At 42.3% G+C, this 248,054-nt stretch overlaps 1 protein-coding gene and 1 long non-coding RNA gene across 4 annotated transcripts; one reads left to right on the top strand and one right to left on the bottom strand.

The window, feature by feature from the left end:
• The first annotated feature begins 24,270 nt into the window (after positions 1-24,270).
• Positions 24,271-72,415, top strand: LOC117354112. 3 transcript variants are annotated; one of them, XR_004538118.1, is made up of 5 exons: positions 24,306-24,345; positions 31,378-31,635; positions 41,833-41,997; positions 56,666-56,911; positions 71,998-72,415. It is a non-coding gene; the product is annotated as an uncharacterized LOC117354112 (long non-coding RNA). The 3 variants fall into 3 exon arrangements; XR_004538119.1 differs by lacking the exon at positions 31,378-31,635 and having other exon boundaries at positions 24,331-24,345; XR_004538117.1 differs by lacking the exons at positions 31,378-31,635; positions 41,833-41,997 and having other exon boundaries at positions 24,271-24,345.
• SCIN (scinderin) lies at positions 39,253-221,254 on the bottom strand. The gene is made up of 16 exons (XM_033931002.1): positions 220,943-221,254; positions 197,764-197,918; positions 194,013-194,174; positions 171,944-172,093; positions 96,655-96,747; positions 94,864-94,996; positions 94,094-94,182; positions 88,638-88,853; positions 83,718-83,839; positions 81,081-81,171; positions 73,760-73,930; positions 65,156-65,333; positions 59,657-59,778; positions 55,178-55,255; positions 47,879-47,939; positions 39,253-40,383 (listed from the first exon to the last, which is right to left on the bottom strand). Exons 1-16 carry the CDS (start codon positions 221,133-221,135, stop codon positions 40,250-40,252), a joined length of 2,148 nt encoding a protein of 715 aa, XP_033786893.1. The 5' UTR covers positions 221,136-221,254; the 3' UTR covers positions 39,253-40,249.
• Between the last annotated feature and the right edge of the window lie 26,800 nt (positions 221,255-248,054).

The following is a 248,054-nucleotide window of genomic DNA, read 5'->3' on the forward strand; positions in this document are numbered from 1 at the left end:
AATAGCCCATATGAAATATTGAAAGTCATACCCTTAAATTCCATCCTCGCTGCTGCTGATAACCAATGCAACTCACATAAAAATGGTGTAGCATGGTCAAATTTACCTCCCCCCCTCTCCCAAATCAATTTTGCAGCAATATTTTGTAAAGTCTGCAATCGTTTCATTTGTGTAACTGGGAGTCCCAACAAACTAATATTACAGTAGTTCAATGATGTAAGTATAAATGTCTGATTAATAGATTGTAAATAACATCTATCAAGAAAATATTTTAGTCTATATAATAAATTCAGTTTAAACCATACTTGTTTAATCAGGTTATTAAAAATGCTGATGGTACGTTAAGTCTTAGCCCAACCAACTTGTAACGCACCCATACCTGTTTGCCATTCCCTCTATAGTCCTGAGCAGTGTATATAGATTCACCCTTCTTGTCCTGTGTGTCTGTCATAATTAGATTGTAAGCATCTTTGAGCAGGAGCTTGTGTGTTTAAAGTACAGCACTGTGGCCCCGATTCTGCAAACTGCGCCTAACTTTAGGCGTGCTTTGGACGTCTCCGCTAGATGCGCTTTATAGAATCACGCTTAAGCAAGCTCAGCGTTACATAGGTGTCACATACATCCCTAACAACACCCAGGTTACACCCACGTCTATATACTTAAGCGCAACATTTTGCTGAGGATGCCTACAAAGATTGAGATGCGTCTGAAAACTCACGTCTACATTCTTCAGATGCCTATCTTTCAATTAATACTTGTTAAGACCCTTAAATAACTCATTAACCACTTAATTCAGATGCCTAAACTGCAGACGCCACTTAGGCGCCCTTAGGTGCACTTTATAGAATCAGGGCCTGTGTGTGTCTAGTCGCGCCATAGAAATATTAAATAGTAGTAGTAGTAAATGAAGCAAATTGGAGGCAAGATTTCCCATGGCTGAATCTGTGTTGACTCTGTCCCATTTTCCACTATTTTGGCCAGCACTGACGTCAGGCTTACCGCTCTGTAATTTCCATATTACTCTTGGAACCCTTTTTAAATATTGTTGTTGCATTGCAAACTGTGTACCTGCGTAGTTCGTAAGTACTGTTCAAAATACTGCAGTTAGAGTTATATTCTCGATTCCCAAATATTAAAGGATTACGCCTTACTTTTTTCAATTGCATTGGTTACCAATTTCTGCTAGGATAAATTATAAGCTCTGTGTATTGGCTTTCAATATTTTACATGGCTTAGCTCCTTCTTATTTGCTGGATATAGTTTCCTTAATTACTGGTAGACAGGGTCATATACAAAGAAATCAATTCTGTTTACAATTTCCATCGCCTAAATCAATTAAGCTATTCCGTCAACTTGGTGCTTCTTTTAGTTTCCAAGCTCCGACTATTTGCAATAAACTTCCCCTCACTGTTAGGTCAGAAACTAATTTTAGTTTTTATAAAGCTTTTAAAAAACAATTTTATTCAAGACATTTTTGAACTGATTGTTATGATTTTTTTTTCAATATTGCCTGTTTAACCGGGTTTGTTTCTGGTCATCTGCTTTATTGTAATCTGCCTGGATCCCATAAGAGCTATGGCGGAATATAAAAAACTTGTAATGTAAAGTGTGTACTAAGAGGAAGAAAAGATAGTTGAAACTAGAAAACTGAAGATACACAAGTCATGGATTAAGAAAAGACTTGGAAGGTCTATTTCATAGTGACTTATAGGAATGAAAAGACGATGATCAAAGAAAAAATGTGCCAATGTATAATTTTATGGGAGCCTTGTGAATTGTGTTAATTAATGGAGACGGTTTAATTTGAAGTAATGTTCTCATGAATATTATCTTGTTATGCTTAGTAGTAACTCACTAATATAGGTTTGTTTTCCATAAATACAAGAGGAGAAAAGCTAAGTACAATATTCCTCTTATCTGAAATGTTTATATAGCTCTTAAAGCAACAGATTACATTATTTGAAAGCTTTTTTTGTTGTTGTTTTCTCAATGGCACAATACCATGAATTCAGTTCCAAACCTTGAGGCTGTCTTTTCCTGTGCACTATGACTGATGGTATGCATTGTTCTTAGTATTGCAAGTGGAGAAACAGAGAGAAAAGCCAACTCTAAAAGTGGTAAGTCAAAGGTGCTTAGTTGGTGGCAAGAAGAGAGTGAAGATCTGACTGTTTATTGAGGTCTTGACATATTGCCTGCAACAGGGATCTATAAAATTCAAATATATTACAGACATTGCAAACAATAAATAAAGCACTTATAAACAAAAGTATAATATAAACTTAAAACAAATATAAGAAATGTATGAAAAATGCACAAGCAGCACTTAACCACATAAGTTAACCACATAAATTGGGCTGCATAAAAAGCTTTGCAATTTTTATGCAGTTCAACTTATGCGATTAAGTGCTGAATATCGCATTTAACCTTATAAGTGTTATAAAAAAAACTTGAAGTGGTCCAGAAGAAGGCAACAAAAATGGTAAGGGGTTTGAACTAAAAGAAGTACGAGAAGAGACTGGAAGACCTAAACATGTATACTCTAGAGGAGAGGAGGGACAGGGGAGATATGATACAGGCGTTTAAATTCTTGAAAGGTATTAATATAAAAGGCATAACTTGAGGTTGTCACTAGGTACAGCTGTCCAGCAGTCTCTTGTTTTCAAGCAAGTCCCAAGTGGGGAAAATCTTTTTCCAACACCACAGGATAGGGTATCCATGGCAGGACGATGGTTTTTAATTGGGCCGGCCCTATGTGGGTCAGGAGGCTGATGAGTGCCATGGGGTATTGTCAGACCTCTACATGCACACAAGTTAGTCCTACTGGTTTGGTATAGTTTATCTGGAACCAGTCCAGTAGGTCTCTTATGATTAGGGTCTTCATGCTCCCCAAGTCGATGAGAGCCAAGTAGGCCTTCCTCCTCAGGTGGACCTCAATTATTCCAGTGGAACTTGGGAGCGGGGCCTTTTCCACTAAAAGAGGAAGGATTTATCTTCATCGTCATTGACATAAAAGGCTTGTAATACCAATCACTAAGTAAAGGGTGGGGCGCACTCACATCACTCCTCATTAGAGCATAATGTTGAGAGCACGATGCACTGAGGTTGACAGTGTACTTAAAATGTTCCCAAGGTAAGAATGGTTCACCCTCCATTGTGCCAGAGAGGATGCCATAGCTTTCTAAGTCCCAAAACCAGGCCTATGAAACCCCCAAGTGACTCAGGAAGATGTGGTCACAATTGCTATGTCCCTCACACTTTTGTCAATGGCAGCCTTTGAGGAGCAGCTGATGAAGAAGTTTGAAGAGCTGATGGAAGGATTCTTTGCCTGATGCCATGTTGCATCTTCAATACAATCGATGTCTAGCCAGCCCTAAAGACCTGTGCACTGCCTGAGGAGAGAGAGACCTCACAGGGCTTCAGGGTTGGTGTCTGCCACATTCCAGTGCATTAGGGGAGGAAGATTCACAAAGATGTTGGAGATTATTGGTAATTCATTGCTCTCACTCAAGACTCATTCACACTGACGAACAGAAATTGAGACAGGCAGAGACCCAGATTTCTGGTTAGGAGTCTATGGCTTGCCATCACATCCATCTCCACCCATTAAAGAAGAATGTTCCCACTTAAGCTACTATTCTTCTTGCATTTACAACATAAAAATAGCCATACTGAGTCAGACTAGCAATCCATCTAGCCCAGTATCCCACTTCCAATAATGGCCAATCCAGGTCTCAAGTATCTGGCAGAAACCCAAGGAGATTCGTTATATTCTCTAGACCGAAAGGACAATTATATCCACATAGAATATATATCCCACTCACAGGAAATATCTCAGATTCATAACCGATGTAAACCACATTCTGCCATTTGGCCTTGCATCAGATTCTTGGGTATTCAAAAGTACCTTGCTGTAATAGCAGCACATATTTACACAGACTGTGAGTATATGTGTTTATTAAGATGACTGGCTAGTCAAGAGCACATATCAAGGATCTGTGTGTACATCATTCAGGTGCTGGAATTACAGTAGCATTCGTCATAAATTATCCTGAGTCTCTACTAAACCAGTCAAATCAATTTTTCCAGGAGCTCTGCTAGACATAACTCGGGCAAAATCCTATCTTCCTCAACAAAGGGTCACCACTTTCATATCTGTAGTGGAGGAAACTCAGAGATAGTAGGCGTCAACATGGAACATATAGTAAATGTTGGTTTACTTCGTATGTCTCAAGTTAGCTAAACTCAATAGACTTTGAGCATGCAGTGTACTTAGGATACTCACAAGCTTCAAGATGCCATCTCTGTCTAGAGCCCAACTGAACCCAGAGCCTTTTGGTTTCTTCTAAAATTGAATCTGTCACTGAAATTGGCCACTTGGTTTTGATAAAAACTGAAACCATAAATGAAATTTCTCCTCCCCTCCATTCTGGCCCCACACCCAAGCAAAAATGTTTCCCTCCCTTAGTGGTGCCCCCCTTCTCTTTCTATGCCTCACTCCCCATGATCACTTCCCCTCCCCCCATCCTACCCATAGGCCCTCCCTGATGCTACATAGCAATGAGTGCCAAGACTTCCCGCAGCAGCCTTGCAAAATTGGGACCCTGAAGTTTTAACCCAGCTGATGAAATCTTGTTTTAATCCACAGGATTCATGCAAACTGAAATAGTTTATCTGAAGATCCTGTTTTGGCTGACAGTAATTTCATTGAACAGAGTAGAGTAATTGAGTTATAGCCTCTAATACTAATACATAATTCTTATATATTGTCATTATCAAAAAATTGAAGATGGTTCACAATCCAATAGTCTATAAAATAATGAAAGAGAAGAATATTTTTTAAAAAATCAATAGTACATTAAAAAAGATAATACACATTTTTAAATTACCAGGATTTCAATTACTTACAAAAACAAAAATAATGAAATTCTAATCTATTTCTAATGGAAGAGAGTTTCATAATTGTGCAGCAGCCATGAAAAAAATCAGATTGATGATAAACAAATTATAGAACAAAAAGATAAATCAGATTTATTTATATGAAGAAATCTGCCTGGTCTAAAAAAGAATGCAAACCTATATGTTTGATCAAATAAATTGGGCTCAAACCACAAAGAATTTTAGAAAGAAAACATAAAACCTTAAATTCTATGGGGATTATAATCAAAAGAAAGATACATCTAAAAACCGGCACTTGAATGACCTAAAAGATGGGTGATCCAAGTGCTGTTAATCAAAATGAGTTTTAAGACGTATCCAGAGACTTTTTAGGATTCTGAAACCCGCTGTGCACCCAAAGCTGAAAAGGACATTTTTGAAGGAGTAGTTAGGGCGGGATGTGGGCCAACCTAGACTTAACCCTCTTTTACTAAGGTGTGCCAACCAATTAGTGCTCGCTAATTGAATTAGCACACGCTAAACGCTAATGCATCCATAGACTAACATGCACACGTAAGCGTTTAGCGTATGCTAATCGGTTAGTGCACCTTAGTGAAAGAGGGCCTTAGTCGTACTGCAGGGATAATCGAAAATTTGACGAGACTGCCTAGACGGAACTTATACATTGTGACTTAGGCAATGTAAAAACAGGTATAAGTGCCCAAAAAGGTATCCAAAGTGACCAGATAAGCACTGCAAAGACAAAGTAAAGAACCTCACACACACTCCCCCCATGTTCACTGACCCCGTTGCACCCCTAAAAGTTCAGAATAAAAACGTACATACCTGCTTCTAGAACATCAGTACCTGGCATAGGAAAGCCTAGTAGAACTGCACAGAGGTGGCTTTAGTCTGGGGGGTGGGCTAGTGAACCATAGAGAGGAAGACCCGGGCCCATAAGCCACTCTAACTACTGCATTCATGATGAAACATGTGAGCCCATCAAAACCCCCCAAACCCTACTGTACTACCATATAGGTGCCACCTGCAGCCATAAGGGCTATTGGGGTTGTAGACAGGTGGGTATAGTATGTTGTGGGGGGCTTAACATGACCTATAAGGGTGTTCTGGTGAGATGTTTATGTGGCACCCTTTTTGTGAAGTTCACACCAGTGCCCTTTAAAGTGCCCCACTGCTCTCTTGCTATGTCTGGGTGGCCAGTATATCACATTGCTGGCCCTTCTGGGCTTTTGGGACTTGGATGAATATTTGGATGAGAATATGGTACAAATATAGATGTACTGGCGATCTGGCCAAAGCTCCCAGGATCTCTCAGGTTGCTTCCTGGGAAGACTTTGAACAGCTCTCAGTATCATCACCAGTCTCTCTGTCAATCACTGGTCCTACTGCTGATCAGCTGTCTGGCTCCCTCAGCCTTGGACTTTGCCAACTCATCCAGCTGCCCCTTGTAGAGCCACTGCCAGTCCTTCACTCCCTGGCCTCGGGTCCAAACCACCTTAATCCTTCGTTACCAGTCCCATCACCACTTATCAAACCTGAGCCACTTCTTTGACTCCAGGTTCTACCAGGCCCTCCAGCTACTTTTAGCTTTTTTCTGCTGGTGTATAGGTCCCTGTAGACACTCTGACCACTGGGCCAGATCTCTGTCAGTGCATAGATCCCTATGGACCCGCCTAACACCAGGCTATCTACAGCTACACCAGTCCACCCTATCAGGACTGATCAGCCTAGTCACTCTACTCTGCTGGATTAGATCTCCTGTCAGTAGTGGCCTTCCAGGCTTATTGGGAGTTAGACCAAGTGCCAGTATTCCTTCTCCTAAGGGTCACCTAGCTCCCAAAGGAGCTCCTTGCCTTCTAACCGCTCTGTGTTAGGAGCTGTTCTTTTCAGCACTACAATCTACTCAGGGTGAGTGGACAGCTCCCAGCAGCACTTGCAGCTCTATGTAGATTAGCTTTCCTCTCAGGCTCAATGAGCTCCACTGCTCGGGTTCCCTCCACTGGTCAGTGACATGTACTCCACCCTGTCACACATACAATAACTGGTGGTTTGAACAGAGTGATATGCAATATTCCATTGTTTGGGAAAAATAATGAAACCGAATGTGAAAATAAATCAGATCATGACAACAGATTTCGAAGATGGATTTTACAGTTTAATGTTATTCACTCCCAATACTCAAACAAGTTAGGCTTTTGGGCTATCCCAAATGAAAATTCATGAGATGGTGGTGGTAGTATGCATGCAATCTATTTCATGTATATTCATTAGGGAAAATCTGAAAGTAGTTTCAAGTTTCAAGTTTTATTAGGATTTTATATACCGCCTATCAAGGTTATCTAAGTGGTTTTTGCAATCAGGTACTCAAGCATTTTCCCTCTCTGTCCCGGTGGGCTCACAATCTATCTAACGTACCTAGGGCTATGGAGGATTAAGTGACTTCCCCAGGGTCACAAGTATAAGTGATCTGTAACCTAGTCCTTGAGAGTGACTCCAGTTGATTTAAGATAGGCTGCCACTGTCCCATAACCACAAGTACTGATTTACTTCTCCACCACCAGTTGGCAAAATACTTAGGAACAATTACATAGTGCATGGTTCAGTCACTAGCAACCTTTAAGAAAGGTATATAGTTCAGTTACTTGGTTTCTTAGCTGAATTTACAACAAGAAAATGAAACACATATTTGAATCACTAAAAGCCAGTCCAGCAGAGACAGGAATGTGCTGGCAGCAGTGGGAGAGAGAGAGATGTGTGAGAGGGAAAACATGGAGAGCATGCCTCATGAATTTATTTCCAATCCGTGTATGTGTGTATGCCAGTGTTTGTGTATATGTTCATGTGTATGTCCATCTTTCTGTCTCTCTTTGGTTGCATGTATTTGTATATATATGTATGCATGTGTTCTGCCTTGCTGTGCCATATGCTTGGAACAAGCTGCCCGAATCCCTACGGCGGACTCCATCTCTGGCAGTGTTCAAGGCCCAGTTAAAAGCCCATCTCTTTGAGAGTGCTTTCAAGTCCTAACTCCTTTCACCTTGGGTTCTGTATCCCCAACCCTATATGTCGTGTCTGTCTGTCCAAGTTAAATTGTAAGCTCTTCCGAGCAGGGACTGTCTATAAATGTCAAATTGTACAGCGCTGCGTACGCCTTTCAGCGTAGTAAGAACATAAGAACATAAGAAATGCCTCTGCTGGGTCAGACCCGAAGTCCATCGTGCCCAGCAGTCCGCTCACGCGGTGGCCCAACAGGTCCAGGACCTGTGCAGTAATCTTCTATCTAAACCCCTCTATCCCCATTTCCAGTAGTAGTAGTTTGTATATGGATTTTCTTTGTCGATATTGGTGTGCATACCTGTATGTTTGTGTATGTGTGTAAGTGTGCTTGTGTTGATTGTGTGTGTATCTATGACCAGAAAAGCAGAGAAAAGGGGTGAGAGAAATTCCCTAAATGGTATGCTTCATTTTACCAAAATGTATGAAGTGGAGGCTGAAATACTTCTCTCATAGTAATGTGCTGGGTCATTTTTTTTCATAGACTGTTTTTTCTTTGGAAACCCCTGTCTGATCTGTCACATTTTCAAATTCAATGTTTTTTCATCCACATTAAATTTAGTCCTATTCTATTTAATTTCCAGAGAATTATATTGTTCCCAGACAGGTAAATGAACATTCTTTACATCTGTTGAGTAGGAAAGAATAAAAATGCATAGAACTTATTAAGTTACATATCTGGCAAATGGATTGGTTTATTCTAGAGGGTTCTAGCAAAGGAAAACAAAAAAACTCTTCAACCTGCAGAACTGATGTTTGGGATTAAGCAAAAGTGGTAGGGCGTGGGCAGCATACACTGTAACAGCTAGAAAGTGAGAATATTCATTGCCTTAAGAGCCAGTAATTAAGTGCTAATGTCTTGCAGTCTGAGGTGTGGAATAAAGCTTGTGTTCTGGAAGAGGAAAAGGAGCATAGGATTTTCCTAACGTGAGGTAAAAAAACGTGATTACATCCTTTGTCATCTGAGAAATCCACCTGCCTGGCAAGCCATCACACAAAAAGGCCACTCCTTTGGGAAGGATGGGGTGGGGAAAAGAAGAGGTGAAATTACTACAGCAGGCAAAGATACATGTGTATACTTGTGTAAGTGCACAGCGTTCATCAAGCTAGTCCTTAAACTTGTCAGCAGCTCCTAATTCATGCAACTAGAATTACCAGCTAATTGCAAGCATTAAGACAGACTCGCCTGCAGTTTTAAAATAATTCAACCTGCAGTGAGAACTGAAAAATCATTAGTTTTTTTCTCTGGTTTTTCTTTTGATGTAATTTTCATGTCTGAGGTAAATATTTTAAGTTATGTGGAAGAATTGAACAGTATGGTCCAAGCACTACTCAGGAGATCTGCAGCATTTGTGTGTACTTGAATCTCTGATGTACTGCTTTCAGTAAATGAGAATATATCAACCATGTTTAGTGATCAGTCAGATGGATATAGAAGGAAGGCTCTTCACATAAGGAATCACAAATGACCAGCAGCTGAGCTGTGGCACAGTGATTCCCAATTTCCTTGAACTCTCTTGAGGGATTCCTCAAGATGTTAGATTATACAGTTGCATCTGTTTGTATGAATATAAATTGAGGGTTCTTCATGTATGAAAAAAATATTTTGGAGGTTCCACCATAATAAAAATATTGTGATTCACTGCTGGCCATAGGCAGCATGTGTCTATCACTGCTGCTGCCGGGGGCTTCTAGAAAATCAGATTAAAATTGGCTGGGCAGGAAGGGTATTGAAAGTGGGGGAGATGCCAAACCCTGCCTGAGGGGAGGAAGTGAAGGAAGAGATGGCAGGTTGTGTACAGGGCAGGGATAAAGAAATGGTGGGCAATGGGAAGGAGGGAATGATGGAGGAGGAGTGATGTAGGACTTGATGGTGGAGTGGTGGACAAGACAGTAAAGCATATCTTGCAGCTGGACTGGTTTATCCACTCCTACCCTAGATGAGATCCATTTTCATACACCTTTCAGGCTTCACCTGCTATTTTAAGTTATTCCTCTTGTTTTCTGTTTAACTACTGTTAACTCTGTCTATATCAGTGTATTGCAAAGTGTGTGCGGCAGCAAGATTCCAGGTGTGCCACGAGATGCATGTCGTGCAGGTGAGTCAGCCGGCGCCTCTCCTCCTCATCGACACCTCTCTTCCTCGCAGGTGCCTCTCCTGCTCTCCACACCTCTCCAACGTCATAGTAATTTCAGAGTTGACAGGCTCAGGGCCTTGTCTGGAGGGCCTCCGCGCATTCCCGGACATCGACATGATGACATCACATGTGTGCGTGTCGTAATAGCATCGATGTCTGCGCATGGGCTGAGACCCTCCAGCTGCGGCCCTGAGTTTAGTGTGCCGCAGCTTGGAAAAAGTTGCAAGACACTGGTCTACATGTTCTACCTATAGTTTTGCCAGTGGGTGGTGCTGTTTCACTATTACATTTTCAATAGTAAGAGACAAGCAAGCTCTGCAGGTCTCCAGGGAACCTGCCTATCTGCAGCCCTTGAAAACATAATATTGAAACACCACCCCACTGGCAGCAATGCAATTGGAGGACTTCTGCTCAGCTTATATATTTATTCAATTTTCTATACCGTTCTCCCAAGGGAGCTCAGAAAAGTTTACATGAATTTATTCAGGTACTCAAGCATTTTATCTGCCTGTCCCGGTGGGCTTACAATTTATCTAATGTACCTGGGGCAATGGGGGCATTAAGTGACTTGCCCAGGGTCACAAGGAGCAGTGTGGGTTTGAACCCACTAGAGGCAACAGTGTGACTATAACTCGGTACAATTTACAATGATTACAATTTGATATATCGCTAAGCCTAGGTCCCCACAATGTTAAGTGCATGTGCCTAATGATGACAAAGAACCACATAATTTACAACAGGGCTACTCAGCTACAATCCTTGAGGTCCACAGGCTGGCCATGCTTTCAGGATATCCATAATGAATATGCATGAGAGAGATTTGTATGCACTGCCTCCTTGGTATGCAAATCTCTCTCATGCATATTCATTGTGGATATCATGAAAACCTGGCTGGCCTGTGGACCTCAAGGACCGGAATGGAGTAACCCTGACTTACAGCATTCTATAAGTTACACATGTAAATGGGAGCCCTTCTCGCCCATGTCTTGCCTGTGCTCTACACATGTAGACACCTTCTTATAGTTACATGCTATGAGCACTAGCATAGTGAGGGTGGGAGGTGCCCAGGGTGGTGGCACCCCTCCTCACCCTCTACTCCGACCTCCAGCTCCTTCCTTGCCCCCCCCCCACCACCATGCATGCCTAAGGTGACATTTTCTCTGCTTTGTGGGGTTTTTTTTTAATTTTATGGTTACCATTATGAATTACATTACATTACATCACATTACATTAGTGATTTCTATTCCACTGTTACCTTGCGGTTCAAGGCAGATTACATAAAGGATCTATTTGGCCATTTCCAGAGGAATTATAGAATAGTTAGATTGGTTCATAGAGATGAGGTGGTTCTTGTGGCGTTAGGTTGGTTTCGATTGTTGGGTATCAGGGTTTTTTTTTTTTAAATAGTATGGTTTTTATTTATTTTCTAAATGTTCTGTAGTCAGGGGTCGCTATCAGCAAAGTAGAGAGTTGGTGACTTCTCTGATTGGGGAGTATGTGAATGGAGCATGGGTTCTCCTTTGTCTGGTGAGGTAGTTCGGATTAGATGGTTGTTTAGGTATATTGGGCTGTTGCCGTTCATGGTTTTAAATAGAAGACAGTAGAACCTGAATTGTATTCTTGCTTGAATTGGTAGCCAGTGTGAGTGGACGAATGCCTCGGTGATGTGGTCATGTTTCCTCAGTGAGTAGATGAGTCTCAGGGCTGTGTTCTGGACTGTTTGTCACGGGGCAGGTGAGATAGAGAATGTTGCAATAGTCTAGTAGACCCAGCATTAGGGCCTGGACAAGGATCCGGAATTGTGTTTTGTCGAAGAATTTTCGCATTTGTCTTAAGTTTCTCATTATTGCGAAGGATTTCTGTATTATTTTATTGATTTGTGATTGCATGGTACAGCACCTGTCAATCGTCATTCCCAGTAGTTTTAGAGTGGTTTGCATGGGGAATGTGGTTGAGTTGATTACTAGGTTTGTTATGGATGGTGTCATCATTTTCTAGGAGAATGAATTTTGTTTTGTCTGAGTTTAGTTTCAGTTTGTGGTCTTTCATCCAAGTTGTTATTGTTTCTAATGTTTTATGTATAGTGTCTGTCATGGAGGGTTTTGGTTGATCAAAAGGGAGAAGAATGGTGATGTTGTCTGCATTGCTGTAGGAGATTATGTTTGATTTATCTAGATAGGTGCCGAGGGACGCGATGTAGAGTTTGAAGAGTGTAGGGAATAAAGGTGATATTTGAGGTACGCCACAGGGGTTGGACCAGGGTTTTGACTTTTCGTTGCTTGATTTTACTCTATAGGATCTGGTCTTTAAGAATCCTTGGAACCATGTGTGCACTTTGTCTGTGATACCAATTGTATCCAGAATTTGTAGAAGAATGTTATGGTCTACCAGGTCAAATGCTGCGGTTAGATCTAGTTGTATGAGGAATATTTTTTTTTCCTGTACTGAGGTGTTGTCTAACTGTGTCCAGGAAGGATCTTAGTAGTGTTTCAGTGCTATAATTGGTTCTGAAGCCAGATTGTGTATGGTTGAGTATGTTGTGGTCTTCTAGATAGTCAGTGAGGAATTTGGCTACTAGACCTTCGATTATTTTGACATAAAGTGGTATTGATGCTATGGGTCTGTAGTTGGAAGGTTAATCTGTTGCTCTTTTAGGGTCTTTTAGGATAGGGGTGACGATGATTTCACTGAGGTCTTGTGGAAAAAGGCCGTCTGTGAGCATTGTTTGCATCCATTGTAGGAGGAGAGAACGGAATTTGATACTGGCGTTTTTTAGTAGATATGGAGGACAGTGGTTTAGGTCACAGGCTGTGTGACTGTAGTTTTTGTAGAATTTGTAGAATTTGTTGAAGTCTGACCATTGTATAGTGGGGAAGAGGGACCAGGTTCTATCTGCTGCTATTGATTCTTTGTCTGAGGGGATTATAGTGATCTCATCTAGGAGAGTTGGGTTTCCAGCGAGATTGGTGCTGGCATTTGTGATTTTATTTTTGAAGTGTTCTGCTAGCATGGTGGCTGAGGGGGGAGGGGTGCTATCATTGGCCAGGTAAGGTTTGGTGTCTGTGAGTTCTTTCAGTATTTGGAATAGTTTTTTAGTGTCTTGGGTTTCTCTGCCTATTAGGTTGGTGTAGTATGTTTTTGTTTTTTCTTTTAGTTGTAGCTTGTATTGTAGGATGAGTATTTTCCATGCAATTTTCGTGGGTTCTTGGTTGGTTTTCCTCCATTTTCTTTCGAGTCATCTGCATTGTCTTTTGAGTAGGAGTAGTTCGTTGTCAAACCATTTGTCAGATCGTCTGTTGATTCTGGTTTTTGTTTGTATTGGGGCTAGCTCATTTAAGGTGGCTTTACTTAAGCTGCTCTATTGTGAAATGAAGTCTTTGTGGTTAGATTCTTGGATTAATTTGTCTGATTTTGACCAGAATTTTTTTTGGGGGGGGTTTGGATTTGCTTTTGACCCAATTGATATTGGAGTATGTGTAGTGGTCTGACCATAGTGATCGAGATCACTTTCCATTTGATATCTGAATATTTGGAAGAAAGGGCTGTTGCATCATGAAGGCTGTGATGTCAATTTGGTGACCTTTTTCATGGGTGGTTTGTGGGTCTATGAAGTGGGTCACGTGTACATGAAAAATGAATGGAAGAAATTAGGGGTGGGATTGGGGGTGGGGCTAGGGCAGGATTGGGGCAGGGGGTGGGACTAACAATTAATAGATGTCCCGTTTTGATGAAAAAATAAATGGTCATGTTATGCATGCCCCTTCACTTCCCCTTCCGCGTTTAGCTTTACCGGCGTGAGCAGCATTGATAACTTGCTGCCACTGCCGGCATCGGCTCTCCCTCTGACATCACTTCCTAGGCGTGGGACCCAAATATAATGACAGAGGGGAGCACCGACGTGGACATGAACAACAGTTTGGAGCTACTGCTTGCTCCGGCGAAGAGCTAGAGTTACGATGTGTATGTGTGTGTTTGGGGGGGAAATGAAGATGCACATGGCTGGGTAGGAAAGGAGGAGAGGTGCCGGTGCCCCCACCAAGAAGGTGCTCAGGGCGGTCCGCCCTCTCACACCCCCCTTACGACGCCACTGCTTATGAGGGTAAGTGCACACATACTGTACATGTGTAAGTGCTAGTATTCTAGAGATTTATGTAAGCAGTATGAACAAAATGTGGAGATCTAGATCAGTGGTTCCCAAATCTGTCCTGGAGGACAACCAGGCCAGTCGGGTTTTCAGGATAGCCCTAATGAATATGCATGGAGCAGATTTGCATGCCTGGCACCTCCATTATATGAAGATCTCTCTCATGCATATTCATTAGGGCTATCCTGAAAACCTGACTGGCCTGGTGGCCCCCCAGGACAGGGTTGGGAACCACTGATCTAGATTACAGAATGATCCTTTAAATATATTATCCTACATTTATTTTAATGACCCTTTAAATATATTATCCTACATTCATTCATATGCATGTTATTCCTCAGATATCACTGGTTACCCATTTCCTTCCACACACGTTTTAAAGTATTACGCTTCACTCATAAGGCTCATCATCAAGGCATTTCTTCATACCTCTCTTCATTAACCAGCCCCCCTATATTACATCCGTTACCTCAATTTGCTGGATTCCCACTGTCTGGTACTTGCCAGACTTTAGCAGGCACGATTTGAGCCTGCTTGAAATTCAGCACTCTTTTTTTCTATGGCTACGAAACTCTAGAATAATTTTCTATCTCTGTGAAGGTGACATTTATTAAATTTAAGATCTGTCAGAAAATTCAAATTTTAAGCTGGCTTTCAGTGGCTGAGTCCTGAGGGCAGCGGTCTAGTTGTGCCTGTCTGTTTGGTTTCTAATCCTGTCTCCGAGAATAAATGCTTGTAAACTCTCCTGTTATTGATGTTCTTTTATTTTAGAATGTACACTACGTAGACATTTGCCAGATAAGGTGGTATAGTAAACGGATTGGTGCTTTGTTTTCTAAACTGTGAAATTAACTGAAAAAAGTCATAACAGGAATCTATCAATAACAAAATAAGTTGATGTTTTAGTTCAAAAATGTTTTTTCACACTCTAGAAGCTTCGGGTAATAAGACCATATTTTAATGATAATTCTTTTACATTATTAGTTCAATCACTGTATTTTAGATTACTGTAATATTATTAATTTGGGTGGTTATCACAAGAATCTTGATCGCCTTCGTCTGATTCAAAATGCTGCGGTTCGTTTGATTTTTAAACTGAAAAAAATCAGATCATATAACGCCTTATTATAGAAAGTGAACTGGCTCCCTGTTGAGGCTAGAGTGTTCTTTAAGCTAGGATGTCTGTGTTATACAGTTTTATATGGTTTGGCTCCTGGTTATTTGATAAAACACTTTAAATTTCCAAATTTTAGACATCCCTTACTTATTTCAACATTATTTGAATTCCCTTTGGTCAGGGGTTGCCGACATAAAAGATATTACAATCGATTGCTAACATATCAAGCAGCTGTTTGGGATTCTGATCTCGCCAGTTGTTTTCCACTTCCACATCTTATATGAATTTTAGGACATTGTTTAAAACTTATCTATATAAAAAGTTTTTGTAACATTATTTATATGTGAAGTTATGTGAAGATTAACATGTAGCTCGCTGTTGATGTTCAGCTCTTCTTATTTTGTTAACCACATAGATCTACAAGGTATTGCAGTATACAAATGTTATGTTATGATGTAACTTCTTACTTTGGCAAGAGCAGGACACAACATAGAACAGGCTGCAAGTTCAGTGACAGATGGCCGAAGTGAACCGCTTCCTCTGCCTTCTGCTAGGGCAGAAGAACAGGTATGGGTGTGCCCAGGAGCCTTATTACCCTCAGAGGGACCCCAGAAGACTTATTGCCAAGGGTCCCAGATGCCCATCAGTCTGCCTCTGCTTCAAGGCCCTTATCCTTCAATTACACAGGTCTCCAACTGTTGCTTAGATTAGACAGCTCTTAATCTCAATTTAATGGTGACACAACAGGATGATAATATTAATACATCATCAGGCTTGGTATTTGAACTAGTCACAAGGGAAGTTGATGTAATTCTTAAAAGGTTACAATTGCACAATACAGTTCCTTTTATTCCTCTTTTCTAGTTGACATTTTTGATCCTTTCATTTCATTGATTCACGCTCCTTCCTGGACAAAACCAAACAGGTTCCATGATTTTTTTCTCTGGTAAAACAAGGAAATGTTCCTGGGGACAATCCCTCCAATTTTATTCTTGCCCCTGTACTTAACAATCCAGGACTCTCCTTCACAAGACTCTCTTTGCCTTTTATGTTTGTCTCCCAATCCTACCCACTAGCTGAAAAAGACCATATGGCCTATCCAGCCTGTCCACCTATGCCAACTTGGAACATGAGGATGTTACTGACCAGACTTTACGGTAGATGTCCTGCAAACAACGAGATGGTTGGATAGGCTGGAGTGAGCTTGGACGGCAACTTCAGCAGTTGAAACCTAGGACAGTACTAGGTAGCATGTACAGTCTATGGCCCAGAAATATCATATTAAAGAGACAAGTTAATGCAATCATGTATTTTTAATGAGTATAACTAATGAGCAGATTAGATGGACCATTCAGGTCTTTATCTTCCGTCATTTACTATATTAGCATGTTATTTCTACTCTCCCCTTCACTTCCTTAGAGATCCTATGTACATATTCCAAGCTTTCTTGAATTCAGATTCTATTTTTCTCTCTATTACTTCTACTGGGAGGCCGTTCCATGAATTAATCCTTTAACCCGTACCATTCCCTCAGGTTTTTGCATCCTAAATGCATAACCCTGAATATTTAGCATTTTTGCCAACTTTCAGACCATTCTTCAAGCTTCACAAGGTTCTTCTTCATGTTATCTACACCATCAAGGATGTTTACTCTGTTGCAGATTTTGGTATCATCCACAAAGAGGCAAACCTTCAGCAATATTGCTTACAAAAATATTTTTTTAAAAACAGCCAAACTGGTAACATGCTTTTCCTCAAAATGAGCTCTATTTACCATTACCCTCTGTCCCCTGTACTCAGCCAGTTCCTAACCGAGTGTCAGTTTAGGATCCATACCTAGGACACTCAGTTTATTAATTAGTTGTCTTTGCAGAACTGTGTCAAAGACTTTACTAAAATTAAAATACACCACATCTAGTGTACTCCATCAATCCAACTCTGGTCACCTAGTCAAAGGAACCAATTAGATTTGTCTGACAAGAGCCATCTCTAGCGAAACCATGTTGCCTCGTATTCTGCACAACTCATATTCTGTGAGAGCCGCTATGCCCCATCCGTTTCTGAATGCAGTTCAAACTCCTCTTACTGACTTACAAGTGCATTCACTCTGTAGCCCTTCAATATCTCTGCTCCCTTATCTCCCCCTATACTCCCCCCCCCCTCCGTGAACTCTGTTTGTCAGGTAAGTCCCTCTTATCTGTACCCTTCTCCTCTACTACAAACTCCAGACTCCATCCCTTCTTTCTTGCCACACCGTATGCCTGGAACAGGCTGCCTGAATCAATACGTCGTGCACCATCTTTAGCGGTATTCAAATCCAAGCTAAAAGCCCCACTTTTTTGAAACTGCTTTCAACTCTTAACTCCCACTCACTTGTCAGATACCTATACCCATTATATCTTTCCTTCTACCAGAATCTTCCAAACCCTCATATGGAAACCGCTTAGAGTATAGGCAGTATATAAATTTTTAAATAAATGGCCTGTCTGTCCAAATTAGATTGTAAGCTCTTTTAAGCAGGTACCGTCTATTGAATGTTAAATGTACAGCCTTTGAGCACTATAGAAATTATAAATAGTAGTAGTAGATTCCGGAAATTTCAATATTCTCTATTTTAAAAGTGTTTCTATTAATTTGCTTACTACAGAAATTAGATTTACTGGCCTGTAGTTTCTAAACACTTCCTTCCATTTTTGTGGAGAAAGACCACGTACACCCTTTTGGCTTTAAAGAAGCATTGAAAAGGTCAGCCAGTGGAGCCACTAGAACGTCCCTAAGTTCCTTCAGTACCCTTGGATGTATGACTTCTGGTTCCTTCACTTTATCCATCTTTAGTTTAGCTAGCTCCTCACAAATACAGGCCTCTGAAAATCATTCAGGGTCTACCACACCTCCATTCCTATTTGTATTTGTTTTCTGTAGTCCTGTTCCCAGCTCTTGTGACTGTGAACATAAATATTTGTTAAGCAATTCTGCTTTATCAGCTTCTATATATTTCTCTCCTTCACCTTTGATTCTCACAATGCTACTTTTGCACTTCCTCCTAGTAGTTAGAGCAGCTGCCTCAGCACCCTGAGGTTGTGAGTTCAATTCCCAGTGCAGCTCCTTGTGATGCTGGGCAAGTCACTTAACATTTCATTGTTCTAAGTACAAAATAATTACCTGTGTAAAATAAGTAATCCACTTTGATAATGTAGACTGCACAGAAAAAGCGGTATATCAAGTCCCATCACCTAAAAAAAAAAAAAAAAAAAGGTTTTGTCCACCCATTTTTGTATTGGCTATTTTTCCTTCCATTTGCATCTTTGCTTTTCTGACTAGCTTACCAACTTCTCTTAGCTTTTCCAGATATTGTCATCTGCCACCTTCTTTTTGTGAGCTCTTGTAGTTTATAATGGCTAACCTCTTTCTCCTCACATTTTCAGCTACTACATTTGAGAACCAAAGGGGTCCTTTTATCAAGGCGCAGTAGGGGTTTAACGCGCGGAATGCCGCCTGCCGCGCTAGTCGCTAACGCCTCCATTGATGAGGCGTTAGTTTTTTGGCTTGCCGCAGGAGTTAATGCGTGATGAAATGTCCGACGCGCTAACCCCCTTAGCGCGCCTTGATAAAAGGAGCCCAAAGTGACTTTTTTTCCTCCAGCATACATGCTAATTTGCAAATTGTATTTAAATGTACTGAAATGAATTAAAATAAAGATGATTATGTATTCACTCCAATGCTCAGAAGACAATGCAGAAACTAAGGGCTCCTTTTACTAAGGTGCGCTAATGTTTTTAGCGCACGCACAAAATTACCGTGAGCTATACCACACGGGTATGCTTCTAGAATAATGCCAGCTCAATGCTGGCGTTAAGGTCTAGTGCACGCGGCAATTTAGCGCACGCTATTCCACGTTTTAAGGCCCTAACGCACCTTAGTAAAAGGAGCCGTAAGACTTGCCTTAATGCCAAAAATATACGACTAGGTTGTGAATGGCATTAGGTTTTTGAGGAGAGGATTTCTTTTGCATTTTTCACATTAAATTGCTGGGTTTTGGCTTCTTTTGAAAGGAGAAAAAAGTCATGGCAGTGAGAAAAAAACAAAGAAACAAATATGTCTGTGAATCTGAGCAAAACCGGGGTGAGGGCAGGCATTGGTCCCTGTTTTCCGGCTCTTTGGTGTGAGCCTCTAGTGGGATTTAAACTGCAAATATTTTTTTTTGGGGGGGGGGGCTTATATTTCATGGGGAAGGGTGCTGATGTCCTCTTACATTTCCTGTTTTGCCTGGCTCATGGGCACAGGAGATTCACAGTGAACACAGCTATTGTGTACATGAATCAGTCTTGTTCCTCCCCTTGCCTTCACTTTACTAGTTCACATAAAATTTGGATCCTATTTTCTTTAGGCATTGGCAGGCTAGTTTTCATCACTGTTTTTACCTCTAGCACTGGAGTTTTACATATCAGGCCCTTAGATTACTCCATTTCATGCAGATAGGAATGTCCCCAGACATAACTCAGTCTACCACTGTTGTTCTTTTCCAGGGAGAAGAATAGTAACAATTTCCAGGGGACAAATTTTTCCCTGTCCCCGCAAGAACTCAATTTCCCCGTCCCCGCAAATTTTGTTGCTGCCCCTGCTCCATTCCTGTAAGCCAGGGGTGTCAAAGTCCCTCCTCGAGGGCCGCAATCCAGTCGGGTTTTCAGGATTTCCCCAATGAATATGCATGAGATCTATTAGCATACAATGAAAGCAGTGCATGCAAATAGATCTCATGCATATTCATTGGGGAAATCCTGAGAACCCAACTGGATTGTGGCCTTCGATGAGGGACTTTGACACCCCTGCTGTAAGCTCTGCCTTAATCACACAAGCCTCGAACACTTATGATTTTAAAGCAGGGGTAGGGAACTCCGGTCCTCGAGAGCCGTATTCCAATCGGGTTTTCAGGATTTCCCCAATGAATATGCATTGAAAGCAGTGCATGCACATAGATCTCATGCATATTCATTGGGGAAATCCTGAAAACCCGGCTGGAATACGGCTCTCGAGGACCAGAGTTCCCTACCCCTGTTTTAAAGTGTTTGAGGCTTGTGCAGATGAGGACCGAGCTTGCAGGAATGGGGCAGGGCCAGGAAAAGAACTCTCTGGGACGGGACGGGAAAATGAGTTCCCACAGGTTGGGGAAAAATGGGTCCCCGTGCCATTCCCTAATCCCCACGTTGACAGGCATGTCAATAGCTAATCCCCCTGTGTTTGGTTTGAGTAGATTATTATACCACTGTGATGATTTCATGTATACATTAGCCACAGCAAAACTTATTTTGCTGATACCTAAGTTACAATGCTTCAGATTTAGATCTTACATATTTTCAAACATTACATTTTATTTCTTAAAGTTTTGAAACAAGTTTTTTTTTAACCTTACTTTATGACTTCCCTTACTGTTAAATATCCCCTTCCCTGAGCTCGCTCTTCAGCCTTTTGCATTCATGCTTCATATGCACCAGAGTGATGCCTTGCTGGGATTCTGATCAACATTAGCACAGCACCATCACTTTTTAATTTATTTGCCCTGCACTGAGGTCATACTTGTTAAAAGCACCCGCAGCTTGAGACGCTGCTGATCGCTGCAGTAATCACTCTAATCGGGAGAGAACTCTAGCTCACAACAGCTGCTGCCAGTTGGAACTGTGGGTTCAATTTAAATTAGGATGGCAGTTTGCCATTTCTTTGCTCCTTTTTTTTCATAAATGTTAGAGCATCATGTGAATGCAGCTTTCCATTTAATCTACTATAATCCTTTTTTCTTCTGCAGCAGAGGGTTAAGGACTTGACTGAATTTTTATTAAAGGTTTTGCATCCCTTTGGAAACAAACAAAATTCAAGAAAGGCCCAAGTGTCTTGGTGAAAAAAGTGTCTCATTTCATTCCCAGCGGAGGCTAGGGACCTTGCTGGGAGAACAAATAGCTTATGTGGTGTGTGTATTTCTATTTTATTTCCCTAACCTCTCACTGAACAATTAAAAGGCTATATTTAAGAAAGGAGAATAGAATATAACTATGGGCTATGGAGTCTCAGTTGCATCCCCTGCTATTAACAGAAAACAATTGAATTGAGCCCAGGAAATCACATGACTGGGCCGCTTCTGCTTCACCTTGCTCTATGACAATGAGAACTCAGGGGCTGATATAGAAAGTTACCATGGGCTACACCACATCCTTAACAAGCAGCTTACCTGCCCATTAATGGTTGCTGCAGTTAAAAGGGTTTCTGTACTGATAGACTTCAGCGCACAGCATATTAAAATACATGCTTAAGAGCCTATCAGGTACCCCATAGCATGAGGGACTGTGTGCTGTTGTCTATTGCAGGAGCTCAATGCCAGAAAACTATCTTTAAATCTAAGGCTGGCATAGAGACTCCACGGTCAACATTAACTCTATTTCTTTCCTTTCTACCCAACTTTGGCACCGTCCCACCCTCAAAATGACTTAACCTGGTTCCCTCCTATCCACCCCTATGACATGAAAAAAGGTTTTCTGACATGTTGGTTCATCCCTACCCATAAAACTATTGCCCTGGTGTCTAGTGACACCTCTTTCTCGACACAGTCCAAGAAATAGAGCAGAGAGAGGCCTGGTCTTCAAACCACTTTAATAACAACTGTTTCATGTATGATTCTGATTGGTTGCTATTAATGTGGTTTGAAGACCAGACCTCTCTCTGCTCGTAAGGAGTGATTGTTGATTTTGCCCTTTGATCATATAAGTCCAGGGTGGGTGGGTGGGGAGATATTTTTAATTAGAGTACAATTGTTGGATATGTATAAAGGGGGTGGATGATATATGTATTTGACATAAATATAATTTAATAGAAGTTAAGTGTTGCTAAAGTGTAAAATGTCTGTAAAATATGTTGCACTTATTTTTGGTTTTAAAATGAATAAAGATATTTAAAAAAAGAAAAAGAAAACCTTTTTTATGTCATAGGGGTGGATAGAAGAGAACCAGGTTAAGTTATTAAAATGGTTTGAAGACAAGCCCTCTGCTCTTTTTTTTGGACTGTGCTGTGATTTATGCAGAGATAACTGTCTCTTTTGTGGTTACCCCTTTCGCTACACCCTACCCCGTACAACCAGCTCAACAGCAAACGTCTCCTCACTTGCCGATTTGTTTTGCCTGCCAGCCTTTCGATTGCCACCGCAACTATAGCAGCTGACACCATTGTAGCTCCACCCACTCCCGGATACAAACGTTTAGTTAGAGTACATTTATTCTCACTACCTGAGTGGCACCCGCCATGTGCGCATACCGTGCCATACGACTTCTTTTGAAAATATGCTCCTTACTTTTCCATTGCTTTTTCCTCTTCTATTTTCTCTCTTCATCAGCTCTCCTGATATGAACTCCACTATCCCAGGCATCTGGGATCACCATCCCCACACACACACTTCCACAGCCATTTCCTAACATAAACTTTCCTCCCCCTTTCACAAGTTCCACTTTTTGTTCAACCCTTACGATCAAACACATTAAATATCGGACTCTAAAACTGTTGCACAGTTAAAACTAAATTCCACCTCATATCAGACCTTATCACATATCACCAACTAGACATTCTTCTTCTTACATAAACATAGTTAACTTCAACAGATTCAGCCAGGTCATATCCCCCTTCTTACTCAAACTACTGTCACAATAGACCGTCTCGTCATGGTGGCGGCCTTACTATTATCTATTCTTCCTGTCTCACCTTTACAAACCTCCACCTTACTCCAACTCCCTACTAGAATCGCTTCAGTTTAGACTTCTTTCCTCTCCATCTACTGACTTACATAAGAACATAAGAATAGCCCTACTGGGTCAGACCAATGGGGTCTTCACAGTGGCCAATCCAGGTCACCATTACCTAGCAAAAACCCAAATAGCAGCAACATTCCATGCTACTGATCCGCGTTCATGATTTATAAATCTAAAAAGTACTAAATAATATTATATTTACAAGATGTTTACAGTATACCTGTTAAGAGTTTCTATTGATCAATGGAGGTTTTTATGCCTATGAAGTTATTTGCCATTTCCAGTTGGATGAGGGTTTCCTCCCAAATGGGGCTCTGAGGCTTTTCCTCCGGCATACTAATCATAGAAACCATACACTTGCAGTGTCTGCTTTCATTGATATATTTTCACAGCTCTTTTGGATGGATGTATAATTGAATTTAGCTATGTGGGTAATTTTTGTGCAAGCAGTGGCTTCCCCCAATAATAGAGTATGGACTTTTCCTCCAGGAAATTATCCAACCCTTTGTTAAATCTAGCTATGTTAAGCGCTGTAACCACAACTTCTGGCAATGCGTTCCAGAGCTTAACTAGTCTCTCAATGAAATAAAATATTTTCTCCTATTGGTTTTAAATGTATTTTCCTGTAACTTCATTGAGTGTCCCTAGTCTTTGTAATTTTTGACAGAGTAAAAAATCGATCCACTTGTACACGTTCTACACCACTCAGAATTTTGCAGACTTCAATTATATCTCTTCTCAGCCATCTTTTTTCCAAACCAAAGAGCTCTAACATCTTTACTCTTTCATGTTACAGCCCCGATAGTTGAGCACTGTCAACCAAATAACCACCAATTCAGTCAACTTAAATGTTGGTGTATAGACAAAGAACCCAGAAACATTAGAGGAGGCGACCGCCAAAAGAACTTGCTACAGCGTGAGGCAAGATGGATTTACAAACTACAAGCATTGACACCGAATTGACTAAATATGAACATTTTTTAAAAACATCAAATTTTTCAGTAGTTCCACCAATTATATGAGTTTAGAGGTGCTTTTGTTGATTCAAGTACGAGAATACAATTCATTCATTTTTTTCCTCCAATCAGATTTTGAGATTTCAATCCAATAAAATCACTTGGATATACACGTTGCAGGATATTTAATGCGCATGCGTGGCGTCTTGAATCCACCGGCGCCATTTTGTGGAAATCGATGTTATAGCTGCAAACAGTGAGTACTACATTTTTAATGTTTTCACAATTTAATAGCTGTTTAAATTATATGGGAGATTTTGTTTTTATGTTGCTGTCTCCATAAAAGACCCCCGAGGAAGCCATTAGCGATTGGCGAAACGGGCCCCGTCGGGTGAACACTTGACTGCACAAGGCACTTTATACTAAGGCACTTTTTGAAGAAGCCTGCTCACAAGACTGGCAAAACGATGGATGTTTTGATGCTGTTGGGGTTTCAGTGAATAGACCATCTACCCTACTCACCAGATCTTGCTCCATCTGACTATTAAAAAGAGTTTGAAAGGGCAACAATTTTCGAGTGATTCAGAGGCTTTTGGTACTTTTACTTTCCTGTGCTGGTCTCTAAATGATAGCATAGGTTCAACTCCCACTTCTGACATAGCTCTTTTGAGGTTTGATATAAGAGCTAAATCAGAGTGCAGACACCCCAAAATAACCTTAAAATGTCTGACTTCAAACATGCTCACTTGAATAAAATGAGAACTGCTGTGTGGAAAGTGATAAGGAACAATCAGACATGAAAACAAATACCTTTGTGCTATGGTTTTAGAAGAAAAACTTGATAGGTCCTCTTAAGGATGTATTTAATAAAGATTAAAATAAATAAATAAATATTTGGAAATGAGAGAGGTTCCTCGGGATGGGGGAAAGAGCTGATGTGGTCCCTTTTCATACAAAAGTGGTAATAGAGAAGAGGTGGAAAGAAACTACAGCCTGCTAGGTCTTACCCCAGTGGTGGGAAAAGTAATGGATATACTATAGATGGAAAGGATAGTGAGATTTCGACATGTTGAATCCAATAGGTGCAAGATCTGAGGCAACATGATTTTACAGACAGATTTTGACAAGTGAATTTGATTTTTTTTTTTTAAATTTATTGGGTGATTAGAGAACTAGCTTGTGAGTGTATGCTGGGTGCGGTCTATTTGGATTTCAGTAAAGCTTCTAATTTGCTCCTCATAAAAGGCTCATGAATACACTGAGCAGCCTGCAGTTAGGACTCAAGTTGGTGAAATGGATTAGAAACTAATTGACAGGAAAAAAAACAAAACAAAACCTGAGTGTAGTGGCAAATGGAATTTACTTAGAAGAAAGAAAGGTGAGCAGTAGAATACATGAAGGATCAATCCTAAGGCTGATATTTTGTTAGAGATATTGCTGAAGGATTAGAAGGAAGGTATAAAATAAGTACCTGCACATATTATGTAAATTTGATTACTATTTTACACCCATGAGGCAGCCCTTAGAAGGCAAAATACGTCAGGTGTTTGCTTTTAATAAAGAATTATTTTTGGAATTTCTCATCTGGGATCTGCTCTCTTTTGCACATGATATATAAACCTCAGAAAGTCAATATATTAAATTCTATTCCCCTTGCCTTTTGTAAATGAAAAAAAAAATTGCAACAGAGTGGGAACTCTTAAGGGCAAGTGTTTCCTATCCCTACCCTTCTCCTCCACTGCAGCTGCAGACTCCATCCCTTCTATCTTGCTGCACTGTGTGCTTGGAACAGACTGCCCGAGTATTCAAATCCAAGCTAAAGGCCCACTTTTTCGAGGCAGCTTTCAACTCCTAACTCCCACTCACCGTAAAACTACCTAAGTCCACCCTATCATTCTCTCTGCAAGAAACTCCCCAACACCTATATGTGCTGCCTATCTGTCCAAATTAGATTGTAAGCTCTTCTAAACAGGGACCGTCTATTGCATGTTAAATATATAGTGCTGCACATGCCTTTTAGTACTATAGAAATGATAAATAGTAGTAGTAGTAAGGGAGTAGACAAAATGAGAAGTGATCTATAAAAATTAGAAAAGATCTAATTTTTGGCAGTTAAGGATTAATGTGAAGAAGTGAAGAGTGATGTACCCGGGGTATAGAAATTCTAATGTCTATATGTGATAATGGATGAGAGGCAGATATGTACAGACCAGAGACAGACCTTGGGGTGTTAATATCCGAGGATCTGAAGATGGTGAAACAATATAATAAGGCATTGACCAAAAACAAGGATTCTAGACTGTATAGAGAGAGGCATAAGCAGCAGACAAAAGGAGGTGATAATGCCTCTGTACAGTTCATTAGTAAGGCCTTACTTGGAGTACTGCAGTCAGTTTTAGAGGCTGAATCTTGACAGTTTAATGGAAAAAGACCAAAATGGTATGGGGCCTGCGTCAGAAGATGTACAAGAGACTTGAAGACCTAAATATGTACAGTATATAGGGCCAACATTAGGAAAATACAAACAGGGCACCTGCTCTGGGCCCCTATTCCAGAAGGGACCCAAAGGCTGTTCAAAAATAAAGTCAGCAAAGTCTGCTGGCAACTTTGGGTTCCTTGCAAATTTTTGCCTTGAACCCGACATGTCGAACAGCAGCCCTGTATTCCTCAAAGGAAATGATGTACAGGGGAACAGCAAAGAGAGGAAAGTTATAGAACCAGAAGACATGAAATGAGGCCGAAGGACAGTCTAAAAGCTATATCAGGAAATATTTCTTCAAGGAAAGAGCAGTAGTAGATTTCTTAAAGATAAAAGCAGTGACAGAATTCTAAAACACAGAGAATCTTTAAATAGCTAGAGATGGAATCAAAATATAGAGCATTTGTGCTCAAGGCAAACTTGAATGTTATATAATCTAGGATTTGTTGATCGTTCTATGCCTATAACGATTTACAATTTCAAGAACCTAAAATGACCTCCACACCTCAAAAATGCAAAAAGGGAGGTAACTTGCACACAGTAGCAGATAAAACCCTAAATAAAAGAGCCAGTAATATGCATGAAGTGGCAGGTATGACCTTAACCACCTTACCAAGCAGACTAGATGGGCCATGTTTGTCTCTCGTATCTGCTGTCATTCAATATGTTGCTATATTACTATGGTCCTGGAGGATGTAGTCAAAGCTAATAGCATAACCAAATTTTAAAAAGATTTGGTCAAGTTTCTGAAATGTGGGCCCACTTATTAACTAGGCAGGCATCATCAACTCCTATGTTTGAGAATGAGAAACAGGGGAAGGATCTTCCAGGTATTTCCAATTCACCCCGATACTATCAGAGACAGAATGCTGAACTTGATGGCACATCTTATGCTCTTACCTTGAGATCATCAGATATGATTTTTTGGTAACCTTTTCACTGATTAGTGCCATCAGTAGTTTATACCCATCCACCCATCCTTCCCCCATAACCACCATCAGGTACTGCTCCCTTGGATTTCTGATCCCCAAATGCATGATTAATCTTAGATGACATTGAATGTAACCACCACCTAATTATTATAAACATTTTGGGTTGGTACATAATGCTGGTGCCCAGATTCCTTAAAAATCCCAAATTGTTTTGAAGTTATTACATCTGTTATAGAAAAAGTTTTTAATTTATAGAACAAATAAATATGTCAATTAAAAAAACATGAACTCATTCTTAATAAAGATCTTAAAGCTGCAGTTAATAACCATTGATTATCTTTGACATCAGCATTAGAAAGAATAGAGCACAATGCAAACTGCGTATGGAAAGAGTGATCCTTGATTTGTCTTTTACTGATTGCATTATACAAGGGAAATTGCTAATCAGCCCCTTCATTTCTGTCTCATTGGAAAACAAATAAATCAGTTTTTATAGAGGTGACCTTTATAACATTTAAACATCTGCAAATAATTTAGCCTTCACTTGAGTGATAATTTTACTGCAATTAAAAAAAAATATTCACTAGACTTTAGAGGCAAAACTTTGAAAATCAGTAGCTGGAAAGCTTCTTATGATTTAAGATGTGGGAGTTACCCATATCTCTTCTTAAACCAAATGTAATCAAATGTAGAACATGGTCTTTTAAAAGGGGTGGACTAATTGTATACAGGGCAATTGTATAACCTGGTAGTGTAACAGAGTAGACTGGCATTTAAAGAAGTATATTGTATACAAGGGGTGCTGAAAAGTTCTCAGCCCAACCAAGATGAGAATGATGTGGATATGGTTCAATTAATGATCTGAAACAATGTCAAAATGTAGAATTTTGTTTCTGCAAATTGGCACTTAATGGGATAATATAATACTTTTTTCAGCTACAATGGCAAAATAACTCTCATAATATAGGAAGTTGGTTGGTTGGGCAGCACCCCTTTATACATCCTAAATGACAATTTTACAAGGCAGGGATATACACATTTGAAAGTCATAAATGTGCAGAAGCAATGGGACATGGGGCTAGATTCACTAAGCAAACCGATCGTGTACTGATCGGTTTGCGACCCCTTTGCGACCCAATTCACTAACCTCTGTCCCGATCATCCTCTGATCCGCACATGCAAATGAGGGGGAACGGCATTGAAATGTAGGCAGGCAGTGATTCACTAACAAAAACCCTGCAACACCGACTGGGCTGGCTGATCACAAACAAGCAACTGCTGGGAACCAATTGTTCACTGCTTTCTGACTGCCATCTCCTGCTGTCTACCCCAACTTTCCAGCTCTCTGCCCCTGACTCTCCTGCTCTCTGCTGCAATTTTCTTCTGCCGGCCTGCTTTGTCCCGAATCTCCTCTCTTGCTCCCTGCCCCGACTCTCTGCCAATTTGCTCCTGCTGGCCTGCTCTGCCTTCGACCCTCCTGCTCTCTGCTCCAAGTGCTGTCTTGGCCTTCCCCCACAGTACGAGCCCATGGTTTTAACCCGTGGGTTTAAAGAGGGTTAAAACCACGCGCTTGTTGGACATAAAGTTAAAAAAAGGTCATTGCTCTTCGTCACATGCGCAGACCATCTACATCAATTCTGACGTCGGAGAGGAAGTTCTGGGCCTGAAACTTCCTCTCCGACATCAGAATTGACATCGGGGGGAGTGAGGGAGGCTTGTGGGTCCGGCGCTTGTGCAGTGCAATCACTGCATGTGGCTTGGGGGTAGTGAGAGAGAAATAAAGACTGAAAGAAAGAAAGGGGGCCGGGAGAGAGAAAGAAAGACAGAAGGAAAGAAAGGGGGGCAGGGGAAATAGGCTGTGTTAGAGAAGCAGGGTATCATGGGGGGGAAAGGAGAGAGAGAGAGAAAGAAAGAAAGAAAGAAAGGAAGGGAGCAGGGAGAGAGAAAGAAAAACAGAAAGAAAGAAAGGGGCAGAGGAAGCAGGCTGCGTTTCAAAAGCAGGGTGGCTTGGGGGACAGGGAGAGAGAAAGAAAGAAAGGGGGCAGGGAGAGAGGAAGAAAAAGTTGGACTCATGGAGGGACAAAGAGAGATGTTGGTTGGGAAAGGAAATGAGGTCTGGAGGAGAGGAAACTTACAGGAAGCAGAAAGAAGGGAAGAATTATTGGATGCACAGTCAGAAGGAAGTGCAACCAGAGACTCATGAAATCACCAGACAACAAAGGTAGGAAAAATGATTTTATTTTCAATTTAGTGATCAAAATGTGAGAATTTATATCTGCTGTCTATATTTTGCACTATGGAGCAACCCGAAAAGAATCCCTCAAAATCACCTTCGGGCAGGAGGGCATCTGCACATGCACAGATGCCATGTGAAGACGTCACATGTGATGTCATCGCACCACATGCACGCATGCCCTCCTGCCCAACCAGAGCAGCAGCAGGGGGGCAGGGATGGAATGGAGCTCGGGTGGGATTGGGGACGGGACTGAAAATTAGTAGATGTCCGTTTTGAGAAAAAAAAATTGTCACGTTATTACTTATACAGATGAGTCCTGACCACAGGCATTCCACTGAAACAAGGCCCGTGTCAGGTTCTTCAATAAAGCTTGGCTGTCATCCCACTCTTGGAGGCCCATTGTGCTCTTTTTGCTCAGCTAAAATTCATCATCATCTGTAGTAGTAGTAGTATAAGTTCAGTTTCGAGAACAGCATAGAATTAGTTTTCATATTTTAGAGGGCTGGTGTTATGTCGCCATCTAGTGGTTTCTAAGGAGCTGGATCTCAGCAAGAAATGAATGATCTAACAATGATGAGGTATCATTATTAGCAAAGCTGAGATAAAAATCTCTTTCAAACAAGCTCCAAAAAAGCATACATAATTTTCACTGGCCTTTTGGAACACATGTGGTATGTATGTGTGTGCGTTGGGGGGTGGGGGGGAGAGTTATCAATAAAGGGTAAAGGATCATGGATTAATTTTACTAAAAAATGGTTTGTATATATTATATACTGGTTCTTTCTCTGTCCATAATGGGATCATACTCTAAGTTTGTACTGAGAAATGGCATTTTCTTGTTAACTCTAGTTATTAGTAACTAGATCTCTGCATAAAATGGAGTTGCACTAAAATAGCACAAATTAATGGCAAAATTGTCATCTTAACTGTAACCCACATTGATATATACTAGGGTTGTATCAAATAGTGGTATTCAACTTGATTTGTCCCCAAATAGTGCCCTGAATACATTGCTTATATTCAGCCAAATAGTGATTTTAATTCATATATGAATAATTTGGGCTCCACCAGTGACGTAACGAGGGTAGGAGATGCCCAGGGCAGTGGTGCCCCCTCTTGCCCTCTTTTCCGCTCTCCACCTACTCATTCTGTCCCCCCTCCTTGCTCACCTCCACGCCACACATAAAAGTATGTGTGTGGAGAAAAAAATAATTATGTATATAGAAAAAAAGTTTTCATTTTGTTTCATGTATCATTTTCTGCCATTTAAGAGCATAAGAACATAAGAATTGCCATACTGAGATAGACCGAAGATCCATCAAGCCCAATATCCTGTTTCCAACAGTGACCAACCCAGGTCCCAAGTACCTAGCAAGATTCCAAGTAGAAAACAGATTTTATGCTACTTATCCTAGGAATAAGCAGTGTGATCACTTGTGGGCATGTGGCCGATCAGATCATTTGCATGGGGACTCTTTAGTGAATTAGTGGCCTGGCAAGACTTGAACACGGATAAGATCGGAAAGGTGAGTTTAGTGAATCTAGGCCCATATGTAGGTAGTTAACGTGTAACTACTAATATTCTATAAGCTGGTCACACAAGTGCTGGAGATGGCCCTGACACACCCATGTCCTTCCCAGGTTCACACCCCCTTGCAGTTGTGTGCTTTGGACTTTGGGCCCGATTCACTAACCTGCCCGAGCATGACCGATCCGTGTCTGACCCGTGGCAGACCGACCAATTCACAACGGAACAATATTTAAATGGGGGCGATCAGAGGAATGCCCCCCGCCGACTGCACAGATCGCTACTGAGCGATCCTGACGCATCTGCAGACCATCTTGTTTGCCTGTAGATGGTCTCCTCATGCTCTCTGCTGGAACAAGAAAAAAGTAAAGGTAAGTCCCGGCACACTGCTTAGCTTCAGGGGCTCAAACAATCGGGGCACATTTAAGTGGTGAAATTGCAATCCCTGTGGTCTCTGTAATATTTTCAAGGCAGAAATAGCCTCTTTTTCACCGAGGAGAGCTGCGGAGAAGTTTGTGGCTTGTGCCCAGCATGATGTCAGGCTAAAAGACCGAAATGGAAGTCTGTGCTGCCCTGACTCTCCTGCTTTCTGCCGCCCTTCCCCGCAGTGCAGCCCCGCTGTAAACCCGCGGGTTAAAAGCACGGGCTCGCACTGCGGGAAAGGGTGGCAGAGAGCAGGAGAGCTGGGGCGGCAAAAGCAGGGCTCTTGAAGGGAAGTGCGGCGATGTATCCCTGTTCGAGCAGAGTGGCAGAGAGCTGGGGACTTTTTTTGATGGTTTTATGGGCTGCAGGGCTGGGATTTCAGGACAAGGAAAGTCGGAAAGGACGTGAGCGACTGGTCCCCAGCAGTCGCTTCTTTTGTTGATTTGCCAGCCCAGTCGGCATCCCAGATTTGTTTAGTGAATCGCTGCCTGCCTACTTTGCATGCCATTTCCCCTCATTTGCATGCGCAGGTCGGGATCGGAGGATGATCAGAACAGAGGTTACTGAATCGGTTCAGAGGAAAATCGGGTCGGTACACGATCACAAACACAATTCACGCTTTGTGAATCTAGCCCTTTGTGCGTACACAATTTATAGAAAACCAATTTAGGGCAATTATGTGCGTAACTATTAATTGATACCAGTTAGTACCAATTATAGCCAATAATTGGTCATTACTGCCAATTAGCAGCTAGTTAAGCTTTTAAGTTACATAACAACTGCCATTATGTTATAACTTAAAACATAAGAATAGCCATACGGGGTCAGACCAATGGCCCATCTGGGAAATGTGTGGCGCAATGGTTAGAGCTACAGCCTTGGCACTCTGAGGTTGTTGGCTTGAATCCCGCACTGCTCCTTGTGACCCTGGCAAGTCACTTAATCCTCATTGCCCCAGGTACATTAGATAGAGTGGGAGTCCACTGGGGCAGTTAGGGAAAATGCTTGAGTAGCTGAATAATTTGTAATCCGCATAGACTTGTATGATATGCGGAATATAAATTATTAAAAAAAAAGAAAGCACTTCCAAACACTTTTCACATTTATTTAGACAAGAAAATAGATTTTCATATCAAAGGTTCAAGGAGAGCAATTGCATTTTAAACATTGCTCCCCCACTTTTGTATCTATTCAATTTTCTATATCGTTCTCCCAAGGGAGGTCAGAACGGTTTACATTAATTTATTCAGGTACTCAAGCATTTTTCCCTGTCTGTCAAGTTTCATTAATTTTTAATATACCGACCATCAACTGGTATCTAGTCGGTTTACAATAAAATGATAAAATAAGAATAGGAGAAATGCTTATAAATAGTAATACTTATAAGAAAGAGGGGATGTGTACATAGAGGACATTTAACAGTGACAAACATGATGGTGAGGTTAGAAAAGAGGGGAGGGGAGTAAGAGTACATTATTAGTGGTGAAAAAAAAAAAAAAAAAAAGAGCAGCGTGGGTTTGAACCCACAACTCCAGGGTGCTGAGGCTGTAGCTTTAACCACTACACCACCACACACTCTCATATAATGTGCATAAGCACAAGATTGTAACTATTAAAATAATTGTCCATCCCAGAATTTCAGACTGAATGCCATAATTGTACTAGATGTTGCAATACATGAGTTTTATGTCCTGTATGATTTCAGATGGCATAAGTACTTTGCTATATGGTTAAGTCCTTCACAGAATATACAAAATGAAGCTTTCAAGGGACAGCCAATTCCCATCCCAAGTTTGAACGTCCTCTCCAGTGATTCCCAGTCCTGGTCCATGTCCTTCAGAGATGGCACTCTTATGTGTAATGGATGATGTCCCTGCCACAAAGTAGGACATTGGTGTGGCAGTTGCCTGAACTTGCATTGCTTCCATTTATCAATTATCATTACTGTTGTTGATGTACAGTGTTCCCCCGCTAATTCGCAGTTCGCGGTTTCACTCATTCGCGGTATTCTCTGACCGCCTCTTCCTGTCCTAAAGTTGGGCTACACCAATCAGGAGCTGCGTGTCAAAGCAGCTTCTTATTGGTGTAGCTCGACTTTAGTACAGGAAGAGGCGGTCGGAGCATACAGCGAATGATTTCCTTCACTTGCCAGTGCTCCAGCTGCTCTCTCCTGCCTCCCCAGATGAAAAACCGTATTCGCGATTTTTTTATATTCATGGGGATTCCTGGAACGGAACCCCCACGAATACTGGAGTAGTACTGTACATGTTTACACCTAAATATTATAGATACACATGTCGTCTCCACGGTGTTCATGTCTTGATACACATGTAATCACAATAAACTAAGCTGTAGTAAAAATAATAATAATAGAAAGAGGTACTAAAAGAGGACAGTGAGAGATTGGTATCTTTCTGACTTTGGATTGGCAAATTACACTCTCTGGAATAGAAAGAATGGATGTGACACAAATGCTGTTAACACAAATGCTACAGTTTTAAGGACTGTCAAGAAATCACAGTACTTGAACATCACTTTTAATTCTGCAAAGCAAGATCTTCAGAAGTGCCTCTCATGGGCTTTTATTCATGCAGCATAAGATAATGTGCACTCAAATCGTCATTTGATCTACTAACTTTGACATTTTTTTAAATATACTGTATATTCATATTTTTTTTGTTATTTGATTTCACTTGAAAAACCCTATGAAAAATTCATAAACAACTTAGCTTATGTGGGAGGAGATTGAAGTTGGGATGACACGTTGTGATGAAAAGGGAGGGGGGACTTCCTTGAGAAAGCTGTGTGTGACAATTAGAATAACATTGCTTATTTTTGGTATCTAAGGAAAAGAAAATAAGTATCAAACACTGTTTCCTCTAAACTGACTGAGCAGGAGTCCTCCACCTTCAGTTCTGCCAGTGGGGAGGTTACACTACCATATTTTCAATAGTGAGGGACAGACAATCTCTGAAGGACTCCAAGGAACCTGTCTGTCATTGGCCACTGTAAACATAACATTGCAACACCCCCCCCCCCTACTGATAGCAATGCAGTTGGAGGACTTCCACTCAGAGGGAAAACTACTTCCATAGAGGGCAATTTTATAACGGGTTACATAGGTTCGGAGGTCAAGAGAGTGCTTACTTTAGCTTAGTTTAAAAATAATGATTATTTTTGAAGCCCTATTTACAATTTGGATGTGCATAAGCTGACATTTACAGTAGTCGTGTGTGTACCTATCTACATAAGTACATAAGCATAAGTTTAAATCTTGATTTTAGAAAGCTAGGATATACACATTAAAATTGCAAACACAAATATATGGTAAAGGGGCATGGTTTGAGCAGGCACAAGAAATGTTTCACAATGATTGGGGGGTGCTAAACCCAAAGGAATTTGCCTTGCCCTGGACCTAGTCAAAGAGTTTGCTCACTATTGGTGGTGTTCAAGCGCCCACAGACCTGGCTCCTATGTGGGCAGGACTAGGGTACAACCAAAAATTACATGTACATTCCCCATTTCAGAAGTGGAATGCATATCTATGTCTAAAGCAATGGCTCTCAACCCTGTCCTCGATACATACCCGGTCATTCAGGTTTTCAGGATAGCCGCAATGAATATGCATGAAATAGACTTGCATATAATGGAGGTAGTGCATGCAAATTGATCCCATGCACTATCTCCATTATATACAAGTCCATTATTTGCAAACCGTTCCTGGCTGGGTGTGTTCCGAGCACAGAATGACATGGGGACAGATTTTTCCCCATCCCGTTCCGTCCCCATGAGTTTTGTCGCTGTCCCTGTCCCATTCCTGTAAGCCAGGGCTGCCCAAGTCCGGTCCTCGAGATCTACTGGCAGGCCAGGTTTTCAGAATATCCACAATGAACATGCATGAGATAGATTTGTATACCAAGAAGGCAGTGCAGGCAAACCTCTCTTATGCATATTCATTGTGGATATCCTGAAAACCTGGCCTGCCAGGAGATCTTGAGGACTGGATTTGGGCAGCCCTGCTGTAAGCTCTGCCTTAACTGCCCAAACCTTGAACACATGATTTTAAAGTGTTTGACTCTTATGTAGATGAGGTCAGAGCTTGCAGGAATGGTGCAGGTACAGGAAAAGAACTCACCAAGACAGGAAAATGAGTTCCTGCGGGGACAGGGAAAAATTTGTCCCCATGTCATTCTCTAGTTCCGAGTGCTGGATTGAGAATCCCTGGTCTAAAGAGATCAGCATCAGAATTTATATCTGCTCCCTGGAAATTAAAGTTTCAGAAAATGCTGGTTTCTGGCTGTGCTCAATAGGAGTGATTAAGGGAGGTCACCCTCTTGGTCCACAGAGGGTTTGTTTGGTTTTTTTTGTCCCCTGAAATCACTTGTGTTGAACAATTGAAGGTTCTTTGGCAGCACATGGATGGGTATGTTTCATGACAGCACACATGGATGTCTATGTATTGGCACATGTATGTCTTGATACAATGATATATAAGGGGGGTGCTGAAACGTTCTGAGTCCAACCAAGAAGCGAATGAAGTGGATATGATTCTGCAGATTGGCACTTAACAAAATAAGATAACATTCCTTCCTGCTACAATAGCAAAATAACGCTCAGAATTTAGGAAGTTGGTTGGTTGTGCTGCAAGCTTTTCAGCACCCCCTTATATATGCGTGATATGGGCATTTATGTAGCTGTGTTTCCTCAGCTGATGTTATCCATGGTTTATTTTATTTGATATGCATTTTATTTAAAAAAAAATAAAATAAAATAACAAGGTGGTATACATTAAAAAACAACAATCTTCCAATGTAAGAAAAGAACGCTAATTGTTGATAGGAAAGATGGAAAAAGACATTCAAACAGTTGGAAGAGATGTAAGAGAGCTGTGAGCAATGAATCTGGGAAGAGAAGGGAACTTTCAGAAACAGCATTTGGGCCATGTTTATCTTTGAAAAATGAATGCTTCTGTCACACATAAGTGGTGCATACAAATGTGTTCTTACATATAATTCAGAACAGGATCTATGTCTGCAGATCCTGTTCTCAAATACTAGAAGAACCGTAAACTATCTTCCCGACTTGGATGTTTCAATTCTGATTTCTACACTCTGTCTTTATAAAAGTGCTCCAGAAAAGCGGTAGACATTTTCACCTGCTCACAGATGGGCACATTTTATAAAGTAGATGCATACATCATGAGTCCTGAACATGCCTGTATTGGATTAGATTGAATTGTATTGATGGTTCACAATTAAATTTAAAAAGAAAAAAGCATTTAAACAATCATACTGCAAACAAATACAACTCATTTAATTTACAAGCAGGAATTAAGCAAAGAACTCCCTGATAAACATTCTGAAAATCCAGGTTTTCAAAATCTTACGTGAAAAGGTGTGGTAGCCATGTTAGTCCAATTTTTAAGGTAATATACAGAAATAAAAGAAAAGGTATAAAGGTGATACCTTTTATATTGGACTAACAGTGCATTGTTTGAATAGCATCCAAAGACAGCCTTTCTTCAGATCAGAATCAGGTTCTGATCTACAAAGGGCTACCTTTGAAAGCTAATTAAACAATGCATTAACCCCCCCCCCCCTTTATATGAAGCCACATTAGCATTTTTTATTGATGGCCGCGGCAGTAAAAGTTCCGACTCTCATAATAATTCTATGAGCGTCAGAGCTTTTACCACCGTGGCCGACAATAAAAAACCCTAAGGTGGGTTCATACAGGAGGGGGGGGGGGAGGTAAGTTTGTCCAAAATTTTATGAAAATCAAGAGAACTGGTTAAACTACTAATTTCACAGGGCAATGAATTCCACAAGGATGGTCCCATGTAATTACATGCTCTTTTTCTTGTGGAAGTTAACGTGGGAGCGAGTGCTGTTCATCAAATGCTCCAATACCCATTTAATCCCTATGGGTGTCAGAGCATTTAATGTGGCAGCCCGCGCTATCGGGCTTAGTAAAAGACGGGGTTAATCATCTGGAGTGAGAGAAGCTGTAGTAAACAGCGTTCTGAAGACATAAAGTATGTTGATGATTCTGTCTAAAATGTCTGAAAGATACTTAGGTGTGTCTAAACCAGTGGTTCCCAACCCTATCCTGGAGGACCACCAGGCCAATCGGGTTTTCAGGCTAGCCCTAATGAATATGCATGAGAGAGATTTGCATATAATGGAAGTGGCAGGCATGCAAATCTGGTCTAAACGGAATGCCTTTTTTATTGGACTAACTTACCCTCTCTTTTACGAACGCATAGCGCAGGTTTTAGCACCAGCAGCGGTGGTAAGCACAGGATTTTGAAAATAATTCTGACTGTTATTGGCAGCCACTGCAAGTCATTCAGAATGGGTGTCACATGGTCTGTTCTTTTGCCGCCAACTATTAAACGAGTTACAGTCATGTAAAAGTATGTGGGTGCTATAGCTTACAGTATGATGGGAGCAACAACTGTAGCATGAATTTTTGCAGAGATATTGCAGTCCTAAAGGTCAGTGAATCTATCTAGCTAGCTATTTTAAAAGGGCTCTACGATTAAAATTCTGCAAACATGTGGCCTAATACACGAGTGGCTTGCGGAGATTAATGTAGCATCACTGGTGAGTCCTCTTGTGCCACAAATATTATATTTTCTGCCATACTAAAGAGCTTTTCACTACCCCTGTATGTTTGCCAAACACCTTTCAAGGACAATGCCTTTCAACCCAACCAAAATGTCAAGATATATTCACCCTCTGGAGTTCAGAATCAGTGGCACTGAAATGATCTTAATGAATCTGAATGTACAATGGCAGAAATGAAGAACTTGGTAGAACTTTTAACAAGTTCCAATGTTATTATCATTTTGGCATGTAAAGTACAATCAGAAAAAGGGATGTCAACAATAGCATTAAAGCAATATTAATGCACAAAAAGTATGGGCTTGATATTCAAAGCAGGAAGCAAAAATGCAGGGCTATTTTATTTATTTATTATAAAATCTTAGATCCTGCCTATCTATAAATCTATGCTTTGAAGGAGTGTTGCAGTTGCTGATTGCACATATATTCAGCACTGCTACTTAAACATACAATATAGCACCATTGAATATACAGTATGAATAAAATACTATGGGTGCTTTATCTTGTGGCTGTGGTCATTGAAAATTATGGCCTTATATTCCTATGTAATTATACCTTATATTCAATATATAATTATGAAGGGCTGCTGAAAAGTTCTTAGCCCTTCCAACAAAGTCAGAGCAATCTCCATCAAGGACTACACACTTAGGCCCTCTTTTACTAAGGTGCGCTAACCGATTATCATGCGCTAATTTGATTAGCGCACCTTAGTAAAAGAGGGGGTTAGTTTAGTGCTTTTCCAATGTTTTCGTTCTGTCTGAAAAATACAGAACGAAAAAAAAGCGGAAAATTGCTGGACTAAGGACTCCTTTATCAAGGTGTGGTAAGGGGTTTAATGCGCGGAATACCGCGCATTAAACCGCCTGCCACGCTAGCTGCTAATGCCTCCATTGACAAGGCATTCGTTTTTTAGCTTGCCGCGGGGGTTAGCACGTGATGAAATATCCGACGCGCTAATCCCCGTAGCGCGCCTTGATAAAAGGAGCCCTAAATGTTTAGCCTTCGACGGAGACTGCCCCAATTTTGTTGGCTGGGCTTGAGAACTTTTCAACGGCCCCTCCTAAACTTTAATATGCTAAATACTTGTGCTTGACCCTGTTAAGCTAATTGCTGGCAATTATATGACTTGGAACTCAAAGGCACAGTTTTAAAAACCCATAGAGTTAGGTTGAAAGTGCAATTGTCAATTATTTCACTTTTCCCAGATTATCTAATTTATGGGAAATTCAGACAGGGAGAATGTTCAAGCAGTCTCATGATGAATAAATGTACTTTTACAGAAAAAAATGTAATGTGGCAAGCACGATTCTCTACACAAGTAGTTAACATATTCAAATTTAATTACATATTGAGAGAAGAAATATTTTATCCAATTTATCTAAATTTAATATTTAGAAACTTCATTGGTTGCCTCCTAGTCCCTTGTATTTTTAGAAAGCAGTGCACAAAGAATTTAGATCTTATTGAACAGAGGCAGATTACAATTTAATCTCCTGGATTAAGACCTTCTTCTTAGCACAGGGCAACTGCAAGTCAGAAATCAGGTTCACTTCACCATCTGCATGAGATAGGCACATAGGATCTCTCAGAGAGAGAAAGAGATAATGAACTAGATGGGCCATTTGGCCGTTATCTGCCATCATGTTTCTATGTCGCATCAAGGAATGCAAGTGGACAGCAGAAATATAAGACATAAAGAAAAACAACAAGTGCCTTCCTTCCATCCGGGAGCAAGATGTGTACTGCAAAGCTGTCCGCCATTGTGATCGCTGCATGCATGCATCTGAACTACTAAATGCTTTGGCTCCTGTTTGTATGAAATGTACAATTGCTGCCTTTTAAAGATCTCATGGCTGCTGCAAGATCATGCTTGGGAACTGCTACAGAACAGCTGCTTTGAAGTTCTGCTGCTTTTAGTGAGGTTTCCTGTGAAGACTCAGTTTTGCCATTTTTTGGAGTTCCAGCCCAGAAACCATCCTGTAAATGTAGGGGGCTCATTGCCTTGTTTTACAATGACGATAGGTGTGCCCTTATCTCTTCCAAAAGGATCCGTTTCGATGTACTGCTTAGCTGCAAATATATTTTAAAAAATGAATAAATTTACCTGTAGATCAGGTGGGGATTTTAAAAATTATTTTACCTATAGAAATACTTTTAAAAATTACCCTCCCTAGTCCATGAGGTAAATAAATATATGCAGCTGATCAAATTTTATGCAGGTCTGCAACCTGGATTAGGTCAGGGTGGGAAAGTGAAGCTGATAATGATAAATTTGTCTGGTCATAACTGAGCAACTTAAATGGAACCAGTCAGAAGATAACAGAATGCCCAGGCTAAGAAGCCATATGCAAATAAAGGCAACATATGAACCTATGTGCCATGTTTAAAAAACACCCTAAAGAAATTAGCTGTAGACATTTGCACCTATTACAAGACAGAAGTAATTGTATTACCCCCTCCTTTACTAACGCGTAGCATGAGTTTTAGCGCAAGCAGCAGTGGTAACTGCTCCAACTCTCATAGAATTCCTGCCGGCGCTAAAACCCACACTACCCATTAGTGTTTGCCCCAGAAAGAACAGATGCATATGAACATATTTTAGAAAATGTGTATGCAAGTGCATATAGGACAGAATTTCATTTTCAAATAATTTTTGAGCTGTGCAAAATTTATATGCATAATAATAGAACATACATTATAAACACATAAAATCCTCTTAATGACAAGATAACCAAGATTCATCTTGTAATTTACATCACTTTATATGCCATGAGTAGAGCACATCAATATACAGAACATACAATCAAAAGCTGGAATTTCAATATAGTAGTTAACAAAAATGTACCTATATATGTAACTTCATAACATTTGTGTAACCAAAATCAGAACATGTATGTTTTTAATGCCTTCTGGAACAGCAATAACAGATCTAATGCTCTAATAAAAGAGGGAATCTAGTTCCATAATTTTGGAGCAAAATGAGAATATGCCAACTTACGAGCAGATTCCAAATGTAATGATCTTCCAGAGGGCATACATAAGCACATCTCATTTTGTGGTCACAATGAGCAACTCGGGACATAAATTGAAAGTTTCTCCAGTATATACTCTGGAGCCATTGCTTTTAAAGCTTTGAAAGCTAAAACTGGTACTTTAAAAATATAACGTAACACCCCTGGGAGTCAACTAACTGAAGTCAAAGATGATGGATGTATTAACTGTCGTGGGGGTGGCCTATGCACAGTTGTCAACTGACTGAGAACAAACTTATCATAAGGCAGTTGATTAATAAGGACTCATACATGTCAAATTCAGTATGTACATCAATTGAAGTATATCAATTAATGGTAGTCTAATTATTTATGTGCCATGATGAGTAGAGGTTTTTTCAAAAACATAATGGGAATAGATGCATGTTGGTTAAGTATTAATAATAATGAATTAATAATTTTTGGTAATTGGGTTTGTGTGGATTCTCACTCTTTATAAATTATTAAAGCAGTTAATTTTTTTATACAGGACAAAAGCGTGTTGGAGCAGAGCAATAGCCCTTGAAGAAACTTACCAGTGAAACGGCTGGGTAGCCGTCGGCCTTTAAGTTAAGTGCTCTTCACATCACAGTTAAAGTTATATAAAAATATAAATAAAACCCTGCACAAGACTGATGATGAACACTTCACCCCAGTAAGGGCACAAAAAAAAAATCAAAAGTAGTGTCTTGGGTGTTTGAGGACTTGAACGCAACAAGAACTCTGTTGAGTTTGTTCTCAGTCAGTTGATGATTAATCGATTGAACAAACAGTTTTTCCATAGACAGTGTGAATTATCCTATTATTCTGCACAGTTGTGCCACATGTAGTAGATCACAGAACACTAACCCCCTCTTGCCATAACTTTAGCACCTAAATGTAAGCACCATTTGAGCCCATATAATGTAACTGAATACTAATACTTTCACATGTGTTAGTTGGGTACAATGCGCTGTTATAACTGACATGCCTTTCTGCTAAGTTATGGCAAAAAGTGGCCTTAATGCATCCTTGAATGGGTATCTCCTGTGCATTAATGTCATTTTTGCCACAGTCAAAACATGACTGATTCGCTGGTATCATATTAATGGCCATGTGCTAATGTTGCTATTAATATATGTTTCTCAAATCAAATGTCTTTCCTTAGTGTCATGTTATCACCAAAAAAGGAGTTAACCTGATTTTATCATTAGTCCACTCCGAATAAACCGGGACAGAGAGAAGAAGCTCCCTTTAAGAGGGAGAAAAGGTCTTTGGCTCAGAACCCGGGCTCAATTTGGTGCTTAATAACTACAAAGGGGGGGGGTCACCTGGCACTAAGGGCTCCTTTTACTAAGGTGCGCTAGCGTTTTTAATGTGCACGCTAAACGCTAACGCCTCCATAGAGCATGCGTTAGGATTTTTCATTTAGCATGTGGTTTGCATGCGCTAATCTTTAGCGCACGCTAAAAACGCTAGTGCACCTTAGTAAAAGGAGCCCTAAGGGAATTTCAAATATACAGTATATATAAAGAGGCAACACAAATATCCAACATTAAATAAGGAAAGGAAAGGAAGTTCAAACTTAGCTTCACTTTGCCATTGTTCCGTAGCGCAGTCCTTTCCAAATAAACGGTTCAACCGCTGATTGTAATCCAAACTTAGGCAAAGACTTCCTGTCAACACCCAGGAACAGGAGCAAATATTTCTCAACAAGAAAATCCTTGTTCCGCTCAAACTGCTGCATCAGGAGAAGCACACCTCTTCACGAAAACCACTGCACCTCTTAAAGGGAGGATTTTTTCTATCTCTGTCTCTCTGTCCCGGTTTACCCGGAGTGGACCAATGATAAAATCAGGTTAACCCCTTCTGTAGCCTTTTGGCTCTGTGAGTGATATCCTTTGGATGCTGAGGTCTGTTTGATAAGTATAGTGCGTTTTTTGGGGTGATCACTTGACACTGAGGTAAGACATCTGATTTGAGAAGTGTGTTACTGACAGTATAGGTGTCTTGGCTCTATCAATTTTGTTTATAATACACTGTCAATAGCGGGCCATTAAATTGCCATGTGAGCACTTAGGCCCAAATTCTGTAAACAGCGCCAAAAGTTAGGCACCTATTTCAGAGGTGCCCAACTAGAAAGGCGCCTATCTAAACTGAAGAACAAGCTCAATTAAGCTTTTTAATCAGCACTGATTGAAACCTAGGCGCCTATCAAGCAAACGCGATTCTGTAACAAGGAGCCTCTAAAAATTTAGGCGCTATGTACGTTAGGTGTGGGCGTGGCTACATGTTAGTCGCCTTATTGCAGAATCGCTGCTCTTAAGCGTGCTTAAGCGCTCAGCTAGGTGCCTAATTTTTAGTTGTGCCTAGAGCAGGCCTATTTTTTAGGGGCCTCCAAAATAGGTGCCCAAATAGGTGCCACTCAGCGCAATTCACTAAACAGTACCCAATTTTACTTGAATCGGGCTGAACAGTGTCTAATTAGGCGCCTAAGTTTTGGGTGTTTCATACAGAATTTGCCCTTTACTGACAACCATTTTTGTAGGTGCTAAGAGTTTATGCAATAATTCTGAGCTAACCAGTTAGTGTGTAGTAATGTATCTGCGCTAGCTTTATTGGCATCCGTTCCCTGTTCCTTGACATGCCCCCTCCAAATATAATAGAAAAAAATTTAGTGCATGGATTACATCACACTCAAATGGCACTTCCTATAGAATATCTGAGTCTATTGCCATATAAGATAAGTCTTGCTGATTTGAGCAAACAAGCACATAAACTAAGAGTAAAAGTGATAGTTTTAACATGATTTGTTGGACAGCTTGATTGACGTAAATGAGCATAAATAGATATAAAACACAGACACCTATTGGTATTTAAAAACTGCCACGATATAAGGGAAGGGATGGTATAATGATTATTTCTCATGAACTGGACTTGAGGTAACGTATGTTATGGGAGGTCCTATGCACTGAAATCTGTTCATATTTTATGATATACCATCCTCCTAGTTTAGTTCTTGAGGGTTTATTAATGAGTGTTTTTGATAAAAAGTAAAAAAAGATAAAATATATGATCAATTAAAGAAGGTAAAGAAAATAGTTTGATGGCATATTTATGACACAGAGTGGTTGTTAGATATCCTTTAACCCAGTTTGCTATAACCTTTAATCTGTGGGTTGGATTTTGAACTAAAAAGATCCGCTCTCTCTACCATTGTCTGTCCTGAGTTATGCCATTTTAAGCTGTATTAGGTGCATGTTAGTGCCTAACACAGCTTAGTAAAAAGGGCTGCTTCGTGCATAAATGCAAGGGCATGAGCAAGGTATAAGCAGGATTTTTTTTAGGGGGGAGCTCCCAATTATGTTTGTAATTGACAGAATACTGTACATTGCATGCTAAAGTGCTCTATTTAGGCTTGCTATTGATATAGAGTAAATGGGTATGCATAATATAGACATATAGACGTTGGCTTATGGTATAATGAAATATGGGCAATTAAATGCCATTATTGATGTGGTTCTCAACACACTGCTTCTAGGTGCTTCACTTGTGATGCCCAGTTATAGAATTACCCACTAGGTTTTGTAGGTGCAAACAAACACGTTTACAATACTAGCATATAATAATAATAATAACAACAGTTTATATACCGCAATACCGTTAAGTTCTATGCGGTTTACAGAAGATTAGTGGGGTACAAGTTGAGTTGACGTGCAAGTTGAGTTAACTTAAGGGATGTGGGAACAATGGGGAGAAAGGGCAAGAGAGGGGAAGGAGGGAAGTGGGTCAGCTGTCTAGGTATTTCAGGAATAGGTGAGTTTTGAGGCGTTTCCTGAATACCTCATAAGTGGTGGGCAATAGGAGTTGCTCTAGGTCTTTACCCCATAGAGCAGCCTGATGTGAGAGAAGATGCTCATGGTGTTTTTTTTAGTTTGCATCCTCTAACCAGGGGAGAAACGAAGTGCGAGTGGGAGCTTCTCTTGTGTTTGTTGGCTGAGAAGGAGAATAGGTCAGTGATGTATTTAGGGGTTAGACCGTAGAAAACTTTAAAACAGAGGCAGGCGAACTTAAACTTTGCACGAGCTTCCATCGGCAGCCAGTGTAGCTGTTTGAAGTATGGCGTCACGTGATCGAACTTCTTTAGACCGAAGATTAGTCTGACCACAGTGTTTTGCATTAGTTGTAATCGTCGCATATTCTTTTGGGGGATTGCTAAGTAGGCGATGTTACAGTAGTCGAGTTGACTTAATACGAGGGATTGTACCAAGATTCTGAAGGCAGAGTTATCAAAGTATGCTTTAATGGATTTAAGTTTCCAGAGGGTGAAAAAACTCTTTTTGATTAGGGAGTCCACCTGATCTTTCATGGTGAGGCATTGGTCCAGAGTTACACCCAGTATTTTAATGGTGGGCTGTATGGGGTAGTTATGTTTGTTGATGTCTAGTGGGGTTTTGGTGTCAAGAGGGCGCGGTGAAGCAACAAAGAATTTTGTCTTCTCAGTATTGAGCTTGAGTTTGAAGTCTGTCATCCAATGTTCCATCAAGTTTATGGCTTCTGATGCTTTTGGAATTGTTTCCGAGATGGAGTTGGCAAATGGGATAATAATTGTGAAGTCATCAGTGTAACTGAATAATTTTATCCCCAGCTGGGTTAATTGAACGCTCAGTGAGGTCATGTAAATATTGAAAAGCAGAGGGGATAGTGGGGACCCTTGCGGAACGCCGGATGGGTTGCTCCAGGTGTTGGAGAGATCATTGTTGAAGCGAACCTGATAGGTTCGGGATGAAAGGAAACCATGAAACCAGTTTAGCACTTCGCTTCTGATGCCAATAGCGTCTAGACACTGTAGCAAATTTGCATGGTCTACAAGGTCAAAGGCAGAGCTCATGTCGAATTGCATGATCAGGGCACTGAGGCCTTTGCTTAAAAATAGGTGCAAGTAATCTAAGATGGCCACAATTACCGTTTCTGTGCTGAAAAGCGGTCTAAAGCCGGATTGAGTCTCATGAAGAAGTGAGAACTGGTCTAGATATTCCATTAATTGGGAGTGTACCAGCCCCTCCATGATCTTTACAAAGAGTGGTATGGAAGCAATTGGTCTGTAGTTGGAAACTAGGGCTGACGATTCTTTGCTATTTTTTAGGATAGGGGTTATTATTATGTGGCCTTTGTTGGTGAGGAATTTTCCATTTTTCAGGTTATGGGCTAAGTAGTGCAGTAGAGATAGTTTAAATTCAAGTGGTGCCGCTTTCATGATTTATGGGGGACATGAGTCCAGGAAGCAGTATGATTTGGAGTATTTGTTGTATAATTTGGTATAGTTATTCCAATCTATGTCTTGAAATGAATCCCAGAACATGTCTGCAGGGGTTTCATTTCCTTGTGTATTAGCTATATGGTGTTCATTAGGTTCTTCTGTTGGGCAATTGTTTCTTAGTTTTTAATTTTTGAGTCAAAGTGCAGGGCTAGGTCGTTTGCCGAGGGTAATTTAAAGTTGTGTGTGGGTAGAGTGTAGCAGGTGGTGTCAAATAGGTTAGTAACCAGATTGAACAGCTCTTTTGTATTAACTCCTCGTGAGCTGTTGCAGGATGAATTGATTTTGTTTGAGTAAAATGCTTTGCGTTTATCTTTTATTAGTTGTTTGTAGGTTTTTATATTGGCTCTCCAATTGTTACGGTCTAATAATTCTCCTGTTTTTTTCCATTTTCTTTCTAGACGTCTGGCTAACTGTTTCATTTTTAGGAGATCGATTTCGAACCATTTGTTATATTTATTTGCATTACTTTTACTGGTATGTTTAGGTGCAATGTTGTCTAAAATACAGGTGCTGGTAGTGGTCCAGTGATCCCAAAAATCAGCTACTTCCTTTACCTCTGCTTGTAGTTTATATTGCGCCCAGTAGTTATCTGGGTTGATGTGGCCTCTCGTGAGATGTTCTTTTTTTATTTTTGGTTGGGTAATTTGTTTTCATTGGAACCAGATTAGCTTGAAGTAGAAAGTGAAGTGATCGGACCAGATGTCGTGGCACCAGGTGCCTCCTGGTAATGAGATGGTGGGGTCTGGGAGTTCCTTTGTGGACATGGCTACTACGTCTAGATGGTGGCCTTTTTTGTGAGTTTGTGCGGAGGGAGGGAGGTTGTAGTTAAGTAGGGATAGGAAGTTTTTGAATTCTTTTGTGTCTGTGTTGTCCTCTTCATCGAGATGTATGTGCCATACTTACCTTGTATGGCATGCATTTGCTAAAGGACATACCGAGGAGCAGATTATGGATGGGGAGTGATGGGGTGCACATTTACACATACTATAAACCAGAGACATATGTTCAGTATTTAGATCTATGGCTGGTGTAAATGTCCATGCCTAAATTGTATTGTATTATATAAAGGAAAGTAGGAGCCTACATTCCTTTACAGACTAGGATCCTACCAGATGTTCTCCAGGAGTCTAATTGTAGGTGGTCTTTAATAGAACTGCCCTTCACACTTCGGTTTATGGAATCTTCCCATGTTGTTATGTCTTTATTCTTGTCCGGCAAGCAAAATATATTTTCTTACCTGATCTCAAAGATTCAGTTCGTTCAACTTCGTTAGCATCTTTACCAATCCAAATAAATATCTGTACCAGAAAAAAAAAAAAAAATAAAATAACAACAACACAGTCTGATGCCTTTATTAATTCTATTTTCAAGGGATCTTCTACTAAATTATTTTTTTTATTTTTTGCTAAGCTCGAAATATACAGTATTACTTAAATATAATGGCCCAGTGAATGAATGTGTCCAAGCTTTTTTTTTTTTTAAGCTGAGGTACAAGTTATTTGTTTGTTTTTTTAATTATAAACTATTAAATCTGTTTAGAGCATGGAAATTTATTGATAGCTCCTAAGTTTCAGAAATCTTCTGTATTCTTTGATATGTTTTGAAACCCCCTCCCCCCCAAAAAAAAACAAACCTATTAATCTTTCCATGTAATGAAAGGTGTCAATAGGCAAAGCAATCTGACCAGACAGGAGAGGCTTCTGCTAGGTTATGTACCAACTGGCTGACTCTGGATTTCACATTCAGTGACATGTAACTGGATAGTTGCACTCAGTATCTACTTTGATCACAGTAGCACTATCCGTTTACTGCAGGGACAGTCTAGGGTTGGCGTCTGGGCAGTCCCGGAAGTTATCTGGGAACCATCAATATTACTATGTAACACATTTTTTGTTCCTAAGCATTAAGTGTAAATTTCCTAATTGTTCATGCCTAAAGAGTATAGAAAAATGTCTGCTATTTCCCCCCAAAATTTTGCTATTCATCGCTTCATTCTTATAAAGGCATAAAAATCAACATATGAATCACAATTGATATGTATTTATATTGAAGTTATACAAAGACTAGTCTTTAAACCCGTTACATTAATGGGTGCTAGAATAGATGTGTCTGTCTGACTTTCTTTCTGTCTCTCTGTCTCCTTAACTGCTGTCTATCTGTTTTTCTTTCTTTCTCGCTCCTTGGCCGCTGTCTGTCTGTGTCTCTCCCTGGCCCCTTGTCTGTCTGTCTTTCTTTCTGTCTCTCTCTCCCTGGCCCCCTGACTATCTCTCTCTGCCCCCCCCCCAAGCAAACCAAGATTGCTGCCTGCCCCCAAGCACACCCCTCCCCCCAAAGCAGCCCCTTTTCCCTCTCACCCTCCACTTCTTTCTGTCTGTCTCTCTCCCTGGTCCCCTGCCTGCCTGTATTTCTCTGTCTCTTCCTGGCCCCCTTCTGTCTCCCCCCCCAGAGCAAAGCATGATTGCTGTCTGCCTCCTAGCACACCCCTTCCCCCCAAAGCAGTCCCCTTTCCCTCTCCCCCTCCACTTCCCTGAGCAGTAGCAGAATTTTTACCAACATGGTAATTTTTACCTTGTAGCACCCGCACAACACCCTCCTGCTGTTCCTCTAGGCACCAGCTAACAGGAGACAAACTGCCACTGCTGTTGAAATTGCTGCATGTGCCGCAAGCTGGCGCACATGCCTCAAGCCGCCGCACGTGCCACAAATAGAATACAGCCACGGAGGCACACATCACGGTGGCAGGGATCACGCCATTTCAACAGCGCATGAGTGGGTAAGGGTTTTATTAGATTAGATGACCACAGAAGATTTAGAAGTGAGTTGTTTTTTTGAAATTTACAATTATATTGTAAATCACTTTCATGAACCAGCCCCCAGATATAGTCTTCCCTCATGATCTCATTATATTATCCTTGGTAGTGGTGTTCAAAGTTCAGTATATCCCGGTTGAAACGCTCACCTTGCTCCTCTGAGTATGCTCCCATATTCTCCTTGAATGTCTCAAGATGAGCATCAAGGACATGGACTTTGAGAGACATCCTACAGGCCATTTTACTGTCATTCTTCACCAGATTCTCAACCAAGTTCACATAGTTTTCTGCCTTGTGCTTGCACAGGAAGTCCCGAATCACTGCAACAGAGCTATTCCAAGCCTCTTGCTCCTTCCTAGTTAGCTTCTTGGGAAATTCCTTGCACTCTAGGATCTTCTTTATCTGTGATCTGACGAAGACACCAGCTTTGACCTTTGCCTCAGGCAGAATAGGGAAGATAACTTGAAGGTACTTGAAGGCTGCTGACTCCTTATCTAGCAGAAGTCAAAAAAATCACTCAATAGGTGTACTAGTGCAATTAATACTTCAAGAACACACACTTAGAATTCAAAAATATGCTCAGAGACACGAAGGCAACAACATGGAGCCGCAGCCCCAAGAGAAAATTGCCTCACCACCCAATCATTGCATATCATAAATTCCAGTGGAAAACAAAATTCATTGCTACAAACTAGCATAGAAAAAGTTCTTATACTTTGAACAGTCACAAGCAATCACTTAGCTTGATCAAAGGTTCTGACGGGGCCCGTTTTGATCCTGCATCAGGGAACCAAATGGAGTACTCAACAAAGCTCTCAAAAAGTGGTGGTGTCTCAAAAATTCAAGTTTCATTCATATATAGGAGCCTCCTCCACTGATTTCTCCAATTTTGTTTTCCACTGGAATTTGCAATATGCAATGAGGCAATTTTCTCTTGGGGTTGCAGCTCCATGTTGTTGCCTTCATGTCTCTGAGCATATTTTTGAATTATAAGTGTGTGTTCTAGAAGTATTAATTTCACTATTATATCTATTGAGTGATTTTTTGACTTCTGTATGTTTCCCTTTAATCATATATATTTGGACTCCTTATCTAGAGCTCTGACAAATAGTTTTATTAGGCCCAATTTGATGTACAGTGGTGGCATTAGCACCTTCCAGGGGTCCAACGGTGGTTCCCATTTGACATTGTTTCTCCCCACAGAGAACTCAGTCCACTGTGGCCAGTTCTACCTTTGGTACTGCACCTTTGTGTCTCAGCTGTCCCAATGGCAGAGATAGTAGGGAAAGTTGGTAAATCTGCCTTGAAGAACCATTAGGAATGTAAAAGAGGTGCATTTCAAAATATATATATGTCCTAGTCATCAAAGCAAAGTTTGAGGGGAATGGTAGCCATTTTCTATACTTTTGTGGCATAGGCAATTGTTAAAGAATACTTACTACCCAGGAAAAAAATAAAATTCTGTTACATAGTATATTCAGTGTGAGTACTAGGATATCTATCTGGGCAAGTAGGACCACATACAGTAGACAACAGTTCTAATTTGCCCAAATATTCAGGTACTATCACAAATACCCGGATAATTTCCAGGATTCATGAATAAGAACCAGCACAGAATATCCGGACACAAATCAGCCCACAGCAGGGTCTCAAAGCCCCTCCTTGAAGGCCACAAAACCAGTTGGGTTTTCAGGATTTCCCCAATGAATATGCATGAGATCTATGTGCATGCACTGCTTTCAATGCATATTCATTGGGGGAATCCCGAAAACCCGACTGGATTGCGGCCCTCAACGAGGGACTTTGAGATCCCTGGCCCACAGCAATCAATATTTATAGTAACATTGATGAGCCAAATATGGCCCATAAAGAATTTATAATATTATGAATTACAGCTTCAGTGTTTTGTAATGCTAAATGCAGATTTGCTATCAGTGTGGATCAGTATCTGGGAGTAAAAACCTGGAATGACCTCCCAAAATAATCAGGAAGGAGACAAACTACACCTCATTCAGGAAAAACCTGAAGACTCACCTTTTTGACAACCAACTGTTTCAGCTTCTTTCATTTCTCCCTCCACCTAGGCCCCTCCCCTTGCATCTCCTCGCCCCCTCCTTCCTCTTCCTTTCCCTCTTATTCCTCTACTTCCTCTGATCTGATGCCTTGAGCTTGTATAGAGGTATGTGACTCACAGACAGAAGATTAGATTAGATTAGATAAAATGGATCAAGTACAGAGCAGACATTATTGATTGTCCCTTCCTTATACCAAAACCAACACCCCCCCCCCCCCCTGCAATCTAACCAGTCTGCAGTGAACAGTCAAGCGAGGAATGACAAAAGGAAAAAAAAAAACTGCAGAGATGATGCACAAAGCATCAGGCTACTTTATTAAAAATTTTAAAAAATAGTAATTTCAATAATGGTTCTTATATGTGAAGTACAGGATCTGACACGGGCTGTGTTTCAGAGAAACACTCCTTCCTCAGGGGTCCAGATGAAATAGAACTAAATTATGGAGAACCGTGGGTATTGAGAAGTCACTACAAGTTGGTGGACAGTGAATACTGCCGGATTATGTCCTGCTATGGCTGTACAGTGTGAAGCTTGTAGCATGGCCTAGGCCAAATATTGGAAAATGCCCACTTTAATTCCTTCCCATCTCCAGTATGGTGATCCCCTGGCTTTTGCCATAATGCGCTCGTTGATTCCATAATCCCCAAAACAGGCAATGATATCCCTCACATTCCCTCCTCTAGGAGATCCCAGACTATGATGCACTTTCTGTATATGCAGCTGTCCTCGCTCCACTGCATCTTCCATCCCCATTAGAGATCCACAGATTTCTCTCACCACCTCTGCACAATCTTGGAAGTTCTCCGTCTCCGGGATACTCTTGAACCGGATATTGCAACACCAAGATCTATTCTCAGGATCCTCCACTTGTGCTTGCAGTTCCTTTAGGAGGGAGTCATGAGAACTTACTGAAAATTTTTGCTTGGCTACTTCCACCACCATTTTAGCCACATGGTCATCTGAGGCCTCCACTTGGGTGCCCAACTCCCTCAACTCCGCCTTAATCTCCACCAAGCCAGTTTAACATCCTGGCACACCCCCACCATCTCCTTCTTTAGATCCTGAAATGAGGGGGAGCCACTGATATGGAGTTAAGAGCATCTTCCAACGCAGAGGAGTTGTTTGCCATCTGTTTTCCCCAATCAGCTATAGTAGGCACAGTCACCAGTTTCGTTTTCTTCCCAGTCTCCAATGTGAAGTGAAATTTCTCCAACTATTTTCGCGTGGTCATCATCTAGCATTGACCAGAAAATGAGTTTAATACTTTATTTAGCAGCCTTGGTGGAGCTCCCGAGTTATGTCGCCATCTCGGGCTGTGATGTCACTTCCTCATTTTTTTTTTTTTTTTTATTATTGCTGGGTTTAGCATGTGGAAAATTCTTCTTCTGGAACTAAGACAAATTACTTTACTTTTAGAAAGCAATTAAAATATTTTATTTATTTTGTCAAGCCTAGATGGACTAGATAGACCATTGGTCTGACCCAGTAAGGCTATTCACATGTTCTTACATTCTTATGTCAGCTGCTGACAAACACAGAATACAACTGAATCAGACCAAGGTTCATTATGTTCAGCATCCTATCTCCAACAATGGCAGAGCAGGTCACAAGCGCTCAATAGATCCATAAAAAAGTAGATCTATTTTCCACAGCTCTCCCAGATCTACCTAACTAACCATTTATTATGGACTTGTTCTCCAGGAAATTGTCCAAACTTCTTTTGACTTCTGCTCTGTTCATCTTGACCATGTCTTCTGTAGAGGCCAACTGAATTTTGTTTTGGCCTTGGTGCAAAAATTGGCACATAATTCGTGTTCTCCCTTGTATGGGTTTTGGCCAAAATTACCATTGCATTTTCAGTTGAAACTGAAACTTAATGCTAGCTCTCCTTGCTCTCCCTCCACCTCACCAATGACAATCCCTTTCCCTCCCTCCCCACATACAGAACAAGCCCCATTCCCTCACTCCTCCTGTTGCTCCTCCCTCTTAGGCCTACCATCCATACCTGGTGGTCTAATGGCTAGGTGATGCAGAAGTGAGGCTCTGTCACTCCCCACTGCCAAAATGGCTGCTGTGATCTCTAGTGGTAGTCTTGTGAGACTGCTGCAAGAGGTTGTGACAGCCATTTTGAGATTGGAGCCCTGGTGAAAGAGTGTGGCACAGTGGTTAAAGCTTCAGCTACTGTTTTTGCTAAAATAAATAAAACTTTTTGAACTTAAAAAAAACAACGCTACAGCTTCAGCACTCTGAGGTTGTTGGTTTAAATCACGCTGCTCCTTGTGACCATGGGCAAGTCACTTAATCCTCCCAATGCCCCAGGTACATTAGCTAGATTGTGAGCCCACCAGGATAGACAGGGAAAAATGTGTACCTGAATAAATTCATGTAAACCGTTCTGAGCTCCACTGGCAGAATTGTGTAGAAAACTGATAAATAAAATGGCTGTGGAAAGGGGATCACTCCTGCTCTGACTACCAACCACCAGGATTGGGGGAGGGAAGGGAGGATGGAGTGGCAGCTTGTTCTCTGCAGGGGCAAGTGGGCTGACCCCTAACTGCCATTTTCTGTTTTGGCTTTGACTGCAGTTTTGGTCCCCTCTATTTTTCTGGCACTAGATTCAAGAGATTAATTATGTCCTGCATGAAAATATAATAATATTGATAATTATAAAAACTTTCTATGATTTGCTTTCAGTCTGATGATCATTAGTTTTTGCTTGAAAGGTTGAACCATCATTCCCTTGTGTCCCATTAAAGATTCTGTAAACTTATCATATTTCATCTCATTTGCCTTTTCTCCAAGCTGAAGAACCCTAATCTGTTTCTGTGAATTCTTTTGAATATTGATTCAGTTTTATCCTTCATATTCCAGAGCTATGATTTAAAGGTTAGCCCAAAGTAAAAAAAGAAACATTAAAGCACGTCTCAAGGTTAGAAAGATGAAAATGCTCCAAGGAACAGAACATACAAAATTCCTAGTTGATTGTCTCAAATTTTTAGAAGAGTTGAAATTCAAGACCTCTAGCACATCTAATTCCATGACAGCAAAATAAATAAAATAGTCATAACAGGTCCAATAAGATAGAGGATTAATTAGCAGTAACTTTGAAAGGCTTGGGAGTGACATTTATTACTGTAATGGTAACACAAAACTAACATTCAATATCAGCAACACAGTCAATTTGTCATACGGAAGGTCTGTGAGCAAGTGCTTATGAAGAAACTTACAATCATAAGTGGAGAAAAAAGCCTCAAGTGTACTTACAGCAGCAATTTACATAAAGCAAACCATAGCTGCTCTCTTCTTATCATAGGCAACACAACTCCACTAGGTTGCTTCTTCAAAATATCACTATGCAAAGCAGCACCCCTCCATGCGTGCATGCCAGTCACTTATCTGTATTTTGTTGAAAACACTGCGGAGAGATTACTCATGATTAAATGGGCCCGCCTTCCTTGGAATGGCTCTCAAACAACTTTCATCACGCTCACAAAATCTCAGAATTCTCCAATGTGCCAATCTTTCTTCATAAGCACTTGCTCACAGACCTTCCCTGTGACAAATTGACTGTGTTATTGATACTTAATATTTGTGAGAACTTTTGTTTTTGTTAAACACAAAACTAACCCATTTGGAGATGACAATTCTTACCTGGTCCCAAGCATCTAACAACATGACATCATCTTCTGCTAAGTCATCCTGAGTAAATTCTCCTGGCACCTCTTCAATCTAATATGGCGTGAAAGAAAACTTATTGTGACAACTAGTTTGGCATCCTCATCCTAACAACACTAAGGGCCTCTTCTATCAAACTCCGCTAGCAGTTTTTAGCACAGAGAGCTTCGCTGAATGGCCCGCGCTGCTTCCGATGCTCATAGGAACTCTATGAGCGTCGGGAGCAGCACAGGCCATGCAGCATGGCTCTCTGCGCTAAAAACTGCTAGTGCAATTTGTTAGAAGAGGCCCTAAGTGGAGAAAAAGCAATTAGATACCCAAAAATGAATGGGAGCAGCCAAATGATTCAAGGGATCATGCAGCTCTTCATCTGCAGCCCATTGCTTCAAAACAGGCTCAAATTCCTTGGCACTTAAAAGCTGGCTTTTGTAAATGAAGTTGCTGCTTTCAATTCAGTTCTGGTGGACTATTTTCTATGTTACTAAAGACACCAACATTATTTTTTACTATGCAGCAGCATTGCTGATAGCCGTAGCCCAGAGATCAGACATTGTACAGGCCTAAAGGCAGAATTACCCTGTCTCCACTAGAGATGGTTACTCCAGAGCAGTGACAGTAGCTCATTAGCAGGGCAGTGTAGGAAAATCTTGCACTCTTTCAATTTAGCTCACACCTTTCAGTAGTATCAGGGTAAGTTATATTCAGGTTACACTAAGCATTTTCATTGCCCCGGAGGGCTTATAATCTGTATCAGGGGTCTCCAAAGTACAGCCCGTGGGCCACATCTAGCCTGCGGAAGAATTGTGCGGAAATGCGCCAATTGGACTAATTTTCCAATGAGAATCCGCAAAAAAAAATTATTGAACTTCAGGCAAATGAACATATTAAAGGTAAATACAAAGAAGGAAACTTGATGATTTTATCAATTTTTGAATTCTGAGCAGTTTCCAAATTTGAAGAAATTTGCTTGTAAATTTATTTCCATTTTTGGGACGTTTCTTTGCAAACAAACTTTTTCCCGAATGAATTTTATCAAGTCAAAATACAGGGCAAATTTATCTGATGAATATTTGAAGACGCTACTTGTAATTAGCGTTTCAAAATTTGAATCTCAGGGCTCCTTTTACTAAGGTGCTCTAGGGATTTAACACGTGGAATAGTGCGCGCTACATTGCCGTGCGTACTAGACCTTAATGCCAGCATTGAGCTGGCGTTAGTTCTAGAAGCGTAAAAGGAGCCCTCAGTTTAATAAGATTTTAAAAACACAAAAACAGTTCCATCATTCACATTAATGGTTTTAATATAATTTGTGATTAAAATATGGGAATTTGCTGTTAGTGTTCATCATCATTAATATACGATAATTTAATCTCACATACTCTGTAATCAGTTTATAAAATTTTCTGCTTTCAATAAAACTCATATATCTAGAGTTACCGTATCTTTTTTTTTTTTTTTCTACAGCCCGCTGAAGTAACCAATGTGACCATCGTGGCGAAATGTTTGGAGCCCCCTGATCTAAGTATACAGCTGAAGCAATAGAGGGTTAAGTGACTTTGTAAAATCATGAAGAGTGACAGTGGGATTTGAAACTGGTTTCTCCTGAGGGTAAGAGCCAGAAGGCCTTGAGCATACAGAGATGCTGAAGGCCCCGCAGCAACCCAGCATGGAACATCAGCGGCAGGCACTTTCAGCACCGGTGCACGGATGGTAAGCATAGTGCCGGTCAGTGGGGGAGGAGATGGACAGCAGCACTGATCTCGGTCATGAAGGGAGGGAGCAGCGCCGGTGGCCTCGGAGAAGAGCAGATTTGCAGTGGAAGCGAGCAGTGCCTGTGGCCTTGGGGGGAGGTGGGGGGGGGTCAAAGTGGAGGACAGCAGTGGGAGTTGGACCACAGGAAGATAGAAGAAGGGATATGGGTTGGGTCGGGGTGGGGGTGGGGGAGGAGAGAAGTATTAAGTCAGTGAAACGAATCATCCGAGTTTCCATTACTTCCTATGGGGAAACTTGCTTTGATATACGAGCGCTTTGGATTATGAGCCTGCTTCTAGAATGAATTATGCTCACAAACCAAGGTACCACTGTAGTGCTTAGCAAGATGTGCACATAAATCCAAATTGTTGTCAATTAAAAACCAATAATTGGTTGTTGGCACAAAATTATTGGCACTAATTTGTTCATTGCTCAATTAAATTGCACATGCAAATTGAGCCCACGCCTAAATTTACACACACAGTTTTGAGTACAATTTATAGAATTTAATTTGGACAGACATACAGGACATATAGGGGTTGGAGTTTCTTTCAGAGAGAATGATGGTTTAGACATTGGTAATTTTACATAAGTGGGAGCAAGAAGTTGAAAGCAACCTCAAAAAAGGGCTTTTAGCTTGGATTTGAATATCACTAGAAATGGTGCCTGACGTAATGACAGTCTGTTCCATGCCTTTGGTGCAGAAAGCCATGAAACATAACATAACATAAAGCTCACTTTTATACCACAGTACCGTTAAGGATCTAGTAAACAAATATGTTTTTAAATGTCATCTGAACTGATGGTGTTAGAGGACATAATTAAATTATTCAAATCCTTGTTCCAAGACAGAAAGGACAGAGTTGGCAGTGGAGGAGAAGAGTACGAATAGGAGAGACTTGCCCGATGAATGGAGTTAATAGGGTCGGGGGGCAGGGGGGGAGGAGCATAGGAAGAGATAAATGTGGAGATATTAAGGGGCTGCAGAGCGAGTGCACTTCTAGATCAATAAGAGTTGGTTGAACTGTATTCAAACCCCAATGGATGGGGAGTCAATGAAGTGACTTGAGGAGAAGTGTGCAGTTTCCTCTTCAGTGATTTTAGGAAAGAAGAAAAGGTAGCAGGGGTTGAAGGGAGATTGGCAGAATGGACAGCTGGAAGGGGGGAGGGAAGGTTACTTGGTTGAGAACTTAAGGTGAATCTTGTGTACCTTGTCGTAGAATAACTATGTCATCGCCTGGAGGGGGTGGGGGAACTGAAGGAGAGCGTGGAGGTGAGGGCACTATCAGTAGACAGTTGAGTGTGGGAAAGAGACGACGAGGGTTAGAGATAAGAGAGTTAATTGAGTGTAGTATTCTTTTTACCAAGTGAGAGGGCAGACAGGTAGGATGTCAGCAGGAATTTGAAGTGTAAGAAGTCAATATGTGTGCAGGATTTAAGTCAAAGAAGTTCAGCAGATCGGGCACAGGAACGCAGGTAGCAGATGTTAGAAGTCAGCCAGGGCATGAAATGGGAGAAGCCAGGATATCTAGACCAGAGGAGATAACGGTACTATAGAAGACATCTTCATTGACAGACTTGTATGACATAATAGTTGAAGGGAGGGGTGAGACAGTGGTGGAGAGGGTGTCAGGATCAATAGCCTGAAGGTTCTTAAAAGAATAGTTAGTGATTGGCCGGGTCAGGGGGTGGGGGTTGTGATGTTAACAGATGATAGGTCAGAGAGGGGAAAAGTTGAGGGACAGTATTTTGTGGTAGAGCAGTGGAGGAAAATACAAGGTCAAGGCAGTGCCATTCTAATGCATAAGGATGGTGGAGCACATGTGGAGATTGCATGAGGTTGTTAGAGTGAGAAACCTGGAAGTGTAGGAGTCAAGAGGGGTCATCAGCATGGATGTTGAAACAACCAAGAATGAGGGAAGGAGATGAGGGTTTGAGAAAGAAAAGCCAGGAGTCAAAGTCAGAGAGGAAGGAAGGAAGGCTATCTATGCAGATCACCAGGTGGATGGTGTTATAAGATAAAAAAAACAAAAAAGGGGATCTAAAAAAGATCTGCAGAAAAAATCAGCCAGGAGCAAACAAAACAAAACTGCAGACTTTGTACAAGATACTGACAATTTTTAATATGACAAGAACACAATATATAAAACCCTTTTACCATTAAAGGGACCCGACCACAGTCCGTGTTTCGGACAAACCTTCGTCAGGGGTCCTAATAAATACAGATACAATATAAAAGTTATTGAAAATACTATGAGGATGTGTATATGTGACAAAACAGGTGTTCTTGTCATATTAAAATTTGCCTGCATCTTGTACACAGTTTTGTTATAAGATAAAAGCCAAGTGCACAACTAAAAGAGTGCCTGCCATTTCCTGTATTAGAGTGTAAGTTAAACACAGTCATAATATTTTAATACCATAAATTGAAAAAATAAAAAAGCATTTTGCTCTTGACACTTTAGCTAAACAAGGTTTAAATATTTTTTTTATTCTGTGAGACTAGGGCATTACTTTGCATGCTGCCTGTGACCCTGAGCAATTCATTTAATCCTCCATAGCCCCAGGTATGAGTATGTTAGATAGACTATGAGCATGCCAGGACAGACAGGGAAAAATGCTCAAGTATCTGAATGTATACTTCTTAGATAACTTCAATTGATAGGTGATATATAAATAATAATAATAATGCTGCATACTTACAATAAATCTGCCAGTCTTATTGGAACAGCCATATAGACGAGGTGGATGGTCTTCTGTCTGGGTTTCTAGCAGGGCTGAGGTCTGGTACTCTTTTTTACCACCAAGAGGCTTCCAGAATTCCTCTGTAAAATATAAGAAAGCTTGTTTGGTACATTTCATTCTGAGCTCTATGCAATTTATCTACATGACTGGTTTATCTATTTCTCCAATGTTTTGCTCTGTTCATGTCTGTTATACTTATACTCCCTTAGTCATATTGGATTGGATTTACTACTCCAGAATTTTTCTGTTTGTCATTTTGTATGTATATCAAAACACACATTTCAGATTTTGGTGGAACCCTGATGCAGGCAGACATACCAAAACATGGTCCGTGTCGTGCCCTTTTGAGTACAATGTATGTGTCGGTGTTCCCCATCCTCCAGTGAGTCTGGTTGTATGTTCATGTGGTTTGATTGGTTCTTCCTTTCCTACCTTTTGATTTTAGCCTGTGAACTGCTCAGTTCTGTCAGTTAGTTGTAGCGGTATAGCAAATTGTAAATGAATAATACTGGGTTTTACTAAAGAGCGGTAGAGGTTTCTGCAATAGGCCAGTGAGATAAATACTCCGATGCTCATAGAATTCCTATGAACATCTGAGCATTTACCTCACCAACCTGCGGTAAAACCTGTACTGCTATTTAGTAAAAGGAGCCCCAAATAAATAAATGTTTCACTTCTAATAAATATGGTCCCCTTTTATCAAGCCAAATTAGGGATTTTTATTGTCGGCTGCTGCGGTTCACCACTGGACCACCAGGGATTCGAAAGGTATGCGGGGGATGGGGGAAGGAGGTAAAACTTCTTAGTGTCAGCCAGGACAGGAGACAGGAGGGATCCCTTCTGTTCTGGCCCACTGCTGGCACACCAGGACTTATAGCAGGCCTGGTGGAGGCCTGTAAAGCATTGGGAGGGAGTGGGGGGACAGGATACAGAACCTAGCAGGGCAGGGAAGGAGAGGGGGCTGGGTATAGAGAAAGGAAAGGAGTGATTTAGGGTGATGGATGCAGAGCTTAGTAGGGCAGGGAAGGAGGGGGAACAGGATGCAGAGCCTGGCAGGGCAGGGAGAGAGGGTGCAGAGCCTGGCAGGGGAGGGGAGGGATGGGGGGCTGGATGCAGAGCCTGGCAGGGTTTATATTCAACCTTCTTTTCCTCCTTTTTTGGAGGGGAAAAGGTTACCTTGGTTTATATTTGGATCGGTTTATATTTGAGTACTGTATATACGGTAAGTTATCTTCTTTTCCATGTCTCTTTCCTGCTCATTCCCTCCTTCCTCCTTGCCTTCCTATGATTATCTTATCTGGCTTGTGTTTTACTCTGTCATCATAACCATGTTTATCTCCTTCCTTTACGTTCCATATTTCACTATCTACCATCTATCCCCCTCATCTTTTCCTGGATTTAACTTCCCTTCATCATCTTCTCTGCTATTCTCATCTTGCATTCTTCTCTTCATGTTCCTTATTTTCCTCACAAACTGCTGTCAGATCTTGTTCAGTTACTTCTCTCATAGATGATGTGTATTTAATGGCAGCCAAGTAGAGCTTTCCAGGGTGAATACCAAATAAAGTGCCTAAGGGCACTCATTTATATGCTGATAATTTCCCACATATACAATATAATAAAAATTAATAACTAAACAATTTTATTTTGGTACCACTTACTTTGGTACATTTTTGCAGAGAAGTTTTATATATACCGTATTTGCCGGCGTATAAGACGACTGGGCGTATAAGACGACCCCCCAACTTTTAGTTAAAATATAGAGTTTTGTTATATACTCGCCGTATAAGACTACCCCTTCTTCCGCACACCTTCTCTACCACCCCGGGTGCAGCACAGCCGGCCAGGTCCCCTTACTTTTGTGGCACTTCCCCGACCGACCGACAACAGCCCCGGTCCGACAAACCTCCCTGCCCTTAACCGCGAATCTAAATTACCTTCTTACAGCTGCTGTAAGAAGGTAATTTAGATTCGCGGCTACAGGGCAGGGAGGATTGTCGGACCCGGGCTGTTATCGGTCGGTCGGGGAAGTGCCACAAAAGTAAGGGAACCTGGCCGGCTGTGCTGCAACCGGGGCGGGGCGGCCGCCCCTCTCTCTTGGTAGCCACTCGAACCGCGAGGCTACTCTCCTTCTCCTTATCTGCCCTGCCTGCAGCACAGAGCCGAACGGAAGTCTTCCCGACGTCAGCGCTGACGTCGGAGGGAGGGCTTTGTTTAAGCTTTGTTTAAGCCCTCCCTCCCCTCCGACGTCAGCGCTGACGTCGGGAAGACTTCCGTTCGGATCTGTGCTGCAAGCAGAGAAGGTAGGGAGAAGAAGAGCCGCGTACATCCAGAAGACTGAGCATCCAGCCCCGCAGGAGCCCCGCGACCCTCGGAGGCGTCCCCATGGGATCCCCGCGACCCTAGGGGGCGTCCCCACGGGATCCCCGCGACCCTAGGGGCGTCCCCGTGCAGCTCTCTAATGCAAAGTAAGGGCATGTAAACAGTACCCGGCGTATAAGACGACCCCCGACTTTGGGGAGGATTTTAAGGTACTGAAAAGTCGTCTTATACGCCGGCAAATACGGTATATATATGAGCATATGGGAACAGGATTGGAAAGCTCTATGTTAGTACATCTGGTTTCAATACCTTGATAATATCTTTTCTAGTAGATAGGGATCCTATACCAAATAATAGGGCTTTGTCCTCCCACCCCCCATTTTTTTAAATCCTATTTTTGGTTGTTTTTGGTCAGCCCTGAAGTGTTTTAAAGCCATTTTTAGCACCAAAATGCTACTGCAGCGGTCATCTTAAGGCATGATATAGGGGTATTAGGATCTGAGAACCATCTCTACCAATTTTGAGGCAAAATCAGGTGTTTTAATGAAAGATTAGGTTCTTACCTGGATAATCTTCTTTCTCTTAATCTACTACAGATTCCGTACATGTGGTGACCAATCCATTCCTGCGAATCGAACTTGCAGAAATAAGAACACTTACAGCTTTGAGTACTTCCCATATGAAGACAGAGCCCAGTGTACCCTCTATTTAAGTCCCAAAGCAATCAGTCTCTACTGGAACAGAAGACAAATAAACAATTCTGTTCTACTCTATAACTCAGAAAACAAGAATTAGGGCAATTCAATATAACAATCAGAAAAGAACCATAAAGAAACAACCTGCTGTGTGCAACGGACTAGAACGTTAAGGGAGCCAGAGGTTGAGGAAAACATTCATACCAGATTTCTTGGCATTTAGACATTTGGCTGACAGGAGATTAACTACAGGCCTGGAATATTGAAATATCCGAGGCAGAAAGGCAGGCGATATAGGATAGACAAAGAGTGGGCTGTACAGAATCCATAGTAGATTAACAGAAAGAAGATTATCCAGGTAAGAACCCTTTCATTCTGTTACATCTACTCTGATTTCCGTACCTGTGGTGACATACCAAAGAAGTGGCTGACAGCTAGGGTGGGACAGAAGAGACTGCCTGCAAGACTGAGGACCCAAAAGCGATGTCCTCCCGAGCCGCCACACCCACTCTGTAAAATTTGGAGAGAGGAATTTGGAGGAACTGTCCAAGATTCCACCCAGGAAGAAGCAACATGCCTTGTTGAGTGTGTCTTGTCAGAGACTGGTGGCTGCTTCCCCCAGGCAATGTACGCTGAAGAGATGGCCTTGCAAATCCATCTAGTAGTAGAGGCCTTAGACACTGGCTTGCCAAGCCAGGAGTGGCTGATAAGCATGAAAAGATGGTCAGAAAGACGCAAATCATTTGTCCTTTCCAAGTACTGGAGCAAAACCCTATGGATGTCCAGTTTCTTAAAATTTCTATCCTATTTGGCAGACCCTGTGGATTGAAAAGTAGGCAGATGAACCTCCTGGTTTACGTGTAAATACAACACCACTCTTGGAAGAAAGGAGGGCACAGCACGCCTTCATCAGTGATTCCTAGAAAAGGCTCCCTGCAGGAAATAGCCTGTAGCTCTAAGATTTGCTGTGCCAAAACCAGAACCAGTTTTAACTGTGAGGTTCAAAAGGGAGGCATCCTTGAATGGCTTATACAGAGCTTTAGTGAGGCCCTTCAGAACAACATTAGGGTTCCAGGTCAGAAAGGGATACCACTGAAAGGGATACCAGAAAGGGAAGCTTCCTCTGAAGAATCTGGTCACATCAGGATGAGCCGTCAGCGAAGACTTGCATTTTTCTGGCAGGAAGCAAGAAAGATCGGTCACCTGCACCTTAAGGGAAGCCATAGCCAGGCGTTTTAACATGTTTGCCTGAAGGAAAACCAGGATGACTGGAATGGGAGCCTGAAGAAGCTCCATCCAGTCCTTAACATACCATAGCTGAAAAGCCCACAAGGCCTTTGCATAGGTCACCAGAGCAGAGGACTTCTTGGCCCAAAGCAGCATGGCAATAACCACTTCAGAATAGCCCTTGCGAACTAGTGCTGAGCATTCAAGAGCCATGCCATAAGACCAAAACGCTGTGGATTCTCCATGGGGACTGGCCCCAAACTGAGAAGACCATAGTGAAGAGGCAGTCTGACCTTTATCCGGCTGAATATGTACTAGGTCCACATACCAAGGCTGGCGAGGCCAATCTGGAGCCACCAGGATCAAAAGGCCTGGTTGATTTGCAATCCAGCAGATGACCCAGCCCACCATAGGCCAAGAAGGGAAGACATATACAAGGCTGACACATGGCCAGGGCTGGACCAACACATCCAACCCTGAGCTTGCTGGTTCTGCTCTTCGACTGAAGTAGTATTTGGCCTTCATGTTTTTGGCTGAAGCCATCAAATCCATCACTGGTCTGCCCCAGCACTGCACAATAAGATCAAAGCCCTGTATGAAAGCAACCATTCCCTCAGGTCCAGGAACTGTTGACTGAGAAAGTCGGTCTGAACATATTCCACTCCGGCCATGTGGGCAGCGGAAAGAGCCTGAAGATGTACTTTCACCAACCAGAAGAGCATCTGAGCTTCCAGACATAAGGGGGTGCTCCTTGTGCCCCTCTGCCTATACACATACGACAGTGCTGTGGTAAGAAAAAGAAAAAACTAAGCAGAGCAGATCAGAGACACCTCTGTACAGTTCGCTTGCAGAAGAAAAACTGAAGGGTGCACCAGGCTCTGCCTCAATATGGGAGGTGATCAAAGCTATAAGTATTCTCACTTCTGCAAGCCAAGTTTATGGGAAGGAATTGATCACCACACATACAGAATCTAGAGTAGATGTAATAGAAAGATGTTTTAGAAAAAAAAAAATCAGGAAAACCAAGATGGCTGCCATGGCAGTGTTTTGGCGCCCAAAAAAAGCTTTAAAATTCTTCAAGACTGACCAAAAACAACCAAAAATAGGATAGTTCAGCATACCATGCTTATTGCATTGGAAATTGTTTTATGTAAGTTCTCTGTGTGCCTTATAAAATAATACAATTAATTGAAATACGGAATTCAGAACAAACCTGGTTCCTGACCTTCTGCGATGGTGGTAGTTTTACATCTCAGAACATGTGCCAGATACTGAGCTCCTTTTACCTCCTCATGACTTGCTCCTCTCCCTACCCAGGTAAAGCCGGAGTTATTTTTCAATTTAAGAAGAAAGACATCATTGGAATTTAATGACCCGGCATCTACATCAACCTAAAAGCCAACCAAGAGTGCATTAGAATGATGAGTGTAAATTTAGAGAAATGTTTCTGGAAATATCTGACAAACATACACATACATTATTTTGTAATTTGTTCATGGATACAATAAAGAGAACATATTAGCGCATGTTATCTACCATGGAGCTCACAGGAATAAAAAGGCCCCCATGGTGGAGAACATGAGCTAATTGTTGGTAAAAGACCTTCCTTCTCCCAGACCCCGTTACTAATAACATAGTAAGGACAGTCATCCGATTAACTCATGATTAAATTGCTGATGTTTGGCATTTCTGGGGCATAGACCATTGAAAGTCTCCTGGCACTGTCCTTAGGTTCCAGCTACTGGAGTGCTGTCAAAGCCCACTCTAGCCTATCCAAACTATCTTATCATTTGTGAGACGGCACTGTCCTCGTGTTCCAAATGACTGGAATTTCTATTGAAGCTTTCTCTAGCCCATCCTAAACCAAATTTCCATATACATGACACAAACCATGCAAGTCTGCCCTGTACCAGCCTTAGTTCTTCACAGCAGGAGTCACCATCTAAGCTCTATATAACACATAGCAAATACACATGCAACCATAAAAGTTAATAAAATAACATAACTTAACAGTAGCCCACATTGATAACTTCTCCTTTTATGTGGGTTTAATTGTCTATTTTGTTAAGAGTGAAAATAAGAACATAAGATTTGCCGCTGCTGGATCAGACCAGTGGTCCATCGTGCCCAGCAGTCCGCTCACGTGGCAGCTCCTAGGTCAAAGACCAGTGCCCTATTTGAGTGTAGCCTTACCTGCGTATGTTCTGTTCCAGCAGGAACTTTTATTCAACCATTTCTTGAATCCCTGAAGGGTGCTTTCCTCTATAACAGCCACTAGAAGAGCATTCCAGATTTCTACCACTCTCTGGGTGAAGAAGAACTTCCTTACGTTTGTACAGAATCTATTCCCTTTTAACTTTAGCGAATACTCTCTGGTTCTCTTCACCTCGGAGAGGGTAAACAAACTCTCTTTCTTTACTAAGTCTATTCCCTTCAATATCTTGAATGTTTCGATCATGTCCCCTCTGTCTCATCTTTTCAAGGGAGAAGAGGCCCAGTTTTTCTAATCTCTCACTGTACGGCAACTCTTCCAGCCCCATAACCATTTTAGTCGCTCTTCTCTGGACCCTTTCAAGTAGTACTATGTCCTTCTTCATGTACGGCGACCAGTGTTGGAAGCAGTATTCCAGATGAGGGCGTACCATGACCCGGTACAACGGAATGATAACCTTTTCAGATCTGTTTGTGATCCCCTTCGTAATCATTCCTAGCATTCTGTTTGCCCTTTTCGCCGCCGCTGCACATTGCACGAACGGTTTTATTGACTTGTCTACAAGTACTCCTAAGTCTCTTTCCTGGGGGCTTTCTCCGAGTACAGCACCGAACGTCCTGTATTCGTGCATATGATTTTTCTTACCGACATGCATTACCTTGCACTTATCCATGTTGAACTTCATTTGCCATTTTGCAGCCCATTCCTCAAATGTGTTTATGTCTCATTGTAGGTCTTCGCAATCCTTCTGTGTCCTCACTAAACTGAATAACTTTGTATCGTCCACAAATTTAATCACCTCACTCGTCGTGCTAATTTCTAGGTCATGCTACCAGTCAGTGTACCTGCTGGTTGGCTCTCTCTGCCATGTCTCTTCCCTATTTACTGCTTCTCCCCACCTCACCCCCAGCCACCGCCATTGCGTGTCTACTTCAATGTCCCTTCCCTATCTACTCCTTCCCCCCCCAGCCACCGCTGTCTCATGTCTACCTAAAATTTCATGTAAAAACATAGTGCCACTGTCAGCCCTGGCATCTTCTCTCCACTGCAGCCCGCCCCAGCGCAAACAGGAAGTTGTCAGACAGGGCAGGCCACAGTGGAGAGAATACACCGGGGCCGACGTCAGGATGGTGCTATGATTTTAGATGAAATTTGAGGTAGACAGGACATGGCAGAGAGAGACGATCAGCTGGTACGCTGGCCGGCAGCAAGATGCTGGTCCCATGCCTGTCTAAGTATATCACTGCAGCCTCAGAAGAGGTATCTCCAGCTAGCAATTTTGGGGGAGGCCACAGCCTCTATGGCCTCTTCCATTCCAACGCCTATGTTTAAAGGTGTAGAAAAACGGTGATGATATGCACTTCACCTCGGCATGTGCACAAGAGCTGTGCTTACCACAAAACTCTTCTTCATGTGAGCCAGAACATTCTTCCCCCTTAACTTTCCAATCCTAATACTGTGCATATAATTTGGATGCTATTAGTTTTGAGCACTGGGAAATTTTTTTTTTCTCCACTTCTCCTGTGGTATTTTTCAGCACTGTTCCCTACAGTTCTTAGCAAGTTCCTGTCAGAATCAATGACATCTGTAGAAGGCAGGATAGTAAAGAAGGAGTGGCCTAGTGGTTAGAGCTACAGCCTCAGCACCCTGAGGTTGTGGGTTCAAACCCTACATTGTTCCTTGTGACCCTGGGTAAGTCACTCAGTCCTCCAATACCCCAAGTATGTTAGGCAGATTATGAGCCCACCAGGACAGATAGAGAAAATGTTTGAGTTCCTGATTGTAAACTGCTTAGATAACCTTGATAGGTAGCATATATCTATCTAATTAAATAAATACCCACTTAGGGATGCGTGAAGGGCTTCCTGGCATCCATTCAAAGAAACTTAGCATTGCATCTGAATCTTACCAAATTCCTTGTAATGCCATTTCATGTCTTTACATTGTGTGTTCAGTGACCTGTATTAGAAGTAATAACCACAGTGTTTACCCAGAAGGAGTTCCTGATAAACCTGCTAAGAAAATTAGGGATTCTTTCATGGTATCTGTTTGTATAACCATACACAATACAAAACCACAAAGTGACGAGCAATCTGTGCAGCTGACAGAGGAGAAGGAGTACCCTGGCTCTTTTTATTTGGGCGAGGGAAGTTGGCGCCTGGCATCACCGCACAGCGCATCTCCCTACTCTTCCACACTGCGCCGTGCTTCGTCCCCCCCCCCCCACTCTTCCCCACCACTTGAGTGCCTCCCGCACTCCATGTACCTCTAGAAATGTTCACCGGCACGAGTCTTGGCGCCCTTATGACATCACGCCCTAGTTCCACGACCAGGGAGCGACGTCAGAATGGAGCTGAGGTCAGTGCAAGCAGCAAGTGGAAGATGCTGCTCATGCCAGCAATATTTTAAAGAGGTAAGCAGTGGGTAGAGAGGAGGAGAGTCCCCGGTGCCAGTGCCCGTGCCCCCATGAGGCTGACGCCTACCAGTGCCAGCCCCCCAACCCCCTTACCATGCCATTGTTTGGGCCTATCGTAAATACTTTTATTTTCTTTCCTACTTACTTCATTGTTGTGGTGCTGTTTGTAATAGATTTGCTGCATGTGTTCACTAAGCAATCTACTTATTAAAATGTACTAATATGCTATCAAGCATTATCACATAGTTAGTAAATAGGTGCCAGTGAAATTAATAGAACTATTAACCTGCAACCTGTGCTAATGCATAACTTTGCTAAGGCAAACAACATTATTTGGGAGTTAGACCCTGCCCAGTGCATCCCAGAATGCACTGAGCAGGGTAGGGCTGGGTGACGCCATTTTGATGATGCCACCCAGGAGGGAGGAGGAAAGGATGTCTATTCCCTCCTCCCTACTAGCAAAGGTACTTTGGGCTGTAGGGGTGTGGGGTGGGCCAGGGCTACTCTAGGCCACCAGGAAAGACTCCAGTGGTAGTGGTGGTGGTGGATATCTGGCTGGCCACTGGGACCACCAGGCTTTGACTAGGTGTTTTGTTTTGGGGGGGGGGTTGGGGGGGGGGGAGACAGGGTCCATTGGATCTCCAGAGCCAATTGTAAGTGGAGTTGGGTGGGGATCCACCGGGCCACCAGGGAATTTATTTTAAGAGCAGGCCAGCAAAGGAAGCCTCTTTAGGGCCTGTTCGGAGCAGGGTGTTCAGGATGGTGGGAGAGAAGGGGTTAGACTCTCCTTTTCTCAATCAACCATTCTAATTCTGCCCTGCACCTAATGTAATTTTTGCTGGCACTAAACACACATAACAGTGTTTTATTTTGGTTTTGGGGTTTTGTTTTGTTTTTTTAGCATGCTGTGTGCATGCCACAGGATACTTAGAACTTGATGCACTAAATATGGTCGCTAAGACCTTGTGAGTTGCTGTTGGTCAATTTTTTGACCGATTGTAGAAAAGCAATCGATGTTTCAACAAGTTTCCATGATTTGCACGGAGGTTCATTGTAATCCCAACCGACCAGTCGCTCTGAGAGCGACTTTGACACATGCGCAGAGCTGGTTTGGGGAAGCCTGAACAGCTAAGTGGCACAGATATTGTGTGTATAATGATGGTCTCCTCCACCCCCACCGACACCCCAATACCACCGATACCGCAATTGGCAGGAGAGATGCCCAATCACTCCTGATGCCAGCCCCCAGCACTCCTAAACCCCTGATACCCCCCGAACCAATCCCCCAATTGAAGATTGGCAGGAAGAATGCCCACTCCCTCCTGATATGATGATCCCTCAGCTGAACTTAACTCCCCCCACCAAACCCCCCCACACACGACCCTTCCCTCCTCTTGCTCGCTCCCCTTTGTTAAAAAATAATAGCCAGAAGGGATGCCCACTCCATCCTGCCACCAGATGATCCCCGGCCCCCCTGAACCTCCCCCATACCTTGAAATTAGTTGACAGCAGGAGGGATGCACACTCTGTACTGCTTCTCAGGCCCATCACTGCAAAATGTCAGGCCTTCTCCTTCCTGGTGCCAGGGGGAAGGGCCTAAGAACCTGATGTGCTTAGATGCTTAAGGCCCCTCCCTAACTGCTTAATCTCCTGAGCCAATCAGGGCCTTATGCACCTCCCCATGGCACTGAGAAGGGGAAGGCCCACCATTTTGCTGTGGTGGGCCTGAGGAGCAGGAGGGACTGGGCATCCCTCCTGCTGTCAATTAATTTCAAGGTACGGGGGAGGTTAGGGGAGTGTGGAGGGTGCATCCGGTAGGCATCCCTCCTGCTGATTTTTTTTAAAATAAAGAGCGAGGAAGGGAAGGGGAGGGGTTGGTTGGGGGGTACGTGGTGCGGGGGAATATTTGCCATAGCAGGAGTGAGTGAACATCCCTCCTGCCTCTTTTAGTACTGGGGTCGTCGTGGGGTGGGGGCTGGCATGGTGGGCCAGGTCTTTTTTTTTTTTGATGGGTACTGTATCCATAGAAAAAAAATAAAATTTAAAAACAGGCAGACCTGTCGGCTTTTCCTATCCGATTCTGGATGGCTGGTTTTAATATTAATGCCCTCATTTGCATACCAGAATCTGAGACTGAGCAATCATACGGAAAACCAGTGAACTGATTTGTGCATCAGGTTGGCCAATATGATCAATTGGTAAATCAGTCAAACCGGTTTAGTGACAATCGGAGACTTTAGTGCAGACAAGGGCAACTCCATTCCTCGAAGGCCGAAATCCAATCGGTTTTTCAGAATTTCCTCAATGAATATGCATTGAAAGCAGTGCATGCAAATAGATCTCATGCATATTCATTGGGGAAATCCTGAAAACCCAACTGGAATATGGCTCTCGAGGACCGGAGTTCCCTACCCCTGCATTTAAAAGCATTTACATGTGGTCTGCACTAATGGTTTCAGCACACACGTTGAAACCACTACAGCAATGGGCTGTAGTAGTTTCAACTATTGCTGGTGCTAATCTCCTTTTGCATCAGTATTGGGTTTTGAGCATGGGCCCACTGGTCACAATCCTTTACGTACCAGAAACATCTCAAGGCTGAAGGGTTAAAAGTATTTATCAACTCTGTAGGACAATTGTGTGATGTTACAGCACAGCTAAAATGACCCTAATCGGAGAATCATCATTTGAAGCTCAGTATCCCTAGGTTTCCATCACATGAGCCAGCTAATTGTAAGTGATAACAAACTGAAAAGAGCACTGCCATTCTTGATAAAGGGAACTGTTAATCCTATCAGCCCCCAGCTATAAGAACTGTGATAAAGAACTGTATTTGACCTCTGCCACCCCCAATGATAGAACATAGGAGTTTACTGGAGTAAAGCACTGTGAAATACAGAAATGAAGTAGTGGATAAACTTTGTATATACTTTTGCCACAGAAATTGTTCTATTTGCCATGTTCTTATCTTGCCACTGTTCTAATTATAATTGACTCTAAAGATATTAGCAAGATTCTGGTTCAGAAGAAGCTTGCTGAATCGACCAAGTTTTTTGGGAGAATTACAAAAGTCTGAGCTTATACTTGGCCTCCTGAATATTTACGCAGTCCTGGCCTTGGTCCCATAAATCAATAAATTTAGTTGTGTACCTGGTTCCCACTCCATGAGCATTAGGCAGCTGCCTACGTAGGATGCTTGACACCAGAGGTTACACTTTATTCAAAGCTTTCATTGCATGATGTTCACAGAATGAGCGCCAGGGCTTAATTTGTAGACAAAAGGAAATAGGACTGTAGTGTAGAGCAGCAAGAGAGGGGGAGTGGGCTTGGGACAGGAGCACCAAGAGAAGATGGACTGAATTAGGAAGTATAGTGACTGTTCAGTGCTCTGATTCAGATTTAACCCCTCTCCTTCTCTTCCCTTCAGGCTTCCTGGAAGGAAGGGGCTGTGCAGACCACCACCTATTGCTCTGGAGGCTGAAAATAGAAGTGGTAGAACTGCATTCCAGGTTGATCCCCTGAAAATTAAGCCTGCTGAGCACTGGTGTATTGAAAACTTCCAGAGCTTCTTCCACTGGGGATTTTTTACACTACACTTCTACCTCCGTATTCGCGGTTTCAGCAATGGGGCACCTCAGTCAATCAGGGACTTCCTTAGGGAGGAGTCTAGGGAAGTCCATGATTAGCCATTGTTTCCTTTTGTATCTGTACTGAATTTTGTATGTACATATTATTTGGTAATAAATTGTTGCAAAGTCTTTCCCCTATTTTAATCTGTAATATGCTTTGAAATATTTGTCATTGCGTACATATCAAATTTTAATAAAACTTGAAGCTTCTACTGCCATGTTTGACATGGAGTTTACCTGGGCATTTTATATTATTTCACTGAACTTCTTGGACTAGAGAATGACACGGGGACAAATTTTTCCCTGTCCCCGCAGGAAGTTTTGCGCTGTTCCTGTTTCTGCCCCATTCCTGTAAGCTTTGCCTTAACTGCACAAGCCTCGAACACTTATGATTTTAAGGTGCTTGAGGCTTGTGCAGATGAGGATGGAGCTTGCAGGAATGGGACAGGGACAGGGACAGGAAAAGAACTCTCTGAGATGGTACGGGAAAATAAGTTCCTGTAGGGTCAGGGAAAAATATATTCCCATGTCATTCTTTATCTTGGATGGGCCTAAAAGCAAGGATCATCATGTCCATTGAACTGCTAAATGAAACTCATTGGATCTGTAACCTAAACTTCAATATAACTATGATCGGATTTTCTGGGTCAACAAATAGATTCTTTTAAAACCCTTTTCCTGGAAAGCTGCTGAGAATATTCTTCCCCTTTTCCCTCTCCTAGGCTAGGTTTATCAGATGTCTGGGAAAACCCAAACATGTCTTCTTTTTAGAGAACTGTCCGGGCTCCTGGACGGACTTTCCAAAACCTGGCATTTGTCCGAGTTTTGGAAAGCCCCAGTGAGCTCTGGCCACATCTGGAGGGCCTCTGAGCATGTGCAGATGACATCACACACATCCGCGCATGCTCCTGGCCCTTCAGACGTGGCTGGAGCTCGTCTGGAAGAAGTGAGGAGGCTTTGTGGGGGGTGGGGCTTGGGGCAGAATGGGGTGGGGCTGGAGGAGGAAAAGGGTGGGGTCATGTGTCCAGGGTTTCCCAGAGAAAATATGGTAACCCTATCCTAGGCACATGCACCAAGGAGTGAATGGCTTATGGGTGCTGCCACAACCATGACCGTTTCTATGGTAGGTCCTAAGTGGGGTGAGGTTGCCAGTGCCACACCTAGTCAACCTGAGGCAATGGAGAATTAAATGACATGCATAAGGCCTCAAGGATCTGCCATGGAATTTGAGTATAGGCCTTCTGATTCCTTGCCCACTGCTCCAATCATTAGGGTACTCATCTGTCTTTCTTTAAGCGTGGAAACCAACTCCAACCCCCCTCCCTCCCCCACCTTTTACAAAACCACGATAGTGGTTTTTAGCACAGGCCGGCGCGCTGAATGCTCTGCACTGCTCCCGATGCTCATAGGAACTCTGAGTGTTGGGAGCAGCGCACAGCATTCAGCACGCCGGTCTGCGCTATTGCAGTTTTGTAAAAGGGGGGTGGTGTAAATTTGCAATCCAAACTGGGTAGCTTCTCTCTTTATAGCTTGTGCAATGTGTAAAGCATGTGATGTTACCTCCACAATTCTGGTGATGAATGCTAAGTTCCTACGGATCTGAAAGAGGCGGATAGGAGAAGCAATTGCTTGCCCTCCTTTCCTCGATGTCCCCTCCTTGTAAACAATGAGTGGTTTGTCTTTAAACAAACTCAGAAGGTGAGCTGGTTCTTTGCCTTGAGATACTCGGACCTGTGAAACAAGTTACATAACAGAAAGACTCAATTTATATCTTTTAGCATCATTGTTAATTTTGGTCTGTTTGGGCTAAATTTATTAAAGGTCATTACCATGTGTACGGTTAATATTCTTACTGTGTATTATTAGCAAATGGAATAAAATGAGACTTGCAGTAAATGTTTGTAATGTAATGAGGTAGTACTTTTGTAAACATGGAGGGGCATTTTCAACATGACGTCCAAATCCAAGACTGGGTGTTTTGAGAAATACTCACAAATATTTAGCAGCAAACATGACCATTTTCGAAACAGAAAAATGTCAAATCTTTTTGTTTTGAAAATGGCTGTTTCTTAGATGTGCTTGTCAGTGTGTCTGTCTTTTTGAACCATTAAAATAAAACCATGGCCAAAAGAAAAATGCACAAACGAGCCATATGGATGTAGGAAGGGCCAGCTTTTTTAGTAGACTGGCTACATAGACATCACAGCAGAGCAGTGGGGCACCGTAGGGGGGCACTGCAGTGAACTTCATATAAAGAGGCCCAGGTACACACATCTCACCATAACCCCCGATAGTGTATGGAGAGCGCTCCAAAACCCACTCATAACCCAGTCATAACTGGACCCAACTGTATACCATACCAATAGTCCTTATGCCTTCAAGTGTCACCTTTACAGTGGAACTTTGGTTTACGAGCATAATTCGTTCCAGAAGCATGCTCGTAAACCAAATTACTCGTATATCAAAGCGAGTTTCCCAATAGGAAGTAAGGGAAACTTGCTTGATTTGTTCCCCCCCACCCCCCTACCCCCGAGGCCAACGGCGCTGCTCCATCCCCCCTCCCCCCGAGAATCGGCATCGCTCCCCCCTGCTTGTGAACGCCTCTCCCCTCCCCCCCTGCATGAACCGGCATCCCCCGCCAGCCCGAACAGAAGTCTTACCCCATCTGGCAAAGGCACACAGCCCACAGGACATGCCGGTGCCGGTAAATGAAGGCTTCTCCAGGAACCTGTTTGCTGTTCTACTAGGAACTGGCCACAGCATCTGAAGCTATCATACAGGCAGGTATGTACTGTTTCATTCACATTTGGGGAGTGTGTGTGTGGGAGTTCATGCCTTCATCCCTCCAGTGATCATCTGGTCAGTTTTGGGAACATTTTTGGCACTTATTCTTTGTTAAAACAGGTCTAGCCCCAAATATCACAATTGTATTCTAGACATTTTCTAAAATATTCAGTTCTTGAAGAAAAACATCCAAATAATAAGGTTGCCCTAGTTCCGCCAAAACCATGCCTCCAATATGACCCCTCTAGATTTAGAGCCACTGCAGATATCCACCATAGAAATCTTTCTACAAAATGGATTTTGAAAATAGTAAATTTGAAGGGTTTGGCAAGAAAAATGTCCATCTGCCCCATTACACCTCTTTTTGGACATTTTTCATTTTTGAAAGTGAGCCCTAGAGCCAGTTAAAAGAGGACTCTTATTTAAACTTGAATATCTCTATTGTAATATAAAACATTTTTACATTTTTATATTTTGTTAGTCTTTTCAGTTAATTTACATTTCCTACAGAAGTACTTTTTTATATCAATAATTAAATACATCCAGTAGGACACTGCATTCATTTCCTGAACACCCTCGCCCGCTCCCAAATAATACATTTGCAACCCTCAGCTTCCCTACCCCATAGCTTGCTTCCCTTGTTACAACCCTCAACAAACTCCTTTCCGAAACTCTCTCCCTGATCAAAATTAAACAGTTCAATTAAACAGTTCCTACCAACCTGCAGGTTTTCCATATGCATTAGATTAGGGAAGGAGTTCTACCACTGCCAGCACACTTGGGTGGTATGCCCCTTCCAAACCAAGAGAATATGTTTTCTCCCCATTAACCGAGACTTCCTTACCCACAAATGTAAGCCTGTGGCTTTGCACTAGTATTGTAGGAGATTAGGCATGCCCTGAAGCCATTATGCAATTGGCATTAATAGTACCATTGTGGTACTTACTCGGTCTCATACCCCATTCAACCCACGCTAATACTCCTTGGAATACTGATTGACAGAGGCTGTACCATGCAACCACAAATCAACAAAATAATAAAAACATCATTCACAACTATGAGAAACTAAGGCAAGTTTGAAAATTCTTCGACAGAAAACAATTCAAACTTTTGGTACAATCTCTCATCCTAGGCATAATAGACTATTGCAACATACTATATCTCCCCTGCCCAGCAACCATGATAAAACAACTACAAACAGTACAAAACACAGCCTTAAGACTCATCTACTTGCTGAAAAAATACAACCACATCACTGAGGCATACTACGACTCTCACTGGCTTCCTATACAAGCAAGAGTACACTTCAAATTCCACTGACTACTATTTAAAGCCATAAACGGAGACAGCCCAACCTAATGGAACAACCGACTAACTCAATCCACCTCAACCAGACACAGGAGAACCCACACACCATTCATACACCTGCCAACCAAAAATGTCAAACGAAGAAAAATGTATGACAACCTTCTGGCCACCAGAGCAGCAAAACTGGACAGGCAGTTCACCGATTTTGCTATTTTCAAACACAGACTACAAAACCTTTAAAAAAAGAAACAAAAACCCTACTCTTCAAAAAACACAAAAAACTTATATAACAAAAACAGATCCTCCCAAGCATCACCTGCGTTACTATTTACTTACTAGTAAATCAAAAATGTTCAAACCACTCCTTATGTATCTTCTAATATCTTGACAAGTCTCATGGAATCCACTTTATGTATTTTGTAATATCATGACAATTGTATGTAATCCGCCTTGAACCGCAAGGTAATGGCGGAATAGAAATCACTAATGTAATATACTTATATCTTGGCACCAAGTTATAGAATGGCCCCCTTAGTGTACAAAGGGCCTGATCATATAAATCGTACCTTAACCATGCCTACTTTTCAGTTAGGCATCACTAGGCGCATTGACAGGTGTCGTTAGGTGCCTCATGTATTCCTCGCAGAATTTAAAAAAAAAATTGTTTTTTAATGGCATGCTTGATTACCATGTCAATTAAACCAATTAAAAACATCTGTGTGCCTTGCAGATGGCACAGAATGCCACTGCTCACCTTATTGCACATGTGTCCAAATTTGATCATATCACCCCGATATTACACGCACTTCATTGGCTGCCTATTGAAATGCGGGTAGAATTTAAGATCTCGTGTTTGATATTCAAGGTGCTTCAATGCAATTGTTCTACAGTTGTTCACTCACTTTTTCGGTGGTACTCCCCTACTCGTGAGTTGCGGTCTGCTGACAGTTTGATATTGGAAATTCCATCCTTAGTAACCGTTAAACTTGCTGGTAATAGGAATTCCATGTTGTCAGTTCGGGACCCAGTTCTATGGAATACCTTGTCAGTTTGTATGCGTCAATTGACTGTGCTTTGTCAATTTAGAAAAAAAGGTAAAAACTGTATTATTTGCACGTGCTTTTGGCACAAGCAGTGGAGGTGTTAGGCTGTGGTTGGCACCAGCTTTGAACCGTCTTTTTGAAGATGTAATTTTAAGATTATGTAAAGATGTTCAGATGTTTTATGATTTTTATGTGTATTGCCATTGTACTTTGTTGTATGTTAATTGCCTAGACTTGTAAATAGGCTGCAAATAATTTTAAATAAATAAATAAATTTTGTGTGTGGAATTCAATTAGGCGTTGCTAGGCGTCTTCGATTACCAGCTTCTAGTGGTGCCTAATCTAGACACCATTTATAGAATTTTCCCCAAAGTGCACATACTCCCAATAGTGCGCTCATTGCGAGAATCATCATGCATGCAGAAAAGAGTACGCACGTCCCTAGATTCTATCAGGACTGTCGAGAGACAAAGCCAGGCCCGGGGCAAACAATCTTAAGGTGCCTGCGGCCCAGGTTATTCCATACATTTGCCACACAGAAAAGATCTTTAACGTGTGTTAAGTTCTTTCGTATTTGCACTTATATGCCTGCTCTTCAAGAGGAGGTTAAGGGCACCCACACTAACTGCAGTGACAGTGCACACTAAATACTGTGCACTAACTGCAATGTGCAGTCCATGCCTCTTCTCTTTCCGCAACTTGCTCCGTTCCTGTCCCTAGCACATCATGCAATAAATGTGGGAATTAGCGCACGAAGGGGGGAAATTCATCAACAGGCGCTAAGCATGCACTAAAGAATAAAGCACGCTAAGGGCTCCTTTTACTAAGCTGTGATAGCGTTTTTAGCGCGGGCAGAATTGCCATACGCGCTAAACCTGCGCTACGCGGCTAGAACTAACTCCAGCTCAATGCTGGCATCAGCATCTAGCGCGCGCTAAAACCGCTATCGCAGCTTAGTAAAAGGAGCCCTAAATGTTAAGACACCCATGATATTCCTATGGGTATCTAAGCACCCATTGATGAATTCCCCCCTAAATATCATGCCAGTGTGGTAAATTAGCAAGCTTGTGCACTCACCATTTTTGCAATGCTGTTACATTTTTCCAGTAGATAATGCATAGATTGTAAACCAGCTATTTATGCACAAGCTGCTGTGTTACACTATGGAGCTTTTTTTTCTCAGTGGATGCTAGAAAAAATTTCCTTAAATATCAGCACAGGCAGCATAATAGGATGGACCATAGGGGCCACCCACTAAAAAAGGCATCAGTAACTAGAGAGCTTTGGGACTAGAGAGCAATGTTCTGCTGCCCCAGAATACCACAGAACATAGGGTTAGATTCACGAACCTGCCCGATCGGGCCTGATGCGTACCCGATTCAGGCAGGTCCAATTAATTCACAAAGCCCCAATATGCAGATGAGGGCAATCGGAGGAACGCCCTCATCTGCCTTCCCGGATCACTCGATAGCGATCCCCGCGCATGCGCAGACCATCAGGGCCGGCATAGATTTTTTTTTTTTTTTTTTAAAGCAATCGTTTTAATGGAGCCCATGGATTTAACCCGCTTAAGCCCGCAGGTTAAAACCACGGGCTTGCAGTGTGGGGAAGGGAGGCAGGCAGCATATTTAGGGCAGGCAGGCAGCGCATTCAGGGCAGGCAGGCAGGCAGCGTGTTCGGGGCAGGAAGGCAGGCGCATTCGGGGCAGGCAGGCAGGCAGCATGTTCGGGGCTGCAGGATACGGGCTGACATGGCAGAAAACAGGGCGGCAGAAGGCAGGGCAGCCAGAAAGGGTCTTCAGCAGTCGCTTTTTTTTGATCGGCCAGCCCAGTCAGTGTTGCAGGGTTTTCTTTAGTGAATCGCATCCCTGCCTACTTTGCGTGCCGTTGCCCTCATTTGCATGTGCAGATCAGACGATGGTTGGAAGAGAGGTAAGTGAATCGGGCCGGGGTCGCTAAGGGGTCTCAAACTGATCGGTATACGATCGGTTTGCTTTATAAATCTAGGCTATATTTTGCTTTCACACCTATTTTCCTGCTAGCAGTTTGAAGGCAAACAACTGGATCCGGTTCCTTTTCCTGCAGAAACACTGATACATGCCGAAAAAGATTGTGTTTTGGTTTTCATAAGCATGGCTTTGGGCCTCTTTTGCTTGACTTCGCTTCAGGCAAATCCTTATAGCTTCTCACATCCTCTAGTAAAAAGGAACATTGTAAATTGACTGCATCATAAATGACATCAAAAGCACGCAATGTGGGGGTTATAATTACTCAAGAATATCATACTTCATATCCCTATATTGTTCAAACCATCCAAATGGATCATGTAACACTCTTGTGATATTGTTGTTGAATCATCAGATACCACAGTGTTACATAGCTTCGCATACAATTCAAACTCCTATTACTAACCTACAAATGTGCTCGTTCTGCAGCTCCTCAGTATCTCTCTTATCTCTTTATACACCTCCCCGAGAACTTCTTTCCTCAGACAAATTGCTTTTGTCTGTACCCTTCACCTTCACTTCCAGATTTTGTTACTTTCAGCTCGCTGCCCCATATGCCTGAAATAACGTATTTACTTGAATATAAGCCGACCAGAATATAAACCAAGGTTTGACTCAAATATAAACTGGAGGAGTGAGGGGGGAGGGGGTTAATATTTAAGTAACCTGCCCTGTCCGGCTCTGCACCCAGCCCCACTCCCTTAATCCCTCCCCTGCCCTTCCAGGCTCTGCATCAAGCCCCCCTCCCTTCCTGCCCTGCCAGGCTCTGTACCCAGTTCCCTACCTCCCTGGCTCTGCACCAGTCCCCCTCCCTTCCAGCCCTGCCAGTCTCTCCACCCTGTCCCTTCTACCTCCCTGCCTTGTGCCCTGTACCCTCTCCTTCTCTCCCTCCCTCCCAATGCCTTGCAGGCCTCTGACAGGTCTACCTAAGACCTGGTGGGCTGGGACAGAAGGGATCCCTCCCGCCTCCTATCCCGGCAAACTCGAAAAACCTTTACCCAGCCTCCCACCTCCCCACCTACCTTTAAAATCCCCGATGGTCCAGTGGTGGGCTGGGACAGGAGGGATCCCTCCCACCCTAGTTGACTGTGCCTTTCTTTACCTCCCTCCCACCTCTTCAGTGTGCCTCTTACAATCCCCGGTGATCCAGAGGCCAGTTTAAAAATGAGTGAAGACCACTGGTATAAAAGGTAAAAGAATAAAGGGTCATGGATTGATATACTGCCTTTCTGTGGTACAACCAAAGTGATTTACATATATTGTGCTTTTACAAAGCTGTGCTACTGATTAGTAGTGCACTGACTGCAAAGAAGTCCATTCTATTTCCATGGCTTTTTCGCATTTAGTCCGCCACTAACCAGTAGCGCAACTTTGTAAAAGATGCCCATCATATGCCAGTACTTCAAAGGCAAGAAACTAACACTCCAAACGAAGATCACACTTGTTTACACACTCATTTTCTCAGTGGTCAATTATGGATGCAAAAGCTGGATACTACGGAAACAAGACAGAAAGAAGATTGACTTATTTGAGCTTTGGTGCTGGAGAATTTAAATACATAGAAATAAAATATGGCTAGATTTACCAACATGTTTTACGATATTGGCATGTGCTAATGCCAATAATGTATGCTGAGCTAGATTTACTGAAAGCTCTGTCACATCACTGTGTACTATCACAACTGAATGCACATTTTTTACTGCAGGTTGTCCCTTAATGGAATAAGATGTAGTGTGCCCACCTGCACAGGCCGTCCTCCTAAAGACCGATCCAGCTGCACAGTCAGGAAGGCAGATGTTGTCAGTTCGTCTTTTGTTGCACTTGTTCCTTGCCTGTGTAGGAAAAACAGGTCTAATTAGTAGAAGAGTCGCCACAATATGTAAAAGAAACAATGTTCTCAAGTCATATGGATGAAGAACACAAGATATTTATTTATAGTATTTATTCACTGCTTATAGCCTAAGGGGCTCATAATCAAAACGGAATTACATCTAAAAACCAGCCTAAATCTGCACTTGGATGATCAGTAAGACAAGTCATCCAAGTGCGATAATCGAACCGGATTTTAGACGTATCTCAAAACGACTTAGGCCATTTCAGTGCTGCTGTACGCCCAGAGCTAAAAGGGGCATTTTAGGAGGAGTAGGAGGGTGGGATTTGGGCAGGATGTGGCCTGACCTAGACTTAGTCATATTGCAAGTATAATCGGAACTTGGACGTTGTGACATAGGCGATCGAAAACCAGGTCTAAGGGCCCAGAAGGTATCCAAAGTGACCAGATAACCACTGCAATCACAAAGTACAAATACTCACACACTCCCCCAGTGATCAATGACCCCCCCCTTAAAAATCATAATAAACACTTTACATATCTGCCTCCAGAACATCAGCACCTGGCATAGGAAAGCCTAGTAGAGCTGCACAGAGGTGGCTTAAGTAGTCTGGGGCAATTGGGGTTGTAGATAGGTGGGTCTAGTAGATTTGGGAGGATGTTTTGGGGGGCACACCATGACCTATAAGGGAGTTGTGGTGAGATCTGTATATGGCACCCTTTTTGTGAAGTTCGCAGCAGTGTCCTGTAAGGTACCCCACTACTATGTTGCCATGTCTGGGTGTCCAGTCCATCACTTTGCTGGCCCCTCCCATGTCCAAAAGGTCTTGTTCTAGGCGTTTCTGACATGGATGAATTTTTGGACGAGAATGGGGTATAAAGATAGACGACTTAGTGGTCTGGCCGACCAAACAGCTGGACGTATACTTAGACGATTTTCAAAAAAGAAAAAATATTTTGGATGTAGTTTTTGGGAATGGACTTTTGACACTGCCAACTTTTGGCGACTAATGACTTAGGCCCAAAACGGATTTAGACGTTTCTTTTGAATATGCTTCTCCACGTGATTTGCATTCAGGTATTTCTCCCTATCTATCCCGGTGGGCTCACAATCTGTACCTGGGGCAATGGAGAGTTACATGACTTGCCCAGGGTCACAAAGAGCAGTGCTAGGCTTGAACCTACAGCCTCCATATACTGTATACTGTGGCCTGGATATTCATACTGTGGAAAAAACAAAAGGGAAAATCTAACACAGTCTGCAATGAAAACAAAACAGCACAGGGAAAACAAAGAAACGACTACAGATCATACAAAACACATCCATTAGGCTTATTTCAAAAGCTAAAAAATTTGACCATAGAACACCTCTTCTTAAGGAAGCCCATTGGCTTCCAGCGGCCCACAGAATATTATACAAACTTAGCTTGCTCACTTTTAAATCTCTTCTTTTTAAAACTCCTGCTTTTATTCATAAATTATTAATCCCTTACTCTTCTAACAGAACTCTAAGATCAGATGAACAGCATTTATTAACGATCCCTTCGTTAAAAATAATAAATACGCGCCGGCAGTATATTTTTTCAGTCACAGCTCCTCAAACCTGGAATTCTCTCCCTAGTTATTTACGAGAAGAAATCACATTAGAAAAATTCAAAATTAAACTGAAAACTTTCCTTTTTAACGACGCCTTCACAATTTAACCCCAACGGAAAGTTTTTCTTTTCAAGAATTTTAATAAGTCTTAAAATCAACCTTTTCTTCTTTCCACAATCTCATATCAAATCATCTTCATTTTTTACCCCTTCCTTATGTGTTTTCCATTTTTGTATCCCACTCTTTAATTATATATTGTAATTTCTTCCCCGACCTATCCTTTTGTTTCCAGTTCTTGTCAAATTGTCTGTGTCCCGTCAGTCTTTATTTATTTTATATATCTTTTTTACTGTAATTTTAATTACTTGTAAATCGCTTTGAAGAATGACAAAGCGATTAATCAAATACATATTAAACTTGGAAACTTGGAAAGAAAGACTGCAGACAAGCGTACAAGATGCAGGCTATGTTTATTATATCTCAAAAGCTTCTTAGGTGGGTTCTGAGATCAGGCGTCCTATACAGAATCTAGCCCAGACTCTTTATCTGAGAATGAATAAGTCTGCCTAGAGGAAACCTTGTGTTTTCTATCCCCTTGCTGGCTATCTTGGTGTTTGTTAACTGAGTACAAGCTTATTTCCCCTCTGGTGACAGGGGAAGTTTCCTTCTGCTAAATCCTGAATTCAGGATTTTTACTGTGCTGCACACCTTCCCTGCCCCAGTGGGCATAATATGATAAAAATGAAGGCATAGTTTTGCAGTGTTATATCACGAGGCCTAATAATTTGGATTCATGCAATATTTTTCATCAAATGGGTTCCTATAATAGTATTTTTGGAATGCATCAAATGCAGACAGCAAAAAAAGAATTAATAGTATAGTTGGGCAATCTGAAGTACAAGTGATAAGTATGAATTTCTGTCAAAAACTAGTAAAGAGATAATAACTTACCAAGTATAGATTATCTGTCCTTTTGGATATGTGTACAAAATAATGTAACAGTCACCACCATAGAACTGCCCATAAGTCTCAGGGTCTACTGGAATCCTGCCATTGCTTTCAACACGCCATATCTAAAGAATACATACAGCCTAGATGAGTTCCCAATAAGAAAATAACCCCTCTTTAAGTTGTTTTTTGTTTTTCCTGCAAACATAAATTATTCTGTGGAAATTGGTAGCTGAAACTTTATAAATATATAAAGCCCTTCCAGCTTGCTTCCTGTTCTGTGATGGTTGATCCTGGATTAAGGAAAGAACTGAAGGCATGGAAACAGGCTGAGAGCCAGGAAATCCAATGTCAATTCTCCCACTGATGCGCTTTGTGTCCTGGGTAAGTTGCTTCACCCTCTGCAGGAGATTCTACTGTATCTCTGTTTGATCTTGCCTTGATTAAGGGTTTGAAAGCAAGAGTAATTTAATCAAAAATCCATGTTTCCTCAGCTGTCTGTCTTAAAAAAGAGAAATTAGGCAAAGAATAATAGTTTCTTCTTTCTTTCTTTCTAACCCACCTATTATCTATGAGGGTAACAATAAAACATACATAATTAAAAACAACACATAACTTCACAAACAACACATTCTCATGTCTGCCTCTAGGGGGAAAATACCTGAGGGAAAAATATGTTTTCATTTGTTTCTCTGGTCATTTTTTCCATAAAAGAAGACCTGTGCTGGAAAGCCCTGCTTTTCATTTGACCACATAATGTACAGAACTAGATAAACAAACCAACAAAAGCAGTTTTATCGAATCAGATCGCGGAGCCAGAGGCAGGTGGTAAATTTCTAGGGCCTCTCTCATATATGACAATCAAGGATTTAAAGTAGAAACCAACAATCTAAATTAAATTCTATAATATACTGTACAGGAAGCCAATGATGTGATTTCAACACTGGAATAATATGATCAAATCTACCTATCCCAATAACCAACCTTGGTACTGCTTTCTATTTTAGCTGCAGCATTTCACACCTTTCTTGTGACAAATCAACATACAAAGCATTGCAATAGTTCAATTTTGACAATACTAATCTCTGTACCACAGTTTGAAAATCAATCATGGGTTGCATAGGTTTCAATATATTTAGCACCTAAAGCTGATAAAATACAAGTAAGCCTGCCTGAATCACTCTGGATGCTTGTGTTTGCATAGTTAATTGTGAATCTGATACAACCCTCAGAATGTACTATTTGTCTTTGACAGGGAAGGATACTCCTTGAGATTCTATTAGCTCATAATGAATACTGGGAGCATATCTATTAATAATCATTAGCTCTGTTTTTATAATATTCAAAGCAAGTTTATTCACAGTCATCCAATCCTGTATCACCACTTCTCTAATCCTATGCAAATCAGGAATGGGTTTATCCTCTATCACTGATACAGAAGTTTCTAGCAAAGGAAAGTCCATCTTACAGTTGGCTCAAGAGAAACTCTGAATGTGGATCACAGAGCATGTCCTGTTCTCCTTCAAATGTGCTACAATAAGTTCTAGTGCACCCAGAACATTGATTAAGATCGGCGAGGGAGCTCGTTGTTATAAAGAAGAGAATGCAAAGGTATCAAAAGAAGTGTAAGCAAGAGATGTAGAGTTAGGGGAACCTATAAGGAGAGAGGATCTTTATGTTTTCATGTGCCTCATTTTACAAGGATGGCTAGAAAGTACAGATTAAAGCTGGAAAAAAATAAAAAAGAGAAGGAAACTGATATAATTATGGACTGAGGTACAAATAAATGTGGGGCTAGTAAAGATTAATTAAAGGAGATGGGGAGAAGTGATGGACAGGTAGCTGAACCAGTGACCTTATCAGAAGTGCTTCCTGCCTACAGTACAACAGAGTAGAAATTCCTTCTTAAAGATCTTTAATTCATGTTTGAGGGAAGAAGGCCTAGGGTACATTATGGCCTGCAATATAAGTAAAGGTTAAAATTTTTCAACAAAGAGATGGCTTCCAGTCATCCAAGAAGGGTATTATGGTCAATAGCTAAAACCTCACATCTTATTTAGACAAGCATTTAAACTAAACTTAGGAAAGACAAACCAGTCTTTCCCACAAGCACAAAAAAAAGTTAAGCTAATCAAAGTAAGCCTTGATAGATTAAAATCCTAAATTACCGGTACTTCAGGTAATAAAATACCAGAGAAAACAAGATGAAGCAGAGGTGAGGTAACTGTCAAAGTTATACATGGAAATAAAATGAAAAGAAAGCAAAGACAATAAAGAGGGAAGGAGGGAGGGAGGTGGAACATCAACTTGGGGTTATGTGTTCAAATGCAAGAAATCACAACTCTAATCTAATCTAATCTTCTATTTCTGCGTCACACATGCCTAAGCAGGCTCAAGGCGACTTACAAAGAGAAGTGAGAGGAGTGGAGAGAGAAGGGGAGGAGAAAAGGGGGAGGTAGAGGCATAATGTGGATGTACCTGTATATGTAATAACTGAACCTTGGTATACTGGAAACCCAGGACTGAGACATCTCTTTAGAAGAGAGAAAACAGCAGAGTAGCAAAAGAAAGGGAGAAATAGCTGTGTATATTAGGAACAGAATAATAGTCACTTAAATAAGGAGAAAACAAACGGAAACTAATCCCCTCTTTCACTAAGGTGCGCTAACAGATTTAGCGCGCGCTAACGCATCCATAGACTAACATGCACGCATTAGCATTTAGTGCAAGCTACTTCGATTAGCGCACATTAAATGAGTTTGCGCGTGCTAATTTGGTTAGCACTCTTTAGTAAAAGAACCTATAAATTACTGTCGGCTTCTCTGGAAAGCCCTTAAAGAATTTCTACTGTATGTGTCTGTGAGTCCTACAAACTCCAGGTTCTCAACCAGACACTTTGACATTTACAGCACACTAAAAAATGCAACTTCACCCTGTATACAACACATAGCAACATAAGTGGAGAGATTAAGTATTTCTCATAACATTTACAGTAGAGAATGACACGGTGACAAAATTCATCACCGCTCCCGTCCCCACAGATAACCGCGGGAAATAATCCCATGTCATTTTCTAGTGTCTATTTCAACCTCAGTCCTTCTACACCAGCATTCTTCAAAGCAAAGCTTGAGGGTCAGTGGTTGTGCCCAATTATACTCTGATTCTTCCCTCTCTCCTTAAAGAATGACATGACGATGGTTTCCCACGGTTATCCGCGGGGACGGGGACGGGGAATTTTGTCACCATGTCATTCTCTAATTTACAGTAAAACGTAACACCTATTATTTGAAGTCTAGATGTAGGCACATCCTTAGATCTGTATGATTATGATCCTTAATGTGTATTCGAACTGACAAGTACCAGCAAGCTCTGCCAAAGACACATTCAGAGCCTTTTTAGCAAACCCACCGTACTATAACAGTAGTAAAATCCAGCACTCACACAGCAACAAACCCCCAATGAAAGGGAAGCACTGCAAATATTACTGCAGGCTTTAGAACATGAATGTGTCCATTCTGGATAGTGACGTAGCAGCCATGCCTAAACTAAACTAAACTAAACTAAACCTTAGGTTTGTATACCACATCATCTCCACATTCGTAGAGCTCGGCACGGTTTACAGGAGATGGGATAGAAAGGAACTACAATAAAGGGTCCAATAGAGGTCCAAGTATGAAGAGTTTTTAGAGGGCTTAGAATGCCAGAGATGGAGTAAGTATCACATTTTAGAGAATAGCCAGGTCTTCAGATGTTTGCGGAAAAGTTGGAGAGAGCTCAGGTTCCGAAGAGGGGAAGAAAGGTTGTTCCAGAGCTCGGTGATTCTGAAGGGGAGGGAGGTCCTTAGTTTTCCTGTATGGAAAATGCCTCTTAATGAGGGGAAGGATAGTTTTAATTTGTGGGTGGATCTGGTGGTATTAGGGTTTGAGGAGTTCCAAGAAAGAGGGATACAGGGAGGGAGGATACCGTGTAGGATTTTGAAAGCTAGACAGGCGCATTTAAAGTGGACCCTGGCGATTATCAGAAGCCAGTGAAGCTTGGACAGAGGCGGAGAGACATGGTCAAATTTACTTTTTGCGAAGATAAGCTTAGCCGCGGCATTGACGTTAGAAGTGTTGGGCCACAAGAGAGAAGCAGTGGACCGGGAAGATATCACTGAATAAACTACAGAACAGCAATACCATAGAAGCCTTCAAATAGTGATACTTATGACCCAGTTCTACTGGACATAGATTCAGCACAAGGAAAGGAGTTTAGGGGAGTGCAAGCCAAAAATGTTCATTTTGTTTAGTTCTTTGTATTATTTACTGGAATATTTAGGGTTTTATACAAATTGTTTTCATTTCAGAGCAATGTTGTATATACAAGAATTGTATGGAATATGGACTTGTAATTCCCTGTATTTATATAGGTCACCCAATTTTTGAGGGCAACAGATTTCCTACTTCTGAAACCTTTTTAAATTATTCAAACTTGGGAGTAAGATATTGTGTGTGTGTGTGGGGGGGGGGGGGAGTTGTACTGTCATAATTATGGATTTAATGTGGCAATTGCATGTTTATCTATCAAGGATTGTAGACAACCAAATATGAAGACAATGAAAATGGACTTGGATTAGAAACAATACCCTAGAAGCTGCCAACATCAGAATAAGAGCAATAAGCTGGTGGTAAGGTCCACTTAAGTAGACTATCACCAAAAGGAATGGAAAATGTCAAGATTCAGAAAAACCTTGTCCAACCTTTTTTCCATTCATGCTATAAGGTTGGCAGATACATCTGAGGAATTAGGATCATGTCACAGGAGAGATCTCATGAATCTAATGTGGGACCTGGAGACTAGATTTTGAATCAGGAAATGAACTCGGTGTTTTATTTAGAGGTAAGATTCTTTTATTTTTTTTATATATATTTCTATAGTCATTACCTGAACTTCACCTGAGCCATCATCCACCATTTTGTGTTGGGCAGCCATTTGTGGAGACTCGTGTAATTTTGAGGCATCAAATTGGATATGCTGAATTTTAGCTATACTTGATATGGCATACACCTTCCCAAAACCGTCACTTTCGTATTTATCTTTCCAGTTGTTGAAGAACTGTTTGAAGATTGGAGGTTCACCGCCTTCTGGAAGAACTTGAATCTGTGGGACATAATTATTTATTATTTTTAATTATTTTTTACAAATGTATTAAATAATGGTGGATGGAATTTTTTTCTAACCATTATAGTTATTCAAGCAGATTTAAATCTATTGGGATCACTATTCATTTAAGTACAGTGGTGCCTCGCATAACGGACGCCTCGCACAGCGAACGCTGCGCACAACGAACTTTATGTCTTGATCCGTACAACGAACTTCGTTTCACACAACGAAGTCGCCCGAGCTGCATCCTTCCGCGCAGGCACTGCGCTTAACTGCCCTCTCTCCGCCTGGTTCCCTCTTGCCCCCCCGACTCCCCGACACGATCGGGGCAAGAGGGAGCTCAAGCCCTCTTGCCCCCCCCGACTCCCCGACACGATCGGGGCAAGAGGGAGCTCAAGCCCTCTTGCCCCCCCCGACTCCCCGACACGATCGGGGCAAGAGGGAGCTCAAGCCCTCTTGCCCCCCCCGACTCCCCCACACGATCGGGGCAAAAGGGAGCTCAAGCCCTCTTGCCCCCCCGACTCCCCGACACGATCGGGGCAAAAGGGAGCCCAAGCCCTCTTGCCCCGCCGATTCCCCAACTCCCCGACAATATCGGGCCAGGAGGGAGCCCAAGTCCTCCTGGCCACGGCGACCCCCTAACCCCACCCTGCACTACATTACGGGCAGGAGGGATCCCAGGCCCTCCTGCCCTCGACGCAAACCCCCCCTCCCCCCAACGACCGCCCCCCCCAAGAACCTCCGACCGCCCCCCCAGCCGACCCGCGACCCCCCTGGCCGACCCCCACGACACCCCCAACCCCCTTCCCCGTACCTTTCTGTAGTTGGCCGGACAGACGGGAGCCAAACCCGCCTGTCCGGCAGGCAGCCATCGACGGAATGAGGCCGGATTGGCCCATCCGTCCCAAAGCTCCGCCTACTGGTGGGGCCTAAGGCGCCTGGGCCAATCAGAATAGGCCCGGGAGCCTTAGGTCCCTCCTGGGGGCGGGGCCTGAGGCACATGGGCCCAACCCGACCATGTGCCTCAGGCCCTGCCCCCAGGAGGGACCTAAGGCTCCCGGGCCTATTCTGATTGGCCCAGGCGCCTTAGGACCCACCAGTAGGCGGAGCTTTGGGACGGATGGGCCAATCCGGCCTCATTCCGTCGATGGCTGCCTGCCGGACAGGCGGGTTTGGCTCCCGTCTGTCCGGCCAACTACAGAAAGGTACGGGGAAGGGGGTTGGGGGTGTCGTGGGGGTCGGCCAGGGGGGTCGCGGGTCGGCTGGGGGGGCGGTCGGAGGTTCTTGGGGGGGGCGGTCGTTGGGGGGAGGGGGGTTTGCGTCGAGGGCAGGAGGGCCTGGGATCCCTCCTGCCCGTAATGTAGTGCAGGGTGGGGTTAGGGGGTCGCCGTGGCCAGGAGGACTTGGGCTCCCTCCTGGCCCGATATTGTCGGGGAGTTGGGGAATCGGCGGGGCAAGAGGGCTTGGGCTCCCTTTTGCCCCGATCGTGTCGGGGAGTCGGGGGGGCAAGAGGGCTTGAGCTCCCTCTTGCCCCGATCGTGTCGGGGAGTCGGGGGGGGCAAGAGGGCTTGAGCTCCCTCTTGCCCCGATCGTGTCGGGGAGTCGGGGGGGGCAAGAGGGCTTGAGCTCCCTCTTGCCCCGATCGTGTCGGGGGTGCCAGGGACTACACGGAGTCACCCACCGTACCACCCGATTCGGGTAAGCGCAGGTATCGGTGGGTGGCTTATTTGCGGGGGGGTGCCTTATTTTACATTTTTTTCTAAAAAGGGGGGGCTGTCTTATTTGATGGCCCTGCCTTATCATCGGGGAAACACGGTAGAAAAAAAAAAAAAAATGAACAGTTAAGTCCCAGTTTTTGCCGCTGAGACTCTGCCCTCTCACTGTAAAATTAGACTCTACTTAGTCTGTCTTTAAATTTAAAAAATGTGTGTTGTTTTAAAAAACAATTATGTTTTTAGATGTATCTAAATAAAAATAATAACCAAAAATTTATCTTTTTTTATGTCATCTTAGCATATTTTATGCTACAGAACGAATTATTTTTTTTAACATGTATTGTTATGGGAAAACGCGTTTCACACAAAGAACGTTTCACATAACAAACTTGCTCCTGGAACGGATTAAGTTCGTTGTGTGAGGCACCACTGTATTTATTTAATCCGTCCCCCTCCCCTTTTTACAAAACTGTGGCACAGGGCTCCTTTTACTAAGGTGCGCTAGCGTTTTTAGCGCACGCAGGAAATTACCGCATACTACACCGCGTGCTACGCTTCTAGAACTAATGCCAGCTCAATGCTGGCGTTAAGGTCTAGCGCGAGCGGCAATGTAGCACGCGCTATTCCACGCATTAAAGCCCTAATGCGGCTTAGTAAAAGGAGCCCACAGTTTTTAGTGCTGGCCGTGGCAGTAACAGCTCCAACACTCAAAGGAATTCTATGAGCATCGGAGCTGTTATCACCACGGCCGGCACTAAAAACTGTGCTACAGTTTTGTAAAAGGGGGAATTATTTAACAAGCTTATATCCTGCTTAAAACCTAAGCAGGTTGCAAGAATACATACATAACATACGCTCAAAATCAATAACAAAAATAGCAAACAATGATATAATATAAAATTACTCATCCTGCATCTACTGCTCCCTATTAAATAGTATCTCTCATCTATTTAAAAAAAAAAAAAGCTTCCACAAATAGGGATTTTTTAAAAGCTTTTAAAAATACTGAATATTATTCATCATCCTCAACTGTCCAACCAGGTTATCTAGTAATATCTCACTTTTTGACACAATGTTATTTTTATAGCATGAGCAGCTCCAGGGCAGTAGGTCTAAAAGTGAAATTGGAGGGAAGGAAAAGGGGATATCTGAAACAGATTCCTGGCAGAGGTAGTGAGAGTAAAAAAATCAATGGCAAAATTCAAGTATGCTGACAATAGTGGCAAAATAAATGACAGCAGATAAAGACTGGTATGATCCATCTAGCCTGCCCAGCAAGATGGACACTCAATTGAAGTTATACTCCTCTATGACCTGTCTACAGTATGACGGTCATTTGAGTTTTGGGTTGATCACATTCTCTTTCTGACTCCCCTTTCATGAAGCTGCGTTAGCATTTTTTCCGCCAGCCGTGGCAGTAAACTTCCGATGCTCATTGGAATTACCGGTATATGAGCGTCGGAGCTTTTACCACTGTGGCCGATGATAAAAAATGCTAATGCGACTTTATAAAAGGGGGGTATATTTGGATCATGTTTGCTTATTCCACACATTTTTAAAATTCTGCCTGCGTTTTTGTCTCCACCATCTCCACTTTTTTTTTTTGCGAAGCATATAATTAACATAGGTCTGCATCATTGTCTCTTTGCAGTATGCTTCCTTTCTCTCTCCTATGTAGCCTCCTTATTTTTCCCTGGGGCCTACCCCCTTGGTCTCTATTTAGGTTTTGAAAGAGGCTGAATGAGTGGTTATCCTCTTCTGTTCATATTGTAGTTCTCTTCTTCCTCCTAATTATTATGATTTTGGGTTGTAAAGTATCTGGATTTGCTAGTTGGTTAAGGTATATAGCAAATTTTTAAATAAACATAAACACTGGAAGGATATTATAGGCATCCCTATAAAAAAAGTATTTCCTGATGTTACTCCTAAGTAGGTGTAAGACCAGGGATCTCAAAGTCCCTCCTTGAGGGCCACAATCCAGTCGGCTTTTCAGGATTTCCCCAATGAATATGCATGAGATCTATGCGCATGCACTGCTTTTAATGCATATTCATTGGGGAAATCCTGATAACGCAACTGGATTGCGGTCCTCAAGGAGGGACTTTGAGATCCCTGGTGTAGACTGACCTCTGGGGACAGTATGGAGTCTATTTGCCCCTAGCCTCCATCTAGGTTAATCACTTTTGATAGGTGGCTAGGAACCCATGATCCTTATTGCCCAGGGACCCAAATCACTGTCAGTCCACCCCTGACTCCAACTCTTATCTACTTTGTCCTTTTCTACCAACCCTCTAAACACCTGTCCCCCTCCCCTTACTCAGGCCCCTCTTAGCTCCTCCACTCCATCTCTCAGTGGAGCAACAAAGAAGGAGGATCTTGTATAGAGGGAATAAGGTCCAGAATACAATATGGCTTTTTGTATTAAGGGGTATGTCATGGGCAGAGAATGGGTGTGGAAGTTAGTATGCTACAAATACCACATTTTTCTAGTTAGCATAGGACCCCTTCCTGCCTCCTAAATAGGAGATACTGTTTGATAGCTCCAAATTTAACATGGCACCTGTAACAACAAATGCTCTGAATGTCCCCAAGTTGTGTTAAGTTTGCAGCTATCACACAAAGTCCCATGTTAAGCCATGGTAACAGCAAGTTTTTTCATAGGTTAATAGGTTAGTAAAAGAGCCCTTTGGTCTTCTACTTTGTTACTAAGTTGCCTCTATTGCCCCTTTTACTCTTCTCTTCAAAGACAGCTCCGTTCTCCTCCTCCAAACAGCCTGTATCCCTTTTCCCAACTCAGGACCCTTCACAAACTATATTATTTCCTTCTATAACAAAACATAAATCTTTATTTATATACCATGAAAGCCTTTTGGTTCAAGGTGGTATAGAGGAAAAATGGCTGAGGGGAATCAGCGAAAATTGTATACATTGCATAGAGGGAGGTTAAGCAGGGTTTTATAAGGAGGGAAATAAATAAATAGGTAGGAATGTTCATAGTCTTAGAAACAATACCCTACAAGCTGCTGACATCAGAATAAGAGCAATAAGTTGGTGGTAAGGCCCACTTAAGTAGACTATCACAAAAAGAAACGGAACATGTCAAGATTCAGAAAAACCTCTTCCAATCTATGTTACTGCCAGTCTACCTCTTAAGAATTTCATCACTATATCCAACCTGGCTTTTCTCTTCCTCAATATAGCACTAACAACTGTCAAAGTTTTAACTTTCTACACTGCTTGCACCCTTCAGCCAGCACCAGCCAGTAAAACCATAGGTTTTTCCAATAGAGTACAAGTCTGAGTTCTAGAGCAGAGCTGTGGTTTATCTGTTATGGGAAACTGCAGGATATTTGGAGGAATTCAACAAACTCTGGCTGTCTCTTGGCTGCATATCTGGCCTAATTTGCCTGAAAAAGCAGATGTGAGGAATCTGACTGCTTAGATCTTCTTGCTAAGTTAACTCCCAATTTTCAGCTGCATAACTTCGGAATAAATCTCCTGTATGTTTAGTTTTATAGCTACCTGGGTATTGGCAGGATAATTCATTTGCTGTATGAATTCTTCAGCTGTTTTCATGGCAGCCTTCCTCTCATTTGGATTAGCATTCTTACCTACAAACAAATAATAGTGAATATAATGCAACTCAATAGGGAAATGGATTCATTAGGGCACATTTATTTCATTAGCATCTATAAAAAAAAAATTAAGAAGGCAATTCTATAAAGAGAATTCCTAGATTTAGGAGTTTAAAAGTAAGTGCCTGCAGCACCCCCCCCCCCCCCCCCAGCATACTTCCTCAAATGTTCACCAGCAGCGAGCAGCATCTCCTACCTGCTTCTTGCGCCGGCCTCGGCTCTCCCTCTGATGTCACTTTCTGGTCCTGTGACATGGATGTTACATCAAGGGGAGGGGGGACTCAGGCAGCTGTGAGCAACAGGCAGGTGATACTGTTCGCTGCCGGATTCTAGCATTCTTGCTGCTCACAGTGTTTGTGTTCAGAAAACTCTTCAAACTGGCCCCAAAGCGTAAGAGTACAGATACTGGAAGTGATGATGGAAGTGCTTCTAAGCCTAAGAGAAGCCGTGATGTCCTTTCCCATTAGTGCATAATCTAAACTTTACTGTACCAGTATTTATGTATGTCAGGGGTGATATAATAGCTTTCACTGTTATCTACATAACCATGGTGGGGCTCGGAACATATTACTCACGGATATAGGGGCTCTGCTGCTTATGCAAAACCCCTACATAAATCTATAATTTTTGCACAATAGAGTTTAGTCTGGCTCTTACCTTTCCACACAAAGATCTTTCTGTCAGTGCCATAGTCCAAAATGAAACACTCCTCTGAAAGAAGCATATCCATAGAGAAAGGATTCTCCTCTGCAATCACTGAAACCTTCATCGATCCACTGGCATCTGATACCTGGCACACAACCAAGTTGATTAATGGATTAATCCACCTGTATTGATAGCTACATACTGTATGCTGAATACTCTAAGGAGGAAATTCTATTAACTGCACCTGTCCCAGTCAAACTTTCTTATGCTGTTAGAGTATTTCAAGCAAAGAACTTATCTTAATCAAGGGTTCCGACGTGGCCCGTTTCGATCCTGCATCAGGGAACCAAATAAAGCATGGATCCTGAGGAAAGACCCATGTGGGACCCTCCATCTTTACAGAAGAAGAACAGGTCAAGCACCATAATGGACACTATATCATGGCTTTTTGTGTGCCTTCTGTTTTAACAGACTTTCTTTTAAGCCTTGCAAACTTGCTGCTTCTCTGGATTATGTAGCAACTCTGGAGCAAGACTCATCAAGATAGAGGAGCTCAGCACACAGAAAAGCAGACGTGTGCACAAGTTGTTGCTATGCTGAAAAGGGAAGTTATAAAGTTATAATACCAGAATGGCCTGGTTTAACAGATGGACCCTGAGCACGTATGCCATGACCACAGCACCGATAGCAGTAATGGAAAGAGGAAGAAAAGAAAGGACAGGCCAGTGGGAAAAAAGACAGAGGTCATGCTCAGATAACAGGATCAAAGTCAGGGTGTTGGGAAAAAGTAAGGCAGGTGGTTTTCGGCCACCACCCAAGTTTGGATATGGCATGCGTAAATGCTAATGATATACGTCGGCAAAGGGCAATAACCAATTAAGAGAGTAAAAATATATCTATAATTAATTAATATATCAATTAATTAATATATCAATTAAGATACCAGGATAAACTGCCAATCATATTAGCTTAGCAACACTGTGATGTCTTTGTAAAAGGATAAAAGTAGTTGTAAAAGGGGAACTTAGAGCAGACAGGAACATTTCCACAGACTGCAGCTGTGGTCAGTTATCTATCTCTGCTTGACACAGAAGGCTGTACTTTGACTTTGATTAAGCTGTCATTTGCTTTATAATAAATCTGCCTATTTTAGAAACAGATTCTGTGTGAGGTCTGTCTTCTTATAATAGGGGTTCCGCAGCGCCCTTATTAATCCCCAAAATTCTATAACACTCTGTGCATCTTGGGAGAATGATCTTGACCCTCCCATGCTCCTCCATAGCCATGTCCCCTTTTGGATTGAATGCCATAAGTTTTTGGTATGCAGTGTTATAGAATATGGTGCAGCAAGATGTGTGTCCAACTCCCAATTGATGCCAAGTAATGCTTACTGATTGTTAGCATTCAATCATTGACAGTAATTGGCTCACTAATCAATTAAGAGACACAAATATCTCAGGACTGTACCCAAATTTGGTATTTGTGAACAATGTACACTATAACGGCACAAGAAAAAAACACCACACACACACACAAAATTTATTTTTTTTTCTGCTCATTTCAGTTTGCCAAGATGTGAAATGGCATGGGATATGCTTTTCTCATTTCAAACAAATATTTATCCCTACAAAATGTATACATGTATATTCAGTAGTGTTATATAAAACATAAACACTAATGAACATAGGAATAATTTGTTAACATTTAAATTAGATGTTTAGAGTTATTCCTCAGCCTTTTTACTGAATATTGACCTGATATATACAGTGTGGAGAGAGAAGAAGAAGAAGACATATTTTTTACCATGTATAATTTGGCCATTTTTCTATTTGAAACATCTGCAACTTCATCGTCATTGTCATCTCCTGGTGGAAGTTCTGGCTTTCTCCCTAAAACCTTTGAAAGAGAAGTTAAAGGAAAAGAGTCTTTTAAAATGGAATGTCAACTTGTCCAGTATTACCTTCTGGAAGCTGTTCCTAAACTTCAATATATCACTCCATAATATAGCAAAGTAATGCGAGGACACTGAAATGACATAACTCTTGGGCACTCAACAAACACAGTTCTCAGCTGCAACCTGCTTTTCTACAAATTCAGCACTTTATGGTACATTGTCTCATTAATGTGATAATATATGTAACTCTTTATCAGTACTACTGTGTGACATTGATAGCAACCTAATAGGTACAAATACAACAGCATATTTTTTGTTCCCTCTTCAAACCCTCAGTTTCTGAAAGTTCATCACATTCTGTAGACCCAATTTAGTAAGTGTTTTTCTCATGTACCCAAATAAGAAAAAAAACTTTTATTAAGGGATACTTTTATAAAGCTGCAGTAATAATTTGGTTCACTATTTATCATTTCTATAGCACTGCTAGATGTATGCAGGTCTTTCTTGTGCTAAGGCCATTTTTACCAAGGCATAAACCCCCCAAATTTCTATTTTTTTCAGTAATAGCTGTACATTAATGTCTATCACAATATCTAATCTAGTCTGAACCTTCAATGCATGCAGTGAGATATATAATTCATTTAACAAATTAGCCCTCAAAGCTCCAAGACTGATTAAACATAAAGAGGGGCATTTTCAATATGGCATCTATTGTAAATCCAATTTTGGATGCTTTAGGAAAAACATCCAAAAATCCAGTATAAAAAATGACCATTTTCAAAACAGAAAAAATGTCTATCCTTTTTTTTTTTTTCTTCAAAAATGACCATTTCCTAGACATGCTTGATCTCAGTGCATCTATCTTTCTGAAACATTTTTGGGAAAAACAAGTCCAAATGAAAAATGCACAAAAAAACCCCCACAACACATTGGGCTGAAGAAGGGGCCAGCATTCTTAGCACACTGGCCACACAGACATCCCAGCAGAGAGGTGGGGCACCCTAGGAGGCACTGCAGTGAATGTTACATAAAAGGTCCCAGGTACACATCTTACCCCAAAAAACGTACATTGTACGGGAGCCCTCCAAAACGTACCCATAACCTACTGTATCCAACTGGGAAAATGCTTGAGTACCTGATTGTAAAAACCACTTAGATAACCTTGATAGGCGGTATATAAAATCCTAATAAACTTGAAACTTGAAACTTGTATACTTTTCCAATAGCTCTTATGCCTACAGATGTCACCTATATGTCAGTACAATAGGTTTTTGGTAGGTTTTCATGGGCTCACACTTTCCACCCCAACTGTATTAGTTAAAATGGGATATGGACCCGAGTCCCCTTCTCTGCAGTCCATTGCACCAACCACCAGACTACTCCAGACACCTGCTTGAATAGGACTGGCCAGAATATCTGAAGCTGTCATATAGGCTGGTATGTACTGTTTCATTCACATCTTTGGGGGTGGGAGGGAGTCAGCAACCACTAGGGGTGTAAGGGGGGGCCTTCATGTCTCTGGTGGTCATCTAGTCAGTTTGGCCACCTTTTTGTCACTTATTCATTACTGTAACAGGTCTAGCCTCACATGTACAAGTTTTGCCCTGGACGTTCCATTATTGCATAAAAATGTCAAAATCATAAGTCCATCATAATCCCACTCAAAAACATGCCCCAATATGCCCCCTTAAGATATAGATGCACTTCAAGCAACATAGAAAAGCATCGAAAAATGTGTTTTGAAAATGGAAATTGGATGTTTTAGAAAATAAAACATCCAAATGCCACTTTATTCTATTTTACGGACGTTTTTCTCTTGAAAATGAGCCCCAGTCCTCCCCCCAGAAAAAGTAATTTATATAACACCACTAGGTACAAAGAATAGGTAAGAGTCCAGTATACATTAATAAAAAAATGAGAGAACATTTAAGTCCTGCAAGTATATTCAAACACCCTATGTTTAGATTCCAGTCTCCATATGTTTTGATTCCAGTCTCCAAATATTCAAAAATCAGGGTCATGTCACAATTGTTCAGTATACCATCTTCTAAACAATAATATCCAAACTATAAATCACATAGCCCTCAACATGGTTGCTTGTTTTGCTTGCTGCTGTATTAGGAGGGGAAAAATCTCTGCTACTCTTATTTTTCCAAAATGGCAACTACTACTAAAAGATATCAAATACAAACACTCCTAGTCCTTAAAGGGATACAACAGCAAACCTTTGTTAGGCCCTAGGAGGTAGACAAATACACTGGCCTTCTCATACTACAGATATTCCTCAAAATATGGCTTCACAAGGATCTGAGGGCTGGATTCTCAAAACTCACCATGACTTTAACGATGGTCACAAAACCAGTTCTAGCCAGTTTAGCATGCCAGTATTTTACCTCCTGATTCTCAGAACGGCTCACTATAGTCTTTTCCGATCTTCCTAGCAGCCTCTAACTCTGCCATGCAAATGTAGTACAATGAGGTTATTATTATTAAAACAGTATTATAATGAGGTCTTTAATATCAACGCTGGGTGATTCTCCAAACTAAGTGCCGGGTTTTAATAACTCATAATTACCGACTGGTCCTGGGGTGCCAGTACCATGAAAATTGCATCTCGGCTTATGATAAAATTAAAAGAAAACACACTAATATAAATTATAGTAATGGACAAAATATTTCAAAAGCATGCATCTCTACTGTGTGAGTTAGAGGCACGTCTTCAGTGTATATATTAAAAGTACATCTTATGCATCCGCTCGTTAAAAGCTGATGATCGACCCTCCCCCTCTCTTCCCCTCCATCCAACAGCACTGACACAATGACGTAGCATTTGCTGGTAGTTCTCTGCCTCTCTTAGCCACTCATGCCTATGACGTGTGCTCACTATTATCTCTTTCTGTATCGTCTATGCATTTTAGGAAATTGTTAAAATCTAGTTCATTTGTAAAATTCCTGGAGAATTGACTTGTTAATTGCTGAGATTGTTCAGTCTCCTTAGTTTATTAAACCACATAGAACTGCAAGGTTTTGTGGTATACAAATGCGATTTTATGTTATGTTAGATTGCGCTACAATAAGGCACATGCGTACATTTAAGCCTCTTTCCTTGGACTATTCTTTGCATGTACCAATCGCTTTCACTGACTGCTCTCATGGAAATTAGGCGCCCCTCCGTAAACCTCATTTGCATGCGTGGTTCTTTGAGAATCACTTGTCTTTTTTGAATCGTTAGATTTACAGCCACTACAGTGACCTGTTGGACTTTACCGGTGAGTTTTGAGAAACTGGCCCCGAGTGCAATGAAAAAACAGGAGAAGACAGGAGAGGTTGAAAAACTTGAAGAGGTATGAAGAAGGTTCCAGAACCAGATATCAATTATCTCCCATTCTGCACAGTTCTCAAGTAAGCAGACAAGAACTGCAATGCCTTAGTGACACCATGCAAAAGCTGAAAAATTGGAACACATAGAGGTAAGTAAGGAGGATGTCCTCAAACAGATAGACAGGTTAAAATGCGGCAAATCGCCGGGCCCAGACGGGATCCACCCAAGGGTTCTAAAGGAACTAAGACAAGAAATAGCGGGCACAATCCAGCATGTTTGCAACCTATCCTTGAAAACTGGAGAGGTACCAGAGGACTGGAAATTGGCGAATGTCACACCTATCTTCAAGAAGGGATCGAGGGGTGACCCCGGGAACTACAGGCCGGTGAGCCTGACTTCAATTATAGGGAAGATGGTGGAAGCTATGATCAAGGACAGTATTTGCGAGCACATCGAGGGAAATGGCCTACTGAGAACAAGCCAGCATGGATTCTGTAAGGGAAGGTCATGCTTAACGAACCTTCTGTACTTCTTTGAGGAAATAAGCAGTCGGGTGGACAATGGGGAACCTATAGACATCATTTACCTCGATTTTCAAAAGGCTTTCGACAAGGTGCCACATGAAAGGCTGCTTAGGAAGCTGTGGAACCACGGGGTGGGAGGGGATGTGCACAGATGGATCGAGCACTGGTTGTCGGGTAGACTGCAGAGGGTCAGAGTAAAGGGACAATATTCTGACTGGCGGGGAGTCACGAGCGGTGTGCCAAGGGATCGGTGCTGGGGCCGTTACTCTTCAACATATTTATCAATGACCTGGAAAAGGAGGCAAAGTGTGAGGTTATAAAATTTGCAGACGATACCAAACTGTGCGGCAGAGTTAGGTCCAGGGAGGAGTGTGAGGACCTACAAAGGGACCTGGACAACCTGGAAGACTGGGCAAACAAATGGCAAATGCGCTTTAACGTGGAAAAATGCAAGGTCATGCATATAGGGAAAAAGAACCCGTTGTTCAACTACAAATTGGGGGGGGCATTGTTGGGAGACAGCAGTCTTGAGAGAGACTTGGGTGTGCTGGTGGATGCATCACTGAAGCCATCTGCACAGTACGCAGCAGCCTCGAGAAAAGCCAACAGGATGCTGGGCATCATAAAGAGGGGCATAACAACCAGGACGCGGGAAGTCATCATGCCATTGTATCGAGCGATGGTGCGTCCACATCTGGAATACTGCGTTCAATATTGGTCGCCGTACCTCAAGAAGGACATGGCAGTACTTGAGAGAGTCCAAAGGAGAGCAACGAAACTGGTAAGAGGGCTGGAACACTGCCCATATGCTGAGAGGTTGGAAAGGCTGGGGCTCTTCTCTCTGGAAAAAAGGAGGCTCAGGGGAGATATGATAGAGACCTTCAAGATCATGAGGGGCATAGAGAGGGTGGATAGGGACAGATTCTTCAGGCTGAAGGGGACAACAGGTACGAGGGGGTACTCGGAGAAACTGAAGGGAGATAGGTTCAAAACAAATGCAAGGAAGTTTTTTTTCTCACAAAGGGTCGTGGACACTTAGAATGCGCTACCGGAGGAAGTGATCAGGCAGAGTACGGTACAGGGATTCAAACAGGGGTTGGACGAATTTCTGAGGGATAAAGGGATCGTGGGATACTGAGAGAGGTGCTGGGATGTAACACAAGTATAGAAAGCTAATCAGGCAATAAGTATAGAAACCCAATCAGGTCGTGCATGTGCAAGACCGGAGGGTTAGGACTTCGATGGGAAGATAGGACTTCAATGAGAAACCAAGGTGGCAAGGGAGCCCCTTCTGGTGATTCAGACAGGTCGTGACCTGTTTGGGCCGCCGCGGGAGCGGACTGCTGGGCAGGATGGACCTATGGTCTGACCCGGCGGAGGCACTGCTTATGTTCTTATGTTCTTATGTTCTTCCAGCCACAGAGATGTCCATGGCCATCACACTTCCAAGACTTATGCAACATCTACAGCAGTGTGTCACAAGCTGTGTGCCACGGAAGATTCCAGGTGTGCCCCGAGATGGTGGCGAGGAGGAAAGGTGTCAGCAAAATCACCATTCTAACATTTAGGCATCCTCAATTTATGCCAGGGCTTTCTTTGTCTAAAGTTAAGTTCTAATATCGTCATCTAATGGCATCTAATTCACATAAAGCACCTAACTTGAAAACATGCCCCTGATCCCCCCTAACTAAGCCCAGTTTTAGTGTAGGCACTTTGGGGTAGGTGCCTACTTTTTATAGAATTGAGTTTTTCAAGTTAGGCGCCTAACTTTTAATTAAGTCCAATTAAAGTTGATCGTGAAGTGTTCAGTGCCAGTATCAATACCAATTAAGCCTATTGATTAATTACAATAAGTTACACACCGATATCAGCGCCTAAATGTAGGCAGACTTTATCGAATCGGGGCCTAAGTGCTCATGCGTTGTCTGTGTGCTAACCGGTTAGTCCATGGTAATATAGATGCACTAACTGGTTAGCGCAGGAATTCCTGCCATCTGCCTGCCCCCTAAAAATATCCTAAATATTTATTGTGCAGTTACCCTGTGGGCATTCCAAAACCTATGTGGTTGCACTACACTCGTTGCCAGCCATTACCTTGGTGTTTTTAAAGAGAATTTATTGAAATACTTGGACATATGGATTAATACATCTAGGGTTTTATCATTTAATTCATCTAGGCCTTCGTGGGCTGAAACACGATCATGTTGAGTCTATTTTAAAATAAAAGGATTGAGCACCATCTGGTCTCCTTCGTTGTTGTTTTTATGCTCTAGTACAATGTTCTTCAACCTTTTTACACCCGTGGACCGGCAGAAATAAAATAATTATTTTGTGGACCGGCAAACTACTAAGACCGAAATAAAAAAATACATTTTCGCCCCGTCTCCGCAAGCTCGGTCCCCACAAACCATCTGATCCCATGTGCACAAGCCTCAGTTATGATTTTATATTGAACGTATTTTATTAAAGTATAAAAAGAAACAATATTCTGTACAATTGTCATTTTATAAATATAAATATTCAGAGCAAGGACCAACAAAACCCCTGTCTCCCCTCCCCTTCACATATATACCCTCTACTATCAAGAAAACTGAACAAGCCAAATTATTACAGAATGCTACACAGAAATATCATGCTAACAGAATACTGCAGTCACACATGATAGGAATAGTGTTAGGCTTTGCAGTCCTCAGTCTCTAGCAGGATATATATTTCAAATCTGATATATTGTAATGACAAAATAGAAATAAAATGATTTTTTTCTACCTTTTGTAGTCTCTGCTTTCATCTTCTTTCCACTCTTCCTTCCAGCGTCTGCCCGTTCCATCCACTGGCCTCTCCCCCTTCCATATGTATCTGACTTCTTTCTATGTCCCTCTCCCCTTTCCATCCAGCCTGTGCCTCCTCTCTCCTTTTTACATCATTCATTCCAGCTTCACTGCTTTCTTTATTTTTATCTCTCCTACACCAGATCTAGCATCTTTATCCCTCTCTCATTTCTCTGCTAACCCCCTTTCCAGCATCAATCTCTCTCTACTTTCTCATTCCTGTCTCTCCCCTTTCCCTCCTCTAATCTCCCTGCCAGCTGTTTCCTTCCTTTTTTTCCTTCTCCTTCCCTCCTCCCCCCTATCTAACAGTAGCTCTCTTCCCATCCATTTCCCTCTTCCCCTCCCAGCCGCATCTCTCTTTCTACCTCCCTCCAGGTGCAGTAGCAGCTCTCCCTTTATCCAGCAGCTTCCCAGCCTCCAACAGTGGCTTCCTCTCCTTCTAGCAGCTCTCAGTACTTGCCTGCAGCAGTGATTTCCTTAGGCAGCCTTGGGTCCGTTGCCGCCTCTGAGGAAAGGGGAAGTTGCCAAAGTGAATCACTGCCCTGGTAAGTACAGAGCTGCTAGGAGAGGAGACAGCCACTGTTGAAGACTCCCCATGATCTTACTTCTGCTATGCCCTGCACATTCGTGACCCCCCCCCAAGCTGGCAAAAACTGCTTTGCACCGCAGGCCCTGCCGCCCAAGATGAGCCAGAGGCCCCTATCCGCCGCATCCTGCATGTGGGCAGACTCTCAGCACAGACGCTGCTGATGGCCCCAATCCACACGCTGCCCCCCATCGCGCACGCTGACCATCTCCCTTCTACTTTCAGCTTCCCCGCGGCCCTCTTCGGCGACTCGGCAGGAGCAGTGATCAAGACAGGCTGCCGACGTCAGGACCTTCCCTCTCTGAGTCCCGCCTATTTGTTTCAACTTCCTGTTTCCGCATAAGCGAGACTCACAGAGGGAATGCCCGATGTCGGCAGCCTGTCTTGATCGCCCGAGGCTGGGAGGAACAGAAGATTTCCGCGAACACCACCAGGGTAGGAAATTTAATGGTGTTCATCTCGCCGGCCCTGCGCGGACCAGCAGGAATTTTCTGCGGACCGTCACCGGTCCGCGGACCGGCGGTTATAAAACTGTGCTCTAGTACATCCCAAATAAGGCCATATTTTGCTGCATTCCACTTGTGTTAGCACCTAACGCAGCTTAGTAAAAGGACTCCTAAATTAGCTCATTTGTCTAGCAGGAAAATACAGTATTAAGTGAACCTATTAATTTTCTGCTACCCTGAGACTAGTGTCTGTAAAATAATGCTAACATTCCGACCAATGACAGATTCCTGTGTGAGAGTAGGCATCGAGACAAGAAGGAGGAGTACGCTTTAAGAGATGAGAGAGGAAGAGGTGCCTGATGCAGTGGGCCTTGGATATAAGAATAATACATACGAAAGTGAGACCTGGAATAGTACTGTGAAAAGTTCAGAGACAGGAAAATAAAATAAAGATAACAACTGCATATTTCCCCAGACTGACAGAAAAAAAAAAAATGTAAGTACTTCCCTCCCAGATAATGAGCAGGTAAACCTCTGCATAATCTTTGTGCAAACATGAGAAATAATAGCTATTGCATAAAAAAATATATGTTGCATCTTGTTAACAGATCAGAAATGTAGCAGCTGCAAACCATCTGCAAAAATATTATCTTCACAAACTTAAGGAAAAAAAATGTGTTCATACAATTAATGAAAATTGATGGGGTTAACAAAATCTTTCCTCTGAGACCATCATCTCTAGTGTATATAATATCCCCCTAAAAGGCTGCAGATCTATTATGGTCCACTTACCCAGAGCCTGGGTCCACCAAAATATGAGCCAAATTGTATCGTTACCTTGTGCCCCTTGCTATCTGATAGAATCAAGCAGAATCATGGATCCCCCAAAAGATGTGGATTTATTGAATGCCCCCTAGACCCTCTGGCACTCGCTCTTCCCAGAAAGATGATGCACTATATTCCTCTAGATCTGTGGTTCTGACCCTTCAAAAGATACAATCCTAGTGGCAACCCCTATTTCCCATAATAGACATGAGCACCATTACGAGTGATCTCCCCCTGCAAAAATATGCGGGCTCATGGTGGCGTCTTCAAAGATTTTCCAACACACATAGATCCAATCATATCATCCTCTACTACCGTATTTTCGCGGATATAACGCGCGCGTTATACGCGTTTTTACGTACCGCGCATACTCTTCGCGCGTTATATGCCTGAGCGCGGTATACAAAATTTTTTTTACATATTTCACACCCCGCCCGACGCCCGATTCATCATCCGGAAGGACGCTCGCACCCCCACCGCTCGCACCCCCACCCCGAAGGACCGCCGACTCCCCGACAATATCGGGCCAGGAGGGAGCCCAAACCCTCCTGGCCACGGCGACCCCCTACCCCCACCTCGCACTACATTACGGGCAGGAGGGATCCTAGGCCCTCCTGCCCTCGACGCAAACCCCCCTCCCCCCAACGACCGCCCCCCCCAAGAACCTCCGACCGCCCCCCCAGCCGACCTGCGATCCCCCTAGCGACCCCCACGACCCCCCACCCCCCTTCCCCGTACCTTTGGTAGTTGGCCGGACAGACGGGAGCCAAACCCACCTGTCCGGCAGGCAGCCAACGAAGGAATGAGGCCGGATTGGCCCATCCATCCTAAAGCTCCGCCTACTGGTGGGGCCTAAGGCACGTGGGCCAATCAGAATAGGCCCTGGAGCCTTAGGTCCCACCTGGGGGCGTGGCCTGAGGCAGTGCACGGAAAGTCAGGGCAGGTGAACGGAGAGTCGGGACAGCGCACGGAGAGGCGGGGCAGTGCACGGAAAGTCAGGGCAGGTGAACGGAGAGTCGGGACAGCGCACGGAGAGGCGGGGCAGTGCACCGAAAGTCAGGGCGGGTGAACGGTGAGTCGGGGCAACCAGAGGAGAGTCGGGGAGGGCGAAAGGAGAGTCGGGGTGGCCAGAGGAGAGTCGGGCAGCATGCGCAGTATACCCATGAGCGCTGTATACAAAAGTTTCCGTACATACAAGTGTGGTTTCTGCGCGCTATATCCGTGTGCGCGTTTTACAAGGGTGCGCGTTATATCCGCGAAAATACGGTACTACTTATCATCTCTTTAAAGAATAGCAAATATGCAGTTTCTCTCCTCAAATTCTAAACTAAAATTAAAACTTAATTTTATGGATCGGGTCTTCAACCAAAAGGTGCGCGACTCGGTTTACAATAATGTAAGTATAGTAAATATCTATAAAACAAGAATGAAATCTAGAATGGCTTAGATTCCAAAGTGTTTAGTAAACAAGAAAGTTTTCAGAGCTCTCCGAAATAAAACAAAGGGACCTAGACTTCTAAGGGCTCCTTTTACTAAGCTGCGATAGTGGTTTTTAGTGCGCGGAGAATTGCCATGCACGCTAGACGCTAACACCAGCATTGAGCTGGCGTTAGTTCTAGCCGCGTTGTGTGGGTTTAGCATGCGCTAAAATTTTGTGCATGCTAAAAACGCTATTGCAGCTTAGGGCTCCTTTTACAAAGGTGCTTTAGGGCCTTAACACGTGGAATAGCGCGCTCTAAATTGCCACGTGTGCTAGCCGCTACCGCCTCCTTTTAAACAGGCGGTAATCCGGTGCGTGCGCTAAAAACACTAGCGCACCTTTGTAAAAGGCTTAGTAAAAGGAGCCCTAAGTGAAAGCAATAACTTATTCCAGAGCTCTTTTAGTTCTCCCTACTGCTTTATGAACAAGTCTGTCTCAGATTCCTTACCAGATGATAATAATAATAAAACCACCAAATAAAATGTAGATATTTATGTATAAATCATTCTGTCCGTTAGGATGGTTATCAGAAAATATAATGGACTGGTTATGACAGTTATTCATAAATCTTCAATACACAAATAAATAAATATATTTATATTATTTTCTTTATTTTTAATTTTTTTTATTGCATTTCAAATTTAAAACATCATCAAATCCATAGAGATATACAGAAATGTAAAAATAGTAACAATTCAAAAAAAAAAAAAAAAACCCAAAAAAAAAACAACCCAGGAAAAAGATATTATTAAATTGTCCACAATATATTTATCTTCTAACCAAAACTTAAATGTGGTAAAGTAGTTTTGCAGTTACCACAAGGTAAGTTTCCAAATTATAGCACAAAAGTTTTGTTTAATTTTGTAACACTTTTATAGGGGCCCAAATTCTGTAACTGGCGCCGTTGTTGGTGGCCACCTTAAAAACAGCCACCGATTGTGTATCTATCATTTGATAACATAGTAACATAGTAGATGACGGCAGATAAAGACCCAAATGGTCCATCCAGTCTGCCCAATCTGATTCAATTTTAATTTTTTTTCTTCTTAGCTATTTCTGGGCAAGAATCCAAAGTTCTACCCGGTACTGTGCTTGGGCTCCAACTGCTGATGTCTCCGTCAAAGCTCACTCTAGCCAATCCACACCCTCCCAGCTATTGAAGTTCTCCCCGGCCCATCCTCAACCAAAAGGCCATATACAGATACATACCATGCAAGTCTGTCCAGTACTGCCCTTAGTTCTTAAATATTTACTATTATTTTCAGATTCTAGATCTTCTGTGTTCATCCCACTCTTCTTTGAACTCTTTCACCGTTTTCCTCTCCACCACCTCTCTCGGGAGCACATTCCAGGCATCCACCACCCTCTCCGTAAAGTAGAATTTCCTAACATTGCCCCTGAATCTACCACCCCTCAACCTCAAATTATGTCCTCTAGTTTTACCATTTTCCTTTCACTGGAAAAGATTCTGTTCTATGTTAATACCTTTCAAGTATCTGAACGTCTGAATCATATCTCCCCTGTCCCTCCTTTCCTCTAAGGCAGGGGTGCCAAACTCTATCACATTAAGGGGCCAAAATCCAAAACACGGCTAAGTCACAGGCCAAACACCTCCCAATCTCCACCCCAGACCCCGCCCCCATAATAATACTAATTATAACACCATTTTTTCCATTCATTTTTCATATATTCATGCACAATATAATCTTATTAACACATAATGGTAACGGTTAACCACATTAAACTACACAAAACACACTGTATGCTTCTCAACATTCATTCCTACCAGAACACAGATAACCCCTATGCAAATACGGAACCAAAAATTAAAAGTACTAATATATTTTTTAAAACATCCAAATATTCAAGATTCTGCATGCGGTACAACCCCCAGAGAAAAAGAAACAAATGTATTTCTTCCTGAGCAGTGCAAAAGATAAGACAACAGATTAAAATGCTCAAAACTCAATTCAAACACTAACTTGAAAATAAAGCCATTCCCCCTACCTTTGTTGTCTCCCTCCCTCCATGCTGTGCCTCCCTCCGGCGGGTGTCTAACCTTCTGGCCGGCTCCAACCTGGCTGTTTTATGCGGCTCGTGGTCCAATGCACCCTAGTGCCATTTTGTGGCCAGCTCCATCCTCCTCACAGCTGTAGTGTGCATGGAGCCACGTGCAGCGGCTCCTCGTCGCAACGTCAGAGGGAATGCTTCTGGATGAGATGTGGGACACATGAGGAGCCGCTGCACGTGGCTCCGTGCACACTACAGCTGTGAGGAGGAGGGAGCCGGCCATAAAGTAAAACTGGGGGCATCGGACCGTGGACCGCATAAAATGACCAGGCAAGTCGGATTTGGCCTGCGGGCCTTGAGTTTGACACCTGTGTTCTAAGGTATACATATTCAGGGCTTCCAGTCTCTCCTCATACATCTTCATGGTGCTGGGTACAGAATCACTCCTCTGCAAAAAGTAGGTGCTGGATATGTAGGCCAGGGTTTTATAGGCCTACATTTCCGGTGCCTACCTTTGATGTGAATTGCACCTCCACAGGCGCTTTCGGCTACCTAACACCACTTCCAACATTAGCCACACCCACAGTGGCATTAAGCGGCCTAAAGCACCTATGGAGGATTCTGTTGCCAATTTTTTTAGACACTGGTAAATGCCTTGAAATTTAGTTAAAAACATTGTGTAAATGGTGGTTTTTTTTTTTTTTTTTCTTTTTTACTGAGTTTGGGCACCTACTGGTGCCTAAAAATCAGCGCTCATTATAGAATCAGGGCCAAAGTGTCCTTCATATGATTACAGCAAAAAGGTTCATAAACGTCATCAAAAAGTGAATCTCCTCCCCCAAAAAACCAAAAAACAAAATAACCACCTAACACAGAGACACATAGTAATATAGTAGATGACGGCAGATAAAGACCTGAATGGTCCATCCAGTCTGCCCAATCTGATTCAATTTAAATTTTTTAAGTTTTTCTTCTTAGCTATTTCTGGGCAAGAATCCAAAGCTCTACCCGGTACTGTGCTTGGGTTCCTACTGCCGAAATCTCCCTTAAAACCCACCCAGCTCATCTACACCCTCCCGGCCATTGAAGCCCTCCCCAGCCCATCCTCCACCAAATGGCCATATACAGACAGACCGTGCAAGTCTGGCCTTAGTTCAATATTTAATATTATTTTCTGATTTTAAATCCTCTGTGTTCATCCCACGCCTCTTTGAACTCAGTCACAGTTTTACTCTCCACCACCTCTCTCGGGAGCGCATTCCACAGGGCGATAAGGGAATAATTGGTGAACTAGGTACATTGTTAGCAGATCCTATCATAGCAAATCAAAGAAAAGGAAGAAGCATGTAGCATACAACCATACTGGGGCAAGTCCTAGCCCATCTGGCACAAACGGACCCGTACCTAGGAAGTGACATGAAAGGAAGAGCCAACGCTAAAGAGGGAGAGTCACACGCGCGTCTGGCAGGAGGGGGGTGCCACTGCCCCGGTTGCCTCTTACCTTCTCTACACCACTGCTTAACACCAATTACAGTGGTACCTCGGTTAACGAGTGCACCGGTTTGCGAGTGTTTTGCAAGACGAGCAAAACATTTGCAAAATCGGTGCCTCGGAAACCGAGCATGGCTCGATTTACGAGCACCCCCCCCCCCGCAATCCGGCACCCCCCCCTGCGATCCGGCACCCCCCCCCCCGGCACGATCCGACCCCCCGCCACGATTGGGCACCCCCCCGCCACGATCCGACCCCCCCGCCACGATTGGGCACCCCCCACCACGATCCGACCTCCCCCCGACACAATTGGGCACCCCCCCTCCCCCCGCTTCTTACACTCATCTGGGCACTCTTGAAAATCGGCCTTCTCTGCTGGGCCTTGAGTATCTGAGCATGCTCAAGGCCTGCGAGTTCACATTCTGAATGTGAACTCGCAGGCCTTGAGGCCCAGCAGAGGAGGAAGCCGATTTTCAAGAGTGCCCAGATGAGGGTAAGAAGCGGCGGGGGGGTGCCCAATTGTGTCGGGGGGGATGTCGGATCGTGTCGGGGGGTGCCCAATCGTGTCGGGGGGGGTCGGAGCGCAGGGGGGGGTGCCTGATCGCAGGGGGGAGGGGCTTCAAGGGGAGCAATGCCAGTTCTCGTGGGGGGGAACGCATCAAAGCGAGTTTCCATTATTTCCTATGGGGAAACTCACTTTGATAAACGAGCATTTTGGATTACGAGCATGCTCCTGGAACGGATTATGCTCGTAATCCAAGGCACCACTTTTGCCAAGTTTGTGCCCATTAGCTAGTTATGTTACTATCATACAGTAACTCGTCCTATTCTATAAATGTGCACCAATAGAATTAGGAAGGAAGTGTGCTACACCACCTGCAGCATTGACAATACGCAATAAATTACCCTATGCAAACTGCAAGGCATAGTCTACCTCCTCTGCTCTTAACCTTCCCATTTCCTGTCTCATTTCAAGTTATACTGTCTGTTCTCTTTAATCGTGGTTGTATGGCTTGCAAAAATGTTCACAAACCCCCAAATCGCAAATAACAAAACATGGATTCTATGGGAAAACAGGATGCTGGGAATTATTAAAAAAGGGATGGTTAACAAGACTAAGAATGTCATAATGCCCCTGTATCACTCCATGGTGCAACCTCATTTGGAGTATTGCGTTCAATTCTGGTCTACTTATCGCAATAAAGATATAGAGGCGCTAGAAAAGACTAAAACGGTTAGGGCTCTTCAGTTTGGAAAAGAGACGGCTGAGGGGAGATATGATTGAAGTCTACAAAAACTTGAGTGGAGTAGAACGGGTACAAGTGGATTGATTTTTCACTCCATCAAAAATTACAAAGATTAGGGGACACTCGATGAAGTTACAGGGAAATACTTTTAAAACCAATAGGAGGAAATTTGTTTTCACTCAGAGAATAGTTAAGCTCTGGAACGCATTGCCAGAAGATGTGGTAGAAGGGAATACCATAGCTGGTTCCTGGAAGAAAAGTTCATAGTCTGTTATTGAGAAAGACATGGGGGAAGCCACTGCTTGCCCTGTATTGGTAGCATGGAATATTGCTACACCTTGGGTTTTGACAGGTACTAGTGACCTGGATTGGCCACCTTGAGAACGGGCTACTGGGCTTGATGGGCCATTGATCTGACCCAGTAAGGCTTTTCTTATGTTCTTAGGTTCCAGCAGTTCACACTGCACCTCAAAACCGCAGAACATGAACAGTGGATCCTATAGAGAAAGTAGGGTTAGGCTCCTGCATGAATTACGTGTAATTCACTCTCTGGATGCTTGGGGGCCATATCTGGAAGCAAAACCTTTTTTTTTTTTTTTTCTCTTAACTGTTTAACTTACTATTTTAAAGTCCTATCCCCCCTTATGTTATTTTCCCTTTTATGTTTTTCAACTCCTTAAAAGAAATTGTAACTTTTTCCTTCTTCCCTTCCCTGGCTTATGTATAGTCTTATTTAGTTTGTCCTTTATTTGTTATTTTATTAGTTGTTATATTTTTTTTTTTTGAAATACTGTTTATTAACAGATGCAACACAGAAAGTACAGAAATCCAACAGTACTATGACACACAGTCCAAATAGAGAAAATACAACTCAAACTGTAAACCGAGACTGCAAGCACAGAAAAGAAAGTCGAGCCGGACAAGCTCTGCACCCTCCAGTCGCCATCTGCGAAAATTTTTTATGAAAAGAGAAAACAAACTCAACCCCCCCAATCATACCACATATGCACTAACACCATACGTACCATACTATCCACAACAACCACACCACATACACCCCTCCCATTCACACCAGCCCACACCTTTCAAGGCGGTCTACACCAAAGCCCCATACAAGAAGGAAGAGAGAAAATAGAACAGAACGAGGAGAGAAAGAGAAAAAGAAAAGAAAAGAAAAGAAGACAGAAGGAGTAGTGGCCCTAGGACTGGGTAACCAGCTGCGCCACCGATTCTCCAGGACAGAGCATCAAGGCCGCCTTCCAGAACCCCACATAGCATCGAAGCTCGATCCCCCCCCCCTTGGAAGAACGATGAATTTCAAAGTGGGCCACCAGAGCAAGCCGATGTAGCCAATGAGTAAAGGAAGCCACCTGCTCAGACACCCAATACTGCAAAAGGAGTTTTTTCACCAAGAGGATGGCTATATAAAGGAATTTCCGCTGAGGAAACGAGAAACCAGCCTCCTCCAACACTCTCTGATCTCCCAATAAGAGCATGCCATAGTCACGTGGAATGGGACGGTGCACAATCTGCTCCAAAAAAGGGAGTACCCTCGACCACAAATCAGTGGATGGGCATTCTAAAAAATGATGAACCAAGGTTCCAGCCGAGCGGTTGCACCTGATACATACAGCCCCCTCCCAGAGGCCCATAAGAGCCCCGCGGTGCCTAGAAATATATGCCCTGTGCATTATCTTAAACTGCATTTCCTGGAGATCGGATGAGCCCCCCAACAGTCTGAGATGGCCAAACAGAGCAAGAAACTCGCTCCGATCTCCCAGAAACCCCAGCTCCCTCCTCCACACAGAGGCCACACCATCAAGGGCCTCCTCAGACAGATTCGCCCGTAGCAGACGTCCCCAAGTAGAGAGTTTATTCTGGGCTGCAGGAAGCAAGAAGAAGAATGCATCCAGAGGACCACAGAGCCAAGCATCCCCCCATTTCCGAGCCAGCGTAGTATAGTAGTGGCGGATCTGAAGATACGCCCAGAAATGATTCCCGGGCACATCCCATCGCCGCTGAATCTGGGCAAAGGAAGGGAATGCATCCCCACTACCCCCATCCCACACATCCCTCAAGGTCCTACACCCCCGCTGCTCCCACACCCTAAGTCGAGAAGGTCCCATCCCCGGAACAAAAGCAAGGTTACCACACAGAGGCAGGAGTGCCGAAGCAGCAGGCGTTTTCTGTTGATGGCGCCTCCACCACCGCCACGCCATCCTAAGTGGCTGAAGAAAATTCATGGTCGAGGAACCCCCGGGAACCGCGGAAGGCGCCACATGGAGAAGGGCCAGGAAAGAATGCGGCGCGCACCAGGAGGATAGCCATTCCCCAGAAGCGTATTTGTACTGTCCAGTCCATCCCTCATGAATGAAGCGAAGCAACGCTGCTACGTTATAATGTCTTACGTCCGGAAGATTCAAGCCCCCCTGAGATCGGTCCAGCATCAATTTAGCATAGCTAATGCGTGCCCTTTTGCGTCTCCAAATAAAAGAAGAAATGGTAGACCGAAAAGCCCGTACATCCCGGGCGGCGAGCCACACAGGGATAGTCTGAATAGGATACAAGATCTTTGGCAGGAGAACCATTTTTGTGAGAGCCACTCTCCCCCACAATCCCAACGGCAACTCCCTCCAGCGATCACACTGGGCCGCGATTTGCTCGAGGGGGCGGCGAATGTTATGCTGGTACAAGAGAGATAAATCGGGTGTCAGATACACACCTAGGTAACGCAACGGCCCATCTACTGGCGGTATAGAAAGAGCGGAGTGCCAGGGCTCCTTGTGAGTAGAATCCAGAGGCAACAGCTCAGACTTGGCACAATTAACCCTCAGCCCAGAAAAATTTCCATAAGTGCGAACCACCCCAAGTGCTTTCTCCAGATCTTCTGTGGGATTATCGAGATAGAGGAGGATGTCATCCGCGAAAAGGTTAATCCTACTCTCCCTATCTCCTATCCGAATTCCCCGAATGGAAGGATCTGTACGCAGCTTTACCGCCAAGGGTTCTAGGGCTAACACGAAGAGAAGGGGGGAAAGAGGACATCCCTGCCGGGTACCCCTGCCCAAAAAAAAAGGAGCAGTAAGACCCCCGTTCACCATCAAGCGCGCCTGCGGACGAAGGTACAAACTACGAATCCATTCGGGAAAACGGCCAACCAGGCCGTATTGCTGCAGAACCCAGAATAAAAAATGCCATGAAATGCTGTCAAAGGCCTTTTCCATGTCTAGCCCCACGATAGCCGATTTACTCCCCGTCCCTCTTCTCGAATGCAAGGCCATTAACGCCCGAAACAGATTCATGGAGGCGTACCGGCCCGGAACGAAGCCCACCTGGTCTTCATGAATCAACAAAGGGAGAACAGCATTCAGGCGTCGGGCCAATATCGCCGCCAACAACTTTACGTCTTGATTAAGCAGCGAGATCGGGCGGTATGACCCCACTTGGGCAAGATCCTTCCCTGGTTTGGGTAACAAGACCACATGGGCCATATTGCGCGGTCCTAGACCCTTTCCTGCATGCAACTCATTAAACGCATCCCCCAAAGCTGAAGGAATCAAATCAGCCATGATCTTATAATATTCGGGCCCAAACCCATCTGGGCCAGGCGCTTTCGTGAGTTTCAATGCTTTGATACCCAGCTGGATCTCCGCCGCCGTGACCGGAGCATTCAGAAGGTCAAGCTGGGCAGCAGTCACCTGAGGCAAAACCAAACCCCGGAAAAATTCCGTGCGGTCAGGTTCGGAAGAGTCGCGGTGGGAGTATAGATTCTCATAGAATTGCACAAACTGAGACTGAATGTCATCCGCCCCGGTATAAAGGCGACCCGCACCATCTTTAATAGACAGGATAACCTGTTGTTTGCGAGGTGGGCGCACCAAATTGGCCAGAAGCCGTCCGGCCTTCCCCCCCCATCTATGCAAGCGATAACGTTGGAAATAGATATCCCTATTGGCCCGCTGCGTCAGAAGGACCTCTAGCTGTGATCGGACCTCCCCCAGCCGGCCTTTGTCCTCCACGGAAAGCGAAGCGACATGGCGCCGTCTCAAAGCCTGCATTTCTCCAGATAGCCGCAAAAGATCAGCCTCCTGGCGCCGCCGTGCCCTAGATACATAAGCAATAATATATCCCCGGAGGACAACCTTAGATGCCTCCCAAAATGTCACCGGATCAACATCCGGGGAAGCGTTATGGTGACAATACTCCTGCCATTGTTCCCGGAGATATCTATGAAACTCCAGATCTTTATACAGATAGCTTGGAAACCGCCACCCCCTGCGCGGAGTATCATTCGTAAGCCTGACCGACAATATTAGCGGGGAATGGTCCGATAAGGGAACCTCCTCAATAGAGACATGGTCTACCTGCGGGAGCAGCGAGGGCGACGCCAGAAAGTAGTCCAGACGAGCATAAACATCATGAGGGTGCGAATAAAAAGTATATGTAAGCTCAGTAGGATGCAAAGTCCGCCACAGATCCATTAAATGCAACTGGTCCATCAAAAAATTTACCCCCTTGGCTCCATGGTCCCCCGAACACACCCTTGCCGGCCTACAGTCCATGGAGGGATCAGCCGTGATATTAAAGTCCCCTCCCACCAGAAGTTGATAATCGGAGTACTGAGCTATCTGGGCCAAAAGCCCAGAAAAAAATCGGTGACTATACACATTAGGGGCATAGAGATTACAAAACATCCATTTCTGGCCCCACAATTCCCCCAAAACTATTACATATCGCCCCTCCTTATCCTGCAGAGTTTTATGGATATGTATAGGTAATTGTTTGTGAAACAAAATCGCAACCCCCCGCTGTCTGGAATTAAAAGAAGAGGAGCATACCTCCCCCACCCACTCCCGACGCAACTTGGCATGCTCAGCCCCCGATAGGTGGGTCTCCTGCAGGTAAGCAATATCTATGTGATTTTTCTTGAACCAGTTCAGCAGCTTTTTTCTCTTTACAGGAGAATGGATACCATCTACATTATATGTGGAAATGCGAAGGTTAACCATTATCAAATAGAAACCTAAAGAACAAGACAGGAAATACTAATAGTAGTGTCAAGAGGAGAGGGCCCTCCCAGCTAAGACCCTCCCCTCGCTGCCGGCAGGGCATGAAAACAACCGCCCCCACGTGCTTCCGGCCCCGTCCGGAAGCCGCGGGCCCCAAGATAGTATAGAAAGGTGTCAGTCCCACACACACACCCCTAACCCGCCCCGAACCACACTGCCATTCAGCCGTCCAAACATCCCACAAACCACTACCAAACATCCCAACAAGCACACACCCCCACCCCCCTCCCCAATCCCAAAGAACTTGCCCCCAGGACTCTCCCCAAATCCCCCACAGACCCAACAAAACCAGTACAGGAAAACAAAATCCCATAAGGGAAATCTAAGAATAGGGGTTAGTGAGCTGGGCAACCCACGAACCAGTGCTAGCTAGAAGTGACAGCTTCTAGAGCAGTATACCCTGTTAACAGAAAACAAGAACATAATCACCAGCTCCGGACAGAAACAGTCTCCGGACGGAGACAAGGCATCCAATTCCCCAACAGGGTGGCCCTGCACACCAGCCGCACCTGCCACGGTAAAGGCAGGGGCCAGCCGCGTCCTCCCCTGCGGAGCCACCACAAGTCCCCTCGCAATCTCCAGGAAGGTCCAGGTCAAAGATACACAGGACAGAACAGAACCAAACGGCATCAAATCAGAAGATCATGCAGTCCCAGAAGAGGACCACCGGGACCAACAGGGGATTCTCGTCTACGCCGAACAGGCCACCCCGACAGATCTTCAGCTGCCCGGGACTCCTCCGCCCTCTCCAGAAGGATCAGCGGCGTTGATGGTATCCAAGAAGCGCTGCGCCTCCCCCTTGGTCAGCAGAGTATGCACCTTGCCTTCTCTCCAGATCCGCAAGCTTGCAGGGTATACCAGAGCAAAGCGTACCCCCTTGCGATGCAGGGTGGTACAGATGGGCGCCATTTCCCTCCGCCGAGAGGACACACCCGCAGAATAGTCATTAAAGAGGAGCAACCGCTGTCCCTCATACTGCAGACCACCAGCCAGACGATACGCCTTCAAGATTTGTTCCTTCTCCTTCCAGTTCACATACCGGGCAATAGCCGCTCTGGGCTTCGAGTTAGCTCCTGAAGTGGTTCCCAGCCTGTGTGCTCTTTCACACACAAAAGACATGGCCGAGGTCTCCAAGCCAAGATGTTCTGGCAGCCAGGAATGGAAAAACTGGTACAGTGCATCCGCGCCCTGCAGCTCCGGAAGCCCCACAACCCTCAGGTTATTTCTTCTCTGGCGGTTCTCCGTGTCTTCGAGTTTTTCCGTGAGGGCAGCCACCTGTGATTGCAGGCTATCCACCCGCCGCTGTGTCTGAAGGGCCTCATCCTCCCCAGCTGAAACACGGTTCTCCACCTCTGTGAGCCGTTGAGCCTGGGTCTCAAATTTTTCATTGATCCCATCCACCGCCGATTGCAATTTATTTAGGCGGTCCTCCAGGGCAGTGGTCACCAGGCGAGAGATCTCGAGAGCCCAGTCGCCCAGCTCCAGCGGCGGCGAGGCGGGAGCCGACGCCATTTTTGGCTCCAGCGTGCTGTTTTTACTCTTCGGGGTTTTTGCTGTTTTTATGGGCATACCGGGGCTTCTTCCGCACGGAAAACACACCGCCGAACCTCCCGGTCCCGACGCTCCGTGCCTGCCGGTCCAGCGCACCCCCCGCAGCTGCCAAGTAGGATATTTATCAGGGTTTTTGGTGATCGGTTCGCGGAGCCCAGCAACGCATGTCCGTTTACTTCGTGCGCATCACGTGACCCCCTTCTAGTTGTTATATTTTAATTTGTACTGTACATCGCTTAGGAAATTAAATAAGCGATTTATCAAGCATTAATAAAACTTGAAACTTGAAACTGCGAGGTGAAAGTGAAAACAAAAAAAAGCTTTTTCTTTTTAAGCGCCGGTTCATGAAAACGCAAACACAGTGGTACGAATGGGGAATTTGGTTGCAATTGATACAACCGTGGCTAAGTGACTTTGCCCATCGTGAATGCACGAATAACGAGAACAGACTGTATATGGGAATGCAAGGTATCTCATTCCAAGTTATATATGTGAATAGTAGGTGTATAGTGTATGCTAGGTGTCAATTCAGCACAGTCACTGTTACCACAGCCATGCCCTAAAGATTCACAATTCACATACTAACTGCTACTTCGATTAAAGGTTTCCTCCCACTATTTCAAAGTGTAGCTCATAGAGAAAAGGAAAACAATAATTTTCAACAGTATTGCCTATATTGTTTGTCTTGTCTGTTTAGATTGTAAACTCCTTCGAGCAGGGACTGTCTTCTTCATGGCTCCGTACAGCGCTGTGTATGTCTGATAGTGCTATAGAGATAATTAGTAGTAGTAAAAACCGACATAATTTCTAGGCTGTAAGGCAGGGTTGTTAGAAAACACTGCTGAAATTCTGTAAGGTATCTTTCATAATATGAATGAGTCCATGATTAAAACCATTGCTGATGTAAAAATGTACCTCTCGCTCTAATATCAGTAAACAAACATTCCAGCAGTTACTGTTGTGTTTTTTCCTTAGAAGAGCCCTGAGGCTATCTCCGGCTTGGCTAACTTCCATGAAGTCACGAGTTTAATAACCTCAGTGGATTTCTGTTTGCGAGGATGCCGCTCCTGTTCTCGTAAAACAGCATGTTGGCTGTTAGAATGAAAAATTGCCAAGGCCGCTCCAGAAGGAGAACAGGGCTGACTTATTACAAAGATTACACACGATGACGCGATATTTCCATGCATAATATAAAAATGTCTTTTCATCTGACAATACAGCAACCTCAGGAAAATGCTTTTGTAACACTGTGGCTCAGGCTTTCCAGTTCTACGCTGAGGACATCATAGCCAGTCAGGTTTTTAGGAGAACCACAACAAATATGCATGAAATAAATTATCACACTGGATACCCAATAACAATCATTTGTGTCATGCATACAGTATTCATTATAGGTATCCTGAACACACGACTGGCTGTGATGTCTTCAGAACATGTTTAAGAAGCTCTTCTCTGGTCTTTTATTTATACTGTATAGCTGTATTGATTTTCTGATTCTACACTCTTAAGGACTGATATTCAAATCCAGTTAACCAGGTAAGAGAGCGCCCTATCAACTGGTGTTGAATGGACCTTGAGGGAATATTTGGTGGCATTCAATGGTTAGTACTGTTGAATATCTCCTCTGACCACTTGTGTGGGCAGTATAGAGGGGTGTCAGGTCAAAAGCGCGCCGGGACAAAGGCGCGTGCAGACAATTGAGCGCAGTGCGGAGGTGCGCGCCGCAGAAAATTACAGTTTTTACAGCTACGACGGGGGAGGGCGTGTGGGGGGGAACCCCCACTTTACTTAATAGAGATCGCGCCGCGTTGTGGGGGTGTTGTGTGGGGTGTGGGGGGTTGTAACCCCCCACATTTTACTGAAAACTTCACGTTTTCCCTGTTTTTAGGGAAAAAGTTAAGTTTACAGTAAAATGTGGAGGGTTACAACCCCCCAAACCCCCCACAACGCCGGCGCGATCTCTATTAAGTAAACTAGGGGGGCTCCCCAACAAAACCCCCCGTCGGAGCCCCTAAAAACTGTAATTTTCTTCGGCGCGCGCCTCCGTCTTGCACTCAGTTGTCGGCGCGCGCCTTTGTCTTTCGCGGGGTTGTCTATGAACCGTATAGAGGCAGAGTCGGAGTAGAGTCAGGGTAAGTGTCAGATATTCAGCCCTTAACTGATCAAGTTAAACAGCCAAATAGGGGAGGGGTGGCCAAGTGGCCAGGACTGCTGCTTCAGCTTCCTGAGGCTGTGAGCTCAATCCCAGCCTGCTCCCCATGACTCTGGGCAAGCCACCCAACCCCCTATCACTCTAGGCACCACAGCCAGATTGAGAGCCCACTGGGACAGGTAGGGGAAATACTTAAGAGTAACTGATTACTATTCACTGTATTATAAACCAGTTTGGGTGAATCTCTTCATGAAAAGGACAGTAAATAAATTCCAATAAATAAAAAAGATCACATAAATAGCAGTGCTATCTTTGCTTGGGTTAACTTATCCAGTTAAATGCTGACCATTTGCACATACCTAAATATTTAATGCCAGTACTCAGATATGACCTGGCATTGAACATTGAGGCATAATTTTGGTGGCAGCATTCAGCATTTAAAAAAGAAACACTCGCTTCCACTATTACTCCCATAGTGGACAGGAGCAGTAGCATAGCCAGGCAGTATATTTTGAGTAGACCTGAGCCCAAAATGTATGGGAACACAATTCCATCTCCCATAATCTCTATCCCCCCTCCCACCCCAATACCAGTGACCCCCATCAAATAATAAATACCTCAGCTAGCAGGAATCCCAAAGCCCTACCAACTGAAGAAATCCTCCGGTGACCACAACATATAGCTCCCCTAAATTGCTGCAGTCAGTGGTACTGTCCAGCCTTACCCCTCCCGCACATGCTCATTTTTTGAGCATGTTGGGGGTGGGTATAGGTACAACGGTGACACATAGACAGTGCTGCTGGCTGTAGAAATTTAGGGGAGTTATCTATTCTGGCCACCAGAGGACTTCTTTAGCTAGCAGGGCTTGGGGATCCCTGCCAGCCATAACAAGGGTGCCAGAATTTTGGGTGGGCCTGAGCCCAAAGTGGAAGGGCCCAGGCTCATCCGGGCCTACCTGTGGCTATGCCACTGGACAGGAGAAAATCTAGAAAATACCAGCAACTGAATACTTTATTTATGAGGTTGTTTGCAGAGGCAAACAGGAGAGAAACAATGTCTGGGATTTTTAACAACTTACGATCAGCTAGATCTTCCACATTCATAGATTTGGGTGGGGAAAGGGAAATAAACAGAGTTTGTAATTTAAAAGATTTTGTGAAGAGCTCTGTTTAACTAGAAGAAGGCCTGAGACTGGTCAAGGATCAAACGAACCGAGTGTGATTTTGATTACCCACCAAAATAAATCATATTGTTAGATGAAAAGGAGTGGGTGGTGTAACAATGTATAAATGTGCCCAGGAGTGGGATTGATTTTGCTTTTAAGTCCTTGCTGTGCCGTAACTGATAATCTCCAGAGTAAACATAGCAAATGAGGTCAGACAAAGACCCGTGTGTTTCACTTATCTCTCTCTCTCTTTTATATATTACTTTTTCTTCCCACTTTCATCTGTTTTTAAATCAACACTAATATCTCACACCATTTGTAGGGCCACTTTAACCTAAACTACTACTTCTAATCATTTCCATGGCGCTATTAGATGTATATTGCACTGTAGGCAAATGAGTCTCAGACCCCTACATATCGGATGCCCCTAGGTAAGTTCAACTCTGAGCATAGGCTGCTGAAATGACCAGTCTTCTGAGTCTTCCTTTGCACAATATACTGTAGCTGTTGTCTTCAGTGCCATAAGCCAGGCTTAGCTTTCACCTCCAATAAAAAGGGCACGCAGCGAGTGCCTGACTGAGTTCCAGAAACGCTGTGTGCAAGAGAAATGTTCAGTGGTTCCGCGGGGATACGGTGTCTTATATTTTGCTTCTTTGCTTGTTGTAGATGCATGTGCTGAAAAATCCCCCAGTGAAGGTTTAATGACCGAAACGCCAAAGGGGACAGCTGTGCCCAGGCGTTGGGAGTGCAAACAGACAGCGCTGGCATCCCAAGGGGATAGATAAATGCAGTTTCACACGCTATTAATGCGATTTGCATTTTGGATGGAATGTTTTACATGTAATTAATTTAAAAGAAAATGTGCAGTAGATAAAAACGTAGCAATAGGGAGGTTGGAGGAGGAGGAACAAATGATTAAAGTACTGGGATTTGCGAAGTGGGTTCTGAAATAGCTGTGCGCTATAAAAGGCCCCATGATCCCCTTCCCATGTAAGGTTTCTGATGTTCCTCTCCTTGGTTAGTTTTAGGTTTTGTGAGTGATTTCAGTAAATAAGTACAAGAGGCCCTCTCAGCCTTTGGGATGTTGAGAAGAAGTTGTGAATACTGAATTCCTGCAACTGTTTTGGTATAGAAACTAGAAGACTAAAGGCCTCTTTTACAAAGCCGCGCTAGCGACTGAGCTGTGCTAACGGCCCCGAAGCCCATAGAGATTTAAAGGGCTTCGGGGCTGTTGCCACGCGGCTTTGTAAAAGAGGCCGTAAGAGGTTCATGAAAGAACAATTGGAGTGCTTTCACTCATTTTGAAGAAGAGAAGTGCATAACCACTACCCTGGCGTTCTTTTTCGATGATGTGCAAGAGAAATGAGGCAGGTCAGACAGTAAGACAGAGCAGCCACTGCACAAGTCCACCCAGTTTAGCCTCAGGTCCACCCAATAGCAACACATCTACATAAGAACAAAAGAATAGCCTTACTGGGTAAGACCAATGGTCCATCAAGCACAGTAGCCCATTCTCACGGTGGCCAATCCAGGTCATTAGTACCTGGCCAACACCCAAGGTGTAGCAATATTCCATGATACCAATACAGGGCAAGCAGTGGCCTCCCCCATGTCTTTCTCAATAACAGACTATGGACTTTTCCTCCAGGAACTTGTCCAAACCTTTCTTAAAACCAGCTACACTATCCGCTCTTACCACAACCTCTGGCAATGCATCCCAGTGCTTAACTATTCTCTGAGTGAAAAAATAATGTCCTCCTATTGGTTTTAAAAATATTTCCCTGTAACTTCATCGAGTGTCCCCTAGTCTTTGTAATTTTTGACCGAGTGAAAAATCAATCCACTTGTACCCATTCTACTCCACTCAGGATTTTGTAGACTTCAATCATATCTCCCCTCAAGCCATCTCTTTTCCAAGCTGAAGAGCCCTAATCGTTTCCTCATATGAACAGTTGGAGATCTTCAAGCTCCACCAGCGAAAAACTCCCCATATCTCTCCTGCCACCAGTGGTGTAGCGAGAGTGAGACGCATCTGGGCTGGTGGCGCCCCTCCCCTGCCCTCATCTCTGACCCCCACTCTCCTGCCTGCTGCCCCCCCCCACTCCTGTGCGCACCCCCTTTACCTTCCCTTCCCCTTCCCCTCCCTGTACCTCTAGCTGAATTTGTTGGTCATGGCAGTCCTCAATGTGCTCCTTGTGACCCCGTCGGCTCTCCCTCTGATGTCACTTCCTGTGCACGAAACTTGGAAGTGACGTCAGTGGGAGAGCTGACGGGGTCACGGAGAACACATTGTTGACTGCCGTAAACAACAATTTAAACTAGAGGTATGGGGGAAGGGAAGGGGGCGTGTGTGGAGGGGAGAAATGGGTAGAGGTGGGGCGTGGAGAGGAGGAGGGGTGCCTGTGGCTGGGGTGGACCACCCCCTCGCCTTCCCCCTTACTATGCCACTGCCTGCCACATTCTTTTTAGAAAGCCAATCTATGCCGGCAGCGAGCAGTGTGACCAATACATGTGTGCACAGTGGTTGGTTGGAGCTACAGTCTCAGTGTACTAGGGTTGTGGGTTCTAACCCTGCACTGTTCCTTGTGACCCTGGGCAAGTCACTCAGTCCTCCATAGCCTCAGGTACGTTAGATAGATTGCGAGCCCACCAGGACAGATAGAGAAAATGTGTGAGTACCTGACTGTAAAACCACTTAGATAATCTTGATAGGCAGTATATAAAAATCTAATAAATTTGAAATCCCCACAGCCAAAAAATGAAGTTGTGTCAGAAATAAGGCTATGGGGTCAGCGTGAGCAGCGTGTATTAGTCACGCTGGTCGCTGCCAGTGAAGATAGGCTCTTTAAAATGTATGCAATGCCACCCCTCCCCCCCCTCCCGAAGCACAGGAGTTGGAGAGGGAGGCTCGCCCAGGTGCGATAGGTTTGGCCTGAGATACCAGAGTAGTGGGGGCCTACATTGATCTGTCCGCCCGACTTGGGTCCAGGCCCCATCCAAAATTGGTTGTCTAGCTATGCCCCTGAGTCTAGTCACATGACCTGATGTGAATCTCACTAGGGTCTGGTCTCATGGATGGCAATTCTAATACAATATGCCTATATTTGGGTGCCTATTTTATAAAGAAAAGTAGGTGCCTACTTTCTTGTATACAAACTAGAATAACAGGTTAAGTATGACCATACAATTGAGCTACACGCACTTATGGCAGCTATAGACCTCATACCTAAATGCTAGAGATATATGCTGGTACCTTCGAAACGGACTTCCATGGAGCTATTGATTTTCCAGGATGAATGATGGATGATTACAGCCACCTATTTTGTGCATTTATAGATAAGTAGCCTTATTTTTTGCATTTATTGCTGGGTGTGTTTTCACTCTAAATGAATTATGATCAAGGGGAGAAAATTGGTTGGACAGTAGAAACTCCAATTTGATTGTGAATATTAGCGTACTCATTGCAGTCAGAGCACACTGGGAAGTACTTTATTATATACACGATTGGTTTCAGAGTGCGGTCTTCACTATTTTATAATTTATTACACTAAGCACACCGGGTCCAGGGATGTTACATGCTTATTAACCCCTTTGGGTTAACACCAGCTAACAAGTTTTGAGAGCAGGCTTGTCCTGTCGGGTAAGTTGTGTAAACTGAGGACCTGGTTCACACATTATTTAAAAATTTAGAAATTCAAATATATATGTTGTTGAAGTGTGGTAACTCCCAGTGTACTCTTTAATACAAGAAAGAATTTTTGTTCAAACTATCTTTTGATTTTTCTTTCCTAATACGGGTCTCTTTATTTTGAGAGATATATGCGTAACATATAGCAGTGTTCTTCAACCACCGGTCCGCAGAAATTTCCTGCCGGTCCACAGGGCCAACATGTGCATCAGGCCCGAAACAGTGTTCTTCAACCGCCAGTTCACGTTGCAATCGATGCGGCGTTATCTTTGGGCAGGCCCCCTCTTCCTCACTGCTGCAGTGCACAAAGCCGCAGGCAGTGACTCCTATGTGCGTCCTGCGCCTTAACCGGAAGCCTTCTCTATGACATCGCAATGTCAGAGGGAAGGCTTCCAGATGAGGCGCGGGACACACGAGGAGCTGTTGCCAGCGGCTTTGTGCACTGTGTCCATAGGCATAGAAAGGTTGAAGAACACTGACATATAGCATTCTATATGCTATTCTTCAGATTCTGTATATGGTGACTAAGGCTGCATGTGCAAATCTGTGTGCATTGCCAATTTGTGTGTGCAACTATATTGATTAACAATCTAATCTAATCAATTGTCTTCTATTCTGCTATTTTCCAATAAGATTCAATGCAACCTTAAGGGGAATTATATCAATTAAAATGGAAATACATAAAAATTAATACAATACTATCAAGAGTGAGGTTGAAGCGCCTACCGGTGTGTAAATAAAAGGTGTTGGAATCATGCCTATGTAGGTGCTTTGGGCCGCCGAACACCAAAGTAGGCTTGGCCAATGCCAGAAGTGATTTTAGGTGGCCTAAATTGCCTACTTAGGTGTGATAGGTGCCAGAAATATAGGCCTGGAAAACTCTGGCTACATTTCCGGTGCCTATCTTTCCTGTAGGCAGGTTTCTGAAACCGGTGTCAATACATGATTGACTCGTGATCTGCAACTGCATTTAAGATAGCCATCGATATCACCACTGGTTAAAGAATCCGACCCTAAGTGCCTTTCAAAAGCGTCTTATATAAATATAAAGCATCTCCAACATGTACAGAATGTGGCAATCAGACTACTGAAGAACCTTCACACCTGCAATTCAGTATCCCAAGTGCTAGTGTCAGCCCACTGCCTACCTATAGCAAAACACTGCATCTTCAAAGGCTTAATACACGCATTCAAGTCCATACACAACATGGTGCCCAGCTACATATGAGCCAAACTCCCACCTTATGACCCATGGAGGAAACACGTCTACAAATAGCCCCTGATCAGAGCCTCCAACTACAAAGTGCCAGACAAAAGTCATACTCTCACTTCTTACGAAAGTACTGGAATCAGCTGCCTCCTAGCATCTGATCCCTTGATGACTTTTGAGCTTTAGAAAAGCAATAAAACTTACCTCTTCACCTGACTCCTCAGGACAAGCTAGCATTCAGACTGTTACTCCCAAACCACTGTATTCTTAATAGATGTTCAACTGACTCTCTCCCTTTGCACACACTGATTCTCTCCCTGTGCATGTTTCAGGTTCCAGGGCCTGGATTCTATAAATGGTCAATTGTAGGCGGCCAACTGCTGCCTAACCAGCCAATCAAGACACACGTTTTCTAAAAAAAACTTCCCAAGGCAGGCTGCCTACATTGGAGGCACCTCCGGGAGCCTAGGGAGGCACGCAAGCCTGCCTAAGCTCACCTAAGGCTAGGTGTGGGTGTGGCTTGACCCAGAATTAGTCTTAGGCAGACCTAGGTTGCCGTATGCATCTCCCTAGGCCAGCAGGAGACACGTACAATGTAGGCCAGCAAAATGCTGGTCTATATTGTAAGCAGATGTGGACGCTGAGCATATTGCGGCAAGGGATCTCCCTGCTGTGATAAGTTTAACAGCCGCAGCGCAAGGGATGCCCAGTCCCTCCTGCCGACAGCTGCTGCAAACCCCCCAAACGATCATGGTAAGAGGGATGTCCAGTCCCTCCTGACCAGCACCCCCACACCAACCCCAATGTTCCCTGGCAGGAGAAATGCCCAAACTCTCCTGTCGGACCTCCCCCCCCCCCCGAAAGTTCACCTCCCACCTGGACCCCGCAAATCCCCCTAACCTGTAATCAATGGCCGAAGATGAATTGGGAGGGGCCGAAGCCTCTGATTGGCTCAAAATTGCAATTTTGAGCCAATCAGGGCCTTTGGCCCTCCCACTGCATCTGAAGATGCATTGGGAGGGAGAAGCCCCATCATTGCAGCATGTGGCCCTGTATGCAGGAGAACGTGAGCTTCCCTCCTGCCATTTGCTCTTCCAAAGGTACGAGGGGTTCTGGGTATGTGGGAGGGGGGCCCAGGAATGTTTGGAGGATGGGGGGTGGGGATGTTGGGGGAGGTACAAGATATCAGGGGGATGTCCGGATGTGAGGAGGATGTGGGGAATGTCAGGGGGAGGGATGTAGGGCTTCGTGGCTCAGTTGATCCTGGCAGGGGGCATCCCTATCAGCTGAGCAGCCAGGAATCCCCCGAAACTGGCTCAGCTGATGGGGATTCCTTCTGCCGCGATCAGACAAGGTAGTTGGTAGGTACGTCTACAAAACTTGCTTTTGTACGTTTTTTGAGTTGACATTTTTATTTTTGAAAATGGCCAAAAAAGGTAGACGTCCTAAGGACCAAAACTTATATCTTGCTCATTTTCAAAAATAAAAGGTTGACGTTTGGCAGCTTTAAAAATAGACATTTATCCTGCTGGGTTTGTGGACATTTTGCACAAAACATCCAACCTCAGACTTAGGCACATTTTTGATTATGCCCCTCTATGGGTACATATTTTTGAGTGGTTCATATAGTAGGAAGATAGAGGCAAACCTGGTAACCAGCAAAATGTATTAAGAAAGTGAGGGAAAAGCATTAACATTACTGGATTCTCTGATTTGGGATTTGTTGACATGTAAATCCTCAGTGTGACGGTGACAGTGTCTATTTTTATGGTGTTCTGATTGAGCTTTCCTGAACATTGTTTATTTCAATTACACATTTCTTCTTCACTCAGCACCTCTTGAGTAATCAAAATGGTAATTGTGACGGTAATGAAATATGTTTATCCTAGCCATAATATGTATATATTTTTAAATTAAAAATAAATTTACCAGCAGGAAGTTTAGAAGCACAGAAATGTTGTTGAGGCTCAGACTTTTCCTGTTTATTAATCTGACCTATTGTGGAAGCATTCACTTCCTCCCATCAGAACATCATCTGCCAATCTTATCCTTACCCAAAGACCATCATTACTACTTAAAGGCTTGCTTACAGCCACATAAGTAAACCAAACTCCAGGGCTGACTAGGAGATCAAAGGATCATTACACTATGGGATCCTTTTACTAAGGTGCGCTAGCGTTTTTAGCACACGCACAAGATTAGCGCGTGCTATAGCGCACGCTAGCCAAAAAAACTACTGCCTGCTTAAAAGGAGGTGGTAGTGGCTAGCGCACGTGGCATTTTAGCGCGCGCTACACGTGTGCTAAAACTGCCAGCGTGCCTTTGTAAAAGAAGCCCTGTGTAACACAATTTTTGTTCCTGGGCAGTAAGTGTAATTTCCTAATTGCTCATGCTAAAAAGTATAGAAAATATCTGTTATTTCCATAAAACTTTGCTTTTGTGATCAGGATAGTCAAATTTTGCAATCTGCCTATTAAAACATGAAAATGCCCAATTTTTCATTCTTATAAAGTCATAAAAAGCAACATATGAATCACATAAGAACATAAGACTTGCCTCTGTCGGGTCAGACCGGAGGTCCATCGTGCCCGGCAGTCCGCTCACGCGGCGGCCCCTCAGGTCCAGGACCTGATAGTGCTCCTACCCTAAAACTCACATATGCTTTTCGCTTTTGTCCTGTAGTGTAACCTTCTATCTATACCCTGTAATCCCCTTCTCTTTCAGGAAGTCATCCAGTCCCTTTTTGAAACCCAGTATTGTACTCTGTCCTATTACCTCCTTTGGAAGCGTGTTCCAGGTGTCCACCACCCTCTGAGTGAAGAAAAACTTCCTTGCATTCGTTTTGAATCTGTCCCCTCTCAGTTTTTCTGAGTGACCTCTTGTTTTTGTTGTCCCCGCTAGTCTGAAGAATCTGTCCCTATCCACCCTCTCTATGCCTTTCATGATTTTATATGTCTGTATCATGTCTCCTCTCAGTCTCCGCTTTTCCAGGGTAAAGAGCCCCAGTTTGTCCAACCTTTCGGCATATGAAAGGTTCTCCATTCCCTTTATCATCCTAGTTGCTCTCCTCTGGACCCTCTCAAGTATCGCCATGTCTTTCCTAAGGTACGGCGACCAGTATTGGACACAGTATTCCAGATGTGGTCGCACCATTGCTCGATACAATGGCATGATGACCTCCTTCGTTCTGGTAGTGATACCTTTTTTGATAATGCCCAGCATTCTGTTCGCTTTCTTTGAGGCCGCTGCACATTGCGCCGCTGGCTTCATTGTTGTATCCACCAATACCCCCAGGTCTTTTTCTAGGGTGCCTTTCCCCATCTCCCTTCCTCCCATCGTATAGCTGTACATGGGGTTCCCTTTCCCGATGTGCAAGACCTTACATTTCTCCACATTGAAGCTCATCTGCCATCTTTTTGCCCACTCGCACAGTTTGTTCAGGTCGCTCTGTAGTTCTTTGCATTCCTCAACAGTTTTGACCCTGTTGGAGAGTTTTGTATCGTCCGCGAACTTGATAACTTCACATTTCGTGCCCGTTTCCAGATCGTTAATGAATATATTGAACAGCAGCGGTCCCAACACTGACCCCTGGGGGACACCACTCGTGACCTCTTTCCAGTCAGAGTAGTGTCCTTTTACTACTACCCTCTGCTTCCCATCCATCAGCCAATTTTGGATCCATCTGTGGACGTCCCCTTCCACCCCGTGGTTCCACAGTTTCTTCAGCAGGCGCTCGTGGGGTACCTTGTCAAAGGCTTTTTGGAAATCCAGATAAACTATGTCAATGGGGCTACCTTGGTCCAAATGTTTGCTTATCCCCTCAAAGAAATGTAGTAGATTCGTTTGGCACGATCGTCCTTTATAGAAACCGTGCTGGCTTGATCTCATCAGTTTATTTTTTTCTATATGCTCATTGATACCTTCCCTGATCAGTGATTCGACCATCTTCCCCGGAACTGAGGTCAAGCTCACCGGTCTATAGTTCCCCGGGTCGCCTCTCGATCCTTTTTTGAAGATTGGTGTAACATTTGCTATCCTCCAATCTTCCGGGATTATCCCTGATCTTAAGGATAGGTTGCAAATATGCCTGAGTAACTCCGCTATTTCGTCTCTGAGCTCTTTCAATATCCTCGGGTGGATCCCATCTGGGCCAGGAGATTTGTCGATTTTTAATCTATTTATCTGCCTTAGAACGGCTTCGAGGCTTACCTCCATGCATGATAATATACCCTCCTGATCCTCCTTGAAGATTTTTTCTGGTTCCGGCACGCTGGATGTGTCTTCTTTTGTAAAGACCGACGCGAAGAACTTGTTTAGTCTATCAGCCACCTCTTTTTCCTCCTTCACCACTCCTTTCTTGTCTCCCTCATCCAGGGGTCCCACCTCCTCCCTTGCTGGCTGTTTCCCTTTTACATATCTGAAAAATGGTTTAAAGTTTCTTGCTTCCTTGGCTAGTCTCTCCTCGTATTCTTTCTTGGCTTTTCTGACCACTTGGTGACATTCTTTCTGATGCTCCCTGTGCTCTTTCCAGTTTTCTTCCGTTTTGTCCTTCTTCCACTTCCGAAATTATATTTTCTTGTCTCCTATCACTGTCTTTACTTCATTGTTTATCCATGCTGGGTCTTTAGTCTGATTCTTTTTGCCTCCTTTCCTAAATCTGGGTACATATAGGTGTTGTGCCTCGCTTACCGTGTCCTTGAGTAGGGACCAGGCTTGCTCCACAGACAGAGCTTTCTTGTAGCTGTTTCTGAGTTTCTTCTTCACCATTTGTCTCATGTATTTATATTGAAGTTATAAAAAGATTACCACAGAAGATTTAGAAGTGAATAGTTTTTCATGATTTGTGATTATATTGTATGTCACGTTCACGTATCAATCCCCAGATGTAGTCTCCCATCATGTATTGTCCTTGATAGCGGCACTTGAAGTCCAATATATCCTGGTGGAAGCGCTTACCTTGCTCCTTTGAGTAAGCTCCCATGTTCTTCTTGAATGTCTCAAGATGAGCATCAAGGACATGGACTTTTAGAGATATCCTACAGCCCATTTTACTGTAATTCTTCACTAGATTAGCAACCAACTTCACATAGTTTTCGGCCTTGTGATTGCCCAGGAAGCGCTGAACCACTGCAACAAAGCTGTTCCAAGCTGCTTTCTTTTTCCTAGTTAGCTTCTTGGGAAATTCCTTGCACTCCAGGATCTTCTTTATCTGAGGTCCGACAAAGACACTTGCTTTGACCTGTGCCTCAGACAGATTGGGGAAGATATCTTGAAGGTATTTGAAGGCTGCTGACTCCTTATCTAGAGCTCTGACAAATTGTTTCATGAGGCCCAATTTGATGTGCAGTGGTGGTATCAGCATCTTCTGGGGGGTCTACCAGTGGTTCCCATTTGACATTGTTTCTCCCCACAGAGAACTCAGTCTACTGTGGCCTGTCCTACTTTGAGCTTAGGTGTCGTTAGGTACCTGTGTAGATGCAATTACAGCGTCCTTTTTTGTTTTAAATGATGCGGTCAATTACTGTGCTGATTGACATCAATTAAAATGATTAAGTTAGGCAGCAGTGGTAGGGTGCCTGCTGCTGCTGCCTAATTGATGGCGCTGTTTAGAGAATTTGGGCCTAAAGGCTCATGTGCTAACCACCCACTAATTGGTTAGTGTACTGCAATGTAGCTGTACTGATTAGTACAGAGCATGCCTAATCTCTGACCCCAGACCTACAGCCCAGCACTAAAAAATAGAATCTTCTTTGTTTTGTTACATGTGGGAAGCATGTGCAAATCTGAAACCACAAAAAGTGGAACCCTAGTTTCTGGAGATGCATGCACGTAGCTTCTAATTAAGCATGTATTGTATACAAAATTCCATATACAGTAAAACCTTGGATTGCAAGTAACTTGGTTTGCAAGTGTTTTGCAAGACAAGCAAAACATGTTATTAAATTTTAACTTGATATACAAGATATATAAGAACTTTTCAGCACTCCCTCGTATGTATATTTAAGTTTCAAGTTTCAAGTTTATTAACTTTTAATATACCGACCATCAACTAGTATCTAGCCGGTTTACAACAAAATGTTAAAAATAGGGATAAAATATTATATTTATAAAAGGAGTTAAAGAAAGTGTACATTAAGGACATGAACTGGACGAACTTGAAAGTGATGGTAAAAAGGGAAGGGAGGGGTAAAGTTACATAATTAGGAGAAGAAGAGAAAAAGAAGAGGGGGAAAAAAAAAAAAAAGAAAGAAATGAAGATTGAAAGAAAGATGGAGGGAAAGGATAAAACATTTAGGGTGGGATCGCTGTGTATAAGAAGCAGCACTGAAAATGTGTACAATGCTGTCACCTAAACTACATGTATAATTTGTCCAGAGAGAGGCTGTATATTGCCACCATCTGAATAATTATTCGGCCTACCTTTGCTTTGTGTGTCCTTTGCCTCTTTCTTATAGTATTTGGCCAGTCATACAGATGTTTAGACCAATGGTACAGATGTAAGGGTTGAAAATCCAGAGATAATGAATTATAGGTTCACTAGCTGGTGGTGAATGTATACATTTTTAAAAAAATAATGGCCCAAATATAACTAATAGGAATATATGAGCAACAGAAAAAGGCCTATATTCTATAAACCAGTGCCTAAGTTAAGTCCAAAACGCCATTTCATAGTGCTTTTAAGACAAATTTCAAGGCACCTACCAATGCCTAAAAAGACAGCATTAGATTTGCGTCTATGGAGGTGCTTTACAACACCTAAAACCACTGCAGGCATGGCTAACACCGGAAGTGGCTTTAGGTACCGTAAAGTGCCTCTGTAGGCAACGATTTGCGTCAAAGGTAGGCAGCAGAAATGTAGGCCTTGAAAATCCTGGCCTACATTTCTGGTGCCTACTTTTCCCCAAAGGCGTGATTCGCTAAACAGCGTCTAGGTGTGATTGACATGCAGCCAGCACCATTTTTCTAGGTGCTGGCTGTTTGGGTGCCATTTATAGAATCAGCCCTAAAATGTGTTAAAGACCTAGGAATAAAACTCAAAAAGAAAAAGAAAAAAGCAGGAGAGAAGGAAGAAAAACAGCTGGCATTCTTGTGAAAGTTGGCTGCTATTACTTTTTTTTTATACCTACAAGCAACTCTCCCTTTTGGTGTGCACTGTTTCTCAGATCTAACTCACCACATGTAGCGTAATGAAAATGTACTGGTTTATAAAAGGACTCGATATCGTTTAACATGAAACAAATACTTTACCACATCAAATCTAAAAAGACTTTGAGCAAGAATTCCCCCACGCCCATCATTTCAAACAGCTATCCAAATGAAGACAACACACATATACAAAACCAGCTTTCAGAAGGCCATGTGTGGGTTCCATGCTAAAATTAGGACTTCTGGTTAAAATTAAGTAAGACCATCCAAAAACCTGCTCTATGATTTTCTCCTCTGAAACAGTTATTTTATTTATTTAGTTAAAGCAAATGGAGGCTGTAACTAGTTTTAAGCATTTTTATATATATGTGCACTGGTAAAATTGCCATAATAAAGTATTGTCTGGGCCTATTTACTTTTACCTTCTATTCAGCTGTGAAAATACTTGCATGTTATACCAGTTCATTTAATCCTAAATATACCTTAGGCCCAGATTTAGGGCTCCTTTTACTAAGGTGTGCTAGCGTTTTAAGCGCACGCTAAACAAAAAATACTAATGCAAGCTCTATGGAGACATTAGCGTTTAGTGTGTGCGGCATTGTAGCTTGCGCTAAGCGAATGCACTTTAGTAAAAGGAGCCCTTAGTATTTCTGCTCCCCCTAGATTGTAGACATGATATAAGACCCCTCTCATCTCCAAACCCAAAGGCTCTAAAGGAGACACAGACATACATAGAGTTTGACCTGCTTCATGGGGAAGGTAAAGCAGCAAACTTAGCCTATCCTGATGAGCATGGTGGCCAAAGACCTTCTAAGCCTGCCAACACCATACTAGCATTCTCTAACAAGTGGGTCAGTTGTGATAATCTGATGATGCACAATATTATTACAGTTGGCCCATGAGTTTAAAGGCATAGACAATCTTCCACCTTGCTGCCTGGTGAGATGAGCATTACCTCAATTTCTCCTGTAGTGGCCATGTCTTCTTCAACATCTAGGGCAGGGGTCGTCAACCTGATGCTCACAAGCCTCATGCTCTTCTTACATGTGACTGAGGGTCTTCAGGCCCTGACTCCTTCCCAGCCTCGTGATCACCCCCCCCCCCCCAGGCCTACCAAGGTAACTGGTGGTCTTTGTGGGAGAAGTGCAGCCCTCTTGCTCCTGCCTCTTCATGGCTGCCTTCTAAAATAGCTGCTGTGACCTCTCACAGCTGCTCACAGCATTTCCTCTATTACTGTGAGCTGCTAGGAGAGGTCAAGGCAGCCATTTTAGTAGGCAGCCGCAAGGAGGCAGGAGCAAGAGGGCCGTGCTCCTGCCACATAGACTTCCACTGGACCATCCGGGGAGGGTGGGGGGAAATCATGGAGTTGGGAGGGAGATTAAAGGGTCAGGGCCTAAAGAGAGGGGAGAACCTTGGCGATGAGTTAGGATGGGAGGAAAGGTGTAAAGACCTGCGAAGGGTTGGAGGGGAGAGAAGTTATACCTTCGGCTCTTTGTAAATCCTGGGTCAAACATTTTGGATAAATTGTCTCTTTGCTGTAAAAAGGTTGCTGATCCCTGATCTAGGGGATGAGATCTGCTGGCTAACCCTTTGTTATTATTATTGTAAACTGCTAGATGGATTATCAGTTTGACCTAATATCACTATTCTTATGTTCTTGAAACGAATACTGATTGCATATGAACATCAGAGTTGCCATACTGGGACAGACTGAAGGTCTATCAAGCCCAGAATCCTGTTTCCAACAGTAGCTAATTCAGGTCACATGTACCTGGCAAGATCCCAATGAATAAAACAGATTTTATGCTGTTTATCCTAGGAATAAGCAGTGGATTTCCCCATATTCATTTTAACAATAGCTTATGGACTTTTGTTTTAGGAAATTATCCAAACCCTTTTTAAACCCTGCTAAGCTAACCTCTTTCATAACATTCTCCGGCAATGAATTCCAGAGTTTAATTACAATAGAGTACAATACAGTGTCTTATACCACAATTTTCTCCAAGGAATTATGCAATTTACAATAAGATTTAGATCAAATTCTTGAGTTAGAAGGAGCGCTGGTTTAGAAGGAAGGGGTGAGGGTAGGAAAGTGACTATAGCGAGAAGAGGTATGTCTTTAGTTTCTTCCAGAATTCAAGGTAGTTGATGGGTTATCTTAAGTGCATTGGCAGTTTGTTTCAAATGAGAGGTTCCTGGTATTCAAAGGTAGTTTTGAACATCTTCTTTACTTGTTGAGGAGATGGGAAGGATAGTTTGTAATATTGCGTAGTTTATGAATTGAAGAATGAATGTGGGACTTTAATATCAGAAGTTACACATCGAGTGAAGAAATATTTTTTCTGGTTTGTTTTAAATCTACTACTTAGTAGCTTCCTCACATGCTTCCTAGTCCTAGTATTTTTGGGAAAAAGTAAACAAGTGATTTATATCTACCCATTCCACTCCACTCAATATTTTATAGACTTTTATCATTTCTCCCCTGAGCTATCTCTTCTCCAAGCTAAGGAGCCCTAGCCACTTTAGCCTTTCATAATAGGGAAGTCATCCCATCCATCATTTTTGTCACCCTTCTCTGTACCTTTTCTAATTCTACTATATCTTTCAGATGCGGCAACCAGAATTGCGGCAGCATCATGGAATGAAACAAGGGCATTATGACATTCTTATCTTTGTTTCCCATTCTTTTCCTGATAATTCCGAACGTTCTGTTAGCTTTCTTAGCTGCCACCACACACTGAGCTGAGGGTTTCAATGTATCAATGATGACACCTAGATCTTTTTCCTTGGTGGTGACTCCTAATGTGGAACCCTGCATTATGCAGTTATAGAACTTTACGGTCCTGAGGTATATAAACTGTTATTATTATTATTATTATAGTCCTGGTTCCTCTTTCCCATATGTATCACTTTGCATTTATTCACATTAAACATCATCTGCCAGTTTAATACCCAGTCTCGCAGTCTCGCAAGGTTCTCTTGCAATGTTTTACAATCCTATTGTGATTTAATAACTTTGAACAACTTTGTATCATCAGCAAAAAAGAAGCAGTCCCAGCATAGACCCCCGCGGAACCTCACTATTTACCCTTCTCTATTGAGAATATTGATCACTTAACCCTACTCTCTGTTTTCTGTCTTTTAACCAGTTCTTAATCTATAATAGGACATTACCTCCTATTCCATGTGTAGCCTACCTGCATATTTTAAAGCTTAAACCACTATTTATAATTCAATAATTCAGGGCAAATATTTGACCGTCCTTGGTGTGTCTTTAATGTAAATAAGCCTCCAGTTTTCATACAGAGCATTCAAAAGTCATCTTCAGTAATCAAATAAACACCAAATGTGATAAAACAAAATTCAGTACTTTGTCATGTTGAAATAGCCATGCATTAGTAGTTATGTTTGCATAGCTTTGATCATAGCACGGCCTGAACTTTCAAAGCAGGATCTTCAAGATACGCTGCTGACAGATGAATATTTATTATGACTACTTTCCTGATCTTCAGATCTGATTCTGGTATTACTTCTGAGTTACTGACTTAGGAGGCAATTTTATAAGCTGGTGCCTCCTTTTAGACCAGCAGTCTCAAATCCAGTCCTTGAAGTCCACAACCCAGGGTGGTTTTCAGTATTTCCACAATCTAATCTAATCTAAAACTTAGGGCTCCTTTTACTAAGGTGCGTTAGGGCCTTAATGCGCGGAATAGCGCACGCTAAATTGCTGCACCTGCTAGCATTGAGCTGGCGTTATTCTAGAAACGTACTGCGCGGTGTAGTGTGCGGTAATTTTATGCATGCGCTAATTTCTTTAGCGCATCTTAGTAAAAGGAGCCCTCAGATTTGTATACTGGGTCATCATCTGAAAGGAGCTCGACTCGGTTAACAAAGTAGCTAACATAACATAAAGGAATCGTGAAAAGTGAAAAGAAAAATAAAAACTCAGATTAAAAATATAACCAACTTAGATGAGGTCCAAACATTGTTGGAATAATAATGTTTTCATAGATTTGCAAAATAGTTGAAAAGAGAATGTTGTTCTAATAGAGAAAGGAAAATTATTCCAAATTTCAGTTATTTTGAATGAATGAATATGTATGTGAGTTTACATGAATATGTATGCGAGAATGCAAATGCTGTAGATATCATTCATATTCATTGTGGAAAACCTGGAAACCAGGCTGGATTTTGGCTCTCACGGACTAGATTTGAGGGACCCTATTTTAGACACTGCAATGCCATGTAGTGACAAACTATTCTATAATGATATCTGTGCACTTAGATTGCATTATAGAATTTTAGTTGAATTCAGTATGAAGCACACTTTATTTTTAGGTATCTGCAGTTACACAAGCCTTAGACCTGTAATAACAGTGGGTGCCTGACTGAGGTAAAGCTGCACATACCATATTTTTCACTCCATAAAACATACTCCCCCCCAAAAAAAAAAAGTGGGTGGAAATGTCTGTGTGTCTTATGGAGCAACTATTACCCTTTTAAATCCTGGTGGTCCAGTGGTGGATCAGCAGGAGCATGCTTTCTATATTACTGCCTGGCCCTGCACCACTTCCTTAATGGCTGCAGGGACGCACGAGAACTGACGACAGCCATTCAGAGAGCAGCACAGGGCCAGACAGGAGCGCAGAAAGTTCGCTCCTGCCGATACACCACTGGACCACAGGATTTAAAAAGGTACCGGGAGGGGGGTTTAAAAACATGGAAATACCACAATGAGGATTGTTTTTTTCTTCCTCTACACCTAGGTGCGTCTTATGGTCAGGTACATCTTATAGCGCGAAAAATATGGTAACTTAGGTATTCTGTAAATAATAAGGATAACTAGGAGCCCTGACCATGTCCTGCCTGAGTCCCACTCACATGCACGCCCTTATTTCAGTAGTATAAACAAGAAACAGACTACACACTGAAAACAATGTGGATAGCAAACAATTTATTGAAGAATAGATCAGTTAAACCTATGCCTGAGATGGCCATATTTCACCTAAAAATAGGTTGTGTCAGGGGTGGCGGGCGGGGTTTATAACTGTCAAATGAACATAAATTCATTAAAAAGAACCACAGAAAAGAACAAATCATGCATAATTTATTCAATAAATAAATTAAAAATAATCAAGCAAACCTCTAAATCAGGGGTGTCAAACTCAAATCACATAAGGTGCCGAAATCTAAAATGCAGGCTAAGTCGTGGGCTGGATTTTTAATCCCTCCTTTGCTGACGCACAGTGTGGGCCCCAGCGTCGATGGCAGCTCCGATGCTCACAGGACTTCTGTGAGCGTCGGATCAATCACCGGTGCCAGCGCCAAAATCCACGCTGTGCGCCAACAAAGGAGGGGGTTAGTCTTAGTAGAAGTATAGGGATGCAACCTCTCCAACCCCACGCCGGCTACAAAATAAATAAAAAAGACTTTTCCTCTCTTTTAGGTCCCATTTCATGCTTGCTGTCTAACACCAGATCTGGCAGGATACATATTTCAAATCTGACATATTGTAATCATATAATAGAAAATAAAATTATTTTTTCTACCTTTTGTTGTCTGGTTGTTTTGCTTTTGGTCCCAGTTTCTCTTTCTGATTTTGTCTATCTTCTAATTCTCTTTCCAGTGTCTGCTGTCCATTTTTTTTCTCCTCTTCTCTCTTGCTCCAGTCCATGTCTCCAACATATTGATTTTTCCCTTTCAACCTTTCTCCTTTTTTCTTTTCTTTTCTGCCTCTGTTCACTCAAATCTTGTCCTCTTTCTCATCCTTCTCCTTTTTAAATTTTCAGCTACCTATCAATTTTCCATCTTCTCTTATTCTATAGCTCTCCCATTTCCTATCTCACTTCTTTCCTAGCCTCCAATTTCCTTCTATCTCTCCTCCTCTCTCCTCTTGGTCAAACATTTTGCTCCCTCTCTTTTCTGTTGTTGTTCTTCTTCCCTCCACCCTTGATGCTGAACAATGAAATGGAAGGAAAAAAAAAAGAGATGCTGCATCTCTCTCCCCCTTCCACCCCCAGGCCTAACATTTTCCATCCCCGTCCATCTCCAGATCCAACTTCTCTCCCTTTTTCTTCCCAACTGCCCCCCATCCCATTTCTCCCCCAAGGTCTACCATTTCTCCCTTTCTCTTCCCAAAGTTTCTCCCTTTAAGTAACTTTTTCCCTCTTTCTCCACACTACCCCAGGTCCAACCTCTCTCCCTTCATCTCACTCTCTTCACAGCCTTTCCCTCCGGCACCGGCCCAATTCGGGAGTGTTGTGCGTGGCTCCTCCCCCTGCTTTTTGTTTGCTGCGGTCTCCCTCCAATGACGTGCAACTTCCTGTTTCTACCTGAGTGGACCGCGGTGGACGGAGGGCAGGAGGGGGAGCCACGAACAGCACTGCCAAGTTGCTGCCGAGGCCAGTGGACTTTCTGGCGATGCAGCAGTGGTGGACCGGAGCGGAGGGGAGGACATGCTGGGCTCAGAATGGGAAGATCGGGAACATTGCCACAGGCCACATAAAAAGGCCAGGCGGGCTGGATTCAGCCCACGGGTCTTGTGTTTGACACATGTGCTCTAATAATCATTAATTCCCCCATAAATGAACCCATAAACAATAAGAAAAAGAACCACAATAATTATGAGACAGTGATGAAGGAACCACAATGATAATTTTTTTTTTTTTTTTTATTTATGAATTTATTCATTTGTTACAACTTATAACAATTCCATGAAAACAAATAATCAAGGAAAATACATCAAAAATAAAAGAGAATCCAATTCAAGTCCACATTATATGAGGGCTGCTTGTTCTATTGACATCACCAAAAAAATAAGTAGAAATTTTAACAGGAAATTATTCAATCTTCAAGTCAGGCAAAAGAACTTCTATATTTCACTCAACCTCAATCTCTGTATTAGTTTCAGGTAATATATTAACTTTATTTTTATCTTGAAGAAAATTCTCTAAATGAACTGGATCTACAAAAACATATCTAACATTTTGATATGTCACCAAACATTTGCATGGGAATTTAAGAAAAAAGGAAGCTCCTACACCCAAAACCCGAGTCTTGAGTTGTAGGAATTGTTTTCTCCTGTATTGGGTTTGTTTGGAGACATCTGGAAAGACGTTTATCTGTTGACCACAAAACAAGGCATTCTTATTTATAAAATATAATTTAAGGATGTCCTGTTTTTCTATATCGGTTTTGAAAGTGACCAACAATGTTGCTCTTTTGGCTATAAAATCCTTCGATGATTCCAAGAATTGAGAAATATTTAAACTGTCAGGAGACACTAATTGATCCTTATCCCCTTCTTCTGAAACCACTTTCACTCCACTAGGAATATAATAAAGATTATCTGGTATAAAAGATTCTATCTTGGTATAGGAAAGTACATTCTTTAAATACATTTTTAATAACTCCAAGTGGGAAAGGTAATGAGATATAGGAAAATTCAGAAACCTGAGGTTCCTAGATCTCATAGCATTTTCCATTTTTTCCATCTGTAGGTGTAATAAAGTATTATCCTTAACATTAGAAACTGCACATGATTGCATTACAGAAACAGATGCTTCCACTTTATCAATTTTTTTCTCAATTAAGGCCAATTGGGCATCATGCTCAGTCACTTTACTTGTTATCTCAGAGGAAAATTGGCATAATTTTACTACTGTGCCTTGTAATGAATTCTCAATTCTGTTCACAACTGTCCAGACATCTTGAAGAGTAACCACTTTATTGCCCAACTCAGGCCTATGAACAGGTCTGGTAGGCATAGAAACAGGAGATACAGAAAACAATTGCTTCCCCTCTATTATGCTTTTGGCATCCAGTTCAAGTTCAAATGAGTGTAGAGGAGATGAATCCGAATCTACTTTGGAATCAGAGTCATCTTTCTCTAAGGAAAATTGAACAGGTTGAGTGGAGGCGTGGGTTCCCCAGATGAGAGAGAGACAGATTGGGTCTGTAAATCAGGCTTACCTTCCAACGCTGTTACAGGAATATGGCATAAATGACGATCCATTGGACCTGAAATTGTAGTGGAAATAATCTTTGCCTTTCGTTTGCCCATAACTTCGCAAATCTGCTCCCTACTCTTCCTGGGCTCCGAAGGGGCTCAAAAGGGGCGTGTCCTGCCCTTTGGCCATGCCCCTTCGGACACGCGGCTGTGGGCACGCGTCCGCGGGCCGCGTTCCGCGGCTCACCGTTGATTTTATTCTTGGGAGCGAGGACCTCTCCTCCCGATGGCAAGTGCCGGGTGGTGGCTGCAGGGGTGCCTGACTGAAGGGAGATGTCAGCCGAACTTCAGTCAGCCCTCTTTTCTTCCGCGGCTCACCGTTGGTTTTATTCTTGGGAGCGAGGACCTCTCCTCCCGATGGCAAGTGCCGGGTGGTGGCTGCAGGGGTGTCTGACTGAAGGGAGATGTCGGCCGAACTTCAGTCAGCCCTCTTTTCTTCCGCGGCTCACCGTTGATTTTATTCTTGGGAGCGAGGACCTCTCCTCCCGATGGCAAGTGCCGGGTGGTGGCTGCAGGGGTGCCTGACTGAAGGGAGATGTCGGCCGAACTTCAGTCAGCCCTCTTTTCTTCCGCGGCTCACCGTTGGTTTTATTCTTGGGAGCGAGGACCTCTCCTCCCGATGGCAAGTGCCGGGTGGTGGCTGCAGGGGTGTCTGACTGAAGGGAGATGTCGGCCGAACTTCAGTCAGCCCTCTTTTCTTCCGCGGCTCACCGTTGGTTTTATTCTTGGGAGCGAGGACCTCTCCTCCCGATGGCAAGTGCCGGGTGGTGGCTGCAGGGGTGCCTGACTGAAGGGAGATGTCGGCCGAACTTCAGTCAGCCCTTATAATTTATTTATTTTATTTAAAAAATTTCTTACTCGCTACATGTACAAAGAATGATGTTGTTTTTAAGCTCACTATGACACTGGGCTAGATTCACAAAGCAAACCGATCGTGTACCGATCGGTTTGTGACCCCCTTTGCGACCCAATTTTACTCCAGCCTGATTCACTTACTTCACTGCCAATCCGATTCCGATCCGTGCATGCAAATGAGGGGAACGACATGCAAAGTAGGCAGGGACCCCATTCACAAAACAAATTTTGCAAACCGACTGGGCTGGCCAATCAACCCAAGAAGCGACTGCTGGGGACCAGTCACAAATGTCCCTTTCCATTCTCCAGCTCCATTGTTGTCCTGCTCTCTGTTGCCCCGATCTGGCTGCCTTTACTCTGCAGAAGCCCTGGGGGAGGGGGGAAGAGCAGTGGCTGTTGGCCGCATTGTTTAGCTCCTCGCGTCACACTGCTCTCTGCCCTTCTCCTGCCTTTCAGCCCCGACTTTGCTGCCCTAAACTCCCCCTGCTCTCTGCCGCCCAGACTGATATCTGCTGTCCTGATTCTTCTGTTCTCTGCTTCCTTTCCTGCAGTGCGAGCCCGTGTGTTTAAAGTGCAGCCCCACTTTAAACCTGCTGGCTTGCACTGCAGGGAAGGCGGCAGAGAGCAGGAGAGTCAGGATCAGTGAGTTTTTAGTCAAGAGGCTGCTTCTGCCGCCAGGGATCACCCTTCAAGACAATTGATGATAGGTAGCAGGAGAGTCAGGGCCCCCCAAAAAACAAAAAAAAAAATGCAGCAAAAACGAACACGAACGCATGCGCAGACCATCTACAGGGAAAGTAGATGGTCTGCGCATGTGTCTGGATTGCACACTAGTGATCTATGTTGGCGGATTGGGGCATTGCTCCGATCGCCCCCATTAAAATATTATTGCTTACGGAATCCATCGGACCTGCCTGGATCAGACACGGATTGGTCACAATCGGGTAGGTTAGTGAATCTAGCCCATTGTGACTATTCAAGCAGCAAATGCAGTGTTCTAAGCTTAATTTGATTAAGTTCCTTGTTTTCTTAGCAGAGAATTATAATGCAAAGCCATCTGTCTCAGTGAGTGTTCAGATATGTTTGTTTTGCTTCCACCATTTGGCATTGTATGAATTAATGACTGTATATCTACTTGCCTCTGGCAAGATCACATTAAGGCTGTAATCCCTGAGTAAAAGCAAAGTAGTGCTCTATACTGAACAGAGTTCAGAGGAGATTGCTGATGAAACACCAAATTCTGGGGGCAGCTCTGCATTCTCTCACCACAACCTTTAATTCTAATGTGTGCAGTAGTCTTGTTCCCTCAGCAAGATCCTGCTTGGATACAGTCCTTTTGCAGTTGTTTATATATATATATATATAAAACCATTCCTTTTCTAGCAATTATTCCAAAATATGAAGGTCATTTCAAAAATAATGCACACCATTGTTTTAAATGTACATTTTTTTTTCAAGTATTTCTTTACAATTCTTCAATATAGTCTCCCTGCTTTGCAATGACCGAGTCCCAACATCCGGGAAGCTTCATTATTCCATCCAAGACATCGTTTTTGTTCAGTTGTTCAGGTACCGGCGGAAGAAAGCTCTTCCAGAGATGCAAAATAATGTCCATGCTTAGATTGTTTCAACTTTGGAAAATGGTCGAAGTCTGGTAGACTCATGTCTGGACTGTAGGGAGCATGAAGTAACACCTCCCAGCCATATTTGTATAGTTTTTCAATGACGACATTCCCTATGTGCGGGCGAGCGTTGTCGTGAAGAATGAGTGGCCCAGCCAAGAGCAATTGAGGTCGGGTTTTAGGCATTTTTCTGCACATTTTTTGCAAAAAATCACGATAATACACTGTGACACTTCTTCTACGTGGAACTTTGTCTGTGATGATGATGCCTTCATGATCATAAGCAAAAATCATCATTTTAGACTTTTGATTGAGCTCATCAAAATTTTTTTGGTTGTGGGGAAGATGGAGCTCTCCACTCATCATTGAAAAACTACACAAATATGGCTGGGAGGTGTTACCTCATGCTCCCTACAGTCCAGACATGAGTCCACCAGACTTTGACCTTTTTCCAAAGTTGAAACAACCTATGAGTTGTGACGGGGCCAGGGGTAAGCCTAGCGCTGGCAACCCGGCTCCCTCCCCAGGCGCAAGTATTAGCACTCTTTGAAGGACCACCTCTGGAATAAGCACAGCAGAGAAAAAGAAAAAAAACTTTCCACCAATAATTTCCAGTTCCAAGTTTTATTATCCAGTACAGTTTGCACTGGTTCTAATACAGCCACATCGGGTGATGATGCTTGGAAGAGATTTATCACAGATAAAAGTTCTCCTTACAGCCACTTTTTGTATCAATCAGAGAAAAGAAAAAAACCAAAACAAGTCCCTTTTAATCCGGGTTTCTTTCTTTCTTTCATGATAGTTCGGCTACCATGCTTCGCACAGTTCTGGGCAGCATTCTGGTTTCAAGAACTTATATACAAAACCCCCATGGACCAGCCGGCCCTGGGCTTTAGCTCCACTATTTTTAGGCTTGGCACAATTATTGTATTGAGCCCACTGTTTCTTCAGGAAGTTCTCCCCACCTGACTGCCTGAAGTATGAATATCCCACTGACCTTATTTCTTGGCAGTGGACTGGGAACCATTCACCCTTGTTTTAATGGTCTAAGATTCCCCTCCCAAAGTTCCCACTATCAGGGATGTGCAATGTCAGGTCACTGAATCCACTCCGGGCTTTTTTTTCCTTTTAAGGTTAGTTAGCATTACCCATCTCCCTACTCACTATGCTTTGCTTGCATACAGGGATTCTGGTTTAATTTCTGTTGCTAACTAATCCTCCCATTCACACATCAAACTCTCATTCATTATACAGTCCCTCATGAGGACAGAAATGTTTCTTTAAGGTACTTTAGACCATTGTTATAGAACAAACTTTCTTTCCCTTCCTCCAAACAGTATCTTACTGACTCATGCTGCATTCAGACATATAGGGGTCTTTTTATCAAGCTGCGCTAGCGGGGTTAGCGTGTCGGACATTTCATCATAAGCTAACCCCGCGGTTGGCTAAAAACTAACGCCTGCTCAATGTAGGCATTAGCAGCTAGCGAGGCAGGCGGTTTAACACGCAGTATTATGCGCATTAAACTCCTACCGCAGCTTGATAAAAGGACCCCATAGTCTAAGGCTTCTGTGCTGTCCATTTCATTCCCCTTAAAGATATCTGCCTCTACCTCCATAAGAGATTCCTCACTCTCTGAAGCTGGGTACAAGCTATCCTCTGGAGCAGCATTAGGCTAGCCATGCTCATGGAGCTTTTCCTTTCTAATTAGCCTCTATTTGGAAAGCAGTTTTTTTCAGCATGGCCATGCTGTAGGACAGGGGGTTTCTTAGCAGAAAGCAGTAAGACAGAGCTCCTAGCCTTCTGTTCCCTGTTCTGTGAGGAACGTCCTTCCCTCCAGGTTCCTGATTGCTTATGTATGTTCTCAGCTGGCTTTGATTTATTCTGTAGTGTATCTTTCACTGGTGCTCTAGCCATGTTCTTCCTGTCAGCTCCACCCCTTTCCTTAACCCTTGCTGTGTCAGATTGCCTGACCAGGGGTTTTACTGGAGAATTAACAGATGGTTTATAAAAGGGATTATAGTGACTTTGAACAGATATTCTGTTCTTCTCTGCCCCGCCTGTCTGATCTTAGCACTGGGAACAGGATTAATGGGCAGCTTCCTTGGCTTAGGAATAGGCACATGTTCTTTAGAGGCAGGGTTTAAAGCAGGTTTTAAGCCATTGACAGGGGGCTTCCCTGTCACAGCGTAAACATCATTTTGCATCTCTGGAAGAGCTTTCTTCCACCGGTACCCGAGCCATTTGGCAACTGAACAAAAACAGTGTCTTGGATGGAATAATGAAGCTTCCTGGACTTTGGGACTTGGTCATTGCAAAGCAGGGAGACTATATTGAAGGATTGTAAAGAAATACTTGAATAAAAAATAAAACATGTAAATTTTAAAAAATAGTGTGCATTATTTATGAAATGACCCTTGTATTTACCTTATTTACTTATTCATATTTATATTCTGCCTCTTCCTGAAGGTTATAAATTTGGGGTTAATTGTGTACACCAGTGTCTTTCAAACTGTGTGCCATGGCACAGTGGTGTGCCCCAAAGAGATTCTGGGTATGCCACAAGAAATTCCAGAATTGTACTTTATTTTTAAAAATCCCTTCATAAGAATACACTAGGATAGATGAATGTACATTGCATATGCAAGAGTCTGTTTATGTTGTGAGCATCTGTGTGCATCATTCTTTGACGTGATTGGTCCTTGAAAACTAATGGCATGTAAATTTTATTTTTATTTTAACTTGAAAACAAAGCAATCAAGGCTTTGTTACCATTTTAATCTTCTTATCTTTGCGAATCTGAATTTTTCAGCTCTGACAGAAATTAAATTGAAAAAAAGAGAATGACTGCAGATGATGGATGTGTATGTTTGCTTGTTGACTATCGAGCCATGTTGTGCAAAATACGGCGGTCAGGCTGAGTTTTGGGCTGAAGAAGTTCGATCATGTAACTCCTTCCTACGGACTCCTACACTGGCTGCCGATAGAGGCACGTGTGAAGTTTAAGTTTGGATGTTTCTGCTTTAAAGTACTTTTCGGCCTAGCCCCCAGATATATAACTGACCTTTTCTCTTTCTCAACCAATCGCTCAAACTTGAATTTTGTTTTCCCACCGGTTAGAGGATGTAAATTTAAAAGACATCTTCAACATCTCTTCTCATATCAGGCAGCATTATGAGGTAAAGATCTGAAACAATTACTCATGCTTGTGAATACTTATGGGGAATTTAGGAAACACCTAAAAACATATCTGTTCCTAAAGTACATAGGCAGTTGCACTGTACAATCTCTCCTCACAATAACTGACCGCTAAACTTTAACTCTGTTAGTACTACTCAATCTGTAACATTTTTTAAGAACATAAGAAGTTGCCTCCGCTGGGTCAGACCAGAGATCCATCGTGCCCAGTAGTCCGCTCCCGCGGCAGCCCATCAGGTCCATGACCTGTAAGGTGATCCTTGTCTAAACCCCATAATCCTCCTTATCCTTCTATCTATACCCTTTCATAACCTATCTCTTCCTCTATCTGTATCCCTCATCCCCATATCCTTCAGGAATTTATCCAATCCTTCTTTGAAACCCCGTAATGTACTCTGTCCTATCACAACCTCCGGAAGCGCATTCCAGGTGTCCACCACCCTTTGAGTGAAAAAGAATTTCCTAGCATTGGTTCTAAACCTGTCCCCTTTCAATTTCTCCAAGTGCCCCCTTGTTCTTGTGGTTCCCAATAGGCTGAAGAATCTGTCCCTTTCTACCTTCTCTATGCCTTTCATGATCTTGAAAGTCTCTATCATGTCACCTCTGAGTCTCCGCTTTTCTAGGGAGAAGAGCCCCAGCCTTTCTATCCTGTCTGCGTATGAAAGGTTTTCCATACCTTTTATCATTTTTGTTGCTCTTCTCTGAACCCTCTCAAGTATCGCCATGTCCTTCTTGAGGTACGGTGACCAGTATTGGACACAGTACTCCAGATGCGGGCACACCATCGCACAATACAGCGGCATGATGACTTCCTTCTTCCTGGCTGTAATACCCTTCTTAATAATACCCAACATTCTGTTTACTTTCTTTGAGGCTACACATTTTAATCATTGTAAACCGCATAGAACTTCATGGTCCTGCAGTATATAAACTATTATTATTATTAATTTGCACTCATAAACAAGCACATTCATCGCATTGATTAGCAATTCTATGCTATCTATTTTAGTTTCATCGTTGTTACAATTACCTATACATAGCTTAAAGAACTTTAAATAAATAACTCTCAAATGTAATTTATGGTTGGTTTTGCTACGTTTAGTGTGCCAGAGCTAAAAAAGTTTGAGAGATACTGGTGTACACATACTTATTTCTTATGCAGGAGTTGTAGCATCAGTAGCAGTGCTCAATGATGATTGTCAAGCTGTCCTGTGCAAACTACATGCATATGATTTGGTTTGCAAGCATTTTTTAGACATACATTAGGAACACTCAAAGTTACAGAGGTCGTGGTAAGAGTGGATAGCGTAGCTGGTTTTATGAAAGGTTTGGTATGAAATAATACTTTCACTTCAATTGATGCATAGATGTCTAATTTGATAATGGCAGCACAGGTTCAGCAACAAATCCAAAACGAAGGAAAAAGCCTCAGACAAGGGCCCTTCCACCTCCACTGAAAAGTGGTGATAGTCTAAAGGTGGTTGAGCAATCACCTCATCGGCAAAAAACCTTCATTAAAATTGAACTGAAATTGAAAAGACTCTGTGCTGTACTGTTGAGAGATTTAAAAAAGGTTTGGACCATTTCCTGGAAGAAAAATCCATAGTATGGTATTGAGACAGATTTGGGGGAAGCCTCTGTTTGCCCTAGATCGATAGCATGGAATTTTGCTACTCTTTGGATTTTGGCAAGGTACTAGTGACCTGGATTGGCCACCATGAGAATGGGCTACCGGGCTTGATGGAACATTGGTCTGACCTAGTATGGCTATTTTTATGTTCTTATTCAACGTTGTGCCCAACTTTTAATGTAGATTTTACTGTATGCTTTACAAAGTGTAACTACATTTTATAAATTTTCTCTTCCTTGACCTAATAGAGTAAATTTAGACCTAATAGAGCAAATTTAGAATGGAACAATTTTATCAAACTATACAACAAATACATTAAATCATACTGCATTATGGACTCCTGTCCCCCAGAAATTATGAAAGCAGCCCCATTAGAATTTAAACTAACTTTATTGAATTACTTGACCGATAAGTTAAAAATTGGAAAATTCCTAATAATGGTCACATTATAATAACCCCAGTTCCAAAAAATCGTAAAGAATCACTAGCATCAGTAACCAACTACAGACCAGTAACATCCATTCCACTTTTGTAAAAATCATGGAAGGATTGTTACATACCCAACTGATGGAATAGCTTGACCAGTTCTCTCTTTTACATGAAACTCAATCCGGATTCAGACCTATGTTTAGCACTGAGACAGTAATTGCGGCCATCTTGGATAATTTACATTTTTTGTTTAGTAGGGGCCTGAATGCCCTGATTATGCAATTTGACATGAGCTGTGCCTTTGACTTAGTGGACCATGGGAAATTGCTACAATACTTAGATGCAATTGGTATCAGAGGTGAGGTGCTAAACTGGCTCTGAGGTTTCCTTATTACATTACATTACATTACTGATTTCTATTCCGCCTCAACCTTGCAGTTCTGGGCGGATTACAAAAGAGACAACTGGACATTTCCAGGATAATTACAGAGAGAATTCTGGTCATTTCCAGGAGAAGTTACAAGAATAATGGAGCTGTATATTTCAAGAACTACAAGATGCTTATGTCCCGCACCTACCAAGTACGCTTTAATTACAATCTCTCCAATACCTGGAGTAATCCATCTGGCATTCCGCAAAGGTCACCATTATCCCCACTGCTTTTCAATGTTTACATGTCATCATTAGGTGTGCAACTGACCCAGATGGGGATAAAAGTATTCAGCTATGCAACTGACTTTACAATCATTATCCCATTCGCTACCTCTCTCTCTCTGAAGCTACTCCCATTGCAACAGAAGTATTAAACTTGATGGCACAATGGATGATTGAATTTAGACTGAAGCTCAACTCAGAAAAAAACAAAATTCTTTGTAGCTTCATCTCACCCACTTGATACAAAAACTTCACTGTGCATCAATATACTTAGTTACCCTATTCAACAAACTATGAAGGTTTGAGGTGTAATACTGGACCTAACCATGAAAGACCAGGTGGATTCTTTGGTTAGAAAAGGTTTCTTTACTCTCTGGAAGTTTCGGTCCCTCAGAACATATTTTGATGCTTCTTCATTCAGAATTCTAGTTCAATCCCTTATCCTGAGCCAACTTGACTACTATAATATTGCCTATCTGGCAATTACCCAGAAGAATATGCAGTGATTACAACTGGTGCAAAATGCAGCGGTCAGACTGATTTTTGGGTTGAAGAAGTTTGACCATGTAAGTCCTTCCTACCAATGGAGGCACGTGTGTTGCCAATGGAGGCACGTGTGAAGTTTAAGTTTGGATTTTTCTGCTTTAAGGTACTATTCGGTTTAGCCCCTAAATATATAAATGACCTTTTTCTCCTTCCCAACCAACAGACATAAGAGAAGCTCACACTTGAAATTTATATCTCCACTGGTTAGAGGATGCAAATTCAAAAGTCACCATCAACATCTTCTCTCATATCAAGCAGCATTATGGGGTAAAGACCTGGAACAATTACTTATGCATGCTAATACTTATGGGGAATTTAGGAGACACCTAAAAACATATCTGTTCCTGGAGTACTTAGGCAGCTGATTTGTACAATCTTTCCTACTTTAACTGATCTCTAGAGCCGCTATTCACTAGTTTTACTTGTCAGTTCTACTCAATTTGTAGCATTTTTAATCATTGTAAATCGCATAGAACTTCACGGTCCTGCAGTATATAAACTGTTATTATTATATACCTAGAGACTATATCACAAACAGATTGATGCAGTAAGTCTTTTGCCTGAGCCATGTTTTGAAGCTTAGCACATGGCTCCCTAATGTATGCCTAAAAAATGTTTGCCAACCAAATCATATGCATGTAGTTTGCACAGGACAGCCTAACAAGCATCATTGAAACCTGAACATAACATGGGTGTGTGTTATTAGCAGAATCAATACCTTGCACACCTGGAGTTGCAAACATATACATTGTCCCTTGGATTCTATATTTCATGCCCAAATTCCTATACTCAACATTGTGAATGCAAACATCAATAATGGAACGCTAACAACCAATTATTGATGTTAAAAGGCACCTTTGAAAACATGTGCGGGCATCTCGCTGCATGCTTTTCTATAAAGCACAGCACCTAACTTCAATCGCAGATATCTGAAAAGGGGATGTGTTGGAGCATTCCAAAAAGTTGCATGTGGATCTATACACTTTGCTCAAAGCACACCTAGGTCGGGTGTCGGCATTTATGATTGCTTTTAGGCATGTGATCTGCGCTGAACGTTATTCTATAAGGGGCATGCCCTTTTTATAGAACGGCGCTTTGCACTCAAGTTTTTTTAGCACCAAATTTTTGGGGCAGTTTATTGAATTCCCTCTAATATGCATGTCTGGAATTCTATATATCCAAATACAAGTCTGATCCCTTTTAGAATTGAACTATCAGAATGCTGCTTAGTACAATTTTCAGATCCTCAGATGCACCGCTCCGCATTCAAACAATTTCATAATGCTACGCTTTATGTGCTAAATCTTCACCGGATCAATTTAAATATTCATCATTATAGGTATATCATTAAATTTATCTATATATTTATTGTTATTATGTTCAGTATATTTCTATTGCTAGTACTTAGCTTTTTCCTGTGGTCACAGCTAGGGACTGATTATGTTGGCATGTTTTGTGGGATATGCTTTATCAAGGCTGGGTCCCTACAGTGATACATCATCGATCTCGACCAAGGCAAAAATCAAGGAGTAAAGCAGATTTTGTGTTGCTTATCCTAGGAATCAGCAGATAATTTTTACAAGTGTAGAGAATTTGAATTCTAATTATCCACATGCTGTGGTCAATAAATATTTTTGTCTACAAAATATTTTTGCATGGTCTGCTCCTTCTGCTGACATCTTGGGGTTTGTGGAAAGACTGCTTTCTTATTTCCTTGGCCCTTCATTTCATAGCCTGTAATCCTGCGATGTGCGCCGCTCACAGCTGAGAATTTTCCTTTTTGCTTGCCGCTTCTCCCTACTTCATTACATTGATTGCCTTAACCTTCCAGTGAATGCATTTTTTTAACGTGTATTCTCTTTCCACATGATGCATTAGATTGGAGTTAAGAATTAAGAAGATTATAGATTGTGTATCCTCATGCATATTGTCTCGTTTTACATTCAGACTCCTGAGGCAGGCCCGATTGGGGCCGAAACACAATTGTGTCGAGCCTTTTTTCACTGATTGAACACCAATCAGTCACCTTTGTTGTTTTCCTTCTGCTTTCACACCCTATGAAGGTAGTATCTCCTGTGTTTCCTACCTAAATTTAAACAGCATGATTTTGATAACATTTGAAACCGAGGTTGAGAAAAGTCAGTTCTGAACTTGTGTTGAAGAAGCAGGTTCCTTTTTATGGCAAACTATACATATTTTTCCCTGATGGTAGCCAGACAATCTGCTTTGTAGGAAATAATTCCTACAGCTGAAACGCAAGGTGTTAGCTGTAGGAGTTATATTTTTCCTTAGATTTCCTTGTAAGTGCTTGGTTACAAATGGGAATAATAGACATGTTTTTCTGGAGCCCACTCATTTGGAAAGTTTTCTTTCTGATTAAACCTGTTTTTCAGGAAATGGTTTCTTAAATTTATTGCTAGAGGCTAGGGATGTTGTGAAGTATATACTTAAGTTCTGATCTAGCCTGGCTTACCTATTAATCTTATTTGTTTATTGTTGTTAGAACCCACAGTTGGGATATAAATTCCATAATGTGGTCTAATTATGTTATTTTTGTGTTCAAAAGAATTCTTTTTGAAAATGTTTCTTCATTTGCTTAATATTGTATGTACAGTATTTAAAAATTTGAATAATAAAAAAATGAATACTGACATCCACACATGTGAGTGTACACTTATCACATAAATGGCAGTAGCACGCTGAGCTACTATTCCTTATTGATGTACGCAAATGGCTTAGTGTGTACATGCAAGATGACATTAACAGGGAGGGGCTTTTGTAGGGCATAGGCAATGCTGCAAAACAAAACAATAAAAGGGAAACAAATATTCCACAGCACGAAGGATGAAAAACACAATGGAACAACAAAACCCACACACAGTGCCTGGATGAATACAGGAAATTATATTTAAAAATCCAGTAATAGCTTTGTAACTGTATTCTATTGTAGGTAAATGCATTGTTTTTTTTTGCATAGGTAGGGCTAACATTTAATTACTTTACTTATAGAATACAGTGATACCTTGGAATCCGAACTTAATCCGTTCCAGAATCCCGTTCGAGTTCCAAAGCGTTCGAGTTCCAAGACAATTTTTCCCATTGAAAATAATAGAAACTGGGTCCCACAAACTCAAATTTTAACAGTAAATACACTGGATTTTAAGGTAAAATATTAACAAATATTCCAAAGCAGCATTCAGATTCTGGGGCAGAAACACACACATGCAATGTGCAGGGCGTTCGGATTCCAAAGCAGAGTTCGGATTCTGAGGCAAAATTTACTACAAAAAAAAGTTTGGATTCCAAAGCGTTCGAGTTCTGGGGCATTCAGATTCCGAGGTACCACTGCACTGTAAATTACATGCATAAATGTCACATTTAAGTGTTAATATTTATACCACTCATTGACCTGGCATTAATACTGGCACCTAAATGTAGGTGCACTGATGCTGACTTATGGGAATTAGAGCAGAAGTAAGTAAAAAAAAATTTTAAAGACTATTAAAAACATTCTTTTTTAAGATAGCGTTTGAAGATTGAGGATGATTGGAGGGAAGGTCAGCAGAAATCTCTAAGAAATGAGGGAAAACATTGTACTATTAGTCTCGGTTATACCTTAAGAGTGTTAATAAGTAATAGGAGTATGAATGGATTTCTGGTTGAATGTCTTCCTTTGGATGTGGTTAGGTCTTCACAATTCTTCCTCTGAATTCGCGGTTTTGGCATCTGCGGATTCAGTTATTCCCAATTTTTTAGGGGGAGCCGAGTTTAATTTTTTGGGCTATTTTTAAGCCTTACCTGGTGGTCTAGCGGGTTTTCAGGGCAGGAGCGATCTTGCTACGCTCCTGCCCCGTGCAGATCACTCATAGGAAATGGCTGCAGGGAGTTGCCGTTGTAGTTTCGAGAGACTACGGGAGATCATGGCAGCCATTTCCTATGAGTGATCTGCACGGGGCAGGAGCATAGGAACTATGGACTTTTCCTCCAGGAATTTGTCCAAACCTTCCTAAAAACCAGCTCAGTGCTGAAAGTTTATCACTCCCAAACAGCCTTATCCAATAAGGGCCTTATTGTGTTAACGATGCCTACAATGTAGATGCCTAGTTTTAATGTAGATGCCAAGTTTCAAGTTTATTAGGTATTTATATACCACCTATCAAGATTATCTAAGCTGTTTTACAATCAGGTACTCAAGCATTTTCCCTATCTGTCCTGGAGGGCTCACAATCCATCTAACATACCTGGGGCTACGGAGGACTGAGTGACTTGCCCAGGGTCACAAGGAACCCAAAACCCCAGGGTGCTGTGGCTATAGCTCCAACCACTGCACCACACACTCCTCACAAAATCATGCATTAGGTGTCAATAACAGAATCATGCCTACATTATAGATGCCTACGTTGTAGGTATCTCTAATATAGGCCAGGGTTTACCTAGCCTACACTGAGGTGCCTAATGTGGGTGCCTATCAGCGCTTAACAGCATCTAACTTAGATGTCAGGTGCCTACCACCTAATTAACCTTAATATTTTTTTCATTATAAGATTGTTAAAGCTCATTAATGATGCCATTAACTCTAATTTTGAAATTGATTTTTATTATTGTACGCACCCCCTATAGAATTTTCCCTAAATGTTCAACTGGTCTACAACATTATTTGATTGGCCAGTAACTAATTAGAATCCCGTATTATTAGAATTATAGATCCAGAATCATGGCCTGAAACTCAACATAGAGTAAACTAACCCCTTCTTTTATTAAGGTGTGCCAACTGATTAGCATGTGCTAATTGAATTAGCGTGCGCTAAACACTAACATGTCCATAGACTAACATGCATGCGTTAGCGTTTAGCGCATGCTAAATCAATTAGCGAGCTCTAATTGGTTAGCGCACCTTAGAATTTATGCCACCACCCCCTCCTACATAAAATCTAAGCTTCCCATCTACACCCCCACTCGCTCCCTCCGCTCAAAATCAGAAATACGCCTATGCATTCCCCCTGGAAGGTCCCTCCTCTCAGAAACTGCCCGCAAACGATCCTACAGCCACTTCATCCCACATCTCTGGAATAAACTCCCCCCCCAACTCAGGCAACAGAACTCTTTATTGACATTCCGTAAAATGGTAAAGACCCTCCTCTTCAACTAAAGATCTCCCTCAGTCTACACCCCCCCTTAAACCCCACCTCTCTCTTCTCTCCCCTATTTAACTTCTCCTAAATTTCAGTATAGTCCTCTCTTAGTCTGTACTCTGATAAATTGTCTGTACTCTGAAAAATTGTTTGTACCCTGATAAATACTGCACAATTTTGTATGTCCAAGCACCTAAACCTATTGTACATCTTATTTGCCTAATTACTTCTACTGTGTATGTTTACTTGTAGACCGTTCTGAGCTACTGGGAGAACGGGATATAAATCTAAATAAATAAATAAAAATAAATAAAATAAATAAATTAGTAAAAGAAGGCCTAAATGTCTAATGCTGGGACAGCCCAATAGTTTTTTGAATAATATATTAAAATTGAGAAATTGGAATTTTTCATCTGAGGCCAATATCAAAATTTTAGGTATTATACTTTCTGTTTCATTGACTTGAGAAACACAAATTAATATGCTGATTAAGAAATATTTCCTTTCTTTTTGAGAAAGTCGAGGAGATTTCATAGTCTTCTAGAGCAGTGATTCCCAACCCTGTCCTGGAGGAACATCAGGCCAATCGGGTTTTCAGGCTAGCCCTAATGAATATGCATGAGAGAGATTTGCATATGATGGAAGTGATAGGCATGCAAATTTGCTTCATGCATATTCATTAGGGCTAGCATGAAAACCCAATTGGCCTGGTGTTCCTCCAGGACAGGGTTGGGAACCACTGTTCTAGAGGCATGTTTTTCATTTGTTAATTCAAAGTCTATTATTTTCTATCAGTAATAGTATATATGCGGGGTGCGGGGTCTTCCAATCTCTTCTTGTACATCTTTTGGTGCAAGCCCCATGCCATTTTCATCACTTTTCTCCTGACCGCTTTGTCTTTTTACTTCCTTAACCAGATATGGTCTCCAAAATTGAGCATAGTACACCAGGTGGGGCCTCACCAATGCTTCATCAATGCCTCCTTTCTTCTGCTGATTATGCCTCTTTCTATACAGCCCAGCATCCTTCTGGCTATAGCCACTGCTTTATTGCATCGTTTTGTTACATTCAGATCCTCAGACACTATGAACCCAAGGTCCTTCTCCCCATCCGTGCATATCAGCCTCTCACATCTCTGCACATATGGTTCCCTCTGATTTCTGCTCCCCAAATGCATCATTCTGTACTTTTTTGGATTGAATTTTAGTGGTCTATTGGGCTGTCCCAGCATTTGGATTTGGAATGTATTTCCTGTTTATATCAGAAAGACACCAAATAATCTGTTTTTCTGGAAACTAAATGACTTTTTTTTAGACAATTTGTGAAGGTTAATTAGATCTGATATGTTTTGCATGCTAATCTGTTAGCTCCTAGAACCTGCCTGGTTTTCTTAGATATGTAATCCACATAGAACTCGATGGGTGTTTTGCATTGCATTGTATTAACCAAAACAGGCTTATTCATTGAATACCAGTTTCATAAATTTGTAAAATCCATGTATCACATTATGGAAGCAATTCCATTACCAGACATGTCCTTATAGGCACACAGTAGAAGGTATTCTATAATGGAACTTGGGCATATAGCCATTTATATTCTAGTATTCTAAACATTTATATACATAAGGCAGATAAATGTTAGCATCCATTTTATAGAACTACTTCTGTAAACTAGGTGTAATTGCCTAATTGCTCATGCTTAAAAAGTATAGGAAATGTCTGTTATCTCTGTATAACTTTGCTTTTGTGACCAGGATCGTCAAATTTTGCAATTTATCTATTTAAAATGTGAAAACATCAAATTTTCATCTTTCATCCATATAAAGTCATAAAAAGCAACATATGAATCACAATTAACATGTATTTATATTGAATTTATACAAAAATGACCCCAGAAGTTTTAAAAGTGAATAGATTTTCAAAATTTGCAATTATATTGTATGTCACTTTCATGTATCAATCTCCAGATGTAGTCTCCTATCATGTATTGTCCTTGGTAGCGGCGTTTGAACTCCAATATATCTTGGTACAAGTGCTTACCTTGCTCCTCTGAGTAAGCTCCATGTTCTTCTTGAATGTCTCAAGATGAGCATCAAGGACATGGGCTTCTAGAGATATCCTACAGTCCTTTTTACTGTAATTCTTCACCAAATTTTCAACCAACTCCACATAGTTTTCAGCCTTGTGATTGCCCAGGAAGCCCCACACCACTGTGACAAAGCTGTTCCAAGCTGCTTTCTCCTTCCTAGTTAGCTTTTTGGGAAACTACTTGCTCTTCAGGATCTTCTTTATGTGTGGTCAAAGACATCTTTGCCTCAGACAGCTTAGGGAAGATGGTTGAAGGTACTTGAAGGCTTCTGACTCCTTTTCTAGATCTCTGAGAAATTGTTATATTAGGCACAATTTGATGTGAAGTAATGATATTAGCACCTTCTGGAAATCTACCAGTGGTTCCCATTTGACGTTGTCTTTCTCCACAGAGAACTTGATTCACTATGGCCAGTCCTGCTTTTGGAAGTGCACCTTTGTGTCCCTACTGTCCCACAGACAGAGATAACAGAGAAAGTTGGTAAAACCGCCTTGGAGACCTATTAGGAATGCTACCATTTTGAAGTCTTTGATGACATCCCAGCTACACATTAGGTGCCTAGTAAGGTCTTCATGCTGTTGTAATCCTCTTTGAGGTATATTGAATGAGCCAGTGGAAGAAACAGGTGCTTGTTCCTGTTATGCATTAGCACAGCTCTGATGTTCCTGGATCAGCTGTCGATTAAGAGACACCACTGTTTTGAGTTACAGGCGATTTCAATTGTCTCAAACAGACTGGTCACATTGTGGCAGAAGCAGAGCCTATCTTGATGGGTGAAGAAGATGGAAAAAGCTTGGTGATATTTCCTCTGATGTGTGACTTGCACATGTTCATTCAACAAGTTTCACTGCTTGAGCCTAGATGTTAAAAGGGCCCCTAAGTTTACTAAGCTTGGAGTCGATCTGGAATGTCCTGAAAAAAAAGGTTAATTTCAAAATATCAATGTCATGGTCACAAAAGCAAAGTTTGAGGGGAATGATAGCTATTTTCTATACTTTTGTGTCATAGGCAATTAAGAAAGAACATTACCTTGGAAAAAAATATTACTTAGTATAATTAACCTCAATCAAAAAGACTAGATGAAGATATAACAAACCCAAACTATCACTTGAAGAAACAGGAGATACCGCCTTCCCAGAACTTGTAAAGTATGAAACAACAGCGAAGGTGACTTTGGTGTAATAAGACACGACACGATCATGTTTTGGCCCAAAGGAGCCTGCCTTAAGAGTCTGAATTCTGATTGAGGAGTAATCATGACAGAATGTCAACCAGAATCTTAGGTCCAATTTATGGTGCATTCTGGGATGCACTAGGAGTGACCTAAGATTACGATAGGCCAGATCCTTCAGGATGTGCACTTCTGGACGCCATCAAGTCACAGCCACAACATTTAGAGCTCCTTTTACTAAGCTGTGATAGCGGTTTTAGCACATGCAGAATTGCCCCGCGCGCTAGACGCTAACACCAGCATTGAGCTGGCATTAGTTCTTGGCGCGTAGTGCGGTTAGCACACATGGCAATGCAGTGTGCACTAGAAACGCAAGCGCACCTTAGTAAAAGGAGCCCTTAGTGTGCCGTGTCTTCACAAAGTTTGTGATTTAGAGCTGGGATCCTCAAACTTTTTAAACTGGGGTTAGTTCACAGTCCCTCAGACTGTTGGGGGCCAGACTATAGTTTAAAAAAAGACTATGAACAAATTCCCATACACACTGCACATATCTTATTTGAAGTACAAAAAAACATGAAAGAACAATACCATATTTAAAATGAAGAAATATTTCAATAGGAAGTGTGGGCCTGCTTTTAGCTGATGAGATAGTCAATGTCCAGTTCCATGTTTGTCACTGCCAGTCATAACAAGTGTGCATCAGTTAGTCTGGATCTGGTTGGATATTTCATTCGAGAAAAAGTCTGTTCGCAGACATAGGCCCAGATTCACTAAAGGTAGCAATTCAATCACTGTTGGCCAATTACTGGCTGATTTTTAAACAGCGATTGATTCACTACTTTTTTTGCATGCACACTCCCCGACTCAATCGCTCAATGAGCGATTGAGTCAGGACAGCCCTGACAGTTGTGACAGGAGAAGCAGCTTCCTATCACTGCTGTCAGGGCTTCTGCTGGTTTATTTTTTTAAATGGCAGAGATATTTTGCATGTATTACACATGCAAAATATCTTGCAATTAAAAAAAAGAAACTAAATGTCCCCTCCCCGAACCCCTCCAAATTCCCCCGTCGCATGCGATGCCCGCTACCACATACGAATGGCAGGAGGGATGCCGACTCCCTCCTGCCATCAAGCCAACTCCCAACTGTGCCCCCTCCATGTTCCCCTTCCTCTCCCCATACCTGTAAAAATGTTGGGAGCAGGAGGGGTACTCAGTCCCTCCTGCTCCGTAGACCTCCATCCAGCGGTGAGAACAGGAGGAACCGCAAAGTCCTCCTGCTCCTTCTCCTCCACCCTGCTCCACATGAATGTGGGCCTTAGACCCCACCCTGGTGCATCATGTGATGCACAGCAAGGGCCTAAGGCCCTGATTGGCTCAGGTGCCTCGTACTCCTTCCCCCATGGGAGGGGCCTTAGGCGCCTGAGCCAATCAGGGACTTCCTTAGGGCTGAGCCTAGTCCATGATTGGCCATTTGGCATCAGTGTGCAGTTCATTTGTCGGGTGGGGAGGGAGGGGCACCACGTTTTTTTGACAGGTCTGCCTGTCTTTTATTCTTTTCATTATGGGGCAGGTATTTTGCATGTTCAAGTACGGCGGCCAGTGCTGGACGCAGTATTCCAGGTGAGGGCCTACCATGGCCCAGTACAGTGGCATGATAACCTTCTCCGATCTGTTCGTGATCCCCTGCTTAATCATTCCAAGCATTCTGTTTGCCCTTTTCGCTGCCGCCACGCAATGCGCGGACGGCTTCATCGACTTGTCAACCAGTACTCCCAAGTCTCTTTCCTGGGGTGTCTCTCCGAGTACTGCACCAGACATTCTGTATTCGTGTACAAGATTTTTGTTACCAACATGCATCACCTTACACTTGTCCACGTTAAACTTCATTTGCCAGCTGCTTCTGCTTCACAAAAGCATTTTGCTGAGTTGTTGATCCATTTTTCAGTTTTAATATTTTGTCTTTTCTCACTTGTCTGACCAAACAATCATATTTGTCTTTATGTCGAGTTTCATAGTGTCTAATCTAATCTAATCTAATCTAATCTAAACCTTAAGTTTATATACCGCATCATCTCCATGAGAATGGAGCTCGACACGGTTTACAAGAACTTAAAATAGTGGGTAGAGAAGAAGAAAAAGGATTACATGAATTTATGTGTAGAAGGGGGGAGAGAAAGGGGGGAAGGATAGAGCTACAATTTGCTGAAAAGCCAGGTTTTCAGTTGTTTGCGGAATAACTGAAGGGAGCTCAGGTTCCGCAGCGGGGTGGTGAGGTCATTCCAAAGACCTGTGATTTTGTCGATGCAAATTGTATTCCTTGAATCCTAGCATACCAGAGAAACAGCTCTCTCCTTGTACTGCATGAAAAAGTAATCATAGGTCCACTGTTCTTTGAATATCCTGCACTCTGAGTCAATTTTTCTTGTCCTTTACATAATTATTTCCTAGGGATGCACAATGGCTATTTTTTCTTTGGGCTGGGCGCACATAGCTATCACATCTACTGCTGGCCTGTTCTTCTGGGTACTGGGTGGCACGCGGTAATGAATCCACACACTTTTTGTTGGTACTGTGGGGCTCCAGTCACACCCGGGGTGTGGGCAACTGGTCGATTTTGACCTGCTGGCCTGGCCTGAGCTCAGTGTAGTGATGGTGGCTCGGCACGTCCTTGGCCCCATTGTGTCACATCACCACATCCCCCTCCTGGCCGACACTAATGACGCTGGACGTAGCGCCACCCATGGCTGCAGTGGTGACAAAGGCCGGATAAATGACCTTGGAGGGCCGTAGTTTGAGGACCCCTGGTTTAGAAAATAAGTTGTTAGTTATATGAAACACATTTTCTTAGCAACCTGTTGTTACATGGTCCTCTACTGTCAGTATAGTACTCTATACTGAAACTTGACTTTTGGTCACACAAGCACTTTTTAACTCATTTTGGGGAGGTGGGGGGGAGGTTTATATATTTTTTAACACTGTCATAAAAAATTTAAATTTTGTTTTATCTGATATCACATGAAAGCCTGATATTCATTTGTGACAAAAATAGAAATAAATCAGATGTCCTTGTGAGTCAACGTTGGCAACTTCCTCTCTAATACTAGTCAAAGTTCAGTCTGATAATTTCTTTCTGTGTTTCTACAGAAAACTGAAGCTAATCTACAAGATCTTATATAACAGTTGCTGACCTTTTATTAAGAACTTTAAGAGAGGAAAGTGAAAGACTGAGTTACTGAGAACAGGAACTTCATAAAATCATTGGCATCGCGGAACATCAGACATGCAAAACAACCAGGAAGCAGACGCATTTTAAAATCTTTTATGTCAATTACTGAATGCCCTGGTAAATATTGGTCTATACACAAGGATCTACTGGAAGCTTCTAAAAGTAAAATGTGATTCTCCATAACTCTATTTGCTTCATGCACAAATGCACTAAATATGCTCCCAGGGACTGTGCCTCTCTGAGCTCCTCTTCTGCAGGGCAGCCATTCTCTCCGGGCCAGATTCTCAAAACTCGATGGTAAAAACCGATGGGCTGCTTTCAAAGCTGTTATTGTAGCGATTTCAAAAACGCGAGTCATTCTAAAATAAAAATTAAAAAACGCACATGCCAATAAGGTTGGCGGAGAGTAGCAAAGGTTTGCTAACTTTACATGAGATGAGTCGCTGGTGATAGCGATTGACACATGCGTAGAATACACCCCGAAAGAGACATAAATGGGTACATGTGCCAGGAAAAGCAATGCCGTAAGCAGCGTGTCAATCACAGGCGTGCCAGAGTTACTAGAAGAAGGGAAGGAAAGGGAGGGGAGATGTAATGTCGGCTTTCAACAAGTGCGCTTAAGACATGCCTTCTCTCCCCTCCAAAACTGCTATAATTCATGTAAATCTTATTTGTTTTTAATGCCAAACTTTATCATGAACCACAGCCATAAACACATAAGACACGTGCGCAAGAAGCGTGTTTTTGTCTACTCCACCCTAAAAAAAAAAGGCTATGGGCTCCTTTAAGCGCGCGCAAACCACCACTAAATGAAAAATACTAACGCAAGCTCTATGGAGGCATTAGCATTTAGCGTGCGCTAAAACTGCTAGCGCACCTTAGTTAAAGGAGCCCTATATGTGAATCATGGTAGGTTGTTTTTTCACTGTCAAAACACATGCCAGAGATGTGCTTTCACAGTGCCGGCGCCCCCGGACCAGTTGTTGATTTTTGCCCACCCAAAGCCAACGCTGCGCTTGGAGAATCACTTGGCGATGTTAAAGAATCCACTGGAGTGCTCATTTAAATATTGATGAGCCCATTTGCATGGCAGAATCGGAGACTGCTAAGAAGCTCAGAAAAGACCGCGGTAAGCTGTTTTGATAATCCACCGCTAAAATACATGCACACTAACCTGGAAACGGTTTAGCGACAACGTTAAAGACAACCTTAGGTGAGCTGCCCTAATGTTTCAGTCACACTCAGGGCTCCTTTTACTAAGGTGCCTTAATGCGCGGAATAGCGAACGCTAGACCTTAATGCCTGTATTGAACTGGTTTTATTCTATAAGCATACCGCGCGGTTTAGCATGTGGTAATTTCGTGCATGCGCTAAAAACACTAGCGCACCTTAGTAAAAGGAGCCCTAAGTTAACACTGTACTGTACATATTTGTCAGCAACCAATTCCCTGCTGATCTGCATGACTGAGTTTGGTATAGTTTGTTGCCTTCTCTTGGCACTATTTTTTAGGATTTGACGCAGTATGTTTCATATTTTAAAAAGTTGGCATAGAGGGCCATGTTCTATAAACAGCGCCCTACCACTGCCTAACTTAATTGCTTTAATTGGCTTTAATCATCACGATAATTGAGTGCATCGTTTAAAACTGATTTTAAAAACTCATTTTTTAAAAAGTAGGCACTGGAATCATCTCTGTAGCAGGATGACTGATAGTGCCTTACGCCTAAGTGGGCCTGGTTATGGGTGGAGTGGGACCCAGCGGCAGTTAGGCACAATTCACTAAAAAACTTAGGTGCCTATAAAGCCATAGCCTACATTGCAGAAGCCTATGTTTCCTGGTAGGCACCATTAGCTGAGATTCTTTAAATGGTGCCTATGCATGATTACAACAAAGGATCCAACAAAAAAATCAAACAGGATCTGCAGTATATTAGAGAATGACACAGTGACAAAATTCATCACCGTTCCCGTCCCCGCAGATAACCGCGGGAAATAATCCCATGTCATTTTCTAGTGTCTATTTCAACCTCAGTCCTTCTACACCAGCATTCTTCAAAGCAAAGCTTGCGGGTCAGTGGTTGTGGCCAATTATACTCTGATTCTTCCCTCTCTCCTTAAAGAATGACATGAAGATGGTTTCCCGCGGATATCCGCGGGGACGGGAACGGTGATGAATTTTGTCACCGTGTCATTCTCTGCAGTATATCAAAAAGCGAAGCAAAAAACAAAAGGGAAACTGCAGATAATGTACAAGATGCAGGCAATACAAATTATCAAACAATTGCCTTCCTGAATCAGGCTTGATTGCCCCTGAGGAAGGCGTGTTGTCCGAAACACGGACCGTGTTGGGTCCCTAGGTTGGTAATAAGGTTGTAATATCACTGCAATTCTTTTGGTATAATAAATATTGCCTGCATCTTGTACATTATCTGCAGTTTCCCTTTTGTTTTTTGCCTATGCATGATTGACATGTGGTTTTTTTCAGTGGCTGCCGATTTAGGCACCGTTTACAGAATCTGTCCATTTTGTAATGGACCTTTATTCTATGTTTTTCACTTCAGGATGGATAAATGGATTTGGGCTTAATTTAGCCTTTATTTATTTATTTGTTTTATTAAAGAATTTATAGCTTGCCCCATTAACCTTGTTCAAGGCTGCCTAAGGTAGCATACAATATCAGTGTAAAATACATAAGTGATAAAATATCTTATAATAAAACACCACCAAAAATAAACAATAATCAAAAGTATAAGCAGGTCTTTGTATTCTTTTAACTTAACTATGAGAAGAGTGACCTAGGCCTCAGTACTCTGAGACTTTGGGATCAATCCCAGAGCACTCAACTCTCCATTGTCTCAGGTACCATAGTTAGATTGTGAGTCCACTGGGACAGATAAGGAAAAAAAAAACAAGAGTACCTGATTACTCCTATTGGCATATGAGCCCCTACTGCCAGCTTTTTTTGTAGATGGTAGGGACTCACATGCTAAGCCTGCACTAATCCGTTAGCCAAGTTTCCAAGTTGAATATATATTTGATTAATCGCCAATCTTGAATGCTAAGCGATTTACAATATAAAACGGTAATACAAGGTAAAAAATTACAAAAACAGAGACAAAGACGGACAAACAGAAGTGAGACGAAAAAAGGTTGAACTACAAATAAAATCACGAAGAAAGAACGAAAAGGGGAATAACAAGAGGTGGGGGAGGGGAATTTCTTCATTGGTGCCGTTTCCTTGAAGGCAAAAGATGGGTTAATGCCAGTGCTCAAAAGCGTCTTCATGGGTACCATTTCCAAATTTCAGAGACTCCTCCCTTCCTGCCTGGACCACCCTTCCCATCCCCTTTTCTCGGTTTCCTGCTGGTAAAACATGAAATCCACAGATACAAACCCTTCCCCTTGCTCTGCTAAGCCTCCTCCACCCTCACCCTTGCACTAACCGATTAGTGCAAAACACACCCATTTTATGCCACCAGACTCATCCACAGTACTAAAAAATATATCCCCTGGGATACTTGTATGTTCATTGATTAAGGTTAAAGAGCCGTTGACCATAAATATCATTGTGTTAGGTCGACTTTGCATGAATACTTCAATCACAGATGAACAGGCCAAACTTGTACGAATTTTGCTTAACTTAGCAATTAAAATAATTCTTGCTCACTGGAAAGACTTTTCAAGAGTTGAATACATGGAATGGTGGAATTTAGTAAGTCTAACTGCTAAGTACGAGAGAGGATTTGTAGAAAGAAAGGGATGTTTGCATATTTTAAAAAAAGTTTTGAATCCCCTCACAAAATATAGTGAAATATCACGTTTAAAATAAATATAGCAGTATCTAGTGCGGGGAGCTGCACTAAATGGCCCGCACTGCTCCTGGCGCTCATAGGAACTCAATGAGCGTCGGGAGTAGCACGGGCCATTCAGCGTGGCTCTCCGTGCTAGAAACTGCTATCACAGTTTTGTAAAATGAGGCCTTAGTGTCAACATTATTTGTATACTGATTATTGTAATCTGTTTTGCCAATCATTTCAGGGAACTGCTTGAGTCATGACTTGTTTATATTTGAAATTATTAATAAAATATATTGAACTTAAAAAAAAAAAAAAAAAGTCCCCTGATATTTAGTCAGCAGTGATCAGCATTTTTTAAAATGCTTACCATCGTTGGATGAATTAGACCCTGATATTCAGTACTGGGCCATGTCCAGGCACTGGTTCTGAATACTGATATGAATGGGCAGGCTGCCGGAGCTTATACAAGTCTGGCTAATATTCAGACAGCCCGCATAAGTGAGTTTTGCAGCCTGGCTGAATATCAGGCCAGGACGGCATAACTATTAAAAAAAACAACAACAACAAAAAAAAACCTTTCAACTCACTTGGAAGCCTTTGGAATCCCCTCCCAGTCCCTATGAAGTGCCAAGTCATCTACCCTGAATGAATTCCCTGCCCTCCACCCCAATATCCAGGCATCCTTCCCCCCCCCCCCCCCGGCCTACTTGTGTATCTGGTGGTCCAGCAGGGATCTTCAAGGGCAGGAGCACAGCCCCCTCACTCCTGCTCCCTTGAAATCCAAAATGGCTGCCATGACCTATCACTCCGGGGGGGCCCACCTGGATATTAGGGAAGGGGTGTTTAGGGGGAAGGGGAGGGGGATAACACTTTGTGGAAAGAAGGGGGGTCCAGAGGTCCATATGGGGTCAAGAGGGGATTCTTTATTAAAAAAAAAAATTGTTATGCGGGTGCCAACCCAATATTCAGATCTGGCATCCTCATAGCTAAGTGGCCAGATTTAGGACAGCTTTTGAATATGCCAGCACCTGCATAACATAACATAAGATATAACTTTATTTATGAATGACAAATATCTTGCAATCCTATGCAATTTACGGAAGATAACACCAGCCCATTAACTGTTGAATTTACAATCAATCAAAACCATTCAATAATCATTTTCCAAATAAGTTTTCATTAATCTTCTAAAATGCATGCAAGAGAATGATAGTGAAATTATCGGTTGACTTATAGACTCCCATTTGGCCACTTGATGGGAAAGTAGACTAATAATAATAATAATAACTTTATTTTTCTATACCGCCATAGTCAGGCGACTTCTAGGTGGTTCACATTGTAAGAAGGCTGGACAGTCAGCGAATGATAAGGAGCCTAAAATAGTAAAGTTATATAAACAAGGTACATACTAATTTAAGTTCCATGGGTAAAGAATACATGAAAATAGGAGCTTCCTGGGAGATTGAATAGCGTTTACGGGGGGTTTGTTTTAGTTTAAGGGAGGTCTGTTTTAGTCAATGAATTTGTCGAATAGGGCGGTTTTTATTGCTTTTCGGAATGCATTGTAAGTCAGCTTGGGTTCATTTATGCCGTTTCGCAACCAGACTTGTTGTCTATTCGCTTGGAACATGAAGGTTCTATCCAGGAAGGATTTGTATCTGCAGCCTGAGATCTTTGGATAGGCAAAGATGTTTTTGGTAGTTTTTGTTTCTGGTAGTTCATGTGGGGTTGTGCAGAACGAAGTGAGTTTGCAGGTAGGAAGGAGCTAGTCCCCAGACTTGTTTGAAACAGATACATGCAAATTTGAATAGTATTCGCGCTTCTATTAGTAACCAGTGTAGTTTTTTGTAGTAGGGGCTGATGTGGTCTTTTTTTCTCAGTCCGAAGATTAAGCGAACAGCGGTGTTTTGTACTAATCTCAATTTTTTTACTAGTTCCTTATCTTTTATACTTGCATTCCTGTACTGACTGCATGACGCCCCTTGCCTGCCCACTTTATAGTTGGGTGGTCTGAGGAGATATTCAGCAGCACTCTGGTTAAGTGCCACTGAATATTCCATCTTAGGTGGCCGGAAGTAATTTAAATGGACAGGAGAGTTTCCTGCATGCTTAAATCACTTTGAATACAGGCCCCATATTATATAAATAAACATGGATAAAATGAGCAGCATGAACCCGCCACTTCTGTATGGAAATGACAATTTCTTAGCTTGGCACTGCTTCCACAAACCTATACTCTCTTTTGTAAGTGGCATAAGAAACTTCATTTATAATGACAGCTATACTTAAAATCTCTTGGATCTTTATATATGCTCAAATTCTGTGTCATTTACTTGCTACCCAATTATTTTAGCACCCAATTCTAATTGCCGATTAATGGTGCCGAAAAAACTAAGCTTTCCCTTACTATTTCGCACACTGATCATGAATTTGTTGTAGTGTTCCTACTGTGGGCATTTTTGTCAGGAAATATAGAGTGCTTTAATTTATATTCTTTCTACCGCATAAGAAAATCTTTCATTTAAATTGTTATATGTGGAATTTAGAAACATTTTTTTAACAATTGTATGAGGAGGGATCTAAAGCCATAATCCATCCATTTTTGAGCAACATATTGAAAATCTATTATGGCAAAATTAAGTACCAGACAACAAAAAAATAAAACCAGAGCTCTGAAATCATATTTTAAGCAAAGATGACAACTTACATATATGATTACATGAAGATAAAAAATAACAATGAGGAAGAAATTTAATCAGATTAATCCAACACAGTAAATTTAATCAGATTAATAGTAAAGATAGTAGAGGTATTTGTTCACATAAAAAGCTATGTTCTTCCTCAGGCTGAGAAGAAGTGATCTGATCATGGTGGAAAATAATACAAGGGGGGACTTTTCTTGAGAAAGCCGTGAGGTGAAACGTCGAATTGACAGGTCCCTTCCCGACACAGAAAATAATTTATACAATAAAGCAAAGAATTAAGATAAGTTTTTAACTATAAATTATAAGTATTAATTAGCACGGAGCACAAAGTAAAATATAATAATATAAAAAATAAAGGATAAAATAAAGCAGGTCTGATGACAATGCCAGCGCTGATATCGTTGCTTAGCCATAGAAAACACTTGGCTAACAACTGGCACATCTGAAGACTTGACAAAATGACACTTAGGGCTCCTTTTACTAAGGTGTGCTAGCATTTATAGCACACGCACAAGATTAACGTGTGCTATAGCGCACGCTAGCCCAAAAATTACCGCCTGCTTAAAAGGAGGCGGTAGTGGCTAGCGTGCATGGCATTTTAGCACGCGCTATTCCACATGTTAAGACCCTAATGCACCTTTATAAAAGGAGCCCTTAAATAAGTTTTGTCTTTTGAAAGATATGCAATACTATTGGTTTATGTGGGATATATGAGTAGTGAACAGTTTTTATGAAGTATTAGCTACATAGATATTACTTTCTCAGGAATAGACATGATCTGCAAAAACAGCAAGACAAGAACAGAAAATAAAGTCATATTCTTGCTAATAAATCTGGAAATAATTGTCAAGGTAAGTCGGACTATAATAAAATATTCAACCCTGGTAAAGCCATTCTCTGAAACTTGTTAACAGCTGTGAGGGATAAGTAGTTGTCAATGAAAGATGAACAAATATTCATTGCCTCAGCATTAGTTCATCAGTGCAATGCCTATTTTCACCTGAGATATTTTACATTGGGAAATACCCTTGATTGCTTCATAAATTCAGAAAGTAACTTTATGGGCTCAAAAATAGGGACGGACATGTTTGCATATCATCTGGAACCCTTCTCTTAGGGCAGTTGTCTTCCTAATTTTTAAGTTTGGGCCACTTAGCATTCAAATGAGCTAAAGAAGAGCTGTCAAATATCTTCCCATGTGGGGCCATGACTGCTGACCAGTGTGTCAATGACATCAATCACTTCCATCCTGCCTTCAAACTTTATTAGGGGTGGGTGTTTCCAAATTCATTCTCTTCTATTGATAAATATAATTCAGACTTGCAGCTCTTCCTCTCTTCCGCTCATCTATTTCCCCCTTTCTGACCTAAGCTGAATTACTGAAGCAGAAAGTATTAGGGGGGGGGATACAGAATGATAATTAGGGCCACCACTGTCCCCCATTACATTGAAGAATAGTTGGGCATATGTTATTGTTTGACTTCACAAAATGTACCCCTTTCCTTAGCTGTGACCAGCAAGTAGAATATTCACACTGGTACTGGCAAAAGACAGAAAACGCATTGATAATGTGATAATCATCATGTGATAATCATCATAATTATACATGTAATAATCCTCATTATTATATATGATCTCATATATCTACTAAGGAGGAAGATTTTGTCATTCTTTCATAATGTACTTATTGTTTTTAATTGGGAATCATCTATGAGTATGACTGGAAAGAAGTCCACTCTCAGCAGATAGCTAGATAATATGGCCCATATTCTATAAATGGCACCTTTTTTAAGGCATCAGTAGGCTCCCAAGCAAAGTTAAAAATGCCATTTAAACAATATTTTAAACTACCGTATTTTTCAGTCCATAAGATGCACTTTCTCCACCTTCGAAAAGAGGGTGGAAAAGTGGGTGTGTGCTATGGAGCGATGATGACCCCCCCCCCCCCTTCCTGGTACCCTTTACTAACACAGCCTGCCTGCCGGCCCTTCCTTTTAAAATGTAATGACCTGGAACCCATGGATATTGAAGAGGCTTCTCCAAGCCTTGAGGCAGGAGCATTAATTCTGAAGGAACCCATGGAAATTGTGGAACAAGTGGTATCAAAGCTAGATGCCATGGAATTTACAACTGTCCCCTGAGGAAGGCGATAGATCGCCAAAACTCAGATCCTAGTCGGGACTTTGTCTTTTGGAACTTTGCTTGTTCTAAACTTTGATACAAACTGCAAATAAAGGATTTCTGACCATTCGGTTGGATTTGACATCTCCAGTGCCTCTTCTTGTTAGTTTTTCTTCACAGTAACCCTGGCTTTCATTCCCTGAAGAAAGTCAAAGTATGATGGATGAAACCAGTGGCATAGCGAGGGTGAGAGGTGCTTCCACTCACCCTCTTCTCTACCCATTCCCCCCCCCCCGCACATTCCCCGCCCCCCCTCCCTGCTGTGTGTGCTCCTCTTCCCTTCCCCCATACCTGTTTAGCTTCTTCGATGCAAGCAGCATCTCTAACTTGCTGCCTGAGCCAGCATTGGTTCTCATTCTGACATCACTTCCTAGTCATGGAACCTATAAGTGCCAAGGCCATCGCAAGCAGCAGTTTGAGCACTGAAGAGCTAGAGGCTAAGGTGGTGGGGAATTGAAGTTGCGCATGATGGGGGAGGAGTGGGAAGAACAGGGGGGCGGAGAGGTTCTGACTCCCCCCACCAGGATGGCATCTGGGGACAGAGAGGAAGAGAGGTGCTAGCACCCCCAACAAGATGCCGTCCAGGGCGGTCTCCCCACCCCGCCTTACTATGCCACTGGATGAAACATTAATTCCACTTACTCAGACAAAGATCTGGACAACTGCAACAATCATGATGCCAGTCACAGAAATCTAAGAGAACAGCATTCAAACCCTCTATGGGGTGCAAGGAATTTAGTGATACCTACAGGTCAAAATCTGAGTTCCCCAGTATAGGTTGCAAAAGAAATAGAGATCTGTAGCCTTTAGCTAAGGAGTTTTGATATGATGGCTTCATAAGAGGGAGAACAGTTGCAAAAAGGAGCAAGGGGAAACTGCAGTGGGAAATCAGATCAGAAGTACAGTAATGATAGGAGTTGAACTTCTTGGTAAGGCAACCGACTAAGAAATAGTAGCACCAAATCACAGTTCTCCTAAAAGTGAAATGCTTTACAATATTTTCAGAGATGATGATATTCTATGGAACAGATGTCTGCTTCAGAGTTTACATTCAACCCAGTATTCGGTCAGTAATGCCAAAGGAAAAAGGCAGAGGAGGGAGTGACCATTAGACACTAGATTGACAATACACATTTTATTAGCATGAGAGATGGCGTGCCAAGACAGATCAAATAAGTGACAGAAAATACATAGAAAATATACCTCACAATACCTTTATAAGGGCATTTGGTTCATGTCCTTCATCCACAATCTGCAGCTCAGATCTTCCATTCCTTTCATTGTTCCGAATACCATTTGCAACTTGAGAAGCCTTCAAGCGTTCAAATTTATTGGATGTAGAGCCACACCACTGATAAATGACCTAGAATCAAAGTATTTCAAAAACAGGATCAGAATATCATCTTCAGTAAAGAATCTAGATATGTTTAATCATTTTTAATCTGGAAGTTTTATTCGTATCTTTTTGGCTCCCAGCTCAGCCAGAATCAATTTCTATTAGGCTGTGGAACCATGAACCTATTTTCTCTATTTGTGATTTTTCCCCTACTTAAATATTCCCCTCTCAGTTTCAAAGCTGCCAGCTTACCCAGTTCCAGGAAGGAAATTTTAAGCAAGTCTTGGATTTTTGGCAACCTTATCTCATTACTTTATGGGATCTATAGCACTGATTTCAATGGGTAGAATCAGAGACTGTGGGACCTGGGTGTGATTGTATGTGATGATCTTAAGGTGGCCAAACAGGTTGAAAAGGTGACGGCGAAAGCTAGAAGGATGCTTGGCTGCATAGGGAGAGGTACGGCCAGTAGGAAAAAGGAGGTATTGATGGCCCTGTATAAGACTCTGGTGAGACCTCATTTAGAATATTGTGTTCAATTCTGGAGACGCACATTCAAAAATATATAAAAAGGATGAAGTTGGTCCAGAGGAAGGCTACTAAAATGGTGCGTGACCTTTGTCATAAGGCGTATGGGGACAGACTTAAAGATCTCAATATATATATACTTTGGAGGCAAGGCAGGAGAGAGGAGATATGATAGAGACATTTAAATACTAATTACAAAAAAAGTCACTCACTAGCAGTGAACTATCTCTCTAAGATCTAACACTGAAATCAAAACAGATGGAGAAAAAGCCTCAAAAACTAGTTTGAAGAATCTCTGGCTGGTGGAAGCTGATTTGAGAATCCCTGAAGAAACCAAAGGATTGTTGGTGAAACGAGCGCTTGTTGGAGGAGTTGTTTTAGCTCTGTTGTGGACCTGCTTGTTTACTGTGAGAGGCTGAGGAACGCCGTTGAAAAGAAGAAATTTATTTAGTACCGGCGGATCTCTTCTAGTAGCGTTCTTTGGTGCCAAAGCTAAGGGGTCCTTTTATCAAGGCGCGGTAGGGGTTTAACGCATGGAATACCGCGCATTAAACCGCCTGCCGCGCTAGTCGCTAACGCCACCATTGACCAGGGGTTAGTTTTTTTGCTTGCCACGGGGGATAGCGTGTGATTAAATGTCCGACGCGCTAACCCCGCTAGCGCAACTTGATAAAAGGACCCCTAAGTGTTTTTTGCTTCTGTTTTTTTCAGCTTTTTGTATTTTTGTACCTTTATAACTTATTATAACTTATTACTATTTATAAAAATTATAAAAATGAATTACAAAACAATTTAAAAGAAGAAAAATTATTACTGTGCACAGTAGTGGGGTTTTCCCCTCTTTAGATCTTTTAACATGGTGCTGTGGGTGTGAGTTTTATGGCCAATGACAATAAGAACGCCAGCTGTAGATCATCAATGATTGCTGCGTGATAATAGTTTGTGAGGCTTTTTCTCCACCTGTTTTGATTTCAGTGTTAGATCTTAGAGAGATAGCCCACTGCTGGTGAGTGACATTTTTTGTAATTAGTGTTTAATTGTCACTACGATAGTATTCTTGAGAGACATTTAAATACCTACATGGTGTAAATGTGCATGAGCCAAGTCTCTTTCATTTGAAAAGAAGCTCCAGAATAAGAGAACATAGGATGAAGTTAAGAGGTGATAGGCTCCGGAGTAATCTAAAGAAATATGTTTTTTACAGAAAGAGTGGTAGATGGGTGAAACAGTTTCCCGGAAGAAGTGGTAGAGGCAGAGACTGTATCTGAATTCAAGAAAGTGTGGGATAGCCTCCCCCCTTCCCTTTCTCCATACCTCTTTCATTTTCCCAGCGAGAGCAGCATCATGAACTTGCTACCTGCGTCGTATCAGTTGTCTCTCTGACGTCACTTCCTAGGTGCAGGACCCAGAAATGACATCAGAGAGAGCCGACACTGATGTGGGCAGCAAGTTCGTGATACTGCTCGTGCCAGGAAAATTAAAGAGATACAAGAGAAGGGGTGCACATGCATGGTGGGGGCCAGGAAGGAGTGGGGGGTGGAGAGGAGGACGGGTGCTCCTCCAAGCCAGCGCTCAGGGTGGACCGCCCCCGCCCCCTTACTACGCCACTGGTATCTGGGCAGTGTTTCTTCTAAGCTGAATGGGAATCTTCTGCTTACGGTTCTGCCAGTGGGTGGTGCTGTTTCATTATCACATTTTCAATAGTGAGGGACAGACAAGCTGTGCAGGACTCCAGGGAATCTACCTGTCTCTTGCCATTGAAAACACAATAATGAATCCCCCTCCCTGGCCCAGCTGCATAAACAAAGGTATTTAATGCTGGTGCCTAGACTTGGCCTGACATAGAATATCTAGGAAAAATGCCTCTGTCAGAGGCTACAAAACTGCTCACTTCTGCCTGCTAAATATCTACCACACAAAATGCTGTGGAGTCTAATGAAACTGATGCAGACTTTATTATTCCAAGAAGATAATCCACAACTTTGAACAGTGAAAATCATCCACAACTATGAAAAGAATGAAGAGGACCTGACAAGGCCCATGTTTCAACCTCAATGTCTTCCTCAGGGGTCCTACAGATATAAATTTGTGTTTGAATGTGAGATGAGAGTGTTGTCCTAGAGATGTGAATGTGGATGATTTTCACTGTTCCAAAGTTGTGGATTATCTTCTTGGAATAATAAAGTCTGCACCAGTTTCATCAGCCTTCATATGTTTTTTTTGTGTTGGACTTCAGTTTTTCTGTGGATTCAAGGGGTCAACTCTTTAGCTAAATATCTACACCACTGGGTCTTAAAACTGTCCTGGGGAACCCCCGGCCAGCCAGGTTTTCAAGATATCCCTAATGAATATGCATGAGTCAGATTTGCATATATCTTGAAAACTCAAGTGGCTGGGGGGTCCCCCAGGACAAATTTAAGAACCACCATTGCTTATTCCTAAAGAGCTAGAATTAATTAGGAAATTAGAAGCGTTCTTTTTTACAACAACATAAAAGCATTTTAATTTCTCTTGTTTCCTAGAAGTCTTTGTAGATTTTTTTTTTTAAGGATTCTGTAGTACATGAGGTTTAAAGACCATTCAGCTCTTTTCCACAGTAAAATCATAGTACTGAATCGTTCAACAGCATGATATTATCCAAGGACGATCTGTCAAATGGACACTGATCATACTATTTCATATTTTAATGGGCACCCTGCAGAAATAAAATGGGCTGAAAGGTTTTATAGTCATTGCCCTCCAGAACGAATTGCTTTGCTTAGCAACAGTTGATGGCAAACAGGAACAATCTTGCTATTATTATCCAGTTACATCTGGGGAGACTGGAAGATAAGGAAAACAAATTATTTGTTCATAGTCGTATTACTCTCAAGAACATCTGCAATGCTTGTAGTTGCCTGAATTTCTGTATTTTCACCTATCACATCAGGAAATCCAACTCTCCATAGGCATCATGGAACATTTCCATCTCTTCTGTGGTACTTTGATGCTGTTGGTTTTATTGGCTTCATAGTTATTAGCTGAGTTACATTCAGGAAGTATAAATTCTTAGTAACATCGCACACTGCCCCAGGAGAGGTACAGAATGAATCGGGCCTATTTTACTCAGTGTTTGCACAGCTCACTAACACTGCTCATGTGTTATGGAACATATTAAGTCAGTATGAAATGCTAGGTTGAAAAAATATTTGAAAAAGTAAAGAAATCTTTAAAATAAAAAGAACAAGAATCTTGAGGTTTGCAGAGGAATGAGAGTATTTGTGCCCCTTTACCTAGAGCTAGGGTTACTAGACGTTCAGCTTTACCCGGACATTGCTGGGGGCGGGGACACATGTTGTGAAATCTGGTAATCCTACCCAGAGCTGGCTCTACCATTAGGCAAACTATGTCTGAATTCAAAAGGGCCTGAATTCAAGAGGGCCTGGGATCTCTCGGAGAGAGAAAGAGATAATGGTTACTGTGGATGGGCAGACTAGATGGGCCATTTGACCTTTATCTGCCATCATATTTCTATGCTTCTAAACTAGGCCAAAATTTGAGGGGCCAGTATTTTGTACCAGGGCTCACAACTAAAAAATTAGAGGCAAACATCAGGCAGACCTGAGATCCTTAGGACCAGTCTGCCAAAGACTTACCTACAGATCCTCCTAGTAGTGGGGCCCAGTCGGTTGGGGTATTCTGACCCCAGCAGCTGCAGAGATGGATAAGCTGAAAGTGGCCAGAGAACTAGAAGTCTGTGTCACTGCTTCCCATAACCTTAGGGTTACCAGATTTTACATACGTAAAATCCGGACCCATAAACCTGCCCTGTTCCAAAGTGCCGGGTTTTATAAAGTCATCCGGATGCCCGGACATACCCTCTAAAAAGAGAACATGTCCGGGTAAATCCGGATGTCTAGTAACCCTACAAAACCTTGCTTTCTCTGGGCCAGGACTGTTAGCACATTCAAAATCTAGTCTGGCATTTCTAGTGGCTGATTGTATGCATTGTGAAATCAGTGGCAGGAATTGCTTTCATGTGAGTAAGGCTGGTTTTAGACATGCTGGGGCCCCTAATCTTTCTCCTCCCTGCCTCTTCCACCACCAATCTCCCCAGCTGCCATTATTACCACATATAAAACAACTTTAAATGAGAGGACTTAGTCACACACCAAACACAGACAAACCACCAAATACAGAACAAGGGACTGTTTGGGAAGGCTAAAGTGGACTTGGCCAGGCAGGAAGCCTACAAGTCTATAAATATGTATCAAATGCATAACAACAACACAGCAAGAAAATTAAACAGTGGAACCTTCAATAGATATATGTAGGTTTCTGAGGCAATTACAGTAAATTAAAACAGATTGATAAAAGTGCTTGTAGCCCCACACAGCTGATTTAACCGGCCAGGAGCTATTTCAGGCTTGTTAAAGCACTTTGAATATTGATCCCAATGTTTTTTTTTAAATGAAAGTGTAACAGTGGAAATAGAAAACCTGGGCATGAAAATTCAGGTCCTATAATTATCAGTCCATTATGATCCTACACCAACATACAGGCCTGAAACCAGTCTGCCTCTCTTCTCTCTTACACATTCTACTTGCCCTCAGTCAATACACCTATGGAACCAATGGAGGCCATGTCTCATAAATTTAAGGCCCTTTATACAAAGTCATGGCATCAAAACCTATTCAATTCCTATGGGCTTTGGTGCATTTACAACGGCAGTATAGCTACAGTGGCTTTGTAAAAGGGGCTCTGAGGCTCTAAAACCATTTCTGATATTTTAGTGTCACATGCGTAAGGCCAACACTCAATCTCGTCACTGTAAAACACTATACAAAAATAAGCAAATAACACACATAAGAACATAAGAATAGCCTTATTGGGTCAGACCAAAGGTCCATCAAGCCCAGTAGCCTGTTCTCAAGGTGGCCAATCCAGGCCACTAGTACCTGGAACAAACCCAAGGAGTAGCAACATTCCATGCTACCGATCCAGGGCAAGCAGTGGCTTCCCTCATGTCTTTCTCAATAACAGACTATGGACTTTTCCTCCAGGAACTTGTTCAAACCTTTCTTAAAACCGGCTATGCTATCCGCTCTTACCACATCCTCTGGCAATGCGTTCCAGAGTTTAACTATTCTCTAAGTGAAAACAAATTTCCACCTATTGGTTTTAAAAATATATCCCTGTAACTCCATCGAGTGTCCCCTAGTCTTTGTAATTTTTGAAAAAGTGAAAAATTGATCCACTTGTATCCGTTCTACTCCACTCGGGATTTTGTAGACTTCAATCATATCTCCCCTCAGCCGTCTCTTTTCCAAGCTGAACCGTTTTAGTCTTTCCTCATACGAGAGGAGTTCAATCCCCTTTACCATCTTGGTTGCTCTTTTTTGAACCTTTTCTAGTACCTCTATATCTTTCTTGAGATAAGGAGACCAGAATTGAACGCAATACTCCAGGTGAGGTCGCACCATGGAGCGATACAGGGGCATTATAACATTCTTAATCTTATTAACCATCCCTCTTTATCCCTATCCCCTCCATTATTAACATTGCTCTCCTGGGTCCCTATCACTTCTCTCTCCATACCTACCAACTCTTCACTGTCCCTCCCATCTCTTTTCCTTTCTTCCCACCTCCATCCTAGGGCCAGGATTTCTCCCTCTCTCATCTCACTTCCCTCTGCCCCCTCCCCCCCCCCCCCCAGTTCAGTATGTATCCATAGGTCTCCAGGGTGTCTGCCTCCTCTTCCATCCAGTATATTTTCCCCTTTCTTCCCCTAGTCAGTCAGTCACTGGAAGCCCACACCTCCCTCAAGTTTTTCCAGCTTCTATCCCTCTCTCTAAAGCACCTCTACCTGTCTGTCCCTCCCTTCAAGTTCAGCAGAACAGCACTTAGTTCTTCCTCCCTTTCAAATCTAGTGTCTTTCTCCTCCCCTTTCCTGTGCTACCAGCATCTATCTTCATCCCATTCCCCGCAATTTGATGGTGCATGCCAACCTGACTCAATCAGTGCTGGCAGAGACGCTTTAGCAATTGAAAGAAGCTGCGCCGGGCTTCAGTCTTCTCTGTGACATATCCTGCCCACGCAAAACAGGAAGTTACATCATAGGAGGCAGGATGCGTGAGAGGTTTTTGGTGTCCCATTTGAGAGAGGTCTGATCGGTCGAGATACACCCTGAGGCAGCTGATTTGTGTAACGCTGGCCACCGTTGGTGTACCATCAGCTGAAGATAAGTTGAAAAGTTTTTCTTCTATCTTTTGTTTTTCATTATTGAAGTACAGCATAAGGCTTTTATACATTGAAGGTTTTTTGCCAATGAGGTGACCGCTCAACCACCTTTAACAAACCACTTCGGTGGAGGTGGGAGGGCTCTTTTCTGAGGCTTTTTCCTTCATTTTGAGTTATTTAATAGCCTATGCTGTCCTTTTATCACATTATAGGACATCACAGCATCAACCATTATTGAAAGTGTTTATTATTTTATACATTGTCTTTTCATGATATCTGAGTCATTTGTGGTTCTATATGGATATGCCACTTTGTGGTCATTTTGGCACCTTGCTTCCAATATAATGCTTTTCCATGCCAAAAATCAGCACAGAAATAATGCATAATATTGGGTAGAATACATAAAATTCCTTTGATGTTTCCAGAATGGTCCATGGGCACTGTCAGGGCACTCTGTAGAGTTATCTAATTAGAGACAATATTCAGTCAATTAGAAAAGGCTGCTATAACTTTATTCAGTTAGCTGTCTAGACAGTAGATTGAATATCACTGGTATCCAGATAGTGCAGGTGCTCAGCTTTATCTACCATGCAAATACTGGTGCTAAATATCTGGATTTATTTTAGCCAAGGAGTCAACTTTAAAAAAATAATGTTGACTACCCCAGTTGAATACTGATCCATTACTTATTTTTTGCAAATGTGGAAGGTGAAAATATGCAAACTGGAGGGATTGTATGGTACTTATCTGCCAACATGTTCAATATGCAAATAAATGCCAAAACAGGATTTCAACAGAGTCCTATATGGTGTGAACTATGTACTATGTCATTGTACAAACACATTTTTATTATTCCACTAATAAACCATTCAAATCTTTATTGATCCAGACTTTGCTCAAGGAAGCTTCTATGTATGATGTAAGTTGAATTGTTCTCAGTCTTCTGCTTTTGAGCCCTCTATCAGTTTTAGGGCCTGATTAATCAAGATCTTTCCTCAGAGACAAGAAAAGGAAGAATAGCTTTAGCGAATCAGACCTTAGTATGGTTTATCCATTCAGTTTCATATATATTACTTTCATTATTTAGGCATGCTAAATTGGTAATATGAAATCAAAGATAGGGGAAATAAGACTAGGAGACAGATTCTGTTCTTAAAGGAGCAGATAATTTTTTCAAATTTCACCATACAGTGCAACAACTGAGAAAGCACAAGCAGATGAAAGCAGGAAAGTCAAGGTTCAAATTGTGCTTCTTCCATTAGCAATCTTTCAACAAGTCATTTCATCCTCATTACCTCAAGTACAACTGGGATTGCAAACTTTGATGGGCAGGGAACCTTGAGCCTGGATTTGGACAAGCTGAGTAATAAAATACAAATCCAACATAGTCCCAGAATTACGCATTACAGAATCTGCAATATTTCATAGAAATCCACTAATATAGCCGTTCAATACTGGAAGATACATTCAAGCTGTCCATTTCTTATCCTTAAGGTATTTCCACAGTCCCTGTTCTATAATTGGCTTTACCTATTTCAGGCAGCTGAATGCAGTTCCTGGGGAACTTGTTAAGAAGCTTAGGGCATCACAGAATTCTCTCTGTTCCAAACCCAACAAAGACTTTATTGAAGGTGAAGGTAAAAAGACTGTGTACTCTAGTTTGAGACTATGAGCTAAACCTTCACACCCTTCCCAGAGGAAAAACTAGCCAGGAAAATTCCTTCAGGAAATGTGTTTACATTCAGCCTTCAAGGAGCTAAACGTAGCACAATAATGTGAGGATGTCTTTTGAATGATTTGAAAGATGATTTCTTTCATAGTGTCACTAGGCATATGTTTTGTTTTGTTTTATTTTTGTGTCTATTTCAAGCTTATCTTCTGCCTCCCACTCCCCAAAGAGACCTGATCCAAAGCAGTTTCCAATCTAAACAACAACAAAACCCAAACACAAGTCGTACATGCTAAAACAATAAATTGCATTAAAAACTACAAAGCACAAGTAGAAATTGATACATTCTACTGATTACAACCCCACTCTATGTGGTGGAACAAAAAGAATCAGCCCAATTAAATATTGCAAATCCTGTGTGGTAATGTTGTGGGTTGTTATTTCATTGCAGTCAAAAGTTACACAAGATCAAAACTGTGGGAAAATAGTTCAGGGTAAACTTGAAATAAGTTTTCTGCTGTCTGATGTTGTGCTAATCACAGGTTAGTTTCTGGGCATGTTTCCAGACCACAGGTAAAAGAGGTGATATTAATTCAGTTTCCAAGTTATCTCAGATGCATGACGATTGCTGTTATAAGGCAAACATCCCAAAACACTCACAGTCAGTGAAAGAGTTTCTCCAACAGTTCTTGTAAGGCATGTACCATGCAAGGCCTGAAAATAGTTTTAAAGCCAAATTAGCTCTGTTTTCCCAAAGGCAGCAAAACTAGCATTGGAGCAATTGCAAAAGCTGTACATATGGCTCAGCCATCTGTGTATAAAGGGGGCAATTCAATAAAGGTAAACAGTACGTGTGTGATAGCACTTAAAAAGCTAAGAGAATTGAATTAAAGAAAAATGTCAAATATAGACCAGTGAGGAGTGCACACCAGTTTACTCCCCATCAGGAATGTTCACCATTGTGGGACGGAGGAGGGTGTTTTCTGAGGTCTATGATAGAAAATATAAGAGTTTATAAGCTATATACTCCAAGAGACAGAAACTTATAGAGAAAGAACATTTTGAAGTAGTTGGAACATTTATATAAAGGGAAGTAACTGAGTTCCAAGGTATAAGCAAATTGTCTTTATTGGTCCTCTAACTTATATTTGGCATATTCTATAACAGTGCATATACATTTTAGGAATGGCCATGATCTGCCCATGCTCCTCCCCTGGCCATGTCCCCTTTTCAGATTCACACAATAGAACTCATGCACAACACTTTAGATACCTACCAAGTTGTGCACAAAACTTCTAATAAATAGGTGTCTACTTTTCTTTATAGAACAGATTCCAATTAGGAGCCCTCCAGGTGCTGAAATGTAGGTGCCCCTTTATAGACTTGGCCCGTATATGGATAGAGAACAGGCAGAGCAAGGGTGGAACTGGCACTTATCCATTATTCTATAAGATATTCATGCCTGTGTTCCAATTCTTATACACATACAGGCACAAAATTATACTTGCCTTGAAGCAGATATTTTTTTACAGGAACCAATTATTTAACGGCATGTTGGAATTTGTGATTCCTTTATAAAACAGGTATAACATACAACTATGTGCCTTTTCTGCTCAGGTGCCATGTTATAAAGTTACTCCACCCCCAGGAGCCGGTCATTTTCATCCAGGTGCTAAATGATCAGGGGTGTCCACAGATCATTACTGACACCCCCACTAACCCACCAGGGACAATCCCTGTTACGTGCCAGAGGATTCGAGTGGATGGGAATGGATGGTGAAACTAATGGAGGGTTGGGGGTTGGCTGATTAGGGTGATCAAGGTTTTTATTTCACAGCAGAAGATCATGGTAACTGCATGATGATAGTGTGGGTGCACTTGGAGCCTTTAAACCAGGGTTAGGGAACTCCGGTCCTCGAGAGCCGTATTCCAGTCGGGTTTTCATGATTTCCCCAATGAATATGCATGAGATCTATTTGCATGCACTGCTTTCAATGCATATTCATTGGGGAAATCCTGCAAACCTGACTGGAATATGGCTCTCAAAGACCGGAGTTCCCTAGCCCTTCTTTAAACTAAAGGGTCCTTAATATGGCTTTAGTGCAGGAAAACAGGCTACTGCAAAATGTGTTAAAACACTTTTTGGCATTTTGTCTGTTTTTATGTGCTGTGTATAAGCTATTTTTTAAAAAAATCTATTATTTGATGGGGGAATGGTTGTACATTAATGTCTGTAAGTTAATGTGCATTTTGTGTAAACTTATGTATATTGAAATTGTTTGTTTGCACTAAGGTAGTTTGGAAATTTAATAAAGATTTAAAAAAAAAAAATTTTAGATATAGGGTATGTAATGGGCAGACAGTGGGCATCCCACGTTATCCAGCTAACGTGTTAGGATTACTGCATGCTAGCTATTTGCTGCTGGTAGTGAGAACAGTCTGTCCATGCTGTTGTGAACATGTAATCACAGCTTTAATTGATGCCAAACCTATTTGACCATCCTCTTGCTAAACTTGGCCAGATAGTAGCAAAGTAGACAACTGTTTAGATGAGAAGGCTCCAAAAACATAAATTGGATTCTTTCAGCATAGATGGTACATTTGAAAAGGAACTTCAAGAAAAAAAAATGTGGCAGTAGAGCAATTCCACACCGGTTAAATCTTTCTTTCGATTTCTCCTGCAGTCTTTCCTCTCCTCCCCTCTTTAATATAATTTCTACACTCTCCAGCCTCTATCCTGCAATTTATCTTCTCTCCCAAACTCCCCTGGAGGGGAATTTTTTTTAAAAAAAAACCAAAACATCTAAGTCTGATTTGAACATTTCCTGCAAAATGTCCAAACTCACAAAAACAGCCATTTTTGAAACCCAAAACAGCTAGATGTGCAAAATAATAATAATAAATTGTGTACTTGGACATCTAGTCCGCTGGGACATCTAGACTGCTAGAATGCCCGAATTTATACCCCATTTTCAAACACAGAAACATCCAACTTAGAAACATCCAAATGCATAGAATTTGGATGAGGAAGTGACCAGCATTCTAATGGACTGGCCACATAGAAATACCAACAGAGCAGTGGAGCACCTTAGAGGCACTTCTATAAACTTCATCTGAAGGGTGCCAGATATATATCTCACCAGAACCTCCTTAAAAGTTATGGTGAACCTTCCGAAACTCCCCTATGACCTATACCCAGTTGTCTCCCACCTCAATAGCTCTTAAGGCTGCAGGTGGCACCTATATGGCAGTATAGTAGGGTTTTAGTGGGCTCATACTTTCTACCAGAAATATTGTGGTTAGAGTGGCTTATGGGCCTGGCTCCTCCTTTCTATGCTTCACTAGCCTACCCACCTGGCTACTTAAGACACCTGTGTGGAGTTCTACTAAGTTTTCCCATAGCAGATGCTGCTGTTCTAGAGACATGTATGTACTCTTTCATTCAGATCTTTGGGGATTGGGTGGGAGGGTAAGTGACTAGATAATAATAATAACTTTATTTTTCTATACCGTCATAGTCAAACTGACTTCTAGGCGGTTCACATAGAAAGAAGACTGGACAATCAGCGAATTGCAAAATGCAAGAAGAAGGATGTTACATAGTAAATTGGAGAAGCATGAATATATGAGAGAAGAAAGATGTTACATAATACATTGGGGTAGAAAGGGGAAAGAAACCTGAGAGAGGTCATCTGATTAAGCAAGGAATTTGTCAAACAGAGTGGTTTTAATTGATTTTCTGAATGTGTTGTAAGTCTGTCTGGCTTTATTTATGTGGTTTCCCAGCCAGGATTGCTGTCTGTTTGCTTGGAACATGAAGGTTCTGTCTAGGAAAGATAATGACACGGGGAAAAAAAATATGTCCCCCGTCTCTGCCCTGTCCTCATCTCCGCCCCATCCCCGTTAGCTCATCCCTGTCCTGTCCCTACGAGGTCGGTCCCCATCCCGTTCTAGCGAGCTCAGTCCCCATCCCTGCCCCCACAAACCATCTGATCCTATCCGCACAAGCCTCAAATAGTTTTATACTGAACTTATCTTATTAAAGTATAAAAAGAAACAATATTCTGTACAATTGTCATTTTATAAATCAAAGTTCTGGCTGCTGAACTAGAGGAAGAGATCTTCAGCTGGCAGGGCTTTGTTTATAAATGTTTATCAACACAAAGTTTTGCATTATAGGGAACATCAGTCTATTTACTAGTGTATTATGGCATTGGAAAGTTCCCACTTACAAATATTTATGACATACAAAAGGTGTTCCTTTTGAAATGGAAATGATCCATCTGAATAAACTAAAAGCAGTATTCTTCTGCTGTCAAATTAAAAACAGTTGTCCGGTCTGTGTTTGGACAAAGATAGTCGCATGGTGATCGAATCCCCCAGAATATGTTTTTGTTTTGTGGTTAAGAAAATGAATAATTTCGTAGGTGAAAATGGGCATATTTCATAATGAATTCAATAGATGGGGGAAACAGGAGCATTTCATGCCTGCTTACCTTCCAAAACCCTGCCTGTGCTGAAGTTTAAGTTTTTCTTTCTTATCTTCTCCGTGGTCTTTGAAAAGATGGACTGGACAATGGCTATTGCTGTCATGTATGTCCTGAGGGCTTGAATCAGAGTTTTTCAACTCCCTAGCTCAAGCCAACCCACTCTCCAAGCTGTAAGTTCTTCCATGGCTGCCCGGTGGTTTTGATAGTATCTATCCACGAAGTTAGGCTTTTGCTAAGAAATCTAAGCTCCCTCTGCAAGCTTTTCTAATTACTGCACATCGAAGATGTGAACCCCTCCGGATCTGTTCATGCCCTACACCCCCCAAGCTTAAAAATACCATGGTGGTCCTGCAGACCCCTCCTAACCCCCCTCCCAGAAAAAGCTTTAATAAATTATGTACCTTTCGATGGGGTTTCATGTGGCTGCTTCAAACTTCTCCTCCGATGCAACATCCTCTTTCCTGTTGTGTCGGAGGAGAGGTTTGGGGCAGCCACACGCAACATGTTGAAGCGCTCGCTCATGTTGCTGACAGATAAGGTGAGGGGAAGGTAGGGAGGGAGATCGAAAGGAGGGTGGGGGCTGCTGGACCACACGCGTCCTCTCACTTCACTGTGGAGACAAGGCCATTCACCGCTCCATGGGTTGGTGAATGGCCTTCTCACCGTACCCGCGGGGACCACTTCTTTTCTCTCCCCCATTTTGGCAGGTTACCCGCGGCTAGCCGTGGGTAACAGCCACCGTGTCATTCTTTATCAGTGACCGCTGGGGGAGTGTGTGGGGGATCATTACTTAATCCCTCCAGTGGTCATCTGATCAGTTTGGGCACCTTTTGGGCACTTAGATGCTTCTAAAATAGGTCTAGCTTGAAACGTCTATGTTCCATCTAGAACATCTTTGGAAAGGTTTGATTATAGTTGCAAAACATCCAAGTCTAAGCCTGCCTAAAGCCCGCCCAAAACCCATCCATAGTTGGCCTCTAACACGCCCCTTTACTAGCTAGAATTTATGGAGGAAAAACATCCCAGAAAACGTCTAAATTTCTTGTTTCAAAAATCAGCACTTGGATGTTTTAGCAAGAAAAACATCCAAGTGCCGGCTAGATTCACTAAGCCCACCTTACCTTTCCAGACCTTTTCCAAACTGTTCACTTAGCTTGTAACTGCTGTCTGAGGGACCCCTCAAAACAACAGTTACAAGCTAAGTGAACAGTTTGATATAATTAAAAAATCCACCAGTGATTTCTTCGTTTTCCTGCACATTATGAACTTAAATGCATTTAAATGAATTTGAACGTATTAAGAAAAGTTATGTTTTCTGTTTGATTTTTTTAATTTTTGAAGAAATACAAGATAACATTTTTCCACCAAGTCTCAGAGAGTGATTGGCTACATATGAGGTCGCAATGACTGGACGGTGCTCTTTCTCGCTAAGGTGGCTTCTCAGCCTTCTTTGTTGGAATTTCATATCTCTGAGTGCTTTATATACCAACCAATCACTCTCATGAGTCAGTTTTTCAATGAAGTCAGGCTTTTTTGATATACAGTGGTGCCTCGCACAGCGAACGCCTCGCACAGCGAACGCTGCGCACAACGAACTTTATATCTTGATTCGTACAACGGACTTCGTTTCACACAACGAAGTCCGGGGTTCCTGCGGGGTTGGATCGCAGCGGGGTTGGTCGAGCCGCGAGGGTAGTCTCCTTCTCCTTACCTGCCCTGTCGCAGCACACAGCCGAACGGAAATCTTCCCGATGTCAGCGCTGACGTCGGAGGGAGGGCTTAAGCAAAGCCCTCCCTTCCTCCGACGTCAGCGCTGACATCAGGAAGACTTCCGTTCGGCTGTGTGCGGCTGCGGCAGGGCAGGTAGGATGAAGGCAATGGCGAACGAAAGAGGGGGGAGGGGGCGGTCCGCCCCGAAGAATGTGCACAGCTGGTCAGGTCCCCCGATCGACCGACAACAGGCCCGGCCGACAAACCTCCCTGCCCTGTAGCCGCGAATCTAAATTACCTCTTACAGCAGCTTCAATAATCCAGCTGCTGTAAGAAGGTAATTTAGATTCGCGGCTACAGGACAGGGAGATTTGTCCGACCGGGCCTGTTCTGTTGTCGGTCGGGTGCAAAAGCGCCACAAAGGTGGAGGCAGGGAGGGAGGAAAGGTGGAGTGGAGAAGAAAAGACGCTTAAGGGGGGAGAAGGCCGCTGAAAGCACATGTTGGAGCAGGGGATGAGAGGGAGGGAGAGAAGGGGAAATATTGGACAAGGGCAGAAGGGATGCTAAATCATAGGGTGACAGGCAGAGAGAACAACAGGAAAAAGAGTGGAAGCAATCTTGAACCCTGAGGGTGAGGGCAGAGAGAGGTGGTGAGATGATTGATCATGGGGAGAGGGACAAAAGGGAATAGAGATGGGATAGGAAGATAGTGGAAGTAAAAGGACAGGGAGATGTATGTTTTTAGATGTATCTAAATAAAAATAATAACAAAAAATTTATCTTTTTTATGTCATCTTAGCATATTTTATGCTGCAGAACGAATTATTTTTTTTTACATGTATTCCTATGGGAAAACGCGTTTCACATAACGAACGTTTCACATAACAAACTTGCTCCTGGAACCAATTAAGTTCGTTGTGTGAGGCACCACTGTATATGAAATGACAGTAAGCTGGGGTTTTGATAGGATGTTGTGAAGCAGCCTAAAACGTTTTGATGTGTTTATGTCTCTTGTTGTCTGAAGCATTGCTTCTTCTGTTTCGGTTAGTCTTCCTTTTCATTTTGGGGACAATGCCATTAAGAGTGCATCATCGTTCACATTATTTACAAAAAAAGGGGCACACTCTTTCCTAATAGTGCATGCAAGCACTATTTCATGCTTGTGCAATGGTTTGTGTAGAGTATGCATTATTACCAGCAAATTTTTAAAAAAAAAACAAAACCCATAATTTTTCTGCTCATTTTTTGTTTAACAATATGTAATGACATGGGATGTGTTATTAACATTTCTCAGGTCGTCGTAAATGACAGCCCATCCCTATTGGGAAGTGACATTACTATTACTTACTACTACTACTTATCATTTCTATAACGCTGCTAGATGTACACGGCGCTGTACATTAAACATTCAAGAGGCAGTCCCTGCTCAGTAGAGCTTACAAACTAATCAAGCAGGACAAGTAGCAGGTTAGGGAGTTTCTCAGAGAGGAAATGATAAACTTGAGCGCTTTGAGGTGCAAAAGCACTAAACTCCCTTTGCCTTGCCCTGGTCAAGGCTGGATAAGGGAGAAGTCTGCATCTTCAAATCCATCTCTTCCTCCCCTCCTTCTTAAGACGTTAATACTAGCAGGCTGTGGTTAGCAATCCATTATTTATTTAATTTTGGATATCAGTCTCCCAGGAGAGCTCAGAATAGTTTACATGAATTTATTCATGTACTCAAGCATATTTCCCTGCCTGTCCTGGTGGACTCACAATCTATGTAATGTACCTGGGGCAATGGGGGGATTAAGTGACTTGCCCAGGGTCACAAGGGTCAGCGTGGGTTTGAACCCACAACCCCAGAGTGCTGAGGCTGTAGCTTTAACCGCTGTGCCACATTCTCCCCTTTAATCACTGCATCACACTCACAGTTGAGTCAGCAATATTTTTCTTCTAAGGACAGAGGATAGTGGATGAATGTTACATAGGTTAGTCTATTTTACAGCAAGACCTAACTGAATGAATGGTATGTGATACTCTCTACTATAATGTTTTTCTTGGAATGCTTTCACTCATTGCTAATTTTCCTAGACATTTCTGTATAAAAGCATTGTATCGCCTTGGGCCTGAAAAAAAAATATTTACATAGATCAAGGTTTCGGGCTGAAAAGAGAAATAAGCCTTTGTAGTAGAGAATGACACGGTGGCTGAAATGGTGGGGGAAGGGGGGAGTGCTCATTGCAGGCACGGGGAGAAGGACATCCACCGCCCCGTGGAGTGGTGAATGGCCTTGTCCCCGCAGTTAAGGGAGGGAACCCACGCGGTCACCGATTGCGCGCGGCCCCCTCCCTCCTTCCTACTTACCGAATCTATCTCCCTTCCTCCCCCCTTACCTATGCGGCGCGTTAGAAAAGTAAGTTGCTCAAGCATGCCTGCATGCGTGTGTGCTTGTGCGTGTTCGGAAGCTTCTCCTCTGTGATTGAGTCGGAGGTCTGTAGACCACACCCACGTAGATAAAAGTTCCATCTTCTCTTTTCAGAGCGATCCATATCGCTCTGAAATCCTCTCTCCAGGTCCCTTGCATTTCAGTTGCTTGGATATCGACCTTTACATAGCTATTCCTCCACCTTTTTGACCATCTCTGTCCTATCTAAAAAGATTATATCCCAGTATGTTTGCATCCCATCCATGGGATTCACTGAACCATGTCTCTGTGATAGCAACAATATCCAGGTCTCCCTCTAACATCAGGCCTTGCAGATCATGAGCTTTGTTGCTTAGACTGCGAGCATTTATGGTCATCGCTCTCCAGCTATTTTTCAGCGGTAATCTTTTTTGTATAGTTTTTTGTTTCGTTTCTCTTCCCGTTGCAATGCTAAGAAGTGAGTTGCTAATATTGTTTGTGTTGCAATCTTTACTACCATCACATCTTGTCTTTAGCTGGGGGTGGTCTCTATAATTGTCCTTCATACATATGCCACCCCCACTTTTATAGTTGAAATGCCTAGAAACGTGTTGTCTAAATTTCTCTGCAAGCATTCTTTTTCTTGCTGTAGTAATATGTAACCTGTCAGTACAATATAGCTTCTTGTCCTTCCATGTATTTCCCCATCCTTCTATGTACCTAAAGCTTTCTTGATGACACCAGGCTTTGAGCCACCTATGTGGCTCAAGTCCTCTGTGTTTTTAACTCTTTGATATCCCTTTCCAGTACTTTGGAAAAAGCTAGTCTTTAGAAAAGGCTTTCTGAGCTGCAAGTGTGGAGTTGTTGGCTAGGTCATTTGTTCCCAGATGGATAACAACATCAGCATTAGACTTCTTAGTTTCATCCTTGATTATAGACAGTATTTGTTGGGTACTCCTAGTAGCTGAGGATCCTGGGAGACACTTCACTATTTTAGGCTCCTTGTCTTGTGTTTCAATGTTAATGCCTCTGATGATAGAATCCCCTAAAAGCAATAATTTATTGGCTTGAGGTTTTTTACTCTTCCTTTGTGAGTGCTTTTCTTCATAAGTTACCTTCATTGGTTCCAGTTCAATTTCAGTTCTTTCTTTTCTTTTTTTAATATTCTTTATTCATTTTCATATTTTACATCAAGTGTACAAAATATTAAATTACAATAAATTATTACACAATATCACTTTTATATCTACTACATAAAATTCTAATAATATTTTTACCCCCTCCCCCACCACCCACCCTTCAACTGCTTTCCAATCACCATATACACATTATATAACATATTATGTAATATTATTTCCATTACTCACCCCTCCTGATGTTCTTTCTTGAGCACTGTAATATTCTAATGGAGCAAAGGAATTCTGTAGGTGTAATTGTGATGGTGTATGTTTCTGTGTCACGTGTCACAGTCTGCCTGACCCTACTGTGATCCATTTATTCCTTGATTGTATTACTCTTTGAGGCAGTGGTGGCAAATTGGTATGGTTCAGTGGAGTGATGGAAGTTGCTTTGATTGCATTCAATTCCTGCTTAAGATTTCTGAGCTCCTCCTTAATACTAGAAAGCTGAAGACAGATGGGGCAAGCCCTAAGTGTCCAGATGGTGCGCCTTGGAACTAAAGCGTCACAGTGATTGCACTGAATAAAGGTCATCTTGATTGGATGGTAAAGGAAGTGACTGATATCTAGACAAGAAAAATACTTATCAGTGATAATCCAGGGGTGGGTGGAACAATTTGTCCTTAATTCAGCAGGGAACCAAGCAAAATAGAATTAGGTATTTAAGTAATGTAAGCACAGGGATGGGTGGGCTGAGGGGAGGATGGGAGGGCCTATGCAACCAGAGATCTGTGAGCTGTGTTAGCAATGAAACCTATCTTCAATGTAATTTTCTATTAAAACACCTTTCTATACACTCTAATAGAGCCTGCCTACAGTCAAGAAGTGTGGGGAGGAGGCTAACAGAGGTATATATTCCAAGTTCCTGCCCAATAAACCAGCTACAAGACTTAACCTTTGCCTATCGTAATAAATTTTATATTACGCTGGTTCCAATCGTAATTATTTTAGCAAAGTTTTGTATTATTCACCGTTATCATTTACGGCTATTGTAAACATAATGTAAATAAGACATAAGTCTGTAAATTCAAATATTTTGTGTTCCTGGCTCTTTATTAGTCCATACAGACTGTTTATCCATGATGGCAATGACATTATTGGAATGTCCCGTCATCCGGGACACACGATAGGAAAAGGTTAATCTGCTACCTATCCAAGCTTTGGCAATGTAAAATAAACCTTATAGAGCTTACCTAGAACCCAAGTTAGGAATGTTTAGAAAAATTAGCAGCTCAAGAAAGACTCTTGTACCAGGGTTAGCTAAAAAAGGAAGGAAAAGCCATATTTTTTGTTTGTTTTTTGAGGAATAAAGAGGTCTAGGTTAGAAAGCAGAACAATATACCACAATTAGATATACAGAGAGTACACCAGACAGATTTTTGTTTTTTTGAGGAATAAAGAAGTCTAGGTTAAGAAATCAGAACATGGAAATATCTACTGTACTTGAACACAACTTGCCTTAAGCCTTTACTGAGAAAGGTGTGGTCTAAATCTAAAATCTGATACCAGATGGCAGAGTGCGAAGTAATAAAAACACTACAAATGTCACTCAGGACCTACAGAGCAATTCCGACATACCGCAATAGCAATAACTTCCACAAGTCACACAACAAGTCCAGTACCACAAACACTGCAATGAGCACTAGAATATCACTAAACCTATTGGAAAATGAAGCAAACCAGTTTAGAACACATCAGTAGTGGAAACAGTGCTAACAGAAAACCATATCTCTTTTACACATGCAGAACACAGACCTTTACCTAGTAAATATATAAAATTGGATGTATGTATGTATGTGCCGCGATCACGCAAAAACGGCTTGACCGATTTGAATGAAACTTGGTATGCCGATCCCTCACTACCTGGGGTGATATGTTCTGGGGGTCTCACGGCCCACCTGCACATGTGGGCGGAGCTACAAACATAAAATCAGATTTCACCCATTCATGTCAATGGAAAAAATGTAAAACAGCTACCAACGCAAAAACGGCTTGCCCGATTTGAACGAAACTTGGTATGCAGATCCCTCACTACCTGGGGTGATATGTTCTGGGGGTATCGCGGCCAACCTGCACACCTGGGCAGAGCTACAAACAGAAAATCAGATTTCACCCATTCATGTTAATGGAAAAAATGTAAAAAGCTGCCATTCTCACAGTAATTCAAAAACGGCTTGACCGATTTGAACAAAAATTGGTATGCACATCCCTCACTACCTGTGGTGATATGTTCTTGGGGTCTCGCAGCCCACCTGCACACGCGGGCGGAGTTACAAACAGAAAATTGGATTTCACCCATTCATGTCAATGGAAAAAATGTAAAACGCTGCTATTCTCACAGTAATTCACAAACGGCTTGACCGATTTGAACGAAACTTGGTATGCAGATCCCTCACTACCTGGGGTGATATGTTCTGGATGTCACTCCCTCCTGCCACTGCAATGCCCACTCCCCTCATACCTTTGTGGTTGGGAGCAGGAGGAACCGCAAACACCTCCTGCTCTTCCGCTCGGCCTTCTATGCCACTGGGCCTTAGGCCCCACCCCAGTGCATCATGTGATGCACGGAGAGGGGCCTAAGACCCTGATTGGCTCAGATGCCTCATGCTCCTCCCTTGAGCGAGTATAGACCACAATGTTTCACTAGTCTAGTAATTAGGAAAGAGAAAATAAAGGGTGATGGGACTTGATATACGCTTTTTCTATGTGGTTACAATCTAAGCAGTATGCATATTTTAGATAGGTATTTCTTTTGTATCTGGGGCAATGAAGTGTTAAGTCACTTGCCCAGAGCCATAAGAAACTGCAGTAGGAATCAAACTCACAACCTCAGGGTGCTAAGACAGCTGAATGAAATGTATCATGATCAAAGTATCTTCTAATGGAATGTAATTGGTGAAGGACATTAACTAAAGCATGATAACCCACACTATCATGAACAGTAATCTATGTTATTATTAGCATTAATTGCCACCGTTCTATTATTATTACTGAGGCCAATTCATTAACCCACACGTGTTAACCCATATTAACAATACCACAGTTTACTATGCTATGGTGACTTTTTGAATGTGAGTAGCAAATTATAGTGATTTTAACAACCAGGAGGCATTGTGCTCAGTATCAACAATAAGACAGATAAGCCATGCATTTATGATTCAAGTTATCAAGTCCTAAAAACTAGCATACAACTCAACACAACACAATTCTGAAAATAAAAGCAAAAAGAACATACAGAAGAGCAAACCTCCAAAGTATACAAGGAAACACCAAATACAGTGGAGATGACCATAAAGCACAACAGGACAATAAAAGCAATATGATAACTATATTGTAGAATATCCATCAACTCAACATGACAATGTTTTGGCCCTAGGCCTGCATCTTTGTGTAAGGATTGTGTAATTACATAAAAACAAAGCAGGACAAATAACAAGTCAGCCACTCCTCATGAGATGTCCACAATATATCACTTTATTTATCATCAGATGGTGAAAAAGTTCCAGCCACACGACAGTTGTGTTATGTCTGTTTGATATTCTACAATAAAGTTATCATATTGCTTCCAGCCTCCTTTTGGGCTTTTTGATCATCTCCATTGAAAATAACACACACATTTGACAGCTATTTTTGAGAAATGTCAGCTCTCATCTGCTCCTATGCAACTGATCTTCCAGGTTTTAAAACCAAAGTAAGATTAGTTTGTATTTCACTGAGTAAATCAAACCTAGGTATAAATATTTGCTTTTCAGTTTTAAGTACTTACAGCTCCGAGGTCAATAATGAAACAGTCGCCTCTGTTGAAGCTGGACCAGCTAAGGGGAACCTCTGTAGCCCTGACCACTCTTCTGCCCTTGATATGAAAGAGTCTCTTTGCAGTCATATCATTGGTGATGACATGCTGAAATCCAGATGCAACCCCACCGGCCTGGATAGGAAGCAAATGAGGAGGTTCTAGTTTGGTTTATTCATCGTTGTAACGAGGCATTCTAAAATCTTTCACTTAGTGATGGAGGAGAGAGTCAAAGTGCAGTGTACACAGAGAAACAAGAAAAAGCGCCAAGGACCATCCAGATTTGGGAACGGTCCTGAAATAAAAGTGTAAAACATCAGTTCCCAAGTCTGGTTGGTCCATGGTGCTTTTGTTCGTTTCTATGCTAAAAATCTTTGCCAACCATAAATTCCATTTGATTACTTCCTGTATTCTCCTCATTCCTTTACCCTTTCATTCATCTCAGTCATTTGACTGATAAAATGGGAGAGGAATTGACTTGATACTGTATCATTTTCAATTGCTTGTCAGTTTACCATGTATGGACTAGAGGGGAAAGATGAAGAACAGAGATAAAAGAAAGAACAATAAACCATTCTTATATACACTAAAAACTAACCATTCCTGCTACAGATTATTGCTTCCACTAGCTGTGCAAGGAGATACAAGTGCATTCCTGCATATCTTAGTATTTTGCAAAAGTCTTCACATTTCACTGTATATATTGGGGATCGATATTGAACTGGTTAGTGCCATTGAAAATAATCATTTAGCACTGAACTGCAAGCCAGCTATTTTGGGGCATTTTGGGGATGGAGTCATCACTTGGCCGGTTAAGTGCTGATATCCAGAATTTAACTGGTCTGGTTATCTGCATAAATAGCACCACATAAAAAGCAGTCCTGTCTTTATGCAGTAATCAGTAGGAATAAGGTGGTATTGAAGCCACTGTATAAGACTGTGGTGAGACCTCAAATAGAATATTGTATACAAAAATACAATATAAACAGGATAGAGTCCAGAGAAAGGCTACTGAAATAGTGATATTCGTCATAAGGCGTATGGGGACAGATTTAATGATCTCAATATGTATAAATTTGGAAGAAAGGTAGGATAGGGGAGATATTATAGAGACATTTTAATACCTACGTGGCATAAATGTGCATGAGGTGAGTCTCTTTCATTTGAAAGAAAGCTCAGGAATGAGAGGGCATAGGATGAAGTTAAGATGTGAGAGGCTCAGGAGTAATCTAAGGAAATACTTTTTCACTGAAAGGGTGGTAGATGTTTGGAATAGTCTCCCGGTACAGGTGGTGAAGACAAAGACTGTGTCTGAATTTGAGAAAGCATGGGACAGGCTCGTGGGATCTCATAGGATGAGGAGGAGAAAGTGGATGCTGTGGAAGGGCAGACTGGATGGGCCATTTGGCCTTTATCTGTCATCATGTTTCTATATTTCTATGATTAAGTGCTGAATATAAGACTTAACCAGTCATGCATTAGACAAATCCACAAAACTGGATGTTCAATGCTGAAGTCTGAACATAGCCTGGCTGTGAATATATAGGAATAATATCAGCAGCAATTAGCAAAATACCAAATGCTGATGACTGATATTTTGTTGTGGGTTTTTGTTTTTGTTTTGTTTTTTACATTTCAATTTTTTAAAAGTCCACTTTTAAAGGTAATAAATAGAAATAAAACAAAACATAGAAAAAAAAGATATCATTTTTATTGAACTTACTCCCCTTTTATCAAGCTGCACTAGAGGTTTTTAGCACGAGCCGGCAAGGTAAGCACTGGCTTTTGCTAAAAAACTCTAGCTTAAGTTAAGTTAATGAAGAAATGCCATTTAAAGCAGCAAACTTTAAGCGCCTACTGGGGCCTAAATAAAAGGTGCCAGAATTAGAAACATACAAATATGATGGCAGATAAAGGTCAAATGGCCCATCTAGTCTGCCCATGCACCGATGTAGGTACTTTAGGCTCCTGAATGCCACTGTGGGCATGACCAACACTGGAAGTGGCATTAGGTGACCTAAAGTGCCTACATAGGCATGATTCACGCAAAGCTAGGTGCCAAAAATGTAGGCCTGAAATACTCTGGCATATATTTCTGGTGCCTATCAATCCTGCAGGCACGATTCTGTAAACGGCACTGATGCATCATTGATGCACGGTCTGTGGCTGTTTTTTAGGTGGCCACTGATATTGGCACTGTTTAGACAATCCAGGCTTTTCTGGTTAGCTTTCAAAAATCACACGGTCTTCAGATCAGAAAGAAGACAGTGTTGCCTGTGAAAGGTAATAAAAAAATTTAGGCCCCCTTTTATCAAGCTGCGTTATGTTTTTTTTATCGCCGGGTGTTAGAACTTTTACCGCAGCAGCCGGTGATAAAAAAAAACCCCAACGCAGCTTGATTTAAAAAAAACGAACCCTATTAAGTTAGTCCAATAAAAATGATATCACATTATTTTCTTTTGTTTGTTTTCTTTTCCTTTTTTATATTTTTTAAAAAAGAAATTGTTGAATTTGTTCAACAAGGCCTTGGACTCCTTTTCCTAAAGTGTGTTAGATTTTTGCTGTTTCCACAGCTTAATCTAGGAAATTACTGTGGTATAGTGGAAAAAAAAACAAATCAAAATATAGCAACTATTGAGGGTGGTCCTGGTATTTTATTCTACAGGTCATGCATTAACATTCCCTTTAGTAAGCAGTAATTGGGAGGCAGTAACTAGTAAATTCTATAATCTTAAACTTAGGTGCCCTAATTGTGGCCACCTAAACATGCCTAAGTTTGGGATCCATGTGAAACTTATCCCCCCTTTTACTAAGCCATGGTAGATGTTTCTACTGTGGCCCAGAGCACTAAATATTCCGATGCTGCTCCAACGCGCATAAAAATTCTATGAGTGTCAGAGCATTTAGCACTCCGGGCCACAGTAGAAACATCTACCGCGGCTTAGAAAAAGGGAGAGGTGCATGTGTAATTTTTTAATTGGCTTGGTAATTGACCATACCAGTTTTCAGCCAATCAATAATAAATAAAAAAAATAAAAATTAAGCAATTTAAGAGTTTGGCGCAGAACTCTTAGGATGCCTAGTGATGCCTAAGTGGAGGCACCATCCAATGTCTAGAGACGCCGATGACACCTATGTTAAAAAAAAGCAGGCATGGTTATGGGCAGAGAATAGGCGTGGTTTTTAGGTATTTTTATTCATCCTACATGGGCGCTGCCAAATTAGGCGAGTGATAACCTGGCCTAACAGAGCGATGCTATGTCTAGGACACCTAGTGATTGGCGCATGGGTGCCAATACGTGTGATTCCGTTCATGGTGCAGTCTTTGACTGACAATGCTTACAATGCAGGCACTGTTCAGCGCCATTTATAGAATATGGCCCTAAGTGATCTTGTGCCAAATGCAGAAGTGCTGGTTAGCAAGCAGTATTTGCCGCATGATACCTGCAAAATGCCTTCCATGATCATTCTCTATCCATGCCTTGTCCAATTAACACTCTATACCAAAAAGCACTTAGCGTGTGGTTAACCTGCTGGTATTGCTGCAATACTGCAAACCTGTGCTAGTTGTTACCATTTGGTAAATCACGTGATAAGTGCTTAATGCACTTTAGTAAATGAGGATCACTGAACTGTTATAGGTTCGTAAACGTAAAAAAAAAAATTGCTCATCTCTATTACCAACTTTTCACTGAATTCATGTTGCATTTAAATATGTGCATACCTTGTACTTAATTCCTCCCTTGAAATATCCTACAAACGTGTTAGACTCATAGCCTTGAATTTCTCTGTACTGGACCGGCTTTCCTCCAAGATAATCATCCATCTGAACAGTGAAGATGGCTGCTGATGTACTTTCATCCTGACTACACTCTTTTCCTGAAAGAGGAAATAACAGTGAATCTGTTTCATTGGATCACTGTGTGCATGCTAACATCTACCAATGCATTCCACCCAGTTTTAATAGCGAAGACAAATCTTTTTTTTTTCCTGAAAAGGACCACAATTATTAAGGGTTCCTTTTACGAAGGTGCGCTAGCGTTTTTATCGCACGCACCTGATTAGCGCGCGCTAGCCGAAAATCTACTGCCTGCTGAAAAGGAGGTGATAGTGGCTAGCGGTCGGGGCAATTTAGCACGTGCTATTCCGCACATTAAGGCCCTAGCGCACCTTCGTAAAAGGAGCCCTAAGTCTTACTCGGTCTACGCTCAGTTTTCTTTTCAATAAAGCCTTCAATATTCCTCACAATATCATAGCAGAAAATGGGATTACGAGCCTTGCAAAACTGTAGTAAATAATTAATAGATAAATATGAAGATCACTTTCCTTACAATGCTTTGGAATGTACACTGAAAACAGCTTTAAAAGACAAATTATTTTGTGCTTTGCAACCAGTCTCAAACAAATTCGCTAATACGGTGCGCCAGACTACATGCAGATGAAGCTGTGAAACCTGATACCCCTGATGCAGCAAGATAACGCGAAACGAGAGATTCCCCGTTGGGTTCACTAGCTGCTTTGCTTATGGACTGAGAAGTGCCCGGAGAACGGCAGCAGCTCACGTGTTTTTTTCATTGGCCTCTTTGTGTGACTTTGGACTGCAGTGCTTGTGTGCCCTTTATCCACATTTTTCATGTTTGGGGTTGTGTACCCCGGGTGCTGTTGGACATTTACTTCGCAGGCTAGTACAGTGCTTTTTCGCCCTACAGGTTTTTTTTTTGTGTATGTAGGATTGTTTGTAGAAGTGGAGTTTTTTGCCAAATGAAGCAGAACTAAGGCTTTTTCTACACTTCTTTTTTTCTTTTTCAGGTGTGTGGGTGTGTTTCTCCTGCTCATTTATGCTTGTATGAGTGTGTGTGTGAAAGGCCTTCAAGCGTTGCATAAGTTGTTCTTTTTTCCATATGGGGTTTTGAATGAATGGTAATAATGGTTGTGGGTTCAAACCCACGTTACACCTTGTGACCCTGGGCACTTAATCCCCCCCCAACCCCCCCATTGCCCCAGGTACACTCGATAGATTGTGAGCCCACCGGGACAGACAGGGAGAAATGCTTGAGTACCTGAATAAATTAATGTAAACCGGTCTGAACTCTTCTGGGAGAACAGTCTAGAAAAATAAATAAGTAGCATAAGTTGTAGTAAAATAACATGTCTTACGGCCTCTTTTACAAAGCCGCGCAACAACCGCCCCGAAGCCCTTTAAATCTCTGTGGGCTTCGGGGACGTTAGCGCAGCGCTGCCGCCAGCACGGCTTTCTAAAAGAGGCCGTTAACGGTGGCCCATATTAATAACTTCCCCCCTCAATGAAGCCTACATTATTTTTATGGGAAAGACGGCTAAACAAGAAAATGGCAGAAAGGAAGCATACGATAAGGCCTTGAAAGGAGCTAAACAATAGCTTCAGGTCTCGAGTACCAGAAGATGCAATTTCATAAAATAACTACTTAAGCAACTGACACTCACTTCTTGCACCTACTACCAACCACAGAAATGAAGAAGGTAGATGGTTTATGCCACTGAATTGTGGCAACAAACACAGTGAGGAGCCCACCCTGTGATGTTTCATGGTAGAATACAGGAGTGGTTTGCCATTGTCTTCTCCCATACAGTGTGTGGCTCCACTATGTTGCTGCTGCCTAACATAGGGTCCTCCAGCCTACAGCACCTGGTATTCCCAGGTGGTCTCCTAGCCAGGCCTGACCTAGTTTAGCTTCTGATAGTAAGAGTGGGCCTACTCAGGGTGGCCAGGCCATAAGTGAAAGAGATAAGGATCTATAAAAAGCTACCATAAAAATGATTAAGGGAGAAGTCTGAATAGCTCCAAGATACAGTAATAACTATTCTCAAAATCTAGTGTAGGGATTCAAGACAAAGTTGGACAGGTTCCTGCTGAACAAGGACGTATGCTGGTAGGGCTAGTCACAGTTAGGGCGCTGGTCTTTGACCAAAGGGCCGTCGCGTGAGCAGACTGCTGGGCATGATGGACCACTGGTCTGACCCAGCAGCGGCAATTCTTATGTTCTTAATTTTTTTTTCTTACAAACTGGAACATGTAAAGAAAAACTATGGGCTCCATTTTCAAAGCTGTTCTACCGATTAGCGGTGTACTGAAGACAAAGAAGCTCATGGGAATACAATATGCCACTAATCGGTAGAGCAGCTTTGTAAAAGGAGTCCTATATTTCATTTTGTTTCACTAGGAAAATGAAATAAAAATGTTGATGAAATTTTGGATTTTTTTTTTTCATATCTTTTTCCTTTAAAAATTGGAAAATTTCCAGAATTCAAAAACTGAAACAACTGTATGTTTTTATGTGGCCTCCACCACTCAACAACAGCAAAACCACAAAGGGAAAAAAAAGGAGAACCCCTAAGTATACAGTATGTAAAAATATTAAAAGTAGGGTACGTAATGAATCCTGAGGCACAGAGTACGGGATCAGTCATCAGCGAAAATGATGAAAGGTTCATTTAAAAAAAAAAACAACATTCTACCAAAAATAATGGACTTATTTTACAAAGTTGCAGTAGAGGTTTCTATCGTGGGCTGGTGAGGTAAATGCTCTGACGCATCGAGCGACCTGTGGATGGGCCTAAAAAATGTACAAAAAATATTTTGTGATCAAGCGCCTACAAATTCATGGGAAAAACAATTAGCAGTTTCTCCAACTTTAGGTTTTTCTGGACAACCCTAACACAGCACTGTATATTAAAAACATTCAAGAGACAGTCGATCTTCAAACTTTCAAAAAATAAAAGAACAAGAGGGCATTCGGAAAAGTTGAAAGGGGACAGATTCAAAACGAATGCCAGGAAGTTCTTCTTTACCCAACATGTGGTGGATACTAGTGCTGCCCGATTCAGGAAAAAAAATTTCGGTTCGATTCAGCCTACTGAATTGGTTTTTCAATTCGATTCGATTTTCCTGCCCAATTGGATGTTTTTTTTCAAACATCCTGGTGGGTTTATTTTATAGCCTTTTCACCCCTTTTATAGCCTCTTCACCCCCTTTGCCTTCTCCTAACCACACTGGCGCTGTGGTGTAAACAAAATAAACAAACAAAAAAGACTTTTCCTCTCTCTCTTAAATCCTAGCTCACATTTGCAGTCTAACACCAGCTCTGGCAGGTTACACGTTTCAAATCTGACATATTGTAATCACAAAAGGGAAAATATAACAATGCAGCGTGTGCTAAAAACACTAGCGCGTTTTAGTAAAAGGAGCCCTTAATGTTATTCTTTTGTCTCTTTGTCATCTATTGAATTGTTTGAATTTATAGTATAGATTATAAGTGGACAATATACAGTTTCTGATTCATAGTAACATAGTAAATGATGACAGTTAAAGACCTGAACAGTCCATCCATTCTGCCCATTAGTTATATCCACTAAAAATACATGATTAAATTAACTTGTCTCTTCTTTGATATTTCTGGGTCATAGACTGTAAAGTCCACCTGGTATTGTCCTTAGGTTCCAAATGCTGAAGTTGCCATCCAAACTCACTGCAGCCTATCCAATCGTTCTTTTTTCAGGATATCTACCATAAAGTCTTTACTTCCAGTAATGTCCAGGAGGAGTTTTTCATCCCAATGCAGGTGTAATGGAATTTCTGTTGTTTTGTCAAGGAATTCATCCTTCAGATTGGCTATTATTTCCTCATGGTTCTTGCACTGTGAGGGTCAGCGTGAGCTTCTTGACAGTGTAATTTCGTTTACCTCATGGCCAAGTGCTTTGACAAAAAAAAAACCACTGACAAATTTGGCACCTTTGTCTGGCAAATTAAAACAGTCTATTGCTCCGGCAACTTCAGGATTTGACCAAGAACAAGGGGTTCTGCTTACTTCAATATCAGCATCTGAATTTGAACTGTCAGAGTCAATTTCAGCAATATTCTTGGAATCAGATAATCTACTAATCAGAGGAGCAGTTGGCTGTGTAGAACTACTGATAATGATATTTCCTGCTTCTACTTTGGCTGCAAACTTACTCAGGATAATATAATATGAAAAAAGTTTTTGGGAAAATAGTGTTTAGGAGAAAGTATGGAACCCACTGGTATAATTACATTACATTACATTAGAGATTTCTATTCCGCCATTACCTTGCGGTTCAAGGCGGATTACAAAAGAGTTATAGAAGGCGGATTATGATGCAATTTTATTTTTTAATTATTGTTTCCACTATTTTGTCTGGCAATGAAGTCAGGCTTGCTGGATCTCCCCAGGAACCCTTTTTTAAAAATTGGCATAACATGGGCCACCATCCAATCTTGAGGCACTACAATCAAAGTTCATCTGTGTCCTTCCCTAGCAGTCATACTTCAGCACTGCTTCCAGTTTTTATCCTAAAATGTGACATCAACTCTGTTTTCAACTGCCTATTTATCACTAAACTAACTTTCAGTTTTGCAGCAGTAATAGTACTAAGTTGTTATTATTCAAATAACAATAAAAATGTTGTTGTCAAGAACAACAGCTTCAAAGAATAGCTATTTAGTATCTAATCAAAATTAAATAAGTAACAATTTCTATCCATGTTACCACATTGTTATAAAATGTAGCCATCTGCATTATGATATTGTAGGACTGTGAGTGACCTCTAAATTTGTCCCAAACTACTTCATGTTCTAACCATATCTTATCTATATGAGGAAGAACATATTCTGACTTGTGGAGAATATGTACTGATAAGGTTGAATTTTTACCATAGTCTTATGGACCACCTTAATGGTATGGCCGGGCCTCATTACTCAAATATTAGAAGGGGCAACAGCAGGAGAGTAGCCAGAAGTTGATTATGAGTGGGAGCCTGAGGACGGACTGTAATCTCAGTCCCTCTCCCCCCACTACCGCTTTTCCTGTAACCTCCTCTGATGCCCTGTGGCATACCAACAGATGGGCCTTGATGGATTATGATTCCCCAGGAGTGGCACAGCTATGGTATGACTGGTAAGAATCCCCAAGCCATGCCAGCTGAAGACTCCCTATCACTCACTCTCCTCTTCCCCAAGCAACTGGGTCTCTCAACCCCACTTCCCTAACCCCTGGTATCTTTCAAAGCATTCAGTCATTCAACAGTAGCATGCAGTGACTCCTACCCTGACCCATACCCTCGCACTGGCCCTAAGCCTTCCCTCTGATATGGTCCCATCTGTGTGGAAACAGGAAGTTGCATCAAAAGGAAGGCTCAAGCCAGCATGAGAAGTGGGTTTGAGTTGTTGCTCACTTCTAGCAAAGAACTAAAGACTTGAAAAGGTACAGGGGATTGGTGGAGTGGAGTTGAGAGATGCCTGATCATCTGGGATGGAGGAGAGGGTGATATGCTGGGTGAGGGGGGGGGCAAGGTTATATTGCCTACCCACTTTGGGCTCAGGCATACCCAAAATTGGGTGTCTGCCATTGTTGTGCCCCACCAGATCATTTTGCTGGCGGGGATGCTCAAACCCCACTAGCTGAAGTTCACTGTTATAGCTCTGCATGCGCTATCTGAGAAGCAGAGAAGTAGGCAGACTGCTCCAATCTGTTGTGCCAGCACTTATGCACGTGCTCAGTTTAAATACATGAACTGAGGATGCACAAAAGTGCTGGCATTGTTATCTAGAGCAGTGTTCTTCAACCTTTTTACACCTATGGACCGGTGGAAATAAAATAATTATTTCGTGGACCGGCAAACTACTAAGACTGAAATTTTTTTTAAAAACCATCGCCGCCCCGTCCCCGCGAGCTCGGTCCCACATCTGATCCCATCCGCACAAGCCTCAAATAGTTATGATTTTATATTGAACATATTTTATTAAAGTATAAAAAGAACCAATATTCTATACAATTGTCATTTTATAAATACAAATAATACAGGGCAAAGATCAACAAAACCCGTCTCCCCTCACCTTCACATATATCCCCTCTACTATCAAGAAAACTGAATAAGCCAAATTATTACAGAATGCTACACAAATATCATGTAACAGAATACCACAGTCACACATGACAGGAATGGTGTTAGGGGAGTGGAACTAGGGCAACTGCCCCCTAGTCAGAGAGAGCCCTAAGCCAGCTGGAAGCTAAAGAAGCACTGCCTGGGCTTTGCACTCCCCAGTTATGTCTAGCAAGATACATATTTCAAATCTGATATATTTGAATCACAAGATAGAAATAAAATTATTTTATTCTACCTTTTGTCATCTCTGGTTTCTGCTTTCATTGCCTTTTCACTCTCTTCCATCCAGCGTCTGCCCTAAGAACATAAGAATTGACACTGCTGGGTCAGACCAGTGGTCCATCATGCTCAGCAGTCCGCTCACGCGGCGGCCCTCTGGTGTAAGACCAGCACCCTAACTGAGACTAGGCCTACCAGCGCACGTTCTTGTTCAGCAGAAACTTGTCTAACTTTGTCTTGAATCCTTGGAGGGTGTTTTCCCCTATATCAGCCTCTGGAAGAGCGTTCCAGCTTTCTACCTCTTTCTGGGTGAAGAAGAACTTCCTTACGTTTGTACAGAATCTATCTCTTTTTAACTTTAGAGAGTGCCCTCTCGTTCTCCCTACCTTAGAGAGGGTGAATAACCTGTCTTTATCTACCAAGTCTATTCCCTTCAGTATCTTGAATGTTTCAATCATGTTCCCTCTTAATCTCCTCTATTCGAGGGAGAAGAGGCCCAGTCTCTCTAATCTTTCACTGTACGGCAGCTCCTCCAACCCCATCTTAGTCGCTCTTCTCTGGACCCTTTCAAGTAGTACCGTGTCCTTCTTCATGTACGGTGACCAGTGCTGGATGCAGTACTCCAGGTGAGGGCGTACCATGGCCCGGTACAGCGGCATGATAACCTTCTCTGTCTCTTCAGTCCAGCATCTTCCCCTTCCATTCACTGTCTGTCTTTCCCTGCCATCTCTCCTCCTGCCCCCCCTCCCCCAATTTCATCTGGCATCCATCATTTTCCTTCTGTTTCCCTCATGGTCTGGCATCTCTGTCCTTCCCTCCCCCCTGTGGTTTTTAGCATCTCTCTCTTCTCATTTCCTCCACTCAGATCTGATATCGTTCTCTGCTCTCTCTTCCCTTTTCTTCTCTGGTCTTCCTTCTCTATTTTCTGCCTCCATCTAAATTAAATTCTTTCTTACTATTTAGTCCTGTTTCCCTCTTTTCACTGTGTCTACCCACAGCTTGTCACCCCTTTCCCTCACCCCTCCATTATCTTACTATTTTCTTCCCCCTTTATTTATCTCCTCCTTCCATCCAGTATGTGTTCTTTCCCCACTTCCATTCAGCATCTGCTCTCCCCTCTCAACTAACATCCATCTGCCTTCTGCTCTCTCTCCCTTCTTCTCACTTCCATCATCTGTCTCCTTCTCTCTCTCATCTCCTCCATTCCATCATCTGCCCCTTCTCTCTCTTCCCCCCCCCCCAACTTCCATCATCTGCCCCCCTTCCCCGCACCTTTGCGGGTCACTTTCTTTCCCCTGAGGATGGCTCATGTCAGAGGGGAAGCTTTGGCCGAGCAGAACCGCTTGCAAGGAACAGTGGAACTTACTTGATTGATGTCGATGCTGGGGCCCGTTGCCGTTTGTAGAAAAAAAAAAAAAGGGACCTGCAAAGGTGAGAGGAAGGGAAACCTCCAGGATAGCTGCTCTTTGCCCTCATTCAGCGGCCCAAGTCTTTAGGCAAGCGGCAGCTCTGTGTGCTTTTAACTTTGGCACAGAGCTGCCCCTAAGCAGTAGTTTAGCACGGTTTCATGAGGCAGCCTCGGGGCCTTTGCTAGGCCGGCCCGCTTCGATGATGCGATGTGGGCCGGCCTAGCAAAGGCCCCGAGGCTGCCTCTTGAGACCATGCTAAACTACTGCTTAGGGGCAGCTCTGTGCTGAAGTTAAAAGTACACAGAGCTGCCGCTGCTGGGCTGGAGGTGCGGAGACAAGGTAGGAGGCATACGCGGTGGAAGGCAGGAGTCCCGGCGAAGGCAGGAGTCCTGGCACAGCGACGGCAACAGGAAGTTACAAGTCACTGACGCTGGCACCTTTCCTTGCGGCGCGGACCGGCAAGATTTTTTTGCGGACCCACACCGGTCTGCGGACCGGCGGTTGAAGAACTGTGATCTAGAGCACTCGGCCAACTTCCTGCTGCTCAGGCAGCATGGGAAGGACTCTGGTGGCATAAGTCTTTGGCTGCCACAATTCTGGATGGGGTCTGTGCCCAAAGTTTGGGGCCCAGTTCCCCGAGGCTCCCACTGGCTATGCCAATGAGAGCAGTCCAAACAGCTACCACTCCTAGACAGCACAAACATCTACATAACCCTGAGGTCCTATCTTCCACCCCTGACTGTTAATTCACTTCAAAAACAAAGTTCAAAATCAAGGATTGAAACAATATGGTAAGTGCCTCCTTCATCCTTGCATTTCCTTAAATCCATTTCTCCAGGTCTTCAGGGTTATGCTCTCCTGTAGTAGCAGGTAAATGATCTTCCTCCTCAACCAACTCCCCTTCTCTTGGAGGAACCAGTGCTCTCATCTTCCCATTGTCACAATTTCTGCTGGGTTGTGCTATGGATACCCTCATTAGTATACCACCAATTTCACTGTTGTGGCTTCTTCTCTTTCAGTTGTGATGGGATTGGATACTTACTGGCATATCACTGACTGCACTCCTAAGAGTTTGGTCCAGAAAAGAATCAATCCGGGTTTTGAGTGTGAAGGAAGAAAAGTTAGCTAAAGAAAATAGTGCCAGCCTTTTCTGTGAAGAAAGCCTATATGCCTAAGAAGTAGAGTTTGAATGGATTAATTTGCATAAAGCCAAGAATTTAAGAATAGTCTATTTCAGGGCTGCCCAAGTCCGATCCTCGAGATCTACTGGCAATGAATATGCATGAGAGTGATTTGCCTGCACCGCCTTCTTGGTATGCAAATCTCTCTCATGCATGTTCATTGTGGATATCCTGAAAACCTGGCCTGCAAGTAGATCTCAAGGACCAGACTTGGGCAGCCCTGGTCTATTTGATATACTTTTGCTTGGTGCATCAACAAATACTTGGAGCAGTAAAGGTGTTAGGAGTTTCCAATTAGGAGCAGAGGTTGCTGGTGGGACAAAAGTCCATTGAAGTAGTGGAGAAAAATTCACCCTGAGTGAACAGTGTGCATGAAAAAGAGACTACTGATACTGGTTAACCTAAAGGCATAGCTTATCTCTGATTCCTGTAATAAGAGGCAAAGGTCATATTCTGTCCTGAAGCATTAGGAGCTCAGTGCCCATCAAAATGTGCATATTTTATAAAATACATGGTTATTTGCAAAGAATACATGCAGAATAGGTATTTGTATGTGGTCAAGCCTGATTCTGGATACCTCTTTTTTTATATAAAGACACAGAGTAAACTATTTTATTCTTATTAAATAGGCTTAAAATAGGCATAATCTTGGACTTTTCACTTTGGCATCTTCTTTTTAAAATTACATTCTATGTGTATAACTTTGTATGGCTGGAAATCTTCCAGAATTTTTCTACACAAGCACTTAACTGATTCCTTCACCACTTGCAAACACTGTATAACCACTAATGTACCACACCCTGTCTATAAATATAGAAAAACATCTGCATGTCACACTGTATAAGTGAACTTTACAGTCCCTTCATTTACATTACACTTCTGCTTATTTACTAGCCAAATTTTTGTTATAATAATAATGGGACCTTATTCAGCTAGCAGAAATCAGCATTTTGCTGACCTCCACAGGTGTTAAAACCATAAATTCAATACTGGGTCATGTCCCGACACCATCACTGAAATCTGGGTTTCTGGTGCTAGCTAACACATAGCCATAGTGCAGAGCAAGATTAAGGCATAGGCAAACTAAGCATCTGCCTTGGGCCCAAAAGTTTAGGGGAACCCTCTCAAATGTCCTGAGGACTCAGAAGTCTTAGGTTGCCAATTGTCTGGATTTTTTTTTTTTTAAATAATCTTTATTAAATTTTCCAACTACAATTGTGCATGCAAATAATTCATGTATATATAATATTACAAGAAAAGCACAATAAACTTACATATAATAATAAGCAATAATTTTCCCCCACCCTCCCACCTATTAATCAAGAAAATAAATACCCCCAAGAAACTATCTACAAATTCCCCAAAACAATTCCAGTACAAACCCCTCCCCCCTCCCTCCCACCCTGTCTGGATTTTTAAAATTAAGATTATACCAAATTTATAACTTGAAGTAAAAATGATGACTAAAGCAAATGAATATATAAATATATTTTTTACAATTTAGTCCTCCCCCCTCCCCATTTCCAAGCAGAGACTATGGTAGGATCCAGCCAATTGGAAGGCTTCTAGTCACAGGAAGGAGAGACTGGACCTGGGTAATTTGGCAGCTCTCCTGCTCTAAAACGTGTAGAAGAGGGCCAAAGTATATCACACAAAGTATACAACAAAAAAAGCACCAAGGATCATCCAGTTTAGGGACAATCAAATCAAACACATGACAAAAAAAGTACCAAGGATGGTTCTTGGTACCTTTTCTTGTCATCAATTTGATTAATTAACCTGAATGGTCCTTGGTGCTTTTTTTGTCATCAACTCTCTAGCTCATAAGAACATAATAGCCTTACTGGTCATACCAATGGTCCAAGTAGCCTAGTAGCCCATTCTCATGTTGGCCAATCCAGGTCCCTAGAACCTGGCCAAAACCCAAGGAGTAACAACATCCCATGCTACCAATCCAGGGCAAGCTGTGGCTTCCCCCATGGCTTTCTCAATAACAGACGATGGACTTTTCCTCCAGGAAATTGTCCAAACCTTTCTTAAAACCAGCTACGCTATCCACTCCTACTACAACCTCTGGAAATGCATTCCAGAGCTTAACTATACTCTGAGTGAAAACAAAAATTAATCCTATTGTTTTAAAAGTATTTTCCTGTAACTTCATCGAGTGTCTTCTAGTCTTTATAATTTTTGATGGATTGAAAAATTGATCCACTTGTACCTGTTCTACTCCATTCAGGATTTTGTAGACTTCAATCATATTTCCCCTCTTTTCCAACAATATTATATCCCGAGATATTATATAACACAAATATCTAATTTCTCAGAATAACCTAACCTTCAACTTAAATAGTACTATAAAATATTTAGGGCTCCTTTTACGAGGAGGCACTAAAGCCCTGATTCTACAAAGCCTGGCTAAAGTTAGGTACCAATATCAGCAATGCAGCCCAGATTCTATAAATCTAAACTAAACTAAACTAAACCTTAAGTTTGTATACTGCATCATCTCCTTAAAGATAGAGCTCGACACCTAAATAAATGTATAAATGTATGTATAAATGACACCTAAAGTTAAATGCTGCTTAGGCACCTAACTTAATTGGCAAATTACCCTTAATAACCTTAATAATTGGGGAAAAAAATTAATTAGGCAATAGATACCTATTCGATTCTATAAAAGATAGGCACTTATCACATGGCGTTTAGCAGTGCCTAATGCATAAATAAGCATTTCTATGGGTGGAGCGTGACTTAGGCGCTGCTAAGCATGATTCTCCATAAACTTAGGTGCCTGAAATGTAGGCCTTTAAAACCCTTGCCTATATTTCCGGTGCCTAAGTTTTTACATAGATGCCGCTAGGTGTGATTCTGCAAATGTTTCCTAAGTATGATTGACATGTGGCAGGCACCATTTTTCTAAGCGCCAGATGATTTAGGCGCCAATAACAGAATCTGGGGGTGGTCCTATAAAACTAGGCGCCCATTATAGAATCACACTTACCCCCTCTTGTACAAAGGCGCGTTAGCCATTTTAGCGCTTGCTAAATATTAGCGCACGTTAAATGCTGACATGTCCATAGACTTATAATGGGCATGTTAGCATTTAGCGCACGCGGTAGATTTAGAGCACGCTAAAACGCATAGCACACCTTAGTAAAACTAGCTCTTAGTGTCACCTGGGCCTACTTAGGCAGCGCTCAACGTCATAACATTTAGGCATCCCCAGTTTATTCCAGGTTTATCTACGCCTAAAATTAGGTGTCGATATCACAAAGAGGTGCCTAACTCAAAAACACATCCATGTTCCACCCCTAACAATGCTCACTTTTAGTGAACATAAGAATTGCCGCTGCTGGGTCAGACCAGTGGTCCATCGTGCCCAGAAGTCCGCTCACGTGGTGGATCTCTGGTCACAGATCAGCGTCCTAACTGAGACTAGCCTTACCTGCGTACGTTCTGGTTCAGCAGGAACTTGTCTAACTTTGTCTTGAATCCCTGGAGGGTGTTTTCCCCTATGACAGACTCCGGAAGATCATTCCAGTTTTCTACCACTCTCTGGGTTAAGAAGAACTTCCTTATGTTCATACGGAATCTATCCCTTTTCAGTTTTAGAGTGCCCTCTCGTTCTCCCTACCTTGGAGAGGGTGAACAAGCTGTCCTTATCTACTAAGATAGGCACCTACTTTTTATAGAATCAAATTTTTTGAATTAGGTGCCTAACTTTCAATTAATTCCAATTAAAGCTGATTATGAGGTACTGAATGTCAATATCAGCACTGATTAAGCCTAAATTAGGTCAATTAAGTCAATTAGGCGCAGATATCAACGCTTAACTGTAGGTGGCCTTTAGAGAATCAGGCCCTGATTCTGCAAAGTGCACCTTTGCACTTTTTTTTCAGCACTTGCTTCAGCATGGTTGGGCAAACAATCGCAAATAACAAAAATAAGTTTTATTCACGATTTCATGGTATTTGTGAGGGGTTTAACCACAATCTCGCGAATATGATCGAAAAGTTATTTATGTTTTTTTTGTATTCGTGGGCCTGCTTTGCTCCTAACCCCTGAAAATACGGAGGGAGAAGTGTATATGCACACTGTAAAAGCAAAAGCAAGAAGCAGGAATGTGCTTGGTGCATGTGCAGAAGACTTTTATAGTAGAGACCGACACGGGGACAAATTTTCCCCCGTCCCCGCGAGACTCATTTTCCCATCCCATCCCTGTGAGTTTTATTCCTGACCCGGACCCATTCCTGCAAACTGCATCCTCATCTGCACAAGCCTCAAACACTTTAAAACCATGTGTTCGAGGCTTGTGCAGTTAAGGCAGAACTTAAAGGAATGGGGCAGAGACAGGGACAGGAACAAAACTTGCAAAGACAGGACGGGGAAATTGAGTTCATAGAAACATAGAAACATAGAAATAGACGGCAGATAAGGGCCACGGCCCATCTAGTCTGCCCACCCTAATGACCCTCCCCTACCTTTCTCTGTGAATAGATCCTGCGGGGATGGGGACAAATTTGTCCCCATGTCATTCTTTTCTTGTGTGCATGCATTAAGCAGACCTGAATATGAAGCACCCATTGACACCGCTGTTCTGTGCCTTTAAAGATAAGATTTTCAATTTTTTTTATTTGAAAGGCTTATACGTAAGCACAGAAAGCAGGTGCCAATGTGTACTTTCACTTTTGGGTTTGGACTCGCACACGTTTCTTTTGCAGTACCGGCGTTTTACAGGCTTGCACAGGCTTTCTTTTACTTCCAAAAGAAATCAAAACAAGCAAATTTTAAACTGGTAATAAAAAAAAAAATGTCTTTTCAAACCCTCCACCAGCAGCATGAAGCTGGTTGTAGGTCTCCAGCGGCAAGAGCAGGTTTTGTTTGTGTGCTTTTCTCTGATCATTGTGAGGTCATGGAACCTGACATCATTAACATTAAGAGCTCCTTTTACAAAGCCGCGCTAGCGGGGTTTAACGCGCGCAACTTTTCATCACGCGCCAACCCCCGCGCTGGCTGAAAAACTACTGCCTGCTCAAGAGGAGGCAGTGGCAGCTAGCTCCGCCGGCGGTTTAGTGTGCGCTGTTACGCGCGTTAAACTGTTAGCGTGCCTTTGTAAAAGGAGCCCTTCGGATTGTTTTTTGTTTGATTTGATTTTTACTTAATTATTTTTTTCTACCTTTTTCTTTTCATTTTCAATTTTGATTGATTGCAATTTATATATTTATTTTGTTATTATATTCTTATGACTTTTTAAATACTGGGTTCCTTATAATTATATCCTATATATTCTCTGGGGGTTCTTTTTCTTTCTCTCTTTTCCTAATTAATCTTTTACAGAAGTATTGTTTTCCTCCAAGGCACTTAGTTTAGATAGTGAGCCCAATTGGGACAGAGAGGGGAGTTTTAATGTGCCTATTATTTAAAATTTGTTAACCGCCTTGATCTAACAATGCAGTATATCTATGCGGTATATCAAATAAACTAATTACTTAGGGCCTCTTCTATTCAACTGTGCTAGCAGGTTCTAGTGCGTGGGGCCCGCTGAATGGCCCGCACTGCTCCCAATGCTCATAGAGTTCCTATGAGCATCGGGAGCAGCGCAGGCCATTCAGCACGGCTCTCTGTGCTAAAAACTGCTAGCGCAGTTTAAAAGAAGAGGAGGTTACTTAAAACATATATGTGACTACATTTAAATGCAATTTGTGGCCATCTCAGGTATACACATTCCTGCGCTGAAGCCCTCTGAGCATTCTGTGTAGATTAATATGCATGCTATTCCCGTGCTAACCGGTCTTGACACTGGCAGTAGGTTTGAGAATCGACTTGCTAATGATCTTAACCAAAAAGAATTAGAGTCAAATTGAGGTTTGCTGAGAGTCTAATTAACTGAAACAAATGAACTTTGATTTAATATTGTACAAATCATATCGCTGGGAAACTGTACCAGATATAAAAGTTATTTCAGACTTTTAGTGGAGGCTTGGTTTTCAGTTCTGCTTTCTCATGACAAACAAAGGGGCCTTTCTGAAGAGCTGACTGGAAGTGGACTCTCGCTTGTTTTATTTATAGGAACAGGAAGGAAATATGAAGACTGAATATACAGTACAGAGAGACTTCTGCTCAGTGACCTACCTCAAATTCTTCCCTCACCTCACCTATACATTCCCCAACTCTGCTTTTCATTTTTCTGCTTTATCCAGTTAGTTTACATGAGCCCTTGTCTGAAGAGCAGTAAGTTTCTCTCTTAACTCAAAACCTCATATGTATTTCCAGTTGTGTATCTTATCTGTCTGTCTTGGCTAGATTTTAAGCTCCATGGAACAGAAACCATTAATTCTATATGTCTGTGTAATTTTCTAAGTGTGCACCCCTGCTAGTGCTCTTCAGATAATGCTAATAATAGGGATGGGCAGCCAGAGGTTTTCACTCTGTGTCATTTCTCGTCTCATGGATGGACATTTTTGTCATGTTTTTGTTTGGCCATTTTGCCTTTGCCAACAATAGTGCAGTCTTTTGATATAGTACACACTATCCTCCCCAATTCTGTATACGGTGCCTTAAGCTGTGCGTGCAAATTGGCGCACACAGCTGTTTTATGCGCACAACTTAATTGATTAATTAGTCTAATCAGTGTTGATAATTGGCAATTAACATCCTCATAACTGATGCTAATTGACACTAATTAAAAGTTCCAGGCCCAACTCTGAAAAAACAAGCCTCTAAAAAAATATGCGCCAGTTGCAGTGCATGGATTTGTAAACGGGGTGTGGCCAGGGGGAAGATCATGGGTGTTCCTAAAAGTTATGCACATTGATATAAAATGCGCCCAATCCATGCACAGCTTAGGCACAGGCATTTAAGCCTGGTTTTAGCCGACCTAAATGGATTGGGCCTTAGTGCCTAAGTTTTGTGATTACTATTATTTAACTATTTATATTCTGCATATCCTACAATTCTATGCAGATTATAAAGCATTTTGCCTATCTGTCGTGGCGGGCTCACACTCTATTTAATGTACCTGGGGCACTGGGGGATTAAGTGACTTGCCCAGGGTCACAAGGTGCAGTGTGGGATTTGAACCCACAACCCCAGGGTGCTGGGGCTGTAGCTCTAACCACTGCACACAGCCACTCAGAACAATTCTATATAAGGTACTCAGTCCTTGTAAAATCATGCTAACTGCGGTTTTAGGCAGCACTGATTTTTTTGGACACCATATATAGAATTTGGGGGAATGTGGGCCAAGAGTGCAATATTTCAGAAAGAGGGCGGACTTTTCCCAACAGGGTGTGCATGCATGCAAATGATTGAATGTACGCACTAGTTTGCACATGCACAATAGTTCTCACATGCACGCTGGTTCCAGTACTGAGAAAGAGTGCACCCTCTTTCTGAAATAGTGCACCCGCTGGCTACATAGTGTGCAGTATTTTCAAAGAGATTTCCCTGGACTGGCTTGCCTAGCCAATCTAGGCATCTAACAACCCCCACCCCCCTTTTATGAAACTGCATTAGCGTTTTTTTTATCTCTGGCCATGGCGGTATAAGCTCTGACGCTCATAGAATTCCTATGAGCGTCGGACGTTTTACTGCTACGGCCGACGATAGAAAACACTAACACGGCTTCATACAAGGAGGGGATAATTATTTAAAATGCTTAATCTGTGCCGATAACAAGCAATTAGCACTTTATTATTAGCTAAAATTAAAATGATTTGGGTGATAGGCACCTAGCCCGACAGTAGGCACGGTCATGAGCAGATCTTGGGTATGTTTTGCATGTAGGCACCTAAAGTAGACTTAGGTGTTGGTATTTAGTCCCAAAAAATAGGGGGCACCTACGATTCAGGCACCTACCAGTGCCCTAATCCACTTTAAGCACTGCTTGTGCAATTCTATAAACAGTGCCTACATGAAGATTGACAGGTGCTATGCACCATTTTCCCCAGTGCCTGTGTCTTAGGTGCAATTTATAGAATCAGGGCCAAAATATGTTTTTATCAGCTCATTTTTGTTTGGTAATGACATGCAATGCCATATATATGCCAGAGTTTCTCAACTTCTTCAAGCCAAGTAGCCCCTAAGTCTAACACATATCAACTGAGTACCCCCGCCCAACCTCCACCCCAGACACCCGCAAGCTCCGTCCCAGACCCTACCCCCATAATAGTACTAATTGTAATGCAATTTCATCCATCCATTTTTCATATACACACTATTAATACATAATAGTAACCACAAAATTAAAAAAAAACCACAACGCAGAGAAAATGTTAATTATCATTGATATTCAATTTTTTTTTTCCAAAGAGGTCAAGGCAGATGACTTTTAAAATATGCATTGTCACCTCAGTAACAACTATAGAAAAACAGACTGTCTCTTCATTCCCTCCCATGTTGCAGAGCGAGTGGGGAAAGAAAGAGAGAGAGAGAGATCCAGGGTGCATCTCTCCCACTCCTTCTACTGCCACATCCAACATTTCTCCCTCTTCTCCTTTTATTCCTCATGCATCTCTACCTCACTCCTCTCTCTCTCTATGCCCAATTTTCCTCTTTCTTTCTTTCCTTCCCCATGCGCTCCATCTCTTTCCCTCTCACTCACACACTCATGCCCAACAATTCTCCCTTTCTGGCAACCACTGCTGTCCAATGGTAGAGATAGGCTCAGAGTGTCACCTAAACATGCTGTCTGGGATGAGTGTAGAAAACATATTGGGGTTGATATTCAAAGGAGTTTAACTAGGCCAAGAGGCTCCTGACTGGTTAAACCCCAATGAGCTGGCCAGCTGCCAATACTCAGTGGACTTAATGTATAGTGCTGCTGAATACCAGCTATAACTGGCAAGGGTGGTCTGGGGGGTAGAGTGGGCAGAAACACAGTCAGTTAGGATTAATATTCTGTCAACTAACAAGCTAGGTATGTGGATAAAGTTAGCACTGCATAGGAATGCACTGAAGCCCTGATTCTCGTAGGGACAACAAATGTAGGCATCCTACCACCACCTAACTTAACTGATGTAATTGACGATAAATGATGCAGTGATTGACCATGTTGTTTAAAAACCAATTAAAAGCTAATTTTATTTTATTTTATTTTTTTTAATAATTCTTTATTCATTTTCACAAATTACATTAAGTGTTAATATTTTCATTCACAGTAACAATAAGTACATCACTTATAAACAATCATTGGTATATTACATAGATTCTTATCCCCACCCCTCGCCCATCCCTCCCAACCATATACTCCATTATTGTATGATATATGTAATAATAAAATACCCCCCTCCCTACCTCATAAACTGATAAACATAAGGGAAATAATTTTACTTAATCCTGACAATATTTTGTTAATGGTTTCCACACATCCTGAAATTTCTTAAAATATCCCTTTTGTAACGCAATAAATCTTTCCATTTTATAGATATGGCATAAAGTATTCCACCAAAAGTTATAATTTAATCTCCTCCAGTCTTTCCAATTATATGTGATTTGTTGAATGGCAACCCCTGTCATTATTAGTAATAATTTATTGTTATTCGCAGAAATCTGACTTTTTGCTCTTATATCCATACCAAATATCACAGTATCATAGGATAATGCCACTGGGTTCTCTAATAAATTATTAATTATTAAAGCTAATTTAAAAAAAAAATGTAGGTGCCTACAGAACAGGTTGCCATTGTCCTGTCCACTGAGGCACCTGTGGTCAAAGTGGTCATGGCTTGCACCAGAAGTGATTATAGACACTGTTAGGTAGGGTTACCAGATTTTCTGTTCCCACCACGTCACACCCCAGCCCTGCCCCCAATCCCATCCCCACCCACCCTCGTCGATCAGGAGGACATTCACGAATGCGCGGATGCCCTCCTGCTCGACGCGATGTGGAGGAAAGATTTTCAAATCCTGGACAAAGTGCCGGGTTTTGAAAAGCCATCTGGACCCCCGGACATGTCCTCAAAAGGAGGACATGTCCGGTGAAATCCAGACGTCTGGTAACCCTACCGACAGAAGAATCCTGTGGATGCGATTCTCATGTAAAATAGACGTCGTTAATGTAAGCCAGTAAAAGATCCTGGCCTACATTAACGGCGTCTACTTTTCATGTGGCCACAATTCTGCAACTGGCGCCGGTATATGATTGGCACATGGCTGGCGTCGGTTTTGGAGGCACCGGCCGAAACCAACACCAGTTGTTGAATCTGGCTCTAAGCACTTTCTTAGGCAGTTTAATGAAGTGGCCCTTAAGTTTGTACCTGAGATAATGAAGAGTTAATTTATTTGCCCAAGGCCACAAGGACTGCATGGGATTTGTATGCTGATCTCTCTGGCTTACAGCCTACTTATTAGCCCACTGGGCTACTCCTTCACTCTAGACCAGGGGTGCCCACACATTCTTGGCTTGCGAGCTACTTTTAAAATGACCAAGTCAAAATGATCTACCAACAATAAAATTTTAAAAAACACAAAGCACACTGTACGCAGAGAAAATGTTAATTATCATATATATTCGGGATTTTTTTCAAAGTGGTCAAGGCAAGATGACTTTAAAATATGCAATGTCACTCAGTAACAACTATACAAAAATAGACAAATATACCCCCTCCCCTTTTACTGAACCGCAATAGCAGTTTTTAGCACAGGGAGCTGCGCTGAATGCCCCGTGCTGCTCCCGACGCTCTTAGGCTCCCTGCACTGAAAACTACTATCCCGGTTTAGTAAAAGGGGCTATAGTGCAAAATATAGACAGCAGATATAAATTTGGACACATTTTGATCACTAAATTTAAAATAAAATCATTTTTCCTACCTTTGCTGTCTGGTGATTTCATGATTCTCTGGTTGCACTTCGTTCTTCTGACTGTAAATCCAATATTTCTTTCTTTCTGCCTTTCTTTCTACCTCTAGACCTCATTCCATTCCCCAACCAACATCTCTCTCGGTCCCTCCATCAGTCTAACTTTTCCTTCCTCTCTCCTTGCCCCCTCCCCTTTCTTTCTTTTTTAAATTTTTACTTTAACAAGTTTTATTGAATTTTCACAATGGCAAATACACCAGATAGCCAAATCCCCACCCCATAACATAAACAGTCACACTGGTACTCTTCAATATAAGATAATACTATCCAACCCAAAATTTCCACCCTCCCTCTCTTTCTTTTTCTTTCTCCCTGCCCCATTTCTTTCTTTCTTTCTTTCTTTCTTTCTCTCTCCTGCCCTCCTTTCTTTCTTTCTATCTGTCTGTCTTTCTCTCTCCTTGCCCCCCCCAAGCCACTGCCACCAGGCCAGTTGCGCACATGCACCGGGCCCACAGCCTCCCCCCACCTCCCCGACATCAATTCTGACATTGAAGAGGAAGTTCCTGGCCAGCCAGGCAGCGATTGACGTCAGGGGAGGAAGGCTGTGGACCCGGAACTTGTACGCGCCTGACCTGGCATCAGGTAATCAGGGAGAACAGAACACAAAGGCATAAGAACATAACATAAGAACATAAGCAGTGCCTCCGCCGGGTCAGACCATAGGTCCATCCTGCCCAGCAGTCCGCTCCCGCGGCGGCCCAAACAGGTCACGACCTGTCTGAATCACCAGAAGGGGCCCCCTTGCCACCTTGGTTTCCCATTGAGTCCTATCTTCCCATCGAAGTCCTAACCCTCTGGTCTTGCACATGCACTACCTGGTTGGGTTTCTATACTTATTACCTGGTTTGCTTTCTATACCTGTGTTACATCCCAGCACCTCTCTCAGTATCCCACGATCCCTTTATCCCTCAGGAATCCGTCCAATCCCTGTTTGAATCCCTGTACCGTACTCTGCCTGATCACTTCCTCCGGTAGCGCATTCCAGGTGTCCACGACCCTTTGGGTGAAAAAAAACTTCCTTGCATTTGTTTTGAACCTATCTCCCTTCAGTTTCTCCGAATGCCCCCTCGTACCTGTTGTCCCCTTCAGCCTGAAGAATCTGTCCCTATCCACCCTCTCTATGCCCCTCATGATCTTGAAGGTCTCTATCATATCTCCCCTGAGCCTCCTTTTTTCCAGAGAGAAAAGCCCCAGCCTATCCAACCTCTCGGCGTACGGGCAGTGTTCCAGCCCCCTTACCAGTTTCGTTGCTCTCCTTTGGACTCTCTCAAGTACTGCCATGTCCTTCTTGAGGTACGGCGACCAATATTGAACGCAGTATTCCAGATGTGGACGCACCATCGCTCGATACAATGGCATGATGACTTCCCGCGTCCTGGTTGTTATGCCCCTCTTTATGATGCCCAGCATCCTGTTGGCTTTTTTCGAGGCTGCTGCGCACTGCGCAGATGGCTTCAGTGATGCATCTACCAGCACACCCAAGTCTCTCTCTAGACTGCTGTCTCCCAGCAATGCCCCCCCCAATTTGTAGTTGAACAACGGGTTCCTTTTCCCTATATGCATGACCTTGCATTTTTCCACGTTAAAGCGCATTTGCCATTTGTTTGCCCAGTCTTCCAGCTTGTCCAGGTCCCTTTGCAGGTCCTCAACAAGCTCAACAATGCGAGTCTATTGCAGAGCCTGGGATGGGCTCCATGATCGACTCGTGTTGCCTTTGCGATCTACTGGTCGATCACAATCGATCTTTTGGGCACCCCTGCTCTAGACAGTAAGGGCTAGATTACACGCGTTAAACTGCTAACGCGGCTTCGTAAAAGGAGCCCTAAGTGTCCTGTATATTTCTAAATGCATGAAGGATCTACACACAAGGACTAGAGCAGCAAAGGGATCTGATAGAAGCTAACTAGTTTTGGGGTCCTTTTATTAAGGTGTGCTAACTGATTTACTAAAGATTAGTGTAGCTAAATGCTAAGACATCCATTATATTCCTATGGGCATCTTAGCATTTAGCTCACCTTAATAAAAGGACCCCTTTATGTGGTGTAAAAAGAAATGCCAAAATAAATTGACTCACTAATATTTGTCAAAAATTAATCTGAACAGACAGTTCCGCTCAGAACATGATATACAATCGAAAGGGAATTCTGAAACCACTTCCTCAAAGCGAGTCAGCGGTATTTGGGATTCTTCATTATTCCCCACACTTGGAAAGTATTACATTTGTAATTTTTTCTTTTTCTTTTTCATCTTGACCAGCGGCAGCAATACTATGGTTGAGGATAACCCTTATCTTTCGTTCCTCCGACCTTGAAAAAGAGTTCCGAAACGCGTCGGGAAGGGGAACCGATAAGGACTTAAGATAAGTGATGCACTTCTTAATCCACATTTACTATATATAAGCTATATTTAAGCTATAAATTATTCATAAGTTATTGACATAGAAAGAAAAAGAAAAAGAAAGAAAAAAGAAAAAATTACAAATTTAATACTTTCCAAGTGTGGAGAATAATGAAGAATCCCAAATACCGCTGACTCGCTTTGAGGAAGTGGTTTCAGAATTCCCTTTGGATTGTATATCATGTTCTGAGCGGAACTGTCTGTTCAGGTAAAAAGAAATGAACATTAGCAGCTGCAGAGAAAGTTTAGAAGCGCTTGTATGTCCTGCAGTTTCTTCTCGCCTCAGGACATTTCCTTGTCACGGTTCACCCTGTTGCATTCTAAGAAGGGGGAGGGGCAGTTGTTTGGTGATTAAATCAACCAGGACATTGCTAATTTACTCAGCATTTTGTACATATTTTTGGCTAGGAAAAGATTAAACCCAATCCTTTGGCTTCCACTAGGATTGTATCACAAAGCAAGGTTAAGTTAGTTCTTACAAGTTTTAGAATTCTGCTGTCATTTTCATGAAGGTGAGTGAGGCAGAAAAATCACACCTTTTACATGGGTTATTTCTTCATCATGTTTGGACTCAGCTTAACAAATACACACCTATGGTGTTTTTTTTTTTTTAATGTTTATGTAACAACAGTTGATGAATCATAAAGTATGCAAGTTTTTCTATCTGTAAAATTATATAATTATTAAATACAGCAAAATACATGATTATCAGCAAAGAAAAATCATGCATAATTATGAAACCAGGAAAATTCCAAAATGTACAAAATGTAACCAAACTAACATTTTCTTTGTCCCAAAGCATAGACGTTTATAATTTGAAAAAAAAAAAAAAAAGTGACCCAATATTGTAGTGGTTCTTTTTTCCTCTGTGTATATAAATTTAGTGTCTCTGAGTACTTACCTAGCCAAAAATGTAGATTAAAGAAGTTGTTATTCTTTTCCTTGACAGTATACAACACCAGGTAGGCATCCCCGGTGTAAAAATTGCCGTATAAAATTTCCGGCACTGGTACTAGATCCATTTTCTCAACTCTCCAGACCTGGAGTCCACTTTTCTGGCCAGCACCAGCAAACTCTCTGTGGTACAACACCATGCTCCCTAAAGCTGAAATCAACCTCACTGAGCAAAAACAAAAGAAATCTGCTAGTGACTGGTTAAGACCTGCGGTCCGTCCTTTCAGCTGTGCTTTTGAACTGACGATCTGAGCACATCAGCAGTGGTAAGAGCAGTGGGAACACGAGCACAGGGTAAAAGGCAGAGCTTTATAAAACACTGTATACAGAAGAGGCGTGTCCTTCCTTTTGGCTCATAGACCTGGTGAGATGACAAAGTCCATGAAAGAATGCATATATGCCTAGTCAATGAAGCATGCATGTATCGATGAACAAATGTGTATGAATGTTTCTTTAAAAGGAGGTTAAAAATCACACTTATTCATAGATTCATCCATGGTAATAAAAGAATGATATTACAGTGCGTATACTAAATATACAGATATGGACGCTCGGGGGTGGAATTTAAAAGCTATCTTCATTTATAAATCATAGGTTTATGCACAGAAATGACTTGTAACTTTGCCTGTATTCTCTGCACATACATCCAGAAGATTACCCCAACTGAGACCTAGATGGTTTAGCAACAATCACATTTGCTGACCCGATGCAGAAAACAGCTCACCACGTTGTTTTCTGCATGATCGCTCTTGCAAATAAGGTCATTAATATTGAAATGTCATGCAAACTAGCCAAGCGATTGATGCTCTACTCACATCCACTACTACTTATTACTTATATAGCGTTGAAAGGTATGCGCAATGCTGTACATTTTAACATTTATAGACGGTCCCTGCTCTGAAGAGCTTACAATCTAACTTGGACAGACAGATATGACATATATAGGGTTGGAGATGCAGAGCCCAAGGTGAGAGGAGTTAGGAGTCAAAAGCACTTCAAAGAGGTGGGCTTTTAACTGGGCCTTGAACACTGCCTGAGATGGAGCCCACCATAGAGATTTGGGCAGCTTGTTCCAAGCATATGGCGCAGTAAGGCAGAAGGGACGGAGTCTGGAGTTGACAGTTGACAGTTGAAAAGAAGGGCACAGATAGGAGGGACTTACCAGCTGAACAGAGCTCACGGGGGTGGGGGGGAGAGGAGGGGATCATAGGGGGATATAAGTGAAGAGAGATAGTGAGGGGCATTTATGTGATTAACAAAAAAAAGGCAAACACTTTTAGCGATTTGAAAAAAAGCAACTGGTCAAGACCAGTCATATATCATTCAGATAGTTCAGCCCTAAAATTAATATAATATTTATAACCAGTACTGGGACTCCCTCCCATGCCAGTGAAAATCAGCAGGAGGGATGCCCTCTCCCTCCTGAAAATAGAGGCCACCCCTCCACACCAGATGCCCCCCCGAATGATCCCCTACCCTACCCCTACCTCCCCTCAAAAAGGCAGGAGGGATGCCCACTCCCTCCTACTATTGGAAGTTGAGAGCAGAAAGGATGCTCGGTTCCTCCTGCTCCAAGGCCTACTCAGCCCCTACTGCTCTGAGGCTTGCCAATCCAAAATGGTGGGCCTTGCCATCCCTGGTGCATAATGTGATGCATGGGGAGGGGTCTAAGGGTCTGATTGGCTCTGATGCCTTAGGCCACTCTCTCTATACCCCGGGGTACAAAAGGAGGAGCCAATCAGGGCATTAGGCCCCTCCCCATGCATCACATGATGCACTAGGGAGTTGAAGGCCCGCCATTTTGGATTGGTAAGCCTCAGAGCCGTAGGGACTGAGCATCCCTCCTCTCAATATCTCACAAAGATATGGGGGGGGTTGGGGGGGTTTTAGGGGCAACCCTCCTGCCTTGTTTTGGGGGGAGGGGGAGTTTTGAGGATGGTTCAAGGGAGTTCTCTGTTGGCAGGAAGGTGTGGGCAACCCTCCTGCCATTTTTTCTGCAACCGGGGGAGGGAGGGTGAGTTCATTTGGCAGGAGACAGTGGGTAGTTCTCCTGCCAATTTTCACTGCTGCTGGGGGTATCTCTCGGTGCTGGCTCGTGAGGGTGTTTTTGGGGAGGGATGTCATTGACGGGGGGCCAGGCATGTTGTTTTTTAATGGGGCATATCTGATCCATTAAAGAAAAAAGCGGAAATGAGGAGGAGAGAGCCTGCCAGAAGATAAAACACCCGATGGTGGCACTGCGGGCCGCATAAAATGGCCAGGCGGGGTGGATTCAGCCCACGGGCCTTGTGTTTGTCACTTGTGTTATAGAGCTTTCCACTCTTGGCATCTCCAGTTATGTCCTGTCTCAGGGTTGGATGGGAGTAGAGAGCTTACAACACCATCGAGGATCAAAAGACCCCGGGGTGAGGGTTACTTTTGATTTTGGTTTTGAGATCCCTATTATTCCCACCACTGCAATGTGAATGTGGAGACTTTTTTGAAGCTCAGAAGAGAATCCATTATATTTCTTGAGAAATGGGTCCATAAAAACTTTTGCACATCCTTGTTTTTGACACTAATGAGCTACTTTGCATTACATAATATCATTAATTCCAAATTTAAATAAACTTTCACACGAAGCAGAGTTTGCACAAGGTGAAATGCCAAGGTCATAAATCATCCTAGATAAAGCACATTCAGTTGATGCATAATAAAACAGTTAGACTACTGTGGAGTAAAAAAATAAATAAATAAAAACTCTCTTTGAAGATATACACACCATAGACAACTAACTCAAAATATCTAATGTCATTAAATCCCATTCTCAACTTAAGCGTTATACCAGTACAGTTATAGAACCTCTATTCTTCCTTTCCCCATTACTCCCCCGATATTCGCAGGGGTTCCATTCCAGGAACTCCTGCGAATGCTGAAAAACCGCAAATACTGTTTTAAGTGGGGGAGATAGAGGACACGCAGCTTTGACACGCTTTGACACACAGCTCCTGATTGGTGAGGCCCGACTTTAGTGCAGGAAGAGGCAGTCGGAGCATACCACGAGTGATTTCCTTCACTTGCCAGCGCTCCAGCTGCTCTCTCCTGCCGCTGCGGCTGCCCTCTCCTGCCCGGTTATTTGCGGTCAGAAAATCCACGAATGACCGGGACCGCAAACAGCGAACCGCGAATGACCTGGGGAACACTGTACTCCATTCATAACTCTGCCTCCTCAAACTGCTATACTGTAGTATATACATTCTGTAATTCCTTATATTGTAAGTCGCCTTGAACCTTTTAGGCATAGCGTGACTCAGAAATACTAGATTAGATTAGATTCTACCAATCATAACCATATTAGCCTTTGCTAAGAAAGTAACATTGGTTTGCAGTTTTCATTTAGTGAAGCTTTAAAATTTTGATTTTCATGGAGCTATTCATTATTCAGCACGAGATGTTTTTTGCAGACCTCATCCCGTATATCCCTGTGTGATGATTTCACACTCAGTTCATCACAGGAACATCTGCCATTTGTCCCACCCTCACACAGGGGGAACCTGAATAGGCCTGCTGCTAAGGTGTCTTTTATCTAACCCCATTCCAGTGGGGACGGACCACCCTGGGTGCCCTCCTGGTGAGGGCACCGGCACCTCTCCTTCCCCCACACCATGCTCGTGCTTCCCTTCTCTCTACCTCTTTAAATCTTCACCATAGCCTGCTCCTCGTGCCGTCCTGGAGCCCTCTGAAATCACTTCTGGGTCACGGGGCCAGGAAGTGACATCAGAGGGAAACCCAACGCCGGCATAAGCAACAGGTTAGAGAAGCTGCTCATGCTGGCAAAGATTAAAAAAGGTACAGAGGTGGGAAGGGAGGGTGCAAGTGTGGCATGTAGGTCAGAGAAGGAGCAGGGGCGGAGAAGAGGGTGCAGGGGATGCCACCGCCCAGGTACCTCCTACCCTCACTACGCTACTGCCCCCTTAAGAAATTCTTAAAGTAGGAACTCCAGACCTGTTTCTATGGCTTTGCTTTTAGGGAAGGAACTTGTTAGGTGTATCTTTTTCAACTGCTAATGTAGGAGAGACAGGAGAGGTGTTACTATTAAGCCTTTACGTTTCTGTCATTTTAGAAGATGCATGTTGCAGGTTTACGGGTCTCGCTGCATCTTGTCAGGTAGAACCAATGTTTCAGCCATCATACTGTGGCTTTCTTCAGGGTATGCTGTGAGGGCTGCAATTTGTCTTTATATAGTAGGTCCTCAAATCCAATTGGTTGAAGCTTTTTTTTTTTTAATTATTATAAATATGCAAATATACATATATGCAAATATACAAAAGATAACTCAAACATGAAACAGACTAGTTGTACATATCACAGTTAATAAGTGGGAAGATAGTATTAATTATAAGCCAATATAACCAGTGTCTCATGTCAACCAAATCCAGCAGGGCCAGTACATATAATTTCAGTTTAGAATATACATGTAAAGCATAGAAGAGAGTTCCCAATGAGCATTATACTGAGCATCCCAAGCGACTTAATTAACTGACAAGAAGTGACTATATATTTTATAAATATTACATTGAGATAATTTATGTCAACGATCCAAGTCACAATAAAGTTGAACAGGTCTCCATACTTTGAGAAAAGGACTAATAGAATGATGTTTTTCAGCTATTACACTTTCAAATTTGTTGGTTATGCATACCGTGTTCCACCATACAATGTATTCTACCTTAGATAAGTCCTTCCAATAGTGCAAATTGGTTGAAGCTTGAGGTGAATTAGTCAGGAAGGTCCATTGATTACCAATTTGAATTTTGATGGGAAAGTTAGTTGATCACAAAATTTAATTCTGATGGTAAGATCAGTTGATCTCTTTTTCCCATAGAACAGAAAAGACTTTGGTAAGTTTAAAGATATTCTCCCCATGAAGCTGGGTTATACATTCTCTCACGGTGTCCGCAGCTCTCATCATGCTTCTCTTCTCCTCCCTGTTTCTTACTTTAAAAAACAACAAAAAAATAAACCCTTCTCTTTCTTCTGTTAAATCTTATTTCCTCTTCCTTTTCATAGGAATAAGGGTAAGACTTTATTAACTCTAATTAAATCCAGGTGCCTATGGCACAGGGTAACTAAAGTATGGAAAATCCTGTTATAAATCCTGTGTTTTAGGGTAGCCAATGATTTGCTATAGAGCAAGTTCCTCCTTGAGGGCCGTAATCCAGTTGGGTTTTCAGGATTTCCCCAATGAATATGCACTGAAAGCAGTGCATGCACATAGATCTCATGCATATTCATTGGGGAAATCCTGAAAACCCGACTGGATTGTAGCCCTCAAGAAGGGACTTTGAGACCTCTGGTATAAAGCCTGCATTTCTGTTTAAAATCCTGTGTTTTGGGGTAGCCATAGTTCTAGTATAGAGCCTGCATTTCTGTTTAAAATCCTGTGTTTTAGGGTGGTACAGAGCCTGTATTTCTGACTTACTAGTTTTCAACCACTGTATCTGTGATTAGGAGAAGGGTGGGGCTCTGATTTACTACTAAGGTTAACTGTATTATCTTTGGGACAGTGCTGTGAACAAGTCTGCCCTGTGAACTTCTAAAAGCTAAGTTATTCAGCATTTCATATTCTGCTCTTTTCACTGTTTTTCAGCATTATATCTGCTTAATTTCTCTTCTCCTCCCTGTTTCTTACTTTAAAAAAAACCAAAAAATCACAAAAAAATAAACCCTTTCTCTTTCTTTTGTTAAATCTTATTTCCTCTTCCTCTTCGTAGGACTAAGGGTAAGACTTATAGTGCCACCCACCCCAGGGACTACTGTTCATATATAGAGACCCAAATAATCAGAACTACTCAAATCAAGTCACTTCCCAACCAATCAAGATGACCTTTATTCTATGCAATCACTGTGGTGCTTTAATTCCATGACACACTATTTGGAGGCTTAAGGCTTGCCCCATCTGTCTTCAACTTGCTAGTATTAAGGAGGAGCTCTACAAACTTAAACAGGAATTGAATACAATTAAAGCAGCTTCCATCACTCCACAAAATCATACCAACTTACCACCTCTACCTCAAAGAATAAAACAGCCCAGGAATAAATGGGTCACAGTAGGCTCAGGAAGACTGCGACATGTAACACAGAAACATCCACCTTCACTAATATTACCTCTACAGAATTCCTTCGCTCCACTAGTGCACTGCGATACTCAAGAAAACAGAAGGGAGGTGGGACTGGAACCAATGAAGGTAACTCAAGAGAACAAGCACAAATAAAAAAGCCCAAAACAGAAAACTATTACTGTTGGGGGATTCCATCATCAGAGGCATTAACCTTGGAACACAGGGCGAAGAGACCAAAATAGTGAAATGTCTTCTAGGATCCTCAGCTACCAGGAGTTCCAGGTAAATAATGACTATAATTAAGGGAGAAACTAAGGATTTTAACACTGATGTTATCCTTCTGGGAACAAATGACCTGGCCAACAACTCCACACTTGCATCACAGAAAGCTTTTTGGGAGCTTGGTGAGGGTTTGAAACCTTTTGTAAAGACTTTAGCTTTTTCTGAAATACTGCCTGCATATGGAAAGGGAGAGCAAAGAGTGAAAAACACAGGGGACTTTAATAGATGGCTCAAAGCCTGGTGTCATCAAGAAGGCTTCAGGTACATAGGAGGATGGGGAAATATATGGAAGGACAAGACGCTATATTGCACTGATGGGCTACATATTACTACAGCAGGAAAAAGAAACTTTGCAGAGAAATTCAGACAATATGTTTCTAGGCATTTAAACTAGAAGGTGGGGGTGGTGTATGTATGAAGGACAATTATAGAGACTATCCCCGGCAAAAGAAAAGATGTGATAGTAGTAAAGATTGCAACATAAACAATATCAGAAACTCATTTCTTAGTATTGCAACGGAAAGTGAAACGAAACAAAAATCCATACGAAAAAGGAGATTACCGCTGAAAAATAGCTGGAAAGCGATGACCACAAATGCTCGCAGTCTAAGCAACAAAGTTCATGATCTACAAGCCCTGATGTTAGAGGCAGATCTAGATTTTGTCACTAACACAGAGACATGGTTCAGTGAATCCCATGGATGGGATGCAAACTTACCAGTATATAATCTTTTTAGGAAGGGCAGAGATGGTCAAAAAGGTGGAGGAGTAGCTCTCTATATAAAGATCAATATCCAAGCGACCGAAATGCAAGGGACCTGGGGAAAGGAAGAAGCGATATGGATTGCTCTGAAAAGAGAAGATGGAACTTCTATCTACGTGGGTGTAGTCTACAGACCGCCGACTCAATCGCAGCAAATTGATAAGGATCTGATTGTGGATATCCAAAAGTTTGGAAGGAAAGAGGAAGTTCTGCTGTTGGAAGATTTCAACCTGCCAGATGCGGACTGGAATGTTCCATCAGCGGAATCGGAAAGAAGTAGGGAGATTGTGGATGCCTTTCAAGAGGCTCTGCTCAGACAAATGGTGACTGAACCCACAAGGGAAAAAGTGATATTGGATCTGGTCCTCACAAATGGAGAGAGTATCTCTAATGTTCGAGTAGGTGCTCACCTGGGAAGTAGCGATCATCAAACGGTTTGGTTTGATATAACGGCTAAAGGGGAGAGCGGCCGCACGTTACTTAAAGTCCTAGATTTCAAACGTACGGACTTTAATGCAATGGGAGAGTACCTGAAGAAATTGCTGTTAGGATGGGAGGACATAAGAGAAGTGGAAAGACAGTGGTCTAAGCTGAAAGGAGCGATAAAAATGGCTATGGACCTTTATGTGAAGAAAATCAATAAAAACAAGAGAAAAAGGAAGCCGATATGGTTTTCCAAACTAGTGGCGGAGAAAATAAAGGCGAAAGAGTTGGCGTTCATGAAATATAAAAAAAAACAAGAAGACTACAGGGTGAAACTGAAAGGACTACAGGGTGAAACTGAAAGAAGCCAAGAGAGGGATACGTCTGGTGAAAGCACAGGCGGAAGAACAAATGGCTAAAAATGTAAAAAAGGGAGACAAAATTTTTTTCAGATATATTAATAAAAGGAGGAAGATGAAAAATGGAATTGCTAAACTAAAAGATGCTGGGAACCGATATGTGGAGAGTGATGAGGAAAATGCAAATGTGCTAAACAAATACTTCTGTTCTGTGTTCACAGAAGAAAATCCTGGAGAAGGACCGAGATTGTCTGGCAAAGTGCTCAGGGAGAGGTTGAAGAACCGTTATCCGTGCTCTTCAACCTCTCTCTGAGCACGGGAAGAGTCCCCTTGGACTGGAAAACAGCTAATGTTGTTCCCTTGCACAAAAAGGGTTGCAGGGCAGAGGTGGCGAATTACAGACCGGTAAGTCTCACATCGATAGTGAGTAAACTCATAGAAACGCTAATCAAATGTAAATTAGACACGATCCTGAACGAGGAGAATCTACACGATCCCCACCAACATGGATTCACCAAGGGTAGGTCCTGCCAATCCAATCTTATCAGCTTCTTTGACTGGGTAACAAGAAAGCTGGACTTGGGAGAGTCCCTGGACGTCGTGTACTTGGACTTCAGTAAAGCTTTTGATAGCGTCCCACATCGCAGGTTATTGAGCAAGATGAAATCGATGGGATTAGGAGAAACACTAACTGCATGGGTCAAAGATTGGCTTAGTGGTAGACTTCAGAGGATGATGGTTAATTGTACCCTCTCTAAAATATCGGAGATGACCAGTGGAGTGCCACAGGGCTCGGTCTTGGGCCCGATCCTTTTCAACATATTCGTAGGAGACCTGACTCAGGGGCTTCAAGGAAAAATAACATTATTCGCCGATGACTCCAAACTATATAACATAGTAAGTAGAACCAATTTGTCCGACAGTATGACGCAGGACCTGCTTTTATTATAACATTGGTCCTCGACCTGGCAGCTGGGCTTCAACGCTAAAAAATGTACGGTCATGCACCTTGGCAACAAAAATCCGTGCAGAACTTACACCTTGAATGGTGAGACCTTGGCTAGGACTACAGCAGAATGAGATTTAGGAGTGATCATTAGTGAAGACATGAAAACTACCAATCAAGTGGAGAAGGCCTCATCTAAGGCTAGACAAATGCTGGGTTGTATCCGTAGAAGTTTTGTTAGTCGGAAGCCCGAGGTCATAATGCCATTGTACAAAACCATGGTGAGACCTCATCTGGAATGCTGTGTACAATTCTGGAGGCCACATTACCGTAAAGATGTGTGGAGAGTTGAGTCGGTTCAACGAATGGCCACCAGGATGGTCTCGAGGCTCAAGGATCTGTCGTACGGGGAGAGGCTGAATAATATGCGGCTATAACTCTCTCGAAGAATGTACGGAGAGGGGAGATATGATTGAGACATTTAAGTATATCACCGGCCGTATTGAGGTGGAAGATGATATTTTCCTTCTCAAAGGACCCTCGGCCACAAGAAGGCACCCGTTAAAAATCAGGGGAGGGAAATTTCATGACGACACCAGGAAGTATTTCTTCACCGAAAGAGTGGTTGATCATTGGAATGAGCTTCCAATGCAGGTGATCGAGGCCAGCAGCGTGCCAGATTTTAAGAGAAAACGGGATGCCCATGTCAGTTCTCTAAGAGAGTAGAGTTAAAGGGATGGGTCATCAGAGTCGGGCTCTCTAAGAGAGAGTTAGGGGGGAGGGTCAATAGAGTGGGCAGACTTGATGGGCTAAGGCCCTTTTCTGCCATCATTTTCTATGTTTCTATGAGAAAATGGAGAGTGTTTATGAGCAACTTGAAAAACTGAAGGTGGACAAAGCGATGGGACCAGACGGGATCCACCTCAGGATACTAAGGGAGCTCAGAGAGGTTCTGGCGAGTCCTATTAAAGACTTGTTCAACAAATCTTTGGAGACAGGAGTGATTCCTGGGGATTGGAGGAGAGCGGATGTGGTCCCTATTCATAAAAGTGGTCACAGGGATGAAGCAGGAAACTACAGGCCGGTGAGCCTCACTTCAGTTATGGGAAAAATAATGGAAGTGTTGCTGAAAGAAAGGATAGTGTACTTCCATGAATCTAATGGGTTACAGGATCCGAGGCAACATGGCTTTACAAAAGGTAAATCGTGCCAAACGAACCTGATTGAATTTTTTTGATTGGGTGACCAGAGAGCTGGATCGAGGACATATGCTAGATGTAATTTACTTAGATTTCAGCAAAGCCTTTGATACAGTTCCTCATAGGAGGCTGTTGAACAAACTTGAAGGGCTGAAGTTAGGACCCAAAGTGGTGAACTGGGTTAGAAACTGGCTGTCGGACAGACGCCAGAGGGTGGTGGTTAATGGAAGTCGCTCGGAGGAAGGAAAGGTGAGTAGTGGATTCCCTCAGGGTTCGGTGCTGGGGCCAATCCTGTTCAATATGTTTTTGAGTGGCATTGCTGAAGGGTTAGAAGGAAAAGTGTGCCTTTTTGCAGATGAAACCAAGATTTGTAACAGAGTAGACACCAAAGAGGGAGTGGAAAATATGAAAAAGGATCTGCAAAAGTTAGAGGAATGGTCTAATGCCTGGCAACTAAAATTCAATGCAAAGAAATGCAGAGTAATACATTTGGGGATTAATAATCGGAAGTAACCGTATATGCTAGGAGGAGAGAAGCTGATAAGCACGGACGGGGAGAGGGACCTTGGGGTGATAGTGTACGAAGATCTAAAGGTGAAAAAACAGTGTGACAAGGCAGTGGCTGCTGCCAGAAGGATGCTGGGCTGTATAAAGAGAGGCGTAGCCAGTAGAAGGAAGAAGGTGTTGATGCCCCTGTACAGGTCATTGGTAAGGCCCCACTTGGAGTATTGTGTTCAGCTTTGGAGACCGTATCTGGCGAAGTACGTAAGAAAACTTGAAGCGGTCCAGAGGAGGGCGACGAAAATGATAGGAGGCTTGCGCCAGAAGACGTATGAGGAGAGACTGGAAGCCCTGAATATGTATACCCTAGAGGAAAGAAGAGACAGGGGAGATATGATTCAGACATTCAAATACTTGAAGGGTATTAACGTAGAACATAATATTTTCCAGAGAAAGAAAAATGGTAAAACCAGAGGACATAATTTGTGGTTGAGGGGTGGTAGATTCAAAGGCAATGTTAGGAAATTCTACTTTATGTAGAGGGTGATGGATGCCTGGAATGAGCTCCCGAGAGAGGTGGTGGAGAGTAAAACTGTGACTGAGTTCAAACAAGCATGGGATGAACACAGAGGATCTAGAATCAGAAAATAATATTAAAAATTGAACTAAGGCTAGTACTGGGCAGACTTGCATGGTCTGTCTGTATATGGCCATTTGGTGGAGGATGGGCTGGGGAGGGCTTCAATGGCTGGGAGGGTGTGATGGGCTGGAGTAGCTTTTAACGGAGATTTCGGCAGTAGGAACCAAAGTACAGTACCGGGTAGAGCTTTGGATTTTTGCCCAGAAATAGCTAAGAAGAAAAAATTAAAAAATTTAAATTGAATCAGATTGGGCAGACTGGATGGACCATTCGGGTCTTTATCTGCCGTCATCTACTATGTTACTATGCTTGTTGCAGGTTTCTCGGTCTTGCTGCATCTTGTCAGGTAAAAAACAATATTTCAGTCATCATGCTGTAACTTTCTTCAGGTTATGCTGTGAGATCTGCAGTTTGTTTTTATATAGTAGGTCTTAAATCTGATTGGTTGGGGCTTGAAGTGAATGGGGCAGGAAAGTCCTTTGAGTCTGAAAAGTAATAGGATCATGACTAGATCAGAGATCAGGGCTGTCAATTCTGAGGATTGAGCAGAATACTGGCTAGGATCTAAGGATGCAGTTTCTAACACCTGAGGTGCTACCATACTGCTACTGTGGATCTCTGTGATTGCATATTCCACAGAGTAAGGTGCGTTCTGAGGTCCCTGCACAGCCCTGTCAATGAACAGACCATCACTACCAGGCCTACGTTCTGGGCAACTGTGAGAGGCAGGCAATGGTTATTGCAGGTGCAAAACTGCAGTAGAGGTTTCTACCACAGGTCAGTGAGGTAAATGCTCTGATGCTCATAGAATTCCTGATGCTCATATATTTCCTATGAGTTTATAGAATTCCTATGAGCATTGGAGCATTTACCTTTCTAGCCCGCAGTAGAAACTTCTACTGCAGCTTTGTAAAAGAAGTCCTAACTATGGGGATATATTTTGCACACCTAGAGGAAGACATAATCACTATGGCTTGGGGGGATTGAATCATTTCCTGCCCATTTGATGTTTTCTTCCTCTCAGGGCAGGATTAATTTGTCGAGGGCCCCTAGGCACAGAAGTACACTGGGCCCCCTGCCCCGCCCCACCCCACCATGCGCCCAGGCGGAAACAGGAAGCTGCGTCAGAGGGAAGCTTTGGGCAAGCAGCACCGCTTGCACAGTTCCCATTGCCTTTCTAACCCGTGTTGCTTGCTTGTCTTACTTTCCATCGATGGGGGGTGGGGGGGAGGCGCGTTGCCGATCAGAGGGGCCCACGTTGCCGATCGATACTGGAGGGGCCCATCGCCGTTTGGAAAAAACCAATGTTGATGCCCTCGTTCATCGGGCCCCCCCTGACCATTTCGGGCCCTAGGCACGTGCCTACTTGGCCTATTAGTTAATCCTGCCCTGCTTCCTCCCCTTTCGTTTCCTTTCCCTCCCTCAGAGGTCTGGCACCTCTCCTTTTTATTGTCTCCATCCCCACAGTCCAGCATTTCTCTAATGACTACTCTCCTCATCCAGTATATCTATACCCCCTCCCTCTGCACCAGTGGTCTCAAACTCAAAACCTTTGCAGGGCCACATTTTGGATTTGTAGGTACTTGGAGGGCCTCAGAAAAAAAAATAGTTAATGTCTTATTAAAGAAATGACAATTTTGCATGAGGTAAAATTCTTTATAGTTTAAAAATCTTTCCTTTTGGCTAAGTTTCTAGTTTATTTAAAATTTTTTACACCGCTCAATCAGACTTCTGAGCAGTGTACAATAAAAATTACAGTTTGTGTCACTTAAAATGGGGAGACAATTAAAATAGACTGTGTAATAAATTAGACAGAACGAACAGAAACAAATGGGAAAGGGAGAAGAACTACAATGTTTTTCAAGAGGAAGAGAACAATTAAGGGAAAACAATTCAGGTTGGGGAAAAGAGGGTGCTTTCTGCAGTCACCATGTTTTTTTATTTTATTTTTTTTGCCCTTACAAGAGCATTTAGATGTCATATGCATCTTGGAACAAAAACATTTTTAAGTTTGTTTTAAAGTGTATCAAAGATTTTTCTTCCCGAATATAGTTGGGAATAGAGTTCCATAGTAATGGTACACTTACTGCAAAATTGTTAGATCTTATAGAGGGGCATAATAAATAAAAAAAAAAAGTCTAAGTCCCTTTATGGCCTAAGGCCCTAAATGTTGAAAGTAGAAGCAGGGAAAATGTCCATTATAAAAAAAAAACGTCCAAAAAGGTTTTTTTTTAAATAATTGCCTGCCTCTGCATTCAGCTTGGGGACAAAGAGTAACCTAGTTGAGCTGCTGCCTCTGCACCCAGAGGCTGTGAGATCAAATCCCAGTACTGCTCCTTATGACCCTGGGCAAGACGCTCGGAGCCTTGTGACTGCTGAAGTGCATTTACATCCACCGCCTGTATCCTGCATATGGGACTTCAGCGGCGTTGGACTGATCATCACCTGCCTACCCGAGATTCGGAGGACTTCTACCCTGGTATCCCGCTGTTTGTCGGCCAAGGTTGGCACAGTGATGACAGGACAGGAGTGTCCTATTTACCCTAGCAACACCGCTTGCTGCTCCAAATTCATCAATAACGCTGAATTTTGTTTAAAGACACTATTTTTCATTTTTACTTTATTTTCCTTGTAATATTATGAATTTCTTTAACATTATCTATTGTTTTTAATTCTGCATTTATTATGTTATATCTCCTCATTTAAATTCTCTTCAAGATTCTATTTTCTAACGGTTCTCCCTTTTATATCTATTCCTTTTCTCCTCTCTTCCACTACCAAAGTACTAATCAGATCTATGCTATCTAGTTAAAATATTTAACATTAATCCTCTTCTTTATTTTTTCACTTCTTTATCAACTTTCAGGTGCTTTAGTTAGATTGTGAGCCTTCGGGACAGTAAGGGAATTTTTATTAAGCACCTTTCTTACTTCTCACTTTCAATTTAAATGTATATTTTCTTAAAACCGCTTAGAACCTAACGGATGTAGCGGTATACAAGAAATAAATTACATTACATACATTACTTAATTCTCCAGTGCCCACTGCTTTGAAATGCCAAAGCGACAAAAAAGGAGTATACAAGTTCCCATTCCCTGATGATAAGGGCAGTAGGCTGAGAACCTGGGGAACTGGGTTTGATTCCCACTGCAGCTCCTTGTGACCCTGGGCAAGTCATTTAACCCTCCATTGCCCAGGTACAAAAAAAACATCTTAAATTGTGAGCCCACTAAGGACAGTGAAAGTACCTGCATTTAATGAGTACAACTCTCTACACATCTACTAGTGCTATAGAAATTATAAGTAGCTGTAGTAAGAGAGGCTGCTGAAAAGTTCTCAGCCCAGCCAAGAAGAGAATGATATGAAGCCATGAAACTTACAAATTATTCCACACTTTTCATTTGTTTCATATTGAAATAAAAGGTGTCAAGAAAAGTGTTGGAATAGCTTGTAAGTTTCATGGCTCCACATCATTCTCTTCTTGGCTGGGCTGAGAACTTTTCAGCGGACCCTTCATAGATTCAACCATCATTTCCTCTATATACTACGGAGGGGAGAAAACCCAAATGACCACAGAAGGGGAAAACAGTAATTTTATTTATTTATTTAACAATTATTGCCTGCTGCATCCAACAATTCTGTGCGGGTCAGAGTAAAACATACACAATAAAAGTAACACAAACTCAATAAACATATACTGTTAAAAACTATGCTTGCCTCCCCCCAAAAATTAGACTTCCAAGCATCAGCCCCAGAGCTGCGGACGAGGCTGGGAAGCAGGTGGCTGCGACTGGTAGGGAGCCCTGGCTTGGCCTGGGGGGGAGGGGTTTCGAAGCTGCCACTGGAATTTTTGCATCAGGTCCTTCAGCTGCTCTAGTGTTGGTGTCTGGCAGGGAGCCCAGGTACTGGGGAGGGGCCTGGGGCTTGGGTGTTTCTGTGGTGGTGGCTGGCTGGGAGCCTGTGCCCTGGGGGAGATGCTGCTTCTGGAGCTTTCAGCTGCTTTGAGTGTTATTCTATAAATGTAACACTCTACACAGATATTTTTTTTTTCAGCACCCAAATTTGGATACCATTTACTGAATCTAGTCACATATGTCTATTCTGTGGAAACTCTTGGAGAATCATATCATCAGTTTTGATATATTATATTTATGAAACATATCTGTTAGTATACTGCAGGTCATCTGATTGTTGCAGTCCTGTTTATCATTTGCCATATCACTTGCACATAGACTTTTTAGAATAATATTTGATTTAGAACAAACTCTATGTAGAAAGGTGTTTAATTGATCTTATATCCTGTGCAGAGCTGAACAATATCACCTAATCATCAGTAATTTGTATGAGCGTAAAGGTTGCCCTAATGATCGTCTGATGCCACCTAGTGCCTTAAGCAATAAATAACTAGAACAAGCAAAAAGAGTTGAGAAACATCCTGCTGAACAGGGAAGTCCAAACTTTCTAGGAGAGGTGACCATGTTGCTAAAAAAAAAAAAAAAAATCTCACTTATGGTGGCTAGTTAGCAGTTAGATAAATGATGTATAAAGCTATTATGGGGAGTTGCTTGAGGAAGAGGAGATCACAGTATCTGCTAGATCATACGGAGTAAGCCTGAATAGTGTTGTCAAATATATATATGCTAGTGTTTAAGCCCGTTAACATTAACGGGTGCTAGTAAAGCCTCCTTCCCTCACATGTCCCCCATTTTCAGCCCCAGCTCCAAACCCATTTTTACCCCCCCAGCCCCTTTCTCCCATCTGTTCCCTTTCAGCCTGAGCCCCCTTTTCTCACCAGCAGCATTTCCCTCCCCACTCCTCTTCCCTGTCCCAGCACCTCTTCCCTGCTCCCCCTGTCCCTCTTCCCTGCTCCCACAGTCCAGTAGCACTTCTTCCTTCCCAAAAAGTTAGTATCTCTGACACAATAATAAAGTTTCACAATTGATTCTTTATCCTGAAGAAATGCATATGATACTAGCAAAATAGATCTGTTTTTCATCTCTTCTTCTGAGGATTCCAATATCGCTGGAACATCCAATGAGGCAAATCTGTCTTCAGGTCTGCCTATTTGAGCCAGATACGGTAATAGTTTGTTTGTTTTTGTAAAGATAGGAAGACAGTTCTAGGACAGGGATAGGCAATTCTAGTCCTCGAGAGCCATAGGCAGGTCAGGTTTTCAGGATATCCACAATGGATCTGCATGCACTGCCTCCTTGAGATGCAAATCTATCTCATGTATATTTATTGTGGATATCCTGACAACCTGACCTGCCTGTGGCTCTCGAAGGCCAGAATTGCCTACCCCTGTTTTGGATATCCTAGTATTATAGTCAGGAAATTAAGAAATAAGATTTTTGCTGATGAAAAATTGAGAAACCTCAAATTAAGGCCCTCTTTTACTAAGCTGTGGAAGAGGTTTCTACCGTGGCCCAGACCACTAAATGCTTCAACGCTGTTCTTTTGCTCATTGAACTTCTATGAGGATCAGAGTAGTTTTGTTCTTCTTGTAAGTCGGTCCTTTCTGAGAGACTCTCACTCTTAAATATAGCAAAGGCTTACTCTCTGCAGCTAGGAAAACAGTTACACTAACAAAATAAACCTTCACCAAAAAAAGAACAGGTGAAAAAACAAAATAAATGTTAAAAGAATTAGAATCTTGGAGAGAACGGGAGCCAGAAGGCCTTGAGCATGCGCAGATGCTCAAGGCCCAGCAGAATCAGCGGTAAGCAGCAGGCTCTTTGGGCACCGGCACATCCTGTGGGTTGGTGCTCTATGCCGGTGCCCGACTGCGGTAAGGGTTTGGGCGAGCGGATTGGTGGGAGGTGATGCCAGTTCTTGGGGGGGGGTGATACTGGTTCTCAGGAGTGGGGTGGAAGCATGCCAGTGCCCTCAGGTGTGGGGGTGGTGGGGTAGAAGCGCGCCAGTGGCCTCGGGGGGGGGGGGATCTTTTTGGATATAGAACAAATCATGCGAGTTTCCCTTACTTTCTATGGGGAAACTTGCTTTGATATATGAGCACTTTGGTTTACGAGAATGCTTCTGGAACGAATTATGTTCGCAAACCAAGGTTCCAATGTACAGATTCTCAACAAAACAGCCTCACAACAAAACAGCTTTTTAAAGTAGTTTTCTGACAATGAACAACTACAATCATCCTGTCCTTCCAAATGCTAACCAACCAACTGCTCTCCCCGGCAGTTTAGAACATCTCCAGCACTGCTGACTTCCTGGAGAGAGCTGTGATGTTCAGAACTCTACAGATGCCAAATAATGAGGACAAAACTGTATTAAGTGGATTTTTTGCTAGACCTCAAACACCCAAGGCACTACTTTTTATTTCTATTCGTGGCCTTACTGGGGTGGTGTTTTCATCATTGGTCTTAGCAAGTGGCATGTGCAACAAATTCTTTTATATGGATTAATTTTCCTCAGGCTCTGCATAAATTATAAAGTGCATGAAGTGCTGTAAAGTGCTATAGAGTGCTGTAAAGGAAAGGCACTTATTTTTATGCCTGACGGTTGCCCAATCGTTTCACTCTTAGTAAAATTTAAAGAAGGGATCAAGAAGCAGAAACTAAGAAAATTATCCAGGGATGCTAATGGTTATTCAACCAATCATGTATACCCGTGGGTATACAATAAAACCTTAAACCAAAATGTATCCAGAGGAATTACCGCTACAAGTGGGTCAACATCCCAAATTTCTTCTACTGCTAGTGACAGTTCGGCTGATTTTTAGCCACACAAAAAAAAATTACAAAAAAATCAGGGGAAGAAGAACAAGGGGGAGAGGTCAGTTCCAACAACATCAACAACAGTGGACAGGACCACACAAAAGACAGTGGTAGCAGGTTCTAGTCATTATAAGAAGGGTACAACAAAGAAAGACACGATACAAGCTTGTTCCACTAAAACAACAGAGGTAGTAGTAAATTTGTCATCCAAGAGATTGATGTCCTCTCTAAAGGAATGCCATTTTGATTTATTCCAATTCCAAATTGATTTGGAGAAATTTTTAAGAAATTTACAGATAAATTTTTTTTCTCTGATTCTGATGATCATCAAGACTATTCAATAGTTAATAACAAATATAATGACTGGGTGCCTCCAGTTCCTTTAGACCCCACACTAATGGTCTTTAGTGATGCAAGAAGTTAAAGCATTAAATTCTACATATAGGAATAAAAATTTAAACAAGGCAGAAAGAGACACTATTGTGCATCTCAAAGACGACTCAGAAATCATTATTAGAAAAGCAAAGGGTGAGCTATTGTCATATTTTAGATCATAGGGACTATGAAATGGGGATTGAAAGACAATTAGGTGACACTAATACATATAGAAAATTGAGTCTTGATCCAACTCGAAGATTGAAATCAATGATTAATAAAATTACAAATGAAGGTTTAAAAGCAGGATATATCACGAAACAAGAGCTTAACTATCTTAACGTTTCGCATCCTGTTATTCCTGTTATATATACTCTACCTAAAGTCCATAAAAGTCCAATACATTCACTAGGTCATCCTATCATATCATCGAGGGACTCTTTACTTGAACCATGTCTGTTTACTTGAACTTGTCTGTTTATGTGGACTGGTTTTTTAAAACCAGAAGTGGCGAATCAAAAAACTTTTATCAAAGATACATCATATTTTTACGATTTCTTAAATCTGTACAATTTCCTGAAAAGCAGTTTCTGATGGCAACACTTGTTTTTGACAGACACAGGTTACAGAATCCAGCTTTTAGGCGAAGGACTGGCTCCTCCTTCGCCTAAAAGCCCTTGTGTTGGACGTTTGGGGCGTAGGCGTTTTTATGGTTCATTATGGGGTATAAGTGTAGATGTAGTGGTTGGCTGGGCGTTTAAACAGCTGAATGTAGAGGCAGGCCATTATCAAAAAAAGGACGTTTTTTTTGGTTATGGACATTTTCCCTGCTTCTGCTTTCAACGTTTAAGGCCTTAGGCCAAAAAGGGACTTAAACGGTGTTTTTGATTATGCCCCTCCACGCTATTTATGCTATTCTCTGTCCTTGTTCTAAGATATATATAGGAAAGACCAAGAGAAATTTTAAAATTCGCATGAATGAACATAGATCGAATCTCAAGTGTAAGAAATGCAGGCACCACTTGTCCAACATTGCTGTGATAAATATCATTCTTTTTCTGATTTGAAGTGTATTATTATTGACATTGAGATGGCTAAGCACAGAGGGGGCGATAGAGACAAAGCTCTCACTCAACGTGAGCAACGTTGGATCTACAAGTTAAATTCTCTTGAACCAGTGGGACTTAACAATCAAATAGAATGGAAGATTTTCTTTTGATGGTGGTTTTTCGTTTGCAGTTTGATGTTTGAAGGAAGTTCTGACTTTTTGCTCTTTCTTTCCTGTTCTTTGTATTTTTTCTTTTTTTCTTTCTTTTTTGTTTTTTTGATCAATTTTTGAGATTTCTGACAAACATCATTATCAGTTTTTTGTTTGCTACTTTAAAATTTTTGGATATGTTAGGTAATTTTTGGGATATTTTTGTATATGATCGCATTTTTGTAAAAGAATGATGTAATTCTCTATTTTTGATTGGTTCTCGGACAAACGCTCCTTTGAACCATAAAACTTTATCTATATGAAGGCAGATTTCAGCGCCATGAATTAAGTTTGCATCTTTAAAAAGATCATTTTCATTTTAGGGATTATTAGCTCTGCCAATACCGTTTCGTTTTTATACGTTAGGTTTCTTATCTAGCTTTGAACTAGTTTGGTAATTCGGTTCGGGTGAATTTAAATTGTGCTCGGCGTTTGTTGTAAAGAGTGATGCCATTCTAAATCCTGATTGGCTCCAGTGTGAGCGTTCTACATAAAACCCAATGCCATTTTGAAAGAATCATGGATGACACAGGCAGAGTGCAGTGCTAAGAATAGCGGTATCTTTAGCTCAAAGTAAGGGCTTTCCTAATTAAAAGTAAGTAAAATCCTTTTATGAAGGTTACATTAATGATTAAGTTCTAAAATCGCTTCTTAATATAGTTCTAATAGACCCGTATTATAGTCAATTCATGTTAGGCAGTTTTTCTATCTGTGAAAAAGCTGAGAACTGTTAAGTTTTTGACCAGCTACATTTAAAAAAAAAAAGTTCATAAGGGTCAAAATCATAGCATTGAGAGTTAAATAATGTATTGCCCTGTTAGATTTAAAAGATATGTTATGAGGAATATTATTGATTGAGAATTGAGGATTTATTTGCGTATTGTATATTTATTTATTCAATCATTTATGCATCAATAGCTACCCCTTGTGGTATAACAATGAATTGCTTTTTGGATAAATTTTTTATAAAAATGATTTCTTCATCTATAATCGATAGGGTTTTAAAAACGAAAAAGATCAAAAGCATATCTTTAGAGATATTTAAAGTATAAATTCTGTTTTTTCATGAACTTTTAGGATTTAAAATTGGAAATTTAAATTATTTATTTAATGAATCAAACAATTTTAATGTTAAGCTAGGTGTGTTAGGTTGTCACTTTATATTAAATTATTTATTAAGGGATTTATGTTTTTTCTGTAGATGATGGTGTCTGTATTAAAGGAGACATAGCCCCTGACAAAACTAAGAGTGAAACGATTGGGCAACCGTCAGGCATAAAAATAAGTGCCTTTCCTTTACAGCACTCTATAGCACTTTACAGCACTTCATGCACTTTATAATTTATGCAGAGCCTGAGGAAAATTAATCCATATAAAAGAATTTGTTGCACATGCCACTTGCTAAGACCAATGATGAAAACACCACCCCAGTAAGGCCACGAATAGAAATAAAAAGTAGTGCCTTGGGTGTTTGAGGTCTAGCAAAAAAATCCACTTAATACAGTTTTGTCTTCATTATTTGGCATTTATATTTATTGGACATTTCTTTAAGTTTCCTTATTTAGTTGATTTGTACAGAATTCTACAGATGACACAAGAATTCTTAAAGCTACAGACACAAATTTTTTTCTTTATCTTTAAATCCTGGTTACATTCGCCCTAGTTAATTTAAAAAAAAATTGTTTAAAACTTTTTTTTAAAATACTACAAACATTTAATTATTTTTTTTTTTACATTCCAACCCCATAATATAGAACCATAACTAGTATTTATATATATATATATTCATTTGTAACCATTGGTTACATTCTTCACTTATCTTTCATCTATTCAACACTTTATTTTTTATTTATACCCAGCATTATCATAGATTTTAAGAGGTTCTTATTATAAAACATACATAAAATCATATAAAATAGCATAAACAAAATGCTCATCCTCTATAATAAAATTCTAAGCGCGCATGCGCACTTAGGATGGCGTGTTCCCTGACAGCATGATGTGTCCTTCCATGCCGAATTCATTTTTCGAATACGGAGGCAGGGAACACGCCAGTGATTCCCCCCTCCCGCCCTCACTTACCGCCAGAGAAACCGCTGCCGCTGCTGATTCCATAGGTGTTGTAACGGGGGGTGGCACAGGCGCCCCTGCTGGCTTCTACTTCTCACCCTCCTCCCTCTCGCCTGCTCACCCACCTGCCGTGTTTAACTTCAAAGAAAAGCGCTGCGCCATGCTGTTGCTGGCCTCAGCATCTTCTGTCCACTGTGGCCCGCCCTCTGACAACTTTCTATTTCCGCTAGGGCTGGCCGCAGTGGACAGAAGATGCCGAGGCCAGCAACAGCATGGCGCAGCGCTTTTCTTTGAAGTTAAACACGGCAGGTGGATGAGCAGGGAGGAAGGAGGAGGGAGAGAGGGAGTAGATGCCGGCAGGGATGCGCTACAGAGTGAGGGAAGCGGGGGGAAGGGAGAAATGGATGTGGAGAAGGCAAAATGGGGAGAGGGAGAGAGATTCATGGAGGGGAAAGAAGAGGGAGAGATATGGACATAGAAAGTAAGAGAGGGAGAGATGGGCATGAGGTTCATGCCGGTGGGCCAGAAGGGGTGCTGCTGGACAGGGGAGCATGGAAGAGGTGCTTCTAGACAGGGGGGAGGTAAAAGGAAGGGAGGCCTACTACTGGACAGGGGGAGCAGGGAAAGGGTGCTGTTGGACAGGGAGGGAGGTAAAAGGAAGGGAGAAGGGCTGCTGCTGGACAGGGGGAGCAGTGAAGGGGTGCTGCTGGACAGGGGAGACGGGCTGCTGCTGGACAGGGGGAGCAGGGATGGGGGGAGGTGCTGCTGGATAGGGGGAGAGGTAAAACAAAGGGAGAAGGGCTGCTGTTGGACAGGGGGAGCAGGGAAGGGGTGGTGGTGGACAGCCGAGGAAAGAGAGAGACAGAAAGAAAGACAAAGACAGAAAGCGGCCAAGGAGAAAGAAAGAAAGAAAGACAGACACACACATCTATTCTAGCACCCGTTAATGTAACGGGTTAAAGACTAGTATGTCATAAAAGTAGAGGGCCTGATATTCAGCTGGTGGGTGCCCAACATTTTGCTGACTGCCGCTGGCATTAAACCTGGTAATTCAATGCTAGGCCATGTCTGGGCACCAGCATTAAATTTCTGGATTTGCAGAGCCAGCTATGAGGAGGGGGATGCTGAAAAGTTCTCAGCCCAACCAACTTCCTAAATTCTGAGTGTTATTTTGCTACTGTAGCTGAAAAGAACGTTATCTAATTTTGTTAAGTGCCAACTTGCAGAAACAAAATTCTATGTTTTGACATTGTTTCAGATTAGAGAATGACACGGGGACAAATTTGTCCCAGTCCTGCAGGAACTCAACTTCCCCGTCCCTGTGAGTTTTGTCACTGTCACCATCCCTGCCCCATTCCTGTAAGCTCTGCCTTAACCATACAAGCTTTGAGTCTTGTGCAGATGAGGACGGCGCTCGCAGAAATGGGGCAGGGACAGGAAAAGAACTCATGGGGACAGGATGGGGAAATGAGTTCCTGCGAGGACGGGGGGAAAATTTGTCCCCGTGTCATTCTCTATTTCAGATCATTGATTGAATTGGAATACGAACAGGAGAATCAGCCTTCACACCCGTGAATATCAAAGAACAACAAAGGGGACCAATTGGTGTTCAGTCGCTTTTTATTGTGACTGACCCGGCACAATCGTGTTTCAGCCCAAGAGGGGCCTGCCTCAGGAGTTTTGTAGTTAAGTCGTGATAGATAAAATCACAATGTTCTTTTACTCATCGTGGAAAGTACCACTCCATGTGAAACATACATATGCGGCTGAACTGCTAGCTTGAAGAACCAGCGTGTGCCTGCATGGACAGCAGTACACGCTGGTTCTTCAAGATAGCAGTTCAGCCGCATATGCAGGTTTCACACGGAGTGGTACATGTGGTCCTTTTATGTGGTTACCTTGGCCACTTAAGTGTTGAATATCAGCACTTAACCAGCAAGTGCTGCGCTGACTCTTACCCCCTGAATGCTTCCAAAATAGATGGTTTTCAGTTTGGCGTTAATTGGTTATTTTTAGCAGCATTAACCAATTCAGTGCCATTGAAAATTAATGCTTAGTCCTGAACAGGTGATTAAATTGGCCAGGAGCCCTTTCTGGCTGGTTAAATTGCTCTGAATATTCACCTAACAATATTTATCTTATCCCAAACAATGACCATTGAGGGACAACCATTATTCTTTATCTCCAACATTTACCCCCCCCCTCCTTTTAAAAAACTACGCAAGATGTTTTTAGCGTTGGCCAGTGCGCTAAATGCTCCGTGTTGTTCCGACCCTCATAGGAGCTCTATGACTGTTGGAGCAGCGCAGAGCGTTCAGCATGCCGGCTGGCACTAAAAACTTCTTGCGTGGAGACCGCATGTTCAAAAAGATATAAACAGGATGGAATCAATCCAGATCAGGGCTACTAAAATGATTGGTGGTCTTCATCATAAGGCATATGGCAAAGGTCTAAAAAGTGGCATAAAGGGGCGGATGGATGTTTTTCTCACTAAACTAATCCAATTTGCTATTTTTGAAAACCATTTTTTAAACAGGTTTCTATGATGGTTGTTTGCGGTGCATGCATCTTAAGATGGAGTGATTGGGGTGGGACTAGGGCAGGTTTACGATTGGGATGGTTTTCTGCAATAATCACAACATAATACTTTCACTAAATACGGTGCATTAAATGGAAACTTCACTGGAATCTAAAGATCACAAACCGATCCAACTTGGCCAACACGAGTTAATTTAAATGCAAAAAAGGAAGAAAAAGCCTCAGAAAATGCAGCACAAGCCAGCCACTGCAGCTGCTCAATGCCTGCCCCAAAAAACCTCATGGCCAAAAAAAAAAAACCTCCTTTTTGCCAAATCAAATCCTTTTTCTGCAATAATCAAATATTTTAGAAAACATCCACGGCACAATTTGGACGTTTAGACCAGTTTTAACAATGAATATGTCCCAAACTGAACAGATGACCACTGGGGGGATAAAATTAAGAACTCTCACACTTCCCTAGTGGTCACTGACCCCCTCTTATCCCCAAATATGTAAGTAAAACAGTACATACCTGCCTATATGATAGCTTTAGATGTTATAGACAGTCCTAATAAAGCAGCAAGTAGGTTTCTGGAGCAGCCCAGTGACTGGATTAGTCAACCATAGAGATGGGAACAGACCCATATCACACGCCAACTACTACACTTATGATAGAATCTGTAACCCTTCCAAAATCCATCCAAATCCCAATGTACATATAGGTACACTTACAGGCATAAGGGAAATTGGTGTGGTGTACAGTAGGGTCCAGTAGGTTTTGAGTGGGTTTTGGAAGACTCACCATATACTATCAGGGGGTTATGGTGAGATAAAACATGCCTTTTGTATTAGGACCTTCAGGGTATGCATCCATCTAATTCACAATGGTTCTCTCTTTTTCTTTCTTCTCTCTTCTTTATCCATTTATTTTGGCACTTTTTAGACATGTTATTCACTATGAATTTCACGGGATAGGTATCTTCTGACATCCAATCACATCATTTCACACTTACATGCTTTTTAAATGCGAAATTCACAGCATTTAATTGGTCACTTCTTGATATGCTCCAACACTTGCACCTTTACAGCATTCACAGCTTTCTTTTTTCAAAAAAAGCACTTTTTCAAAAAACACATTTTTGATACCAGTCACTCTTCACTTGTTATTTATAATCCGCATTCTCACATATTAAATCACAATTCATTGCACAATTTTTTGAAATTAACCATACATCACTTTATGATACATTCCATCTATTATATCATCATTTATAGGACCCCTGAGGAAGACAGTTTTGTCGCAACACGGACCGTGTTGGGTCCACAGCTCCCAACAATTTGGGTCCTAGGTATCTTGTCATGTGGATTATTTGACTGTACTTTCAATAAAGCCTGCATCTTGAACATCACCTTCTCCACAGTGTTTTTGAGATGAGTACCTGTGCTTTTTTGTGTGTAGTTCACTGTAATGCCCACTAGGGTGCCTCACTGCTGTGCTGGCCCTTCCTACATCCCAATGGCTTTGACATTTTTCTTTTGTACTTTTTTTTTTTTTTTCAAAAATAGTTCAAAAAGATAGACACACTGAAGGCAAGCATATCTGAGAAATGGCCATTTTTGAAACAAAAAAGATAGACGTTTTTCTGTTTCGAAAAAGGTCATATTCGCTACTGGAATTTTGTGCATGTTCCATAAAATGTCCAAACTTGGATCTGAATGTCATATCGAAAATTCCCCTTCATGCAACATTCTTACTCCAGAACACTAACACTCTCACATAGGGATCCTTTTACTAAGGAACGCTAACCGCCTTAGCATTTAGCATGCGCTAAATCGGTTAGCACACCTTGGTAAAAGGACTTCATACTCAGCTCATCCAGCTCAGCACACTAACCCCCTATTTTATAAATGTGGCGGCGGCATCGAAAAGGGCAAATAGAATGCTAGGAATGATTAAGAAAGGGATCACAAACAGATCGGAGAAGGTTATCATGCCGCTGTACCGGACCATGGTACGCCCTTACCTGGAATACTGTGTCTAGCACATGAAGAAGGACACAGTACTACTCAAAAGGGTCCAGAGAAGAGTGACTAAAATGGTTAAGGGGCTGGAGGAGTTACCGTACAGTGAGAGATTAGAGAAACTGGGTCTCTTCTCCCTTGAAAAAAGGAGACTAAGAGGGGACATGATCGAAACATTCAAAATATTGAAGGGAATAGACTTAGTAGATAAAGACAGGTTGTTCACCCTCTCCAAGGTAGGGAGAACGAGAGGGCACTCTCTAAAGTTAAAAGGGGATAGATTCTGTACAAACATAAGGAAGTTAAACATAGAAACATAGAAGATGACGGCAGAAAAGGGCTACAGCCCTTCAAGTCTGCACACTCTGCTTACTCACCCCCTGTCTATGCCCTAATGACCCAATTTCCTTATCTTGACCCTCGTAGGGATCCCACATGGGTATCCCATTTATTCTTAAAGTCTGGCACGCTGTCTGCCTCGATCACCTGCACTGGAAGCTTGTTCCAATGATCAACCACTCTCTCTGTGAAGAAATACTTTCTGGTGTCGCCATGAAATTTTCCGCCCCTGAGTTTGAGCGGGTGCCCTCTTGTGGCCGAGGGTCCCTTGAGAAAGAAAATATCATCTTCCACTTCGACACGTCCCGTGAGGTACTTAAATGTTTCGATCATGTCTCCCCTCTCCCTACGTTCCTCAAGAGTGTAGAGCTGCAATTTGTTCAGTCTCTCTTCATACGAGAGACCCTTGAGCCCCGAGATCATCCTGGTGGCCGTCCGCTGAACCGATTCAATTCTGCGCACATCTTTACTGTAATGTGGCCTCCAGAATTGCACACAGTACTCCAGATGAGGTCTCACCATGGCCCTGT

The sequence above is a fragment of the Geotrypetes seraphini genome, chromosome 2, assembly GCF_902459505.1.
Source record: "Geotrypetes seraphini chromosome 2, aGeoSer1.1, whole genome shotgun sequence".
In the NCBI taxonomy this organism is placed as follows: domain Eukaryota; kingdom Metazoa; phylum Chordata; class Amphibia; order Gymnophiona; family Dermophiidae; genus Geotrypetes; species Geotrypetes seraphini.

Coding starts and splice junctions, on each gene's coding strand:
- SCIN (XM_033931002.1), bottom strand. CDS start 221,135: ATGGTGTTGTACCACAGAGAGTTTGCTGGTGCTGGCCAGAAAAGTGGA. Junction 194,175..197,763: donor AGGGAGGAATTAAGTACAAG/GTATGCACATAT, acceptor CTTCCTATCCAG/GCCGGTGGGGTTGCATCTGG. Junction 88,854..94,093: donor ATTATCCTGCCAATACCCAG/GTAGCTATAAAA, acceptor TATGTCCCACAG/ATTCAAGTTCTTCCAGAAGG.